This window comes from Corapipo altera, unplaced genomic scaffold, assembly GCF_003945725.1.
Source record: "Corapipo altera isolate COAL_440 unplaced genomic scaffold, ASM394572v1 69, whole genome shotgun sequence".
NCBI lineage: Eukaryota > Metazoa > Chordata > Aves > Passeriformes > Pipridae > Corapipo > Corapipo altera.
Window position 1 is genome coordinate 808,662 of NW_020884908.1, and position 238,809 is coordinate 1,047,470.

Consider the following 238,809-nt stretch of genomic DNA (forward strand, 5'->3'; position numbering starts at 1 on the left):
CAGCTTTCAAGTGTAAGCCACAGTACTGTGCTTTCCTTTTGCAGTACTTGTATGCAATTATTGAGAATATTTAACACATTTTACCTGTACTGCAGGTTGAATTTACATCAAAGGTACTTTTATTTCCCCACCATAATTCTTTTTTCAGTTTGACTGTCTGTTTCTCCAATGTTAGTTAGCCTCAATGCTGGTAAGAAAAAGTGAGATGAGGACAGTCATGGATAAAATATGAAATAAATATTAATTGTGGGATTCTTTATCTAAAAATTAATTTAAAGTACAATGACAAATATATTCTATAGCTAGAAAAATTGCATGTTGTAATATATCCATTAAATTAATATATTGGGTTTCTTCCTTTTGCAGTATCTGTCCTGCAAGCTTTTAGTATTTCAATAAATCGTAGCTGCTTGTGAGAGTAGCTGGTCACTGGTGCTAATTGAATGCTTCTGGATTGTTAGCTTTGATCTGTGATGAGGTTTCCATGGTGATATCAGCAGATAATACTATGGCCACTACAACTATTTCTTTGTGCTGATGTGATTCTGAACTGCCCACCTCACTAAGGATGAAATCCCAGCTCTGCTGAAAATCACTGGGAGTGTGCTGTTGATTTCAGTGAATTTGATGTTGTCTCTGTCATGACTAGGTTTGGAAATGTGCTCTGGAGTCATATAGGTCCCAAGTGAAGGCAGTCTGGAGTCAGAACAATATTTCTGGTTTAAATTTTTCCCTGTGTTGCTTGAAACTAGATGGAATTTGCTGGCATTCAAACCCACTTCCAGACTGCTCATGTCTCCACATTAAATAAGTTATGTGAGCCATTTCCCTCATAACTTAAACCCTCAGTCTGGGCTTATTTGATTTCATTCCACAGAAGCCCTTAGAATGGAGTGGGACAATATGGCAGAAGGGATCATAAAAGTACAGAGGAAAGTTCCCCTTCAGAGAGCTTGCAGTTGGATACAGATGAGCTTCTGAGAAAGCCTGGGAAAGAAGGAGGTTTAGGAAAGTTGGCAGCGATCAGCTCAAACCAGTTGCTACTTGGCTACACTGATTTGGATATTTTGTCATTTGAATAATTGACACTGGTTTTAAGGAAGCTTTTGAAGGAAGACAAAGTGATTTGCTCTTCTGCATGAAGCAGGTGGAAGAAAGCATGGCATGGGCAGAGGGTGGCAAGGTGGGAGAGGATGCAGCAGTGGCAAACTGAGGGATTGTGATGTCCCTAAAAGGGGCGAGTTGGTAGCAAAAATTGAGCATGACCAGGAAGGAAGAGCTAGTGAAAGGATATAAAGGAAGGGAGGAAAAGGGCCAAGATAAGATGGTGATCTTATTTTAGAAATTTTCTATATTGGCCTAAATATGGTAGGATTGCATTTGCCAGGACAAGACAGAAGGAAGCTCCTGTAACTACATGAGATGGGTGAATTTCTTGTTAGGACATAAGATGGGTTCCTAGATAAGACTTTTTACATACAAGTGTCGTTAAGAAAGTCTGTAATTTTCAAGAGATTATGTGACAAGAAATAGCAAGCTTTAGAAGTAATCAGGGTAAGAGAATCTCTGAAGGTCTCCAAGTAAGAAATAGTTTTCAAACTTTTCTACCTCCTTATGCTAGTGAGACAGTCTTGGGTCAGATAACAGCAGAAAAGAAGCATTTCTGTAATACTTCAACTGTTTTTTAAAGTTGAGAATGGGACAAGGGACAGGATTGGTTGTAGACCATCAAAAGACCTCTTAAGGAAGGATGTGAGCTGTGATTTTTACCATATATTCTTTTGGACTGATAAGTAGCTGTTTCTCCTAGAAGGAAAAATATCCTAAACAATATCTCCTTCCTTAATCCTTGTGTTAAAGTTGAAGTATGAGCATGTGGAAAGGTTCAAGAAAGAAATTTAAGGAAAGTGAAAAAAAATGTATTAAAGGTACATATTTTAAGAAATCGCTTTGAATTTTTTGCTGAAGCTTTTTTATTTAATGACGAAAGCAAAACAATCTCAGTTGTGTCAGTTTTATGTTTAGTTCTACAACTTCTCTATTGTGTAAATCCAACTCTCTTGTGAAGACAAGTGGTTTTCCTCCTAGACTGCAGAGAATCGGTTCTCATAGAGCAAGGGTGACCTCTTGTGGTCCTCTGGTAGAGCTTCAGGTTTGCCTCGTGTATAAAGGAGTTCGGATTTTTATTAAATTAGGGAGAACCACAACATACATTAACTATTCCTACAGCAATACTTTATTTAAGTGGGGAGTACAAGCATACTCACAGAGAGTGTGGTTTTTCCTCTTTGCTGGAATTTCCCTCATGTTAATGTTCTAAGCTGAAATGGATTTTTTTTTAATAATCTACAAAAGTGAAACAAACAAAAAAAAAGCAAATAAGATTTGTGCAATTAAATCCTTCTAGGTAAATTTTCCTATCAGTCTAAATGTGTGCAACATAAAAGTTGTAGCACTGTGCTACTATACAGGAAAATACTACATTTTCACTGTTTACGCTGACTGAAACAGAGACTAAATATTCTGCATCAGCTGGAGAAAAATGTATTTCTAAAAATACTCTCTTATAAATAACCTAACTTACTCTCACATTGGCTAGTGTTTGTAATGATACTTCACGCTGACACCGTTCTCCTAAAGTTACCATTACCTTTAATCATGCAAAAGCTTATATTATTTAAACATACATTGTTTGTGTTTAACCATGGTCTGAAAGTTCAAAATCTTTGGACTGATCTGAAATGAAGTTCAAACTTCTGGTGGGTTTGAGGAAGGAAACTATCTGTCTTTTCTACAGCATCAAAATCCTTGCTAGGCTTCCTTTCTGCCTCTGCTAGGTAGTGCAGTGTGCTCTGAAATGTGATGTGCAAGTAGCCCTCAAAGGCTGTGTACAGATCTAAGTTCTGTCATTCTCCTTGGGTAAGTGTTGCCAAAGTTATCATAAAATCTGTAGCTTGAAGATTGGGAATTCAATATTAAAAAAAAAAATCTAATCTCAATATATCAGTCAAGGAGCACATCTAAACTTCTCAATAACTTTGGGAAGAAAGGCTTGATTAGAAACAGACACTTCATTACTGTGAGATGTCATTGTAACTGAGAGTATTGGAAAACTCAGACTGTGAGGAATTTCAGGCTGCATTTTTCTGATGGTTGATGCTAGCACAAAGCAAAGGTCTTGTGCTTCAAGATCTAAGACAGTCATCTCTGGAAGGCAGTATAGTATGAGCCGGAGGCAATGATGAGAGGACAAATCAGCCCACATCAGCTTATCATGGGTCTTTTTGTACCTTCCAATGTGTTTCCTTGTTTTGTCCATTAAGTGGTGATTCACACAGATTGTATGTCTGCTAAAATACATCCATTTCCAAGGTCCTATGAATAAATCACTAGGCTGACTATCAGAAAAAATAGACTACCAGAAGAAAGCAGGTTTTTCTCTGCACAAATCATTCTGATATGCATGAAGGCAACATAAATATTTCCTAAAGAGTGTGGAAACATTGCCACTACTAGCACACCAAGCACGTGATATGTTTATTTTCCACTACCCTGGTTGCTGTATCTCCAGGGTTAATGGAGATTAATATTAATATTCTAGTGGTGTTACCTGGCCAGTTGTCCAGAACTAATCAGTGTTGATGGGACATCAGAAGGCCCACAAGAAAACCAAATTTAGAAGGCACCACGTGCACATTAGTATATTGTCAGGCAGGCATGAAGCAGTGCCTGCACACAAGAATTGTCATAGTCTGCTCCTACCACACATCAGTGACAGCTGCTCATTGTCCCCATTCTCAGGTAACCAACAGGCATGGGACACAAATGATGGGTTTTCTTCTTTTTGTTTGGTTTCTGGTTTTCTAGGATTCTGTAGCCCTCCAGTTCTGAAAGGCAGAGAAATGCTGCACTGTAGCTAGTGCTTGTAGGTTCTCATCTTGATTTAAAATACTGTGAGGGAACTTTGATCAAATCTCTGGGGTAAGCACTGAAAACAAAAAAGCAGCCTGAAGTTACTTATTTGAGCAGTTAGTTCCTCAGGGGGTTGACCCACAGCCACAGATTAACTCTGAGTGTCTATGGAGTGCTTACTTGTCCTGAGGGGTTGGCTAGTTACTGGGTACCACAGAATGTCCTAAAAGTTTTGAATATGTTTACAGAGGAAGTGGAGCATTTTCATTTTAGTGTGCTTTCCCTTCCACTTTAAAACAGAAAAGGAAGATACAGGTGATTCCTGCTCCAAGAGAGGCCACTTATCCAGAAGACCTTTCAGCCACATGAAAGGTGCCAAATGAATCCCTGTTCCTCAAAGGTGATGATGACAACGATAATAATAGCAATTAATATTATTGAAAACAGAACATTGGCAGAAAAACACAAGTATAGCTATCCCTGTAAAAATTGCACACACACACACACACACACACACACACATGTATTTCCAATCACAAGATTTTCCACCACCCTTAGCAGTGTAGAATAATATTTCTCAGCCACAGCCTTCCTTCCCTTCTGTAGTGCAGAGCCCCACATGGTGAGTAGAGGAGGCTGGAAGCTTCTCTTGCCTCAAGGTGGAGAGAAAGTCTCTGTCTGCTTTCTCTGACTTCTCTGGGTGTCCTAACAGACTAAAGGGGTGAGGGTTTCCTGAAAAATAATTTCAGCCTTTTTTATTTCAAAAACTTGCCTAAAGGCTGATTTTCTAAAAGCTGGACAATGGAAAGCTCAATATTTGATAAATATGGTAAAATATTTTTCTAGACCTCTCTGGGCTATTTGGAATCAAGCAGGCATTTGGGTAGGAAACTTCTTGTTAGCTTACGTGTGTCAGAACAGGTAGTTGCATTCAATTACTAAACCAAGCACTCTGTTCAAAACCAAAGTGTTCAAGGTAAAGAAACCAGAGCAACGCTACGCTGTGCCTAGAGAAAATAACCTTATTTTTTTACTAAATGCATGTTTTACATGTACATATACATTTGCCATCTACAATACAGGCAGAGCAGCCTTGCCACCTACTTAAATATTTTGCTGGGTTTTATTTATGGTTTGGATAATAGGAGCAAAGTGATTTATAGTGGAAGTAACTTTTGCCTGTGTTCATGGGTAGCTTAGGAGTCAACTAATGAATTTCTACAAACTTACTTTGAAGATCAAAAAATACTTTGTAAAGTTTGAGAAGTATAGTGGATTATAAAACCCTATATACATTCTTGAAATGCTAACAAGTTGAAAATTTACCTTTTCTTTCTAATGTCTCATAAAATATGGACCTAGGAACAATATCTGATATTAAAAACCATATTAACAATTTAAATGTTAATAACATCATTAACATTGTAGGAAATCAGCATAGTTGATCATAATGGACTCTCTTACAGGAATCCTAATTAGTCTTTGCTATCTGTGGCAAAAACAAACAAACCCGTAGTGACTCTAGAAAAGTCTTTTCTTCTCCCAGGATGATGCTAAAATGAACAATTACATTGACTTGCATGACAACAAAACTTTTAGCCTCTTCACAAAAAGAAGCTTTTAGACAAGATATTGACTAAGGCATATGCCAAACAAAGGTGTAATGTAATAAAGGGATCTGAGCAATTTAACTCTGTCAGATAAACAGCAGTGTTATTGCACACTGCTGCACTCAATTCTTTATTAAAAAAAAGGCCCAGATCAGAGATTAGAACGAGAACTTGATGAGCAAACTTCCTTGAATGACTTTTTTGCTAAAAGTGTACTTATGAATCATTCATCAGTTCTTCCTCTGCATGGACCATTTCTCTGTCGCTGCAGTTGTAGTGGTAAACAGTTTATAAATGTATGAGATAAGAGGACACAATACAAAGGATAGGGCTATTATCTAAACTCTAAATGCAATGTCTGAAATATATGAGTGGTGAGTTGAGAACATTTACTTCTGAAGACTAGCCTTACAGGAGGACAGAGATCTAAAGCACAAAGAGGATGAGAAGTAGTAATAGCTCAAAATTAATAAAACCCATCTGAGCTCTATCAATTTTTTAAGTAAACACTTTGCGTACTTTTTCCTTTAACTCTGAGTACAAAGTCTTCATAAGCTATAGTCTGAGTCACAGCCCAGGTAACTCATAGCCTTGCATCTAATTTAAAGAAAGATCCAATGAAGGAAATAAAAAAATGAGACAGCAAAATCCTGGGTTCTCATCTTTTTTTCGTGTACTTGGCATCCCTAGGATTCTGTGCAATTTTCATTCAAACTAGCGGTAAAAATACCATTTGAAGAGGAATTTTAATATCTATATGAAAGTGCTTCCCTTGAGCAGTAGCACTGCTTCTAAGAACCTGTTCAGTCACAGATTTGAGCAGCAAACAAACTTTAGTAGCATATGCAGGAACATCATTAAATATGCTTAATGTGCCACAGCTACACAGCATTTTGTCCATAACCTGCAGAAATGGAAGTCTGGATGTACTGAGCTTGTAAAACTCTTTGTGACAGCACCGTCTGGTGTCTTCCAATAATGCTATTTATGCTATTTTTAGGGAAAGGAAAGAAATATCCTGACAACTTTAAAAGCTAAATTTGGATGTAAACAAAGGAGATTTCCTGGATCATCTAGTCCAAATCTTGCTCTTGCTTGCAATCATTTAATAACTCCTTCACATCAGTTTATCACGTCTTCCTTAATTCCATCTAGGTTGTAAGAAAATTTAACAGTTCTGTTAATTAAAAGCTTTCCTCCATTTTTTTTCCTCTGTATTCATTTATATATGATCAACCTGCCGTCTTTTTCTTAGGTGCCAAATCCTAAATTGCTATTTTCCTTCCACTGCATTTAGCCCTTTTTATATACCAACAGAGGGCAATTAGATCCCCTTGTTGCAAAGCTTTTCACTTTTTCATGAATAAATCTTTACTTCCTCAGTCTTCTAACTGCCCCTTTCTGCATCTTCTACCAGGGCAGTTCCTCATATGCACAGCTCCAGGTGGGTTTCCTTGAGACCTTGTGCGAAAAGATTTGTATGCCCCCCACTGCTGCTGATCCTGCCTGCTAATGCATTTTAAGGCCACATTTGAAGGAGGAAAGAGTGTTAATGGGATCTTTGTGACATTATCATCTTCATGAACGAGTATCCCAAAAAATAAGCTTCCAGTTAAGATCAGAAGTATGTATTTTCAGTCTGTAAATTCATGACCTGTCATTATGCGTTATTGAATTTCATCACATCTCTCTCAGTTGGATCAATAAGGTTCTCCCGTGTTCCTTTCTCTCTGTTGCCAGTGGCACCTTATTTTATGTCATCAATGAATTCCCCATTTTGTTTGTATGCACTATGGTCATTAATGATCACGTTAAATATGATCAGTCCCAGGAATCTCTCTTGGGAAACCTCTGTAGGTAACCTCACCCATCTGTTTTCAGGAGAACATATTACTGTCTTCTATTTGGCCGAGTGTCTGTGTTTGCTGCCTGTGTGACGCTGTTTAAATCCTCTATTCAAGATCACCAGCAAGGTGTATTAGTAGAGGAAAACATCCAATTAATTCAGGTACGTGCTTCCTGTCTCTCAAAAAAGATCAGGAATCTCTGCATATGGATGAATTGCCCCATATAAACATTCCCACCATTATCCAGCGTACATCTATTTTTCATTACTGCATTCAGAGGATTGTTGGTGGTTGCTCAAGGAACAAGATGCAGGATGTCTGGCGAGCAAGTAACCTTGTCTGTGTGACTACTACCTCTTCTGCAGCATATTCACTGATATGTTTCAACCAAAATAGTGTGAAGCAGGATTCTGCCACTAATTTGAAAAGTGCAGTAGTATTTAATATATGTCGTCCACAACAGTGTGTTCTTCCACATTGAGACTCAATTCTGTATTTCTTTTAGGCAAAGAATGGCAACCTCTACTTCCAAGATTTATCATTCTACCACAGAAGTTATGGGCCACCTGACTAGCACTTAGCATGACTCTCTTCATTCAAGATCATATGAACATCCAGAATAAGGCACAGATCATCTCTAATCACGGATTTCTCTGCAGCATCTGCAGCATATTCCATTCATTAAACAATCTTGGCTAATACATTTCCAGTTTGTCTGGGGTTTTTTTTTGAAAGAATCTCTTTTATAGGTTACAGCTTGTTTTAGGTTCTTCACAGTATTTCCCCTGGAAGATGATTAAAACACTAGAGACCGACACCATTTTGGAGCTGGAATTCTTGTGTGTTAAGACATTCTGGCTCAGCAGGACTGCACTTCACTCTGTGTGTGTCTCTCATCACCAGAGCAGCCAGCACAGATGAAGAAATACAGATCTGAGCATTATTCCACACTTAAGCTAAATGCTGTCTCCAGTTGGTCAGGCTGACTGTTCAAGGAAGATGCCCATCACAGTAGTTCCCTCATTTCCCCCCCACGCTGTAGACTGTGGAAGATGTTAAGCTTAATAGCTGCAGCTTAACATTAACAAAGGTTGGCCCTGGTCAACCTTTGATATTTTTGGTTACATATGCTCTGCCTTAAAAGGTGGCAAGTAGGCAAGGAGCAATAAGTAAGGTGAACACTTGTAATCGAGTTATTGGTGTCCTGCAGGAGAAACCTGGCTGGGATGGCAGGAAGAGCTGGCCTGATGCTGACACCTTGGCTACCCTGCAGAGCTGGGGTTGGGTTTTGTCTGTTCACTTTTTCTCTGAGACATTCAAATATCTCCCTTTATTGAATAGCAAGGAAAATAACCTATTAACAGGAGAAAACTTTTGATATTTTTACATTGCAAAGGAAAAGCCAATATTTTGACTAGGGGCTGAATAAGCTTCTATGTGAGATTAATGAGAAATGTGGAAAATGCAGAAAGTTTAAGGGAACTGAGTGAGCAATTGAAAGAAGAGAGAAGAGAAAGCAATTGCAGAAAGATGACATGTTTCTTTCAAATGCTGTATATTTTTAGGAAGCTATAATAGAATAAGGAATGGGTAGAAGGGGGTTCATCATCATCAATCTCCTGGGTTCTTGTACTTTACCAAAAAATTTCTAATGAAAGTAGGCACTATGATCAGGCATGTCAGTTTTTGCCTCTGGGACACAGGGAGCACCATCTCACTATGAAGACTTAATAGAGATCAAAGAAGGTAAAGTTTCTTTGAACTCTTCTCATAATTTTAAAATGGAAATATCACTTTCCCTATAAATTATATTGAACTTTTCCTATAGCTCCATGAGGAGTTTATTTTGGCTCCAACACAGGGTTTTTTTCTGGAACTTTACTCTGAAGCTTTCTTTAGAGTATCAAAGCATTATCAAGAATATTTCAGATTGACCTAAGCAAATGAAACCAGAACTGCAGTGGCAACTGTAGTAGTTCAAACAATGTTACAGAAGAATGAAGCAGTATCGAAAACTAAGGCACGAGGGAATAAAGTGACAGGTAATTTAGCTATTAGCATATGAATAGGAAGATGGATGGAGTATTAACAATGTCAGTTCGGACAAGAAAAGAGTAATGCTCAATTAACTCTCTAAATGAACAAACACAATGTGTTTTTTTAACTCAAACCACAGTTTTGGCAGCAAATGGGTGAGGGCATGGTGTTGCTTTATCCTTTGTGTGGTCTCCCAGAGTTAACATCTGTTCTTCTCCAGCTGTAAAAAAGAATAAATTTCATTCTCATGGCTGGGGAAGGCAAAAGAGCTCCTTGTCCTGAGCACCTGCAGAGAGATCATATCTCTGTCAACTTTCCTGCTGTCCATCAGCCTCAAGAAACCTTCAAGCTGCACTGAAGTTGACACTAACCCCAAGTCTCTCCTAGCCAGCAACTGCTAGGACCCTACCCCTATGGGGACTTGTCACACTCAGAGCAGAGGGAACTGACCAAAACCTCCCGAAGCAGACAAAAAGGTGGGATTTCTCACCTACCCTGTGGTGGATATTTTCCATAGGTTTGCTCTGGCTTATGCCCAGTTCAACGCAGAATCACTGACCCTTGGGAATACCTAGGTCCTATATAGAATAAGGTATCACCTTTGCATACTCCAAATTGCTTGCTGGAGGATCTTTCCATTAGTGATAAAGGAAGCCAATGCATCTACTTTGGGCTTTTTCAATATCCTGCAATGCCATCTTCTGTATTCTTCTGTATTAAGATTCCTAATTTCCAGGTAAATCCCTATTTCATCAGAATTTAGGTAACCTGGTCTTTTAAAGCCTTGCTTTTAAACCTTCTGCCATTTTACCTCTCGGACTGTCCCAAGATGCTGAGATAGAGGTTCAAAACCACCACGGGATTCCATAAAAGAGGGGTTTGATAATCTGGCAGAGATTCCTCACCTTTAACTGAAGCAATTTCTAGCCATTTCCTTTGAGATTGTTAGGAATTTTGGGTACAGCCACACAATCCAGCACAATCTAAGCATAACAAGTTACCTTTTAAACCTGAAAGAGTATAAACTAATGAACTTTACCTTTTGAAAGGGCAATCTAACACAGTATTGCAGCACATAGTGGAGGTAGTTATACAGTGAATTTCAACATTGCTCATTATCAGCTGTTGCCTAAATCCAGCTTCTGAATTTTTATATATCAAATCCGAAGCTGGAGTTCCCCACACGCCACTTCTCTTCTACTTACTGATCCTATTTCATATACTCAAGTTTGAATTTGATGGCCTTGTAGTTTTCTGAAATGTATGGTTCAGTTGGAATTATTGTCACTTCAGAAACACAGAAAACAGGGAGAAGAATTTGTAATATGTTATTAAAGTAATATATAACATTAAAAATTCAGAGACACACCCCTCACTCTGATGCTACAGACACTTTAAAATTATTTTCAGTAGCATATAAAAGTAGAGATTGTGCTTTTCACTGTAATTCTGGCAAGGAGATTTGTGATCATGCTGGGTGAGTGCCTTGTATGCTTCTGTGGGCTTGGGTTTTTTGAAGGAGAGAACATAGTGTAGAGTAAGGTGGTGGCAAATGTCTTGCTGGCCTGAGGAGAAACTTATTTACAGCCATATAGATGTTCATTGAAAGCATGGTTTGTTTGTGCCAAGATCAGAACAGAGCTCTGGGGGATCTCAGATATTCCTGTGAACAGAAATAAATAACATGGAAAGGGAACCTCAGATATTCCTGTGAACAGAAACAAATAACATGGGAAGAACCACCATCAACAATTGCATCACACTGGGTGATTTTAAGTCAAAGCATTTACCTAGCTAACTGTAGTTCAGCTTTCAGCGACAGAAGTGCTCAAGTATTCTGTTTGTTTCATTCAGGAATACTTTCAAGTTGAGAAGTGACCCCTGGATTATAAATTAATTGTGAAGAATTTCACATCTTGCACTTAAAGCATGCTTTTCAGTGGTGTTTGTTTGTTTAATTTGAATATAAGAGCAGATTGTCTTTCACTTCCCAGGACAGTCACCCTTCTGAATTTTCTCCGGTGGACAAGCATTGTTTAATCAGCTACTTTTGCTCTGAGTTGCGTTGTCTAGTTTAATCTTTGATTCCTGTTATGCTTTTATCCACTAGCTTAAAGAGCCTATTAATACCTGTTGTTATATCCCTGTGATAGTACTCACACAATGCAATCATATCACCTCTCTTCTTGAGAAGCTGAATAGATTGGGCACCTGAAATCTCTCCCTGGAGAGGAATTACCTCAAATTATTTTTAGGGTTCTTTTCTTAACCTTCTCAAGCATTTCAATATCTTTTTTTTTAAATGTACATCCCAAAACTGGACAGCTTCCAATATTTATCTCACTGGTGTTTCACGCAGAGAGAAAATTGCTTCCCTATTCCTACTTGATACTCCTCTGAAACATCCGAGGCTAGCTGCATCCTCATTAGGCCCCTTTTCCCTAGGAGTATAGCAAAATTCCTTCCTCCTCTGACCCCAAACCCTTCCCTGTGTGTACTGCTGGCAGCTTCAGTCACCTAGAGCCATGTTTTTGCATCAAGCTCTATTAAAGGACATTCTGTTTCAACCAAGCTCATCTTATCTGGTCCGTAATAGGTTATACATGTAATGAAAATGTCATGTATCATTTTCAAAAACCTGCTACAGACATGGTTGTGTAACTTTACTAACCACACTGATAATTTCCTCACAAAAACATGAATCATGTTTGCTTGGCAGGTCACTTCCCATAAAACCAGACTTTATCCCCATATATTGGATTTTTTTCTCTCTTGTTTTTCTCAGGTTTGGTTAATGTTAGGCTAATCAGCCTGTAACAACCTGGTCACCATAATTAGTTTTCCTGGATCTTATCAGGAAACTGACCACTAAATTTTTCCAGATATTCCTATTATGCCAAGATTTCCTTGAAGCAGTGCCAGAGAGCTGGCACTCTTGCCCTTTCTTTTGGGATTCATGTGTCATTTTTCTGGGTGTGTTGGTTTTTTATATGTTCTTAGGAAATGTTTCTTAATATCTCTTTTATGAGTCAATAATCTGGCAAACACATTTTTCTTTCCAAATACAATCTTGAAATATTTATTAATAATTTATACCTTTTTTAATCCTCCTCTTCTAATAATACTCCTTATGATTCCAAATACACAAATGCTTTATTGCCCATAGCCCTGACATGGGATTGGATTTTCAAAGGGCATGGATTTTCCCCTTACAGCTTTTGCTTCCATGATGAAATCTCAACACTTTCTAATTAATGTTGATTGCCATCTACTTTCGTCTTTCAATGTTAGTTCTACATGGTAATTTTTTCTTCTCAGTTGCTGATTTTGCTTTTCCAAGAATGGGCTTTCAAGTAAAATTTTCCTGTTGCTTGATAGTAAAATTTTTGGTAAACCACCATATTTCCCTGTAAACATCTCTATTTTATTTCCCCTACTCACGTGAACATTTTTCTCCCAAATGCACTTTTTTCAGCTTTGGGGAAATACCTTTTTCAAAGCAGCATGACTGTGTGTAAAATATAGTTAAGGTCGCCTCCTGTTTGCTTGAATCAATGACAGCTATGAATATAAACCAGACACAGGAGAATATTGACACAAGCAAGGACTCATCTGAATGAAAGTGAATGGTATTTCTAGCAGTGGATTTTAATGACAAGGGGCCTAAAATAGGTACCACCTAATTAATCTTGGGAGATATCCTTCTGTTACTGAATACGGTGATGGAAAAGTGGAATTCTTGCCAGTCATTTGCGATAGTACAGACAGGCATAGAGTCAGTTGTGTTTCGATTCTTTTGAGAGGCGTCAGGGTCGTGGCAAAAATTCTTTCGGGGTGTTTCACACTCTAAAAATCCCCAGATCCGGGCTTTCTCCTAGCCAAAATGAAACATATTGTTTAACCATCGGTGCCCGCGGAGTTAGGGTATTTCCAGAGAGCGGCTTCGAGGCTTTGCCTTCGAGGTTCTCTGTGTTCCTGCCAGTTACACCTGAGTTTGGTAAACTCGCCTGTCAGGAAAAAGAGGGGAAAACACCAAAATCCACGTTGAAGCCGGGGCTCGGACCGCCCGCTCCCAGGCTCCCGGCGCTCCCACGCGGCGCTCGGACCGGCCCTGCCGCCCCACCGCCGGAAGGTGGAGCCCCCGCGCCGCTCCCGCCGCCGGCGCTGCCCCCGCCCGCCCCGGGGAGCGCAGCCCCTGAGATAGAGCGCGGAGAGAGCAGCCCCTTCTCCGGGCAGCCCCTCCGACAGACCGGGGAGAGAGCAGCCCCTGCGCCGGGACAACCCCTCCGAGGGACCGGGGAGCGCAGCCCTTCCGCCGGGCAGCCCCTCGGATAGACCGGGTCTCGCAGCCCCTTCTCCGGGCAGCCCCTCCGCCGCGCAGCCCCATCGGCGGGGCCGGGGCGGGCACCGCGCCGCGCTCCCTGCGTGCGGAACTCTCCCCCCGCCGCCGCCGCCGCCGCCGCGCCGCCTCCTCTGCGCCTTCCCCCGGCCGCGCTGCCAGCAGCGGGGGAGGCAGCTGTGCGGGCAGGGCGAGGGGAAGGGGGGAGGAAGGGGCAGGAGGGGAGGAGAAGGGAGGGAGAGGTGGAGGGCGGGGACGGGGCCAGCCCGAGGAAATCAAACGGCCCCGACATGAATTAGGCAGCGGCCGCAGAGGGGAGGGCCCCCTCCCCCTCCGTCGGTCCCCGCACGGCGCCCGGCGGCGGCAGCGCCGCCCCGCTCGGAGCGGCGGCTCGGGGCGCGCACGCACACACGGACCGGCGGCGGCCGGGCGGGGGGGGCCGGCAGATGAAGATGGCAATGTCTGTGATACAAGCGTGCCGCAGCCTGGCGCTCTCAACATGGCTGCTGTCCTTTTGTTTCGTGCATCTGCTGTGCCTGGACTTCACCGTGGCCGAGAAGGAGGAGTGGTACACGGCCTTCGTCAACATCACCTACGCCGACCCGGCGGGCGGCGGCGCCGAGCTCCGCAGCGAGAAGAGCGAGTGCGGGCGGTACGGCGAGCAGTCGCCCAAGCAGGACGCCCGCGGGCAGGTGGCCGTCTCCGCCTCGCCCGCCGACCGCTTCGCCTGCGACCCCGGCACCCGCTTCAACGCCCCGGCACCGGGCAAGAGCTGGGTGGCCCTGATCCCGCGGGGAAACTGCACCTACAAGGACAAGATCCGCCACGCCGCCGCCCAGAACGCCTCCGCCGTCGTCATCTACAACATGGGCTCCAGCAACGCCAACGAGACCATCACCATGCCCCACGCAGGTGAGCCCCGTCGCCCCCAGGTCTGTGCGGAGTGGGCGGATGGACGGGCGCAGTTTTCCAGCCCGCTCCGATGTCCCGCATCCTCGGGGTGGGAGCTGCTCTGGGGGAAGGTGTCCTCGCACCTCCTGACGGGGAGCAGGGTGGGCTGTGGGCCTCGCCGGGTGGTGGGTGCCCATCGTGGGGGGGGGGGAGCACGGAGCACCTCTCCATGCTGCCGTGGCAAAGGATGGACGTGCTGCTAGCACATCCATAGCAATGCACGCCGGTGCTCCAGGGGTAAAAAGTTTGGAACGTGTAAAGTTTGGGTCTAGTCGGAGGAATGGTTGGGACGCTGAGCCCACTGCGGGGCACCCGTGTTTTGTTGTGTCCCCAGGGTCCTCTGGCAGGTGCTGTGTGGGATCGGGTGTGATCGAGACCTTCAGAAGAGAAGCGTAGTGGTGTGGTGCAGGCTTATCAGGAGGTGCAGTAAAGTAGGGAACACGGTGTCCACTGTCTTGGCTGCGATAGCGTAAAAGCTGTGAGATCGAGTAGGAATGTCGAGTATCTGATTTGGTGAGAACATGAGATATTTTGTCCGGGACTGGGATGGGGGAGAGTGTTTCACACTCCCAGGTGAACGATCAGATGGAGTTAGTGCTTGCAGTGTCAGCACATGGGTGCTTGGCTCCCAACATGTGCTCGTCAGCTGGAACCAAGGCAAAATCCACTCATAGGAAACAACCTAAACCTTGTCTTATGCCCACGAAAAAAACCCCCACCGGTTTTGTAACAGTGTTTGATCTGAAATAATGTTGTTTTAAAAACAGTTCACCAGATTTATATTTAGGGGTGGTGTTTTCTGCCAGGGGTCACTGGTCTGTTATACCAGCTGCCTATGCGTGGAGACAAAATGCCACCTATTGTGAAATCTCAGTTTGGTTTCCATCCAGTAACTAATCATGCCCAGCTGTTTCATGCCAGCAGAATCTCAGCAGAGTTAGGGGTAGATTGAAACACAGAAATGCTGCAAAACAGGATGTTATTCTAATGACATTTTAAATTTCCACAGTAAACTAGCTAGCATGGATGTGCTGAGAAGCAATTTGTTGCCTAACTATAGTGCTATAATACTGCTGATGGAAAAGTAGTGCTTTTGGAACCTCTTGTGTGCAGCCTCTTTTGGAGATTAACAATTTATATTGGGCAGATTCATGTTTCTTTGGTAGGATTGGTGAAGGTGGGGGTTTTTTAGTGCTTTCCTTTGGGTTTGTGAGACAAGCAACTCATAACCTCTTGAGCTGCTTAAAACTGCGCTTTATAACCTGCACATGGTTTGCTAGCCGTTCAGATTATACTTCTTGCTACTTAAAGTATCTCAGATTATATACTAAGCAGTATAAAGTAGTAGGAGCTTGGCATACTTACGCACCCTCAAAGTAAAGCCCAGGCTGTTCTAAAATTTAAGATGCAGCATCGCTTGTTCTTCTGTAGCGGGTTTCTCTAAAACTGCCAACATGTTGGATCAATTAATGGCTTGCCTGTTTTTGAAGTATGCACTAAGCTGTTTTCCCACACAAATGGTGTTTTATTAAGAAACAGTGGGAGTAAAAAATGTGTCTAACCTTTTAAAATGTTAGAGCTTTGGTTTGTTTTAAAGTTCTAAGATGAAGTAAGCAGGGAAACTTTCTTACTGAAAATGGCCTCAGATTTAAAATTGTATCTATTATCGTGGGGAATCTTCTTTATGTCATATGACTCTGGAGGGTTCCTTCCGAGAATCCTTTCTGAGTACTGAATTGATACCCAGCAGCAGGATTGTACAGTACCAGAGGCTGAAATGAAAGGAAACTTGCAGAAAATAATCTGAACTTGTGGAACATGATCACTGAGACTGGAGGGCTTTGCCGATTGATTGGACGAGGTTGTCTTCATTTTAAGGATTTTTGTTCAGCAAAGTTAAATAATGATTACCTTAGAGAAAACCTGCCTTCTGCACACAGTCTAAACTGAGAGGAGTTTTAGACCCTCAGTCTGCTAGAACTGGAGGAAAAACAATTATTCTTAAATATTTGGCAAACTAGCAAGGATTCAGAACTGGATTTATCTTTACTCTCCCTCTGGTACCACTGCTACACTGGGACAGAGTGAACATACAAGCTGTGTAAAATTATGGCTGCAAGTTTCTGACTTGCAGCCTTTGACGTCTGCTTGTTCCCAGTCTAAACGATAGCACAAGATTCAAGGGAAGAATGAATCAGGTTCTTGCTTTCTGAGTTCAGCAGCATCTGCAGTGCTCTGCCCACGCCAAATCCTGGAGTGGGAAGAAGAAAATTCCATCCTGGAAAATACTTGGAGAGTGAGAGGGGAGGGTGAAATATGACCTAAAAAGCAATTTAAAAGTCAAAAGAAATATGCTGTTACTCCCTTTTTTTTTTTCCCTCTCACAGATTTTTTTTTTTTTTGAGGTTTCATAGAAGTTTAAACAAACTCTTTCTATACAGAAAAGTATATCCTGTTGCATAACTATGTGGATCCTGCCCTTACTATGGAACTGTTACTTCTAAGAGGTGTTTTATATACATTCTTCTCTTCTGTATGCTTTGCCTTCTTTGTCTTAACTGTCATTTTATCTCTTTTTGCTGCTTTTTCTGCTCCTCTCACCCTCAGCCTTGCTTCTTCATCTCTGCCCCTGTACTTCCTTGCTCCTCTTGACCATGTTGTGCCACTTCACAGTACTTTGCTCTTGCCACTTTCTTCCCAAAGCTCTCTTTCTCCTGACAAAGATATTACCTCACGGCTCTATGTTTAATTATATTTCCTGTTCTCTGCTACAGTGCATGCCGATGACCCTTAGCTCGTGTGGTGCCTCCTGATTTTAAAATCTGTAGGCAGCTGTAGCAAGACTCTGTGCTTCAAGTTGAAGGAGGTTCATAGACCTCCTTCCCACCACCCCCAAAACAAAACCAGGGTAGTGTTATATTGAAGCTTGTTATGGAAATCTTAAAATCTGGGTTTTATTTATAGTGCACCAGACAGAGCAGACAAAGTGTGCGATTTGAACCAGTTCAGTCACTGCATGGAAACCCTTTGCTTTCGGGGAGCTGGCACTGAGGTCACTGCTTGCACATCCAGAAGGATGAGGTGGAGTTGTGACACCTGCATTCACAAGGAATGCGGAGCCCTGGGCTTCTCCTGATGGGATGCACTCAGTTTGTACATCACCTGCTGCAGCCTTTGCAAACTGGCATCTCTATGTTTATTGGCTTGAAGTATGGCATAGGAGCTGTGAGTATGACTTTGTTTGCTTTTTGAGTAAGTAGGTTTTAACTAGAGAAGCAACAAAAGCTTCTAGAATTTCTATTTCGGATGCTTTGCATTTCTCCAAATGATCTTTCCTGGTAGAAAAGTAATAATATAGAGGATGTTCTTTTTTCTCCAGAAGAATAATCCATGGTGTTGGCTAGGGTTTCTCATTGGAATTAGCTGTCATCTAGGTTTGAAAAGGCTCTACCCATTGTATCTAATTTAATAACTTAGTATTAATTTGAAGTAGTCTTACTACCTGTTGTAGCACATGTCCTAACATTTCCTCTGAGCTCTGATTAGATACATTAGGAGAGCCTTCCAGAAGGTGATGCAAGGTGAGAATTTCATTCTTTTCAGCTCTTTTTTGAGGGAACCTGGGTTGACCACTTCTAACTTAGGTACCTGTCGGGTGCTTGGAGCTAGAGAGAAATGTTAACTGTGACTGTACATGATTCATATGTGGGTAAAAATCAAATCTGTAGTGTTCTCTACAGTTTGTAACATTCAGTTTGAATTCTGAGGTGCATCAGATTATCTCACAGAATGGATATGCTTGTTCTGTGAAGCAAATTTCATCCTAAGTATTTTGCACCAGAAGCATATGTGAGTCAGGCAGTTTTACATTCTCCATATTCCACTGCTTTTCCAATTCATGCCATCACAAATTTTAAGTCATGTGCTGCACATATGACAACCCTTTTGCAATGAAGGGCAGATGCCTCATTTTTTGTAATTGTTTGTGCATTCTGGCAGCAACTAGCAGCTCTGTCTTGGAGACATGAACCTCATCTGTGGTCTAAGAGGACTCTGACTTCTTCCCTCCCTCCCTGGCCCTCGAGTGCAGCATGTGTGCACCAAATTGTATGAGGAGGGCATGGCCATCCCACTGTAAAATCAGATGTGTCCCTCTGCACGTACTGTGAATGTGGCCAGCCTTAATCTGAGTGCATTCAGTTCAATAGCAGTTTGTTCTCTTGTACTCAGATTTTTGTTCCATGATCAATGACCAGTGTGCCTTTTAGTAGTTTAAGATGTGTTGGTAGTAATTTGGGCTCCCCTGTAGATTTCTACTGATATGCAAATTAAACTTTTGAAGTTGAAGATTTCTCTCTTTACAGACTTAATTCAGCACTGTAGCTACATTTGTTTCTTTACTAAAACAATTGTTTCCCTAAACTTTTGTTGAATTCTAATGAGGAAAATGTGCTGACAGCATTCACACTGAATTTACATATGGGTAAGCGTGAATTAATTGAGGGCTGGCGATTTCAGGCTTCTGGGGCCTGCCATAATTATTTTCTATTCCAGGCACCCAAGATTAATTCCTAACAGAAACTAACTCAGTGCTGGAGGGAGATAGAGATTAGTACATCTCTGAGGTTTATCCATTGAGGCATGACTGGTGTGTGCTGCCATCCTTAGGAGCTCCTTGATCCATCATGGAGGCCTGGCTGTCAGCAGTTTTTTAAGATCTGGTTCTCTATGTTTATCAAAATCCAGGATTCATAGCACTGGCTAGAGCCAGCAGTAGTGCCAGCAAGCTGTCCCACTCCATTGGCTGGTGAGCCACACTTCTGCCTCCTAGCTCTGCTGTGGTGCAGTGCTAAGACTGCTCTACTGCCCATGCAGCTGTGCCAAGTGGAGGGGGCACTTTGTGGTGTTAAGTAACACACTTAACTGAATTAAAAGGAATGAATTTGACCTACAAGGACTAGAGAAATAATATTAGTCTCTGATAGTACCTGGGACAGCCACTTCAGTGCTGGGGCACTGAGTTTTGTCAGTAGATGAGAGGCTTTTTGCCTCATTGAGTCGCGTTTTCTTTCAGCCTCACAACTGGTTTGTGTGTCTCCCTCAGAGCCCCTGCAGACAGTGGAAAGAGAGTGAGTCCACTGAGCCTTGGATCAAGCTGTAAGGTACAGCTTTTCCTGCAAAGTCATGAAGTATTGATTCATTGGAGATGTCATTGATCCTCCACGCTTACTGATTGCAAAAGCAGTTAGATTTCTGCACATCCTTTGGTTACCTGCAACGTTTGTATACAGTGATATTCATACAAGTGCTCTCTTCAGATCTCTGCAGTAGGAAGTGACACAGCAAGAAGACAATCTTCCTCGGGAACAAAGCTGTATCGGCATGGATGCTGACTGCTGCCTGTTAATCTGGAGCACCTCGTTGGTTTACAGTCTTTAGGAGAATGGCTTGCTTTTCATAAAGCAATGGTTTGTTCTAGTCCCGTTGGTGTTTTGCCTTTAAAATGGTAAATGTTAGCTTGGGTTATTAGAATATTGGGGCAGTGTGTGGCTAGTGTGGTAACAGTTGTAGCTCACTAATTGATGCAGATGTATTTTTGTGGTGCCCCCCTTCCTGGTCCATCACAGACCTCAGGAACATTTTCAGCAAAAAGGAAGAGAAAGTTAGTTCAGTGTTGGCACTCTTTAGAGTTTCTTTTCCCAGTAAGAGAACAGGACACTTTTGACTTTTCTCATGTAAGCAAAGGCCTAAAAGAACCCATTATTTTGCTGCACTTGTTTGATAGACCTCATAGTGCATTGCCATGTGAGATGACTGAGTTTCAAGTGACGTCTGCTGAGACCACAGGCCAGGCTGATGAAGAGTTAGATCTTTATGAAGGGATAGCCCAGTGACTTCTCCACTTCCCAATAATTTCTGCATAGCTAACCTGCACAGAAACAGCATTCATTTCAAGACAAGCCCCACTTCTGCCCTTTCAGCTGCATTTGAGCACTAGTCACTTGATGACTCCTTTGGTACAGAAGGGGGTGAACAATACAATCATTGACTCATAGAAATCAGATATGGGAAAAATTGAGTAGTCCATGTAATCTGTCACTTTAGGAATGCAGGACTGCTTCCTACCATCCCCTACCATCACAGTGTTTTTTGCTTAGGAAGAAATTTTGGGGTGCTTAGAACCAAATGCAATCTGTATAAGGAGAATGATGCTGAGGCAACAGATATAATATGTGGGAGGATGTTAATTAGTAATACTATATCTTGCAGTAGTATTTAATTCTCATAACTTCCACAAAGGCATAGCTGCTAAAGGTTTAAAACCCGACTGTATCCATTGTATCACACAGTTTATGGGAGTTACATGGCAACTGTAAGAAAAAGCAAGTGGCAAAATATTTTGTAACTGTTTGTGTCCAAACAGGCTTTACTGTACTGCGTCTTGATTCCACAGTGGAATGTGACCCAGGACTTCATTTGTGACGAGCTCTCTCTCCTCATTTCACTCCACAGTGTTTTGGTTTCTCTGCAAAAGAAATCAAAAAGGTTAGGCCACAGGTCAGGTACTGCACAGTTTTACCAGGTCCTGAATGTGGATGAGCAGGGGTCAAGGACCCCTCAGGGTATCTTACTTGTTCGTGAGTTCATCATGCATTTAGATGTAGTATCTCAGAACATAATTTTATTAAGAACTAAAATTTCTCTTATCTGGAGGAGAAAAGCCAAACCACTTAGGTGAAATTTCAACTTTTAAAATTTACACTTTTAATAAGTGTACCAGCTTTATATTTACTGTCTGATGCACTGGCCACGTTAGTGTAATTAGAAGTAATTCTTCAGCCAAGATAGGTTGAAAATTACTGATTTAGGTGCTTACCACCCTGCTGGAAACAATATTTTTTGGTTAAAAAACAGATGGATGGAAACACCTCTTCTTTCACCAGTTCTAGCAGATGGAGAAAGTTTGTGAATATTGGTTTGCTTATGAAACAACAATACTATGTAGCTGTGTTTTACAAGAGAGGCGTAACAGGGGCATTCTTTATTTTCTGGCTCCTCTTCAATAAATAATTTGAAATAAACCATAGAAAACTGAACTGAGGAGAAACGGAGACAATGAAAAGATTAAACTGTTTTATTAGTATTCTACATTGAAATATGAAAAGCTAGCATATTTGTTTCTTTGCTACTTAAAAATATAATAGTTTTTTCAAATAATTGTTCATTTCTTTTCCCTCTCAAGAGTGACTTATAAATAACGTTAATAAAATGAAGTACCTGTTCATTTGCTTCTGACAGTATAATCATGGTGATATTCAATTATACTACTATACCTAAAGGTCTGTCAAGAGTTTCAGTCTCAAATTTGATGTATTTAACTGTGTTTATATATGTAATAGAGCCTTCTGTAGATTGGAAAGGTAGCCCATTTATTTTCAGTTTGAGACAAAATTAGAGGAAAAAAAAATGTTTATCTTTTTAGTTCCCAAATCACAGAAATGCAAATTACAGCCATGTAACTCTATAGAGTCCTGACTCGAGTATACCTTGTATACTCCTTAAACATAGATAGAAGCATTACATCTGCATGGGAATGTACTTCCTCCAGGGATACACGGAGCAGGGTGGGTTGGTAAGTGCTCCCTTGTGCTACACACTTAATGAAACATAGCGTTTTAAAATTAATTTATATTCCATAGTGTCTTGAGCCTTTATCATGAGAGAGGACCCCAGCACTGGGATGTTCCATAACAAAGCAGTTCTTTTTGTATGGTTTTCTACAAAGATACACCCCTACTATCGACATATTTTTCTATGAACCATCATCATTTGACACTGAACATTGGCTTAATTATATAGGATTTTATTCTTCCTCATAATTTGTTCCATACCTTGTGCTTCCTCCCTTTTTATATGCTCTTAGGTTTGCCTCTTGCTGTTCAAGCCTCTCCTTACAAGACGTTTTTTTTTGCAAGTCATTGTAAGGATCTCTCACCAGATAATATATGTATTTTTAAAGGAATTATACATCACATTAATCTCTGGCTTCCAGCTTCATAAATCACAGACACTAAAATGTACTCTTCTGTTTGTTGCTTGATCTTGCAGTCCTTGTCAAAAAAACCCATTTCTAATGTGGTCGCTGTTACATTGCATTGAACGTGCCTGGCATTACACAGCACCATTAAGAACGAACTCAAGATCCTAGAAAGTAGTTTCATCTTTAGTTATGGATGTCTAATGTTAAGATTGCTGTAAACTGTGTCAGCACTAGTTGAATATGTGTTGGGTTGCCTAGGTTCAGACTCAGTACAAGAAGCTGTATGGTTCTGTTGTTTCGGTTAAATTGATTTGTGGAGAACTTGAGAAACTTTTGCACCTAATTGTTACTGTCATACTAACAGAGCATTTCCAGTTCCTCAGGATCAAAGCTCCGAGTGTCTAACAAGTTTCACAATAAAAGGTTTCTTGGGTTTTCCAATTATGCAGCAGTTCTCTATCAGTATCTGATAAAGATCTCTATGGTTTTACATCCCGTGATGCTTTTCCATTTCAGTGTTTTCTGTTAAAAGACAGAAATATATTTCTGCTTTTCCTTTGTGTTAGAAAATCTTAAACCTTTGCCCATATTTCTAGGACATGTTTGTGTTTGTACTCGTAAATAAATAAATCTTTGAAACAGAACAGTCTGATGCTGCAATCACATTCATGATTGCTTCTTATACTTACACAGAATCTGCTTTCCCCTCTTGTGCCTTTTTAAGCTTTTATTACATGGTCACTGTCTCCTAGTTTTACCTGCCAGTATCATGTTCCTTGACAGAGGCAACTTTCCCAAGATTGTGTAATCTCTGTGCCTGGTCTCTTATTGCTCTTTATGCGTCCATGTCTTTGAAGTACCATCTGCTTGTCTATCAAATTCATACCTTTACTAAATACTCTTTCAAGACTTCTCATGCTGGAAAATGAGGAGCAATATGATTAAAATACATTAGGTCTTGTTATAATGCTGCCTTTGATGTGTTTGTCTTGCCTTATTTTTCCTTCCATCCTGTATCCTCTTTATTTTCTTTTTAGTTTTTTCTCTCTCTTTTTTTTTTCTCCTTTACTATCCATGCTTCCAATAAATCTTTCCCTTGGTCTTCTCACCTTTTTTTCTTGCCATCTTCACTTCTCCCTTTATGTGCTCTGCATCTGTTTTTCATCTCTTCCATTTTAATTTTTTTATTTTTCCTTTCTGCCCACTCCTTGCCAGGTTGACAAAAGTATTACCTTTGTATACAAAGTTGACTGTAAGGGGAAGCAGAGCAGGATTATTGCCTTTTGGTTGCTTTTGCTTTGCAGCTGATTCTGGGTTTAAAGAGCATCTGCTGTCTGCTGCTCAGGGTGGGCTTGGTGGAGTGGGACACCAGCAGTTGGGCATAGCACATTTGCTATGCATAGAAGGGGGTTTGTGCTGAACACTCCTAAGTCTTTTTCATGAATTCTTAAAAGACTAAATGATGATCTCCTCTGTGAGAAGGGGCAGATTCTTCTCTTACATGCCTTTATGGAAGAAGATTAAGTTTCCCCTCAGTGGGTGCTAGAAAAACTGATGGGAAATTTTTCCAAAAGTGTTTTACTTAGGTGGTGAAATGGATTTTCAACAAAAAACTGTTTTGGAAAGCTTTTGTTCTCCAGAAGAGATGTCTTTCAAGTCTGAGTTTTAATAAAGATTTTATTTTAGTAAATATTTAATGTCTCAGAATTTCAGGTTCAGGAACAGTTTGGTTCCTCTTTCTCTTTTTTGATGATATATTACATTTTAATCAGCTTCCACCAGCTTTAGACACTAGTTCCCTTCCAGAGCACAGACCTGACTTTTTCCCAACTCACATGTTACACTTCTCCAGGAATCCATGCATGCATTTGATCACAAGTATTATTTAAAGAAGTTGACTTCAACTTTGCAATGCTGAATTTCTTTTCCCTGTGATGGTGTGACAACAGCTTTCTGTCTTCCCACAGTGCAGTCCCTAAGCTATAAGTTTTTTGGCCCTTGTTGTGTGTCCTTACAGGCAGGCTTGGGTTGACTTCAGCACTGTGTCTGGAGACACACGGGAATGATATGAGATAAAAATGACCCTCACAGACAAAGGCATAACAAGGATCAGTAGTTGTCAATGGAAGTGAGACAAATTCAGGCTTGTAGTAAGATCCAATTTCCTAAATGGTTGTCCATACCTTAATGCTATTTGAATGGGATTGGACAGCTCTCTAAATGTCAAATGCTGGAAAAAATTGCCCCATTCTCTGGGAAAATTATGGCAGGATGTGTACAAGGAAGGTTAGAGAAGGTGATCGTGTAGTTCTTCGTGGTTTTAGGGTACCTCTGGAATTACCACTCAGCTCTTTTCCACACCTGGAGACTCAAAACAGCTGAGGCAGAAGCTCTGCACCATGGGTGAGGGTAAACCCTGTGGCCTGAAGCATCAGCTTTTCAAGACAGGATCTCTGTAGAGACCTGAGCTGGGTAACAGTGATGATGAACCAATGTCAGCTCGATATTTCTTTGTGACAGTTGCTCATAGGAGAGGAAACTACAAAAAAAGGCACTTGCAAGAAAAACATAGTCTGAGCCACTTCTATTTTTTATGTCTGAAGGTGGCTAAGAAATGCAGAGGGCTGCCTGTAAGCCTCCACAAAACAAGCATTTGCTGGAGCATGTGTCTTGCATCATGAGAGAAGTTGAAAGCCTTTCTCTTCTGAAACTTTTATTTAAATGTTGAATGCCAGCAGAAGGGAATGCCATGATTGAATACAGCCTAGTGCAACAAAGCTATCACAGGTGAGGATGAAATAGTTCAAAAGGCAGTAGGACTGTCATTCACTTCACCAGAGAAACAGCTAAAATAGCCATTAGATGAAAGTTATGTGAATGAACCTGAATCCTGGAGAGGTGAATTCATGTTGGTGAAAAAATAATATCCATCAAAGTAGCTTGTGACCCCTGTGGCATCATCAGTGGGAAGACATTCTTCCTCTCAGAGACCCTGAAACTTGAATAATCCTCATTTCAGTTCTGCATTGACTCTAATTTCTCACTGGTGCTTACTGTCATGATCTTTGACATTTTCTTGTTTGCTGCCTCACTGCTGTTTGTCCCAGTCCCTCCTTGGAGCCTTTACAGGTGGTGGGAATGTTCCCTGAGGTGATGAGGTTCTTGGTCAGCTTATGCTCCAGTTTGAGCATGAATGTTTTCTAGTTGCCTTTAGCAGTTTTGCACGTTGGTTGATGTTTGAGAAAGGAGCATTGTATTGCTCAGAGTGCTGCCAAACTGGATCCACAGGTGAATTAGATAGAGAAAGCTACCAAACAGCTTAACTGTATGTGAAAGTGTTGAGTTATGTCTAAGCCAGTCAGGATACTCTAGTGCTTATTGATTCTTCAGGGAACTCCTCTGTCATTTCACTCCCCTGACCTACTAATCCCTGTTTAAGAAACTACACAGGAAAATTTCTTTTTTCCATATTTTGGCTTGTGCAGTTTTTTTGTGGTTTGTTGTTTTTTTTTTTCTCTCCATCCAGAGACATTATCTTTTCTTTATCAAAGACCCAGACAGCCTTTTTTCCTCACTTTTTTTTCTATCCTACTCTACTAACCAGAACTTACTGAGATGCAAGTTCTGAGTCTCCATAGCCAATTTTAAGAGAAAATTATGACTGTTTAAATATTTGTTTCTGAAGTTTCTAATGGTTGTTAGTTCAAGGAAATTTTTGGTCGTAGAGAATTGATATCATCTGGTTTCTAAATACGGATGGCATTACTTCTTTTTGTGATAATTAAGGGCTTCATTCCTATTAACTAGTTTATGTAACCATCTTTCTACTATTACACTTATGAAAAATAACAAAGCAAGCACTGAATTTTTATCTTCTACTGAGTACCTTGTACATCTGTAGTGTAGAGTCTGTTCTTAGTTCTCAACCGTTGCTATGCTGAGTCAGCACAATGATTGCTGTTGATCTTATTGTGTCCACAGACCAGGAATATTTTTTGCCAATGCAAAGATAACTCTGCAGATTTTATCACAAAGCTGTTGTCTTTGGCTCTGACTAGAGCCAAATCTGTTGTGGATTATCCTGCAAAACAGGAGCTACTGTGTATATGTAAAACAATAGACTGCTTGGTAGTAATGGTAGCAGGGAGGCAATTCTAACTGTGTCTCACCTGGACTAATATAGAAACTCTTAGAATCTCTTACTTGCAAATGAGACCAATACTTAAAAAACACTTCTCACTTTACTAAGGCCATGATTTTGCTGCCATAAAACTCACCATGAAGTAGGTATTTTAAAATTTAGGTTGGATGTTATTTCTAATGTCTACATTACATTAAATTAATTTGGAGAATGCTTCATGTCCCAGTTCAGGACAGTGTTTGCACAAATGGTTATAGTTAAGCTCACGATTCATTTTTGCTGAGAATGGGCCAGAAGTTGAGCTCCTTGACTAAAAGTCACTGAAAGTGGTTTTATGAGAAAATGTCATCTATGAAAGATGCAGAAGTGTCTGATGCAGCCCAGAGGCTTATTACTAAGAATGTTACTGTGGTCACCTTGGGTGAATAGTCAAGGTACTTACAATAAGGCACTTCTATTTATAATTGTAAAGATAAGATCCGTATACTTTGTATATTTCATAAAACTGGTACTTTATAAATACTTATTAAAAAGAGATGCTTTAATTATATTTCATTTTCCCACATAGCTTGGCTTTCTGTGTTATTGTGCATTGCCTGCATCACAGTAAGAAGCAAAGGTGCCTCTCTCAACTTTCAGTGAGCACTGTGCCACTTCCATCTGTGGAAGAGTTGACCACCCAAACCCTATAAAATCCAGGTGCTGTCTGTTCTTCACTGTGTTTTATTTGATGTCTGTTACCAGTGCATGCAGAGGAACAATAAGAGCTGTGAGAAGCGTCGATAGCTGGTTTGTTATTTGCAGGTGGCTTAGAGATATACATCAACCAGTCATTTGTACTTGCTAGGTGAGCTAGAGGAGTTCATGTAATTTAGAATAGACACACAGCATTTCTTGCTAATCAGGGAGTTGCCTAATTGGGAAATACATAATACATACTCTGAGGCCAATCTGATACACAGCAGCTCCAAAATTTACACCCATTCCAGTTTGGGAGTAATTATTGTAATGTTTTGCAGATTTGGTTCCAGTAGATAAAATTTTGCATCCTCCCTTGTGGCCTTATCAGTCTGTCAGCTTCATTTTGCTTTGAGAAATTCAGGAGAGGTTTCCTTGATGTCCCCAGTGTTACACAGGACATAACTTTCAGCCACAGTTGCTTGGGTTATGTTGAGAGGATGGGAAACTGTAGCCAAGGAGGGGGGAAGTGTAAAATGAACAGACATTCCTCCTTTAGACATTCCTAACAAGCTAACTGCCATATTTAGTTAAAGTGATCTGCCTGGAATCAATGCAATACTTACTTTTAATAACCTTTAAGTATGTATAGGTGCCCCATGACAACTGTTGTAACACACAGCAGGACTTGCTGGGCAAATATTAATGTAGGATATGCAAGAATTGATAAGTACTTGAGGTGACTCAGTAGTGTCTTGAGTGCTCTGCAAATCTGTATTTATCACCACAAGCCTCAAAGATGTTCCATAATCTCAATGTGAATAGCCTGCAGTGGGGTGGAGGTGATTAGTATTTGTGAGTGCTTTGCTTTTCACAGGCCTGGGCCTTGGTTTTTGCCTTCTACTGTGTCTCCTTGTTTAATAAAACAGAATTGGAATCCGTCCATCAGCGAATTGCTGCAGGTTTGATTAATTTGTAAATAAACCTGATATTCATGCTGTTATCCAACAGTTGTCTCCGCTTGTTGGCAAGAGTTTCAGTCTTTATTAAAGTACTCCGCATTAAGTCAACTTCAAAAAGAAAAAAAACAAAAACAATTTCATTTTGATTTCCATCTTTAATAATGGCAAAGTCCCTATCACTGAAATGGATAATATTGACAGCAAGTAAGCACCCCCAGGCTATAACAGTGAAGAGGTTGTACTTTTTTCTTGTGAAAGGATGCTGGACTGCACAGACTTGGTGTCATGAAAACTGAAAGAATAGATGAAGTTTTAAATAGGCAGATGAATTCTAGGTCCACTTCTCTAGCTACTTAGAAGAAGCACACAAAGGACTTGGTTGGAAAAGTCACAAGAAGTTCACAGGAAAAAACCCTCCAGCACCAGTAAAATGATCTCAGTAGTTATTACATGGAGTATTGGGATTATACTAGGCTTTAAGCTGACTTTTCCCAAGCCATACTTTCCTCATAGAGACTGCTTTCAGACCAGCTCAGGTCTTGATTTCTGAACTTTCAAGTTAGTCACCATTTAGGAGTTTCCAAAGTTCCTGTTTCATTTATTTATATTTTTTAATGTTACAAAGAGAAAACCAGTAACTGTCCTGTAAATTCCACCTTTCCTTTAGAAAAAAAATCTTTCCTTTAGAAAAAGCATTATAAGTGTGCTGATGGCCAGCAATGCACTTACCTATGCCATTAATTTGTAACCTCTGCTTCTGAAATCCTAACCATGCTGAAGTCAATGCCAAACCTTCCTACGGATTTCATTGCCAGGTAGTTAAACCAAGAAAATAAATACCTGAGCTCATTGTATCTTCTGCTGCCCTCATAGTATTTAACACATTTTCCAGTACAGAAGAGCCCCATTCATCTCAACTCAAAAGATATAACACCAGTCTTTCACCAGCAGTCAAAGTGAAGTATTAATAGTCAGCACTTCATATTAATTGTTTACATCTATTGGATTCAAGTAACACAGCAGACAACACCAGGGCTTCATTAAGATCATTTTGTAATTGAGTAAAATGACAGGCCAGCCTGTGAGTGCCTTGAACCTATAAGTATTAACTGGCATGATTTCTCCAGGTCCACCTGGCCTCAAGTGATTGTATAAATTATGTAGTCGTTGTTACATTTATGATACAGGTAGAAGTTAATTTTCTTACCTTTTGAAGTACTTGAGAACAGTAGGTCATGTCTTACATGTATTTCTGGGCTTCAGTGGGCTTCAAAACATGTTTTTTCTGAATTCTACTGACAGCTAAAATTTAGTTCTTCTTGCAGAGCTTACAGCTTTTGTTTGAAATGAAGGGAATCTGGTGGTGTGGTGTTGTTTAGAGCTGTGCTGCAGGAGGAGGCTGAGAAGCTGGGTGTGCAGAATGCACATCCCTGCTAGCTCATCTCCAAGAGCAGCAAGAGAGGTTGCTGCCTGACAAAAATCAGAGTTGAGATGAAACCTTCTGAATCTCAAGCAGGTACTGGCTGGATGTGCTGCAAATGTACCTGTTCTAAATTTGGAGAGTGAGAGCAGTATGATTTTCACACCTTTCTTCACTAACTGGTATACTAAGAAAGAATGGCAATGATGACAGCCTTATCATGAGGGCAATGCTTTCATGCTGGTTTTTTAGGAGAATGCTCAAAAATTAACATTTGCAGTCTCCAGTGGAATCTGTGTTTTATACCATCCATCTATATACTGAATAAATGTGGACAGTTGTCACAAGAAAGATACTGAGTCTACCTGCATTAACCCTAGCAGAGGTCACTCCTAGGTGGTTTACTGTCTGATCAAGTTAAGATGGCATTTAATGTGGGCTGAATTTGTTTGAGACAGAGGATTAGGTATTAGATTTTGAAATATGTGGTTGGTTGGTGATTTTTTTATTATTCTTTTTTTTCTGGAAATACCATTCAGCTGAAGAGACCACAATGCAGGCAGTACCACATGATGATTTCAGTGCATTTGTCCTAGCTTGCATATTGTGTTTTGAGTGATACTGATCTGTTTTGAGAGCTTGTGGGGTTTTCAAAACCACTGCTATGTTAATCTCCTTTACGTTCTGTGACATGCTTCAGATCATTCTCTTTTTCAGAGTCTGGTTACAAGATATTGAATGAGGTTTTGTTCTGCAAATGGGTTATTTTCGGTTTTCACTACACCTTCATTTTGGAAATCTGTGACTATTTAACCTCTTTGTAAGTCTTGAGCATGCCTGTTATGATGAATTTCTTTGCTGATTGAGATGGTTGCTAATGAGAGAATCTCTGTCTCTCACTCAGTATAGGCACTGCTGTGTCCTTAAAGACATCTTGCCTTTTGATCTCTTTGATCCAAATTGATTGTTGGAGGCCAAATGCAGACAGAAATATCAAATGCACAGCAATGCTTAACAGAAGCGTTACAATTACATAAAAGTATCAGAAATCAAAGGGGTTATCCAGGTAGGTGATTCAGCATAGAAATAACAGGGTATCTGAAGTTCATGATTTTATTTCTATCTGCTTGTACTGAGGCACTGAGTCATCCAAGGCAGAAAAACTAAATGAGGTGAGAGAACAAAAGTTGTCATACAAGAACCAAGGTAAATAGAATTACCCTCCTTTCATGTCCTCTCACGTATGGGCCGAATTTGTCCCCAGAAATGTATAAGCAGCAGTAATATTACCAGGAGAGAATAATTATCAGTAGTTATGACTAGTATTCCTCCCTGGGAGGCACTATATGTTTTGTTTGTTGTTGGATTTTGTTGGGTTTTTTGTTTGTTTGGGTTTTGTTTTGTTTTCATTTGTTTGTTTGTTTGTTTTTAAGGGAGGGGAAACAGGCATGTAAAACAGCATGTAAATATCTGGAACAGCATGATAACATCTTCTGAGTTGCATATTCGGGGAATAACTAAAGTTACCATTAAACTGAAGGTTAGCTTAAAACAAACCTTGGTTTGGAATCAAGCATATAACTTAAGTACATCCCCTTCACATCTTCAGCTGTGTCTTGTGTCCTAAAATTTGCTAAATTTGGTGCAAGATTTAGTTTCTGAACATCTTAGATGTGGAATGTTTCATATAAAATGTTGTTTCAAGCAATTTAAAGAGTTATATAATTCACATTCGAACTCTGAAATTTCTGGCTCAGGTACATGTTCAGATAATCAAATTTCAGTAAGGAAATATGGCACTTACCTGATCTGTTTCAGATAGATCCAGTGTGGAAAACTCTTAAAGGTACTGTACTGTAAAGAGATCTGCATGGCTATGCATTTGAGCATTAAAAAGAAAGAATCTAATTAGCAATGTACTGTGATATCAGCATTATGTTAAGTGCTTTTGTTTTCATCATCCTCAAAGCATGCTTAAATCTCACAGAGAAATGATGGAAACCATATAATGAACCGTATAAAATCGGTCACAGCTGTACAAAATGTAGTGTGGGCAGAAATGTACTTTTCAGTGAAGCCTGAAAATACTGACAGGTAACTCTGACAAATGCTTTGTTGTAGAAATATGAGCACGTGCAACACACACTGAAGAGATTGTTTCAGTAGAGTATCATGAATTTGCCTGAGAGGAATTTATTTCTAACTGAATAGTCAGAAGAAGAGTCTGTATTGCCACATTCCTGTAAAAAAAAAAAAGAAAAAAAGTAGAGCTTTTAAAAATTGCTAGACTGTTTTAAAGAAGCCCCATTTCTGTGCCCTTTTCTGATTTAGAGGGGACTCAGGAGAGAGGGAGGAATAAAATTATGTCTCAACCAACTCTAGTCCTTAACCTTTCAGGTCTTAGAATGTAAATAAAATGTGTTGTCTTGGAATGTAAATACAATGTGTTATACAGTCAACTCATAATCTTGCAACTTGTATATGCACAGGTGTAGCAGAGTGGGGACAAGAATTTGTCTGCTATTCATTAGCATTTCAGAATACTAGAAGCAAGAGATTCCATCTGGAGAAGAGTTTCTAAGCTGCTGAGTACAAAAATGAAATAAATGTTGTTCCCATATTGTTCCAACTGCTTGATTAGAAATGAGTCAGAGAGTGGTCTCTGTTCCTCTCCATCTGGACGTGTGTACTCCATGATAAGCTCAGATATGAAATTTAAAAAATCTGTTATAAGTGTTTAGTTCCTTAGCTAAAAAGACAAGGTTCTTTGTAGGCAAACCATAGAGATTAGTTTTACTGGTTTAGGCCCTCATGCTGAAAATACTCATGCGGGCAAGTACCATGCATTGCTTGATCTATTTATAGCTTTACTCAGTGTATGTTTTTACCCAGATGGGGCTCCTTAAATATCACTGGGCTGTGTGTATGAGCAGCAGTTCACACTACAGTGCAGGACAAGAACCCAGGTAGCAAATAAACATACTTAAGTAAGTGTTCACAATTGGTTAATACACCTTTTCACTGGTGTCTCTCTGCAAGAAGGATCTGTAACTGACAGAACTTTCAAAGTAGCTTTTAATTTCTGTTTTGTTATTATTTTGGATAATTTTCTTTACAAGGATAGATAAATAACATTCAATTTTAAACAATGGAGAAATAAGCAGAAAGGGTAGTACTCCAAATCTGGAGTAGCCAGATCTTATGGTGTACCAGGAATGGGTTCCAGTCTTCCCAGGTCCTCTTTTCTCAGTGCTAATAGATCATTTCCATCCCCACAGCACCTTGCTTCTCCAAGATTGCTTTATGCTAGTTTTGGTTCTGTAGGTTTACTCTTTCCATATGCTTGAACTCCCACCAAGATTGGTTTGCATTTCTTTTAATATAAGACTCTGAAATCTTCCTCTGTGCTCAACTGAAATTAATTTTTATTTGCTTTTTCCATTAGCTGTTCTTGTAATTCCATTTAAAAATATTATAATTTTAATACATATTCTGAAATTCTACTTTAATCTACCAGTTGATAGTTTTGTAAATCTCAAAAAAAGAAAACGTAGCTGTGAACATAATCCAGACAATTACATTAAACATGCTTACATTAAACTATAGTTGGACTGAATGCCTTTCCCAATGCCCCTGCCCTCCTATGGGAATAATAGATTTCATGTTAAATACAAAATTTGAATAATACACTTTTTTTTGAACATCCCCAGCCACTGAATGGTGTTTCAACTGCTGATATCCTGATACTTGTATGAGCTATCTGGTGTACATGAACTCACCTAGAATAGCTAATTTTAACCCTTGCAGTGACAGAGACCGTGATTGTGTGTAAGGATGCCTGCAGCTCCCTTTGGGAGGGTTACAAATGAAAGCTCACTATGCGTCCAAGCTAAAAGTATGGGGTTTTTTTGGTTTGGTTTGATTTTCCTGTGCAGCATCAGGTAGCTGGCTTCCCTTTTACAGTTTGTAACTTCAAAAGCACTGGAAAATACTAATGTACTGATTTAAGTGGGCTTAATGATTGCAAAGTATTTTCTATGACTTTTAACAGGTTAAATTACTAGATTGGGATCACATCAAAGGAACTGTAGGATTATTAGCATTACAAATCTGCATCCTGATCAGAACTACTCATCACATTGAGTTCATGGTGATGAGATTAATATATTTCTGTAAAATGAATGAAACCATCTCAGGTTCTAATACAGGCTCTTGTGCACTACATATAACTTCCCTCTGTAAGCAGCCAGGTACCATGAGGTGCTGATTGCCAGTTTTAAGCTAATGGTAACTTACTGGTTCTAACTTAGGAGACTACAAATTACAGAGAAGCAGTGAAGATGGGATAGAGCCTCTTCAGTCATAGCACTCACAGCAGAGGCACTGTCTTTACTGTAACTTATATACATTTGACATAAACCCTTTATTTTTTAGAAAACAATTTTTGCCACTGTTCTGAGAGGACAGAGTTAAGTAGAAAACATTCTTTGGGGAAAAAAAGGCTCCAAGATAATTTTAATGAGTTTTTAGATTTTTTTTTCGAGACATTCATATATATATATGGGTTTTAACACTATTGGAAGTTTTGTATTAGTCTACTCTTTCTTCCTTGTCCTTCTGTCCATGGCACAGTCTCTGCTTCCTTGTGTTCATGAAGACCCCAGGTAGGAAACATTCTGCAGAAAGCCTGAGAAAACAGAAAACTTAATGACCCCAGTGTATTTTCTTCAAAATACATAGACATCTTAGCAGTCTCTTCCCATTCTTCCATGCTTCCTTCCCTCCTCGTTTCTCAAGCTTACTCGTTTCCCACTCCTATATTGTAGTTTTCTTCCCTTATAGCTCTTCCAAAATGAGTTGGGCTTTAAAAAGATTTTTAAAAATTAAAAAAGAAAATAGCTTTGTTTGTTTTCTAGATCCTGTCATACCTGATTCACCCTGCAGTCCCTTAGTTCCACGATGGCCCAGCTGAAGTCTAGGTGAGTGGCAGTACTGCAGAAGGAACAGGCAGCTGTTGGTGAGGAGGGCCAGTAAAATTTGTAAAATGACTCTGTTCCCAAAAAAAGCACAGGGTGGAACTGCATATGGATTAAGTCTTATGTTGAGCATCAAGTGCAGCTGTGTTTATTACACTATCTGCAAAACAGAGCAAGTAGTGTGCAGGCAAAGCTCAAAAGCCCCTTAGCAGCTTCCTAATCTGAGGTCAGTTGAGAAGGGATTCCCATTCCTGGATTCAACTTTCAGTATAGAGGAAAGCCCTGTACCTAAATCTGCTATGTACTCCAATGTTGTTTGAAGTGGTTTGGTCTGCAGAAAACCATCTGATAGCTTTGCTTGAGGCTCAGGGGACTGGAATTAGTGTAAATAACTTGTATGTGGGCGTGGGACTGTCAGTGTAATGTATGTGTCCCAACTTTCCAACCTCAGACTGCTGACATAGTCGTTTCCTGCTATACATCCTTAGGCTGTTCATGTTGTTTTCTGACACTTCTATCACACCAGCTGCAGCTTCCCACTCCCCAGGTCTTGGCATGCCCTGTGGGTTGGCTGGCTTGATGATATTCTGTGTTCCAGCAGAGCCATCTCTTCCTGTAGAACAGCTATCATATCCTTGATGACCTCCTGTCCTGTTAGCAGTTCATCTTCACTTTGTCTCTTTCCTCTCCCTTCTGACTGATTTCTAGTCATGCCACACTTTGCTCTTTCTTGGCCGTGTGCTTGCCTGATCATGTTTAAACAGTGCTTTTCCTAAGGAGTGCACTCTAGTCTTCTTACACAGTTTCAGGGACTGTATCTTATCAAAACAGCTGTAATATTCTGACATGTGGTGGAACTAAATGCAGAATGTCTGGTTTTCTATCCAAAATGTTTTAAGGGGCAGGGGAAGATTCTCAAAGAAAGGCAGCTGTGGTCAGGGAAGAGCAGTTACTTACGCCAGAAAATCTGTTAATGCATCTTGGGTAAATCTGTCTGTGGCTTCTTGGTGGTGATGAGGATGTTATAATTCCCAGTAGCACGTACAACACAGTATTCATGCTCATTCTTCACATGATAGCTGCATGGCTGTTCATCTCCTGTCCATACCTGTCAGATGTGAAGGAGCTAGAAGTGCAACTTATCTCAAATAAGGCTAAAAGCTGCATCTTTCTCTCTGTGCATCTTCCTTCTGTCCTTTATGACTTCAATGAAAAATCAGGAAAAGGTTTCTTCAGCATTTCTTTTGTATACATAACAACATAACTTCTTGTTGTAGCTTCAAGGAACCATTATCCTTTTCTGCTCTACCCTTCTGTAGTCACAAGTCTTTCAGGTCGTCAGTTGTGCTTCATACCTAATAGCAGAATCTAAACATTGCAAATCATGTCAAGGTTATGAAAAGCCTAAAACTCAAAGTCCAAGCTAGTCCTGACCTGAAGTTGTTGGCTTTCTTTTCTGCATAGCCCCGAACAGGTATAGTTCAGTATTTAAAATCAAGGTAGAGCTTATTTTATGAAGGTGTATCTCATCAGTCTTGTACATGAGTGCCTGACTGCACATCTCTCTAATGACAATGAATTATCTGATTAAGTTTCTATCTGTGTCACACTGTCTAGACAGTGGACAGCATCTTCTTCTTATCGTTTTTCATGTCTCTGTGAGTTTTCTTGTAAGTTAACAGAACTGATGTTCAGTCATTGCAAACAAACAGAAACTATTCTCAAGCCGTTATCCAACTTTGAATATGACTTACTTTGAATAAGACTTGGTGAATAAACGTATCTTTGGTTAAGATTCTGGACATTTTTAAATGCATTTTAAATTACTACAAGCCTTTAATCCTGTGCTGCCTCCCTGCATAGATGTACTATTAATTCATTACTATGATTTTTTCTGTTGTTTTGTAGAAGACTTGGTGAAGGTGAAAATTGTAGCAGTTGAAAAGGGGAGATAAAATGCGAAGGTAATGGAAAACCATTTTCGTCAGCAAATGAAAAGGTTTTCATTCTATTTTGCAGATGGGAGATGTAATATGCTAAAAATGGAACTGAATATGCTTCCACATCTCATTTGAATAGTAATCAAGCAAAGCAGAAGATCTATACAGGATTAGAGTACTTGGTCTCAGTATTGCATAAACATGGCTATGGGGTTTTTTTGGCTGTTTTGGTCTCACACAGAGTCCAATATATACTTTACATTTAAAATATGTGCTCACATTGCATTTGAGACGGGGTCTTTTTGTATTAGAAAAATTTACCAAAAGTAATGTAATGTACAACAGGGAATAGCAGCTACCTTCATTAAGTATTGCTTTTATTACATCAAATGTTACAGTGGGATCAGATTAGAAGAGGAATATTTTGCCTCTTAGATCAGTGAAGATGGATGAGGAGTTAAAAAGCTGGTGCTGGAGTCTAGGATCAGTATAGGCTTATTGTCAGGCTCTTCACCACCAGCTAGAAAGCAGTGTTAGTAAAAAAAAATTATTAACACAAAATCTTGTTAGGAAGTGGATACTTAGGCTGCAGTTATTTTGTCTTAATGTAAGAAGAATGCATTCTTTGTTTTTGTCTCTAGAAGAAAAGAATTACCATATTAAGATACAAGAGGAGAACATAATTCAATTGCATTTTGTGATCTTATTCTGCTTCTGCTTTCAGTATTAATTTTCTAGCTGCCATATCTACCAAAGGTATCATGTACAGTGGTAGCAGCCCTGGTAGCTACTTGTCAGAGAACGGTGTATGGCTCAAGGCAGTTGTTTATTTTGTTTGTTTAAACTTAATCAGGAGTACAGTTGACTGTCCAATACACATATCTTGGCTTGGGAAGGCTCCCTCCCTGTGCACAGCCTGGAAATGGTCCCGCCTGAAGTCAAAGACAACTTGTTTCTGAGGTTGAGCACAAGCCAAGTCTAGCTGGTCACTGGTCAAGTACTCTGCTGTATGAGGGCCTATGACAGAAGCCTTCTGAAGGAGGTTAATAACAAGTTTCCAGGTTTCCTTATTGTGTAGCACATTGTCTCAGAATTACATGTGCTGTGCCATCGTTTCACACAGTTTCATTGACTCATCGGAGGCTCGTTGCCAACATTGTGCTTCATCTGTTAGTGCCAGGAGAACAATCTCGTGGAAAGGCAGGCGTGCATGTTCTGGAGCTATTCAGAGCTCCAAACAGGATGAGTGCTGAGAAAGAGGAAATAGAAATAGGAATGACAAAAAGCTACAGATGTTTGGAGAGCCAGAAGACTAATCCAGGAGCTGCCAAAGAAGGAACAGATAACAGGAAAAATAAGTGGATGAGAAATACAGGAGTGTGAGTTGTGATAGAAAACCTTATGAAGGAAAAAAGTTTTAAATGTTTGTCAGGATAGGAATAGTCACCAGACCATGACTGGATTATGGCATTTCCTGAGGTCTTTTCTGTTTCAAAATGGTTTGGTGATTTGATTGTATTTGATAGGGCGATTTTTATTTCTGTGTATTCTCATTTTCCCAGCCAAATGCTTGTAAGCTAGCAAAACTGTCATAGGTTTATGACCTCTTATAGGATTATCTTGTTGTAATGTTTGATAAGATTCAGTAGAAAAAGAAAGCTGATGGTCTAGAGTAGTTGGAATGTGATTTGCTACAAGTATTTTAAGCGGGGTTTTTATCACTATTCTAAAAAGTGGAATTAAGTCCTGCTCTCTTTGTGCAGGTGTAACACTAATATAAGCAATACATAATGACATATCAAGGCCAATCTTCGTCCCACAAGCCAGCTTAAGGTATGTTCCCCTAGAAAGCAGAGGTGTGTTTATAAACCCCTGAGGCCAAGCAGTGTTACCCTGGACTGATGGCAACAGCAGTGAGTGCTCAACAGCATCAGTAGTGCCTGCATCAGCAGCAAGCCTGTGTGCTCCCGGCCTCTCCTACTCTGTTTACTAGTGTACACACTAAATCCCACTCCCTGGATCTTCAGTGTCACTGTTATTTGTGCTAGCTGGAGTAAAGTGTGACAAGTAGGCAGCGTAACATTGCTATATTCACATATTTCTAGGCTAACTTTTTGTGGCTTGCCCAACTCTGGAAGGTGGCAAGAGGAGGCCAATGCATCATCCACGGGTTGCCAGGGAGCACAGGTGTCCATTAGCCATACTGCTCTTTTCCTGCATTTTCACACTGTTGCTTCATGCCATGAAAAGGTCTCTCAGATCATGAACAAGGCAAGACACAAGTAATGCAACTATCTGCGTCATCAATCCTGTCTATAGTGTCTTTCCTTCTGCCCTGTCAGTTCTTCCCATGGCAGGTAGAGAACCCTGTCTAGCTTACACTGAAATCTTCACTGAGGGCTGTGGTGCAGACAGGTCCTCCAACACAGAAACCTTTGGAAGGCGTGTGTTGCCCTAAGTGAGGAAGAAAATGCTGCAAGTTGCATTTCCATAAAGCTAAAGCAGAATCCTAAATAGCAGCCTCTTCAGGTTGTTTCCTGTCTCCTCCATGCAAAATAGCAGTGTAGGCCAACCACAAACTCCTCTTCTTCTGCGGTGCTTGTAAATATGACATCGAACACTTGTTGGTGAGAGGGAAATGAGATTGAATTTCCTTGTGAAATATGGAAAGAAGGTAATCACACAATACTTCAGGGTTTGAGGGCTCCGAGATGCATTCTAACACTACAGCTGTCGGCCTCTCTGTACAGGCAAATGTCATACCGTCAGAATTTAATAGGGTGAAATAGGTTTTCATTTTAGATGAACAAGAACTCCAATTATAACCTCTTACAATTCCAGTTACTGTACTCTGGATGAATGTGTTTAACATCAATTCAGTACATGACACAAAAGTCCTTTGCGTGTTGGCTGAAATTACAGTGCTAGTTACAACACTGTGCTGTCAGTATAGTAGGGTGGACAAGGCAGTTCCATTAATCCCCCTGTATTTGGTTTTTGCAACATTTTTTAATATGTCTTTTAAGCTTCAATTTGTCACTCTTACTCCTAGTCCAGAACTCAATTTCTCATGATAACTGGTGAAAGTCTCACCTGATGAATTTAGAGCTCCTGTGGTTGTTTAGAAATGGAGGTTTGTGATTAGCTAAAGAAAAACAGTCTTGTTCCGTGTTTTAACATTTGTGAAATACATAAGATCAGAGTACACGTGAAATAATTGTGGTAGCTCTAATTGTAGGAGTAAAATTTCATTTGGCATTTTTCTTGTATTTCTGAAGGCAATTACATTGCTGAAAAAATTACTTAATTGGTGGCAAAGTCAGTAAACTTTTCTATATTGTATATGTGACCCTGAAAAAAATCTGTTTTGTAAATAGGTCCCCACAGGAGAATGTTCATGCACTGAAGTTAAAAAAGTTGCTGCCAGATCTTATGTATCCATTGTAGTATTGAGATAAAAAAAATCACAGTTCAAATATTTTAAAGAATCCAGTTTCTACAAAGAAAGTGTTTTCATTTGTAATAGTTTGGAATCACAATCAAATTCCATTATCAATTTATATTTACAACCACATGCAATTTCCTGTACTACTTGTGAAAAACAGCACTGCTTTTTAGCAAGATGGGCTAATTTGTTACATTCAAATCTACGCAATTTAAAGATATAAAGTTCATATCTTGAGATCTATACTTTTTAGTATACTAAGTTTCTATCTTCATTTAGTCATAGTCCTGAGTTTTACAAACTGTGGCTCAGTCCTGGAAATGCTCAGATGCCTGGAGTGCAGGGTGTGCTGTCGGAGATAGGCAGAGGAAGTATATTCCATTTTGCTGTTCAGAGGGAACCCCTATTGTGTAAAGTGGCTTTGCTGCGGTGTCTTCTACTAAACACATCTTCCCTGCATCCAGTCAAATTAATTCCTGGTTATTGTGTTTTTGTGTAAGGATCAGAAAAGCTGCCAGAGCAGATATTGGTTGTCTGTCAGCATAAGTTCACTTGTGGCTGCCTGTGTGCTTAAGCCTGTGTCTATTATTGTGGTAGCCAACAGTTGTGCTTTGAAGCCCCCCGTGAAGAGGAGAGAGTGCTAAAGGGTGTACCAAGACTTAACAGCTAAAACAAAGCCTGACTCATTCTTTTGCTTACTTACTAAATGTGAGATCACAGAACTTTACTTCAGATGAAGAACATTTGATATGCAAGTTATTGAAAAGAGTTAGTTAAAGATTCATGTGTCTCTCTTCTGAAGTTGCTTGCAGAGTGGAGTTTGTCTGTAAAAAAAAAAAAAGGTGTATTACTGCAGGTGGAAATGTTAGTATTAGTATTACTGTTAGGATATATTTTTGATGTAATAGCAAAAGAAAGCAATTTGTTTTGAAAACTAATGTACCTACTATGGCATATACATTTATATAGCCTACCAGCCTTGTTGTGTTTGTGCAGCTGAATGGTTTGCAAAGCATTTTCTATTTTAAAAAAAATAAAGCTATAATATCAACACAGTTTATTACATATATTTCTATCTTTTGATTTACTATCTTTTTGAAAAATACACGAGATGTAATGCCTACAAAATAATATACATAGCTCTAATAGATTAAAGTATGTAAGAGTATTATTTATCAGACATTTCGTCAAATCCAGACTTGAAAAAATAATCCATATCTGGGCTCTGTGATAAAAATAACAGTGGGATATATTTTGATCAGGAACTAAAATGAAATTCAGCTGTCTGTCAGCACTGTTGATCTTTTCCTGTATGCCATTTAATCTGGTAATGAAAGACGCAGTATCTCCCTCCCCATATGTTTAACTGGAACAATTTTTTCAGGTGCTGAGCACCTGTGGCTGCAAATCAAACTGAGTGTGTTGTCTAGTATAAATTGAGAATTCTGCTTCCATCTGAAATGCTCTTCAACAAGTCCTTTTTATTGCAGAGATGACCGTCTGCCCTTGTAAGCTCTTGACAGTGCTATTTTAGGATGGTTTCACTAGTTAGCTCTGGAATGATCGGAACACATCTTAACAGCAGCAAAAAAAAAACTGATCCAAAACAAGTACACTTAACTCCAGCTCTGACATGCTGGTAGATGATTCAAAATCGTATTATATTTGCTTCAGAGGAAAAACCTTTAGAGAAAATAATGTGAATGAGCAGTGGAAGTGGCATTTAAGGCATGCTCGCAGACTTTAATTCCAGATTAAGCTTTGCTGTCTGAATGCCAGTGCTCTCACTTCCTTGCCATAAAAAGATCCTGTCTATCTCCTCACTTTAGTTGATTGCTAGAATGTAGAGAAAATGCTCACTGATGGAGTGAGATACAAAATGAAGTGCTTCAGATTAGTGCAGTCGGAATTTGGAATGCATGTTGACTTCTGTCTCTGAGAAATTGTCCTTTCAGGCTTTTAAAATGGGGCTTGGGGCAGAGAAACAGCTTTTTGGTTTTGTTTGTTTACTAAGTGACAAATAATATTTTATTGATAGAGAAATATGTTTGAGAGCAGGATATGTTTTTCACAAACTGAGTGTTTAACTTGTCCCACAGTAATCAGTGCCTGGCTTGCCTGTGCTGTCTCACTGGCATCCAGTCTAAAATTACTGAGAAAACTGCAAGTGGAGTTGAGGGCAGAAACTGCTGCAGATTTACCAGGCTGCAGATTTAACTTGAGGCTCTCAAGTTAAGAAATCAATACACTTCGAGAATTTGAACAATGAATAATAAAATAAGAGCCAGTCAAATGCAGAATGTGTCACAGAAAGTAACCGATGATGTCTTTTAGGAACAGCTAAAATACAGTGAGTTATGTCAGCACAGACAGCTTCAGGAGGTAAAAGAACCCTTCCAAAACCTGTATCCTATACTTAATGACATAAATGTGTGTTTTTTGCTTACACAGTAGGTTTTTGTACATGCTGTTCCTCACCAACTCCCGTGGAAGCAGGAGCTTGAATCTCTAGGAGAGAGTGGGATGGGGATATTTGAACAGGGCGTGCTGTTCCCAATTGATGCTGCAGTGCTCTTCAGTGATCCCTCAGAAGGGAGCATCCAGTAAGATGCGTGCAGCACATACTGTCACCACAGGTGTCAAAATGGCACATTTTGGGGGCTGAACCTGTTTATGCTAATAATAAATGTTATTTTTGTTCAGCGCTGAACTGAATCATCAAGAACACTTTCTTTTGCTGAGCTTTAGCTCTGTCCTATGTAACAGGAATCCAGTAATGAGGTATTTGAATTAGTTTGGTTTTGCCATGGCCAAGCTCAGGTTAAAAGCTCGGTAGTTTTCTCAATGTGGTTTTTGTTCAATGCTGGCTGAAAAGAAAAAAATAAATGCAACAAACTTTACATTTTAAGCACACATCTTTTTGCGTAGGTGTGAATCTTCATTTGCTTGCTTTAATGACATTGTAAGTTTGTTCTTTTACGTATCACTGTTTCAGATTGTGTCAGTTTTAGTGTGAAGATTTACATTATTAGGCAAGCTCTTAATTTGATATGAAAAGTTGTGAATAGGTAATGGCTATGACCTTCAGGGATTTAACTTTGGTCTTTTTTGAGGGATGCTAAGCACTTGCAACTCTTCCATTAGCAGAAACAGTAGCTACTCAGGACCTTGAAATGCACATCACAAATCTATCTACTAGAAAATAGCCATGATTCTCAGAAGTCCATTTCTTGGCATATTTCAGAACTATTAACAAAGTAAAGGTGATTATCTGTGGGCAAATGCTTCACTGTATATTTAAGGGCGTAGTTTTGAGTGTTTCAACAATCAGAATAATTTTGACCCTGAAATACGCTATAGCACATCTCCAGGCTGCCTTCTCACAGAAGGCATCATCTGAAGTTTATTAATATCAAACCTTGAGCAGCAAATTTAAGCTTGAAGTTTTTCTACCAGGCCCTTTGGCTCCATTTAGATTGAATGGTTCCTTTTCCCCATCCCTGAACATATTTTCCTTAGCACTCTTACCTGTAGTGATGTACCCAGTGATTCAGACCTATTCACCAGGCTATTACAGCAGTGGAATAATTTTCATTTGAACCTGCTCAGAGGTGAATACAAAGGCCTGTAAATAAGCAAAATGGACTTTCTTCTCTGTCATTGGAGAGGCGTCATAAAAAAACAAAAATGCAAATGAGACTGGATGACAGCAGACAGAAGATGTTTTGTTTTACTCTAAAAAAAATAAGTGCAATTAACAGCAGACCAGAATGGAAAGCTGGGAAATTAACTTGAGCAGGTGCACGTCATTGTTAGAAAAGTTTCTGTAAGTCATCAAGTTATGCATTCTTTGTGTCCTTGGATTGTCACTTTTCTGTAATATTGACCAAATAGCCTTTAGCAGGTCCATGGAATGTGCAGTGCTTATTCTTTCTGTGAGGGCTGTTAAGATGCAGCAAGGTTTGCTTATATGGAGGTTCTAGGTACCAAGAACACTTGTAAGATCGTGGCAATCCTAAAGAATTGACCTGCATTCCCTTCCCGGTGGAGCAAATACCAAGAGCTTCCCAGTACTTACTGGTCTGGTTTTGGAGAGTTTCCAGTGGAATAACTTTGTCCCATTTTCAGAGTACTTTCTGTTACATACTGATGATTGCAAGCCCCCAGAGGGATAAAATTAGGAGTGAGCTTCCGTGTGAGATATCCCATAATTTGTAATGTTAAGGATGACTCTGGAAAAGATTATCAATAGAACAGGACACAGATGAGATGAGAACTTGGATGAGAGATGTAAATATGTTGATGGTCAGGAGTAAATGTGTTCAGTGTATTAAGAATATGTTTTTATAACACTCTTTGAACAGGATTAAAGTGGTATAGGTATAGAAATAGGTATAGAAGTAAAGGATCTAGCCAGCTCCTCTGAAAACACGGAAGATATTCTCTCAGGTTTTTACTGGTGGGTAATTTGTCTGATGATAGTGATGGACCTCAATATGCTCAGTGGATTAATGTTGCACTTTGATAATTTCTCTGAAAAGGTTAGGCAGTACAGCAGCAACCTCTGATCAGAAACTCACAGAGCAGCAAAAATAGCTGATAATTCCCCATTTGGAGTTGTACTCCACAAACTCCCCAGTTGCCAGCAGTGAGTGTACAGTTGCCAGTGGTGATGACTGGGTGGAAAATCAGAGATATACTTTTATTTATAACATTCAAGTAAAAAAAAAAAAAAGTCACATTTTTAACCAAGTCTGGCTTTTAAATTCTGATGAATTTGGTCAAAAAAGATGTTGTATTTCCCTCGGAAAGGCATTTGCGTTGGGCGAGGGTTTAATCTGAGTGGATGGAATTAAACAGAGATTATTTAGTACTGTTTAACGAGCAAAGATTGATTAGTCAGGTGTAGAGGCACAGTATTCTTCCTTTCTGTGAAAGCTTATTTCAGGTCAAATTCCTAATTCAGTGTCAAAGATAACTTGATCAACTTGTAACGAGCTGGAGCTGAATTGTACATTAGACAGAGAGTTGTGTGATGGAAGCATCTGTGTGTGTATGAGTGAGAGGGAAAGGAGGGAGGGATTTTAGCTTGTTTAGAAAATAAAATGCATCATTAATCTAAATATGACAGTAGCATAAGCTGTGAAAACTGTCTTCCAAACAGCATGCCATGAGCCTGCTTTGTTTGCTGCTCTCTGCCAGCTGCAATCACGTTTTTGCCTAACTGCTGGTTCGTTTTCCTGGCGCTTGGATGAACCGATTGCTGCCTCTGCCAGAAAAAAGCATTGCGGGGAAAGACTGCCTGAAAAAACATGCACTGAAAGAATGATCTGCTCAGATGCAGTGTAGTGGGAATGAAGGGGCAGAGAAGAGAGATGCCAGTTCGTCACCATTCCCAGCTAAATCTGAGCATCAGGGAGAGATATCGTGTCCCCTGCCTGGAGTCTTAGAAAGAGATGTGCGTGTTCGGTAGCGATGTGTCAAAGCTAGTGGGAGAAAAGGATTTGATAAGAAAAATCTGGCTGCAAAAGCTGGGTTTGTCTCATTATTATTCCTGTTGAGAGTGATCTTTAGAATGATCACCTTTCTATGTTGCTGCCCTTCTTCAAAAGCAAGATACAAATGGAGTTAGAGGACAGAATATGAATACCTAATAATTTCATGTGCTTGTCACCACCCTGTTTTGCATGCATCACGGTAGTTTTCTCCCTTCTTTGAATAGATGTTTCTGCTTTAAACACTCTGCAAGTGGTTTTTTGTGGGGTTTGTTGTTGGTTGTTTTTTAAATAACAGAAAGGTCATGGGCAAATGAGTTCAAAAGCTAACAAACATAAAGCAAACAGCAATTATGCGTAAGAAATGCATGGAGAAATATGCATATGCGTACAGGAAGTTTTTAAATAAACTGAATATAAATACTGTGGAAGCAGAAGTGCTGCCAGCAGGGTAATTATATAATTGATGTGCTTGTCTGTGAAACCACTATTTCTGGGGTTTGATATATAGCTCCACTAATGAGGTGGGTCTCAGTCCCAGAATTTGGTCTCCTGTTCCATATGAAATATTCTTCACACAGACAGCTCTATGGAGCCTTTTGGAAATGAAACACAACTCTTCTAGGTAATGCTCATTGTGTCTTGCTGTTTTCTGGACCATACTATTTGCCACTTCCCATTTAGGGGAAGATGGTAGTGGGAGTTGGTACAAACGGAAAATTAGAGTCATGTTGTGCATACAGCAACTGGGCTCTCCTTTCCCACAGCAGTCATGTTTACTTAGATGTATTTCCCTGATTGCTTTTGTAACTGAGCTCTCATTGAGCCTCCTTTGCTAATTAATCATACTCTTCATCTCGTGCTTAAGCAGAAACTGGGCAGATTGATGTGCTGATGAAGTCCAGAAGGTCAGGAAAAATGATGGGGTTAATAGGTGTGTGACTGGAAGAATCAGTTAGTCTGCTGTTGTTTTACACCAAAGTACTGATGTTTTGAAAAATAACTGAGTCTAAGCTGAATATTGCATTATCTGGAACCAGCGAGATGACTCTGGGTTAAAATTGATTTTACTGTTTTGTTTCATTTGAAGATTATCAGATTTTTTTTTTCTTGTTCTCTTTTAGTTTTCTGCTATCTGAATTCTCTTCATGTCTTTGATCTTTCTTTGTAACTTTGTGTCCTCCTCATGTGGGCACAGGCTCCAGAGCTCCATTGTTTTCTTTCAGAAGGACAGGAAGATGAGAGATCCTCAGGATTTCTCTTTCCTCCTTTGTCTTGTTTCCATCTTTCCATTTCTTGTCCCCTGACAAAAATCCCACAAAGCAGTATTTCTTTGCCAAAGACATTGCTGTTGCAGCAGCCTCCTGATGAGGGACTGTCAAACCCCCATTCTGTGAGGAGTGTGTCTCCACCGTGTGCCAGGGCTTAACGCCGACAGGCACGTTTCGATGAGTATTTTTTTCTGTAGTCCTTAAGAGAATAGTAATTAGTAACTAATAGCAAGACTCCAACCTACTCCTGTTTCCTAACATTCTGTCTCTTCAATCCCCATATATTTGTGTGCTAATTTATGTTCTCGAGTGAAAAGGAGGAGGCTTCAAATCTGGAAGTGCTGCATTTTAATAGGTAGGTTTAAAATAATTAGAAGTGGTTTCCTGTTAGTATGCTTTAGACCAAAGCATAAAGGAGACTAAAGATACAGACCAGAAGTTTCAGGTGTATATCCCAGAGTCACACATGATTGTGCAATCTGTACTTGGAAAAGAGATGCCAATGAGATGGGACAGCATCTGTCCACTGAACCAAAAGGACCTGCTTTTCTGCTCTACCTGGCTTGGCTTTGCTATTTACACATCAGAGCTGGCATTTAAACCTTTATGGAGGCATGGTTCCTTAGTTTTGAAAAGGCACAGGTCTTGAAATAACAGGTGACAAACCATTTAAAGGACGTTATATTGCCAGAAACACGGGGTTTATGCACACAGCCTCAGATGGGAAACATGCCACCAGGGTCACTTACGTGTTTGCTCTTGAGAGCAAAAAAACCCTGGTTTTGGGAGCAGGATCCAGTCACTTAAACAGAGATTTGTAGTACCCTTGTAGGCATTGTAGCATACGCTGCTGCCCACTGGGCTCCCAGAGGTCCTGTGTCATACCTGCCAGCCCTGTGCAGGTTCCTCACATACCCTAAGGAGCATAAAGCAGCACAGGGCACCTCTCTTCAGGCCATTGAATTTGGTGGCAGGAGGAAATGTCTGGAGAGGGTACTGGAAAAAAATGCCAGAAACAGCCAGGGCAGCAGAGGAAGAACTGCCAGAGCACATGATAAGGGGGATGTGAGTGAGGCAAATAAGGAGTGTAGGTGCTGGGGAGCAGGCAGATAATTAAAGAAACTTAAAATATAGGAGCTTGGTTTTTATGCATTGACATGTGCTTCTTGACAGAAAATCACATTAGCGACTTCCTCCTGCTGTAACAGAAAAGTAGTTCAGGCTGGATTTGTCTTTCCGTAGATCTTTTGATTTATATAATATGTTGCTGTTCTGTGGGTTAGATTTGTTGTCAGAATTCCTCTCCAAAGGGTTTGCAGTCTGCAAACTCGCTTATTTGTCAGTACTGTATGTAACTAATATGAACCAAATCGATGGTTCAGAATTGTTTTGAAGTAGATTGATCTTGGCATGAGGAGATATTTTCAAGGAAGTATAAAACCAAAAAATAGGGGTAAAGAGAATATATGCAGCAAAGCCGTGACTGCAGAGTCATTAGCAATGATACCACTCACTAGGCCAAACTTAAAATTCAAATGTGAAGAAATGTAGCATATGTATGCTGCAGCGGGAAGCAGTATCTGGATAAGCCGCTGAGAAGTCAGAGCCAGTTTTATGAATTTAAACAAAAAGTTCATGCATTTAAAAGTCTGGCTGTAGACAGAGTAACTTGGGAGTGAGTCAGCCTGGTGGCCAGGAGCTGGCTGCGAGCTCAGCTCAGGATGGAGCCGAGCCAAGTCAGCACTGCTGGGCAAACCTGCGCCCCGTGGCAGCCCAGCCTGGGCACAGGATCCCCCCAGAGGAAGAGCTGAGGAGAGAGCAGGGGAAAACCAAGAGGCAGGGACCTCGGAGAGAATGGTTTGCAGGACTGTGCTTGTGCAGTGCCTGGCTGCACCTCTACAGAGGCTGCAGAGCCACGTGCTCCGAGCCCTGCCGCGGCACCGGCAGCTGGCCGGGCTCTGTCCTTCCCTGACCTAATGCCATCTTGGGCATCTGCTTGATCTGTCTAAGCCTAGAGCTGGCTCCAGGTTACCCAGTGAATTACTGTCCCGAGACAATTTCTCAGTATTATTCTTACTGAGTTGTCAAGAGCTAAGTTAGCTCAGATCTTAACCAGCAACGTGTGGTCAGTACATTTGAATTATTGTTTTTAACTTTGTGAAGAAAGAGAGCAGCTGAATATATCATGTAAGTTGTGTTTCTTCTAGTGGTAAAAAGGAATTTCCTTTTCAGCGCTGCTGCATCCCTCTGCATCCTCCTTTCTCTCTTTCATAGTCTTTAGTTACGCCATCGACTACAAAATAACATCTTAAACTTTTGCAGCTTTTTACACAATGATAAGGTGGTGATTTCTTTCACCAGAAGAGGCTGTTGCGCTGGGAACTGGCAATTCCTACTCCAGCATCTCGAAATGAAAAAGAAAACAGGCTCATTTTGGTTTGGGAGTGGCTTCAGGTGTTTGGGCACTGTGGGAGATGTTCAGGAGCCAGTGTCTCAGTGCCTGGAGAAGTGTCAAACGGGGAGTGGGAGTACTCAGAGTGGCCAATTCTGCATTTAGGTCCAACTCTTTGCAACCAGTGTCTTTGGTAACTCTTACCAAAATATCAGTCATTTTGGCTGGAGACAGTGCAACATATGCTTGTTACAGGGCCTCAGGGTCATCATCTTTGTTTTCCTAGCTCTAAATGGCAAAGTATATGGCACAAAATTATATATTTGAAACAGGTGTAACAAAGGCTGCTTTAGCAAGGTACCATGGCTGAAGGATAATTAAGACTTTGCCATGAGGAAGAAAGGTGGATTCAAACTTTTGCAATTAATCAAGTTGATTTCTTAACACATAAATCTGCATCCAATCATGATCCATAAATAAGTATAGCACAAAAGTTATTGTGATCTCAGGAAAATAAAAATAGTGTTGGGAATACTGCCTGGGAATATAAAGGCACTACAATGAGTTTTAAATCTTCTTTACAAGGATAGTTTTGATATTGTTGAGTGCTATTATTTCTTGACAGAAAGGTGTATTAGATGGTGTCTAATTTTCATGTGTCAGTGGCATATGTGATATAAAAATTAGATTTGCTTAATGTAACAGCTTTTTAAAAACAAAACTATTTCTTTAAATTTGTTATTATGTTATTCTTTTGTTTATCAATATGAACTATATACCATATACCCTTTTTCTTAAGTTTGCAGAGGACTGGTATGAAGCTGACCATGTTTTATCCTTTCTAAATGATCATTTAAATTTGTTACCTTTGTTAATTTTGATACTTATGCCTTTACTGCACCGTTTATTACCCTCTTTGCCTGGTACTTGAGCATTTGGTTTGTTCAAAGTATACACTGAGAGAAAGCTTTAATATCTTTAGATGGCCATGGATGCTTGACTGATTTGATTTCCTTCTCTTGTCCAATGTTCTCTTTTTTTCCCATTGAAGACAAGTACTATGTTCATGCATATTCTTTCTGGTGATTACCCTCAATTCCCTGCTTTGAGAAGCTCTTACAGAAGAGCTCATTGCTGCAGCCGCTGCCTCTGACGTGTTGTTTGTGAAGTTCAGGTTCTTTCCTCCTGATATTACAGTCATGGATAAATCTCACTTACAAATTTTGCTGCTGTCCTTGACAAGGTGAAGTTGTTAACACTCGTTTACAGCCCGTGAGAGGAGATGTCTGGAGATGAAGTCCCACGCTACTAAAACATTAGTGTATCTGTCTGCTTGTTACTGATCGTTGCTGTCAGGTGAGGAGACCTGTGATACGTCTTCCTAACTCATCATCTGAGAGTTTTTTTCACTTGAATCTTTACCAGCATTATTCTGAGCAGGAAGGAGGAGGAAGAGATAGACCTGCCAGAATAAAGACGTACCTGGTTCATGTTGTAATTAAACATAGGAAACAAAAAAAAAAACCAAAGCAAGGTATGAAGGTGGGTTAACTAAACATTGAGTTCTCCAGTTTCCACTGGCAGAAACATTAATATTTGCGCAGAGGATCTTCTAGGTTTGTTTTTTTCTTTTTTTTTTAGTTAATATGTTGATTTTTTTTTTAATAAACTACTTTCTTATTGTTTTGAACTTTCTATTTCAGTGCTTTACAGAAGCCTTTTTTCACCCTCAGCACTGCTAAGGGAAGCTGCTGTAATGGGACTTTTGAGAAACTGGAATCAGTGTTGCAGAGGGCAAGACTGTTGCAGTTGTCCTCTGAGTGTTGAATAATCTCCCAAAATGGAAGTAGTAGTGATGCTAATTAATCCTTCTTATAATATGTTAAGAGCTCTGATTCCTGCATACTTAAATTTCATTAAATAAAGGAAAAATATAAGAGATGCAATTTTAATTAAATATGAGTAAGATTCTTATTCTTAATTAATCTGTTTATATACCATTACTTATACATGGAGAATGACTGCATGTATGTCAGAAAGTAAAAGGAGAAAAGTTGAAAACCCTATTCTTGATCTTTCTCTCCCTTTCTTACCCATCATGAGTATTTCAGTCTCCTGCTATGAATTTTATTGTATTTCAAAGTACTCTTTCTACCTGCTCTGATATAGTCCAGCCTCACATATTTCATTTCAGGCCTCCAACCCTCAGCATTCAAATTTCCATCAGTTAAATTCCCCTTTCCATCCTGTTTTCCCAACCTGTCAGTTTTTCAGAAAGTGCTGTAGGTTTTTTCTTTGTCACTTTCCCCTGTGAAACTTGAAAGCATAGTCATTTTAAGCTTCCACTTTTTTTACTAAGGTGTTGGGTTTTTTTATTTTTATTCCCAGAAAAAGCTCTGAGGTCCAGAAACAGTTTGTAAGGAAAGCTGAGGTTCATGCAGAATAAGAATTTTTTTCCTTCCTCCACGGTGTGCTCTCATCCCTTTGGCTGCTTGACATTCAGATCATCTTTTATCTGAGGACTTCTTTCCACAATGAAGATGAATTACTTCCCCTCAGCCTTGTCACTATTTTTGAATGAGCCCAACACCCTCACTGTTTTAAGAGGCTTCTGGATCATCCCACACTGGGAATATCCCACAGTTGTTGAGTGCTTTGTCGCTATCCAGAGCTTTAACAAGGTGTGGGGATGTACAACTTCTGAGGCAGGATACTAAACAGGTGAGGTTTTATTTTAGGAAAGACTTGTAGAGCCATGTTTTTTCCAGTCTGCTTTGTAGTGACATTTGCAGGTGGGAGGGACAGGCATATATCAAAGTCAAGAGGGAGAAAGCAAAAACACCAGCTTTCAAAGTGCTTCCATGAGTTTTCCAGCCCCAATCAGGCCTTACATCACAGTCAACTTTTCCAGTTGTATTTATTAGTAGCTAATCAAGCCAAATACATGGAATTTCTGGGTACATTCAAGATTTTCATTATGTTTCCCCCGTATCATTCCAGGTTTTAAGATTAACTGTACTTGTTACAGAGTCCCCACAGAAATGCAAGACAACTATTGTACTGTTCCTTGTCTTTTCCCTCTGTACTGTGTTATGGATATGCAGGTACCTTGAAAGATGAGCTGGTTTTGCTCTGAAAACTCACTCTTTTACACTTTGTACACGATAGCAGAAAGCTCCTGTACCTCTTCCCTTTTTTATTTTTCTCTCCCAGTGAACTACTAATGAATTATTCATCCAAAAGCCTCAGAAGGCAAAGTATAAAAAGGAAGAGTACCTGAATTCCCTGGGATTTTTATTTTGTGCTGCTTTTCTCTAAAAAAAATCCTGAAATTGTACCTACATCCAGGTCTGTGAAAACACAATGTGGGATATATGATATGTGATCCTGGGAAGATCTGGGTGTGTTTAGGTGCGGAAGCCACTGACTTCAAAAACACAGCTACTGGTAATAAGCTTTCTGGCTGAAGCCTCATATGTTGAAGATAAACAAGCCAGTTCTGGCTTTTCACCTTTTCCATCTTATAGTTTTTCTTTTCTCTTGATTTATTCCCTTATTTGTCTTCATTTTTTTTCATCATTCCTTGCTTTATGTAGAAACCTGCGAGAGTTAATGATGTAATGGATAGATAGTAGTAGAGGGAAAGCCAATAACTATGCATGCTTAAAATCTCTGTGGTTCTGCTGGGCCCAACATTTTTAATACAGCATTAATTTCAAAGGAGCTTACTTGATGATGGAGAAGATTTTTACAGTACTGACTTTGATACTTCCTGCTTGGTTATGTCACAGATGATACTAATGATTTTAAGACCTTGTTAAAACAGGGAAATTAGGAAATCTGGAGAAAAAAAATTAATTTAAAGGAATTTACAGATTAGAATGATAATTGGTATATTTAATGTGGTTCATAATATGTGTCTGTTGTGAGTAGTGATCTTTGAAATTAGAATTATATTACTGTTAATAATGGTTTTCTTTGGATCCGCTCCTTGTTTTTCTGTCCTCCACTCTGAAAAGCTTGATCTAAGCTGGTATTAAAAGACCAAGTTCTGCTTCATCTTTTTATTGAAGGCTGAATGATTTAGCAAAGGTGGAGTAGTGTTACTTTCATCTAGAATATGGAAAACATTTTGTTTCAGATTTTTTTTAAGTAAAAAAGCAGTACATGTCACATGGGGATTGATTTGGGTAGGAAGATGTGTGGAAATGGCAGAACATTTAATAAAAACTGTTGCAGAAATTTTAATTTTACATTCTTCCAATATTTTATTAATATTTTATTAGAAATTATTTTTTTTCAATCTATATTGACACGGATGACACATTCTACAGGGAATAATTTTTTAGTTGTTTGATCTGTCATCAGATCCATGAATCCTCATACCAGTTGTTTCTGCTTGTATATTTTAGCTACTTTTTAGTTAGAAAGATGAATACTGTTCTGAGCAAAACCACTAAAATGATGATGATGACACAAGTTCTAACCAATTTTATGAGATAAGCTGTAACAAAGTTACATCTTAATACAGTACAAGAATAGACATCAAAAAGAAGAAGTAAATATATTAATACTTGATATCTGCTTAGGAGAAAAAAATGTTGGTTTTACTAAAATATACCTGTATTTTCCATTACTTCAGAATGTGATTCTAAAACAGTGTAAGCTAATGTGAGGTAATTTCCTACATGTGTACCAGTAGCTGGATTAGAGGTTGCTTTTTGTCATTTTGTTGCTGTAATAATGCCTGCAAAATGATGCTTTTCTTTCTCCCATACTCTTTATGGATGCAATAAGCTGTAACCCTGCAAAGCAGACTTACTTTATAAAGGACTACAGCAAAAAGGCCTGGATGGTGGAGAAATGTTTGCTTTGTGCTTTGTCCCAACAGAGAACACTGGCCTTTTAAGTCCATCTTACTAATAATAGGTTGGTGGGACAAAAGTAAGGCAGAGAAATGAGAAATATACATGTTTTCTTTGTTCATTGCTTCCTGGACATTGGAAAGCTGATTTCTGTTGTTTAGCAAATCTAGGAAAATAAATGTGTAGAGAACTATCTTTTGTTAATCAATAATAGAATTGCAGAGAAACACAAAGGTAGGATAAATTCAATCGTATTTTACTGCCTTATGCTCGGTAGTTATTCATTCAGTCAGGTTCCTCCCAGAGCACAGAAGAGGGGGAAGGATTAGGCACAAAATTGGAATGACAACCTTATACTTTCTTTAGCTGCAATGTTATGGTTTAAATGGAAGATGATCCATTTGGTATTTTCATCCTGCATCAAAAGCTCCTTCTCAAAAACTGTTTGTTACGAGAAGGAATAACTAGACTAGTCTAGTTTAAGACCGGGTATTCAAGTTGAAAACTGCACCAAATACTTATGCAGATATGGAAAACAGGTCTGCTGGCAGTAGCCAAAGTAACATGACATCAAGGTCTTCTATCAAATGCAGCGTAGCAGAGGTTGGGAAAGTCTTTGCTGTGCATAGTGCCTTGAGGTTTTGCCATCTAGGGAATGCTGCACTTACTAAACACCAGATTCCTAAACAGCACTGTAAGAAACTTCAAAAAATAAAACAGTGAGAACATATAATATTTCGTAGTGAACGGTTTTAGAGGGTGTAGTGTAACGGAATGGAGTACAGTGAGATGAGAGATTACATTGAATATATCTTTTGTAAGTATTTCATAAAATATACCCTTTCTATCTCAGAACTTCTGTCAGCCTTCCATTTCCTGACTTTAACAAAACTTCATTTATTGACATCAAACTTCCGTGTGGCAGTACTGAGCACAGAAGCAACAACCTCTGGGGAGTTTTTGTCCTGCTTCATGCATTTACTTACTTGAAATGCATTGTGAAGGGGATCCACAAAAGATGAAAACATAAGGCATTTTATACAAAATGTGGTCCAAATCCTTTGTCAGTCCAGTTGCCTTCAGTCTAATTACTTCCTTTGTCCTACTAGAGTGTTAGACAAGAGAAGCAAACTCAAGATTTAGGTTGAGAAGCTGAGTAGGTTGTCTCCAGTTTTCTGTTCTGTTGAACCAGTGCCCTGAGAGTGAGGAACTTACACACTTTCCACGAGAACTCATTAATTGGGACAGGCTTCTTTGGTGTTAGATTTTGAGCCTCAGCACTGAAAAGATTTAGGAAAGGTAACTTTTATGTAGAATCACAGACTGATAGAATGTCTTGGATTGGAAGGGACCTTAAAGATCATCTCATTCCGGTCCCCCTGCCATGGGCAGGGACACCTTTCACTGGACCAAGTTGCTCAGAGCCCCTTCCAACCAGGTCTTGAATACTTCCAGGGACGGGGCATCCACAACTTCTCTGGGCAACCTGTGCCAATGCCTCACCACTCTCATAAATCTCTTTAGCTTAGAAGAGAGAAGGATGGCAAGTTTTCTACCTGTGGTGGTCCTGATTTCAGTGTGAGTGTTGTGGCTGGTTAACCACTTTATAAAAAGAAGAAAAAGGCAATAGCTTGACTGGATTTGAGGTATCTGAGGTGCATGCTAGTATTTTGAAGAGAAACTACTCTAGAAAACTGTGAAGGCCACACACATACACAGAAGGGGTGCTATATGGGGGTCATATAGCAACTTGTGCTTTTTGGCAGTGGTGACTTACACATGGATCCTCAAATGAAAAATGTCTGAACCCTCATGCCTGAGACATGGTAAGTGACATGGCAGATGTGTAGCAGGAGTTCATCCAGGATTTCTCCTAGCTTAGACTGAAATTATAATAAAAATCTTTCTTGGCTGAAAAGAGGTTGGACTACAACCCAGCTAAAGTTTTGGAGGACCACAGATCTGTCTAAAATGATGTAAGAACATCTTGACTACAAGAGGCATTTGATCATATGAATGACTGTTTTGGACTAGCTTTTAGAATCAGTTGGGGGGATAGAAATTTGTCCCTGTAGGTGGTATCTTTCCTTTCTGCTTAGATAAAGACTTAATCCTCAGAGGCTGATTATGTTCAGGCCAGGGATTTGGCTCAGAACCCATTTTGGTGCAAAAGCGCAGGAACTTCTTAGGTTCTTTGCAGCCAGGAACAACTGAACTATAATCTTATGAAGAGCTCAGCCAAGCTCCCATTAGTGAAACAGCAGTGGAAGAAAAATTTGTACGTGAAACTTGACTTCGTTTCCATTGAAGTCAAGGCATTTTCATTCCAAGAAGAATAGGATCTGGTTTGTTTTTCTTTCAGTATTGGAAATGAGTGTCTCACAGATTTTTGAAGCATTGTTAGAGGTTTTTTTCCATTTAGTATCATCTCTGCTTCCACTTTCTGAATCCTTTTGTTTGGTAAAAATTATTATTGATATAGTTATAAAAATATATATATGGTACACTGAGAGGAGGGGTGGTTAATTTTTGAAGATCTATTTGGTAGCCTGACATACTTGCCAGAGCACATTTCTATATCACTAAAGGCATCAGACAGAAAATTATATACACAACTTTAGCTAGAAATCAGGAGAATGTTTGTGATTTCAGAGTTGGTTTTATGACAGTATAAATTTCATGGCTCCCCTATAAAAAAAAAATCTAAAACTGTATTGTTTCATTACTGTATTGTTTCATTGTATGTTGCCTGTAATTTTTGTGTGGCAAAGAACCAAAACATCCAGAGGAAGCTGTATGTTTGTTTGCCTTTTTATTAACAAGCTGTTGACTAAATAAATTTCCATTGTTGAATGACTAAGACAGTCAAATATTTATGATACAGACATAGGGCAGGCTGTGTAGGAAACACCTGGCCAAATGACTGAATCCTAGAAATTTCTGGGAATAATCATCAAGGATTCTGACTAATTGCAGGCACTAATGCCTAATGAGTGTCAAATGTGCACCTGTTTGCCCCTCTCCATAAATATGTTGCATGGACAATGTTCTCATAGGTGGTTATTCGTACTGTAACTTGAGGATCACTTTTCCTGCAGTTCCATTTTATTTCACACATCTGGGCATGTCATTCACTCAGCGGGATGTCAGTGCTGATATTCAGCTGTAATCAGTGGTCCTACATGTGTACTAAATCAGGTCCTTAGGCTGCCCTTGAAAATTCTTCTTATTGCTCTGTTTTAGACAACATAGTCAACTGTTTTGTAGGTATTTGTCAGTTCTTCAGAATTCCAGTGATTCTGAGATGCCTCCCATGCCCTCTAGCACATAACATTACATCCTAAACAAAGGCAGAGGATTTTGCACTGGCAATTTAGTGTCTGAATTATTACTTTTTTAGCTTTTAGTGGATTTGATACCGCTGCAGGGAAGTGACCTTGAGGGAGAGGTGCTCTACAAATCACAGTCCATGTCTGGCAAAGAAATTTGCAGAATATAGGCCTCAAATACCCCTTCCCAGCCCAGTCATCATCGTACATTTTGCTCTTCTGATCTCCTGTGACGCAGTGATTGCTGGAGTACCTGTGCCAAGCCGTGCCTTTGCCCTCGAGGTACTAAACAGGCTTAGAGAGTGAAAATCCCTTGTCTGCACAGGCCCTATGGACAAGGCTAGTCCAAGGCTTTCTTAGGTGTTTGGGAAACTTCCAACAAGCATTCAGATTTGTTGTGGGGAGAATATGCATATATTCAGTGAGTGTCACTGTACAGAGGGAGCTGAGTGTCACCCTGTCTCTGCACAGCCATAGCTCACCTGGCTCTAGGGATCTTCAGGGATGGAGGAACAGAATACAGGGTTGTGAGACTCCAGGGTTGTGTTGACTCATCACTGCTTCAGTCCTCAAGACAGAGATGGAGTAGGGCAGGACCTCTTACTGACACCTTTCTTAGGTGCAAAGTAGCAACAAGGCAGTACTGTGATGTTTGGCTTTAATATTATAATGCAGATATGCCACAGAGATAAAAGTGAAACAAAAAATCTAGAAAGGACAGCCTATGGGCTTACCGGTAAGGAAACTGAGAAATGGGACATTTAGTGAGCTAAAAGTAGTGGCCCTAATCCTCAGTTTAGGATTACAATAAATGAGTGGTTGAACTAAAAATCAATAAGGTGAAACTTTCACTTAGATAATTTCTGTAGTGACTACTTAAATCCATAGAAATTTCATCTGTTGTGAGATGTGATATGGAATAGCCTGGGGGTGTGACTTTCAGAACTGTAGTGGTACCTTTGTCCACATCTCCTTCCCTCATTGCACTGAGGAATGTACTTCACTTAGCTTACTGTACCTTATAAAACTTGCAAAATACTTTGTCACACAGAATAATGGTTTGTTCTTAAAGCCCAGGTAAAACATATCACAGTTCTTAGAACCAGTGTAAACATGATAAAAAGCATACACAGGTCCTGATTTTGAAAAACCAAGCATTGCTGTGATGTCATCAGCTTGTTGCTGTCCAGCTGCTCCAGAAAAACAGCAGCTGCTGTGCCTCACTGCCTACTTCTTTCCTGGTAGGTGATTTATGATTTAAATCACTTCTTTGGGTAGAGAGAAGCAGATCTCTCTAATTCAGCAACAGCCATTTGCATTGACTTGACACCAAGAAATAAAACCAACTGAAAAAGGTCTCTGCAAGGATAGAGAAGAATAGACTTAACTAATAAAAAGCTGCTGAAAGCAAAATAAAAGAAAAAGAAGACGTAGTACTGGGGTTTAACTCTCTACTTAGGAACATAAAAAACGTACATGCGGTTTATTCATTTACCAGTAAAGAAAAAAGCTAGAAGGTGAGGTTTGTTTGTCTTTTTAAAGGCAGGTTTTTATAATATGCATTGCTTATAGATCTAGAATAATCTCTTAAATCAGAGAGCAGCATCCATGTGCTGTGTGGGCATTTTAGGCAAAGAGTTGACTGTCATCACATGAAATCCTTTTGCCTTTTTTGGCCGGAGAAGAAATGCTTCCAAACTCTGTGCAAAGGCAAGAGGAGGACCAGGCTGTGCTGCTTAATATTTGTGACTCGTTATGCTGTGTGCTTTTAGCAGTGAGGCACAGCTAGTGGGTAGCTTCCCCCCACCCCCAAATCAGATTATCTAACAGTTAATCTGTTTTGTTGATGTGCTGAGCAACAGCAGCTCATTCAGGACTCCAGGCTGGAGGGGGGAGCTCTTCTGAGAGCAGGCTGTTTCAACCAAACATTTTCCTTTTAGTGATCCGTAGGATTAAATTTCAGGCTATTGCCTATGGAACTTGGCATTAACAGCCAATGCATTCATCACATTAGCTTTTCTCCTCAACTTCCCTTATGGAAAAAAATAGAGCTGTAGTTTCACCATCAGTCTCCCTTGAGCAGCTTCTGTGATTACCCTTTTTCATCACTTTTTAATACTGACCAAAGCCTGGGTGGTTAAATTCACAGTCCCATCGCCTTTTTTTTTTTTTCTCAGCACATACAGAATAGTCCTGAAATGAGCAGGAATTGATCTGTGGTACTGTTAAGCTCCTCCCTTTACAGACAGATTATTATTATTTCTCAGCATATGTGTGAGAACCATCCATATGTAGCAAGCCTATTTCCTTCTCACCTAGAGGAAAGATGGAAATAGCGTGTTGTTTTGTAAACATTTATTGCACTGTCTTTTTCCTGTTTTGATTAAGTCTATTAGTCTGTAGATCTTGCTGTGGCTCCCGAGTTCCATTTTATACAGTGCTCGGTAGTTTGTGTGTCTGAATGGTGAAGCCTCCTGCATTCATATTTCTCACTTTTCTTGACAGAAAGTGGGGCAGGGAAGACATAAGTCTAATTAGAGTGAGTGAATCTGTGCCTTGTGCGTGCTGCTCAGAGGCTTTGCTGTCTCTTATCCATATTACTGTGGCAGCCAAAGAGCGCATCACAAGGGCACCCTGGTGTGGACCCCGAGTGCTTTATCTGTATAGATTACTGCAGTGTGTTCGTGCAGGGTGGATCCAGACTCTGCAGCTCCAGCTTTCACAAAGCCTCCTCACAAGGGGAAAACAAATTATGTTAGCTAACTGGCAGCAATTGCTAGGAGGTGAAAGCCTAATGAAATCAAGGAAACCTACAGTTCTCACAGGTTGCAGCAAGTGCTGTGGGAAAGGTGAGAGATAATCAAAGCCTGGTAATAGGTACTGAAGCTACAGATAACCTTGCCTTTTCCAGGACTGTGCTCCGCTTCTCTGTTAAAACAGTGTAAGAACACATTTTGATATCACAGAGATGAGATTTCAAGCAGTACAGACAGGGCTGAGCTAATAACAGCATAGGGGACAAGCCAAGAACTAGACAACCCTGTGCCTTCAGCTCAAGGCTATCCTCCTCCTCCACAGCTTGCTTCCAAACAGATTGGATGATGTAGGGCAACTCACTTTTCAATTCTGTGTCTTAAAGCAATATGTGGGTTTAACCTGTTTCTGTAAACTCGGATGTGAGGATCTCTGGTGTGTGTCTGGCTGGCCAGAAGGGCAGGAGTAAGAGATTTAAAGAGTCTGTGTATTCTCCCTGGAGGTATTTAAAAGATGTGTAGATGTGGCACTTATGGCCACTTGTTTAGAGTTGGACTTGGCAGTGCTGGGTTAATGGTTGGACTCAATGAATGATATTAAAGGTCTTTTCCAACCTAAACTATTCTGTGATTCTGTGATAACAGGAAACCTCAGTGTGAAGTCACAGGGTCATACTTCATGTGTTTTGTTTGGGAGTGTTGTGTTTGCTTAAGTTGGACCTGCTAAACTTGTCCCAGCCACTGTAGGGAAGCATCCTGTCTCATTATATACCCATGTTATTGCTACCTGGATATTTCTGTCCATGGAGAGTGTATAAATTGCATGGCAGGGCTGTGTGTAACCTAGGAGCTGCCACAGTCAGAAAAGAGCCCCTTGAGCTACTGGCTCAATACAGGTGGATTTTAGCTTCTAGACAAATAGCTTAAAGGGTCAGGAGTAAACCTTCTCTGTCTGTCATCATAGGTGTTGGTCTGCCATGTCCTCTCCATCCCATTTCCAAAGGATGGCAAACAGCAGTGTCTGGACCAGCCCAGGTTCTTGAATTATCTGTTTGTCTGTCCTCTCTGAGTTTGCTCTTTTCCCATGTTATTTTTTGGATCTGCTCTGTATATGACTCTAGACTACTGCCCCAACCCTTAGTCCTGTCATAAATGTAACCTTTTTACTCTTCTTCTATTATCATAGTCCATCAGTCTGTTTCTAAGTCAGCATCCCATTCTGGAGGGTTTGACACCTTGTACAGTGCCACATGACACTCAGTCCCAGCCCTCTGATTCAGCAAGGAGCTCTGAAACAGCACCAAAATAAAGTACCTGTTTGGCCCTGTGTAGTTCAGGTGCTAATTCTGTTTAATTTTCTAGTCTCTGGTCAGTCTGCCTTAGCCCAAGACACAGGATGCAAAAGTCATCTTTCTTTGCAGTTCTAGATTTCTGTCTCTTTTGGGTCAGTTTCTCCAGTTTCTTCTATTAGGCTTGTGTAACTCCAATAAAACCAGTAAGGTTTTGCCACCAGAGCATTTGGCTAATATTGTATGCCAAACAAAGACATTTTGAAGATTAACTATCTGCCTGTCATGAATGTGTAAACACTTACTATTTGCCTATGTAACAAGTTCTTTTAAGTGGCGACTTTTGACAGCTGCAGTTCAGTTTTACCAACTGTTTCTTTCTAAAATCAAAGAAACAGTTGGACTTGATGATCTTGAAGGTTTTTTCCAACCTTAGTAGCTCTATGATTCTATGACAATACAGGAGCACAAATGGATTCTATGAAAATATAGGACAGCAAGAGCAGAAATTATACTTTTTAATGTAAACAACTTGCTTGTAGAGAATTAATGAATGAAGCAACTATTAAAAAACATAGAAAGCATTGTGCTATTGACTAGAAATGTGAGACATCATACATAATTCAAAACCAAATCCCCCAGGAAGAGTTCACATAATGTATATGAACCGTTGAGCGGTTTAATAAACAAGGAAACAAAAAGGGCAGCATTTGCTGTAATCCAGACATCTTGTTAATGCATACAGGTATTTGCAGCCAAGGGAAAAACATGGCATTTAACACTGAAGTGTTTCTGAGTGAGAAACAAGATAGGGAGTTGATAATACCATCATGATTAAGCACATTAAAGCAATACAGCTGTCTTTTATTCCTAAAACGCAAGAAAATTTTATCAAACCTCTGAAACCTTTAGAGATTCACTTTCTCAGTCAGAGGCAGTGATACAGGAATTTCTAAACTGAATATCTGCGCTTGCTGCACTCCAGCAGTATTATGTGTTAGTGACTACAGAACCCATTACCGATATACAGCCTGGCCTGATTTTCAACTAGTGTTATAAATACTTTGTAACAGCGATAACAGGAGTTCCGGTTCCTTCTGTAGTAACTTCTTCGCGGGATCTTGACGCTATGGAGAGCTCTAAAACCTTGATGATGTTGTAATCAAAGCTTGGGTGAACCAAACCTTGCTCAAAGTTAAGGTGTGTTGCCATTGATCCACGGCAGTCACTTTGCATCATTTGGCTCAGATGCTACTTTTTTCTCCACAGCTAAATTTGAAATGGGAATTTCCATCCCAGCAAAAGCCACTGATGTAGATCTTCAATGGAATAGCTGAACTACTCCCTTTTCTTGAGAGGTCCTTACCGCCCTTTAGCATTTTGGATAGCACCCTTGGTCAAACTCTCACCAGCTTGCATAGGCTGCAGCTTTCAGTCAGCAGCAGGACTCCCTGCCTTGGAATGACTGCAGTTTCTCTGAGGCTAGATGGAAGTCAGCTTTTGTTTGTTTTTGTGTGCTCTGTTTTGTGCTGTCTAATCTGCCTGACATGGGAGAACTGATTTGAAAGCTGCCCGCGGTACTTCCTACTGAAATGAAGTCTGAAGAAAGGGGTTTTGTGTGTTCTGGTGGCTGTGTACCTCCTGATGGTATTGATGGTACCTCCACATATGGGGAATGAGAAAATAATGGAGTGATATAGATTTCAGACCTCTAGGTCTGTGTGGCTCACTGTGCTAATTGCCTGGTGACCTCCCTTTTGAATCCTTGGCAAAGCCTGTCTTTCTACCAACATGTGGTTCTGCTGTAACCTCTGATTATGGATATAAACCAAAAAGTATTCCATTCTTGACCTTTCTTTCACTTCTTGTAAACGGATAGGTGTTGACTAGCGTGGTCATTATTTCCTGTGGGCTTTCTGTAACCACTTTTCAAATAAGTCTAAACTGAGATGAACAGCTTGCGGTTTGGGACAGCCCCACAGATTTTGCCTGATGACAGCGAGTGGATTGCTTTGGAGGGCATTCATCCTTTTTTTTTTTTTTTTTTAACCAAGGTTATCTGAAAGTGAGGCCACTAATCTGAATGAGTCAGGTGAGCTCCACTGATTGATGTGAAGTGCAAGGCATCTGCAGAGGGTGAATATCTCATCCTTTTTGACTGTAGGAAGAACCTCAAGGTAGCTAACTGGTTGAGTAGAGGTGACATTAATTCCATGTTATGATTTTAAATCAGTCCAGTCATTAATTTGGATGGGAGCACACCTGAGCACCTTTTTACTTCCTTTTCTGGGCACTGACTCATCCAACCTGAGGCATTCTGTGTTTACTGTGTTACGCTTAACTTTTCTGTGTCTTTTCTTACCTTTCCTCTAACATTTAGATTACCATATTCAAGTTTTGAGATGAAACTCACAAACAACTGATCCACAGCAGTGTCTCAAGCAGAATGCATTGTTTCTGTGGGGTTTTTCTTACCCCTATTTTTTTCTTTTTTTTTTTTTTTGCGAGTACACTTCCACTAAATATTTTTAGGAACCCCCATGATGTAGCATGTAAGTGCTACGAACTACTAACTGAGAGAATCATGTAAAAATAGCATTGGAAGGGGCCTCAAAAAGTCATTTAGGTCATCACTCTCTTCTTCAAGGTAGGAGCAACTGTTGTTATGGGGCACAGAGGTTTAGTTTACATCTTTATTAACCTGAGTGCTCTTACTCACTGTGACCTTTCTGTACCGAAACTTAAAAAATTTAAATGTTTTTCACAATGCTCCAGGCCCATCTTTTATTAAGCTTGATGAACTTACTGCATTTTGATTGTAGATGGGATGAATTCTGCCTGAAATGGCTGTGCCATATGCATGAGACTTGGTCTTACATTGTTAGTAATCTGATAGTGCTTTGTAGAGTGAAGTAGTAGTCTGTCTGCAGGGAGAAAAGAAGGTCTAAATGAATTCACTTACAAACCTGAAATCTTTGTTTATATCCTTTGTTTGCATCTCAGTGCTGTGTAGAAAGAACATTGAAAAATCACCACCAGAAGAATTTCATCAGAAGAATCACCACCAGAAGAAGAATTTCATTCAATTTTCTGTCTTTTTTATTCTTTCTCATTTGCCTTCTGGAAGTGGCTGTTCAGGATTAAATGTCTGGAAGTATATTTTTGGCATAGAAGACCTCTATGTGTTGACTTTCAATGTACAAATCTTTGAGACTGCCAGGCTTGCCTTCTGGGGAAATGTTACATAATTGAAGTGTCACATAAAGTGTGTTGCTTTTTAACTGAATCCCTTTAATGTCTTTGGTATTTCCCTCTTTTATTTCTGAAGTTCCTTCATTTCATGTCATAAATAACACTGACCTTGCTGAATCCCTGCCCATGGATCGCTTGGAGACTGGGTGAGCAGGGAAAAAAAAGAGAAGTGAGAGATTTATTCAAACTTGACATTAACGGGAGCAAGTGGCATTTAGAGGCATTGCCCTTAGTACTAGGAACCCCAAAACATTTATGAGAATCACGAAACTGACATTCCACTTCAAAACCAGAATCAGAAAAGCAGAATCAGGAAAATTAGCAGGCAAGACCGAGGGTTAACCGTGCTGCTGTCTCATGACACAGAGATTTAAACACCCGAGCACACAGACAGCAGCACTGTCACTGTTAAATGTGTGTATAATACAGTAACTTTGCATTTTAAAAAAAAAAAAAAAATCCATATCCTTGTATTCCCTGAATTGTCATCCTTCAGGAATGTGGCTCTCAGGAAATCCGTGAACACCTCAGGTAGGCACAGCTTTGATGGAAAGTGACCCCAGGCTCCTTGACTGCTGCTGCCCTTGCCTTGTATTGCTGCCTGCACTGGTGGTACCTGATCAGCCGTGCCTCCCACAACTTTGGGGGGTGCAGAATGATGCCATAAAAGCCACAGAACTGTGTTTTTGAGCCTTTTACATTAACTGTCGGAATAACATTGGGGGTTTTTTTGCAGCACATTATTGTGAACTTTGTTTTACATTTCCAAATGAAGTATGGACAGAATATCTATATTCTTCAAGTACTACATGGGGACTAGGTGTTTCCTCTGTGTGGTGATGACTCTTCTCATGAAACCAGACTAATCCCTGGGTAGCAGATAAGAGTGATGCAGTAATTTCTCATTAAAGCAGAGTACCTCCCCATGGGGCAGGTAATACCATCTTATTTCTTTATTTTGTTTCCAGCCTTTGCTTAATAAATGTCTTGAGAGCCTCTGAGTAAAGATAATTCCAGGAGAAATGCACTAGAAGTGTTTACAAAGAAAAATACCTGAAATAAAAATGTTGGCTGATACTTTCACTGAAGGAGGTTACTCTTAGCTGCCCGGGTGGTCCAAATAGAGGTTTTAAGAAACACAATATTTTCTTTGCCCAATGTAGCATATACCAACCAAAATACAGTGGTGTTTATACCCTGCATATCCTAGTGTGGTCAGAGATATCTCAACTTAATTTGAGTTGTGTGTTTTCTTAAGTGTGCATTTCCAGTGCAAATACTTGAAAGGCTAAGAAGCATTAAATGCAAGAATAAAGATTTATTTCCTCATATCATTCAATTATGAAGCACCCAGCTCTATAGAATTTGATAATAGGGACATAAAAATAATGGCATCTTTAAAGAACTATAGAGACCTTACATCTGAAAGGCACATCAGAGCTATAACCATTTTTTCTCATCATGCCCACATGCTTTTGACAGTGGGAAAAGGATGTGCTGAGCAGATGAAGAGGGATTTCTTGGTCTGCAGGGGGAACGTTCTTCAATAATTATAACTTGTTTTAAGTAATTATTTGAAAATAGCGTCTCTGAGATGAAACTGTGGAATTATTTTAGCCAGAGCATGTATGTGGCATTGATTCATTCAGATGCTGTTTAAAGTGGCGTTTCATGAAGCCTGCAGTTCTACTGTGCTGAAAATGACAACCTGTAAAATGCTGGGATGTACTGTGGGATTTGAAGAAAACATTTTACCCTTACACCTACCAGGATATTTGGGGCCCTGTTCCCTTTCTCCAGGATGTCTGTAACTTCCATACATAATCAATAGGAATTGCTCATATCCTGTGCTGGGAAAATAAGGCCTGTGACCCAGTCTATTAAAACATGTTGTCTAAAGAGTGGTGTATAAATAAAAATAGCCAGCTTTTTCAGTGGTGGTAGATATTTTTCTTTCTCTTCAGTAGGCTTTCCATAGCTGACTTTACAAACAAAATGTCCAGTTCTGCATAGTTTTTAGGCAGTGGAGGATTTAACTTTCATTTCATTGTGGGGAGAACTGGCTTTAAGGAGAAAAGGTGTGTGACTTCTGAATGGAAGCACAGACCTTTCCTCCATGATTGTAAGGTGGGAAAATAAGGTTTATAAGGCATTTGCTTTTTATATAATGTAAATGCACTTCTGAGGTGTTTATATTACTGTTTTAGCAAGGTGTGCATTAAAAGGATTTTTAAGAGAAGCTGCATATCCAAGTTCCACATACATTTTATAACTGTAAGGTCCTGGAGAATAATTGTTTCTCTGTATTGCATTAAAAAGCATTCCAGTGACTTTCTTCTTGTGAAATCAGGAAAGATAAACACTGTGACTCTATAGAAGTATAAATATTTTTCTCCAAGGCATTTAGACTTTCACATGCTGTTGAGGATTGTTTTTCTTTTTTCTTTTTTTTTTTTTTCAGCTGTGAGAAGGCCTGCATATTCAAAACATTTTCAGGCTTGATGTGTAGTCTTAGCTAAGGGTGGGTGTATCTTGCAGAGCTTGAGGTTTGGTGAGCAGTGCCAGCTACTTCTGGGTTCACACAGTTCAGTCGTCTGGTTGAAACCTGAAGAAACACTTCTGTGTTTCATTTGTGGAGTTTTTCTTTTTTTTTCCCAGCATGTTTTTGTTTCTTCTGTTTCTTGTTTTGAATTAGGCTTTCTGGGCTGAGCTCAAGTTGGAACATCACCTTATGAAAGATCATGTGTGTTTTGTAGTGTGCAGCTCATGGTGCCTCTCCCTCCCGGAGCCAAAGGTGACCAGCTTGATAATAAATGTTAAGGAATTCATTAGTGAGACTGTCGTGTGTGAACAGCAGCATCTGGTGATCTTGAACTTCCCATCAAATAATCTCATTTCTTCGCTCAGGTTACTTTAAGCCCAAATGCAAATGGGAGTTGCAGTTGCCAAGGCCGGTATTGGTGACTGCGCTAAATAAACACCCGCACTAAAAATCCTTGTGAACCCTTGTTTGGACGTCTGCCCATGTGGAAAGAAATCCAAGAAAGTTCATATTTTGTAAAATTTTGTTCTCATAACAGCAAAATGTGCTTGAAATTAGACCAGGTAAGTTTACCATCACTGTTTCACAGAGAGCTTCAGAGAAGGTGGGGTGCCCTTGTGAGAAATCACAGAGTGATTTTTTGCAGTTTTCTGTTTGCTAAAGGATAATTCAAATTTCAGTCAGCATGCTCCTCCCAAAAAATAATTTTTCCCTGTCTAATCACCCTCACAATTTAAAAATCTGTGATTTATTTGTGATTTATTTCTGCTTTGAAAAGACTACCTTAAGACTCCGGCTGTTGATTCTAGCTATGCCTTTTCCCACGTAGACAAAGGCCCTCTTATTCAGAGCATGTGTACATAGGTATATGTAGATGTAGATATATGTGTGTATACATATAATAAGTCACCTCCTGCTTCTGTTTTCAGTAAAGCTCCTGAAATGCTTCAGGCCTCCCCAAAATGCTTTCTCCATAGCCACAAGCATTTGTGTTATTCTACTGTTCCTCTCAGTCACTCTTTGCTTCTGCTCATTGTTTCCTGTTTATAAATCCCAGGATTGTACTTTTCTTTGCCACAAGGTTACCCTTGAACTCTACCCTCCTATGGCACTTTTTGTTTTGGTTGGCTATTCCGTCAGACTTTCCAGTTTTCAGTCTCTTTTTTTTTCCTTTTTTTTTTTTTTTTAATCTTTTCTTTTTGCCATGCTTACTTGTTTGCCTAGTTTGGCTTCCTTGTTCCTAGAAACACCACCTTGCTTGTAGGAGTGGGTTAGGAAATGTGTATTACCGCAGGTGATCCCTGGCAATCCTCCCCTGCCATTCACTCGGCTTTGTTACGCTATTTCTTGTAGGAAGCAGCCTCTGTTGTGGTAAATGATTGGGCTGGATTTTCCACAGGAACATTACTAGGTAGGTGTTGGGAGTTACACAAAGCAAATGTAAGAACAAATGTATCAGAAAATATTCCTTATTCTGTGTTGAGTGGAGCCAGCAAGTGGAACGTGTAGACTAGAGCGTGGGTGAGTTGGGGAAACCAGAGCCACATTCCCAGCTCTGCTCTTGCTTTTTCTTTGTGACTTGGACACCCTGCCCCACTCTCAGCTGGTAATATTTACCACCATTACAGCCACTGGAGAGAGAAGATAATGATGTTACAGCTGCACAAAATAATATCCAGTCTTTCAGTGGGATCAGAAACAATTGTTTCTAGAAAGGGTAAAATCCAAAAAGATCATAGAATCACAGAATGGGTTGGAAAGAGCCTTAAGGATCAGGATCATCTAGTTACAACCCTCCTGCCATAGGCAAGGACACTTTATACTAGAACAGGTTGCTCAGAGCCCCATCCAACCTGGCCTTGAGCACTTCCAGGAATGGGGCATACACAACTTCTCTGGGCAACCTGTGCCAGTGCCTCACCACAGTCCATGGTGCCAGCCAGGTTAGGTCAGCTTGCTGGTGCTGCTAAAGACTGGATAAGAGAGGGAGCTCAGTGGCTGTGATGGTAAAGAGAGAATTTTAGCTGCTTCCACACATTCTTTTGCTATATGAGGCAGGACTCAGGTTGGTTATTTACTTAGACTGAACAGCAGCAGACAAGGTTAAATCATCCTTACACTAGACTACGGAGCTGACAGTCAAATCAATCATTCAGGGGAATATTACCTAACACCAAGACAGCTCACTTGGGCAAAAGAAACCCCAAACAAACCAAAAATCTAGCTAAGCAAACCCCTCGCCACCCCAAAACAGCATTTTTAAGTGGCTTGTTCTCAATTTTGTCTCAATTGTTCTTAATTCTGTCTTTGTTCCTGTTATACTGTCTTGTTTTTATCATATATACCTGCCTGTTGCTAAATTTTGTGTGTAGCTGACCCTGACACCATAGTTAAAAAGGAGTTTATTGCTTCCCAGACCTTTTCCATGATGTGAAGAGAGGCCCTGGTAGTTATATTTTACTCTAAAAGCTCTCACTTTCTCTGAAGTTGATATGCTCAAAAATTATTTTGACCTGTCTGCATTCATGGAGGTAATTTAGCTATGTCAGTGTGCTCATCATGTAGGAAAGACCTAACATCTATCTTTTGCCTGATTCTTTTTTTTTTTTTTAATTAGACATTTTAAGTGTTGTTTACCCGAAGGGATTGTAGGGACAGCTGGAGAATTGCAAAGCTGACAGTGTTACAGACTAATAAAAAAAAACTTGATTTCTTGAGAAAGGAGATAAACTTTATTACCCAAATAATATATTTTTGCCCTGATTTTTGTCTGATTTATGCTGATATTGCCTTTTTTTCTTTCAGTGTATAGAACAGGACCCCAGTTTTTAGCAGCCTATGACCACAATGTGCAAAAATGAAGGCCAAAGATTGAACAGCTCTGTCCCATCCTTAGGATGGGAGGTTTTCCTGACAAGGCTCTTGAGCAAACAAGATTTCTCCAACAAAAACAGGAGAGACTTTATTATTCCTTTTTATGTCTGAGGTAAAATGAACTAGGACAGGCCCCCCCCTATTTTGAGGTATTTGCTTGATTTTTGTTTCCTTGTTTAATTCAGGGAGTCACTGGCATTTGGGGGTTAAATAGCTCATAAACAGAGGCTACAAACATGCCCCCCTAGTTGGAGTATGGCCTTGACCAGGCTGGGAGCAGTGAAAAAACCTTTTGTGACTGAGTTGGGTGACATCTGGGGGGAAACAGCTGACGGTGAGCTGCATGATTCCCTTGCTTTCCTTCCTCTACTTCTCTTGCCTCAGCATGCAGAGGGTGACTTCTTTCTCATCCCCTCTCTGACCAGGGAGGCATGTGGTGCTGGTTGCCTGCTTTGCAGGGAAGATGTGGGGCTGTTGCTGGAGTGTGTGTTTTTCCAAGAGCTGGGAAGGCATAAAGAAAAGGGTTACTTGAACTAGTTCCAATATTCCTTTGTAGTTTTCTGAATAATTTTGTTATCACTGATTAAAGACAAATCAGGGCTAATGCCACATGAAAACTCGACTGCTGCTTTTGCAGTAGGTACAAAGCCTCAGTCATCCCTGTGAGAATAACAGGAGGTGACAAATAAGATGTTTCAGGCTTGTGACCACAACTTACAGTGAGCACGAATGACTGAAGCCTTTTTTCTTCCTGGAAAAGTCTTTAAGATGGCAACAACTAGAAAAAATGTTTGTAAACATGCTACTAATAATCGAATCAAACCCTTAATAATGAAACCTATCCAACCTCTCTACGGAAAAGTATGTTCAAAGATATGGAATGGCTTCCATATGAGGAACGGCTGAGTAAGGCAGGGGTCACTCAACTTGGAAAAGAGATGACTAACAGCACATATTTTAGAGGTCTAGAAAGCTCTCATAAAAATGTAATGGCACTGAGGGATGCTCAGTGTTGGAGGGTTTGGAAGTGTGTCATTGATACTCTGCCTCAGATTTGGCTTATTTCATTATGCTGATGTGTTCCTTGCCTACTGCCTGCAATTCAGCTTATTTGTCCTTTTGTTTTGTTTTTTTTTTTACCCTTTTTCCCCTCTTTTCTTCCTTTTACTCCATTTTAATTCATTGTTCTTATCAGTGAGTTTTAATCCCATCCCCCTGCACAGAGTGATAAAAGCAGTTAGTGTTTTTGCATCTCTGGCAAAGTTTTACCTGAGTAAGGAAGGAGGAAATTCCCTGAAGTAATTTTACGAAGTTTCCAGATTGCTGCTCTGAACCTGTTTCTTGCTCAGCTAGTTCAGGGTCACTTGAACTGGAACATGCCCAGCAATGTGGCTTAAAATCACACCAGATATGCTGTGCTGTTTTCTAGCTCTTTTACTCTTTCAGTCGTCTGTGCTTTTTGAACCACAAACCACTCCAGCCCACGTAGAGCCGCTAGAGTTGTGTGTGGCTTCAGCCAGAGTTGTCTTAATCTCCTGGTTTGGGGATTTTCATTCATCTGCTTTGGAGAAAAGCAGATGTCCTGTAAGGCTTCTCTGACTGCCAGGTTTGATGGTGCAGGAGGAGGATGTGCCCAGTGCTGCCTCTCCAAGCAGCAGACAGCATCACCACGTCCCATTTTCTCCAGTCTGCAGCCCGTGGTATCCCATCCTCGGGTCAGTGTGGAAGCTGCAGTGCCTTTGAAACTGGTTGGACTTGCTCTGGGAACTGACTGATGTAGTTCCAGTGTTAGGGACCGGTGATGAGAACAGTGATTAAGAAACCCCCATCTGGTCCCTGTCCATTTCCTTTAGTGAAGAGTTTTCAACCAGAGTTGTAGATTAAGCCTCATGGGCTTAAAAGGATGCTTAAAAGCTGTGTTAAAAGTGTTTGAAACATCATTTTGGAACTTGGGCATTTCAGTAGAAATTCTGTTTCTGCATGCATGTCCTTCTCTCCCTCTCTTTTTTTCCTGTTTTAATAGCTTGGAAAGTTCCTAATGATTCTTTACTCTTCAGGGTCAAATGTCGTTTATTTTGTATATGGCACTAATATTTTTTAACACTTTTCTTTCATATTATGAGTAAATGTGCAGGATTTGTCAGTACATGAAAAAAAATCACTGATTCTTTCTCTGAGTTTAGATTAAAAACTGCATAATAATGCATTTAATATTAATGATTAATCTGCATCATAATTGCAGCATTTTTTCTGTGTGTAGTCTCATGCTTACTTCCTAATTTTCTGTGTGTTTCCAATATCCTTTGTCTGTGAAGTTTGCTAAACACAAACAGCACATAACTCTATTAGCAGGTCATCATTCCATGTATGTTATTTAATTGTGCAAACAACAGCTTCAGTTACCTACAGTGTCGTTTAATTGTTTCCCCTCCTTTTATCTTTGAGGATTCCATGCATCTTTGCACACTTGTAGGTTGCACTTCAAATGAACATGTTTGTGTTTTGTCAAGGTGTGGGATTAAAGTTTCGAAGGAGGAATTTCAGGTCCCTGAAACTGTACATATTCATTCCCATTCTAAGAGCACCAGGCACAGTCACTGGTTAATGTTTGCATTGTACTCTCTCCTGACTACAGAAGATACTATTTAAGACATATTTTCTTTTGGCACAATTCCACTGAAGATAGCAAAGCAGCTTCTGCTTTAGGCAGTGGGTGTGTTTTGCCACAACTCTGAAAAGGTTGTATTTTTACTAATAAATTATCCCCGTAGCATATTTTGCTCTGAGTTGGAGCACATCTGAGCTGTAAGACCTGCATGAAGGAGTCTGGGTGGCCACCTTCTGCACGAAAAAAATCATGAAGTATCCCAGTGCAAAGTCCAGAACAGAGAACAAGTGGCAGAAGCTACCAGCAGTATATATATGGTTTAGAGATAGAGGGAAATTTCTAGAGCAGTATTCAGTATAAAGGATTAGCAGTTATAATGAAGTACTATCCTGGTTAAGCTAACAGAGTCTTGACAATTTATGCCTTGGTTTGGGTTGGGTTGGGATCTGAGAAAACCTGTTATGGAACCACCTGTTATCTGTAATTCAGTGTGAATAAGTATCATCGTGTTGCTTCATTACATTGGTTAGTTCAGCAGACTGATGAGCTGACACTGTGGGAAAGAAGCCCAGCAAAGATGCAACTATCATGCTGAATTTGATTTTCTGAGCTTTGTAGCTGTTTACTTCTTTTTCCTTTGCTGCAGTTGCTGCGTAAAATTTAGAGAAAGTCAATATGTTCTGAGCTCTTCCAGCCTTTGCGAGATCAGCATTGATTACAAAAACATGAACAGAAATTTCTTTGTCCCTAAGCAGTAATAAACAGTGGCTGAAGCTGCTTTTCACAGAAAAGATCACAGTCAGACGCATCTTGCCTCTCCTGGTTTTAGCATCAAAAGAAATGAACCAAGAACAGCTCTGCTGGAGATTGTTGTTGTCCATTTCAGGATAGAATAGCAATATGTTGTATCCCTTACTTAAATATTGTAGTCAGTCGTTCACATGAGTACATCTTTTTTCTCTACATGTCACTTAATTATCCCAGTAGGTATTTGTACTTCTGCAGTGAAATGCATTTCATGACAATAACGTTGTCTAAAAAAAAAAAAAAACATAGTTTGCATAAAATAATTTCCTTCTTTTGCAAGTGGGAAAAGCGCTGTAGGGAAAAGGTGTCGCTCCTCTCTCCACAGCTCATTTGCCTTTTAAAGGAAAACTGATTTATAGTTAAATGTTTTGGAAGATGGGCAGAGGACCAAGGCGAGTGCTAATGGTGCCAAGGAGAAGCGGGAAATGAGGGAGAGGGTGAGTTGAAGGAAGTATCTCTCTGCTTTATAACAGAGAAAGAAAACAATTTGGAAAGTGTGGGTGGGAGGAGATGAAAGCACCTACGTCATTGCCAAGCAAGGGCTCTAGAGTTAAAAAAAAAAAAAAAAAAGAGTATATGGTGAAATCTTGTGTTCTGATAGCTTTAGTATCTTGATATCTACAAACGCAGGGCTATGTGCTGCTATGCTGTCTTTGCTTCTGGCCTTCCCCTGCGGTTTTTTTTCCGCTTGGGCTGGACACCCTGGAAGGGGATTAGCTCTGTATGCCTGGTGTGTCTCAATTTTAGCAGTGGGAACAGAGAACGGTCGCATTCCTGCTTTCCTTTTTTTCTGGCAGCTCTCCTCCTTCACCTCACAGGGTGCAAGGGCAGAGGGGCTGGCAGTGTCTGTGGGCCCCAGAACTGGGTGGGCAAAGATTTCTGCATCCTGCTCTGCAGCCTTTCCACACTGTAGGGTAAAATCCTGCCCACAACCTCACCAGCCCCTCACCCTTGGTGACAGTAATACCTTTCTGGAACGGGCACTGAGAGAAGAGGTTAATGGGCCCATCTGCAGAACCCGGGTGTGATGTTCAGCACAGGGGGTGATGGATGATGCAGTCTGTCTCTCCAGGTCAGCAGGAACACATCACATCTTGCTTTCCTCTGCTTTACACTGTGTTCACGCCCCTGTGGTGGAACCCGAACGCTTGATGCTCACAAATATGGTACAGAGCTCTGAGCCACCAACCCACCCTCCTGCCTCCACACTGGAGATGCAATGACCCTTCTGCCTTGGGTCAAACCCTCACTGGGGCTTTCAGAAGCAAGACGCACTGATTGTCTCAGCCGCAGTCCTTTCTTGTTCATCACCGGTCACAGAAACAGGTATGATTTCCCCACTCTGGCTCGTAGAGGGACTTTTTGGCATAATCAGACCTGTTGTTTTGGTGTCATGACTTCACTTAACCCTTGTTCTCTCCACAGGAATTGAAACTTTCAGTTTCCAGTTAGTGTCAAAACAAGCCTATGCTTGGAGACCAGAAGTCCATCTGTCCCAGTTGGACTTTTCTCATAATGGCAAACAGCAGTTGCTTGGAAAAGAGAATAAGCACAGGGTGAACATTTAATCCTGCCTCCCTAGAATGGCTATCCCAGCCTCTAGCAGTGTGTGGTCCCTGGGTGTTTTTTGTCCTTATTGCTCTCTGATGTTTTGAACACCTAGATCCTGTGTTTTAACTACTTGTTTTCTCATGTAACGCCCTTCCTATTTTATTCAGAGCTGACTTTTTGGCTTAAGAGTCTTAATTTAGGAACCTCACTGAAAAACTTTGGAAAACCTGATCTGTAGCTGCCAATATCTGTTATGAAACCTCATTAGCAATTGGGGTCCTTTCTAGCCCTCTGGCACTGAGATAGTTTGTGCAAAAGATGATAGATGACAGTCTGTAGTCACTTCACCTATGATACATGATGTGTTGACTATGTATTACTGTCACTTACTGTGTATTGCTCTTTCCTTGCCAATTTTTTTTCAGTAGTATCATTTATTGACACTTCAATTTGAGACCAATGCTGCAAATGCCCATTAGAGAAGAGGGAACACTCCTTTTACCCAGTTTGATTTCTTACTGTAATGCTTCCCAGTTTGCCTACGTAAGTGTCTAAGATGTTGTTTAAACACTGTTAGGCTCCTTCTTCCCTGAAATGGATGAAGCTCAGAAATCAGGTTTTCTAAAATATTGCTTTGATTTTCAACTGTAATTTTTGAGTTCATAAAAATGTAATCCAGGCCTATGTTGTTTGGTTGGTTTTTTAAGGAGAAAAATGGGTATCAGCTGATATTCTGATCAATTTATAATTGCACCATATAGAATAGAACTGAGATTGAATTCTCAGTGGATAGTCTTAAAGTCTTAAAGACTTGGAACCCTTGTTGCAACTATGAAGATAGTAGTTCAAAGCCAGGTTGGATGGGGCCCTGAGGAACCCGACTTAGTGAATGGCAAGCCTGGGAGTTGGAACTATGTGATCTTAACCCAAACCACTCTACGATTCTATGATTCAATGATAGTAGAACAATTGATACAGTGTTAAAATTCAGTTGAAATGCCATCTGATTAACCTATATACCATTTCCCATGTAACTTCGTTGTAAAGAAATCAATCATAAAGCAATACTGTTTTCAAAGACAACAAGATCTGTAGGAAAAGGGAGTATCTTCTAACAACCAAACAGACCATTCTTAGCTATAGCTTAGACAGTCACAACTATGGCACTGTCACCATGGATTCCTTTTCATTCTCTTCAGTAATGATTTTTCAACTGAGCTGCTGTTCTGGAGGGGGGGAGTATTCTCTAAAAAATATCTGTACTCTGCTCCGAATTAGCTTTGAAATGTTACCCATCATCCAGATCATAGCATAAAATCCATTCACAGGGATGCAGGAAGCAACAGGAGCTACAGCAGGAGAGCACTGGCGTGGTTGGCAGCACAGTGAGTCCTTGTGCAGAGCAAGTGCTGCTGAGCTCACAGGAAGCACCACCACCGCTGCTGGCAGCACCCACGGACCACAGGCTGAGCCTGGAGTTGAGGATCCGGAGCTGGGCATGGGTGGGATGTCAAATCATTCAGACTTGTGCTTGTTTTGCTTTCTTATAGTAGCTGCTGGTTACTGAAGTAGATTCTTAAAAATGAAATTGTTTCTTCAAGAAGTAAAAGAAGACTTGCTTAGGTTCTTGAACCTTCCTGTAAGGTTTCTGCTCCTGGGCTCTGAGCAGGACTGAACACTCTCAGGGTAATTTCTGAACTCTAAAATACTGTTTGAATTTTCACTTACAAAATCTGGAAAAGGGAGTACTTTAGTGCTTGATTTTGATCTACAACATAAGAGAAATCTTCATTTATATCTTGATGTGATATCTTAGAGAAGACTCTATATGCCTCTCAAATTGGAATTCTATTCAAATAATTCAATGAATTTCTCTGACTGAGTTCTGGCTGTTGCCAAGCGTGAGGAATTAAACTGTCTATTCTAAGATGTGTCAGAAACATCACTTTTTAGAGCCTCCATCAAAAACTGACAAAAGATTAAAGCAGCAGCCCACTGCTGCTGGGCCTGACTGCTAATGAGGAGAGGACTGTATTCAGTGTCATCCTTGAAACTCTCAGAACAGAATCAAGAAATATCACAAGTTTGTAAGCACAGCCTGCAGCCAAGGTGTGTAGAATTTATGTACATCCTCTGGATGCAAAATCTGCTCATTTCTTGTAAAAAAAGCCACTGTTACTGAACTAAAGTATTTTCCTCTGTCACCAGGGAATAGATTGTTACCCTTGAAGTTTGCAAATTTTGCATAAAAGTAATACCAGCTGACACATATTTCCTTAGCCAAGTACTGTGTGGAGAGGGAAGATTTGGAGAGGGTCTTCCAGGTCTTTTTCCAAAGTGCACATCTATAGCTGTTGAAAGCCCTCTGATTTCATTGCTGTGTCGGAGGGTGGCTGACACCTGCTGTAGTCTTGCTCTCCATCTCCCCTATTAATTCCAGAGCCACTCTTTGTAAGTGAACAAAGTAGCCACAGCTTGGTGCAGCTCTTGTGCCACCGGTGGATGAGCCACAGAGCCACATGTTTGGCCCAGTGACTGGGAAACAAGCCAAGCCTGGACACAGCTCTCCAGCCTGGCTCCTCTGGAGCCAGCAACAGCAGGACCTGTCCTGCACCCACTGATGGATGTACCAATGGCCCTGGATGCAGAACCCAGAAGTGGAATAGCTGCCTGAAGACTGGCAGCACATTTTCTCCACCCAGAAATATTTGATTAGGCAAATACACTTCAGCAAGCTAAAGTGACTTAAATCATCCCAAATGCCTGTAAGTTCTACCTTACTTGTTTGGTTATTGGCTCATAAGGAGGGAACACTGATATGTTACATGTTTCTTAAGCCAAAAGAAGAAGAAAAGAAAAAAAATCCATTCACTGCAGCCTGAATACCTTTGATTTGTGAATCTCTGATTCATCTTGACAGCTACTTAAAAATTCATGTCAAATTCTGCATTAATCTTGGCCAGAAAAAGAAAAGAAATGTGTTAGGGAACCAGAGGGCCACAAAATGCAGTTTCCACTGTGGGTGTGTTTAATGAAAGGCATCAGTAGCATTTACCTTGCCAGAGAATCATCAGTAAATGTTACCAGATACTTTCTCTTTTTGGACTCTGTTGAGCAAATGTGTACTTGGGCATAAAAATGAATCTTTAACACTGATGTCTCATGGCATTATTTCCCTTCTTTAATTTGCATGCTTTTAATGTATGTTAGAGCTTCTCGTATGAAACTGAGATAATACAAACATTTTGTTATATAAGGTAGAAAAGAGAAATCTATTACTTTTTTTAAATTTCTTTTCATCCCAATATTGAGCATAGATGAGATTAAAAACATAGCTTAATGATATGATTGATAAATAGCATTCTCTATAATGCCTTGGAAAAATGATCATAAACTTAGTAAAATGCCTGAAATTGATACACTCCAATAAATAAAAGCAGCTGCTTTCCTCTTGCAATGACTGTGTCTTCTGCTTTGCATTTTGAAATGCAGTTTTATTTAGTATATATCCATGGCAATTTACTTAGTGTCCTCTGTGTTTTAAAGGATCTTAAAAGGCCCTAAGCTCAAGGTGGCAGAGGCTGGGAGGCCCACTCCCTGTCAGAGGTAAGGAGGACAGAGCAGAGAAGGGAGGCGTGTGGCTGCACTCCTGTTCAGAGCCAGTTATGTTTCCACCATGAACTAAAGCCAGAAAGCTGCACTGTTGCTTAATCAGAAAGGGCAGGTGATGAAAAACAGGAATGAGGTTAAATCTGTGCAGGAGATCACAGAGTTTTTTCTCCCTCTTTTTAATTACTTTGCTCTTAAACAAAGATAGGACATTACTGTGGGGTGCTTGTTTTAGTATTACAAAAATACCAATTTCAGAATTGAGCAAATGAGTATGATTATTTACTTGCAGCATCTCATATCTCCAGAAATATATTAAAGCTATATTAACCATAATTAAACACAATTAAACATGTTGTTAAAGTTTTTCAAGAAATGCAGATTCGAGATAATTAAACAATTAAGATAGTACCTATATTTTCTACTGAAAAAGGGTTTTTCTGTGTCTCCATTTTTAAAGGCTATCAGGTAATATTCATACAGTGTCCCAAATTGTATTGAAGATGATGTTAAAGGTCTGTACTGGACAAGTCAGTGGGTCTGAATGGTGGGTTTTGAGAACAGTTGAATAAATTCATTTCAGTATTTTTGGCTGCAGAATTTTTCACTGTGGTTTCTTTTTGGCTATGTGTGAGGTTGTTGCTTTTATATTCCTGTAGAGTAAACTTACAATTTTTATTTCCTTTGAAGAAGGGAAAAGAACAAAGGAACCCATGTGGACAGCTAAGCACTGCTCCAGACAATTTGTCTTATTGACTGCAGGAAAATTACTGGCGTGGCACCAGTGCCCTTCTCAGCCACTTTGAGACTTGGCAAATTCTCCCTGGGCTGTTAGGGTAATGTTTGCATTAGCCTTTTGTAATAAACAGGGATCAAAAGAGTTGCAAACTACTGTAAAGGTGGACTCTTGCTAGAAAAAAAATAAAGCTGAAAATTATTAATGCTTTATGCAAAATTATCAGCAGAAAGGTAAAGTTTCTGACCGTGGATATCTAAAACTGTTGACTTGGCCAGACTATTGATTTCCCCCTATTCATTGACAGATCTGTTCATAATCAGGAAAGTGCTACGGTGGAAAGTCTCACAAGAGGAAGAGTGGTGGTGTTTGCACTTCTGCTGTAAGACTTGAGAGAGGAGGGTTCAGTTCCCAGCTTTGCAGCAGGTTTTGTGTGTGAGTAGCAGCAGTCTGTCACAGCTATTTCAGTGCCTCCAGGCACCCAGCAGAATTTTATAGTTTCCACCAGAATTAGTGTTTTCTACTGAACACCACCCCTGTCTGCTTTTGTATATCCTAAGTCCTGCTAAGCACCTCCTGATCTATAGCATCCAAATACATTTGAAAATCTGGTTTCTACCTTGCAGGGGTTTTAGTGAAGAAATGTCTGAGCTGGACCATGAAGACTAGAACACAGTGCTGCCCTGGTGAAGCTTATGTTGGATACCAGCTTGGAGGGAGGGGGATGCTGCTGGAAATGAAGATCTTCCTCTCACAACCTCTATTTGTGGCTGAGTGATCCCTTCCCACCTCCACAAATGTCCTGACACAGGCAGAGCTTTCTCCTCCTGCCACAGTCAAAATACAGATAGCCATGGGATTAACAACATGCTGGCTGATTTCCTGGAATTTCAGCTGAAATTCTGAAATCCCCCCCCAGCATTACTCTCTGGCTTCAGCAACCCCTGTTTGTAGCTTTCTAAGTGCCAGTTTGTGATCAGTTATTATGCTGTTGTTTCTAGTATGTTTCTACATTACAATACATCCTGTTTGTCCTTAGCTGCTTTGTGCAATTCAGGATTTGACTATTGCAAAACATGATTTAGGTGTAAAAATAGTCTACATGCTTGTTTCATGAAGTAAAAGAACAGAATATCCCTAATATTAAACCATAAACTAGAGATAGTTTATTTGTAAGGCCAGAAAAAGCATTTAACGACCTGCTAAATCCCAAATCATTTCATACCATATATTTCATGGACACAGGGGACATAAAATTATGAAAAGAAAACTGTTTCAGCAGTGTGTGACGCAAGTAAAGTCAAACAGCACTGTATGGAAAGGAAAACTGGTGCAGAGTCGAGGATAGATTGGTGGAGGGCCCTGTTCACAGGGTCATGGCTTCAGAAGGCTTGGCAAGACTGTAGGAAGTCCTTGCTTCATCCCATTAGTGGGATTTTGCTGCCTCAGCTGCACTGACTTGCATCCGTGTTGGGGCCATGCTGCAAACTGTGTCAGAGGCTTATCTGTGCTGCAATAGCATTTTTTTTGTGGAATTAAACAGTGCTCTCAACTTTAAACCTGTATCAGTTGGAGAGTCCAGCTCCCAGCAAGGGCTCCCAAATGTCTGTGTGGGCTCAGGCTGTGGGGAGCTGCTTGGGACACACCGAGCTTCTTTTGCCCCTGCAGCTTTCTCCTGTTGCCAGCCTGGGGTGAGGGCAGTGATGCTTTGGTGTGCTCAGGTTGTGACACCGTGTGGGAATCTGTGATTGAAAGTATTTCTGATCTGAATGCAGAGTTTGGAGGGGCTTCTCTGACAGACTCATGACCCTGCAAAGTGGCCCATGATAAATGTGTATGGAATGTTGGATGCAGCACAGCTCCCTTTCTGCAGTGTTTACAGCAATATCATCTTGATAAGCCTCAGTAGTGCTAGAAATCTGTGTTTATGTCAACCCATAAAATACATTTTAGGTATCTCACCAAGACTAGTGTATAGAAGCACACTGTGTAATGGTTTAGGTTGAAACCTTCACTAGATCCATCTTCTGACTTCCTTCTTGGTAAGCACGAGGGGAGAGCAGAAGAAAGCACAGCTTTCTTGTTACTGTTTTGACAAATTTAGACAAGTTAGGGGGCCAGGCAATCACCAACTGTATGAAGTTTAACAAGAGCAGGTGGCAGACTCTGCACCTGGGATCAGGCAACCCTGACTGTGTATAGACTGGGGAACGAGAGGCTGGAAAGCAGTGCCACAGCAAGACACCTGAGGGTCCTGATTGATGGCAAGTTGAATATGAGTCAGCAGTGCCCTGGCAGCCAGGAGGGCTGTCCTGGGGAACATCAGGCAAAGCATCACCAGCCAGTCGAAGGACAGGATTGTCCTGCTCTGCTCTGTGCTGGGTTGGCCTCACCTTGGATGTTGTGGCAGTTTTGGGCACCACAATATAAGAAAGATATTAAGCTATTAGAGAGTGTTCAAAGGAGAGAAACAAGGATGGTGAAGGGCCTTGAGGAGAAGCCATGTGAGGAGCAGCTGAGGGCACTTGGTCTGTTCAGCTGGAGAAGAGAAAACTGAAGGGAAACTTCACTGCAGTTACAACTTCCTCACAAGGCAAAACAGAGGGACAGGCGCTGATCTCTTTTCTCTGGTGACTGATGATAGGATCTGAGGGAACAGCATGAAGTTGTGTCAGGGGTGATTTAGGTTAGATATTAGAAAAAGGTTCTTCACCTAGAGGGTGATTGGGCACTGGAACAGGCTTCCCAGGGAAGTGGTTACAGCACCAAGCCCAACAGAGTTCAAGAAGTGTTGGGGCAACACTCTCACGTGCCTGGTGGAATTCTTGGGTTGGTCCTGTGCAGGGCCAAGAGTTGGACTTAAGTGATCCTTGTGGGTCCCTTCCAACTCAAGGATATTCTGTGACTCTATGACTGCCTTTTGGTGATCCCTTGTTTTACTTAAAGGTTCCTTTTCTCTCTCCGTCTGATAGGTTTAGAAGATGTTGTAGCAATAATGATTCCTGAACCCAAAGGAAAAGAGATAGTGAGCCTCCTGGAGAGGAACATTACTGTGATGATGTACATAACCATCGGGACACGCAACCTGCAGAAGTACGTCAGCCGGACCTCTGTGGTGTTCGTCTCCATCTCTTTCATTGTGCTGATGATCATCTCGCTGGCGTGGCTGGTCTTCTATTACATCCAGAGATTCCGCTACGCAAATGCCAGAGACCGAAATCAGGTGAGCAGGGCTGGAGTCACTGATTTGTGTTTCCAAAAGATCCCCGTGGGGTTCAGCTTAGAAGTAAAAGTTGAGGAAGTTATGAACGTGTGGAAAAACAGACAAAGCAAAACAAAAAATACCATGAAAGTGAAAAGAATAGAGATATAAAAACTTCTGCATCTGGGAAAAGCCAAGACTTATGTCCATATGGGTGGGATTCAGGAAAAAAATTAATAATGTATATGTATTATGAGGGGTTTTCCCATGCAAAACACACAAGAAATAGAAAGAAAGTTGATGATGTTTATTCATGAAAAGCTTGGTTTGGTGCATATAGCCAAGTGACATAGCAATGTATATAACCAACAACCCTTGAGATTACAATGGTGATTAAAGTATGTCTGTGAATGAATAGGTATGTGAATGTCTGTGTCTGAAAGAATGGTTCACGATAAATGAAGAAAGAACAGAATGTGTTTTCATTTTCATACTTCTTTAGAAGGGTCTTGGGCTTGAAAGGCAAATGTGTCTCTCTTCATTTGACAATGATCACTGAACACACTGTAGTGATAGCTACCAATGTTATTAAATGTTATTATTGCTATTGGTTTTGGCATCTTGTCCAAACTCCTTGAAAGAGATACAAAGCCTATAGGACTGGAGAGAAGTCAGCAGTGGGAATGAGCCCTGAATCCTGAGCCCTTAATTTATAGAGCACTGTCCATCTTTATGGTAGTTCAGCAGAGAATAATAATAGCAATGATAATAATAAATTTAATCTGTTCTTGTCTCTCAGCATCAGCAGAACTGGAAAGCCAAGGCTTCTACATTTCATTCTAATGGTACACTAGAAAATGTTATCAGTGTATGAAATCTGAGGAGATAACCATTTTAATGCAGGGAAAAAATGCACTATAATTCAGAGAGGTTTCTGAACCCTCAATAAATTACTTTCAGGGCCAGGAGGGTTACCTTGCTTATTCTGCAGAAAAGGTAAGGCTGAGAGTGTTAATAATCATCTTGTAGAGAAAAGTACAGCCACACACTTTGTAACATATACTTGATTATAGGAATCCCTTGCCCTCCCCCATTGAAATTCAGACATCCTCTGAGATAGAGTGCAGCTGCTCTGTATTTACAGACAGAAAGAATATATTTTCCTTTTAAATATACGGTCTGAAATTTTGTATAGCAAGAATGAGACTATCCCAGCTGGATTTTGAACATCATTGGCAGCAGATTCGCTGTGACTGTAATGGCTGTTGTAATTTTTAGATGCTTTGTCTGCAAAAGCACATGGCTGCCTAATTTGTGTGTGTAAGCGTGCTTTCAATCAAGTAATTATACAGGCAGATTAGCAATCTAAATAGAGATACATAAACATAAAACTCAGCAAAATAAGAAGCTCAGTCAGGTAATGTGAGGTTTGGAACTGATAGGTTTATATGTTCAAGCAAATTTTCTTTTCGGTGTTTTCTTTCCAAGGTTTGAGTGAGACTAACATGTGCACAAGCAGTTGTCCTGTGGAGAGGTTTTAATAACTTTTATATTTTACTAGTTTTGTTCTTCAGAAGAATAAAAAAAGCATGCCTCCTAAGAATTTATTTTTTTTTGGCCACTTCGGCACAATAATATGAGACAAACTAGAATGTCTTCATGCCCTTTCATCATACAGTTTTGTCTGACGTCTCTTCTAATCTTTCTGTTAACTCTTTTCATATGAAAAATGGCAGCAATATACAAAGCTCAATGATTTGTGTTAATGCATTGCTGTGGCTTGTTTGTTTTGTTTCTTTTAGTCCTGGCTATGGAATATAATGATGTAGGTGGTTCAGAAGAGCTCATCTTGCTCTTGGCCTTTCCATGAGGGTTCCACACTGTTCCCTGTAAAGTTCTGGGTTTTTTTTTCTTTAACACATTTTCTTCTAACACAAAGATGGGATCACAGATTTCTACATTAATACCTTGGATATTCAGATATACAGAAAGAAAAGCTGTTTGTGTGGCTTTGCTGGAGCAAGGTTGTTTGGTCATTGCACTCAAAAGCTTTTAGCATTATAACTTGCACACGTCTGTTGGTGTGAAGGTGTTGTGCTTACTTGTTGGAGAGCCTAGCGTGGGTTGGAAGCACCTTCATTGCCGACTAACTTTAGAAGAGATACTTTCTTTCTATTTGTATTTGATGTGTTCAGGCTAAGGTGTATCCACGGGCTGAAATGTTTGGATAAACAGAGGTGAAGGGGGAGCTAGCTGGTCTGTTGAGAGAAAGTTATGCTGTCAGTTCCTACCCCACAGTGCGATGTATTTTAACTATGCACACTGAGTGCCCTGTTCTCAAAAACCTGTGACCAATTTATTAGACTTCAGTTAAAATAATTTAAAAATAAGTGTTTAAATTAGTTTTGTCATCTGAATTATTTGAAGCCACACAGTTTTTAAAACAAGGGCTTGTGAGGCCCTATGTTTTCTATGTCAAATAAGAACCTATGCCTATCTCTTTGCTAACCTGTGCCAGGCGTGGGATTTGGAGGTTTGGCTGATACTGAATTTGCTACCAGGGGCGTTTCAGCCTCCTGTGGCTTGGTAGTCTGGGTACTGTGCTGAGAGAATGGGACAACCTGTCTGCAAACTATGACTGGCAGAAAAAGCTGTTCTCTCCAAGCAGGAGAAGTGTTGCACTGTTACATGAAAGCAAGATATCAGAACATCTTTCCTTGGTCACTGTAAGTCTCTCTAAATCATCTTCCATTTTGCCTCTTCCAAGCTGACTCATTGCAACTATATCTTCCTTTCATGAAAAATATCATGTGTCCTTTTGTTGAGCCTCATTACTACCTTTGTCTAGTCCTATTATATATGGGGACCCTCCTTTCCAGGTCCACTTCCATTCTTGCACACAGCATAAGTTTCTGAGCAAGCAATAAATCCAAAAGGAACTGATTTAGTTGTCCATCAAGAAAGCAATGAGTGCAGCTAGCAGAGCCAGCTACAAAATGGTTAGATATCAATTTTTATTTTAATATATTTAATATTTAAGAGTACCTCTAGCACAGACAACTGTACAGTACATATGGAAGTAGAAGATAGATAGTAATATTCATATGGAGGAACATTTTTTCTTCTGACATAACAAGATGTCCAGGAAGTAGGTGATTGCCCTGATAATAATCCTTTTGATATGAAGAGGATAGATTTGTGTAAGAAATGCATAGGCAATCTGTTTCTTCAACAGCTTGTTTGAGAGAGTTTGTAAAAAACTGTGAGAATTGTTTGCATCATGAAACATCACGTTGCAGAGCTAATTAGAAGTAGTTTGGAATTATATGACAATTACAGAGTCAAAATCACAAAATATTCAAGTGCCAGAGATAATTCAGCAGAATGTGACTTGCTGTCACAGCCCTGTAGCAGCCAGGACACAGACTTAACAACAACCAAAAAAAGAAAAAATCAACCCTGTCGGTGTGTCAGATTTCATATTTCACCAGTAATAGTAAAGTTCTCTTGCTGTTGTTTGTGAGATGGGAAGATGACGAGGAGTGTTCCAGTGCCAGACTTCTTTATCATATTTCTTCCATGTCATTTCTTTCCATTGGCTTCTTTTTAAGAGGAAGTTTTCTGCAAAGTCATTTTGAAGCTGAGTGGGCTTCATTAGTTTGACAGGACAGTGGAAGCCAAGTCAGGTAGCGATTGCACTGGGGTTTGGGAGGATTCCATGCATCCTGCGTTAATCTTTAGTATGTGGCTGTCAGCATTTGGAGCAGTTATCTGACAAGGAAGATTGCTGGCTATGGCTTTGAGAGTTTTGGACCACTGAATAGAAACATCAGTCTTTGAAGCAGTTTTGGGAAGATGCTTCCCACAATGGAGTCTGCAAATTTTAAATGTGGACAGGAGATGTGTCTGAGACCTTGTCCCAGTGATGCGCTTCGTTTTGCACAAGGCACAGGGGGATCTCCTCCTTGCAAAGGTGATAGTTTACTAAGGACATTAAGAGAGAAGAAGTTACTGTTATTCTTTTTCTCTAGCATGTACGGTCATTTACTTTCTCAGGAGCACATAAGTGATGCTTTCCATGCTACTGTCCTTTCTTTTTAACTAGGATCCCCATTTCAATAAAACCACTGCATCTCATATGCTTGACTCCTTCCAGTCCAGTACTGAATGTTGCAGCCATGCTAATGAGATTATGAGATTTATGATTGTAAATCTCTAAGCCTCACTTTAAACCCTTAGACTATTGTAATACCTCTTAAGTTTTAGGAGATATCATTGGTTATTGATAGCATGCCTTGCATTCAAATGGGAGAATCCTTTGAAAGTATGCCTTTACTCCAAGATGTTCCTGTTCTTTGAAAAACTAAATTACTCTCATTTGCGTATAAGTCATGAACTTTTCTATTTATGATAGATAAGAGAAAGCAAACATGAAAACAAGCAGATCAAAGATGTACATGAGTTTTTAATCTTGTCCTTTCCCCTTCAAGTACGTGCAAAAAAGAACTGAGACATTTCATTAGTTTAAGTAATAATAGTGATAAAAAGGAATCACAAGCAATTTCTGAAACAGGACATAATGGCTCTTGTCTTGCTGTATATTATCAGTCTGTCTTTGATTTACATTAAAGAACCAAATAGCTGGCAAGAAATGTTTCCAACTCTCATCTGATCCCTTTATTTAAGGGACACTGTGAGAAAAATGGACCACAGAAAGAGATGTTGTATAACTGCAGGATACTCCCTCACATGCAATAATTAGTTATTGTGGAAATAATATATAAATCTCATATGATAGCCAAGATTGTTTTCACCTCTTTAGCCAGATCCAAAATTGCTCTCTGCTTTCAGTATTGCATGCGTTTTGTCAGCTTCCATGTCTTTCCAATCCAATAAGCTTACTCTCTAAATTTAATTCAGTGATTTTAATTGAATCTGAAGAACAAAGTGGTAATTTATTAGTCATATCTGTATGGTGATTAGGCCTGAACTTACAAACTACCTCCAGCTTCCGTCCAGTTTTGGCTTCATGCTCTCACCCCCTCCAACTGGAAACCCTTCCTGCTGGCCAGTCCCTCTGAACTCCAGCACAGGCAGTGTTCCCAGCCAGGAAAGTTGAATGTCTTCTGAGTCACCAAAGGCCCTAAGTCTCTCTCCTATCTAACAACACATGGCTGGAAACATGGATAGGGAGAGGAGGTGAATGGAAGAGTTCAAGTGGTGGTGAATTGGGATGAGCTGTATTATGAACTGTTACAAAGCTGACAAGAAGACATCGGAGTAGGTGTTGCTGCCTGGAACTGTATGACAGAGGCATGAAAAAAGTGAGAAGTGACCAGGAGGAGGGTCACCACTACGATCTAGGAACAGGAGCACATGGCATCTGAGGAGAGGTGAAGGGAGCTTGGCTTGCTAAGCTGAGAGAGGAGCAGAGGAGGAGGAGAGAGTCTGCTCCCAGCCTTCAGCTGCATAACGGGTGGGCGGAGAGGAGTCAGAATCAACCTCATCTTGGAGGTGCACATTGATGGTCACAAATTACAGCGAGGGAAATTCCATTAATATGTTTAGAAAAGAAAAAAGACAGAGATTGGTTAAGCGCTGGAACAAATTATGCACAGAGGTTGTGAAATCTCCCTTCCTGGAGATATTCAAAACTTGACTGAACACAGCTCTGGCTTTGAAGTTGACCCAGCCTTGAGCAGGGGGCGGTTGGGAGTACATGACCTCTCAAAGACTTTTCCAGTCTGTGAGTCTGTCTCCAGATGGCCTTGTTGATGGGTTAGCACAAGTGAACAGCCAAGTCCTTGGAGCACTGATACAGCACAAGCTCCATAGCACAGGACCCCTGAGCAGTGGTTGTATGGACTGCCCTGCAATGGTCACAGCGTCTTGCAAGGGGCAGACACGTCCATCTTCAGCATCTGAGAACAGGGTGTTTTGCATCAGGCTGTTATTACATACTTTAATCCTGAGTGGCTGTGACCCTGTTATCTCAGTAATGGTGTTTTGGAAATATGGGAGAACAGTCAAAAATGTCACATGGTAACCAATTTATGGTCCACTGGAGGGAAAGATAGAAAGGAGAAGAATGAGCAAATGGTTATATATGGATAGGATGTTACTGCAGGACTATATAGTGCTTTACCTGCAAGTCAACTGCACATGCTTTATCCTTATTCTTATACTTTGCATTGCTTTTATAAAGTAGGCAACTCTGTATTGCAGGGAAAAAAGAACAGGAGAGACTTTTCACAGTTTTTGTGGTTAACAAATTAGCAGCTCACTTTCAGGTCTTACATCTTGCTGAAGATCATGAACTAGTAATGAAACAATGTACAAATAAAGTTCAGTGTTCACTTTGCTTACTGCCTAGTATTTTTTGGTTTAAATTGTCACTAAAAAAAGGGAGGGAAGAAGTAGGATACCCAAATAGTGGACTTGTTACGTCTGTTGCTACTCACTGCTGTAGTTTAGTGCCAGGAGGGGCTCACATGCAGTCTCCACTGGAACTCTATCAGAGTAGTTTGGCCTCATCTGCTCTGGGTTACCAGCAAGCCTAGAACACCTACTGTGGCTTTATTATGAATTATTATGTTTATATTTATACACTCTCCTGTTCCATGTACAGTCATTTGCAATTATTAAGAAGGGCAGGGAGAAAAAGTAATGGTTTCTGCATGAAGAGTTGCTCTTTTCATAAGATCAAATTTTGTATTACAGCGCCGGCTTGGAGATGCTGCAAAGAAAGCAATCAGCAAGCTGCAAGTCAGAACGATCAGGAAAGGAGACAAGGTAATTTTTCAAAATGCTTGTTACTAAATGAAATTCAGTGCTGAGGATTCTTTCAGACCTCTGGGACAATGAGGCAGAACAGAAATGGCAATTGCTTATTTAGCTACTGTGTCCTTCAGGTGGAGGAGGAACGTTGATAAGCAAGTTATGTGGGGAACAGAGTAGAGAGGGTGATTCAATAAAGATGCAGCAAATCCTTGAAGTTAAAACATGCTAACTAAATCTACATGCTTCCCAGTGCAAGTTTCTAGCTGGAAACATATTGGAAAATATGAATTACTGGTCTTGAAATGCAGTTACTGGATTTGCAATCTACTTCAGTGGCTGTTTTACTTTGTCACATAGGCTTTTGTATGGAGAGATGAGCTAACAAAAATAAAAAAAAAATGAAAATTATGAATGTTCTCTTTCCTGTAGGAAACTGAGCCAGATTTTGATAACTGTGCTGTTTGTATTGAAGGCTACAAGCCCAATGATGTTGTCAGGATATTGCCTTGCAGGTAAGTTGAAGTTGCTTTAGCTCTAATAATCTCTCTACTGCAAGACAGTCTCTGTTCTCACAGTTTCACACTGATGAGATTACCTGAGAGCTGGGGGAGGAAAGGGGAGGGTGAATTTATTATTTGGATCTATTCAAAATCTGTTGTTAAAGATATCTGAAATACCTCTTTATTCAGCATGAAGTGAAACAGGTATTAATGGTGGTGAGACCTTGAGGGTTTAGTATGACAGTGAGAAATTTTGTCTGATCTGGACCTATTACAAAGGTCTTTGGTAGGATTTTTACGCTAAAGGTTTTGATTCCTCTGTTTTCCTCGCTTTTTTTTCTTAATCAGTCCAGAATAAATGCCTTAGGAGAATTTACTTCTGACTTCAAGGTGAGGCCTGGCCACAGCAGACAGGGATAGAGCAGGCTCCTGCTCCCCATGGAGCTACTTCTTTTGCTGTCCTAGGCCATGTTCAGGCACTAAGAAAGGGCTGACTTTTGTCAAAAAAATCCCCAGTCATAAAAAGAGATACGCTGAGTAGAAACAGTAAAGCAAGGTGAGAAGAAGAGCTTTTCAGTTTATTCTTTCTCCTTTTTTCCCCCTCGTGTGAGCGTGCCCTGTGCAGAACTTACACTTGCAGTGATGTGAAACAGGAGCAGAGCCTCTTGCTGCCCCTAACAGCCGTATTCATCTTTGTGCTGTTGTATTGTCATCTGTGAAGTGACATGAAGGATTTCTCTAAGGAAATCAATTTCTTAGGAAATTTCCTAGGAACACTGGTTCCTCCAGGAGAACAACAGCAAGTGTTTGATTTCCCTAGATATAAGAATCTTAAGTGCTCTACATGCAGAGCAGAGGTTTTTATTTTTTTAATAGAGCTTCTTCCTTCTCATGCATCATATTCACTGGCTTGAGAAACCAAAATACTTGTTTATTTTCCTGCTATGTTGTTCCCTAGTAGATATTTGAATGTTACAAGCTGTCCATTTCTGTTAGTTCATGCAACTCATTAAATCTGTTTACTGTCATCTCCAAGTGGCAAACAAAAAGCAACAGATTAATCATAAATTTGACCTACTGTAAATCCCCCACAATGACAAGTCACATGTAAACTCTTTTTTTGTTTTACAAACAGACACAAACACATCATCCAGTGAAGCAGAAATACAGGACAGTGAGAAATTACCAGAAAATATGGACCTTGGTTTGACATCAAGCGTGTTTGCATAGAAGCAGAATAAAGCTTGGAAATTTTGCATGTTAGAGACAGGCAGTGTTTGGAGGTAGTTATACAACATCTTAAAATATGTCTAAGCTTTAGCTTTCACTTGTGTGTCACCTCATAATTCAATAAGACTTTGTCATGCACAGCGTTGAGTCAAGCAGAGTGGATAGGAAACACATAGTTAACAGGTGGTGTTCAATTCTTGGCTGACTTAAAAGGTCGCCTAGAAAGTGACTCACGCTGAAAGGGTAGAAGCCGCAGAACTGTCTTGTAAAATACTCACAGTTTGAGCCTCAGCAGTCTGGAATTATAAAAACTCATCTTTCTCAATCAGCTACTTCACAAACCCTGACTTTCCGGCTACACAAGTTGTGAGGGCAGTGTTTTGTGTGTTCTCATGTGTTTGAACTTCTGAAACATGAAATGGTAGTCATGACTCTTTCTGCTGTTGACAGTCTTGTCTCCTCATTTAAAAAAAAGAAAAAAAGATTGATTTCTGTGTCTGTGAAGTGAGTAGGAGTGTGTTATATCTTGATAAAGACCTACAGACTCTGTAGTTTTTTTCCTCCGGCATCCTCAGTTAAACCGTGTGCAGTTTCTTAATGTGGGAACATCATTAGACTGCTGTTTAATAAGAGGCTGGCATGTCACCAAGCTTACAGAAGCCAGCACCATATGACACCAGTGCTGGCTAACCTTGGTGTTTCTATCGGAGATGTGGAAGGTTTTATGTGCAAAGCAAAATATGCCCCAGGAGTTGCACATGAAAGGTGCTGCCCTGTACTGCAGGTAGTACTGGGAAAGCCACTGCCGGCAGGCACACTCTGTATGAAGCCCTATGTGCCTTGAGATTTCTCTTTAAGACTCTCTAAGACTTTTTAAGAATCTCCTAAGAAATTGGTACCAAAAGTCCACCTGCTGGTATTGCAGTGGGTGAGCTCTGAAATCAAATAACTACATGTTTACTAGGACTTAGGCTGTTTCTCCAAACAGTCCTCTTTTCTGCTGGCACTGGGATAGCCTGTTGTTATGTACCCCACTCTGAAAAGCTCAGAGGAGAATTCCAGTGAACTCGTGCTTCTTCCTCTCTGTCCTCTTCAGGCAGCTCCCACAACTGACTGTATTAATAAACTTCACTCTGCAGAGTCTATTAAATAGATAAGGAGTGACACTTGGTAAAAAAAAAGAAAAAAGTGTTGACTTGCAGCTGGTTTTATGTTTAATGGTAGCAAACATCACTGAAGTTGTCTTTGAGGGCACTGACACACGATCAAATGTAACCGAGTTCGTTGTTCCCAGAGTGACATCCTTGTCACAGCCCTGGTTCGTTCTACTTGTCCTCCATCTCCAGCTTCAAAATGCTGTTGCCTTTTCTGCTCTAGCTTTGGAGAAGTTACTGGTGCTGCTTCCCCCAGCATATGCCTTTTACTGAACTTCTACTAACTACTGAACTTCTACAGAGAGGCAAGGCATTTCTTTCAACATTATCTCTGCTGAGTTCCTCATAAGCTTTTTTTTTGGTTGTTTCATTTCTCTCACTAATAAACACACTCTCTGACCCCATTCCAGCTCATTCTCTTCCCCTGAACCTTCACTCTGTGAACAACTGTGATTTCAGTCTGCTTCACTCCTGCTTTCTCTTTTTATTAGCTTCCTTTGAAAATTATTTCCTAGCACACATTCTTTCCTTTGATTCCTTCCTCTCACCCTCATCATCATCTTCTTTTATCCTTCCTTTTACCTCAAAAATAAACAAATAATACCCTAGATGCACCCCTAAAAGTTCAAACCATCTTGTTGGATACTACAGTGCTGCTCAGTCTCTCATCAAAACCCTTCTCAATCCCCTGCTTTAGCCCTATGTCTAATCCAGGCAACTGATGCTCTTACTCAGGGTCCCTAGGGATGTACCTCTCTCTGCATACATGAAACTAGGAGTAGAAGGCAGGAGGAGAACAGTTTCCCCTAACCTGGAAAAAAAGTTTCTCAAAATTGTTGGCAAGCTGAAAGCTTTACAATAGTTTTACTACAGTCATCATTATAATTTAGGGCTGAACTCAACATGACTTTTTCTTTTTTCTTGGGTGATTAAAATTGCAGCTTGAAAGAAAGTGTAAATACATTTCAAACAAAAGTAATCACCAGTTTAAAAAACATGAAGTGCTATTTAGATAATAGTAAATGGAGTGCTCTGGGATTTTGAGGTTCTTTTTCTTTGTGCTCTGTGAGCCGTGTGCAGTCACAGAAGAGTGCAGGAGGGATCCCAGGAGGCTGCCACCTCTGGAACAGCACAGGGACTCTGGCACGCACGTGTCATTCTTGGGAGCTTTTTCCAACACACTCTGCAGTCTCCCGGGATGAAGACTCTGCAAATTCCCCTGATAATTTGTTGCAGTGCTTTGTTACCCTGACTGTGATGAAGCCTTTCTTATTGTGTAGCCTGGATCTCACTTGCTGCAGTTTAAACTCGTCATTGTGCCTCTTATCCCTAGGAGAGGGAAGAGCAGTTGTTTCCTTTCCCCTCATGAAAGCCTTTTTGTATGATGTTGTTGCAACATCTCCTCGCCTTCCTCTCTGTCAACTAATCAATTACAGTCCTTTTGAGAAACTTTTCAACCCATCCCAATCAACACAGTTTTGCAATACATGTGGTTGCACACAATAGGGAAAAAACCCCAGAGTTTCTTTTCCAAGTTTGACTTTGATTGTCAAAGCCATATCCCAAGCCTGTGCCTGGAACATCTCTCTCTTAGTGTCTCCTTGTATGGGTCATGACTTCTGAACTCATCCGTGATGCCTCTGTCTTCTCCTTCCATTTAAAACTTGCATCAGCCAGAACTGCAAAGGGAGAAGGATTTTTGTTGCAGTTGGTCTTTTTAGGTCTTTATCTTACCATGTGATGGTGAAATACTGCAGTTGCTCTCTCATCTTACCTTGTGCTCCTTGAATTTGGGTATTGGACTGATCAGGACATCAAGCAATTGACAATTTGTTAAAAGCCATAAGCATGTACATAGTGCTATAGCTAATAACAAAGAAAATAAAGTTTCAAGTCCAAATCTGCAAAGCCTGCCCCCGTGCTTCTCTTCACAAATGTTTACATGTTCAAAATAGATATTATGAAAGCTCTAATTGTATAATGCAGTACAAAAATTTTAAAAGGCAAATCTTTATCTGATTTTCAATAACATTCCATTTTTCTATAGATTTCTGTCAAATCAAGTTCCTTCTGTTGTGCATACTAAATCTGAAATTAGTAGATTCATAATAGACTGTGGTACATTAGTATTGAGAATTGCAAAGTGACACAATCTGTCATGTATTTAAATTGCTTGGCATTGTTAGGACTTATTTTAGAATATTGTTTTTGAAGCCAACTTCAGGAGCACTGAACTGCAGCTTTTGAAGTCTTTAAGTCACGAAAGTTCCAAGCTTTTGGTGATGAACAAACATCACAAAATTCTGCAAAATGAACCCCAGTTTGACTGAGGCTTTCAAAGCTGGAACTTGAAAACAAAAAGGGATTTTCTAGTCTATGGTAAAATGTCTTAATAGAAATTATGTTTTTTTTAATCCAAAACAGATTTTAGAAATCTGGAGTTTTTTTCTGAGAGAATAATTATCTCAGATTTTGTAAATTCGTGGATTATTTTGGCACAGACATGCTTCAGATGTTTGCCAATAAACGTGTTTGTTTATTAATTTGATTATATAGTTAAAGAAAACCAATCACTATCAAGAATTTCGTAATTATTTCAAATAGCTGAAAGGCAAGACATTGACTCTCAGTACCCTCCATGAATTAACACACCCAAGAAATTCTGTTGGTCAGGCTTTTTTAAATGTAAAATTACACATGCCTGAGAACTGTATGCTTTCCCCTATGCAAATTGCTTATCTGATGATGTGCTGAATATGTCCCTCCTAAGATAAAAGGAAGGAATTCTTAAGCAGGACAGAGACCAAAATCTGGTACACTGTGTTGTTATCCATTAAGTCAGGTCTTGTTTGGAAGGACAGCTCTGATCTTTAGTAGCCTTAGTAAAGAAGTGGTTTAAACTTCAAGTTTAAACTTCACGATGCCTCATTTGCATTAAATCGTGTTGACAAACAGGGTCAGACGAGGTTTGACCAAGTTCAGTATTGCAGCCAACTCATATAATTAGACTGGATCAAACTCCCAAGAACAGATTTGCCCTTTCCCATGGTTGTGTGAAGTGATATCCAAGCACAGGAATGTGATAATGTGCAATGTAGCTCTGATTCACAAAGGATCCTTCTTTTTCCTAGAAGTAGTGAGAAAAAACACTGAAGTGAAAAGAAAAAGATTATGAGATTTCACACAGTTTTGACTTTAAATTTCTAGTATTACTTAGGACTGCAGTCCTCTCAGAAGCCAAACAGCTGCTCTGTTGGCCAATAGCATGTTAGTAAGAGCTGGGGTTACAAACCAGTATTGGTGAAAGTGCACTTCAGTATCTTCCATCAAGCTGGAAGTGCATCCTGTTGCGTGAGAGAAGCTGCACCATAATACGTCTGCTGACCCCTTCAGCTGAATAAGTAGCACTTAAATATTTAACATTATTTTGGTACATTAAGTGATTCTGGCTTTCTCAGAGATGGCATTTCCTTGTAGAGGCTAGTATGTACCACAGTCCAGGCAGAGCCTTAGAATCAGAATTGTTTAGGTTGCGAAAGACCTGTAAGGTATCAAGTCCAAACATAAGCCAGCACTGCAAACTCCACCACTCAACGATGTTCCCAAGTGCCACATCCACAACTCTTTTAAATACCTCCGGGATGGTGATTCTACCACTTCCCTAGGCAACCTGTTCCCATGTCTGACCACCCTTTTGGTGAAGAAATGTTTCCTAGTATTCCTAGTAACAGAATGTGTTCACAAGAAAGAATACAATCTGTCAGTCAGGTACAAGCACTGAATATATCTATATTTAATATAATCCATATTTAATGATATCAGTATTGATATTTAATAATATCAATATCAGTTTGTGTCAGGCAACGCTAGAGAAGAAACTTTCAGCTCCTCCACCTGAATAGTGTCTAAGAAAAGGGGTGCACAGCAGCTACAAGGCTCAGGTAAGCTGCTTGGCAGTCACTTCAGACCTAGAACAGTATTAGCAACAACTCCTTCAGGGCTGGCATTGTGTCGGAGCTCTCTCTGATGAGCAGGAAAGTCAGGGAGAATGTGTTAAAAAGCTTCATGCTGGCTTTTCTATTTAAATGAAAAGTATCTTTTTTTTAATTCAGTTTATTTGCCTGTGCCTCTATCCTGAAAAATACTGTGCTCAATGGCTTCACATTTAAGTTATCAGGTGTAACCAGGTTTGTCTGTAGAAACATCAAGAAATACTAACGTGATTTTTAGCTTTACCAGCAAGCAGCTTTTGTTTACTGACAGCCTTTAATGTTTAAAGAATATGGGCTTTGCTGATGCATTTTGTGTATTTTCCCTATTTCTCTAATTATGCATGTCTTCTATTCCAAACACATTTAAATGTGCACTTGTGCTTGAGATTCTGAAGGAACAATCTTAGTCTTGTGTGCATAGGATCTAGTTTTGCAGTCTTTAGAGAGGTCACAAACTGCAAATTCTATACTGAATTCAGAATCATCTGGTACTAGGTGGTAAATTCTGCTGTGGTGCATTTGAATTAAGATATCCTGGTTTTCCTTGCAGGCATCTTTTCCACAAGTCCTGTGTGGATCCCTGGCTGCTAGACCATCGTACCTGCCCGATGTGTAAAATGAATATTCTAAAAGCTCTAGGGATTCCGGTAAGCACATCACAGAGCAGCTGGTTGGGGCAGGAGGGAAACACCAGCTACTTGGATATATCCTTAGCCCTTCACCTGTCTGTTCCCATCCTACTGTTTTTTGCCAGATTTATTAACTGATTTATTAAGGGATGTACAAGGCAAAATGTCTGACTCTGCCTCTCTCCTGCTCCCCACTTCTATTAGCAAGGAAGAGTGTGTGTTTGGGGGTTGGTTGGGTGTTGGGATTTGTGTGTCTGTGGTTGCCTGCTTCGTGGAGCAGAAGATTGTTTACTGGTGTTTTAGTGGATTTATAGGTTCTTTCACATAGCTTTCTCTTGTGTTTTAAATCAGGACTGGATTTGGTTTTTTAATCATGCTCTCAGTTCCAATCTCAAAGAAGAAGTCTGCAAATAAAATTTTCTCTGCTATACTGGTCAAGGACAACTAATTGCTCATTCTGGGAAACCAAATCTTCTTTCTGTCAGATTTCTCTTAAAGTCTATCTGGAGCAAGATCTGTACTCCTAATTCCAATTAAGAGGCATTTCTCCCATGGTGGGCCACAAGACATACAAGAAATTGTTAAGCCCTTTGTTATTTGAAATATTCAACTGTGGTTAGAAGCTGCCAAAGCAATGGATCTTTTCAAGTTGCACGTTTGCATTCACATAGTGCATGTGCTGTTTGCCATACAGTTCCCCAGCTGGAAATATCATAGAGCTCAGGGGCTTCTCTAGGAAGGATTGAGTCACTCTCTCCCCCCGTGCAAGGCTTGCCACGTGACACTGAAGTTCAATGCTGTAACACCACCAGTCGATGAATTAACAGGTGCTGTAAATACCCTCCCAAGTTAGAGATGGTGACGTGCCAGTTCCCATATGAAAGAGCTATATAAAGTAAAACAGCTCACGTGAACCTCCTGGGGGAGCTGATCCAGCCATTTCCCCGGAGTTCATTTTCATGGAGACTAGGAAGCAGATTGCTGCAGAAGAGGGTCCACAGCAAGCGATGAAATGTGTTTTTGCTGAAGTGGGCAGATATGTTAATCAACCTAATACAATCCAAAATAAAAAGATGCAATGGGAAAAATGAAGTAGAGCATTGTAGTTGGGGTAACGTCATTACAGCTTGGCTACTTTTTCTGCTAAACCTATATATTGTCTTTAGAATATTGAAAGATGATACAACTGTTCAATCACTATTTGAGATGAAAGGCCAGAATGAAGGCTAGCTCAGCTATTTAGCATCTCTGCACCTAGGCTTAAATACTGAATTTTTTCCCAAGGTTCCATGTCTCAGTTCACAGGCCTGCCAGTGAGCAGTTATCCAGGATTCTGACAGCTCCTCTCCATACCCAGTGTACTGTTCCATGGCCTCCACACCATTTCTGCACTCACACCAATCCATTCACATTTTTGCCCAAGCACTTCATTAAGGTGCTCTTTATCAGGTTTCATAATCAGGGGATATAAGGCTAATCAGACCACCGGTTTTTGGAGGCCTGCAGTGAGATGTTAAGAGGCTTCCAGAAAGTTTAGTGCTGTGAGAATTTACATCCAGAATATGGGTCTCACTGGCTTCACTGACAGCTGCTGAAGGCTAAGCATGTCCACAGGCTGTCTGAGAGTGGGCACAGCAAGGGGAAGTGAAAACATGCCCAGAGGCCATCTGTAGAGGTTTTGTTTTACATGACTGGCCTTTACTATATAGGAACAACTCTGTAGTGGCAGGTATAGAACCTAATTGCCAGGAATAATTAAAGTGCCATTCAGTTTCCTTAGCCATCATTTCTTTTCTCACAGCTCCCTGTTCTCTCTGTACCACAAAGCAGAAAGGAGATCCATTCTGCATCCATCACTGAGAGCTTTCTGCATGGAGTTTCTGTGGAAATAATTGTACTGGGCGTGTAATTAAAGACACTGCTTTAACATACTTGAACAACTAGTTCAAATTAAGTTTTCCAAATCAACCTTAGTGTTGGTCTGTCTTAATACTAAAAATAAAACACTTGTATGTTGATGTTTCTCTAGCAAAGTTTGTTTGGGGGATTTTATTGTATGAAGTTCTGTAAAAATTTCCTTAGGTTGTTCTAAGACAACAAACTGAAAAACAGCCCCCTACATCTTTTGGAGGAAGCATACTGGCTCCCACCTGCATGGATCATCAGATAGATTCATGAAGCGAACATAAGAGAGCCTTACCTCTCGAGGTGACTTTCAGTAGGAGCTGTTGTCCATGGGAACTTGGAGCAGATGGTAGCCTTTGTGTCAGGTGTCCTCTGAGTGACAGCAAAGGAAGTGGAAGTCTGAGAGCATCTGGTAGCCTGAGGGTTAAAAAATCCTATACTGCTATCAGTTGCTCCTCTTCTTCTCTTTTCTCTACCTTCTCTTCCTGAAATACACCTCAACTCCTGCTTCTCCCTCTCCTGCTTCTCCTCTGCATAACCACTCCTTCCCAACCTCTGTCCTGAGCTCCTGCCCTGCTGTCACTGCTCCTGCTCACTTGCAGGACCTGTTCTCCACCTGCACAGAAGTTGTGTTCTCACCCTTCTTGCTGCCCAGCACCATGTGAGGGCAGCCCAGGGTGGACATCAGTCCTGAGGGCTTGCAGGCACTGGGCAAAGCCCACTTCTCTTTGGTGAGTGTAGTTGTAGGTGTTGGTACTGGATAAGCCACCAGTCTCTATCAGCACACGTGAGCTGATGTGTTTAGAGGCTCATTGCTTAGCCAGATGTCTGTAGGCTACTGTGGGAAGAGATGTTCCTTCAAAGCACCTGTAAAGCTCTAAGGCTTCTCAGTGAGAAGTGGCAAACATTTCCACAGAGTGGATAAAGAAAAATGTCTCTCCCTAACCACATTCTTGAGTCTTGCTGAGCCATCTCAGGTGAAATTTCCACTCACAGAAAAGCAGCGTTAGGCATGCACCAGTCTCTGATGGGAGACTTGAGTGCAAATTTGTCCAAGTCCTTTTCCATGCTTTTACAATGGGAGGAATAAGGAAATCTTATCACAGGCAGGGCTATGGTGTTTTTTTCCTGCCAGCAGCATGTTTGTCCTATGGTTGTTATTAAGGACCTGGCATGTGTGGCTGTGGATATATTGTGCTTCATTTCACAGAAAGACTTGGGATTTTCCAGGAAGGGATTGGTTAAAATCCAAATACCTAAATGTTTCAATTCAGTTCGCATCTGAACTCTCCATTTACTTTGTAACAGAGACTTCAAATATTATCTGCCCTAAACCCAGATTCCCCAGGCAACTGTGAGACACCGAAATGTCTGCACTCCTTTTCACGGTAGCTGAGCACCCAAACACCTTCACTTTTCTCTGTGGCACTCTGCACCTCTGGAGGATTATTAACTATCTATCAGCAAATGGTTGACCTTACCTTTTCCACTCCCTCTTTGCTGGTGAATCCAGCTCAGACTATACTTCTTACAGCTGTAATATTTGAAATGGATTATCAGTTAAAGTGTCTTTCACTTTAAATAGCACTACATTGCTATTGGGATGATCATATCACATAAAATAGTTTCCCCCTGCTTCTCCCTCTTTTCTGCAAATATCTGCTGGATATGCAGTCAGATGCATTTTTGGCAGCAGATTGTGTGACTTGAAGCTATTCACTAAGAGCCTTAGCCAAGCCCTCAGAAGTCAATATAAAACCTTCCCTTGACTTTAGTAGAATTGTGCTCTCAAAGCACTTACATGCAAGGAATGAGTGAAACCAATATAATTAAACTTAGCAGATGTATCTGGGTCACTCTGGCAGCAAAAGCTGTAATGGGGGGGGGGGGGGGGGGGGGGGGGGGGTGCGGGGGGTGGGGGGGGGGGGGGGGGGGGGCAGGGCATGTTTCGATCAGTATTTCATATCATTAGTTTTATAGCATGCTGCTTACTTTCGGGCATTTTTTCCAACTAAAATGATTCAGGAGTAAAGGGATTAATTATATCAAGCAATACTATTTTTACATCTTTAGTGTTTGATTTGGCTTTCAGTTATAATCCCCACTTTTTAAAGATTTAAAAATTTCTGATAAAACCCCGTTGTAGGAATAACTGGCATCAGAGCAAAGGACAAACAACTGATCCCCTGGAAGAAATTGAAATACTTTTTTGTGTAATAGAAAAGAAAAACAGGCTTTTTTTTTTTTAAGGTACACCGCCACCAAAGGCAAATTTAAGTTAAAAATGAAATTCCTAAAACATTTTTTCATAATAGCTAAGAGTGCTACATCTAAGGGATAATTTTGAATCCCTGTCCTGCATATAAGTGACTGGTATTTCATTTTAAAAAGTACAGGTTCAGTGAGTTTCATTAAAACCTGGTATAGCTGAATGTACCTTTATTCCAGTTCTGAGGAGTTCTTGCTGATTGTGGATTAGACTGGACCCAGGCAACAACAATTCTAATTTTTGTACCAAACTTCAGTTTGTGGCTATAAGATTGTTTAAATTGCCTACCTTTTTCATTAGGAACATTTGTGAAAAAGTACTTATGAGGCGGCAACCATTAGACAGGGAATGTATGTGAAAAAGAGAAAACATGCGAATTTCCTCCTTCTGGAAAAACATGTAAGCATATGGTAACCTTCTGTGCCTGAATTCGAAGGGATTTCTCTTGTGCCTAAAGTTAAACCTCTCTTTAAACCTTTGCTGTATCATATTTTGCTTAGTTTCTTGGTGCCTGCTACGGGAAATAGGCAGGTAGTGAGATTTTCCAAAGTGCCTTAGCATGTGAGAACTAAGCATCAAAAAAATCCAATCCACTGAAGAGAGTACATATCCTGTGATGTTAGCCATCTGGAAGCTGGATTTCCAGTCTAGCAGCTTAAGCCCTGTCTCTGCTTAGTGCTGAGCAGAGGGAAAGCAGAGGGGGCAATTCATACCCAGGGGTATGGGATGAATCCCACAGCAATATTGTCTCAAACCACTGAAGTTAGAGGAAACCTAAGTGACTGATCCAGATTAGCTGGCTGATTCCTGAAGAATAAAGATAAATGAGAACAACTTAATTTTACATTTCCTAACTAAACCAAGTGTCTGTGTATTGCAGCTCAGTCTTGCTATGTCCCTCTGTCGTAGGTCTTGCTAAATCACATAGCAAGAAAGACTAGAAATCGAATAATACTCTTCAAATTCCCATAACTGCTTGTCTGTTTCTTTTCTTATAATTTTATTTTATAGGAAATACAGTATTATCAAGGGAAATGATTTTTTGATGTTTAGAAACTTGTCTTACAAACAGCTTTAGCTTTTATTTTTGCAGCCCACACATAGATGCACCCACAGGCCAGCTCCCTTGGATTCTTATTCTGGGAAGCTCTGATATTGGCTCTATAAAATGTATATTTCGGGAAAAGATAATCATTCCCCTTCCTGCTGTCTGTTTACATTTGTGATCTGACTCAGCAATCTGCTTATGTTGAGCAGATCGTATCAATAAATGAGTTACGCTTTTCCAAACCCTTCAAAAAGTATAAGTAATAATGTTTAGCAATTGTAGGTGACACAGTTTAATAATATTTCGGTGGCATACTTTGGGTCTCTCTTCCAACAGATTGTTTTAAGTACATGAAAACAGACAAACTCTGTGTGTTTATTCATTTTATGTTGCCATTTCAGTACTGAAATAAAGTGAAAGCTCAAAATAAATGAGAACAAGTAAATTCAATCTTTTGAGTGAATTTTTTTTTTTTTTTTTTCCCTTCCATTAGCCAAATGCAGATTGCATGGATGATATACCACCAGACTTGGAAGCATCCATAGGAGGACCACCAACCAACCAGATAACAGGAGCCAGTGACATAACAGTGAACGAGAGCTCTGTAGCCCTGGATCCCCCAACACGGACTGTGGGAGTACTACAAGTCATCCAAGACGTAGACTCCTTTCCCCAGGCTGGGGAGGCCAACTTCACAACAAGCAGTAAGTTCCAATTTCTGGCAGAATTTGCACTGAAATAAATGTTTAGAAACCCCAATAACAAACTGATCTCTTGAGGGCATTTCACTGGAGCAATGGCCGTACTTTTAGCCCAGCGGGGAATCTACAGGGTAAGTAAATTTAAATATCTTGTGTTCTTCTCTACTGAATTGATGGTCAGAGTTCCTGTACTTGAAAACCAGAGCACAGTGAGATAACACTGCCAATTTGTACAAAAGAAAAAAAGGGGAGAATTTTGTATGCTTTCAGTGTGTTTAGTTTTCACTTGTGTAAAGGGGCACCATTTGAACGGGTAATTCTCAAAATGTCTTTGTGTCTCTCTGTTCCTAAAAATTATGTTCTCTCTTGAAAATCTACTTCTGACAGTTTAAAAGGAATGTTGTCAGCTGTTTCAAGTGAGGATTGTACTAGTCTTAAAATTCTCATTTTTAGGTAAAATAGCAGATCAGTAGAAAATACTTATCTGTTTGATACCAGTTGATGTATTGACAAGAGTAGTATCATCAGATATGCTTGAAGGAAGGTAGAAGAATGTAACAAAGTATAGGTTTGCGTATGGAGTTAGTGTAGGTTCTGGAAAAAATGATACATTTTTCAACCATTTCTACATACTGCTATGGGCCTGGGCATGAAAAAGAAGACAAGTAGTAATATGATGTGTAAAAGGTAGGAGACAGATGACAGAACTAAGATGAAATGATTTTACATTAGTCTCCTTACTCTGTGGAAGGACTTGATAATCACATTTTCCCTGATATTGCAGCCAGCGTCATGGCAGTGAAAATAACTTGTGGAAATGCTGGACTCGTGATCTTAGACACAGGTGACCCAGAAGTAGATTTTTAAATTTGGTTTTGTGGATTAGGTTCTGGTTTTCTTTAAAGGTTTGGCCCTTTTATGGTCTAAGTACTGAATTCAGCAAGGGGTGAGCAGCAAGGTTAATAAGCCCAGCCATCTTCCATGGCCAGCCTGTCAGCTCGTGGCATTCAGCTTTCTCAAGTATCCTTGGGTGCTGGCAAGAGCTGTTCCAAAAAAAGATATTCCTTCCAGTGATTGTTTTTTTAAATGCATTTGAAGCTGTTTTAAACAATGAAGGAAAGATGGTACCACAATGTAATAAAGACTGTGCTAGACACTGTTTTCAGCTGTGCCCTCTTAGCTCTCCTGAAGCAAGTAGCTTCTCTCACAAATAATGATCCTTGCCCCACTGTTCTTTACAAGGTCTGCTGTTAAGGTTGGGAAGGAGGGCCGTGATATGCCCTTTACACACACAGCTGCATGACAGATGCTGGGAAAAGCCAGCAGCCTGGTCCAAAGCCCAGCACAATGGGCAGTCCATGCTTTTCATCCCACGATCTTGTCAGACTGAGAAGCAGCTCTGCTGGTTTCTCACCATGAGTAACAATGGTATTGAGGCTGCCAAGGAGCACCAGAGCTCAGTAACTCTCCAGACACTCTTTTCCCTCCAGGTTTGTTTCCAGAGTCTGCAGAAGGAACAAAGACATTTTTAATTCGCTTTCCAAGTTGCCAGCTAAGTTAGATAACTGGGTGAAAAACTTGCTCTGAGCCAGCAGAGTACTGCAGGGCCTGCAGAGATGCTTTATTTTGCCTTGTTGCTCCAGTTTTCCCTCTTACCCTACATTTTCCCCCTTACCTTTAATAACATCAGGCAATAGACCCTAAGACTGGACAGTCCTGAGGGCTGACAGTGGAGCCCATGGACAAGGAAGTCACACCAAGGCCAGTGGTCTGTCCTGGCACACAGGCAGCAAACCATGAATCACCTGAAGAGACTGGCCATGTCTGGAGAAGGACTGTGAAAAGAGTTTTTCCCTGGTTATTTTCCCCGAGAGAGAGCAGGAGAAGAGGACTTGAGTTCTGTAAATGTTGTGAACCTCATGCCATCACAGGGGTGGCTGGGGACCCACTGCTAAAAGCAGGCCTTTCCAGTTGTTTTGTGAGGAAAGAAGAGTCCTGAGGAAAACTCAAAGCACCTTGGGACTTCCCAAACCCAGATGTGTGCCTGTCTATGCTGTAGTTGCCACACAGTCACTCAGGGAACTTTGATTTGATGCTTGGTTAGCTCTTGTCACTCACTCATCGTTGATATCTAGACATGAATCTTCATCTGGATTTCTCATCTCAGAGGGGAATACAATACTTGAATATTCAGCAGTGGTAAATGTGCAACTTAACCTGCTGTCACCACCACATCCAAAGTGGTGTGTTTTGTAGTAGTTCCCAGAAGCAGCCATTTGACCCCTTTTTGCAGCAGAGCTGCAACAAAGAAGAGGTCTTTGGTTAGGAGTTAGGGGCTGAGTTCCAGCAGTGATGGAAATTTGTCTCTCCGGTCAGCTTATGTGAATTTGGGGCGTTCAGGCACTCTGAAAGGTAGAATTTGGCATCTTGGGCAGCCTGAACTCTTAAGCCAGTGAAAGGGACCTTATATATAGTTGTGGTATGAACCCAAATGGTAACTAAATCAGAGGGCAGATGTAGGCTAAATAACTGGGTCATAGCTGTCATAATAGATGGGACTTCATAGGCACTGTGTCTGTTTATTGTATTCAGGCATTGTATTTCTCATTTCCAGAATCCTCAGTTACACAACTGCAGCGCTTGCTGAGCGTGCCCTTTCTGTGAACTAGGCTGCCTGGGAATTTGTAAGCGATGACGCTGGTTGCTCCTAGGAATCTTTGCTGAAGTTGCTAGGTTCTGGCCTCTTTATATAGCATTAGTGATGGAGCCTACTCTGAGGCTGAATCTGCACTGGAAGGTTTTCTTCCTTTTGTTATTGAACCTGTGCAGACTCCAAGGCTCCAGTGTGGTCTTGACATGGCATCCTGCACCCGGCACCACAAGTCCTTTCATCCTTCCTTATTCTTCACAAAGTCCAGGAGTTGCCTTCTTCCTTCCACCCACTTCTGCAATATTTTTCACTTAATTGTTGCATTCTTTTTGTCTGTTGATTAATCGTTCTGGTATTGTTGTCTTGGTTTGGGTTTAATTTCCCTTTCTGTGTTTCCAGTGATTATTCAGAGCCAGAAGAGCTCCCACAGTGTGTGTCTGGAGGGAGGATCTTTCCAGAATACTGTTCACTTTGGGTAAAATTCCATCTCCATGGTGGCAAAGCTCCTACCTACTTCAGTGGGGCAAGATTTTAATTTCTGGAGCTCAGCCAGTGCTTTTGTTCTTTCTTCTGTGTGTATGCTCGGCACATGTTTCCTTTTCTCTCCCTCCCTTTTGCTCCCTATGCTCCTGAATAGGTAATGTCTTCCCTAAGACCCTGGGAGATGTACTGTATTATGAGCATCTGGATGGGACTTCATTTGGGGGTCAGTCCCTAGAGTTCCTTGCTGAACTAAGCATCTCCTGTTTAGTAGCACTGAGGACTTGAAAATGGACCAGCAGTTTCTCCCAGCTGCCTTCTACCAAGTCTTCATCAAGTCCCTTGGGCATATCAACAGCCCAAAGTCTGTTTGGTATTTAATCTTACTGATTGTTTGCTCTCCGTGGTGGGATTTTCTGTAGGATCCTGGGATAGCATCCTGCAATAAATTTCTGTAATCAACTGTTGAAAATGTATTGATGGACAAAGTGAAAAACTGGAGTTGGGGAAAAAAAAAAAGGAAAGCAGGAGGTTGAAAAAATTCCGTGAAATACCTAAGAGTTCATCTCAGCTGAGTTTACTGCTTTGACCCTATAACTTTTCAGCTCTCCAAAGGGTATGAAAGAAAATAACCTAAGGATCTTTTTCTACAATAGTGCATCATAGCAATCTCTGTTCCTAGTTTTTCATACTGAGTTATGCAAAATGCTAACATCTTTGGAAATTTCAATGCAGGTGGAATTTCCTGCTCTACAGATGATGTGGGTGGGAGCTGGACTTGGCTAAGATCTGAACTTGAAGAAGTTCTGAGCTAGCTTTGGAGGGTGGATTTGGGATTTGAGGAGGACATTGCAATATTCTTTGAGTCAGGCTCAGCTGGGATTGAATGATATGGTTAAAAAAGGTAGTTTTCTGGGAAAGTAGCATCTAGATATTCTAAAGGTTGTGTGGTGACCCTTGCAGGTGAAAAGTAGTTAATTTTTTTCATCTTTATATAGGTTATTTATCTCCCTCAAGCATTTGCTAATTTCTGCAGAAAGTAATGTGCACTGCCCGAGTCTTTGCCCTCTCTTCATAAATACTTCTAGTTTTTCAGTTTAGACAAGCTTTTATATTCTGTTCGGTGGGATGTCTCATCCTACTGCATAAGGCCTCAGAAATCCCACTAGCACAATCTCTGTATTGGAGGAAGATCCATAAATAATTTTACTGCAAACATGAACGGGACTTTTAGTACAGAACACCACAAGCTCTCCCCCGAGGTGTCATATCACCTGCAAAGTCAACAGAGCTTAGTGGACTGTATGGCAAGTGTGGGCAGTCTAGAGAATACCAGCAGTTCCTTTTCTGCCTCTCATTTTGTTCTTTCCATAAAACCCTGCCAACGTACAGCTCATCGTGACTGTTAGGACCCTTTCAAATCTCTTTGATAGCTCTTCATTAAATCTATTAATATAACTTTTGAAGTAATTATTTTGATCTGTGTATGTCTAAAATGTCTTTTTGAAGAATAATCAGCCTTTGGAAGTGGATGAAAGTGCATGATAAGGATCTGATCCACTGTTGTCTTGTAACCACTTGACTGTTCCTCCTTGCTATTAATAGTGGGTTTCTTGGGCGGAATGTAAAGGGGGAGGAAAAGGTGGAAAAACTCCCTAGACAGTAGTTAATGCAGAAAGTTACTAACACTTGCATTAGCAAGTTCTTACACTGTCCCAGAGGGAGAACACTGATGGGACCTAGTTAAAGACTGAGCAGATTGGGTCCCATTTGCCTGGCATGTGACAGAACTCCTGGTGGCTCTATTAAAAGCTTGTGAGGATCTTGCACTAAACTGTTGTCATGGGCTGAAACTGCCAGTGAGCCGAGCTTCTAGATTTGTTTTGAGACTAAGATTGGTGCCAACATAGCATTGGTGGTTTGAAAGAGTCACCAAGTGAAACATAACTGGCACTAAAAATGTACTTTGGATTATTACATACACCTACAAGACTCCTGCCAGACTCTGAATGGACAGTGAAGCTTTCCTGTTATAAAACTGCTCCTCCTTTCCATATGTTAAGATGTGAAATACAGAAAGTGCTTCTGTACAGCGAATTGCAAAAGGGGATGTACAAAATGCTGTGAAACAAGGAGCAAATTTAAATTTGTTTTGTTTGTTTTCTGTTTCACATCTCTTGTATATATTGACAGAGCAGGGATTAAACCATTAGTTCAACAGCTGTGATATGGCACATGCAGCAGACTGGCCTAACCTAGGGTGCCAAAAATGCTGCAGATCTCAAGAAACTTGCTTAATAATTGAGTCTAGGAAGAGATTTAAAAGAAAGTGTTCATCTTCAGTAGTGGAAGCTCCATTTGTAAGTCTGTCTCTATATCTAAATTCGTCCCTAGCTTGCCACTCTCTGTCCCAGATTACAAGTTCCTGCCTCCATATTGCTTTTGAGTTGTGCAGCTACCTTGGGAGCCCAATCCAGAAGCCAACCAATTTCTTCCTGGTGGGTTTTTTTTAGTTTGTATCAGTTCCCTGATCCAGAAGTTGTTGTACCAGTACAACAGGAGGAAAGAAATGTTGAGCACAAGAGAAGAGAGGACTGGGACCAGTGATAAGATAGCTTGTGTCTTTTTTTATATTTCACTGTCTTAAGTAGACAGTTGGATAAAACATTGAACAAGAAAGCTTTTAAAGCAAAATAGACAATGTAGAGTAAAATACAAATCTGAACTGCAGAGAGACCAGATGATAATAGTAGCTGATCTCTTTGATTTATGCTTGACGAGGAAAGCCTTGCCTTGCAAGAGATATTTAGTATCTTGCATACAATTGGCTTAATTATTTAGGACTGATTCTCACATATCTTGATGTATGTGCAGTTTCTGTTCTCATCAGTTTTTACACAAAAGCCTCCACTGAATTCACCAGGAAGTGCTGTTTAAAATACAATGTGCCACTGTGATTCTTAATCTTTTCATTACCAATTCAGGGACAAAACCAAATGGGAGACACAAGGGCCCAGCTTGGATCAGCACCTGAAAATAAGAATTATGAAGTAAGACAGAACAATGGTTCTGTAGCCAGGCAGGCAGAGGAAAGGGAGGATTCCAGAGTTAGTGCTGCTCGTTGCTGCCAGTATTTCAGACAGATAGGCAAGGCAAAAGTGATGCTCACCTGTACTGCACAGAGCCCAGAGACCTCTACCAGGGTCAGGCTCAGCTGAACCAGTCAGTACATACAGAGGTGGACTTTCAAAAACCTCACAGGTAAGAGCAGATTACAGCAAGCAAACAGATCTCATAAATTCAGTGGGAAAAGACAGGCAGTGAAAAGGCAGCTGTGCCTGTGGGTGAATAAAAACAGGAGGTTGAAGTACAGGAGGTACTCAGAAAGTAATGTCATTTCCTCAGCAGTCACTCCTGATTCTGCTTGCATGGGTTATTGCTCTGAGTGCCTTGCTTCATGATGGAGCTTTCATTTAGTGCTCTGCAGTGTTGTGAACCACTTTGAAGGTAACTCAAATCAAAGAAGTCAGGCAAGAGCTCTGCTGATACAATGTTTCCAGTCATTGGTATGTAATGTTTTTCTCCTTATTCATCTAGGCTTTGAGCCTGTGAACGTGCAAGAGGATCATCTGCACAAGGGAGCTGTCTGGCTTCTCCCAAGCATTTAAAGGGTCACATGCATACTTACACCTGTACGTGTTGTGTTGTAACCAGCAGTTCTGACTTCTCAAAAAGCACAGAAGAGTTGCATTTAGAAGAGTTTAAGTGAAAGGGGGAGAGGGAGGGGAATGGTTTCTCCAGATTCCTGTAGGGGCAACAGCTCAAGCTTTCACATATGGTCTCTAATACTCTACGATTTCAGCTTCAAAAAAATAAGTGGTATTTGCTCATAAGACATTAGGCAAGTCCTGCTCTTTCTTTCATTACTTACCTCCAACTCCTGCAGAAATTAGGGCACTTCAGGGATCCTTTAGGGTTGCCACAGTAACCAGGTCACTTCACCTAGAAGTGAGAGTTCTCAATCTTTAGTAACTGGACTTCTTGTTGATCTGGATGTGGGCAATTTTAAGTGAAGATAGGGCCTGAAACTGTTGAAACTGGTAGGCCAGATGGAGAAAGTGGCTTCTGAGTGTTTATAGGAAACATGAATGATCAGAAAAGAAGTAGGTAACAGGTCAAGCCCAATATCTGAGAGGAAATATCCAACTACTGGCATGAGTGTTAGAGGATTTTCTCCTGCCTCAGAGCCAGGAGAGGTGCGTAAGCCCTCACATTTAGAGATGCTGAAAATAGGACCCATGTGGATATATTCTTGCCCAGCTAGATGCCATCTTTGCCACTCCAGTGACAAGGCTGATATACTGAGAAATATACTCAGGCTGTACTCAGCACAGTGCACAGTAGCATCAGAGTTGCATTAATGAATATCCACCAAAATTAGCCTTATATCGTGACTATCTTTTTCAAGGGCCAATACATGTGACTGTTCTTTTCATTGTAACTCATGTTAACATGTCTGAGCCACTCAGAGAGTAGGCAAGAACATATGCAGTAGAACATATGCAATAATTAAACCATATAATAATACACACAATGTCCAAAACAACTTAGGTGGACATCTCTGTGAATTCCTGCTGTACTTGCCACTCTCTGGGTCCTATAAGACAATGAAAAAACATACTCCTACAGGAAAAGTGTATAGAAAATGTGTAGAACAAAGAATGAATATGGAAAGCACTTAAGTGAAATAGCTTTATTAAACTGTAGCATCTCAAGGAGGGGGGAAGGGGATCACACAAAGGAGGTTTAAAGTCTGCCAGTTCCTTACACAGGTAATTAAATAACGCAGTGTTTTCAGCTGCCAGCGTTTCTTTGGGAGGCAGCCACCCAATGTGGTGTGTCACGTATGCATGACAAACCTGACTTCAGATTTTTGCCCCCATGTGCACGGGATATTGAATTCAACTGAGGTGTTGCTAAACTTTATTGCTTCCCTGTAGTTGCCTTTTGGAAAGGTATTGGCACCAGCAAATTGTCTTTCTGCGTATGAATAGCTGTCAGTCTGCAAGACCAAAATAGTCTCACTGAAGGAAATTTTAGAAAAATGACCCTCTGCTAACCTGCTCTGGGAGATGTAATGTGCTCCCAGCTGTGGAGTAACCTGCAGCCTAAAAGTACACTTCAAAGGAAGCAGTTTTGAGGAAAAGCTGTGATGGAAAGGTTATGTTTTTAGTTTTCACCCTCAAAAGGGCCTTGTTAAACTACTCTAATGGCTGCATATTCCACAGGGCAGAAACAATTACATGTGCTTGCAGTAATTAATTCCTTCTGCCTTGCATTTTTTTTAATTAATCCTTCAGTTTTTGCTTGATTTTGACCGAAAGATGCAAGTCCCCTTCCCTTGTTAAAACTGAAAATTTACTATGAATTTATATTCAGCTTCTAAAAGCCCTCTTTCCAGACTAGATATATAATACAACAATTTAATCTTTTTTGTTTTCTAAAAGCTCATGAGGTCTGTCTATTGTTCTGAAACTTCCTGGGAGCCTTCTGGAAACTACTACTTCTCAATTAGAGGAATTAAAAGTGAAGAACTTGAATAAAAAAAGAAAAGGCAAAAGGGGTTAAAACCAAAATTAATGTTACAGAGTTTTGACTCTAACTTTACGGTAGTGTTCCCAAGGAAAATCATAATGAACAGTGCAAAGGCATTTATGTTTTCAAAGTCACATGGTTCATTTCCAGGTTTTCACAGAGCTTTTGTTACTTTTATTTTTCCAGGTATGTTGGTACACAGGGTAATAACTCTTTCTTCTGCCTCTCCAAAGAGTGTGAATGCTTAGAAATCAAAAGAAAGTGGAACAGGAGTATGTGTTAACTAAAAAGATTGAAACAGAGACAGAATGCTTTAATGCGGAGAAACAGTGTTTTAAAATTATTCTCTTCCAATTTGTTTCACTTTGTAGAATGTTAGGGAGGTCGTGATGGTAGTGGTGGTGGCCAAGTGACCTAATGAACATATTTTCTAGTAGAATTCCAGAGGCAGTTTGTTGAAACTAAAGTTGACCTTTCCCATCCACTGCTTTGAGAAGAAACTCTGAAAATGGATGTCTTGGCTTTGGCCTTTCTCATGTTCTCATGAGCATTTCATCAAGAGTCCCTGATAAAAGCTGTGGCTTGGAGGGGTTTTTCTGATGCCAGAAGTTGTTCAGTTGAAACTAGATTGTGACTGGAGGCTTATTTGAAAGGAAATGCTAAATGACCCTAGATTTGTATAGCCTAAAACCAGTCCCTATTGATGTCCCTACTGGATTTCCTACCGGCCTGACCCAGGCCTCCAAGGGCAGTTGGCCAGTGAGAAGTTATCCTGAGATGCCCTTTTGGCAGCTTTAGTGGCCTTTAGGTGAGATTGAGTTCCCTCTTCAGCGTTAGCTTTGCTGCTTATCATCCTGGCTGCCCCTCTCTGGGTTTTGTCACATCTGGAATTTTGCAAGCCAGTAAATGGAGCTCACTTTTTTGTGATGTTACTTGTGTGAACCACAAGCAAGGAAGCAAAAGGAGGTAGGTAAATGAGGAGGGAGCATGCTTGCACTCTTTAAGCTGGAGAAACAAAACTGTTGGTTTCAGATCTCAGGTCAAGAAAAACTGTGCTACACTGTTTTTCATAAGGGCTCATTTTGAACTCATTTTTAACTCAATGAGAAAGGGAGACAGGCAGGAAGGAGACACAGGATCAGAAGGAGACTCACATTAAATTGATTTGAGCTCTTTAAATCAAAATTGTCAATTTAGTTTCAGTTGTTGTAAAGGCTGATTTTTGTTTTCTTCTTACATTTTTATACGTGTCTTTTCCAACAAGACTTGAATGTAGGTGGCCTGACCTGGCACATCAAAGATTTATTTTTTAGTGGGGAAAAAAAAAAAAGTTGAGCTATTCCAAGATTGTCAAAGAAATGTTTCAATTAAAAGGAGATTGGCATCAAGTAATTTAAAATTTCTTAAATGAACAAAAGAGATAAACAGTTGACCTCTTCCTTTATGAATGCTTTTCTTGATTGTTTTTCTGTGCTCATGTATTCTCTGTATACACAGACAAGCTTGTTAGAATTTTATCTGGTGCATTAGCCCTGCTACAAGACACAAGTAACATTTTGGACAATTCTGCTCCAAACAAGCAGTGGTTCTGTATACCTCCTAGTCATATGCTAATCATCATTTCATGTGCTAGTGATGAGTTTTAAATGTGCTCATTTTTCTTTCCTGTAGAATGCTTTTGGTCAGATCAGAAATATTGCTAAATCCTTTAAGCAAACTGTGGAAGCATCCTCAAGGAGATGCAAAGGACATTGAACCATTTTACTTTTCCAAAAAGAAAAGGTTTTGATACAGTCACTGAGTTTGGGGTTTTTTTATTTCCAAACTGATGAAAAACATTTATACATAGACCAACTAAATCAGGGGTTTAAGTTTTCAGGAAGTCCTGGTAGAGATGTTCCTGCTGGAAACTGTGGGCTGCTTCTGCCTGCACAGATCAACTTTACTTTTCCTGCTAGTACTCAGTCACAGTTATATGAGATTTATAGATCCTACCAGCACTGACAGTGTCATCTCCTACCTACCAATCCAAGAATGTCAGCAGCAGTCAGTCATTTGCACCCTCTACAAAATGCTGACCCACAGCATACAGCTGCCCAGTGGCACACAAGGACCTTCCTGGTACACAGATCATCCAGATAGTGAGAAGTTCTCATTTTAGGAAATCTTAAGTACAAAAGTTCACATTTTGCTGTTGGGGGCTGTGGTCAGGTTTGCTTCTAAATCAAACAACTGGCCACAAGTGTAGGTAGAGAACTGATAGTGAAACGTTTGAGTAGGCTGTGGGGAATATCAGAGCTGGAATAAAGCTGTTCAAAAGCTGCATAATTACACTGGAATATGAAATGTGTTTCAAGGCTTTACAGGCTTGTGAGGTTTAAGAGAAAGGAGCATTAGCAGCTGAACTCATCTGTCATCATAGGATGTAAAAAAAAAAAAAAAGAAATCTCTGTGGGTTGGTGTTGCATGAAGGGTTCTTTTGAAAAGCAGGTATTACAGCTTTAACTGCCACCCATCTGTGGTTCTGCACTGGCAGAGAGACGAACTAAGTAGCTGGGGAGCTTGTGCAGTGAATGATACTAATTGCTAGCAAATCTGAAAGGAATTATATCATGCAGCCACTACAATGGTGGAGAATAGACTCAACTACCCAGGACATCCCTTCCAGTGCAAGTCTCCTACAGCTTCCCCTTTAAATACAGAGCAATAGTCCATGTGTTAAAGATACTTTTCCACTGGAGCTATTTTGAACTGTGGTTTCTGCACTGCCTGCTCTTTTTCTTGCTATTGTTTTGAAACAACATCGTCACTTAGACTCCAGAGAAGATGGAAAATCAGAGAATAGTGAAGTATTCCAGGTTTTTTCAGTATTTTAAAGGAGGCATTTTTGTTAGCTCCAGAAGTTGGTAATAACTTATCTTGAGTGTTTGTCAGTGTTCAGTGAAGATCAAGACTGTCCTTTCTCTGTGTGTGTATGAGGGAGGATCAGACAAAAGTACCCACCAAGAGTGTATCTGAACACAGGGCACTAGAAATTAAGTGTACACTGTTTTCAAATAGGATTAAAACTTCCTCCTGTAAGGATTCTGTAAAACTGGATGTTAAAGAAAGCTTTCCTTGCAGAATTTTTAATTTAGGGGCTTCAAAAGAGGAAGTGCATGGATACTCTAAGATGCCATAGAAAGGAGATTCAGATTAGTAGAACAGTTATTTTGAAATTATCTAGAATTTATTTTAAAAAACTACTTCAATTCTAATGAAATTAAGAGATGACACTTCAGTCTGTCATGTTATTTTGCTTCATTGATAATGGACATCTAAATGGCAGAAATTGTTTCTTCTGTATGGAAAACTGGACATTCTTATTTCATTGATCATTCTATTAGTTCTTAAATGGGTTTTGTAGACATAAAAAATGCCTTGCTAACCAACTGAACTGTCCCCTCTGTATTTAGAAAAATGCCTTTTTACCTATGTGCCCAACTTGGAAGAGAAGAAATAGTATAGCTGTAGGGTATGGCTGTAGTGATCTGGTCAGGTTCTTACTTTGTTTCAATATGTGCATCAGACTTATCTGCAGAATATTGTACTGTTGCTGATGCCACACCTTCAAGAATCACTACATCTATAACTTGATGGAGTTTGTGAGACTGAAAAGCATGTGCTTTGCTTTTAAACTGGAGTTTTTTAGAGAGACACTGAGGCTCTGTGATTCTGGGGGTTTTTTTCTGTTGTTACAAGAGCTTTTTCTAGAGCTGAGTTGCACTTAACTCAGTCTTTATCTGTTGAGCTGCAGTAGGTAGATAAGCCATATCCTATAACAAAAAATATAGTTAAGCTATCCAATTCAAATCAGGTTAGATAGTCCTGTAAAGTTCAAGAATATATTTTCTCCGAGTCGTTGTGCTGTTCATGTCCAGTATTCTCTGGTTTTTGCACTTGTGAGAACTGATCTTTAGCCTAAGCAGTGTACTTTGGTCAAATGTCTCCCAGTTTTTTGGGGACATGTACCTGACAGTCCTGTGAGCATGTGACAGGAGATTAGAAGTGGTCACATCCTGCAAGTCCACATGTGGGAGCTGGTGGAGGGAACACTGATTTCACAGTGACGTGTCAGAGGGTAAAAAAAAAAAAAAAGGTAAGACATACAATGTTATGGTCTCTGCACGTGTTTGTTGTTGTGCAGCCCTTAGGTAGCATGCGGGCTGATGAAGAGTGGAGGGATGGATGACCTCGGAATGCTATCCCAATCTGCCCTGACTTGTCAGGCACAGTGGTCCCACAGCTGTGTCCTGCCTCAGGCACTGGAGCAGTTGCTGCAACAGTCGAGCCCGTTCTCAAGCATGTTGTTTCCTTGTACTGAACGAAAAGAAAGACTCTTTTGCCCTGAAAGTAAAAGTTACTCTGTTAAAAGTTGTATTTTGCTAGTGACAGCAGTAAAACTGACTTATCCGATACGCAGGTTCCTCCAACAACCACTGTGGGATTTTTCTCTTTTGGCTCCATTACTGTGGGCATTTTTTTCATGTCTAATGAGAAGACATCCTGGGCGAAATTTTTATCATGGACATTTCTAATGGTATTCAATTTCAGCCAAGGATCACTGTCCCCAACATGCATGGTGAGGAAGAAGATCCTAACAACGACACATCCTAATGACTTGCCCCTTTATCCTGGAAGTGCTCTGGAGATCTCAGGTGGAGACCAGTGTTAGCAACATTGGAAAGGAAGGCAAAACCATGTGTGAGAGAGAGGGAGAGAAGATACACACACACTTCATTCAAGTAATTCCAGCACTGTTGAGCTTTTCAGCCACCTCCTTGTGCATTTTCTCATTAAATCCTCCAATATATGCGAGGTGTTTCTGTGACATCTTTGCTCAAAGATATTTGTTGTAACTACTCTTGAGAGTTCAGGATATGATTCCTCATTACTGTGCTTTGCTAGTGACCTGGGATTTTTGAGACCTTATGCAATTAAAGGTATTTAAAGAGACAGATTTGAAAATCATGCACATGCTGCCATGACAAACTCAGGTAGACTAACATGAGCTTTTCCAACCCTCTCATTTAAAAATTAATAGGAGTTGTCTTTGAAGCAAGCTGTTGTTTTCTGTTACAGCTGTGTGCATACTTGCAATTGAGGAAGCAGTTCATAGTGATTAGGCAGAAAATGTTTCTGATTGTCACTCAGAATTAATTGCCCCCATGCGGATTTTCACTGGTTAGTAACCACCTTGTACATGGAATAGGAGTAGGAGTATCACTCCTACTTCCTAAAGTAGGAGTGAGAAGTTTCTAACATCCCTGAAGAAAAGCTGCAGGTCCACTTCCATGTCCTAGTCTCATTCTGTGCCTTTGGTAGGTTGCTTTTCCAAGCACCAGTCGCCCCTTCTTGCATTTCTCTGAGTGCCAAAGGCAGCATTCCCATTTCACAGGAGGACCAATTCCTGGTTAGCTTTGCAGGATCCAGCTGTGCTGAAGATGTTAAAGAAGGATCACAGGGATGGGTTACCATTTTCCCCCAGGCCATGCTGTGTGCCAGCAGACCCTGCTGACCTTTGGCCACCACTGAGCAGGTGCTCTGGGGAACACTCCTGGGTTGCTGCAGCGGGAAGGAAGGTGCCTCTTGGATGAGCATCCCTTTCCTTGTTCCTCCCAGCTGGGAGCAGGTGGGGTCAGCATGGACCTGCAGTCTTGAGGAGGAGCAATCTGAGATGGCTTTATGCAGCTGCTTCTGCCGTGAAGTCCACCAAGGAGAGGTCCCAGCTCTGCAGCATGACCAGAGAAAAAGGTTTTGGAAACTAATACCTTACACTGAGTCTTCTGGTTTAATATTGCTTGGGGGTATTGTGATACCTCTCCAGCATGACTACTCTGAGGGATTTGTGTGGTGTTGGCCAGTTCATCTCTAAATCACCCCATCAAAGGATGTTTCTTCCTGATGTTTTTTAGGAACAGGACAAGAGCTGAAATTTCTCTTACCATTACACTCTTGTTCATTCAATCCATTATGTGTCTCAGTCAGGCTGTAATTTCCTTCTTCCAGGCTTGCAGGAAGAATGGGCTGCCCAGAGAGGTGGTGGATTCACCATCCCTGGAGATTTTTAAATGCAGATTGGACGTGGCACTGAGTGCCATGATCTAGTAAATGGACTGGATTTGGACCAAGGGTTGGACTCGATGATCTCGGAGGTCTTTTCCAACCCAATCGATTCTATGATTCTATGAAGCAGAGTTTTTGAAATATAAATAAGAAAGTTCAGTCACAATAGCAGTCACCAGAATAGCCCATGGAAACTGAGATGCACAGGATTAAATTGCGTGATTATACCTCTTGGATGTAAAAGTCTCTTTATCATGACAGACTGCCAATAGGCCATAGTGTATAACACATGCTGGTACATACAGCATTTAGCTCTGCTTTTGTCACACACCTGCTGTCCCTTCAGAGTTTTAAATGGCTGGCAGCTTGGCTGAAGCCGTTTGCTCACTGCTCAAGGGGTGTTTGTGTCTCCACATGTCTCACCTTGGCTACTGGGATAATCTTTGCAGTATCCCTGACACACCATTAACATGACAAAGCATGATTATTTTTTGTAACTTTATCGCTTAATGCTTGTTGTTTTGCAGTAACACCAGGGAACCTTGGTCATTTAGCAGCTGCTAAGAAAACCAAGTGAAAAAAGCAATCCCTGTGCCACACCTGAAGTTTTAGATGTATAACATCATGGTTACTGTGGGGACAGCTTGCAGGTGTTGAATGCAAGAGGAGGTACCTTCCCTTCTTTCCTCTTTTTGTTTCCTTTCTTCCTGAAGTTGGCTTGCCTTGTGACTGAGCTGTGCCTAGCAAAAAATGATTCCAAGGGAGCAAGGGAGTTCGCAGGCTTTTTTTTTTTGTTTTAATCAACTCCCTGGCCAATCAAAGGGCTAGCAGAGCTGACTCAGGATCAGTGGCAGGAGGGTGAGCTGGGGAAGGGGAGTTGGACTTCCACTACTTGGCTCTGTTGTGCTACTGGTCCATGGAACTATGCTTCAGCTAGGTCAGAAACCAGGTCTGCATACAGAGAATTTAAATGGAAGAATAATAGAAATGAATAACACCTGCACATGAAGTGTTTGTAGCAGTGCTTGGGACTGCACAATCATCATGCTATTAGTTCAGTCTGGGCCTAGGAGACTTTTTTACAAGTGAATTTGGTGAAGAGTTGAATTAGACTTTTTGTTTAACATGAAATGGAAGACTTAACATTTCTTAGGGTCCTTAGAGTGGTATAGGAAATGGTATGATCTTACTAAAAACAGCCAAATTCTTTCAGATTTAAAGATCTTTGGCCATTTAACATATTCCTAAGGGTAGCTAAGGTACTTGAGTATCAAAACTGTCATGTAGTTACAGCCCTGTTCTTCAGTATTTTTTAATCTTTTCGCTTTTTATGGGAGATGTCATTTTCTGATTTTCAATCAAATACGTAAATAATTTTGCATGTTCTAAATAATAATAATTTCTAGCAGTCTGTACATTGAACGAAATACATTCACATTTATTTCCAAAGCTTTCTGTGGAATCAGGAAAACATGCTGCCCTGACCAGACGTGCATGTGGTGCAGTTTTTTGGACACTGAGGATGGCCAGTGGTGGATGGTAAAGGACAGTCTGCAGCAGCATTCCACTGTCCCTTTCTCTTTCCAGACAGTGGGAAAGCTTGGAGAGAGAAAGGAAAAGCAGCTTGGCAAAGGTTTAAGAGTCTGGAAGCCCTGTTTTGAAGGATATATAAAACAAAAAAGAAACCCTCTACTTTTGCAGCCGGTTGGGTCTAAGTGCTTCCATGCAATAACATCTGGCATGTGTTCTTCCGTTTTTGCTCAGCTTTCTCCAAATGTGCTTGTTATGTGCTCCCTGTGTAATATATCATATGTCCTTATTTGGACAGATTTTTTTTTTCCTCTTTCTTTTGGAGAAAGCATTTGGGTGCTGGTACTTTCTATGCCTGTTTATGAAAATGAGTTTATTGGTGTTGCCAGAACACAGAATGTCTTCTCAGGTAACTGGTGTTAAAGTTTATTGCTTAAGTACATGTTCCAAATTTAGGCTTTAGAAAACAAGTTGTATTACTAATCAATAACTTCTCCATTTTGGTGCTTGACTTGAGATACAAGGGTGTGATTTCCAGAAGTGAGTACTTAGAACTGTAGCTGAAGTTCAAAGATATCCTTGGGACATACAATGCCCACGTTAATGCTGTAACTGAAAACTCAGGTTTACAGTGTCTTAACTGGGCAACCCGAATCAGTGAATGTCTTGGGAAGAGTTGTGGCTCTCCCATCTCAGTAGCTCCTGTCTAGAATAATAATGATGATGAGGATGATGATGATGATGATGATGTTAGCCCTTCATACTGCAGGGTGTTTGAAGACAAGGAACTATGTCTTAGGCTGTTTTCTGCTAAGGGATGCTGTAGGTTCTCCCAAACCATATATCCTAGAGAAAGATGAAGGGAGGAAAGTTTATTGCCTCTTTACTCAGTAACAAGAGAAAAGAGCAAGTTTGCTTTGGGGGAGTCTCTCTAGTGTTTTATGTCATATCCAGGCCCATCTATCACATCTCGCAACCACTTAGGGATTTGGTGCAGGTAAACACATTTTTGAAGTGTCATCTTGAATTAATCTTACCCAGTTGTGGCATGTGGTTCTTCCCTTTGTGCTGATGTTTGGGTATTCTTTGCACTGTGTTTCAGACGTCATCTGCTTTACCCCCTGCAAGAAGCCTTTTTGCCATTAGTACATTCACAGAGCTCTGGCTTGTTATTTATGGAAAAGACTGTAACCTTTTCTTCCAAAAGCAGTTACCATGTTCAAGTACTTTTTTCCCCTTGCTGCTCCGATAAATCTCCCTCTGATGCTAGGGAACAGCAATAAAGTGTTTCCCCGGTATTTTGTTCTCAATTGTAGCCAGCCAAACTTCTTCATCTGTTTTATTAGCATCTGTACAAAAGGACTGCATTAGTAACAGGGGTTTTTATAACCCTTTCTCCTCAAGCATATTTCCTCTGCTTCTTTTGCATTAGAGATTTTATAGGCATTTTTTTCCATGTATTTTATTTTATGTTTTGTTAGTGCAGTTATGGCCCATTCTGAAGTGTTACAAGTCTCAAGATGATATGGAAGGAATTTGAGATATACTTATAAAATGAACCAATGAGAAGTATGGGATGATTAATTTGAGAGTAATTTTAAGAATCAGTACTGTTTTTAAAAGAGAGGGTCTTGGTGATAAAATAAATTTAATTGGTACTGTTGTGGAAGGAGTTGCTATTTGAAGTACTAACTTCATAAGATCATGCTCTTTCTTCCTCTTAGACTATAAGCAGCAAAGTGATGCTGTGGCAAGGCTGCAGTAGGAGGGAACAGTAAACTCTGTAATGGTAAAGTACATTCTTGGGTAGACAAAGAAAAATAAAGGAATCTAGATATGTATCTCTCCCTCTCATAAATCAAATGTGATGAATTGTGTTCTGGTTGTTCTGATATTGGAAACAAAATCAGAATAGCACTGCTTGCACTGGCAGTTCACTGCAGCTTCAAGCTGAGCAGAAAGTGTTTTGATAAAGGGCCTTTAATGACTTTGGATATATTTTCTATCAGGTCGTTGAAGCTCTAGAAGATGGGTCACATTTCTGGTTTCTTCTGAAGCAAAATCCTTCTAGACACATCTGAATGTTTTTTTAGCAGAAATGAGCCCCAGACTGGGTTCATGCTAACACAGGCATTTTAGATATTTGTCTAGATCTGAGAGCATAACTGTCACCAGGGATTTGATGTTTTGGTTTAATTCTATCTCCAGAAACTGAAGAGTTCTGAAATAAGGTATATTTCACAGTAGTGAGTGTGTGAAATGAGCACTGAAATCAAGTCCAAGTTTTGTTGTATATTTATTGTCAAAACAAGGTTTTAGACAGAGTCCCACTTTTCTGCTAGTTAATGATGAAATAACAACAGATAAATTTTGCACAGTATTTCATTATATGAAAAAAATCAATAGTTAGTCATTTCACCTCTAAGCTGGGCATCTACATCTACCATCAAGAAGAGAAGACCCGAGCAAAGCAGGACCTGTTTCTTATGCTAAATGTTCAACTTTTCAGCTACACAAATAGGTCATACCTCAGTCAGCAGCACGGTAGCAGCTTTTTCTTACCCCCTGATTCCTGTCACTGTCATAAGATTAAGAAAACCTTGAGCAACTGCACTGCTCTGTGCAAAGTTCAGTTGCGTGCGGAGCAGGACTGAGGATGCTGGATTAGTTCATGGAGGGCTGATAACAAATGAGGCAAGGGAGACTGACTCCAAGCTGAATAGGTTATTGCTGTGACCCGTGTCTTTAATCCACAAGAATAGGACTTTGCTGGCTTTAGTTACACTTTCAGTAGATGAATTACACACTTGGTGGCAGTTCTCATCTTCTTATGCCGGAATGGGTGTAATAGCAAAGGTCCAGAGAAGGAAAAAACTGCCATCTTAGACAATCCTTATATATCTTCAATGCTGTGAAGCTTTTTTTGTGTAATTACAGAATCACAGAATCAACTAGGTTAGAAAATATCTTAACTGGTGCCCATGCCTGTATGCTTACTTTTACATGGCAGAAGAATGTTTTTTCACTCACTGTTGAGTGCTTAGTTCCCTCACAAGCCTCTTGCAAACAGTATCAAATTCTTAGAAACCCATAGTCTGACCTCTTTCTTTTGGAATATTTATTAGTGTACGACGGCTACAGAGTTACTCCAAGAGTTGGGAGTAGCAGCAGCAGTAAATAACTATTACTAGTGTGCAGTCTTACTGTGTTTAAAGCACCAGAGTAACTAGCTGTTGTCATCCTTGTTTGATTGAAATAATAATATTCAAATGTAAACATCACTTGATGAACTTTTCCAGAAGTAAGGGCTGTACTGCTGTTATGTAGGGAAGTTCCAAATCCGTGGTGATATTCTGCCTGCACTAACATAATTAAATTTAAAGTAATATTGGCTAAAGAAGGGATTTGGTTTATTTCATCTCTCAAACAAATGTGTGTCAGGAAATATAAGTGAGTGGAAAAAGTCTGTCTGGACAGGCAGCATGCTGTGGTGTATTGCATTTCACTGACATGGGAGGAATGTGGCAGTGAAGTCTATAGTTCCCTGCTGTAGGCAGCAGCACTCAGGCTGAAAAGCAGCTTGGGATGTGCCTTTTGCTTCATTAAGCAAAAGGCTTTATGCCTGTGGCCTGAAGTGCTGTAAAACATGAGGGAAGTATGTATTATAGTGTGTGTTGTTAGACAGGATTGCCAATCTCAAGTATCTAAAATCAGAATTCAGATATTCCAACATAAAATCAGTCTAGAAATTAGAGATTTGTTTCCTTTTTGCTTCTTAAGCTTCATTTATTTTTAAGTGGAAGCTGAGATCTTCACTGAAAGTTGAGATCTTCACCTGACTTCAGGTCTTTAAGAAAAACAGCAGATTAGAAAAAACTTGCAAAAAGGTCATAAAATTAGTTAACAGCAAGTCAGGCATCTTCTGGAGAAGCCATATGATTGTATAAGCTTTGTCATTGTAAATAGGAATCTAAAAACCAGAGGTGCAAAATGCAGGCTAAGCTCCTGGCACTTGCAGTATAGTTGAGGTTTGCTTACCTTTAACAAATAACAGTAACTCTGCTGGCTCACATTATTGAGAAGCCAGCCAAAAAAAAATAACAAAAAAACAAACCAGCAGAGTCTAGCAAGCCTGTGTTGTGTGGGGGAGCCACGGTGAGGCAGTTTGCAGACCTTGCAGTTCCCTACAGCTGATCTGTGTCTGCTGGTAACTTCTGCAGCCTCCCAGAGTTTCATCCTGTGAATGTTGGGGTCAATCAGTAGTAGGACTCCTGTTTACAGGAGCCAGCAGGTGATGCTGAGGGATGCATTCATTTCCTTGTGTTGTCTACATCTTCCAAAGAAATGTCAGTGAGGATGCCTTCCCTGAAATGGAAGTTGTAAGCATAGGGATGTCCGGGTTGTTCTCCCCACTCTGCTGAGGTGGCCAACTGTAGCTTTAGGGTTTTGAACCACTGCACTGTTAGCAAGCACGGAAGGTGGAGTGTTCCTGTTTCTAGGCTCTTTCACAGTGCTGGAAAAGCAATGCCAGAGCGTAGGCATGGGCATTTTTAGGATCTTTATTCATTGTTCCTGCTGACCTGCACTACAGTTGAAAAGAAGACAAACTACAAAGCCCACACTTTGCAAAGACTAAGACCCAAGAATTTGAATAATTGTATAGGATTTTTAATGTAAAACTAAAGTTTGCTGATTTGGAAAGGGGGTGCTCCTGTACCCCAATCTGACATTTGCAAATCTGCTTTTGTTCTATGTTAGTGTCTTGGACTCAGTTGAGATCTTTTTCAGCTACGCAACCCTGGAGGAAACAACAATTCTTGAAATAACATTTCAGCACCATAAACACTTCTCATTTGACATTTTGACATTTGGTGTTGGCAGCTCCGCCTGCCTCTTGAGTGTGCATCTGGCTGTCACCATTCAGCCAGGCTTTTTTTCCTGCCCAGCCAGTTCAGATGGAAATCACTTTGGCTCTCAAGAGTGCTCTGAGTGGCTGTTTAACATGGCTAAGCCTCAGGAACTCTGTCCTGCAAATATAAACTTGCTCTTAGATCAACATTTAAAGCATAATTTTCATTGTTTTTAAAAATGCTATTAGTTATAGAGGAATGATAAATAATCCAGTGGTCTGGAACCACGTTATTCTGGCTCAGGAGGCCATTACCACTACACATGATGCTGTAGGTGTTGAAGGTGTATGAGATGCACTGTTGTACTCTAGGATCTAGCAGTTCACCTAAAGGTTCAATGCAATTGAGCCCAGTGAAGTCTGCAGGATGTATCATTCAGTGGAAACATAGTCAGAAGGCAGTAGAAATGTTTACTACTGTCATATTGAAAGGCGAAAAAAGATACAGATGTAAAGATGTTGTATGCATTAATTATTTAACCTGCAATCAAGAAAGTATAAAAATAATCCAGGGTGAAAGCTGGGAAGAATTGTAAAGGGAAGCACTGGTTCTTTCAGTTTGAATAATGCAGACCCCATTCAAGCTTTCTCTGCAGAACATGATGTCTAATACCAGCACAACTAAACACATGTGGGGGTTTTTTTCTCTGAAACAGATTTACAAATCATGCAGCTCTTGTGCTCACCTAGCTTCAAGTGAATAAACTGTGAGGAGGTATTATTACTAGCTCACTGTAATGTTTTTTACCTATTCATTCTTAGATATTCAACTTTCAGACTTTTTAGTATCAATCAGGCTCTGCTTCTATTGTCTGAAAAATAAAATATGTAAAGGAAAAACCGCACCAGATTTAAATACATTATATTGTTACAGTATAAATACCATAACTGTAATTAAACCACTTGAAAATAGGAACCATCAACTTTTTCTCTCAGGGATTCAGCCACCTATGGGGATTTTGAGCCTTTGAAAATCTCCCTAGAGTTCCAGTGTGCTTTGCTTCTACTGATCGTTCTTGAAAGAAAATTAGTTTTTAGTCCTTTAGAATCTGTTGGCTTTATCTGCTACTAAATATATACATAATAAGTGCTGTGGGATCAAAACAAAAGCAAGTTGCTCTTCCTACACTTGTAATTTTGATGGGATTTGCAGTTTGACAGAAGTCAATAATATGACTCTGTGTGTTTGGGATCATGGTGTATTAAGGGACATCCCTTTGGCCTGGTTCAAGAACCTGCAAGGTATCTTCAAATCAGAGGAAAGAGTGAATATGAAAGAGACTGGAAAAGGATGAGAGGGCACTTGAGAAGGCAGGTAGCCTGGTTCAAAGTCCTGAGGCAGAACTAATGATGCCTATGTTGCTCCTTCCAGCTGTTAGCCTAGTACCTGGTTAAAATTGTCTGCTAACAGAGCTTCTGTCACCTGATGAGGGTTTAGGCAGATTTTTTTCCTGATAGGAACATTTTTCTGATGACTAACTTGCTCCACCAGGTGCCTGTGACTTTGTCTTTAACTTTCTGCCTTTGTGGAGAGAGAAGATGATGTCAAGTTGAAGAAGTGAAAGCGAATGGGGAGGGAAATGCTCAGGTGATGGGAGGAAGGTCATGAAAGACCTGGACAGAAAGCCCTGGGAGGATTAAGAGGAGACGAAAGTGTTACCCATACAAGCTCCTTGTCATCATATTTCTCACTATGATGGCTTGAACTTTGTGGTATTTTTGGAATGTTTAGACAGATATCGAATAAGAGCAAAGTTTCAACTCTAAGCACAACCTTTGTGGGGGGGAAACTTCGGGGTTCCACCTGCAGAACTAAAGATTTGTGATACATTAACAGAAAGACATGACATTTTCCTGTCTTTTCTACCCTCACAGATGAACAGGAGCCAGCAGTCAGCAGTGATTCAGATATTTCATTGATTATGGCAATGGAGGTTGGACTGTCCGATGTGGAGCTTTCCACTGATCAAGACTGCGAAGAGGTGAAATCTTGAAAAACAAACAGAAATCCAACACCAAACTACAGGGGAGGGTCACAGGGAGGGACCGAGTCAGCTTTCTAGGATTTGGACCAGTCATGCACATGCCTCCAGAGCACTGTCACTCCTGCACACTCCATTCTAGATGGTCACGAAAAGCAATAGCAACAGTTGTGTCTGCCTGGATGCGGTTTCATCATCTACATACCCTCGTTTGGTTCACACGGGAGATGAACGCTTCCAGTTTACCCACGTGCTTGAGAGCAGTCATGGAACTCTTCAGTGGCTCGTAAATACGCAACTGAAATGACAGCTTGAGTGTTTTCTACACTTGTTCAATTGAGGTTTTGTTGGGTTTTTTTTAAAAGACATATGTTTTGTTTGTTCGTTTGTTTGTTTATAGTTTGTTATGGATGGGCACTCTGTTCATGTTGACTGACCCCAGCTTTTTCAAGAGTTCAATCCAGAAATCTGAATTCCCATTTGCAGGTCACTTCATAATCTGACCAGGATTTATCATTGCCTTGTTGTTTCTGCGTGAAGTACGCATGGCTTCAGAAGGATGGTGCAGCTGCACCCTGCATTAATGTGAAGCCTGCTTTTGTGAACTGGAAGGCTTGGAAATTGTGTGTTCTGAAGGTCTTTGTTTGTAAGAGAGCTCTGAATTAACAGAGATTGCTGAGATTTGGGTTAAAACTGCATTGTGTTGTCTTTTACATAGAGCTCTGTTCTAGAGAAGTATCGTACAGCTTAAAGGAGAGAAAGAAAAGCTCAAAGCGTCAATCCGTCCGTGTAGTCCTGTGCTATATTTTATGCTATTAGCAGCTGTCAGTACATTAGTGGCCTTCCTTCAAGTCAATTCAGTAGCTGGAAAAAAAAGATCTGGTCTAACATCATGTCTTTTCTTAGTTTTACAGACCAAAGTCAAATCACTGAGCTAAAGGAGGGTCTGAGGGGTTTCCAGAGGCTGCTCGTTAACAGCTCTGCATTACGCGGGTGACAATATTCTTACAAAGGGTCTGCTGTCAGTGTCAGAAACTGCTAATGAAGCAAGAGGCAGCTGGCTGAAATGTTTAACTCCTGATTTGTTTTGGGTCTTTTTCCTCAGTGCATTTCACTTCTTACGTTTTGACAGCAGGTTTTGTCTGCATGTTATCCAGCACAGGAGTTCAGGTGGTTTGTTGCCCTCCAGAGTCAACACTGTTGGAAGCATATTGGAGTACTTGCAATTTCTATATAGGTATATATACCAAAATATTCTGGGAAGGGATTTTGGGGAGGGAATTTGAAAATAAAAAGAACTAACATAAGTCAAAACACCTAAATAATAACGACCTGACATAATCATTTAGTTCATCCTGAGCTCTTCTTTCCATGTGAAAGCTTATTGTTATTTGTTCAGTGCATGATTTGGTTTTTCAGTCGAAATACTCAACTGTGGAGAAGCATTTTTGGCTTACTGTTACACAAGAGTACATGGTTTCTGCTGAGAGTCAAATGATTTGAATCACATTACTGCCTCCTGAGTAAGTCCACAAAATCAACAATTCATCTTACATCGAAATTCCATGGAGGTCAAACATTTTGACTTGATGGTGTCATGGCAGCATCTCAAAATGCAACTCTTGGGACTCTTGCTGCATTTAATCTCCTTGTGGATTTACTTGTTAGATGGGGAAACCAACTTCCAGCAAAAATTTGTGTTTGTCAGATCTTATTCAGGAACAAATGTGTTTAGAACTATCCCTAAAATTTTGGCTGACTTGCTTCTTTAGTACAGGAAGAAGGAAAAATTATTCTCCATCCTTTTTGGTCCATTTAGAACTCAGTTCATTTTATAGCTTAATTTTATAGCTTAATTACTGCCGGGTAATCTTGAGGCAAAGGCTTAAACTGAAATAGGGCAGGTTTAGAGTAGCTATTAGGAATAAATTATTACTGTGAGGGTGGTGAGGCACTGGAACAGATTGCTGAGAGAAGCTGTGGATGCCCCATGCTTGGAAGTGTGCAAGGCCAGATTGAATGGAGCTTTGAGCAACCTGGTCTGGCAGGGGAGTTGGAACAAGATGATCTTTAAAGTCCCTTCCAACCCAAACTATTCTGTGATTCTATGAAAAAGATCCAGACATGTGCTGTTACATCTTTAGAAGCCATGTGAATGAAAATCTCAGTTGAAGACATACAGGCAGCTGGAAATATTCTTGGTTAAAAAAGAAAGTTAGAGATCATTCCAGAAGGTGCAGCTAGGTCAGTCTTGACAATATTTGTGGTTGTGTAATCTTATTTTCTTTATTCTTTAATGTCTTTTCTATTCCTTGCTTCGGTGGAAAAGACCTGACGCATCAATGCTGGTATTGACCCCTACACAAGAGAGTTTGCACAAGGTACTGCATCAGCTCCGCTTAAGGCTCTGGAAATAATGCTGAAATGGGATTTGAGTGGTGCTTACACCAAATACTGACACAGGAATGAAATTCATCTCAAATGACTACAGGGGAAGGAGTGAAGCTGCTTATACACAGTCAGGGCTCCCTATAGAAAGTACAAGCACTGGTACAGTTTCTTCTTCAGCACTGGAGCCTGGGTGCTACATGTCACAGGAACATCACGAACACGATGTCCGAGTTGTCAGTAGTCCTTTCACATACACCCACTGTAGCTCAGCACACAGACTAAAAGCTCCTGGCCAAACTGTTTGGGTTTCACAGGAGCTGTTGCAAAGTCTTTGTTTTTAAATCTTAAACTGAGTTAAATTAATCTCAATGGATAGATTGACCAATTAGCTGTTGCCATAGCGGAGCCACCCACAGCACAGCAGAGGAAAAAGAGGTCTGTGGTGAAACTCCAGCTGAGGTGAAACTCCAGCTGATAGCAAGCTGGGTCCTTTGTGCAGCAAAATCATAAAAGGGAGCTGTGCTCAAAGAGGCATCACAGAGATGGTAACTGAGACCCTGCCCATATTTCTGGGAGTTAATAAAGGATTTTCTAGAGGGTTCACGCTGTGCATGCTCTTCTCCTAAGTATCCCATAGTGGATCTGGTCTCTCAGCATCCACGGGTGGCCACTGGCAGAGGCAGGGTGTCAGGCTGGGTGAGATCTTTTGACATATTGCCATATACTGTGGTCTTTCAGAAGAAACATCCCAACAAATCTGGGTCAGGAGTCTTTCTGCTTTTGTTTTCCAAGTTCTGCCTGCAGTTTCGCTCAGGGAAGATGTCTTTCTGTCCCTGTCCTCAAGTGTTCTGCAGCTCTGAGCACTGTTGAGTGATAATGAGTGCAAAGCCAGGTTACACATCACTGAAGCCTGAACTTAGGAAAGCACTTAAGTAAATGTTCTATTCCGTCCTTCTATAAAAAAGCACTTACAACTAATTTTGGACTTGTACCAAAATCACATTATTTTCAGCAGGTCTTCTATGGCATAATTAAGCCCCTGTGTCAAGTGGAAACATTCTTCTAAAGCAGGACCTGGTTGACAATATTCTTTGTACCTATAAACTGTGAACTGCCTTGGGAATTCGAGGTGCTTTATAAATATTAAGACCTCCCCTGACGTATGTTAGTAACATGTTTGAAGGCCTTAATTCTGCATATCTGCATGCCCATGCACATTTTTGCTTACATGAGTGTCTCCACTGAGATCCCTCACAGGGTAAAATTAAACCTCCAGATTTGCAGCTTTGGACATGGTTAGTCCCATCCTGAGCATTGTGTGAGTCCTCGATGCTGTTGCCTGCTAAGCTTGGGCTTTAAATACATGGGATTCGGATGCCTGGGACACGGCGCTGGCTGGTCAGAAGGGAAAGCAGCCTTTAGCAGGCAGCCAGGAAAAAACAAAATCCTCTGGTGCCCTCTGACAAAATAAGTGCTCACAGATATAATTCTGCAGGGCTGGCGCCATGACTGGGCGGGGGGGGGACCTCCTGCACAGGGCCAGTGGGCAGGGGACTGTGTGACTCTCAGGGAAAGGCACTCTTGTCATTAAGCTGATCCTGTGTCTCTCCCAGCAATTCCTGTCCTGTCATCTGAGGCTCTTTTCTCTTCTTTTCCATGAGCGAGTGGTGGGTGGGAGAAGACTTTGCCTTGATGAGGCTCATTCATCATCCCTCGGGCTGGGTCGCAGGATGAAACTTGGTCAGATAGAGACGGGCTTAAAGTATCCTTGGATTTTCTTGGGTTGCACTAAGCTGCCTTCCCAAAGGTCTGTTCAATAGGTAGGATGCATAAAAAGTTATATGGGCAGAATTTTGCACTCACAAACGACCTAATGTGTGCATGCAGATGTGCAAAGCACCGGGGTCTACATCCCCTCCCCACAGCAGTTGTGGTGGGGATATAGATCTGGCACTTGCTGAGAGTTTGGGGTTGTTTTATTTTCTGACTGCTTTAGAGCCTCAAAATCAGGATCACAACAATCACAGGACTGCAGTTCATTCTTTAAGCACTCCATAGAATAAATTGCCATGTATGCATATAAAAGTGCATTGATATGGGTATGGAAACTGTAGTGTAGTGAAAACAGAAGCAGCTGTCATTTTTAGACCTTTTATTTGAGGGAGATTGTGGCACTAAAGAAAAAGGGTCTATAAAGGCAATTTTGAAAAATAAATTATTGAAATCACATGTGGTAAGTGGTCCCTTGGATCTCACTAATGACCTCTGGATCAAATCTCGAGGAAGTCAATGCAAGAAGGGCACTGCTGTTGGGGTGCATCCATTTTGCCGGACTAAAATGGCAGAGAAATCCAGCCAGTTCCTTCCCAGCCCCTCTCACAAGTGTTTGCCCCAGCATGAGCCTGTGTTGCGGGGGAAGGAGAACGTGGGATCAAACTGGCACGGTGCTGCTTCCTCTCTTTGTGTTTTGTGCTGCCGGAATCTCTTGCAGCAGATCAGAGGAGGGAAAGGAGCCGGCCCAAGTTCAGCTCCAGGGCTTAAAAAAGGCAGGCCACGGGCTTTCAGCACATTCAGGGCAGCCAAGCTTCTTCATGGCCAGCGCTGACTGGGAGCATGGCTTTGTTGAGGAGTCCCATATGGACTCCTCTGTTTTATAGATGCAAAATGTGAGAGTGTGTGTGTGTGACAGCAGTGACTCAGCTTGGTTAGCGCAAGCAGCAAAACACATTGTCACGAAATATCTTAGGGGTGAGGGAAAATGAGGTTGGAGGTGTTGTTTTCACAGACTTTTTAAATAGGGACAATTGATCCAAAACAAGCACTTCTTTTAATTTCCCAAGCTGTTACCTGAACTAATTGATAGTTTTCGCAGAAAGAGGAATGCCAGATGGACTTTTTAGTTGGGATTTGTTTGCAGAGCAGATGGCAGCTGCAGGCTGGGGCAGTGAGGGAGGGCGAGGGCAAAGGCTGCCCCTCTGCCGTGCCGCTCCCCCCGCTGGGCTGGACACCCGCTTGGTCCCTTTATCTTTCCATTTCTTTTTCAAGGAAAAAAAACCTTCTGAGCAGGAGCTGTATTTCAAAGGGAGAAATAGAGAAGAAAGATGAATGAAATATGTTGCGGATTTTGAATGAAAAGCCGACGGATTAATTTTCCATCTGAAATTAATCTTGTCTCTCTCAAGTATTTTAATTGTGAATTGGTGGGAGTTATTTCTTTCTGTGGGGAATGGAAAAGAAGTAAGGACAGGGGAAAAAAAAGGAAAAACAGCATTTTCAGCATTTTCCCTTTCTTGTTGATTTCCTGATTCTTCGGTTCTGTGTAGCATTAAAAACAATAGCCAGATCAAGATGCTTGTTTGCTCTGAATGTATACAGTTATTTCAGATGTCAACTATCTAAATGTTTTTTATGTGTACGTAATGCCATCCTCACTTCTTGTTTCATGTTATGAACCTGAAATGACTGTACCATTTTATAATTAGAAATGTAAAGAGGGGATAGTGGGTGGGAGGGTCTGTTATTTTTATACCAAGATGTTCCTTGTATTTAGTGAACATTTAAAACGGTTTTGTACTTGTCAAAATATACATTCCATCCATTTCCAGAAGAGGATTATTTCTATTTAGAGTAGTTTATAAGCAAACCAAAAAAATGTGGCATCCCACTTGTATGCAGTTAAGAACAGAGCAGCAGTATCCTGGTTTTCAGTGATGGCTACAAAGCTTTTTCCAGCCATGTCTCTTCTCACACGCAGCAGAGCTGTACCAGCAAATGCCAATGTTATAAAGGGAAGAAAAATCCCAAATGAAATAAACACCATATGGATCAGTGCACAGCTTACTGAAATAATTTCCAGTTCGGAGACAATGGTCCGTCCCAGTGAAATTCTCTAAAGTAATCAGTCCTGCTCTGGGCAGCAGGAGCGGATTTACTGGGAGGCTTCATCCCCCTTTCTCTGCCTAGCAGGGCCACCAGCCCCAGCAAGCCAGGGGGACACAGGGTTGTCACGATACAGGGTTGTCACGATACAATGTTGTCACACTCCGCTGCGGCTCCCTCAGGATGGGAGCTGGTGTTTGACTGAGGTTGTGCTGGTGAGGCAGTCGCTTTCTGCAGGCTGATCACACCGGGTTTCTTTGGACTGTGGAAATGACCCTTCATCTCCACATTAAAGAAAAAAAAAAAAAACAAAACACCTCCTTTGTCCGGACAGCTGCACTTTGGTTTGGGAAACACCAACCAAAAGGCCACAGCAAAGTCACACAGTGGCATTTGCATGGGCCATTCTTTTTCTTGTAGTTGGCTTTTTTTTTTCCACCCTTCTCCCTCTGCTACCTGTGACTTGCTGCCAAAACTGTGCAGTAGCAGTTTGTGAAGCATTTTTTTGCCTTTTTTCCCCTAGCGTTACTTTCTGTACAGTCTTGCAGATATACTTGCAACTCTTCGCTGATATTTTATAATGTGTACATCTTCCTCTCCAATGCACTTTATCTCTCTTGAAAAATGTGGGAGTCAGAGAACTACCATCTTAAAGGGATTTGCCTGAAATCATAAGACACACACTTTATTTTTTTGTTTCCTTCTTGCTTTGTTAGATACTGTAAATGCTAAAGAGCATGGACAGTGACTCAGCTGGGGGAAGTACCGAAATGTTGAGGCTAATACTTGGAAGCATTATTCAGTAGTACAACATGGCTATTTTTGTTATATAGAGGATTATAAGGTAAATATGTGAGACTGTGTTATTATGTACTAGTAAACTATTGCAACTCTCAAAGTTAAGATGGTGAATTCCAAGGAATTTTATTGCAAGTTTTTTAATAAAATGATTCTGATTACTGTGTCGTAAGTATTTTCTAACAGACTGTGTAAGACTGGAATTTCTCAATGTGTGAAACTTGTGGATTGCTTCTTCTTGAATTCCCCTGCTGCAGACTTTGGCATCCACAGGAGGCAGAAGGTAGAGTGGGAAGGGACCTGAGTGACAGCCTGGCCTTGGTGCCACCAGCTCTGGTCCCCTCTGTCCTTCAGCTGCTTCTGATCAGAAAGCAGCGGCTGTGCGAGAGGTAAATGCCTCTGCTACCCCAAGGGAGAGCTGCAGCCTTAGTCCAGACACTGGGCGTGATGTGTTAAAACAGCTTTAAAAGATGAGTGCTCAGTGGGAATTGCACCGTTGTGAGGCGTTATCCAGCTACTTTTCCCTTGCTTAATCAGCTATCACTACACATCCCGAGGGAGAGAGCCTCGGGGGTCGTTGTGTCATCCAGCATAGATATGCTGCTTGCATGAGGTTTGAGGCACAGTAAAAATCCTGCCTAAAAGTAATTGAAGAGACTTACAGAAAAGTTTTCCAGTAGATGCAAAAGAAGGCAGACAAATCTCTGAAGGAGCCAAATCCTGGCTCAGTCTACAGCCTGGCTACAGGTCCCAGCCTGCCCCCATCCTGGCCCACATTTTGTGCTTTCTGGCTGGTGCCACCAGCACGGATACCTCTCTTTTCCAGCCACAGTGGTGCTGGAAAACAAGCATGTCAAGGTGACAACATGCCAAATCGGCTGGGCCCCCAAGTTGGATTTCAGCCAGGCAGCAGCCGTGGGCCAGTTCACACCCAGCTCCCCAGCCCCTGCTGCCTCCTTGCCCCTATGCAGCCCCCCCGCCCCCTGCCCCAACAGAGGGGCGGCAGCTGGCTCAGAGCAAGGAAAACCGCGTGCGATTTAACGTGGCTTCATCAGCAGCGCTCGGAATTATTCTTCTCCTCCCAACTCATGTCAGCCAGTCAGCAGCACAGCCTGGAGCTCACATTCCACCAGCCCTGCCCCGACGGCAGAAGCCCTCCGCACCAAAACAAACCCTGGGCCGCCTTTGGAAGGAGGTTTTACGTACTGCTAGCCAAGGAATCCGGTCTCGCTCTTCCCCACGCATCTCCCTCCCTGCCAGCTGCTTTGTTCCCTGCCTTCATGTAATAAAGTGGCGAGGGGAGGGAGCGGGGCCGGTTTTTCCTTGGCAGGCAGCTGTGCGCAGTTGCTATGTGATCTGCACACACAACACAGCTGCCGCCGCTGCCACGGGGCTGGCAGGAGGCGAAGGCAGCGCGCTCGGGTAGCGCCGCAGAAGCAGCGCCGTGCGGAGCTGCCGGGAACGCCACCGGGGCTATAAATAACGAGGGGCGTAAGGCAATTAATGCCAGGATGCGAGCACGTACTTGGGGCTTGTGCTACATCACTCCCTGCTCTATACGGAATTAATTTCTGGTCAAAATATCGAAATAAAGCTGTGCTGCTCTGTGTCCTGCTGTGGGTTTGGTTTTTATTCTTCAGAAAGAATAAGGCAAATTTTACTCTCTGCTATTATTCAAGGGGGTGACACTCAGACCTAACATAGTCGATGGAGAGGACTTGGGATTCAAAGTGAATTTATGCAGGTTTGCACTGCACAGCAATATGTTCAACACAGGGTCCCTGCTGTCCCATGATACCCAAACCACGCTAAGAATGAACGTGCACCCTGAGGGTGCCAGAAGGGGAGATGCAGTCACTTGTGCTGGACCTGGGGAAGCCACTCTGGAAAAAAAACTCTGAGAAGCCAGTTTTCTGCACAGGGAGATCAGATTTGGGGGCATCCCTGAAGGAATAAAAGGACTTAATGGCCCAAAAGAAATATAATGGGTTGGTGATTTGTCAGAAATCAGCAGCAAGAAATCAGTGCTCAATAGGTGAGAGTGTAATTTTGCAAAACACTCATTCCTCATCTTTGATCCCCATGCAAAGAAGCTGCTGGCAAGTCCTGGCAGCAGTGGAAATGGGCAAAGTGTCACCACCCTCACGTGCCTGGGCCACTCTCTGCTGTAGGCTGCCACATTACCCCTCTGGACACAGAATCACAGAATCCTAGAATAAACCAGGTTGGAAAAGACCTCCGAGATCATTAAGTCCAACCCTTAATCCAACACTGCCGTGGTTACTAGACCATGGCACTAAGTACCACATCCAGTCTCATCTTAAAAACCTCCAGGGATGGTGAATCCACCAGTTCCCTGGGCAGCCCATTCCAATGTCTGATTATCCTCTCTGTAAAAAATTTCTTCCTAATATCCAACCTAAACCTCCCTTGGCACAGCTTAAGACCATGCCCTCTTGTCTCACTGAGAGCTGCCTGGGAGAAGAGACCAACCCCCACCTGGCTACAGCCTCCTTTCAGGGAGTTGTAGAGAGTGATGAGGTCTCCCCTGAGCCTCCTCTTCTCCAGGCTGAACAACCCCAGCTCCCTCAGCCTCTCCTCACAGGACTTGTATTCAAGTCCCTTCACCAGCCTTGTTGCTCTTCTCTGGACCTGCTCCTGCTCCTTCATGAACTGAGGGGCCCAGAGCTGGACACAGTACTCAAGGTCTCAGCAGCTTTGCTTTACAGTGCATGCTCTCACCTGAAAGCAAACACAGGCTTGCACAGGGAGGCTGATAGCAACTCTAGTGACTGAAACCCAGGCAGATGTCCCTCCTTCTCCTGCTCCAGCTAGGAAGCACGTCCCTCCTGGCAGAGGGACAGAGCAGCCATCTGGGAGCAGTAACGCCTTAGATGTGTTGGCAGAGCCCCAGAGCTTGTCTGTCAGAGCCCATAGCTCAGATGAAGTTGTCCCTCTGTCCCTGCTGCTCCAACCAGCATCCCACTTAGTCTGCATCTTACTCAACCAGGACAGGGAGCAAACACCTACAAAGAAGTTGCACCAGGGGAGTCACCTCCCTCCACGCCAGAGAAAGGCAATGAAGCTGATGAAAGGTCTGGAGCACAAGTCAGATAAGGAGTAGCTGAGGGAGCTGAGATTGTTTACTCTGGAGAAGGGGAAGCTCAGGGGAACCTGATCACTCTCTACAACTCCCTGAAAGGAGGTTGTAGTCAGGGAGGGTTGCCTTTCCCCCCCAGGCAACAAGTGATAGGACAAGAGGAAATGGCCTCAAGTTCCGACAGGGGGCGTTTAGATTGGATATTAGGAGAAATTTCTTCGCTGGAAGGGTGGTCAGGCACTGGAATAGGCTGCCCAGGGATGTGGTGTATTTATCACCCCTGGAAGTGCTTAAAAAAAACATGTAGATGTGGCACTAGTGGATATGGTTTAGTGGTGGACTTGGCAGTGCTGTGTTAATGGTTGGACTCGATGATCTTAGAGGTCTTTTCCAACCTCAACAATTCTATAATTCTATGATTCTATGTGCTCTCTGCCTTTCTCCAGATCCCACTGCCCTTTCCTTAACTGCGTGGCAGGGGGGCCCCAGACAGAGCACAACATCAGGAAGAGAGAATGTAAACATTCCCGGTGGCAGTAACATCACCAAGCACCATGATGGGAAACACTGCCCACTCCCACCGGTTTTGGATGTTACCTGCATGCCCCGCCCCGCTCCCAGCTGGGCATCCTGGGGCTCCCCCAGAGGAGCCCGGAGGTGCCAGCCCACCTGTTCGCTGTTACGATGCGTGATGTTTGGTGTTTTCTGCCAAGCTTGAAGGCAAAGGAACGACGGCTGGAGGACATGGCGGGGAGGCAGGGGCGCACGGTTGAGGAGAAAGTGGCTCCAAAAATGAACGGTGAAGGGTGTTTACTGCTCCAAGAGGACGGCGGGCAGAGGCAGCGACCCTCATCCCGCATCCCGCTCCGTGTCTCTCCAGCAGGAGGCTCCCCCGCCTCGCGAATGCATCGCCAGCCTCAGGGCGGGCACCCGTGGGCGTGCGGCTGCCTCTCTCGCACCCCGGCGCCTCTGGCACCCACCCGGGACTGGCTTTATTTATTGAGTCAAATTAGTGAATATTTACTCTGTTAAACAAGTGAAAGGCCCCACTGGTGAGTTTTTATCTCCTCTCCACCCTGCGCACAGCACGGAGTGCCTCCTCCGTGTCCATCGTATCCGTGGGTAAAAGCCCCCTCTGACCGTCTCAGCAGAGGTGAGGAAGCACAGGGGGTGTCCCCAAACCAGCCCCTCCAGGCCCGGAGCAGCACAGCACCCTGCGGGATCGGGACCGAGGGTTGCCGATCACTAAAATAAAAAGGCTGCAATTATCCCTTGTCAGCCCCTTAGAAAAACCCCTCCCGGTCACCTAGGATATTTTAGTGGAAAATCTGTAGGTAGCACTGGGGTTGTGCCTGCTGGCGTGTGTGTCTTGCCCAGTAGCCAGCAGATTTTGTGGAGAGGAGCAGGACTGCTACCCCGGGTCATAGCCAGGGAAAACGAAGGAAAACCCAGCCAGGACACCTGGTGGCAGTGGCTTTAGCAGCAGGTGAGCAACAGGACAGGGACAAGAACAGGGCTGGCGACCAGCACTGCACCCCAATCACAGCCCGACCCCCTAGGTGAAGGAAATAGCACGTTTTAGCTACACTACCTGAAAGAATGTTTTTAAAGCAAATTGGTTGTTCTGTTTGTGCATACATAAACCTTTTAAAAGCAGGGGGGTTTGGCATGGTTTTGGCTACGGATCAGTCTGTGCAGAAACAGATACTGCTCAGAGAATTGTATTCAAATGGAAGTGGAATTTTGAGGTGGGTAAAATCCCAAATTAGAGCCTGATGGCCATTGTAGGGTGCTGGGTTTCACGTCCTATTCAAGCCTAAACATGAGAATCCTCCATCTGTACATAGACACCTTTAACTGGACACAGTTAACTAGATCTGCTTCGGTACCATTCATCAGCTCAGCCAGCATCCTCACCTCTCCAGGCTGTTTCATGCCCTCAAGGTACAACACAGGGTGGCGGTACAGCTTCAGGGTGTGAATTATTTCATCATCCCCCCCCAGCCCTGGTGTGCATTCATTCACCTGCAGAGAGGTGCTTGGCACCGGCTCCCTGCTCCCAGCAGCACTCCCTGGGAGCAGGGGAGGTTGTTCATACCCAGGCAGCTCCGGAGGATCCCTGGGGAGGCAGGAGATGAGTTTTGCTTTCAGCCTGGCTTGGGTGTGAGAGTCAGAGCAATAACCTGAGAAAGGAGAGTCTCTTGCTTGTTTACCCTTTGCTTGCTGTGCCTGGGAGCTTTGTTTGCCTTCTCTTTTGTGGAGCAAAAGGCCTCAGAACAACACTTGGGTGCTGTTCTTTGGGGTGTTAAGGACTTACCTGTGCTTTGACTGGTAGGGAAATGTACTTTTTCCCTGAAGATGGTTGTCCCTTGCTGGAGTGATCTACCCAGCTGTCCTAGTTTCAGCTGGGACAGAGTCAATTTTCTTCTTAGTAGCTGGTACAGTGCTGTGTTTTGGGTCTAGTATGAGAATAATGTTGATAACACATCAACATGTGTTGGCTGTTGCTTACCCTAAGTTAAGGACTTTTCTGTGTCCCATGCTCTGCCAGTGAGGAAGTACACAAAAAGCTTGGAGGGACAATGGCCAGGACAGCTGGCCCAAACTGGTCAAAGGGATATTCTATACCATAAAATATTGTGCACAGTATATAAACTGGGGGGATTTACCCAGAAAGAGACCAATCACTGTTTGGGGATGGGCTGGGTATTGGTCACTGGGTGGTGAGCAATTTTATCATACATCACTCGTTTTTCTTGATTTTTTTTTAATATTGTCATTATTGTTTTAATTTGTTTCAGTTCTTATCTCAATCCACAAGGGGTTATTTTACTTTTTTTTTTTCTCTTGATTCTCCTCCCCTCCCACTGGGGGTGGGGGCAGCAAGAGAGCAGCTGTGTGGTACTTAGTTGTCAGCTGGGTCAAACCATTTCACCAGCTCATGGTCTAAAATGGTCCCCGAGTGCACTTGTTGCATTGATACCTGGGGATCCTTCACTTTCCTTGGGTTTGCCTTGCATTTCGTGTTATTTAATAAAATGCCAATTTTTTTTACCCAGAATAAGTAGGGGTGGGGGGCTCCCTGGTGACTGACTCCTTGTCAGGGTGAGGAAGGAGCGTTACTTGAGCTGGGGTACTGCTTAACAGAGGCTTAGTTTGGGCAAATTCCTAACAGAGTGTTGAGTGAACCAACCAAGTGCATCCTCTGATAAAGGGCACAGAAACAACAATGGGTAGGGAGGACGGTGTTATTTACTGCCTGAATTCCACACATATGTTTTGCTGGCTGCCAGATTCCATCAATGGTGAAGCAGCTTCACTCTGACCACAAGAGTTTCTCTCTCCTTTGTTGAAAATGATAACCATGTGCAGTGGTGCGATTGTGTCCCTTGGGATGAAACCTGGCCAGCAAAGGAGTAAGGCAAATCCATGGTGCTGAGTCTTGCCCCCCAGGCATCAGATAAAATAAACAGAGCAATTCAGAAATGCATTTGACCATCTTGGGGATATGAAGTCTTGACTCCACACAAGTGACACATTAAATACAAACTGCATGTGGAGCATGAATATGATTTTGACTTTCTAGCAGAAGAATGTCAGCTTGTTTTGGTTTGCCCTTGGTTGTAATGCCAGAAACCTTCCTAAATACTGCTGTTCTCGCTGGTTTTAGAAAACATCATCTGTCTTGTTCATTCTTTAATTTGGATGGACATAGAGGTTGCTCCTGCCTTTTGGTTTGTAATGCTTGCTGATAGCCAGGGGGTCAAAAGTTTTTCCTATTTTTTTGGTTTTGGTTTTACTTCAAATACTTTACTGTAAATGTAGGCACCCTTGTTGCTCCTTTCTCACTACCCTTGTTACCCCCTTTCAAATGACCATGTCCTCAGACACTGAACAGGAACTGCAGGAACTGCAGCTGTTCCAAAGACCTGATTGAGAGCTTGAATTAGTGTTTAAAGCTCAAACAGAATCCATGTTTCCATTTTTACTGTTCAGAAGGAGGTGACACTGCTGACCTCTTTAAAACAATAAAAAGAAAGAAAGGGCAAAAAAATCTTTTGAAAGCAACAGGTTGAAATACTTCCTTTTTTTAAATAAAGATTTCAGTGGGTCAACTGTCTGGAGGAAGGATTAAGTGTTGTGCATGGTGGGTAAGTGTGTTAAGGAAGAGGTGTTTGAGGGGTTTATTTTATGAAAACCATTGGAACTGGGAATCAATTGTCTTGGACCATGGGTGTGAGGTGCAAGAGCACAAGCTGAGGCAGGGCTGTGTGGGAGGTGCTTTTGGGGACTTTCTTTCTGGAGGGATGCTGGTGGCCAAAGGAGAAGACCAGTAGCTCAGGCCAGGGCAGCATCTCAACATGAGAGACCCACAGGACATTTCAAGTTTGATGGAGGATGAGGAGCAGGCAGCAGGAGCCAGAGTGCTTGAAGTCTTGCTGGGTGCTTCTGTTTCCCACAGATGTAAGACATGACAATCAACAGATGGAGTCCCTTAAATTTCCAATCCTCTGTATAATTTTTCAGCCTCCAGACTCTTGGTCAGATCCAGTTTGCTGTTACAACCCCACAGGCATTATTCCTGACTCCCATTCAGTAAGGTTGCAATCAGGTGTCCTGTTCTCTGGATTATGCTTGTATTTCCTTTATTGCTCACTTCTGCAGAAGTCTTGATGCTCAAAAGCATTTCCCCCCCTTCCCTGCCTTTTCTCCGTTATTGTTGTAATTCTTTGTGTTTACTTGACTTTAGTTTTTCACATGGCAGCAAATGGAAACATGGAAACAGCTGCAAACAAGATATGCCTTGAAGAAATGCCCCTTAAAAATAGCTACAATGGAGCCAGATATTTGAAAAATACCTGATATATGTATGATGTAGTTCAGCTTGCGAAGCAGAGCGGTGAGGAGGAAAGAAAAGGATAGGAATGCACATGGCAGAGAAGTGATGATGTTGCATGTGAACTGACTGGGAAGGGGGAAGAGGCTGCTGAGTTGTGTGTCAGGAACAGTGTCTTGGATAAGGGGCAGATGCAGGAAGCCCAGGCAATGGTGGGTCAGCTTGCAGTAGTAGCAGAGAAGTGTGCTCTTCTCAACAAGCCTTCACCTTCATGTATGTGAGGGACTCCAGGGTGATCCTGAGTGCATGTGCTCATGGGCAGTTATGAAACAAGAATTAGGAAAGCAGCTTAGAAAATGTACCTGAATGGCTTAGAAAATGTACCTGAATGGCTGTAGCTCTATGGTGCCCGTGCTAGCAAGGGATGCATCCAAGGAAGCTGCCCAGCTTCTTCCTTGTGCTGCAGAGGAATGACACCTCTGGGCCCAGAGCAGGTGATGCTGATGCACCCGGTGAAACTGGAAGGGAAGTGTCAAGTCCTCCACGCAGGTTCCTGAGGCTGCCATGTGGAACGGTTCATCTTCCTCTCCATGTCCCAGCACACGAGAAAATGCCCCCCACTGCTCAGTACTCCTGCTGCTGATGAACACATCTGGGAAACCAGATAAATATCCAAACCAATCCAACAGGCAGTGTCAGGAACTTCCCAGTGCCTTTTCCAGTCCCTTTTCCTTTTTCAGGGAGCAATCCCTTGAAAATATTTCAGGCAGTCCACGAAGGATAAGGGCAGGAGTCCTCCCTGCAGTGTCCCTCTGAGGCACCCTGGCTGTGAGCTGGCAGCCCGTTGCTGCTCAAAGGCAGCCTGGCTGCTTTTCTGTATTTTGTAGTGCATTTTTCTTCTCTCCTTTTAGTGTAAGTTCTCAGCTGTTCATATTCTGATCACACAGGAGGAGCTATTTTCTGCAGCAACACCTTTCTCTGCTGGCTGTGCTTAGGCAACTCTGGTCTGGTTTTTGTTCATCAAAAAAAGGGCGGAGAAAAAGGTGGTTCTCTGTTTGGGGTGTATATGAATGAATTTGAAGTATGGTGGGTTTTTTTGGTTTGGGATTTTTTTTTTCCACAGAAAAGCTTTATTCTTTAGCTGTGGAGGATCTATAATCTCTCTATAGCTTGTACATACAGAAATTCGGGTCCAGTAGCCACCTGCCTCTCATGGTGATGGTTATCATTCACCGTCATTTATTACCTGCCTGTCTGCATGTTCAGAGTATCCACAAATCCAGGTTCCTGGGAAACATGATGGTGGTGAAGTTTGCCACACAGGGATGCAACACAAACCCACATTAGTGTTGGATGTTAGCAGGGGAAATAATTCACTGTGTATCAAGGGCTGTGCCTCTTGCAGCCCATCCTGGGGAGCTGAGGTGGGCAGAGGAGCCATGGCTGCCTTCAGAGCTGGCTTCTGGGGTGGGGCTGGAAATCACACCAGGGCTTGTGCTAGCTGGTGTTCTGTGTCTGCAGTACTTTGGGCACTTCTACTCAGTTCTCAGAAAACTGATATCTACCATAAGAAGTACCCAGAGAGTCATAAATATTGTAGGATACAAAGCACTTTCTAACCCCATTAAAGATGGATATCAAAATGTGTGTTACTTTGTTTGTAGAGGAAGCTTAAGGGATGTGTAAAATACCATTGCAGAAAACAATCACGTAGTTATTTACTTCTGCCTGAGATAAAGGCATGGAACATGTGAAACCTAAAAGCAATGAAAGGAAACAACATAATGCAGTATCCTATTGATCTGTGGGATTTGCCGCTGCTTAAGATGATGGCGCCACAAGTAATATTTGTAGTTGTACTAACTAGAATTAAAATAATTATAGGATGGAAACAAACCAGAGTGTGAACTCCTTAGGCTTAAACTTTCTGCTGCTCACTTGTTGGGTGGTGAGGCCCAGGGGGTTCTGCTATCCCTGCGTATTACTGCAGTGCCCAGTTACACATGATATGAATGTTTTGTGTCTTGCTGTGGAGTCACTGGTAACATCTCCCCAGGAAGGCTGAGTGCCAGGCCCTCGGCTGATAGAAATCGATGTGGTGGTGCTGAGTTCGCAGACAGCCTGTCCCTACCATGGGCTGAGCCAGCTCCCTCACAACCCAGTGACTTTAGGAAGATCACACATGAGATAAAATCAGAATATGTCCAAGTAACAGGGTAAGAAATAAAGGAAAACCCTCCTTCTGCTAGAGGAACAAATAGCCTGGCATCCCAAAGCAAGCAAAGGAGCAAGGCACTGAGACCTGCGTAGCACAAGGTAGCAGGGAAGGTGTGATGCAGTTGTAGGTAATTAGTAGCACCATGGCAATAAGTAAACCATTAGTTTTAATTATGTTGTGTCACAGAGCTGTAGTTGAAAGCTGAGCAAGGGACAGGTGATAGTAAGGATGAGACACTGATCTTTCCCTGAGCACTATTCCTGTGTTCACTGTAACAGCTTAGTGTGGGTGGATGTCAGTACAATAGCTTTTATTCATTTAATCCTTTTTCAGAGTAAACAGAGGGTCAGGTCCTTCAGAAGCTGGGGGGGGGGGAGGGGGTGGTGGTGGGCTCCTGCCCTCACCACCCCTGCAGAGCTTCCAAGGTACCACATCCAAGCTGGGTGCAGAGATGCCTCGCTGCCTACTTGTGTTCGAGTCAGATCTGTACTTGAAGGCATTCATGCTAGGCAGTAACTAACTGCTTAGATGATTTCTTTCCAGTATGTAGCAGAGTTTCCATTACACTTCAAGCCAAATATACTTTCTGCTATTAGAAAGAAAAAAAAAATTAAAAATAAAATGCAGTGACTGCAGGAACCAGGGGATTTTTTCATGATTTTTTTCCAGATTTGACTGCTTTTGACTTGCATTAAAGCTGATCGATGGGGGCTCAGGTTGCATCATCCTTCACAAGAGAAAACCAGCTCACAGGAATAGGTTCTTCCCCAGTGATGTGCTGTTTCAACAGGCAGGTCTTGGAGACCACACAGGGACTTAAACACCTGCAAAAACCAGCCTCCAAGGTTACCCTTGTCAGCCCTCTGTGAAATGATGCATAGCTTTTATTCATGAGAACATGGCAGTCCAAAAAAGACTGATGCCTTTCCTCCTGTCTTCCCACCTACCCCCAACCCCAATATCCTCCTGTATCCTTGGACCCTACCAAATAGCCACTAATCAGGTCTGTAGGTCTTCTCTTCACAGTAACAACTCTTAGGGAGACCAGATGGGAGCTGAGACTTGTGGCACGGACTTTCATACAGGCAGGGAAACAGGGGCTTCAGTTAATTACCCATAGACCTGGCTATAGAAAAAAAAAAAACACTCAAAATTTGTCTTCTGGGTTTTCAGCTACATATCTAGTAGCAGGCAATCCCAAGGCTCTGAGATTTTTTCCACCAGCCCAATAATGATGGAAATGTTCCTGTGAGAGCCGGGTAAGACTGTTTCCCTTGCAATTCCTAATATCCCACTGCATTGCCGTAACACCTCGTTTTCCATGCTGACTTGCTTTTCTAAAGAGACCCTCAAAGGCAGGTGAACAAAATCCTTTGCCTGCTTTGACTCCCTTTCCCTCTCGTGTGATGCTTCAGCACAGCTTTGAATGAGGCTTTGGTATCATCCCACAGGGATTTTGCAGGCTCTGTTAGCGCAGTGTCTGAGTCATACTCTAAAAATAGCCAGGAAAATGTCAGCCCAGCCAAAGTCATTGGCTGATTAACAATGAAGTTTCATGATTCCAGCTACCTCTAGATACATTCCTCATCTTAACTATGTATCTAAAAATAAAATAAATAAATATATAATAAATTATGAGTAGGGAGTTTAAAGAAAAAAAAAACAAACACCAAAACATGTTAGAGGTAGTGCAGAAACAGCTTTCCTTATCCTCCCCAGGAAGGTGTGTGACCAGTAAAGGGCTAGAGGGACTGTCTGGCTGGAAATGCAGCATGTCCCTTCTAGCAAGAAGAATGAGAAAGAAATTAAAACCTGGACAGGAATGAAGAAGAAGCAAATCTTTGGTCCTTGAGGGTAATGTGGTACTGTGACTGCAGTCTCTGTGGAAGTAGGAGATGGTCTGAGGATAACCAGAAGCCAGGCTCTGGGACAAGGTGGAGGATCAGCCACAATGCCTGGCCCATCTGTGGGAGCTTGCCAGGCAGAGGTGGGTTGAAAGCCTCTTGCTAGAAGGAGTTTGCTTGGCCAAGGGGGCAGGTCTGTTTTACCAGGACTGATGCAGCTAAATGTCCCTCCAGCACCTGTGTGCAGTGTCATCCAGTGTCTGTGGATGAGCTGCCGGTCTCTGGGCTGTGGTTGGGAAAGGGAGCTTGGCCAGAGGTACAAGAGACCCCAGTTCCAGAAACATCTGTCTGCTGCAAGGGTTGAGGGTGTGCCTGAAAGACTACCTGGAAACAGTCCCATTAAGAGCCTCATGAAATAAATGAGCCTCGTGAAATAAATAAGATTAAACTAGTTCTCTCAAAGCTGATATGATGCCAAGTGCAGCAGCACTTTGTCATGGCCACATGTCCCTTGGGCCAGACACACCAAATGGCTTGTAGTGTGGTACTGACAGGCTCTGGGAAAAGGAGTTGAAACACCTCATCTGGTGAAACAACAAATTGACAGTGGTCAATTTGACAACTGCTGCCAGATACTGAATGCTCTACTGGGCTGAGTTACCTGTGCCTGTTAATCAATTCTGGAAAAGTGTTTGCTCCTGGTTGCTGATTTCTTACATGGGACTCAGCCAATGGCTGCTGCCCACATGGGCAAGGGGAGAAAGAAGGGATGCTCAGACATGACCAAGCTGTTGGAAATGGCAAGGACAAGGGTGGTGATTCCAGCACCGTCTCCAGTATCCGGTCTGCTTTGTGTGCCAGGGAGGGAGTGTTGTTTTGCTGCAGCTTTGGCAGTCCCTTCACATCCCCTTGTGAGCTCATCACCAGTACAGTGCCCAGGATAGTTATAGTGGGAGTCAGGACCAAAACAACATAAGTATGAATGAGCACACTGCCCCTGCATATGGTCCTTAAGTCATCCATTCGAGTAAATGAGCTTTTCTATGAGTTTTTTCTGGCAGGGAGTATGTTAAGTGAAGTGAAAAGATGTCTTGCTAGGGTGAGTAGCTAAACAAAATTGCCACTAATGGCAAAGAAGGGAGAGGAAAAGCTTTTAACCTGATATTTCTGAGGTGCTTTCCTTCAAAAGAGGAAGGAAATGTGATTCCCTGCCAGACCTCATCGTGCTTGATACAGCACAGTGGGATGCTCTCTGCAGGTACATGCTGCAAATAGCCCTTCCACTCTGGAAGTCATCACCTTCTCCCTGCACATCACAGCTCTGGTGGGCCCATGAGGGTGAAATCCCATAAAAGAAATAGTGCTGGAGTGGGGTCACCTTGTGAGAGGTCCTGCTGCCCCCACGGCATGGATATGCCTCTGCATCCAGCCAAACAGGTGCTGGTGAGGGAACTGCTGACACCCCTGGCACCACTCTCTGTGCTCACCCTTTCAAGACTGACCCATGGCATTGCCTGTCTGAGTCAGTGGGTGGGAGAGTTGGGGTGCACCCATTGAGGAGGGGTCACATTTGACACCCTACAGTGCTGCAGCAGTGTCTCAACTGATAGCTGATGTCTCTGCAGGAACATCCTCTGCCCCCACCAGGGGACCTTCTTGTTCTTCCTGAGCTTGCTGCCTCACTCCTGGGAAATTTAAGGTCACTGACCCATGGAGGAGCTACCTTCTTGTCAGCTTGCTGAGCTCATGGATGAGTAAGCACTGCCTCCAAGGCTGATACTCAGCTGCTGGGCATGTGAAACAGTCAGGATGTGCAATGTGCTCTCCTGGATCCCTCCTTTGCCAGGTAAAGTTTTCCATTTTTTGCAGAGGAAGATTAATTCCTCTCCAAAAGGAACCTCCACATGGTGCAATGCAAAAAGCTTTATGTGCCTCAGTGAGGGAAGCAAGCAGAGCTTGATTGACTCTGTTTTGGGATTTTAAATCTGTATCCTTTGTTCACAGTCCATAGAAAACTATATTTTCGTAAGTAGAGTGGCCCCTCTTTTCCAGCTCCTACTCTGGTGTAGCTGCTCTTGGTGATTCAAGAGAGGTGGGAGAGCAGCTATGGGCTTCACAGAGGATGCAGGGGTGGATGTGGGTAGATTGCTTGGTGCTCTCTAAAATCCAGATCCACCGGAGGAAGGGCAAGGCTGTGGATATGGATTGAGCAGCACAGGAAAGACCATGGAAGTGACTTAGCTGTTGTTTGAACTAATGTAATTATTAAAAAGGGGTTTAAACATTCAAAGGGATGCTGCTTAACACTGAAATGTGTGCTATGAAAAAGAAAATATTTCTACCAAGTGATTTGTAAATAAGTATTCTTTCACAACCTCTGAGCTTTAGTAGATGCATTTTTATAAGCTGAACAAATGCAAATTAGCAATAATATTTCCCTGATTTGGCAGTCCTTCCTCTTCCACTGAGGACAACAGAGATGCAGCAGATAATGGGATATTGTTTATCTGTGCTAGGAGAGGCCTCTTCCTTCTCAATAATCTAAGAATAATTTTTCATGCCATCCTGGTGTCATTATATGCTCTCACCATCCATTAACGTACCCTGCACTGTAACTCGATCTGTCATCCCTCATAAATAAGTTTGAAAGAAGCAATTGGCTAAGCAGGCAGTGCAGCTTTATTGAATAAATATTTTGTGCCCACAAATAGTAAAGCAGAGTGAGGCATGAATTAAAAACTCATCCATGATATGCTTTGCTGTTCTGGCTGTTACCAGACCACCTTCCATCTGGACACAGGGGTGAACATCTGGAAACAAACATGTGGGCACCACTGGCCACCAAGGCCATCAGCAGAAAGGGAGACAGACCATGTTAGCATGTGTGGACACAAAATACAAAGCTAAATATAGGCCATGATAGTCCAGAGACACATCTGAAATGCATCAGCATAAAGCTGTTGACGTGTGGATTTGCACCAGGTGGAAGCCATCCTTATCTTCCCAGTGGTGTCACTACAGTTTCACCCTGGTCTGGGTCTACTTATCTAAGTGATGATTGGTAATCAATGGAAAATCCCCAAACCTCCAAATTATCCCTGCTCCCATAGTCATGAACTAAGATGCAGGTGCTAAACTATAATTTGAAAATACTTACAATAGCAATAATTTTTAATTTTGTCCTTCTTCAAAGCGCAGGTCTACACATGAAAATTAAAGCACGTTATGGGAGGGGTGGATTTATACTGGGAATATTTATATCTGAAAGATTCCTTGGAGCATAATCTTATCCTGGGAAGAAAAAAAGTAGTTGCTTAATCCAGATCAATACAACTCACTCTCAAACTTAAGCTTGGTGAAAGCAAATTTGTTCTTAAATGTGTCTGAGGAGTTATTTTGGAATGATTACACATGTTATTCATTACACTGGAGTTTTGTTCCTTGAACAGATTACCCAGATTCCACTGATTTATTTTTCCTCCCTACCTTTTTTCTTCTCTTCCTTCTCCAATTACTTTGATACTCAGCTACTAAAGAGCACACAGGAAATACTGGGAGACTGACCTACAGCTGGCAGGCAGCCCATGAAAACTTCACCAGGTCAGAACATTGTTTCTTTAGCACCGTTTTTTCAGCACTGTTTTTTCCTGCTTTCTGAAACTAGTACTGGCACTTTATTATCAAGAATATCTGAGGGTAAATGCCTCTCTATAAATCAGCTGGGTTTGGTTTCTTTTATTTGGTTGGTTGTTTGGTTGTGTTTTTTAACAGGAAATGTGGTGAAAGCAGGTGTGTAACTCTTGCACATTATCCAGCTGTGACTGTACCTCCTGTTTCTTGTATATGTTAAATGTCATGGACTGACTATATTACCTTTTCAATATTTTGATAACAGTCTGCACAAAAGTGCTGTTTTGAGGTCCTTCTGCATTAGGAAGGCACATTTTTGCATCTTTTGACCAAAGTGAGAGACAACTCTAAATTTAAAGATAATTTACCTTGTTGATGGTTATTTATTACAGAAATCTACCAGCAAGGGTGGCTCTGATTCATGGATCCTTTCAGTGGTTTTCTTACCCCAGGCTGTGTTAGATGTCTGAAGGTGTCGGAGGTTTCATTTACATTTTGGGATACACTGAAGACTCTCACAGATTTGAACCAAGGGTGTTAGACACTTTTGCAGCCACAATCAGAGAGTTGGGGTTTAAAGCAAGTGGTAAAATCATTTTCAACAGATTAGTGTTCCAGCTAACTGTTGAAACTTGTGGGGTTGGCTCCAAAAGGGATTTTTGACTACATGATCAGTTTTTACAAAAACAGTCACAGAATTACAGAATTGTTACGGCTGGAAGGGACCTCTGGAGATCGTCCAGTCCAATCCTCCTGCCAAGGCAGGGTCACCTGGAGCAGGTTACACAGGAACATGTCCAGGTGGGTTTGAAATATCCCCAGAGTGGGAAACTCCATGACCTCCCTGGGCAGCTGTTTCAGTGCTCTGCCACTCTCAGTGTAAAGAAGTTCTTCCTCATGTTGAGGTGCAACTTCTTGTGTTTTTGTTTATGGCCTTTGCTCCTCATCCGGTCATTGGGTACCACTGAAAAGAGTCTGGCACCACCCTCTTGGCACCCACCTGTGTGATATTTATATGCATCAGAGATCAATCAGAATGAGAAGAAAACACTGTAAAAATGTAGATGGGCATGAAGGCCTGTGGTTTGCTGAAACATGCATGAAACAGCAGGGCCTTCTGATAGCCAAAATTCATAGAATTATAAAATATTTTGTGTTGGAAGGGACCTTAAAAGTCATCTAGTTCTAATATCTGTCTATGTATTTGTATGAGCCTGTCTTCCTCTCTATAGCAATTTCCTTCTGTAACAAGAGCTTGCTTCCTTCCCCCCACTTGTTTTTTTTTAAGAAAGTAAAACAAAATCAGTCTGATCCAGACACACATGACTTTCCAGTCTCTGAAAAGCTCTGTGTCTGTTCTTGCCTTGAGAGCAGAACACTTCATCTTTTCAGAGCAAACCACAAACAAAATAAGTCAGGAAGCTGTGCAGAGAATGAAAAGTATTCCTGGCTGCTTCTCTCTGATATGAACAAATTGATTTCTGAGTTTTTTCCATTCTATATATATGTGTGTGTACATGCATTTTGTAATATGTTAGGACTGTAACTGCTTTAATGATTATTTTATGTAAAATTGAATCAATATTTTCTGTAGTTGTTGTAGCAGATTACCTTCAATATTTTCAATCTTGTCAGATTAACTTCCTTGAATTTCCACAACTCACTTTCATGACTACAGAAATATCACTTCTCTGCATAGATAAGCCTACAGAAAAAACTGAGTTCTGAGGTATAAAACAGTTATTTCTCCTAAATTACTTATTGTAAAATATTAGAGATTGAATGCTCGAGCCTCCATCCTACACCACAAAACTGATATATGCAATGACACAGACTTTGGTCTTTATGCAAAAGCCATCCATGCTTCTATAAAAGGGAAAAAAAAGGATCACTATTTTATTGTCATTATTTTCAACCCTAATTTTCTTTTGTCTGCTATTTCTGATTTGTAAGGAGCTATCAGCTGTGGACTTTTGAGGTAGTTGCTGTGCAAAAATGCTTCTGAGTATTTACTTCAGGTATTTCTTTGGCATTTGACAGCTCCTGGAAGAGGACAAACCAAAGTCATTAGCACGGGTTTACAAAGCTATTAATAATGCATATGCATATAATATACATAATAATATATAATAAATTAATTCTACAGAGAAGCTAATGAGGTTTATCAGCAGGGGACTTCCAAATGGTATAGGCAGTCAGTTCAGAGCTTCCAACTGGTAAAAATGTTCACTTGTTGAAAGGCTGTGGGGTGTTGTTAATAAAAAAGTTTAATGCTTTGTATCTAAATTTGTTTCAACATTGGAATCAGTTTAAGATAGAGTATGAGTTACTTAGAAGGAGTTTTTTTCTTTTTATATGTTGTAATGTTTATGGACTGCTCTATATAATCCAGAGCTGATAATTTATGGCATAGTGTTATATTTTCAAAATACACTTAACAAGTAGTTTAGCACATCTGAAGACTAAGTAATGCCTCTGGTGCCCTACCTGTTGTGAAACAATTTCATACTTAGTCATACCTAGAAAAATTAATGAAAGTGCTGAAAGTGGTTTCCTGTTTTGGTTATGTGCTACAACCAACTTTGCTTCTGGATGCTGCATGGAAAAAACCCCCACAGAAGCAGCTTTTTTGTGTTTTAATGGAGCATATAATACTGTTTGAAATGTGTCTTTCTTGAAAAATTATTTTGAAAGATTCATTTAATGCATCCTACTTTTTGTCTTTATAGGACAAGATAGAGATTTCAAGAATAATTAATTTCAGTAAGACAGCCATGGTGCGCACATTGATATACTTTCTAGCTGTGAGATAATGACTTTTCTCCATGAGTCTATTAAGTAAATTCTTCCACCATCAATCTTAGGTACTGGCATATTTTATTCCCTTTTTTTTTATCACTGCTGTCATCTTTCATTTATTCTGTCATCTTTGGTTTGTTAACTGTTTTCCTCTTTTTTTTTCCAACAATGTTTTTTGACCCTTCTAATATGCAACCCTTTCTGAAACGGTCTCATCACCACATTTGGTCATACTTAAACCCTTACCCAATCTGTTTTCCTTTCCCACTAGAATCAAATGATGACTCCTTCAACTTCTAAATTATTTAAGTTCTCCAGGTCACATTGGTTTTGCTGCTCTTGGTGGGTTGGTTTGTTTTTCCCTCAGCCAGTAGCATGTTTCTTACCTTTTTCTCTGCAATGGGCAGATGATTATGCCACTTAAATTGGGCTGATGCTAAGCAGCAGGATTAATGGGGATAAGGCTTTCTTTGTATCAAGTGATCTCTCTTGAGCTGTTTGTGGGTTTTTGGTGGTTTGTAATTTGGAGGTTTTTTACCTTGCAATTGTGCAGTGAAAGTAGACAATTTCATTCTGCTGTGGTGAAGCAAGCCTGATGGAAAGCATCATGATGGAAAGAAGGAAAATAATGCATTGCCAGAGATGACAGAAGCACTCTTATGATGCTGTGGGCCCATGCAATCACAAGCCAAAGCACTGACACTTGCCTTCAACTGAGGTGGAAAGTGACAGCCAGAAAGAAACTGCTCCCGACAAAAAGGAGCTGCCCTGAGGAGCTGAAAAAGGAGATGAGCAGAAAGCAAGGCTCTAGCACAGGGCACAAAGCTCCAGTAGCACTTGCCAGGACCTGGCAGCTTTGGCTTTGCACATGCCTTGGCATGAATTGCCAGGATGTTTGTGTTGACTGAGTTCTCCTGTGATCCAAGAAAGCAGGTAGCAAGACACTGAAGCAATCTGCCAATGATAAAACACTGTGATAACTTGATGTTCTGCTTCAGTCCTTTAATTTCTTCCTTTTTGTCCTTCAGTTCTCCATCCCTTCTTCCATACATGCCTATTAATTGCTTTTTCTCTGCCTCTATTTTTATATTTACTTATCCTTTTCTCTTTCCTTCAGTTTTAAACCATTTCCTTCTGCATTCTCCTTCTTCCATTACTCTCAACCCTTTCTTTCACTTTTGTTTTACAGTAGCCAAGAATGGGTCGAAGAATGATGTACTTTCCTCTCTTAGCCCTGGCATGGATTACCAGAATGGCTCCAAGGCACAGTTTTGCCCTGAGCTCTGATGTTAACAACCAAGGACTTATCACCAGTAACAGCAAATATTTTGCATATTTGCATCTAGACAGGGTATGAGCCTCCATCAAGCACATTTTTGTTGGATTTAACAGTGCTTTTGCTGTTTCTGCATATGTGTATGTGAGTAGGTACCCTGGAGCTTTATACTAATATGTTTTGGTCCAGTGCCAGAAATCAGGCTGTCTTTGCCTCAGAGGGGAGCTGTGGGAAGACATTAGGGCCTTTTTGCATGCCTGGAAAGCAGGCAACTACTGAGCTGAATTAACCTGGAGCCTGTGCAGTTTACAGCCATTTAGGCTGGGTTAGCTCTACCTCCAGCTCAAGCCCCAAACACTCCTTGTACCAGAGGTTGGCTGTGTGGGGTGAGGACACTGGTGGAGAAGCTGGCTGAGCTCTCAGGACAACACTGCTGCCAGTAAAAGTAGGCATTTTGTGTGGAGGCAGAAACCCTGATCCCAGATTCTCAGCAGCTGCTTGGTGGGCAGCCAGGAGGAGTGGGATGGAGGGAGAGCAGCAGCCCAGAGCTGCTTTTATCTGCCCTGTTAAAATGACTTATTTAACAAGGAAGCTCAAATGAAGACAAGTTCCCTGCAGCTGTGGCTGTGCAGCCACTGGGCTGCATCAGCAGGACTCCTCCATCATCACAAACAGCAGCGGGATCCGGTTTTTCCTGGGGTGGCAGGGCAAGGTAGCAATGGCTAAAGCTGTTATAAGCAGAAAAAAATGACAGATATCAACCTTTTCATTGGATATTACCTTAAAATAAGAGCTTTAATTTCGCCTTGGATGTACCTCATTACATCAGTAGCATACATGGCTCGGAAATCTCCCAATTCTTTCTTTCTTACATCTGAAATTTGACCTTCCTGTTTGTCTCAGTTTTCAGAGACCTCTAAAACTTCAGGTTTCTCCAAAGTGCTGCAATTCAGGACTGTTGAAAATTTTGTCATGGCAATGTGACCACAGTATGTACACTGATGAATTTGTTTGAAAATAAAACTGGTAAATGATTCACTGGATACTGTCATCCTTTATTACTGGCCAATGCATCTAAAACGTTGTCTATAAATACATGCATACAGATAACGTATATCTGTATATTTACAAAAGTTCACATTATTTCAGTGGTTTTTTTTCATTTGCAGAAGTCACTAAAAATCCTTACCACCACAAAGGTTGTTTGTGGGTGTCCACACACACCACCACTCCTGTGTCCCCCCACCTCCACCCTCCAACAAAGCATAATGTGTAAAATTATAGTTAAAATCAATATGTAAGATTCTACAGATACAGATTAATGTGCAGTGACAAGCAGGATGGGAGTTCAGCTGGGAATATATCTATCATGTATACTACATTTTTGGAAGGTTTAGGAACAGATTTGGGCATGTGTGGTGTGAAGCACTGGCATGATCCTCTCTGCTACAGCAGATTTAATTTCTGTCATGTTTTAAAGGTTTTCTCTAACACTAATTTTCACCCCAAAACCTAGAAATAAAGCTCTTCATCCAGATATATTTCTTCCTGTCTATTGATTTTTAACATATATAGTATGTTTAACAGAAGTTTCATATCTGATACAAATCAACTTTTACATATCGTTTCTTCTACATCAAGGTAAGTGAGCAGAGAAGAGTAAAAAGATGCCAGGACTACTATAGGACATTTAACAAAATAACACAGATCCCTAGCAATTCTGTTATAAGGACTGTCTTGAATGTAACAGTCCATGTGAATTGCAAATCAAATGAACTGCAAAATAAAATATTAATTGTATTGGAAGCATAGCCCAGGTTGTAATCCTATTGCCATTAGCTCTGCATGTTTATGACTTGTTGGTCATGTGACTTTCACAACAGGTTTCTTTTGGAGCTGATATTTTCCATGACTGCTCTCAGTGGCTGTTTTCAAGTAAAGAGGAAAATCTGATGAAATTCTACTTCTTGGTTTCTGTGCTCTGCACAACCGAGAATATCCACCTGAAAATGATCCAAAATATAATTTTCTATAGAAAGCTACTGCCTATACATGTGGTCAGCTGCAACATTTGATTTATTGTAGATAAATTTGCCTAGGCAGTGGAATGGAAGGTAAATTGTTATAAATGACTAATGAATCATTTTTAAGTATTCCTGAGGGGCAGCTTGTTCTTACCAACACCTTCTGGTCCCTTATTCCCTCACTCCAAATTCTTCCCATACAGCTCCCTCGGGACAGGGAGTACAGAGCAGCTTCTTCCATAGGAGCCACAAGCACAAGACAACACGAAGTCATTGCCCAGCCCACAGCAACCATTTCTTCTGAGGGGAGGGGGCTGTGAGTTGTTGCATTCTGCAATTTACCACTAATTTTGGTTTTTTATGTTCAAACAGTCAACTTCTGTATTTTTCCAGAAGTTGCACAGTGGTATGTGCATGCTGGTAATGTGTTCCTCATTGGGGAGCTGTGCAGTAATTGCATCCACCATGATGGTTTCTACATTCATTTGGGTAGACACACTTATTTGAACTGTTCACTATGCATGTGTTGCAACACCAAAATAAACTGCCACTCTCTTCTGCCTACAGTGAGAAGAGGGGGCTGGAAGAAAGTGAAGAGGATCCTAATGAAGAAATACTAAATTTTACAAGCTGGGACTAGAGAGGTGAGAATGACCAGACTTAACAAAAAGGCTGAGGGGTGAGTTAAGACTAGATCTCCTCCCTAACATCCACCAGATCATGGCAATGGTCCCCTGTAGTGACCTCTGCAATTTCAGATAGCTCAGGAGCCACAACCAGTGCTCACTTGATGAAGCAACATGCCTGTGACCAGGCATTTTTTGACTCATCTTCCCTCAGCTCCCTCCTGGGAGGGAAGTAGATTAATTCTAGACACTGAATGGAGATGGAGTAGGTCTGAACTACAAGCAAGTGAAAGGGGGCAGTTGAGGTTTTTTGTTTTTCTTTTGTTTTGAGAGGAATCAGAGTAGGCCTTCCACACTGCTTCACAAAATTGTTTCATACCTTTTTCCTTCGTGCGGTAATCAAATTTTTTATCTCTCTCCATCTAAATATTCTCTTGCAAATTTCCTAAGAATTGTAGATTTACTAAGAGTCCACGTGACATCACACTGGGTACCACCTTATCTCACAATTACGGGCATTTCAAAGCCTCCTTTGTCCACAGCTGTTTGGTGAATGCTGAAATATAGGGGGCTTTTTTTGATCTACAAAGCCAGTAATAAGAATAACAATAAAAACTTGCATTCTTTCTTCTTTTAGGTTTCAGAGAGCTAATGCATTGGGTTTGTGTAGCAGGGTAGCTTCTGTGAGAAGTTGCCAGAAGCTTCCCTTGTGTCTGATGGAGCCAATGCCAGCCAGCTCCAAGAATGGATCTGCTGCTCACCAAAGTAAAGCCCATCAGCAACAATGGCAGCCCCTCTGGGATTACAGGTTTAAAACAGAGGGGGAAAAAACCCAAAAGCAACTGAACAATTGCAACTAGAGAGATGAGTGAGAATATGTGAGCGAAACAAGTCAGTGGGCACCAAGGGGGAAGAGCAGAGTGCCAGGTCAGTGTTTCTTTACATGATTCATTCAGAAGATTATCAGGAAATCAATTCATGTATTTGGGTTTTGGGAGGCTATGTGAATCTACTGCGATGGCAAATCTGTCCTACTGGGTTGCACCAAGTACAATGCCATTATTTATAGGAGATTTTAATGTATTCAACTGCAAATCGTGATGCTTTCAAGGGAAGTCAGCTCTTCAAATTTCAGTATCTTAACTAATCTTGGTGCTGTCTATGTTATTTTCAATAAATAGGCAAGTAAGTGGTAAACAGTTTATTACCCATCATTTAGATGTCAAATCAAGCATATTTTATCAGCATTTCAGGAGCCATCTAGTTCCTTTAAGAACATATAACAGAAATTTCAAGTATCAATTCAGATGCCAGCTGACACATCATAATTTTTTAAGCATTTAGTCACACAAAGCAAGATTCCTTGCTGACGTATCTTCACTGATTGTACTGAGTTGTATTAGGAGCTTCTTGGGTGTGTGCCACATACTCTTATGTTTTGTAAGCAAGTAGAGAACATCTCAGAGACATTTAAAAAGAAAGATAAAATAAAATAGGTAAAATGAGAGAAAAATACACAGCACAATAATTTGTGAAATAAGGTAATGATTCTTCAACTAAACTCTATTTTTCCCAATTGTTTGGGTTTTTTTAAAGGGCCTTAGTAAGATCAGTGAGGAGTTTAACCCAAAATGATGCCCCCAGTTTAATCCAAGTTCAAAGTGTCAGAAATAAGTATCAAAGATAATTGGTTCTCTGAAGAGCCTGTTCAACAGAAGAGACATAAGTAGAACCTAGAACACAAATCTATATTGACTACTACTTTATTTAATAAAATCCAGACAAACAAACTAGAAATAAACCAACCCCCCACCCGCATTTACAGACTCTCTCTGAACAGACACATCCACACCCACAAATTATGTCACCATCTCTATGCCAGCACTTGCTAAATCAACTTCTTTGTTGACTCCCTCCATAATCACATTGCATTATTGGGTAAGAGGTACACAATTAAACAGAAAAATCACAGCTATTATAACACATTACTATGACTTTTATTTATTAATTGAGTTTGTATGCCAAACCAGAGGGGAAATTTTGTATTCTGCTTCATGAAGTCTTCCTGCCCATTTATGCTTTGAAGATCCCTGAGACAGTTTTCAAGTTTCTGATTTCAGCAACCAGAAACATTCCTGGAGACCCCAGGCTACAGTTAGAAAAGCATTAGAGTAAACTAACTGCAAATTAACCCTGTAAATCATTCAAAACACAAATGAGTAAATGAACAGACCAGAACCCTGGCTTCTAATCGTTTCCATAAGTCTAATGTAGGTTTGTTCCTCATTTTTGATGGAATGTTGCTTCCCTAAATAATTTCACATCAGATGTGCACTCTTATTTTAGGGTAACACAGATAACAAAACCCAGCATATAGAAAAGCAAGGAACATCATAATCAAAATTTATTCTGAATTTAAGGATAAACAAACCTGACCAGTTTAGAAATGGGCTAAGCTAATTAAGTCTTATGACACATACAAAAGTATTTAAATTTAGGTACTTAGCATAAGTAATTAATGAAGAGATTCTGGGGTAAGTAATTACTGACTACTAACACTCTTAAAGACAAATTAAGTTCAGCATTTCTCTGTTGTCCAACAAAACTTATGTTGTTTCTCAAGAAATCTGTCATCTCCAACTTGTTCAAATTATTATTTACATTATTTACCATCAAAATCTTTAAAACAAACCTCATTCCTTGCCAGTATTTTCCTTCAAACTTTTTCACTCCTGTCATGCTGAAGAGGTAGTGCCAATGAAGCTGCTTGCTGAACTGGTTCGGTGACTTCTCATCTGCCTCTCTGCTGGTGGCTCCGGAAGGTGCTGACAGCAATGTGCAAGATGGAGTTGAATTGCCGAATCTGAGAGAAAGGGGCCAATTCTGCTGTTACCAAGATATACACCTCCCTTTTTTCTTAGCATCTCTCTGAAACATCATAACTGTGCCTTTCTCAGAGCGCTGATGCATTAAAATATCATCTGCAATCAAATGTTTCTTGGCTTTCCACTTCTGTTAGTAACATTGGCTCAGCGTATTCTCCTAAGGCATATCCAAAGAGCTGCTTTTCTTCTCAGCTTTATCGTTATGTCAGCTTTGTTGTCACAGGAAATCTTAATAACTTCTTTGGAGTTTTCATACTTAAGCTTTTTCTATTTTCACTCCACTGGAAGATAGCAGATGTTGAAATTCTTATACATTCATTTTATACTGATGTACTTCCCACATTTTAAAACAAGCAGCTCTGTTAATTAGTTAGACTGAACAAACTATGGATCAGATAGTCTATCATTGAACTTTATTACAATAGCAGAGTAACCAATCTGCCACAATGTTAATAAATAGTTCCAGGATAAGAATGCAATTGTATTTTTTCTTGACCAGTCTTACAGAAGTAGGTCCTGTCAAACAAAGCTTGTTTGTTTTTTGGCAGAGTGAAGGCTTTGGGCAACAGAAATAGTAGAGTTGGTATCATATGTCTGGGTTTTGCTGAAAGAGTTTTAATTGTGAAGATGGATCGTATATGAAATTAACTTGGTCGTAAGATCTGTGTGTGAAACAAACCCACAGAGATATTTAAGACAAAGGGATAGTAGTGATTGGGAAACTTGTAGCAGTCCATATATACCTCATGATCAATACTCAGCTCAAGAATCTTTATGACACTGTTTCTGAATGACATAGGGGTTGACAAGATAATAAATAGTGATGTAAGGCCACTGCTGTATCAGGACTCGGATCACTCTACTACAGCCCAGTGCTTATATCCATAAACCAGACATAAGGCAAAGGGTACTATTTATAGCCAAAATATGGATCCCTTCTTTGGAAAGCTTTCGCTGCATGAAGATTTTGGATAAAGTGCTCATTGTTTTCCCAGTGCCATGCTGTGTCAAAAAGAAAAAAAAAGGATTATTCAGACAGAATGTGTCCATATTAGCAAAGAGATCACAGAATTAGAGATCACAGAATATTCTGAGTTGGAAGGGACCTACAAGAATCGAGTCCAGCTCTTAAGTGAACGGCCTGTAGAGGGATCAAACCCACAACCCACAACTTTGGCATTATTAGCACCATCTCTAACCAACTGAGCCTGTTTCTGTTGCAACAAAACAAAAATTGGCAAAGCTCTGTTAACATACAGAGTCCAGTTCTGACACCTACGCTTCAGAAATTACCAGAGTTCAAAGGCTCTTATAGACATGGCAGGAGAGCTGGAAACTTTGAGCCTTATCCAACACACCTCATGAAACAAGGTAGTCCACAAACAGATGCGTGGACTTTGGACAGGCACCTGCCTTACCCATGGAGAGCCTGGTACACCAACAGGGTAAAGTAGTTGATATGACACCTAAGGGTAGCTAAATATAATATGTTGCTGGAAAGTAGGGAACCATTCTTTACCAACCTGCAACAAGTTGTCTCTCTCAACTGCAGAATCTCACAAAAAAAAGTAAAAAAAAAAAAAGAAAAAAAAAGCCTAAAAAAGCTTTTATTCACAGTGAGAGTAAAAGTAGTAAGTGGTACATTGAAGAAGAGCTGTCATAATTATAGGGAATTGCAAAAAATGCATCACAGAATATGAAACTGTTTTATTTAACTTTCCACATGAGGTAGGTTCCTCATCCAGACTGAAAGCTTGCAGTCAGTTTGTTTCTCCTGAACATATATGCCTGTTGTTCCAACCTGAGTAATGTGTGCATTTCTCCAAGATTATTTTTCAACATTTGGATATTTAATCTTTGCTTCTAGTCAACTGAATGGCTGTCCTGCATCACTAGCAAATGCTACTTGGCTGCATCTGAAGAACAGGTCCATTATAAGAAGGACTTCTGGGGAATAAATGGTAAAATGTCTGCTTTATTTAGTCTTTCTCCTGCTTGAGTAGTGTTAATATGCATTAGTCTATGATATTACACAGAATGGTTGTCCTTCTACAATCATGTTTATTTTCTTCCCTGAGAGGCTTATACATCACTATATGAAAATAACTCCTTAGTTTGTATTGATATCTGCACCTGATTTCTTTAATTGGTTTTTCAAAATTGAATTATATATGTTGAAGTTTTAAATCTCATGACATAGAGAACTTTAAACAACCCCATTCAGTGTTAATACCACAATGAGGTTTCAACCTGACACAATTTTTTTAAAAAAATACTACAAAACATGCAGAGGCAATTATTCTTTTATTTCCATTTCACACTTTTTTTAAAAAATTCCTATCATAATTCACAGAACTAGCAAGAAGTTTTTAATTTTGTTCCTAAACTACATGATGAAAAAGAAACTTTTGAAACTTCATCATGGAGCATTAAGACTCCAGAAGCTCTCCCCAAACACATAGACAAGCAGTTTGCATGAGGGATAAAAAAAAGTGATGAGCATGCAGGAAAAAAAATATTTACGTTTGCTTCAACAAACAGGTCAGCCATGATAGCACAACACTGTATTTTACATTACAGTGAAAGCAGATCAGGTTTCCATTTAAAAATGCTTTGATACTATCTACAACACAGCAGCAAAAAGACACAGTACAATCTCATTTTAAATGCCATTTACTTGAGTGATGATATTTCATTTCTTTCCAGTTTTATTCAAATGCTCTGTAACGCTTAATGGAAAATAAGTAGGAAATATATTAGAAATTCTGCTTTTCTTTATGCCAGTAACATATGTCACCCTACTCAGATGTAAAGCTGACTAATTGGCAATAATAGGGTGTTTTTGGTGCTCACGGTTTTCCATTCATAACTGTCTGTGCCCACTGCTGAAAAGTAGGTGAGGAGTGGGAAGCAGGAGGAGTGTCCAGCTTCTAATAATGCTTTTTTTCCTTCTTGAGGGCAAGTGGACTGTTCACAGAGAAAATTAACTTCATCACTGCCTTCAACTACAGCAGAGCATCATGTGCTTATTCTTTCCTAAAATGTTGGTGTGGCTTTAGTAGTTCTGCTGGAGATTGTTGGCAGTGGTGACATCACTGGTAAAGCCATAAGTACTCCTGTGAGAACACGGGAGCATTGATAAGCCTTGTGTGTGTGACATCCTGTCTTTACTAAAGGAAGTTACTTGGAATTTTTGCCACTAATTTTAGCCAGGATAGAATTTAACTATAATCAAGCTACTTGGCACATAGTTTTTAACTAGACCTGGTTTAAAACAAACAAACAAACAAACAAACCAAGAACAAAAATATCACCACCACCACCACCAAAACCCACAAAAACAAAAGCAAAAAATCAAACCCCCAAAACCTGAAATTTTTCCTCAAAGCTATAAGAAACTCGCTTGTTCAAAATTTTTCTTTAAAAATACTAGCCCTAAAAAGCCCTTTAAGAGCAAGATCATTTCAGCAATACTAAATTTCAAAATAACCTCATTCTGTGATAAATTCAGAAAGGGTAAAGAAGCTCTTCTGCATTACCATTCAAAGTGCAACTGCCCTTCAGCAATGATGATGAATATTCCTCATGGTGCAGTGGAACTGAGAGCAGTACTGGGAATTTTTAAGTGTCCATCAGAGATGGTCACTTCCTGCTCCTGAACCTTTTACCTACACAGTAACAGCCTCATGACTGCTACCTCAGATGAAGAATCATTTCTCCCATGACCATGTATCCATCTCCACATGATGAGCACTGGGCACCAGCTCTATGCCAGCACCACCTGATGAAAGGCTGAACTCTATCGTAAAGCTACAGCCTGCATATGAGTAGTTTGTGCTTGGAATACGGTTTTAATGTTTTCTTTGGGGCTTAATTTATTCTTCTCCAAGCCTTTAATAAATCAAATATAAGTATCTGACTGGACAGTAACAGTTTTCAGAGTAAAGGGAGGCCAGCAAGTCCAGCCCTTTCCTGACAACTTAGAAAGCAAACAGTGTTCAGAGCTGCAAGGGTAGAAAATGTGTTACTTATGGATACTACTGTTCCCTTTGAGTGTGCTTGGCAGACTTGCCAAGTATATTGGTTTATTTTAGGGCTTTTCAGGCCCTCAAAAATTCCCCCCATCTTAAGCAATAGGCATGATGTGGTCTTCAGCAGCAGAGGTGAATTTCAAATGCTATGTGGGGCATAGCAGAGAAGGGATACTTAAAAAAGGGACTGTGGAAAGAGGATTGTCTCACCACCTCTGGTGGATGGCTTCCTTCAAAGCTGAGGTCAGATCTCTCTCTTAACACCCAATCTTACAAACTTCTCTGAGCCACAGGATGAGAAGGCCAAATCTTTCAAGGCAGGCAGTTAAAAGAGGGAATCATAGAATGGTTTGGGTTGGAAGTGACTTTAAAGATCATCCAGTTCCAACCCCCTGCCATGGGCAGGAACACCTTCCACTAGATCAGCACTGTCCAACCTGGCCTTGGACACTTTCAGGGATGGGGCATCCACAACTTCACTGGGCAACCTGTTCCAGTGCCTCACTACCCTCCTACCGAAGAATTTCTTCCTGGTATCTAATCTACAACTGCCCTCTGTCAGTTTGAAGCCACCACTCCTATCATATCCTATCACCACATGCTCTTGCAAAACGTCCCTCTCCAGCTCTGTTGTAGCCCCTTCAGGTACTGGAAGTTGCTCGAAGGTCTCTCAGAGCCTTCTGTTTTGCGGGCTCAGCAACCACAGCTCTCTCAGCCTGTCTTCACAGAAGGCTGGACGCAGCACTCCAGGTAGGGTCTCACCAGAGCAGAGGGGCAGAATGCCCTCCGTCGCCTTGCTGGCCGCGCTGATTGTGATGCAGCCCAGGACAAAATCGGCTTCCTGGGCTGCGAGCGCGCCTTGCCGGCTCACGAGCAGCTTTTCCTCCAGCGGAACCCGCGGGTCCTTCTCGGCGGGGCCGCTCTCGCCCCGCACCTCCCTCCCCGCGGTGTCCCCGCGGCTCCACGCCGGGGAGCGGGCAGGACCAGGACCAGGACCGTGCCCGTGCCCGGTGCGCGCAGGTGCCGGGAGCGCGGTGCGCGCTGCCCGCCCGGCGGGCGGAGCGAGTGGGGGCGCGCACGGCGCGGGAGCGCGGCGGTTCCCGCGGGCTTTGTGCGGGAGAGGAGCGCGGAGCGGCGGCGGGGCCGGCGCTGATGTCACCGCTGCGGCGGGAGCTGCCGCCGCCCCGGGCCGCTGCAGCCGCCCCTCCGCGCCCGGCGGAGCGCGGGTAGGCGGCGGGGGCCCAGCGAGGGGCTATGCGGCTGCTGCTGCTGCTGCTGCTGCTGCTTCCACCGCCGCCCCTCCGCCCGGTGCCCGCCGGTGCCCGCGGGGCTGCGCCGTCGGCCGCGGCGGCCGGGCATGGTGGCGCCTGATGCGGGCGGTGCGAGCGTGAGCCGCCCCCGCAGCCCGCCGGGCCCGCCTTTGTCCGCGCCGGGAGCATGTGGGTGAACCCCGAGGAGGTGCTGCTGGCGAACGCGCTGTGGGTGACGGAGCGGGCCAACCCCTACTTCATCCTGCAGAGGAGGAAGGGGCACGGCGGCGATGGCGGCGGCGGGGGACTGGCGGGTAAGGGCGGCGGCGGCGGCGGGCCGGGGTCCGGGCGGGGCGGTGCCCGCGGTGCGGGGGGGGGGGGTCCCCAGGGGATGCGGAGGCGCTCCCCGATCCTGCCGCCCTCCCGGTGCCCGGGCTGGGGGCGCCCCGTCGATGCTCAGGTGCGTGGAATACGCACCTGAGATTCCCGTGAGGATTTACGCACTGGAGCTTTGTGGGGTGACCCCCCCGCGGTGTCCAGTGGCTCCGTACATCGGGCTGTGACTTGCCCAGATTCCGGGAGCGTTTTGTTGTTGAGCCTCTAACACGCCTTCTTTAAAAGGTTTTAAAGACCTCGTTGTAATTCATGAATTAGAAGAGATTTGCTTCGGCTTCTCCGTATTCTCCACGATGTCCTTGTGAAGTATGTTCCCTGAATGCTTTTGTTTCCGGCTGCTGGCAAGTGGAGACGCTTTTGTAGATGTTTGGGTCATAAGCATCTAAGCCTCGATAGTACTGTGCATATCCATTTGTCAAGACCTTACACCCTTCTTTAGGCAATGTATGTACATATCTGCATATTGGGGATACAGAACCCAATGGTACTTCCATTGGTACATTTTTGTATATTGGAGATACAGAACCCAGTGGTGTTTCCACTGGTACTTCTTGAATTGGTACAGAACAGTCAAACTCATTCTCTGAAAACCTGTGCTTTCTTCTTTACCCACTTCCATGACAACTAGTACTTCAGGCTAAGCAAAGTAAGCATATGGACTACATCTGTATTTGGTGCAAGGTCCTGTACATATTTACCAGGAGATTAAGTGTTTCTTCGGTCTTTGAATGCTCTATGGACTTGTAAACAATTTATAATCAGAACTAAAGCATTGCTGTGAAGTGTGTTTTCGTGGAGACTGCCAAGGTCTTCAGTCTATTTCAGTGTTGTGTGTTGATAAACCACCTCATTTTTGTGTGGGAAGTGACCAGCAGCTACTCCAGATTGGCTGTAGATTTTTAATTATTTTTTAAATCTTTTGAATTATGGACAGGGTTGTCAAATCAATAAAAAGACATGTGCCTTAAAAGTTCACCCTTGCTCTATTTACTGAGAAATTCTTCTCAGGCTCCCCTTTCATGGATTGCCCCCCGGCCTTTTGAGATCTGACAAGGCATACTTCTACCTTTCTGACTTTGTTATCTTTGAATTAGAGATAATTTGAGATACCCATCTATTTTCCAGTCATTCCTCAGTTATTGGGGCAACATGTTGAGAATTTAAGAGTTTTCTCCTTAACCTGTTTGCACAGTGCATATATACCTGAGTCTTCTTGTAGTTGTTTGCTTGGTGATACCACTGTACAGATGGAGAGATCACTTTTGAAGATTTTGTCCTTGAGTGGGAGTAGGATTCATAAATGTGCAGTTTTTTTTGTAAAAGCCAGATAAGCCAGCAGCATTTGGTAGAAGTTCAGAATACAGAAATAGTTCTTTGTTTCTGCATTTCCCCCCTGCCCCTTGGAATGTAAATATTTGTTCACTGTATCCATTATTTTAGTTTGTGAATGAAGTCTGTATAGTGGATATTGTTTAGGAGGCAAAATTTCTACATGTATTTTGAAAACTGCTTTCCATGTAGCTTTTATTAGTTCCTGTGCTTTGCCTGGAATTGCAGCAGCGGTTGCACTGAGGTAGTAGCAATAAGGCAACTTCCAGGGGGTTTGTTTGTTTGCACAGAGAAGAGCCAGAAAAATATTGTACTTTTTCCAGTATGCTGCCAAACCCATAACTAATCAATCCCCCATTATTAAGTTATTGGTGCTGTCAGTATTTAAAGGGCTATACGGGAACTTGTTAGACCACGTGCTAAAATGACAAGAATTTTTGACACAGTGGTCAATAGAAGGTGGAAGAGGAAGGAAGGAAGAATAAAAGAAGGAAAGAAAGATGGGGATGTAGAGTGTGCAGGCCAATCACAGATCGGCAGGCACAGTAATAAGTGGAACTTATGATTATTTGTTTTTTCATGGAAATACTGGAATTTTACACTGGTTGTTCTAACAGCTGTGGTCTGCCCATTGAGGGCCAAGGCAGGTAGAGAAAGCCAATGGGTTGTTGCCAGTAGGGAAGACTGGTAAAAGCAAGGTATTGAGGGACCTAGCTGATCCTGAGGGTTCAGAATAAAAAAATCTGCTGAAAAGGTAAACAGGATACATAATTTGCAGCAATGATAGCATTTAGGATGACCCTGTGGAAGTTCTGTAGATGATATGATACTGTTCTTGTGACAGAGCTGGAGGTTATCTGATCAAAAGTAAGGAAACAGGAATAAAAAAGAACCTTTTATGAATGGTGGGTTAGGGTTTTTTTCTCCGTAATTGTCCTTTCTGTAGTGACATAATGCTGAATTTTGCTCAGATATAATCTAAAAAGTTATCCATCCATGAATGTGGTATAAAATTTGGCCTGGTTGCTCTGTGGGAAACTGGCTTATGTGTCCTTGAAACTGTCTAGAAATACTGTATGCAGGATTTTACACTGTGGTGGGGATGGCCTGAATGCATATTTGCAAGAGAGGATGTAAATACAGCTGTCCTTTATTTTTTATTTTTTGATCTAACATTTTCTGACTTGTACTCCTTCATTATTGACTCTTGAAGTCATTTGTCTTGAATTGTCGAATGACAATTGACTTTCAAATTGATGAGACTATGGGGTTGATGACATTACCTGGCTTCACTGTGTAACTTAAGCAGTGGGTAGACAATGAGAAGCATTGATTTTCTGGCAGAGCCCTCAAATCTAGATTTGCTGTGAAACTACCCCATCAGCAAACTGATCAGGGTTAAGTGTGATGCCCTTCTCTTCATCCGTGATCATGTCAGGTTTAAAAGAACTTTAGCTGGGGCTGCTCTGTAATGCAGCTGAAGGAAGAGGCAGAGTGCTTTCATGTGGGTGAGTGAGAATGAGGGGGGAAGACTGGGGACAGACCTCTTTGGAGGTGGATGGAATGCTGTGACTCTGAAAATGAGTCTGAAAGGCATGAAATATCTGCCACGGTCTCTGTGTTACCCGTCTTCCATCACTTAACTACCATCCTATGGACAAAGGTTGCCGTCATCAGAGCAAAGTCTGGAAGGCCTCATCTTTCAGGTCTTTTGACACATCTCAGTTTAAAAACAAGCATTTTATATAGCCTTGGGGGTGGTGAAAGTAATTCCTGTTGGCTTTGTGTTGGAACTGAAGAACAGTACTGGTGTTATCTGTTCTCCTGGATCCACTCTGAGTGCTGCAACCCTTTGCAGAAGGAGTATCAGTTGCCTTGGGGGAAGGGGTGAAAAATCAGCCCTTTTACACTGGTTCTCTCCTCTTGACCTTCGTTTGTGTAACTGTTGAACAGAGAAACACTGTTTAAATGCTTATTTGGACATTGGAGACACTTTTCCCACTTATTTTAATATTGTATTGTAACAAGTTAGAAGAATTAGGATGATCTTGTTAGGTGTTAAGGGAGTGATGATTAGTGAGTCCATAGAAGTCATCTCTCCTAACAAAATGTATTTGATCAATAATTTTTTCAGAGACACGGCTTTTCTGCTAAAAGTCTTACTGAAGTAAGGTCTGTACTCATTTAAATTTTTGTGTCTATGTCGGCACCGGTCACATCGGGGCAACTTTTCTTTGTAAGCATGGCTTAACTGAAGGGTTGCTTGGGTTTTATTTTCCTTTTAACAAAAGGAAAATAGGAAGGACTTGTGAATTGGATTTTAAATTGGATTTTCATAGCTATTCTGCAAACTCACATTATCTTGCATCATTGCATTAATCTTCCAGGACAAGAACCAAAAAAAAGTGTATTTTGCTACTTTAAAAGTACTTAATGATTGATGAACTTTCTCCTAAATTAAATTGTTTCATGCATTGCACATAATGCCATGCCCATGTATTGCTTCTCTGTGACCTTTGCTCAGGAGTTTCGTCTTCCCTTTTTTCACCAACAGGGGAAAAAAGTATTTTCTTTCCTGTTATTAGTTTTCTCAAAGGTGTTGGATGTTTTTAACCTTTTCTCCTTCATACATATTCTACTTACTTCCCTGGGCAGCCTGGTAGTTTGGCCTACATGAAATAATTCCTTCTCCAGAAGAATCTGGTGTATTTTTTTTGCACAGCAGCCTGCATGTGCTGAAGCAGAGGTGTTTGGAGAGAAGGTGAACCCAAATCCCTACCATCATTTGGGCACTGTGCCCTGTATGATAGTATTACTTTCATGGATGTAAGGATCTTGAACATACCATAAAGTTTATAAACACTAAAAGGCTCATGTTTTTAAGTGTATCTTGCATTCAGATGCGACAAATAGGTTTAAAAATGTCTCTAACTGCTTTCTGCTATACTGGGATAATGTTTCCCAAACTCTTCTACTTGGAAACATTATTAAAAGGAATTAGTGAGAGTAACAGTGGATGGCAGAGCAATGTATTCACTTGGAGCTTACAGGAAGAGAGACTGAGGGTGTGGTACAATTAACTTGTGGCTACTGTACTCCTTTTGCGTGTGTACATTTGTGGGTGAAGCAGAGATGAATTCTAAGTCATTTTGTTTAAAGTGTTATTGTAAGATCTCTTTGAATCCCAAGGCAAATAAATTGTTCTTAGCTTGAAAGAACTGTTTTTGGGAGTGAATTATTTTGCAGACAGGGTATATTTATACTTACAGCTGGGACAGTGCATGCGTGAGGGATGCAGTAGGAGTTTATAAGTTTATGAGGTGTTGCCAAAGATGATTCAAATGTTTAAGCAGAAGAGAGCAGATGGAAATTTACTGACTTCTGGTGATAAAAGAATCTGATGAAGTACTATCTTTCTCCCCAGATATTTTTGCAAAAGGAGTTATTGTTTAATTTCCACATTGGAAGAGCAGAAAGGAGGGGTTCTGAGGTTGGCTGGCTGATGTGAGCTTTCAGTGTCAGATCTAATACAATTTTTAATACTGTGACAGTGTTCCAGCTTGAAAGACTTTTCTGCGGCCTTGCTGGACAACACAATTAGTAGATCAAGTTTGGAGATAAGATTCTGTCTTGCTCTCAACCTGTCAATTCAGAGGATTGAGGAAGAGGTTGCTTGAAAACCTGTTTTTATACTTAAGGTTTAGAAAGTCTTTTGGCCAGCGTATCATCTGCCTGAACAAAGGATGGTACATGCCTTAACAAACTTGGCACTCTCTGCCCTTGTTAACTCAAGCAGTTAAGATTTTGCATGTCAAACTTGGTACACTTGAGTAGAAGGCATGTGCTTTTTCTGATACTTGAAATGTAGTTATTTATCAAAATGGATGCAATTAGCATAACCAATAGGGGTGGCCAGCCTATCTATCAGCTTTTCATGTTCATGTCAACTCATGGAGTGGAAACCAGTCTCTTTTGCTCCACTCTGTCATTTGGCAGTACCCCAAATCTGCTCTGATGCTTCTGAGCTTTTCCTTAGGATCTGCTGTGGGTGTGTTCTGCTTTTTCACAGTAGTGGATTTCCATTTCAAGAGAACATGCAGATGTCTGGGGTTGAACTGCTGTTTGATTCACCAGTCTTTCTGTTGAATTCCCAGACGATTTCCCAGTTCCTCAGTTGGAAGGTGTCTCACTTCCTACTTAAAGGTTCTCTTGATCTCCAATTCTTGCAGCAAGGCGCTGTTTGCACAGGCACAGGGCCTGAGATGTTGCTTGGTGTAGCTTTGCTTTCCCTACTGTAATGCTTCTTGGTCAAAGACTTTCCTTGAATGATACTTCACCTTTTACCCTGTGAGTAGTGTGACCCATCAAGGCCTCTGAGCTGAGCTGCCCTTTGCCATTTTTGCCTTCTGAAATAACATTACTGCTTGACACGTGGAATTCCAGGATGGCCTGGTGTTTCTCCTGTTTATAGGAAACCCTGTTGGAAATGTCACGCAGGATCACAGAATAGTAAGCAATAAATGTCTAGGCCTCTTAGTAAATTTCTGCATTATGCCATAGTTTGTGTTGCTTACAGGATTTTTGTTATTGCTCTTTAGTCCCACACTGAAAGGTGTAGAAGAAGTAGCACTTCTTCACATCAGTTTCCATATTTCCATCCCTCCACTATCCACTTATGAATCCTTGTAAGAATATATCTTATTTCACAGGGGTTCGGGCCCTCTATAGGGGGAGTTCTGTGGAATTAAAAATGGTTCCACAGGGTATGCCAATATATACTCAAATGTTTTTGGAACTTAATAAAAACTCATATATTGTAATTCAAAATTTCTTCTTGTAAATATTTGGCATAGGCAGAATCCACTCAGTTTTCTCTGTTCTTCCCTAGGATTTGTGACTTCCACTTGTTTTTAATCCATCATAATATCACACTATATATGGCTTTTCCTGTAATAGACAGGAGTTGTCCCTGCTACCGATGCTATTGAAGTATGATGATACAAAATGTATAAAGAGCTGTAAGCATTTGGCTGAAATCTTGCTTTTCTTTCCCTCTTTGATCACTAATCATCCTCCTGTTGTCTGATCAGTGTTGATATTCAGAAATTTCATACGCATTTTTGCCTTTAAATCTGGTACTTAGGTAGGCTTAGGTTCTGGAGGACTTCTTGATAACCTTTCCATTTGTTTTCTTTTCAAAAGAATGATTGTAAGTATTTTCTAGGCCTGATTTCTGATTATTTTTTTCTAAAGTTTCCAAGTAGGGATGTATAAATTTGTTCTACAGCAGTAGTTTTAGTGTCACTTAGTAATTTTTAAATTTTTGTTGTTGTTGTTCTTTCCTCACGGTCCTGTCTTATGTTTTCCCTCTGCCTTTTCCAGTATTTTGTTAGCCAAAGTTACTGAGATTTTTTTGTTCAGCATCATTCATTTCCCTGGTAAAGTGCCTCCTCTGATAGCTTATTGAAATCTCACCTATCAGCAGGTATTCAGTCAGAACAGTTAGAATTTAAAATTATCTTTTTCTGAAACTATTACTTTTCTTCAGGTTTAGCTTGTATTTGACCATACTGTGCTTCAGAACTGTTCTTTCTTAGTTAAACCTGAGTTTACTGTACACACTTCGCAATTTATACCAGTGATTTCATTGACTAGATTCAGTTTACAGTAATTTTTCTTGGGTTAGCAGTGGTGATGTTTGTTTGGGCCTTTTTCTGTTTTGTTGTGGTTTTTTTGTTTGGTGGTTCTTCTTGGGAGTTTTTATGTTTGGGGTTTTTTTTGTTTTGTTTTTATTTGGTGGTGTTTTGTTTTTGTTTCCTTTTCCTTAAATGGCTCCTCCTTACTTGATATGTTCCTTACTCTTACATAGTTTCTCTGAATGGTATATTGGTGCAGATGTACTTGATTTAAATTTTGCTCTTGGATGAAATCTGTTTAATTTGCTTATGCTACTCTGAGAGAATGGGATACTTAAAATAAGTAGTTTTGAGTGAAATTCAGTGACTTCACTGCTGCTTTGGTCAGTGATACTTGACATTGCTTTTCCTGAATGTTTTGGGGTTTTTTTTACATATTTATGAATAATTGTTTATATTAAACCAAAAGTAGTATAAAATTCATTTTCTTCAGGACTGGGAGATTATTTATTTGAGGTTTTGTCCAAATATCAGTTTTACTCTGTGTTGTAAGCTTTCACATACCTGTAACTGTCCAGCATAGCTTGTCAGTGCTCATCTCTCTGTGTTTTCCTACTTCTGCTGGGTTTTGTTTCAGTTAAATTCTGGTGGGTTTGTTTCTGGGAATTTATTATTTGGATGTGTTCTTTTGGGAGTTCTTCGCCTGGACTTTTCATCATCTGCAAAACTGAGCCTCAGTGGAAATTTATTTTGGTTTTTTTTTAAATTCTTTTGCTTTGTGTGTATTTATCTGTGTGTAATGATAGATACAGAATGTAATGCACATTCTGGTTTCTTCTCTGTTGCAGAGAAAGCCAGTAAAGGTTTATAAGCCTGAAATTCTTTAAGTATTGTTTAGTATATAAAGGTAACCACTGACAAATGTGGTTACCCTTACACTGCTTAGGGCCCTTCACCTTACAGAAGAAGTTACAAAAAATTCTAAAAGCTGGAAGTCTAAGCCCAGTCAGATTTAGGTTTGAGTTAAGATACAGATTTTTTACAGGGATGGTCACAAGTCGTTAGGACACCTTGACAAGTATTGTGGTTGTAGTTCAATTGCTGATCACTTTAACATATTTGGAAGATAATCTAATTCAATTACAATTGTTAAACTTGTAGGTTGGATGAAAGCTTTAATGTTTGTTACTGCTTTATCCCTCAGTAGTCAAGCCAGATCATCACATTGGCCCTTCCTGAGCTTTTTTTTTTTTTTTTTTTAAAGATTAGTGGTTAGATTTTCCATCTTCCCTCATTTGTGTCCATCAGTCTGAAAACAGAAAAAGCAAGTACTGTCTGCTGCTTTTCTGGCTAAATGTCAGTAGAGGGACAGTTCATCCCCAAAGTCCATTGCACTGAACAGGTTCGAAAAATTGTGTAAAGGAAATGGTGGCTGGACAAATCAATGCTCTATAGAACTGCATTAGTAGAAAGAGAGAGCAACAAAGGCTGACGCTGGAGAATACTTAACAAATCTTAGTTTCAACACCTTATGTTGAGAGGAAAAATTTCTTTTTCTTGATTCCACATTAGATGCCCATGTAAGCAAATGCTATATAACCCACATGGAAAGACAGCTATGAAATAAGTCTTTAGAGTTTATTTTACCTTTGTTTATGTGAATGAACACCTGTAAAAAAACCCTAACCCTTCATAAAGTTTCAAGGGCAGTGTTCACAATGAAGAGGTTATATTCCTACTTTTGTGGGTATCATTACTAGTATTGAAAGTTTAACACTGTAATTATTTTTGAGTGGTGTATAATATTTACTATTCATATAGGCTTCCCCATGAAATTAAATCAAACAGAACTGACCCTCCCTGTTAAAAGGATTTGTCCATGGTATTATCCATGGAGTTCAGATGGTTGCTCTAGGTTGAGTTTTGACAGACAAGTAATTGGATGATCTCATCCTGTAATAACAAATGAGGGCTAATCACATGAGCTGCCTTGAGAAAGAATGGAAGAGTAATGATTCATTATAGTTACTAGGAAAAACAATAGCTTATACTATGTATTCTTATGAGTTATTGTTTTTATAGTCCAGGAAGTAATACTTAAACTTTAGGAAGAGTTTATTCATTGTCCATGAAATCAATATAAAACTGAATGCTCATGGTGCAAATATGACTTAAATCAACCCTATTGATTGAGGCTTTCTTGGAAATCAGCTGACATCTACAGTCTAAATAGGTCCCTTGGGTGTTCCAGGTTTATGACCAGAGCTCCTTCAGTGGAAGGAGAAGGAGTCATCATCAGCATGCTTTAAATACTGAGAACCTTTTAAGCAGTGTGTTTCTGATTCAGTGTTGGAATGTCACGATGCCTGTTTTGAAAAGTTCTTACAACTGGCACATGTGACATTGCAAGTTTTCCTAGTTGCGGTGTTGAGCTCCTACACAAATAGGCTGCTGGCATCCATGGGACTATTTGATGATAGCTCATGAGCGTGGCTCCAAGAGTCAGTCTGACCTAGCAGAACGTGTTGTGAGAGACTGTCAGGCTGTAGATTGTATTCATGTAGATCTGGGAGAAGGATACAGCAGGGCAGGGCTCTGCTGCTGGGAGTCAGGTGAATAACACATTTGTAATCTGGCAAACTGGGGGAAGGGAGGGTGTCTCTGCATGGCAACATTGCACAAAAACAGTGATACCAACTGCAGAGTGACCTCCTTCCAGCTCTGGGCAAGGTGTGATACAAGGTGGCACCATGTCACTGAGAAGTGGATGTATCACAGGTCACTGGAGTGTGCTGAAGCACCTCTGCTCTGAAGTTAAAGCTGAATCGGAAGCATCGCTGTCTGATACCATCCCAAGCTTTTTCATGGTGTTTGCTGTGCAACAAAGCTGCTGGTAACTCTTAAGCTTTGAAGTGTCATTATTTATTACAATTCATTGGCTTCAGTGTTTTAATAAGGTGTGCTAGAGGTAATACATAACCCAGATCCTCACTATTGGTTGGATATGTAATCCAATTTAGTCTGAGAGGCCAGTGTATTTTAGCAGGAAAAACGCCAAAGGCTCACAGATAGAATTGTAACATTGCTGTTAGGGGGAATGTGGAAAGGTGATAAAGACGCTTTAGTCTTTGTCTGTGTTTTATTTAAATTAAAGTGTGACTTTCCGTGAAAGAGGGTTACTGTTATAAGAAAATCCTTTGGTACTAAAAAAGATTGTTCATGTGTACAGTGCATAAACTCCCTTTTCCTTTAAAAACACCAGCAATCAATGCTTTATAAAGCAACTTTTTTGTGAAAGATAGAAGAATTATCACTAGTTATACTTTAAAAGAAAGAAAATAAAGAGGGAGAAGTATTCCTGCAGCAAAGATCTGTGACGTGGATATCCAAACAGTCACAGATATTGTGACTTACTACAGGTATTTTTTGTCCACATACTCTGAAGTATGTGTGCTTTCAGTGGTAACTTGCAATGTACCAGGTTGATTCTACAGCAGATCATCCCTTGATTTCATTACTGTTGGTGGGCAGTTTGTAATCAGTCTGGACTGTAAGTCATGTGGAATGCTGGTCTCCCAAGAGCAGGGCAGTGCAGTGGTGCTTGGAAAAATCTGAACTGGCTGAAGCAATTGGCTTAGTTTTCAAATCAAAATGACCTACCTTTCTGGAAAATATTCTTTGGTGAGATAGAAATAATTTGACTTAAAAGGAGTCTGTGTTATGCAGGAGGTCAGGCTTCATGTGATCGTAATCCCTTCTAGCAAAAAAACAGGTTGAAAGTCGGTTGCTAGTGTAAGGATACAAGTAGAGTACATCATAATTTAATGTGTGAATACAGACTACTAGTCTGTACACTTTCTGCAGTGGTTACAGGCTCCCCCTCCAGTTTATGACTAAATGTGAGCCACCACTGAATGTGGTCAGATAAGTAAAATGTAGTGTGATATCTTCCTTCAGCACAAATTGCATCAGGTAACTGAACCCCTTTCCAGTAATTCCCTCTAGTGCACTGGTTGTCCTTCCAGTAACATGATGCAAGAGCAATTTCCCAGGCCCCCAGCAAGTTGTGGCTTTGTATTCCCTGGTTCCAAGTATTACATATCACTGTTTTTCCTCTGCTAATGTCTATGTTTTACAGAAAAGAAAGAGAATGTTAAGACATTTTCGGGACCTTTGCTTTAGAATTCAAGTTTGCAAAAGAGGAACCAGACTATATAAAATGAAGGCTTTATCCCTTCCTTTTCCCTGTATTGGTATGGTTGCTCTAGAAATTTGGCAAGTGTGTCTCATGGGACTGTTCCTCGATATATGGTCGCTTGTGCTTTAGTGCCCTCAGGATCGGGGCTGCTGTAAGTTAGACAAATGTTAATCTTACAAATTATACCATGTGCTTTATTTAACCTTTGCTCATGAAAACATCACGCTTCAACAAGGGCTTGCAGATCTAGTATTCTTACATTGAGAATTTCTTCCCTTATTTCAGTATCTAGTCAGAAACCTGATGAAATAATGGGAAAAAACTTGCAATCAGTATAGTCATGTGATTTGATGCCTGGGTAATTTACTGGCTCTTGCCCAAAGGCCTGTCTAATCTAAGGAATATGATTCCTTGTTTCTGTTCTGTTTCTATAGAAACTTTTAGTTACTTAATCACATCTGAAAAGGTACTTGCTCTATGAAGAATTAATGAACACTATTAAAATGCTGTTAATAGTTTTGTGTTTTTTAATTTTCATTTCTTCTTCATGTAGAAATTCCCCAAAGAGATCATCAGCATGAAATGCTGTGACTTCATTCTGGTTGCATCACGTCTGCATTGCAAAAGAACCCCAACCAAAAAATGAATACCCAAACCTAAAAAGCCAGTGCTGACCTAACAATGCAAAACAGAACAGTTCCTGAAGGAGGGCAGACAGGTGTAGCTGCATGACTGCACAAGGAAATATTAACTGGTTTTAATGTTATAAAACCACATAATTTATTTTTTTAAAATATCACATGTATCATGTATCAAAATAGCTATGTGATGATAGAAGTAAGATTTTCCGGATAAACTGTCTGTTGTAATTATCTTGGTAATCTAGACTTTGAATTTCCATGAGATCTTCTGGAGCTCTGTGAATTTTCTTCCTTTAACCTCACTACACAGTTATTTCCTTGTCCTGTTTCCACTGCTGAAAAGCCCCAGGGCAACACCTACTTACTGCACCACTGGAAAGTATTATTTGTTTTCTTTTCCTTTCCTACCTCCCATCTGTTGTTTCAGTGCTGGCTTGTCTCTTTTGTTGGTGGTTTGTTTTTTTTTTTTATAGTGATTTCCATGTTTCTTGAATACATGCTTTATCTTACAATGTTTGGTGGCACAGGGGGCTGTTCCTCTCCTGTCTCCCATATCCAGGGGAGATGAAGGTAGGATGGGAAACTCTTCTGAACTTGATGCTGCTGCACCAAGTCAGTAGGTTTGTTCTGACTCCATGACCTTACCTGCATATCCCATTTTTCACAGCTGCAGTGCCCTCCTAGAACTAGGGGCAGAATTTGTTGGCAGGACCACCCACACGCCAACAAATTTGGAAATACAGCAGGAGGAGAGAAACAAGCACATTTTTAAAGAATGCAGAGAATTAACAGTGTTTCTGTAGCTCAGAGAAGATTGCATTTGGCCAGCATACAACTTTATTTAGATATTACATCATGCCTAGTGCATATTTAGTACTGTCAGTAGTCATGTGAAGCTGAAAAGCATAAAGAATCTTTGCTTAATTCTGCTGTGTTTGCAGCAAACCCGGATGATGAAGGCAGTGTAGTGTCTGGCTTGGTCTGAACTCCAGCTGAGCTCACTGGCAGCTTTAAGTGTCTGAGGATCTTTGCACTTGGTTGAAGTAGTCATGTGCTTTCTGGACCAGGACCATACTTGGTTTGTGAGAGTATATTTAACAGAAAAAACAATTAATTGAAGTAGCATTAACATTATAACCTACTTAATTCTCCTGAGTTTGGAGGGAGTCAGGGTGTATCTAGCAGGGCTGGGAGAGGAGATTGTTCAGAGGCAGCTTCTCAGTATACACCAGTAATCAAAATGTGTGAGAGATGAGGGTTTAAGATGGCAAGAGGAGCAACTAAAGCTAGTTAGACTAATGAACATTGGGATGTTTTACATTAACATTTTTGTTCGTATCCTATAATCGGCAGATAGCTTTGTAACACACCTTACTAATGACCTCATGTTGTGTCCAGGCTTGTTTCTCATGTACTTTAGAATTCTTGTATTAAAAAGTGGTGGATATTAAGGCATTAGGCAGAAAGAGTTACAATTGATCTGGCCTGTGAAGATCTGTATAAAACGAAATACAAATAGAAAACATAAAATGGGGAAATAGAAATACCCTGCTTATCAGTGATTTTGTAAGTATCAGTTTCAGTTCAGATTTAAGGGATCTACTGAGATGGAAAATGGGTAGTGCTTTTTTATCTTTGTGATATATAATGCAAATCTGAAAGAAGAACAGCGTGGGAAACAGTCTTCTGTACCAGTTGTGACAGAGGAGAATGAGGAACTAATAAAACTGACAGTAAAAGATGAAAACAGCCACTTGAAAAGAGAAGAAAACTTCACCAGGAGTGTTTTAAAACATTCATTTCAGCTGTTTACAAAAAAAACCCCTAATAAGTATCTGCAGAAAAAAAATCACCAGAACTTCATCCATTTTTTTTTCAATGTGTTTGAAATTTTTTCCAAACAATTGAAACAATTTGCTGGGAACTTCAACATGAAAATTTAAATCTGACATCTCTGCAGGGGAGATGAAAAATTTTTTTGGAGGTGAAAAGGGGAAAAACTTTTTATTTCTTTTAAAAATAAATTGGTCTTTCTTGTGGAAGAGAGTTTTGGGGTGTTAGAGTTTTGTTTTGTGTGTAGTTTATTATAAAAATAGGATCAAGAATTTGTGGAAATATAGTTAGGAATTATTGGTAGCTTTTGGTATGCAACTGTTGATGGCCCCCTCAGTAGCAAAGAATTCTCAAAGCTACTTCTGGAAAACAGTATGGCTTTGTCTTTCCCTAGTATCCTTTCATCTGGAAAACAGCTTGACTCTAAGGCATTTTGATCCTTTCTACCCTAAAGAATCAAACCATTAAGTAGCAAAATTATTTTTGCTGGAAGTCTTAGTTTTTCCTAGCCAACATTCCAGTTTTGAATGCTTTTAGGGTGTATTGTCTGGGGGTTTTTTGTTGGTGTTGGAGGGAGGGGGTAGTAGTTGGTGGGGTTTTTTTCCCCGGGGCTCCAGCAGTATATGAAACACAGGAAAGAACTAAATAACTTTTGAACATGATTTGATAACACAACTACCTTCTGCTTTGCTTCAATTTGTTTGTCTTTATGTTAGAATTGAGGTACATTTAAGAGCCAAAGTCCTGTTGAAATGGAAGATTTTTCCCTGCTGGGTCACTTTTCCTCTTTACAACATAAGACAACAAGCATTTTACCATGGAGGGTGAAATGGAATGGGGAGGGGCTGCAGAGGCCCCTTCTGAGGGGATCTTGAATGGTCTATCACTGTTTTCATCATAATTTCCTGTTCCATAGGTCTCCTTGTGGGTACTCTTGATGTCGTGTTGGACTCCAGTGCCAGAGTGGCACCATATCGAATCCTCTACCAAGCTCCAGACTCCCTGGTCTATTGGACTATTGCCTGTGGTAAGGACAAATACACTGACATGGATTTTTATTCTTCCTGGATACTGTGTCACATACTTTAGAGAGCATCCTTCCTGCTGAGCACAGTCGTTTCAGGACAAATAAATGGGTCAGGACGAAAACCTGCTCTAGTGGTAAAACTGAGAAGCTCACGAGCTTCTAATAGACTTGAATGCCAGAGTGTGTGTGTGTTATGCACAGTGACCGAGTAAAACTAGGAATGGCCTTGCAGTAGGGACAGAAGCCTCTGTTATTTCCCACTCTTCATCTCCCAAAGGTGTTCCCAGGCAAGTAGTATAGTATCCATTCCTCCTTCTTGCATGCTCTTTTCCATGCCCATGGCTCACTCCTGCAGCACTTCTAAAGTGCAGCATTCCTGGGTGATGGGGTATCTCTAGAGAGGATGGTCAGAGGAATACGTGGGTTATAGGCCTCAAATTACCCAGACAGGGCACCTGGCTTCCCTTGCAGTGGTAACCAGGAAAAATATGCAGCCCCAGCACTCACATGAATATATACAAGCTGATAGCGTTTCCTGGATAGTGAACTCAGTCTCCTCCAGGATAAATACCATCTAGATCCCAGGGATGCCTACCTCTTAGGTGTTTATTTCAGCCAGTGTGTGGTCCTTCTAAATATGATGTACTTGAAAATTCAGCAAGATGGTAGCTAGGTTAAATACAGAAGTGTGTGTTTTGGTCATTAATGCTCCAGCTTGGTCAGATCTAACAGTAAGACTGCTCCTTCTGTCTTTATGGTAGTTAGTGAAAACAACTGCGTTTTGAAAAACAGTTGAATCATGAAAACAATTTTCATACATTAAATAGGACTTTTGATTGCATCAGATCCTGTACTAAATCCTTGTTTCTGTGGTCAGGTACTGATTGCAAGTAGCATCAAAGAAAATGTAGTTGGTCTTACATTTTGTTCGCTGGTTTTGTGTCCGGAGTTGAATGCAGGAGATCAAGGTCTCTTGGCTTTGATTTGCCAAGCCTGTAAGGTCAGATCCTCCGTTTGGTAGTGTTGCTTTTCAGTCTTAGCAAATGGAAACTTTTCCATGCAACACCTCTAGCTCAATAGTTTCAGCAGCTGTTTTAGGCAACATCTAAAACTCTGTTCATTTGAAAAGAAAATTGAGAAAAGAGGGAGATGAGAAGTGCACACGTGTCTGTCATCTCTTTAATGGCCTCGTAACCCCCAGCACCCACACTGCTGCCTGACTTTCAGAAACACTAGTTAATGAAGCTCTAGGACTCTTCTGGCCTAACAGTGCTGTCTCACCAGTGCACATTCTCTCAACAAAAATTTTGCCGTTTAGATAATTTGGATGACTTTTCCTCCGGAAAAATCCCCTCTTGGGAAGGGAAGAGGAAGAGGAATGAGTGAAGGTTTCCTACGGATGTAACAATGTTAGCAGTTCAGAGCAGGCTCTGTTCTTAGGAGCATATGATTTGTGTGTCTGACAAAGGTGATATCAAACCTGTGTCACATTCTGAATCCAACAGAAAATTTTTTAATAGCTTGTATTAGCACAAGTGTTTCTTACTATTTTTGATAGTATCAGACCTAAAAGAAGGCATACATTTAAAGAGCCTTTTCCCCCCTCTAGATCTATTAGTACCAACTCCCTGAGGATTTTAAAATTCAAATAACATAATTTATCTTTTGTGACATGTAATAGTAAAACCAGATATTAATGAAATTGTCAATATTATGAAGGTTTTTTCCAAATCTTCATTTAACTTCTTCCTTTGTACTGTCATCTTCTCTGCTGTGACCATAAAAAATGCATGTCAGCTTTCCATGGTTCTCAGTCATGAGAAAGAAGTTTAAAAGTACTTGCCCATGTGTTTATTTATGCTATTGGTGCACAAGTAGAGGTAGTTGCACATAAAATCCCTTTTTCCTTTCATCCAGATATCAGTGTGCAGCAATTAGTAACCACCTCTATCCCATGAACTTGAAAGGGGGCAACTGAGGACACAAGTTTTTTTGCTGTTTGCAGACTCCCTTCCAAAGAAAACAAGTTTGGAAACGGGCCATATGACTTTACTTTAAGTGTATTTGCAGGTTGTTTTGCTTGGTGCCTATAGACAATGACTACAATTTTATACCTACAATGTGTGTCCTCAGATAACCAGGGGCATAAAATGGAGGGCAGATGAGTTATGGCCCCAGAATAAAAGAATGCACCATTCATGTAGAAATTTATGGTGTTGATGAACTGTGAGAGTTTTTTTTCTCTTCTGTGACCGATATTGTGGATTTTATGTAAAAATATGGTACTGTGTTTACATTTAAGCTAGTATTAATAAACATGCTCTTCAATTATGAATCTTAGCCCTAATTGAAATTTGTAATGTAGTTAATGTATATATCCATGATTTCGTTTTGTGGAGTGTTTCTTGAATTTTTAGTCTCGTAATATCTGGTTGATGGCTTAGTTATTTTTGTTAAATTATAAGACTGCACTAGCTTAGTCTTGTCACCTGAGGGGAATAGCGTGGGTTTAACAGGGAGGTGAAATTTTACAGAAAGCAAATAATTTATCTACATAACCTTGAAGCTGAGCAGCCCAGGGTTCCCTAAGGCTCTGCACTGTGGTTATTTTATGAATTTGCAACTAAAGCAGTTCCGTCTGAACTGATCGAGGGTTGTTAAAATTATATGGGTTACTAAGGAGTTTAGCTGCATTTAGCTATGCAACTCGGATTTGTCCTGCATTGTCCTTCCCTGTTCCCTAAGGGTAGTGCTGGTTATTTAGTACTTGTAATCTCTTACAGAAATTTGTCATATTCTTCATCGCCAGCCAGTCAGGGAGGGGATTGTCCTGCTCTGCTCTGCACTGGGGTGGCCTCACCTTGAATAATGTGGCAGTTTTGGGCACTGCAATATAAGAAAGATATTAAGCTCATAGAGAGTCCAAAGGAGGGCAGTGAAGATGGTGAAGGGCCTTGAGGGGAAGCCATATGAGGAGCAGCTGAGGGCACTTGGTCTGTTCAGCTGGAGAAGAGGAGACTGAGGGGAGACCTCACTGCAGTTAAAACTTCTTGGGAGGGGGAGAGGAGGGGTAGGCACTGATCTCTGCTCTGTGGTGACCAGGGACAGGACCTGAGGGAATGGGCTGAAGTTGTGTCAGGGAAGGTTTAGGCTGGATATTAGAAAAAGTTCTTCACCCAGAGGGTGGCTGGGAATTGGAACAAGCTACCCAGGGCAGAGCTCACAGCACCAAGGCTGAGAGAGTTCAAGAAGCATGTGGACGATGCTCTCAGGCACATGGTGTGAATCTTGGGGATGGTGCTGTGCAGGGCCAGAGATTGGACTCAATGAAACTTGTGGGTCCCTTCCAGCTCAACATATTCTGTGATTCTATCTTCAGTAAAGAAATAATCTCCATCTCCAGTAAGTAGATGTACAGACTGACTCAAAGAAATGTGTTCAGGTTGACTAACAAGCATCTCAAGTAAGTATATCTGCTTGGAAGACAAATCTGGACATGACAGCCTCATCAGCAGTCTCAAGTTAAGCCATTCCTATTTCTTAGTCACCAGCTGAAACAAAACTGAGATCATACTTCTGAGTGTGTTTGAAAGCATGTTTGTATGACTTTTAAGTTTTCTTCTCAGGACTTAACTTGATCACTTTTCCTCTGTGCCTTCACCTCCTACCTTAGACAAACAAGCCTAGATGTTAGAAACCTAACCCTGACCCTGAGAGATGCTCCCATGTTGCTCATGCTGTTACTGCACCCCACCTGCTAGGCCACTGCCCCTTCTCATCCTCTCTCCAACTGGGGATATTAATAAAGTTTATTACTAACAAAATCAGAGCAGGATAATGAGAAGTAAAACAAATCTTAAAACCACTTTACCTCCACCCCTCCCTCCTTCCCAACTCTACCTCCTACCCCTCAGCGGTGCAGGGAGACAGGAGCAGGTGGGTTACGGTCGGGTCATCACAAGTTGCTTCGACCACTGCTCAGGGAGAGGAGTCCTTCCCCTGCTCTGGTGTGGGGTCCTTCCCACGGGAGAGAGTGCTCCATGGACTTCTCCAGCGTGAGCCTGTCCCACAGACAACAGTTCTTCACAAACTGCTGCAACATGGGTCACTCTTCTATGGGATGCAGTCCCTCAAGAACAGCCTGCTCCAGCATGGGTCCCCCACAGGGCCACAAGTCCCACTAGGAAACCTACTCCAGTGTGGGCTCCTCTGTCCGTGGGTCAGCAGGTCCCTGCCAGCAGCCTGCTCCATCATGAACCTCCCATGGGATCACAGCCCTGACATCCATCTGTTCCAGCGTGGGCTCCTCCCTGGGCTGCAGGTGGATCTCTGCATCCCAGTGGTCTTCTGTGGGCTCCAGGGGTACAGCTGCCTCACCATGGGCTGCACCACGGGCTGCTGGGGAACCTCAGCTCCAGCACCTGGAGCACCTCCTCCCCTTCCTTCTCCACTGACCTTGTTGTATGAGGAGTTTAATACACTAAGATAGGCAAAAACTTGCCAGTAGCAGAGAGAAAATAACCTATGGTTTAAGACATTGCAGCAAAAGTATTTTTTAATCCTGAGTGAACAAAGCAAAGAGAAAGATCTAGCTTGTGATGATGAATTGATAACTGGGGTGTAGGTTTTGGGTTGATTTCATGATCTGCTGAGACTTGGGAGAGTAAATAGTAATGTAGTGGAGTGGTGGTGAAAATGAGGTGGATTGTCGCAAGTTGAGAATAGTCAACCAAAGCAGGTCCATAAGAAGTGATGAAAAATAATTGATGAACCACAAACCAGAAATAGACAGCCTTAATAAATAGTTCATCATGATAGTGTGTCTGCACTGCTTGTCACTGCTCTTCAAGAGATAAGCAATTTTTCTGATGACAGTCTGGTTTTATATACATAGCTCATGCATTTTATCATTGATTTTTACAGCAGTTTAAAAGCCAAGAAGAAATAAAATAGTCTTCAGACCACCTCCTGAGCTCCAGAATAGTCTGGTTGCATCCAGTAGTTTTAAGAGGAAGCACCAGTGGTTCTGAAATATTGATTACATATACAGGCTATTCTGCAACATCATTTATGTATCCATACTACAACTAGAATTGTGAAATTCCCCTGGAAGTTGCACAGAATGTTGCATTCTGTTGCATTCTGTTGCCTTCTTGGAGTCGTGTTAAAGCTCTGATTGTATACTGTACAAAGAATATTGTTCCCCATCATTTGCTATTGAAGTAAGCTGAAGAAGTTATTAGCAGCAGCTTGTTGCAATTTAACCTCTTTCCAGTGGTTGTTTCACATGAGCCCTTATTTTGTTGAGTTCTGTAGGCATTATTTAGCTGGTAGGTCCTCTGTGAATATGTAATGTTTGTTTTCTGAAACTACTTAAATTTTGACAGAATTCTCTCAACATACTTTTTTGGGGGAAAAATTTTTTTTGATCACTTGAGTTTATTCTTCCTCCTGGGGAGGGGGGTAAAGGGAGATCCTGAAGAGCACCAAGGACTTTATTCTGCGAGATACTGAGAATGGGATCAAAATAGAAGTTATAATTATTACAATCCATCTAAAGTAAAATAGAAACAAAACTTTGTGTTTATAAACCCTAGTTCATACATGAAGCTTTTTCATCCCTTTCTATAAGACTTTACAGGCTACATGTATGCTGATTCCTCAGTATCCGTTATCTCACCTGACCCCTTTTGATCTCCTAAGGAAACAAGGGTCATCAAAGTTTAGTTTATTATTTCATCACTAAAAATAAACCACCTCTGACAACCATCTTCCCCTAAAAGGTACAACTTTCTTATAGGTCTTTCAACACTTCTTTTGAGGAAGGGACGTTGTAGTAGAATTGTCTGGAAAATGATCCCTTTTAGCTATTATTCTTGACATTTTGTCATTGTTTCATAATTTGGAGATGCATCTAATGGTGGATATTTTATGAACCAATGGTTGAATATACAACTGTAGGGGTTGTATTGTCAGTTCCTAAAAGATGCAGGTAATACCTTTCTAACTCTTTAATGTCACATTAGGCTTCTGAGTGTCGTCGTAGTTAGAATTCTACATGTAGGGGGCTTTTGCTTATGACACTGACATAAATAGCTTGTGCTTCTCACAGAATAGTCTTGAATGTTGCTGCCTATTTATTATGAAATTAAATACAATGGGAGAAAATTTTGGAATTTCCAGACATCTAGTGAAATCCTGCCTCTCCAGTTGCTGACAAATTTTCTTAGAGTCTTCTGTTTATGATTAAGAGGCCATTGATGCCGGTGAAAACCTTCTTTTGTGACTTTTGGTTGGGTTTTTTTTTACATACAGGTTGCTCAAGGAAGGAAATCACTGAACACTGGGAATGGCTCGAACAGCATTTGTTGCAAACTCTTTCAATCTTCGAAAATGAGAACGACATAAACACATTTGTCAGAGGAAAAATACAGGTAGTGTATATGCTACTATAAATGTTGTTAGTGATAAATGTGACTGTGGAAGGAAAACTGATGTGAATTCTAAACAAATTTGACATGGTAGTCCCTAGACTGCTCTGCATTTTTGAAGGAAAACCAGATGCTAAGTAGCAACATGTGTGTAAGAATCAGGGAAACTGGGATTAGTGCACGTACCTATAGCACTGTGATCTAAAAAAATCCCCATGTAAATATGTAGGCAGGGCTTCAGACATTATAAGTTCGAAAATTAATTGTGCTGTTGCCTGTCTTAAACTTTGACAGTTTTCTACATGACTGTTTTTCCAGTGCAAAGCTTTATTTTTTTTTTTTCATATGCTCATAATGTCTCCTTCCCTTCTTCTGTGTAGTTAAATCCTGTAGTTCTGACATTTACATTTCATGTATTAGGGGTTGCTGGTTCATTGATTTGTTTGGTTGGTTGTGGGGGGTATGGAGGTGTTGGTTTTCTCAGAATTTCTTTTTCTCTTTATAGGAGAGAGAGTAGCTATACTGGTAAAAAGTACTTTACTGCACTAAGAATTATCTAAAATAAATACTTGGTAAAAGATTGATTATAAGCAACATAAGTATGTTTACAGGGTATGTGTTCTAAGCATATGCTTTGCTTCATTCCTTTTTTAACATTTCATGTAATAAGTCAACTGTCTTAAGAATCCCCTAGTTGCTTGTGTTTTACTAGTGACTCAGATTTGAGGGGTACAGATGGTCATGGAAACATATGAGAAGACCTCTGTCTTGTGAAATATAATCCTTTAAGAAAATAGTTACTTCTTAGAATTGGACAAATGCTAAATGTGAATTTAGTCTTATACTACTAAATATTACTTATAAGTAGTATTGTACTTCTTCTATTACTAAATATGAATTCTCTATCTTATACTGTACATTGCATGTAAATACAGAGCGAGTTGAAGGCAAAAAGTCAGTTTCCATTTTACAACTTTAATATTAAAGGCAATAGAGATTATTATAAAAGAAATGGGGAAAATAAGTGAATAGACCAGAGCTTCAGCATAAAACAGAAGGAGCTGTAGTCTTCAAGATATGAAGAGCAGCTTTTCACCAGACAGTTGCCGCTTGAAATTTCATGAAGGTCATCAGCACCTGAAAGTGGGAATAATATTTTCCATTGTGACAGTTAATCTAATAGAAGACTTTTTTTTTCTTTTGTTTGAGGTCCAGTGAAAGGGGTCATAGAAGTCATTTTATATTTTCCCTGATGAATAACAGATCCTTTTTTTCCTTTTATTTTTCCTTCCCTTTTGAAAAAAATTTTTCGGGTGAAATCCTATCCCAGGGAGCATATTTACGCCTAGGAGGAAAATGTTACAAATCCCAATGGTAATTAGGATACCTGATGCCCTGTGGCAACTAACATGATGTGTACTTCTTTCACTCCCTGCTCTAGGGCATCATCGCTGAGTACAACAAAATCAATGGCATCAAAGAGGATGATGATACAGAAAAATTCAAGGAAGCCATAGTGAAATTTCACAAGCTTTTTGGGATGCCAGAAGAAGAGAAATTGGTGAACTACTACTCCTGCAGTTACTGGAAGGGGAAGGTGCCCCGTCAGGGCTGGGTGTATCTCAGCATTAATCACCTTTGCTTTTACTCTTTCCTTATGGGCAGGGAAGGTATGTTTTTGGTGGAATGGTATTCTGTGCATCTAAGAATTGTTAGGAAATCTTCTGTAGTTTATTACTGTTCACCTGCTGAACGCTAGGGGTAAAAAGACAGTGCTGAGGAAAAGAGGAGTAGGGAGCAATTCCATGATTGTCACCCTGCTTCACTGCACGCTTTTGTTCCCTTGTTTGTTTTGTATTTCTCAAAGTAGTTCTCTCTAAAACAATACCTGTGCATTGTTTAGAGACATGGTTCACCTCAGGAACTGTGCCCAAAAGGGAATAGGGACGAGATCACACCAGTTTTGACTCCTTCTGCTCTTATACAATCCTGCAGTACTTCTCTGGCAGACTTTGCAACCTCAAATGCCACATGAACTCTTGTACGACTCCAGAACATAAAGGTCTCAGAGGAGACCCAGAATGAGCTACACAGTGTGGATGCAACCAGTCTGCTCTAGGGGGAGTTAATTAAAACAGTGTGGAGGTGAATGAATCTGCAGTACTTGGTTATGGGCAATGGATCAATCCCCAGTCATGAATGGCAGGATTTTCTGTTTTTTCCTTGGTTGTTTTGTTTGATTGTTTATTTGGTTTGGTTTGTTTGTCTTTTTTTTTGGTTTTTTTTAAGAAATGTAGATTTAGCCTCTCTTTTGAGGACACCACCTGTACTGGTGTTTGGAAAAAAGCAAAGGATCTATCATTACTGTAATATTTGAAACTTTTAATTGTATAAAAATAACACAAGCCTGCCTGATGTGTTTAGACTGTTTCTTTGGTTCCACAGGAAAAGAGGATGTCAGTCTGAGCAAGTACTGTGGCAATGATAAGTTGTGTTAGGCTACCCAGCATTGTAATGCTTGTGTGGTGTTCTGTAAACAAAGTAAATGATATTTAAACTCTTTTATCTGCTACTCGTCAGGTGATAGTAGTTTGTTTGTACAAGCTGGGTCTATTTGTGCTGAGCTCCCAACGTTTCAAGAAGCAGTGAAAATTCATCTGAATGCATTTTATAGGAAGAGGAACATAAATGCTCTTGAATATGCTCATTTTGGTACTGAACCTTTTTTCTTTGTTTGCTCCTTTTCAGCAAAACTAGTTATCCGCTGGGTTGATATCACTCAACTTGAAAAGAATGCTACACTGCTCTTCCCTGATATGATCAAAGTGAGCACAAGGTCAAGTGAACATTTCTTCTCAGTATTCCTTAATATCAGTGAGACATTTAAACTAATGGAACAGCTTGCCAATATAGCGATGCGACAGCTTCTGGACAATGAAGGGTTTGAACAAGACAGGTCATTACCCAAACTGAAAAAGAAATCCCCCAAAAAAGTATCTGCACTAAAACGGTAGGTATAGCACTGTCTCTTAGTCATTTGTTCCTCCTCAACCCTTTTACTTCCCAGGATTTTGTCCAAAAGTTTTCTAATGTTGCTGCCATTTACTGTTAGTCCAAAAGGAATGATTGATTCCAGCAGTGGCAAAATGTGAGTAATTACTTGAATATAATTACTTGGTGTCCTGTAGAAATAGGAAAGGGACAACATTTGAATATGAACATATTGTAAAAAATAAAAGAAACTTGAGACAAGTTCTAGTTTGTTCAGAAGCTCTTTAGAGTATCTCTCAACACTGGCTGCATTAGTTATCTGTTGTAAGGCCATTTGATGCACTAGGAGAAGGTAATAAAGTGATTTAAATGTTATTAAGAAATGTACCTAACATTCTTATTTGGTCCTAAAACTGGGATTGAAAAATGACTCTAGCTAATGAATTCTATATAAAATTTACTTTAGGTAACAGGGATACAAAAATTGGCATAAAATTATACGGGATGAAGAACTATCGGAAAATATTTCTGCTTCTTTGGTATCACGCTGCAGTTAATTATTTCTTTAAATTTTTGTCGTTATATGTTGGTAATTTTAGTGAACCATACAGAATTGTAATCAGTGCTTGTTTATATTTCTCATTATTTAGTGACATCTAGCATGCAATATATCACTTGGGTTTGTCTTTCTTAATAGTAAGTGTTTTGCACTGAATATGTTATCAAGATTAAGTCTTGAAATTGTTAACAGGCTCTAACCCTAAGGATTCAATCGTGTTAATAAATAAACCTCAAAGAAGCATTTTTTTAATTGCTATATAATAAAAAATGGATTCACTGTATATATTCTCAGAAAGCAGGGATGAATATGGAAAGCTCATCTGGTCCTTCCCCTCTGAGAAGGCAGGATAAATGTTTAAATCACTCATGGCAGATTTTTTTTTCATGTAGTTTTAGAGCCTTCCAACAGTGAAGACTATACATCTCCTACATGCAAACTATTTCCACTGTTTTGCTGTTCACTCCATGCTTAGCTGAGTTGTATGTTGGCCATGATTTGCATAAAATGGATCTTAAAATGTATTATGTATTTCTTAAAACAAGAAAATCTCTCTGTGGGTTTTTCAGGGATCTTGATGCCAGAGCAAAGAGTGAGAGATACCGTGCATTGTTCCGGCTTCCCAAGGATGAGAAATTAGATGGGCACACAGACTGTACTCTTTGGACTCCATTCAACAAAATGCATATTTTGGGTCAGATGTTTGTTTCTACAAACTACATTTGCTTTACTAGTAAAGAAGAAAACTTGTGCAGCCTTATTATCCCTCTTCGAGAGGTAAATATTTGTATTTGTAAATTTATAGGGCGAATAATAAAGCAATGTCCTCTTGGATATTGCATCCTAGCTTTGATTTTTTTTTTTTTTGAGGAAAACCTCTTTTGACCTTTTAATCTCTTGTGAACATACTATTCTGATGTGTTCTAAGTAATATTTAATGACTGCATATCTTAGTTTGTGATTCCTACTACTAAAATTCACAGGCAATTCTTTCAGTTTTCACAACCCTTGTGAGTCCTTCCTGTCCCATAATTTGTATTCAGATTTACAGCCTCATTGTCCTTTTTTTGTGCCTCATAGGGAGGGATGGACTGTGAAATTTCCTAGATCAATAAGTTAAAATTCTGTTAAAAAATCTGTCAGACATGATTTGCTTTTGTCAGATGTAAAAAGATTAAAAAGATCCTAAAGTTTTGAATTGTCTCTTCGTGCAGATTTGCAACTGTTTATTCCTGTATATGGGAAATATTTGTCAGCATTTTTCAAATTGGTGTGTTTATCTTTTTGAAGCTGGTCACTTAAAGAAGGCGTTCAGCAAAAAGCTTGTTTGATGCAATAAAAAAATAATTGTGTTGGGGAGGTTTTTTATGGTTGAGTTGATTTGTGGGTTGATAGAAAATTGTGTAGAGTTTTGGAAGTAGTAGCAAGGCTGATGTAACCAAGGACAGTTTGGCTTAACTGAAGAACCATGGAATATTTCAAGGCACTGTTTCCCCCCACAAATCATAGAATCATAGAATCATAGAATAGATTGGGTTGGAAAAGACCTCCAAGATCATCAAGTCCAACCTCTGATCCAACTCCAGTTACTGTATCATGGCACTAAGGGCCACGTCCAATCTCTTTTTAAAAACCTCCAGGGATGGTGAATCCACCACCTCTCTGGGTAGGCTGTTCCAATGCCTGATAACCCTCTCTGTAAAGAATTTCTTCCTAACATCTAACCTAAACCTCCCCTGGCAGAGCTTGAGCCCATGTCCCCTTGTCCTGTTGTTGGTTGCCTGAATCACTAAGAGTAAAGCAGTATTTGTTAGGAAATGTTGAAGTACAGCTTCTTGACAGCATGTCGCAATGGCTTTGGTTATTTGAGATGAGACATTCAATTATGGTTGCACTGTTTGTCTGGGAATCAATGGGAACAATGGTCCTCCAGGTAAAGCAGTGGATGAGGAGAGCAAAGTCTTCATTTAGCAGGGCCCCTTTTCCTGCATGCAGGTTCAGCAACTGCTTTTGATAACCACAGCCACAGCAGCACAGGATTCAAAGCAGCTCTAAAGCTTTAAGAAATAGATGAAGGAATAAGTGCTTTTGTGTGAACAGGTTTAAGTCTCAGCACCAGCAAGGAGAACAGTAACCCACGGGGTAATGTCATTCCTCAGAACAACTGATCAGTACCCTTAATAATTAAGGGAAAGCTTTCTATTTAACTAAAGCTTTGGGTTAGACCTTAGCCTAATTCCTGTATTCTGTGGTATCCTGGGGGTGTTTTGACAGTTGAGACAATAAGCATTGATTCACGAATTATGGTCAAAAAAGATGATTTTTGGTGGCTGACTACACTGCTCACTGCACCTACAATCGGTGCACTCTCCAAGATCAGCACTTCAGATGTGTGTGTGTCTCTGTTGAATAGGAGATAAGTGGAGCAGGGCATGCTTGCTGTAATGTCTGCCCTGTGCCTTTAGAACTTGTCTGTCTTTGTGCTGATTGCACTCAAACAGTTTTTAAGAGGAACAGAAAAATAACATAGGAACACTTTTTAGCTAATTTCAATATGCTGTTAGTGAAGGTCCTATAAGATAACAAATAACTAATATGTTTGTAGTTAACAGAAAAATAAAAGGAAGTGGGAAGAACATAGAAGTCATTTAGCACCTGGAGCTGTGCACTGCAGTCTTGAAATACATCTTCAAAGAAAATGTGGGAAAAATGATTATCCATTTAGCTAAAGAGATATTAATATTATTGCACTATTGTCTTACCATTGATTTCCGTTTTAAAAAGGGTTTAACAAAGGAGCAAAAGTAAAGGTCCTAGCAAACTGAAATATGCCCCTTTCTATTCTGAAGGCAGTCAGTTTTCATTACCTAAAAAATCATTTAAAGTTCTAAAAACAATATTTACCATTGTGATTTGCGTTTTGTTCAATGTGTGAACTGCACAAACTTGATTGATTGATTTATTTTTAAGGCTAATAATTGGTAATGTTTAGAACACACAGCTGTTATATAATTCATCAGCGGTGTGTGACTTTTCCCTGAGATTTCTTTGTGTTAACATGATTTACTGAAAGCTTAGGAAACCAGTTCCTTGTACTCAATAGATTGTTGTATGAGTACTGTTTACAGGTTGGATGGAGTTCAGTTAGATTAGTGACCGCTCCACTAACAATTGAAGGCCAAACAGAAGCCTGCACCTCACAGAGTTAGATGTTTTCCTTTGTAAGAGAAGACATGCTAGGTTAGTTTCCCTTTGTTCTGAGTTTCTGTGTGCTGTGAATATACAGTTAAAATAACAGTTGTTATCACAGTATACAACTAGGATATAATAGTACACGAGTGTTGTCTCAAAAATGGCTTATTCCCATGTATTGGCAATAAAAGGTAAGCAAAAGTCTTCATTGATTCAGCCTGTAGTGGTGCTGAGAAGCAGGAGAGGGATTTGGAAGTCCTACAAAAAGGCCCATAGATCTGCCTCCCACAGACAGAATTTTGTTTTACTGATTCTTTTAAAATAAAGCCTGAAGAAAATAAGTTATGCAGAGGAGTTCTGCTGGAGAATGTACTGAAGCCAGTTGTTCGAGGGATGACAGCTTTCACCTTTCAGACTTGTATGCAAATCATGTTTTCCATGCACAGGGATGTCCATAGTGACTTGATACAAGGGCAAAAGGAGTGTGGGTTTATTGTATTAAGATGGCTTCTTAGACCAAGCAACTTGATTAATTAAAGATCTTAAGCTGTAGCTCCTGTTTCTCCCTAGGTGACAATAGTGGAAAAGGCAGACAGTTCCAGTGTGCTGCCCAGCCCGCTGTCAATCAGCACAAAAAACAGAATGACGTTCCTCTTTGCCAACTTGAAAGACAGAGACTTTCTTGTACAGAGGATCTCGGACTTTCTGCAACAAACCACTTCAAAAATATACTTGGAAAAAAATATTTCTGGAAGCTATATCAGCTCAGATGATGAGGTATGTGGAGGAACGTGAATGATTTACTAGAGGGGGATTTTAACTGGTGTGGGAAGAGGGGAGCCAGGAAAAAAGCTAAACCTTTGTACACAGAAATGTTACCTCTTTTGTGTTAGTGCATTTTAATTTCCTTAAACTGAAGTGTTAAAATTTTACAATGAAGATATCTATTTTTTTGTGTTAGACCTAAGAGAAATCGTAATTGCTGAGGAAAAGCTACTCTAACTCCTGCTACCACATTCTGAAATTACAGTATATCTTCCTGGAAAGTGTCATAGCTAATTAACTGGTTCATTGAATGATACTTTTAATATCTATTAACTTGTTCAAGTCAAATGTAATCATGGAATTTTAATAATTTGAAGAAGTTATCATTGGATATGAAACTCCTTTTATTCAAGACTTCAGCTGCTAAATCCCATCCTTTGATTCTTCTGCAAACAACATTTGAGCTGAGCGAGTTTGCATGTGTACGGCTAGTGAACTTTGGAACATTTGAACTAACAAAAAACTCCTGCCCTGTCCTGGATATGAAATGCCCCTATTCTCGAACCCCCTCCTTATTTGTGTGTGCAAAGTAAATGGTTCTTAAAAGATATGATAAGGTACACTTTTCTTAGCGCTTTGAATGTCAAGCCTTCTGCTGAATTCCAGATTTTATGTATGAAATTCAGGTGCTTCATACAATGACCTCATCAGATCCGTTAAACTTAGAAAAGTTTACTAGTTCAGATCTCAAAGCAGAAAAGGCTGATGTGGGTGTATCATTTTGGTTTTATGTGGGTAGATCTCACATTCCAAGTCTGTACTAAGCCATACCTTAGTATTGCACTGAATAGCCCTACCCTGTTTGCTATGTATATCTTAATAGAATTTTTTTTTTATTTGCTTTGTTGATGGTGAGGTATAATTACTCTGTTGTTATAGTTGTATGCCAGAGCACGTAGGCATGTGTAGTGCTGAAACTTTGTCTTGCCTTTTGCCCTGAATGGATCTAAGTATTCTACCTACTGAATTATAAACACAAATTAGTAATTGCTGGCATTATTACTACATTTAGTAATATGACTACATATGTAGACATACATGACTACTATTTGCAATTTCAGGCATTTGCTATGAACTTCTCTATGAGATTTTACTGTGATACAATTTCAAAAATGTTCGAGAAGTCAGAAAATCGTTTTTCTTTAAAATATTTTTCTTCCACATCACAATATGACAGTGTTGAATTTTCTGTAGAACATATTTTTAATCAAGGGGAAAAATAATTTATTTTGTATATGTCTGTATAAACATATATACAGATATAAGTATGTGGGTTTATATGTGTACACACACATACAAAAATACATGTTATATATAGATTTTACATTCTGGACAGTCATGGAGCCACCCATGGAGTTAACAGTCCTACAATGCTGACAGCAGACCAAGGGAGCTGATTCAGTTGCCCAGGGCTACTTAAAGTTAACATGACCTTAGTAATTCTCATTATAGAATTTTATAGTGTTCCAGGGGAGCTATTTAGGAACTGGTTTAATTTCTGCTGTGTCATATGGTCAGCCTGTACATGGGTGAGCGTTTGTTAGCTGTTAGCATGTATGACTTTTTAGAGTAAAATGAAGTAAAAAGTCTGGACTCTGGGTCATCCCCATGTCCGTATTGCTTGTGACTGCTTTCTACAGGTGTTCACAAGATCCAGTAGTTCAGTTTCTGCCAGCCCTCACAAAAGCCTGAGCTCTGAGTCGGAGGGAGAGCGACAGTTCAACCTCAATGACAACGGCATTCCAACAGCAACTCAAGCTTTAATGACCATGTATCGGCGGAGGTCACCTGAGGAGTTCAACCCTAAGCTGGTAAAATGCACCCCTGAGTGCTGTACCTGACTGAAAAAGCTGTTAAAGCATGTTTTCTTTAAAACCCATGTTTCTGACCCAGAAGAGTCTCACCCAGAGCTAATAGGCAGTACTTTTCACAGAAATAAAGCGTTGAGCATGACATTGTTTTACCAACAGAAATAACTTCACTGCAGGAAAAAAAAGCAAAGGAGAGGTTGTATTCCTGTTCTTTAGTACAGCCGTGTAGCGGGTTGACAGTGGCTGGATGCCAGCTACCCACTAAAGCCACTCTCTCACTCTCCCCTCTGCAATTGGACAGAGGAGAGAAAAAAAAACCAGTTAAGGATACATGAGTTGAGATAACAGCTGGGAGAGGTCAGTTACTGATTACCTGCATGGGCAAAACAGACTCAAAGGGAGGATAGTACTTAAATTTATTACGAACAGGATAAGAGCCAAAGAGTGAGAAATAAAACAGTCTTAAAAAACACCTTCCCCCCACCTCTTGTTCCATATTCTCTCTCCTCCCATCCAGTGGTGCAGGGGGACGGGGAATGGGGGTTTCAGTCAGTTGTTTCTGCTGCTGCTCAGAGAGAGGAGTCCTTCCCCTGCTCCCATGAGGTCCCTCCCATGGGAGACAGTCCTTGACGGACCTCTCCAGCATGAGTCCATCCCTTGGGCAGCAGTTCTTCCCAAACTGCTGTCTCGTGGGTCACTCCTCCATGGAGTGCAGTCCTTCACGAATGAGCTGTACCAGTGTGGGTCCCCCACAGGGGCCACAAGTCCTACCTGCAAAAAACCTGCTCCAGCATGGGCTTCCCTCTCCACAGGCTGCAGGTCTCTGGCAGGGCCCTTCTCCATCCTGGGCCTCCCACGGGGTCACAGCCTCCTTCATGCATCCACCTGCTCCAGCCTGGGCTCCTCCATGGGCTGCAGGTGGGTCTCTGCACCCCGATGGTCCAGCATGGGCTGCAGGGGCACAGCTGCTCCCCCATGGTCTGCACCACGGGCTGCAGGACCTCAGCTCCAGCACCTTGAGCACCTCCTGCCCCTCCTTCTGCACTGACCTTGGTGTCCACGTTGTTGTTCCCATGTTCTCACTCCACTCTTCCCTGGCTGGAATTCTTTCTGAGCAACAACCTTCTTTTCTTAAATATGTTATTACAGAGACATTACTGTCACTCCTAATTGGCTCAGCCTTGGCCAGCAGCAGGAAGTCCATCCTGGAACTGGCTGGCATTGGCTCCACGGGACAGGGGAAGCTTCTAGCAGCTTCTAGCAGAAGCCATCCCTGTAGCCTGCCCCCCCTGCTACCAAAACCCAGCCACAGAAACCCACTACAAACTGCTTCAATAATATTCTCTTAACAGCAAGGTCTACTGGGATAGAAACTAGGAAGCCCACTAAGAAGAAAATTGGACTGCAGCCAAGTTACTTCTTACTCACTTGGAAAGTTAGGGCATTGTAGGCTTTTTAGCACTTAAGATTTCAGTGGGGCAGAGTGTTGGAAAGAGAAGCTGCATCTTTATGCCTGCTTTCCTTTGCTTTTAGGCTAAAGAGTTCCTGAAGGAACAGGCCTGGAAGATTCACTTTGCTGAATATGGCCAAGGAGTCTGTATGTATCGTACAGAGAAAACCAGAGACCTTGTGCTGAAGGGCATTCCAGAAAGCATGAGAGGGGAACTTTGGCTACTCTTTTCAGGTAGGTATTCATTTGAATGTGACTGTGGGGTATAAGCAGAAGCATGAAGGGGAGAAAAAAAATTTTTCAAAGATGATTAAAGGTGCAGATAATAAGTGTCTGAAAATATACAGAGTAAGTAAGGTTTTGATTGTTAGCAGGCACCAGACAGGTTTAGACAAGAGTTCTGTTTAGACTAGTAAGTACCCTTTCTTCAAACAGGCTCACAAATTTAGGGAAGAGTATAAAAAAGCAGAATGCACATTCTGTTACCAGCAGCCAGCAGTCTAAGGGCCTCCTGGATGTTCATCATCTACCAGCAAGCCTCATTCCTATTTACTTAGTAATTTCTGAATCCAATTAAGCTTTTGGCCTTCACAGCGAGTTGTTGCAAGGAATTCCGAAGTTCATGCATGTTGCATGGAACCACTATCTTTTTTTGTTAATAATACAAAAAAAGTTACTTTATCATTTTATTAGGTGTTCCCATTATGTGAAAAATGGTAAGAAAATACTTCTGTCTATCTTCTGTACCATGAAGGATTCTCTAGATCTGTATCCCCTTAGGCCTTTTTTTCAAAGTTGAAGAATTTTATTAATTTTTTTTATTTTATTAATTAGTTATGTGGAAATCAATCCAACCTCAGGCTTTCTTCATAACCCTTCACTTACTGTATACCTTCTCTAGCTCTAGCCCACCCCAAAATAGTTACCACAGCTACCCACATCATTTAGGATATGAGCTCACCAGAGACTTTATATGATGCTTTCTGGTTTGTTTTCTGTTTCTTCCCTAATAATGCTTAATCATGTACATCTCTGTGCTGCTGGGCATTAAACAAATGATTTCGGAAAATATACACAGGCATGTACAGCTCCATTTTGTGTCTGATTAGCAGCTAGTGTGGACCAATTTTCATGGTGTATGTATAACTAATATTTTCCGTTTGTGCTACTGATGCTTGATTTTCATTTCCAGAGAAGTTTCAAAGTCAGTAATGAAATCTCATAGCAACTCTGTGAGCCTGTGGTAGTATCCCTAAGACAGGCTGTGTCCTACCCAAGATGACAGAGTCATTTTCAGAAGCAGGAATAGAGCTCACGAGTTCCTGTCTCTTGCTTTTGGCTGATGTATCATACTTTCTGCAAGCAAACATTAATTTACTTGCCCTCCTCAGGGCAAATAACTTACTCAGAGAGGCATGTTTTGGGTTATTTAGGATAGCCAAACCCGCAGCCATCTGCAGAGGGAGCTCATGATACCATGTGACTGCATAGATGGTTTATTCTTCATGCCTCATTTTTTGTTCTGGCTGAGAGACAGGCTTTATCTTCTTCTTTTTTTTTAAACCTCATTATAGAAGTGCCACTAGAGGAGAAGACAAGATGGGCTGATAAGCACATCCTTTTTATTTTTTTTAATCACCTTTACCAAAATAACATTTCATATTTGCTTTTGAGATGCTTGGTGATATTCAAGATGAGAGGAAAGGGCAACAGATCATCATGTTGGAATGCTGTACCTACCAACTCTTCCTTTTTTCTTCTGGTTTTAATACTGTTCTCCCACTCTCAGGAGCCATTAATGAAATGGCCACTCATCCAGGCTATTATGAGGACCTAGTGGAGAAATCGATGGGAAAATATAACCTTGCTACAGAAGAGATAGAGAGGGATCTGCACCGCTCCCTCCCGGAACACCCTGCATTCCAGAACGAGATGGGTATTGCTGCTCTAAGGAGAGTCCTGACAGCTTATGCTTTTAGAAACCCAAACATAGGATATTGTCAGGTAATTGAAACACCCTGCACTCCTTCAGTTTCTGGAATTCCACTTCTACCCTTATACTCCTGTTCCTTCAGCTGTGCACATGGGTGTTCAGCTGTGTGAAGTGAAGTGCACTGGCACGTGGATAATGCTTGTGAGCTGACACCTCAGCACTGCAGAATGGCAGCAATGCTGAACTCAGAGGGATTTGACACAGGGAGCTACTCTGACAGCAGTATTAGAAGCACATGTTGAGAGATGTGAAGTTTTCTGTGTGTTCTGCCCATAAATCTAGAAACTTGTCAGAGCCATCCTGAAGTGCATCTACAGAAAATGACAAATGGACTATGAAGAAAGATTCTTTTTAACAAAAAAAAACAACCCTCAAGCCTTAAATATTTATCTAATTATTCAATGTATTAGTTGTAGTAACTCTCCACTTGTCAAAAAATAAAGCACCCTAGAAGACATCTCATCACTGTGAGCCACAATGATGTATCCATAGAGTTAATGCTGGTTAATGCTGGTTTTGGTGTTCTTATGCCTGTGATTCAGGTCACATTAGCTTCTGGTCCTAAATCATTCTTTCTTGCTACATAAATCTGGCGTATCACCTGGGCCTTTTTTTTTTTCCTTCCTACATATTTTTGCAAAAAGGAAACTTAAATTCATGAGTATTAAGAAGCCTAATTAATGTTTGACTGTTAAGACTCCTAGATATGAGTAAGTGCAAGCAGTTCTATCAGATACCATCATAAATTATTTAATAAAAAATATAATACTAAGTAATAGCTACAACAACATTTGCAAAGGTTGTTTAACAGGGGAACAGTAGAAAGACACTTCAACTCTGGTTCCTAAAGCTGTCACAGTAATTAATAGCCTTGAGATTTGGTCCATGGCATTCATAACGTTACAGTGAGAATTCAGGCACTGAAGTATTTCATACATGGTAGACAAGATAAAAGGAATAACACAGACTTTGACAGAGCTGTAACATAGTTTGGAGCTTCAGCTGAGACCTTAGTTGTGGTTTCAGACAGGTAATGATCAAGCTGGAGTCTTATGAAATGATTAGCTAATTCCTTAGGAGACAAACTGAGAAGAAAATAGTACCGAAATACTTCGTTTCTTCAGACTAACAGCAGTCTAGTCAAAGGCTGTAAGCAAACAATTCGAGGTCATTGTACAGTGCTGTGGTATTTGAAATATAGTCAAACAGGCCATAGAAAATTGTCATGTCCACAGTCAAATGTGGAGAGTGAGCAACAGCAAGGCACTTGTGTTTCCCTGTGCTCTGGTTGTTTGTGAATGACACCCTTACAGGCATTTGTCTGAGCTCACAGGTGCTCTGTCTTGACCTTTCCATGGGAGCAGAAAGCATGGGCAGTGCAGGCAGCCTCTGCAAGGAGTGCTGGAGCAGTGGCCATCATTAGTGCTGTAAGAGGTATTTTGGCTGCACCAGGCTCAGATTCCACGAGAGCACCTATGGGAGAGTATCAGTATCAGTGTAATGGGATGTTTGCAGATCTGAGTTGGCCCTTGATTAGGAAAAGAAATCTTGATTTATTCTTTTTCTAAAGGAGAAAAATAAAGAAAAGAAAACAACTAACAATTTTTTGTGATTTTTTTTTTTGAGGCTTTCTTAAGTCTTCCTTTGAGCACTGGGAAAACACTGTCTTGCTGTTTTTACAGGGAAATCCTTTAACAGTCTGGGGTCTGCAGGGGGAGATGTAGCTTATTTCCTAACCACTTACCTTCCCAGGTACCGTGCTAGGTATTGAATAATTACATTTGTCTTTCTTTTAGGCTATGAATATTGTCACTTCAGTGCTCCTCCTTTATGCAAAAGAGGAGGAAGCTTTCTGGCTGCTGGTGGCTCTGTGTGAACGGATGCTACCTGACTACTACAACACAAGGGTTGTTGGTATGTCATGGGGATGTTTTCTAAAAAGACAGTACAAAAAATAACCAAAATAATTGGTGGTATTTGTACTGAAACAAATATATGTGTAGATGTATGTGTGGGATAGATACAACTGTGAATGCCAGTGACAAGCCAGCTTGCTCAGGAGCATAGAAGCAATTCTGTAAACACATACTGTGGTAGTTAATAGTTTTTTCACTTAGGATTGGACAGCATTCTGAAGTGGGCTTAAACAAAGTAAATTGAAAAGAGATGGGAGGCTAAAATTTGAATTTTAGATGATCCAGTTATCTGATTAAGGTAAGGTAGAAACAGGAGCTTTAACAGTTTGCAGTAGAAGTCTTTGTGCCTGTTTACCTCCTGTTGTCAGATGAGTTTCCTTGTGTATGTGGAAGTGGCTCTTCAATTTATCATGGAAACTCTTTTTACTGTAGCTCACATGAGATACTCATTCAGCCCTAGAAATGATTTTTCCTGGTCTGCATAAGACACTGATGTTATGGCATAAAAATGTATAACATGAGGTTCTCTTGAAATAATTCCAAACTTTCCCAGTCACCCTGGCCTCGTTCAACAGGTGATGCTGAGGCCTTATGCCAATTAATAATGGTAAATATAAAGCCACCATTTAAATGCTGTAGGTGCTAGACCAAATTGACCCTTTGTTAGCTATTGTGAAGTATGTAATTAAAGCAGAATAAACCATATTACAGTTCAATTTGTCTGTACAGCTCAGTAGTGTAATGGAATCTGTTATTTATCTGAAATTGAGAAAATGTGTGTAAGCATCGTGTAGAATATTTTTAGGCTTTGTACTTATACATATATATATGCAGAACATATGTATATATTTTTTCTCCCCTAAATGGCAATGTGTCAGTTGCTCCCAAATTAATGGATGTTCAACTTTATTTATTTTCTACAGGAGCATTGGTGGATCAGGGTGTCTTTGAAGAGTTGGCTCGTGACTACATTCCACAGCTTTATGACTGCATGCAGGACCTGGGTGTAATCTCCACCATTTCCCTGTCCTGGTTCCTCACTCTTTTCCTCAGTGTAATGCCATTTGAAAGTGCAGTGGTGGTTGTGGATTGTTTCTTCTGTGAAGGAATAAAGGTGATATTTCAATTAGCACTCGCTGTCCTCGAAGCTAATGTAGACAAGCTGCTTAACTGTAAAGATGATGGAGAAGCCATGACAGTCTTGGGAAGGTATTTATTACAGAAAATAAAGTGTCTTAATTTTGTTTTTCTTTTTGCTTACTTTTCTGATTTGTCTTCTATGTTGAAATACTGAATTTAAACCAGTACGATATATGTAAACCTTTTACGTTCTCTCACCCCTGTAAGGTAGTATTTATGTTATCTTAGAATAATGTTAAGTGACCAACAAGATATAAATTCTTCAAGACAATCAAATAAACTTCCCAAACCTGGTTATAGAAACCTAATTTGTTTTGTTACTTCATCTTTTGCCTGCTGCCTTTTAAATGTTACTAAGATAAAGCCTCAATGTCAAGGGAAATTGTTTTGGGAATGGACTAAATACATCTCAGAAGAATTAAGTAGGATCTTGAATCAATAGAATTCAGTGAAACAGGAGGCTGGTAAATAGAGGGGCTTGAGTCATTTAATATAAACTAATATCACTGAGTGCAACCTCGATTTCCTCATGTTTGTTAGTGGTGCTTAGTTTTCAAGGTGCTGCTGAAACTTTGGAATTTTTATTCATGATAAGTTTCATTAGCCTTACTCTTATTAGAGACCAGCTTGGTAATTTTTACATTTAATAATCTATATGTAACCCTTTTTCTGTTAACCCTCAGAAAGGAAGATAAAAATGTATCTTGGGCTTCTCATTTCTTTTTTTTCTTTCCTACCAGATACTTGGACAGTGTAACTAATAAGGACAGCACTCTTCCACCCATTCCTCATCTTCACTCGCTGCTCAGTGATGATGTAGAACCTTATCCTGAGGTGGATATCTTCAGACTGATCAGGTCTTCCTATGAGGTAGGATAAGATTCCTTAACAGGAACTTGCCAACACACACAACTTCTGCTTCACAGAGGAATTTGTTACTCTGTAGTTTGGCTTTGCTGGAAACTGAAAAAAAAAATAAAAGAAATACAGACTCATCTCAGAAGGCTGAATTGGGCCAAGGAAGAGGGGTTAGACTTTCTTTTAACCAAAACTTTTAATTGGAGACGTTTTATATAGAAGCCTGAGGACTCGAAGGAGAACATCCCACAAGCAAAAAGGGATTTACAAACTAAACGCTGAACTTGTAATTTGAAAAAGGGTAATTCTCATCTCAGTTTTTTCGTGCTTTTCCAAACTGAAATATTAGAAATATTAGTGAAATCTGTATGATTTCAGAGGATCTTTCTATTACCAGTGGAGTTTTGTTTCTTTTACCTTTTTTGTTTGTGTTTCCCCTCAGCAAGTGCTGATTATGACCATGTGCCACTATATTTTCTACTATCACCAAAGCTAAAAAAGTATCCAATGAAAGGATTTGGTAATAACTAATATCTATAAAGCATAGGACAAAACCTGCAAAAACAATTATAATCTGAAAACTGGTTTTATTGTCCTTAAATTTTGAAAATAAGCCATCAGTTAAAAGCCTCTCATGTCCACTGACATAGCCATTTTTTATAAAAATTAAGGAGCAACTTTAAAGATTTATTCTCCTTAATTTCCTTTTTTCTTTCCATTGACATGCAGCATAAACAAGCATTTGAACAAGCATTCAAGAAGTCGGTTCATACTTAGAAATAGGACAACCTTTTCAAAGGCACTTCCTATGTTCCTAAAACCCCCTTGCTTGATAGCTGTTTAGTAAGGAAGTAGGTGGTCCTTAGAGTATTCTGTTCTGGAGGGCAAAACGTATCACCCAAAGTTGTTCACCCAATGTTAGAATGGGGAGAAGGGCATTTATGTGAAATTCTGTTTCCTCTGTATTTTTCTGTTTTCCTTGCCATGAAGACTGCTTGCATTGGCTTAACTGCTTTTAGATTAATAACCTGACTCTGTGCAGAGCCAGTCTGTCTTTTAGGGGCTTCTACAGCACAGAATCTTGTAGCTCCTTCCAGATAACCCTCTGTGCTCCAGTATAATTAGGCAAAACAAGTAGCATGGGGAGTGAAGAACTGTGAGGAAAGCAGGAGTTGGTTGCAAAGAGGGAATTAGTTTCAGGAGAGTCACTGTTGTTAGTTGATTTGATTATTAAAAAGACCCCAACAATTCATTAGTATATTATTAAGATAAAAAAACTTGAAGGCATCTGTTACATCTGTAATGTTTCTCCATTAGTTACGTGCAGTCAGGGCTGGGAATTCACTGTTAGCTTTCTTACAGCCACAAAAAGGGAAATACCAAGTAAGTGAGCATATTTTGGTTATTTTTTAGAATTTAAACTGTTAAAGGTGCTTACTGGGTAACCATCATAATCCATCTTCATCTTCTAGACATTTATTGTTTACAAAAAGTAGGAAGACCTACAGCTGAAGAAAATGTTTTTTCTTGGAGACATTTGCCCTCCCTCAAACACACACCCCCCCACCCCCAAGGAAAGGGGAAAACCTTGCAGACTGTCCTATGATATATGTCATGGGAACCTGATGAGCCTGACAATTTGATAGCACTGGCAAAAGCACAATGTCTGGGTTGTTTTATGATGAGCTGCTTTCCGTCGTGCTCTGACCCTGTCCAGCTCTTAGGTAATCGTGTCAGATACACATATTAGAAGTCTCCAGTGAAAGCTAAAGTGGTCTAGATGAATTCTTTGATAATTAACCAATGGTTGCGGAGACTTTCTACTTTCAAAGGAAAAACATTCTTGAAATAAGAGAATATACATAACAAGTGCATTTTACACTGCCAGTACTTTTTTTTATATTTACTGAGAATACATTTTACTAAGAAATCTCTTTATCTTTTCATTCAATATTGCATTTAATTCAGAAGCCATAGACCCTGGTGTCATAATGTTCATAATGTTCATAATAGAATTGACTGAAATAAGGTATAATCACTGCAGTTTTAAAAGCCTGTGCACAGTTCACTAGCTGCCAATGGAGCATAGACTCCTATTCAGAGCTGTGACGTGCTTAACTCATTTGATTGTGTGTTAGTTTGGAAAAAAAAATAGCCTTAAACACTTAAGCTATGTCTATAGTAGTCTTTGGATCTTGGCCATTTTAACCAAACAGCTGACACTCAAAGGTCTGTGCTGTTGAAAGGTTTGATACAGTTTTGACTTAAAACAGGTGACACACTTCCAACAATTCCTTATACAATTCGAAAGTTAAAATGGGCCAGGCACCATTCCCAGAAGGTAATTGCATGCGACCTTCCTTTTCTGTAGGCTACATGAGTCTTAATTTCATGGATGCAGACAGACCTTCTTATTTGGCATACAGAACAGAGAATAAACTTTGATTGCTGGAATAGATCTGGTCTCAGAGCCAAAATACCTGTCTTTTCAAGGTTTTGTGACGTCTGTGATGCTTGATATTCATAAATGTTTATCTAGATTCCATTTTTGTCAAAATACTCAAGGTAAATTAAGCATCTTTTTATTCCCAAGGTACATGATAAAGATTAACATCTTTATAGATAAATGCAGCTTTGGCATTAATTTGTTCATACAGAAAGGTGACAGCAAATTATGACCTGCTTGTGTAGATGCACTTGCACTGGAAATATAAATCCATCTTGTTTAAAAGTTTCTTGCCACCTCTTTATAGTTTTACATGTGGTGTACTTGATGTCTGGCATTATTGTTCCTGCTGATCATCTGTGCCTTTCTAAGTATGTTACAAGTGGTTTTTGAGTGGCAAGAAACTTCTGCTTATAATACTTCTACAAAAATGAATCTTAGGGATTCTCTGCTTATGAAAAAATGGAATATTATTCCTAATAGGTTTTCCCCTAGGATGCTTCTGTACTGTGTTCAGGAACTCCCTGACACTGTTATGTGCATTGTAAAAGAAACTTCTGAAAATAAGACTTGGGTACTTAAAAGAATCTTTTCCTGATGGAAGTTGCATTCTTGATACTTCGTTTCAGATCCTGAGAATGTATATACTCATATATACATTCTATACTGTCTCAGCCAGTAGAGATCAAGTTAGTTGAAGTATCCTCTCTTCTGTCATGATTATGAGACATTCCAGGACATGCTGAAATAAAACCCTGCAGGTGGAGTAATGAAACAATCTATTCATAGAGTTTTACCAGGCAACAAGTTTCTAACTACTGAGATTACAGTTTGAAATGTGAGAATTTGAAATTTAATAAAGGCCTTTTCAAATGAAAATCAGTTATTGGAAAAAATAAAATCTTCATAAAGTCTTCATAAATTTGTAATGTGTTAAAAAAATGCCTTGACAGCAATTCCATTTGTGGTATATCACATAATTGAATTAATTTCTGAAATACATTAAAGGCAGGCTAAATATTCTGAATATTAATACACAGACTATCCTGTACTACTTTTTCTCTTTTAAGAAATTTGGAAGTATCCGAGCGGATTTAATTGAACAGATGAGATTCAAACAAAGACTAAAAGTCATCCAAACCCTTGAAGATACTACAAAGCGCAACGTGGTGAGTACTGAAATAATCTTCTTTGCAAATATTAAGGCCAGTCAGTTTGTGAAATTCAAATTAGTTTTTCAATGAAACATGGATTTCAAGTCCATAACTGTTAATGTTATGTTTCAAAAGGTACGAACTATTGTGACAGAGACTTCTTTTACTATCGATGAACTGGAGGAACTATATGCTCTTTTCAAGGTAAAGCTAAGTGAAGATAAGATCATATACCTTCAGGAAATGTGAACATTTATTTTTGTTGTGGGACAGTGTCTTTTCTAAAGACCAGGTCGAGTCTGTGAGTTACTATTGGGGTATCTTGATACAAACAGGAATTAACTGCTTTATTATTGATTTTAAAAAACCAACCAAGCAAAAACATGCAACAAAAAACCAACAACAACAACAACAAGCTGTTTTTAAAACATCAGGAGTTTAATAATTCACTATGGAAAAGTAATATGAATGAATAATTTGTCCATGGAAAAAAATGCGTGTACTGATAAAAACAAAAAGTGAATAGATAGAGGCTTTTGATCAGTCTTTAGAAACCTGACATATGTCTCTCTCTATCTGACCTAAGTTTTGGAATTTAGCAGAGAAATACCTTTGTTCTATTGTCTCAGACAGCTAATACTTTCGTAGTCACAATAGCTGATTTTTGCCATTGTTAATGCTTTAATATGTTACGTGGGAATTTAGTGTTACAAAGTGATGTGTCCTTGTAAGTTGATTGAACAGCAGTGCTGTCAGATCCAAACATTTAAAGGTGAGAAGTTAAATGCTTTAACTTCACCTTCATGCACAATGTCTTAAGATGCTTTCTTCCTCTGTTTTGTTATAACAGAGATTTTTTATATACATATACCATGAAGAATTTATTTCCTTTTACTTTCCCGTCTGTAAATGACAAGTCTTGTAGTTGTCCAAATCTTTCAGTACCTTCTTTCAATCTTCCATGGAATCAGTGAGACCAAGTCAGACAGCCTTGGTTGATCACTGAACAGTGCTTGGATCTTTTTCTCTAAGCTTCTGAATTGTTTTTAAATAGGTGCTGCCAAAATGAGAACCTTCAATGAGTTCAGTAGAATAGTACATTATTCAGTATTTTTGAGAATCAACAGTTCAACAAAAAATATTTCAAATAAACAGCTATTTTCATATGATTAGAGATTAAATAAAGATTTCATAGGACTCCCCTTTCTGACTTGACTGTGTAATGAGAGCGAACAGGGTGACTAAGCACAACAAACCTGTGTATATATGGAAGTCGCAGCTGCTTACTGCTCTGCTCAAAATGAGAATTTCATGTTTCACCTGCTTAGGAGGCAGAATAAGTTTTGATTTACCTTCTTTTTTCTTTTTTTTTTTTTTAGAGGGATGTCTTTTTATTCTGGTTGGAGGAGAAACCTCTTCCAGAAGTGAAAGGGCTAGGAAAATTGAAATACATCTGTTCTCTTGCACTGTTTTAAGAATGTGTGTGTACAAGTTTGGGATGGTTTTTTATCACTGATAATGGTGAATTGTTCACAGAGGTGCTGACAATCTCATGGTATTTTCCCTGCTTTTCAGGCTGAACATCTGACCAGCTGCTACTGGGGAGGAAACAGCAACGCCACTGACCGGCATGATCCCAGCCTGCCTTACCTGGAGCAGTACCGCATTGACTTCGAGCAGTTCAAGGGCATGTTCGCCCTCCTCTTTCCCTGGGCATGTGGAACTCACTCGGATATCCTGGCTGCCCGCTTGTTCAGGCTGCTTGATGAAAATGGAGACTTGCTCATCAACTTCCGGGAATTCGTCTCTGGGCTAAGTAAGGAGGGTTCACGGCACCTCCAAAATAGTGTGACCAAAATGGTTTGTTCTGAAGGGGATCCCGTCCTTCAGAAACACAGATCTTATATTAGCTATCAGATAATGAGTTTAACATATGCTAATTTGCATAAGTTACTTTTCTGTTGAGTTCGTGTTATCATGCCTGTGACGGTGGTTCCCACTGGGGTTTAGGCTGGTCTCAGTAGCTGCATCTGCATTAGCCAGTGGTGTATCACACTGGGAGAAGGACGACACCTGAACTGCACATCCATTAGGATCTGAAGATTTCCCTGACTACTAACTCTCAGTGCAAAAATGGACCACAATTTGTGTGCTTAGTGGTGTTATTACTCCTAGTGAGAGTATTTCCTTTGGAAAAGCCTTTTGTATGTTCTTGTGTAGTGTTCCTTTCTCAGTGACACTGCATTTCATTGTATGTTCCTTAAGCTTTCCCTGAAAGACAGGAATTTTTACCATTTGTTAGTGCTTCTGGAAAGAGGAGAGAGGCAGCATTTGTTCGTGGAGAAGATTCTTGAGAAATTTGTGTGAATATGTAAGGGGCAGGGAAAGGATAGAGTGAGGATGCTGGTTTTGCCCCTGAATAAAAGTCCTTCTCTTTAGAAATCTGCTGATGTGGCACGTAGGCGTGTTCCTGCGTGAGGGGAAGATAACACACCCCACGGTATTTGCAGTGGGAGGTACTACCTGTATTCCTTCTGAAATCAGCAAGCAAGGCTGCAGACTGAGAGCGGGATGGAAGTCACCTGAAAAGGAGAAAGTGGAGGTGCGGGTCAGAGAAGGAGGCTGAGTGTTGGTAGTGAAGGTTATAGCCCATGCAAGTCTTGAAGAAGCCAGATTTCAGGACATGAAAGTCAGTATCACCACACAGGGAATGTGCAAGCCCTAGGAATAACATGAGGAAGCAAAGATGAGGCAGGAGCTGGCCACTCCTATATTTTTAAATATAGCAGGAATTGTTTCCTGTAAGTGATCAACATCTCACCATCTATCATGTATTTCATGGCATCCTGACATTTCCTTCAGCTTTACATTTTGATCCTTTTTGAGAGAGAAAAGGTTTCCCAATCTGGCTTTTAGCAACTCTTTGTAAGACTATGCTTAAATGTTAGGGCTCCAAATACAGCCTTGCATTAAAACCTCTGTACAGTGATGGTAACACCTGCTCTCTTGCAGGTACAAAATAGCTATGTGACAGTAAAGCTGGTTGCACACCTCCCCTTCACACCACCCAAAAACCCCAGTGATGCAGCAATTTGTATTTGAGGGACTGTCTGCCAGGTAACACTCAACGGCCTTTTGATGACCCATGAATTAACTATTCCTGCTGTTAACAGAGTGCTGTTAATATCAATAAACCAGTTTTTGACTGAGACAGCATTTTTTGGAACCAATAATGAGTAATAAGAACAGCGGCCAATGTTGACCACTGTGAACAGAAATTAATATAAAGTGGACAAATGTGGCTATAAACCAACATGACTGAATTAAAATCTTGAATGAGTGAAATAATCAAAACTGCTAGTTCTGCAAACCCACATTTTTTCAGAAACTAAGCCCAGTGTGGTGTAGCTTGAAAACTTTTTTTTCTAAAAAAAGTCAACCCTGCTGACCCCTTTTGTTTAAGAAGCACATGAATGGTAGAAAGGGCAACACAGTCAACAGAAACAACACTGGATCTCTTTGAGCATATTTCACCATGCCCTGGGACTTTTAATAATTCCACAAACATCAGCTGCTTCAGTCTGCCTCACCAGCCCAATATGCTTTGGCTAGGAAAGTATCTTATATGACAAGTATGTTTTGTTGGAGCAAGATGCATCTGCTCAGCAGATGCCTGTGTCACCTTTTCCTTGTGGCTGTCCTGGCAAGCATGGGCAGAGGATGGGCATTCTGGAGGTGATCTGTGGGCACTGCCCTCTTGCTTCTTACTGAGTCCAAACAGCAGAATTGAACTCTGGCCCTGATTACTCAAGTCTGTCTTTCCTAAAGGAAGTGTCCTTATCCAAGTACTTTCTAGGTATGGCCCATTTTGGAGGCTGCTTGTTGTCATCTGAAGCAGCCATGGCACCAGAAGCATTTCTGTTTCACACCTCTCTCTTTCAGTAGTGGTATTCCATGTAACCATAAGGATTTGTTCCCTCAAAACCTCTCATTGGTGCCACTGACTTCTTCTAGGAGCTCCATGAAGAGGAGATATCAAAGGGTGGTGCTGTGATCTCATGGCCCTTTCTTCTGTGTCAGCCTGAAATCCTTGGGATATGAGAGTGCTGTAACTGCAACTGGAAATCTCTATTTCCTTTTCACTGTCCCTGCAGCAAATAGCTCAAAAACTTCCTACTTCAGGTGCCTCTAAGGCCTCAGCTGAGGAAAGATGGAACAACCTGGCATATTCTTCTGTACATTTACTCTGTGTTGTGTTACTGCAAGTTCAGCTAAAGGAGTGATCTTGATTAGTTTGCCTAAGGAGTTGTGCTGCTCAAAAGGGTTTTTCAGCCTTGGTTATGAGCTGTTATTCACCTGCACCCCTGTACCACACTGAATTAGAGCATGACAGTTGTTGACTCTGCTTCCTAGTAAGCTGGAGAGATTTCTACACGGACTCAAAGTGGTCTCCTGCCTCCCATCATGTTTTTGCAATACTCCCTTTTCAGAACGTGCAGCTCTCCCACTTCTTCAGTGGCTGCTGCTGACTGCAGCACTCATCACAGCCTCCTGCAAAAGTCAGCACCATGAAAACCGTGTCTTGCAAGGAGTACCTGAGTGTATTTTTCTTTTTGAAAACACTTTTTCTTCAACCACAGATTGTGGAAGCACGTTCAGAAAGCAGAGTGTTAACCTCACCACTTCTCCAATGCTTTCAGGGAGCTGAATGCTGTACAAACACTGCACCCCTCTACCTGTGGTCAAGAGAGGGGCAACTGCAGCCACCACTTTTGTGTTGCTGTGTTGTCCTCTGCTGGACCTGCTCCAGGAGCTCCATGTCTCTCGTGTACGGAGGAGCCCACAACTGGACACAGCTCTCCAGGTGTGGCCTCAGTAGGACTGAGTGGAGGGGCAGGATCACTTCCCTTGACCTGCTGGCAATGCTCTCCGTAATTTTGAGAGGGAAAGAAAGGGCCTGACATTAGGAAGCACGCACAGATTTGTCTCAGGTGAAAAGCAGTAGCAACTGAGCTTTTTCAGTTCTCATCTGGGGACAGAGAGAGGAGCAAGCAGCCTACATGTGTCACCCTGTGCCCCGGTGACTGCTTCCCTTGCTGTTGCTGGAGGATGCAGAACTGCAGGCAATTCCATGCTTTGGTTATTTCAGGTTGCCTTTAGCAGTGGGGCACTCACGTGGTACCTGGAGCCATAAGCTAAGGCATGGTTTCGATACAAGGGAAAGCATTATCTGCATGGCGTGGTGCACCAGAGAGGAACATAACAAGGTTTTGTGCTTAAAACACCAAGCTGAAAGCAAAATGGCTCATGTAGATGTGCCCAATCCTTTGGCCTAATATCAGTATTTATTGTAGCATTCAGCTTTACAAGAGACTGTGATTGCTTGGATTTGCCAAACCACACATTGTAGTTTGCACATAGCAGAGGCAAGTTGACACAGTCATCTATAAAGCAAAATAAATCCCTGCATAACCTAATTATTGAAGGTTAATTCATTTGTTTATGAATAACGTGTCACAACAAGTGAGATTTAATAAGAAGTCTGATTATCAGTTATTTCATTACTTTAAAATTAACTACTATCCATTTAATTAATTGGAAGGAGGGGCTACAATAGGCAGCTTGGATTTCATACAGCTAATTATAGTGTAAGCCAGAAAGGAATAGGGATAAGTCACTAGAAAGTGTTGCCTGAACATCAGTTTAGCCCATGGCTAAGCTGTGATAGATGCTGTTTACTTGAATTTCTCTCTTTTTTCAGTAAATATCTTATTGCTCTGAGTCTTGTGATGTTTTTATTCGATCCTCAGATTAGAAAGTTTGAAGTCCACACAAAAAGGTCTTTTTAACTTTCAGCTGGAGGCCTTTCTGGGGTGATATTGCCATGACCATAGCTTATTTTTGAGCACTATAAAATAGGCATTCAATGAAGGACCCATGGTTGAAATACAGAATTCAGGGTAAATTGGTCTGCGTTCTCTTGCTATTTCTACTGCAGACTGTATAATCTTACATATCAAGTGACTGCCTTATGATTTTGGTCTGTGAAGGGACTGCAGTGCTTACCAGAGTAAATGTAGCGGCTTCTAAACCAAAATATTGCAGCAATAGTAAATAAAATGGCATTGAATGCTGAGTATTAATGTACTGTATGTAATGCTGTTTAGGTGCAGCATGCCATGGAGATCTTACAGAGAAGCTGAAGCTACTGTATAAAATGCATGTTTTGCCTGGTAAGTAAATGATGTTAAAATAGCTGTTGTCTTGTTGAGAACAGGAATTTGGAGCAGAGTTGTTTATGACTAGTTTTCCCAATTAAAAATTAATTTGTTGGAACTATTGTAGCTGTTTATGCAGCAGTAAAATAAAGAGCTTTTACCATAACCAGACAGAGATTTGAAAAGTCTGAAAGCACCCGCACAGCCCTCTATTGCTCCAACCACACACAGGCCATTTATATGTGTCTTCTGCCTGTTGATCTGGGGCTGGTGATATCCCCCATGCATAAATACAGTGTTCTTCAACCTTTGTTACCATAATAATGCACTTTATTTAATATCAAAGCTAGCTTGAAATGTTCCTGCATGCCCTGGTTCCTCGTTTCTGTCCCCAGGCTTTGTTCTTGGTTTCCCCTCTGGGCTGACACAACTATTTGCAGAGGGAAGCTCCAGATGGTTTCATAGATGTGTTTTCCAGGGAGCTGTACAAACTTGGACTCAGCTAAGTGAGAGAGGCAGATTAGGGTGGAGAGGGGACGAAAACATCTCAAAACAATTTTGCCTCTGAAGAAAATGATATCCTGGAACCGTATCCTCTCTGTCTTGTCACGAAAGTGCCGTAAAGAACCTATTGCTGTCCTCACTGAACCTGCAATTTTAAGTATGTTGCAACTGCTTGGGTGGTTTAAGTCTTGTGTCCATTTACATGCTCTGGTAAAGATGTCTAAAGGCTTTAGGAGAACATTCCCCTTCATGTGCTTTGAGCATGAGTCCCTGATTGCTCCCAGCTGGCTTTGCTTGGAGGTAGGCTTGAGTAATTCATTAATTAAACAGGGAAAAAAAAGCTTTAAATACTTTAAAAAAATATTGAACTATAGCAGATCTCTTTTTAAAAATGCAGTTTCTGGTATTTGGGGACTGGTAAGCTCATAACAAATCATGACAGACTGTTTCCAGCTGGAAAGGAGTTGATACCCTGCTTAGGACACGCTGAGCTACACAGAAGAAAGTAATGGAAGTAGACATGGGAAGATGGGTAAGCCAACCTCTGAGGGTAGGCAGCTCCTTTTTAGACAGTATTGGATACTGGGGAGAAGACAGTTCAGGTCCAGCTGTTCATTTCCTGCGAGCTGAAAAGAGATGATTCCTGGTCCATCACATCCTCACACTTTTACTTCTAGAAACATCAATGGAAATATCTTTTTGTTTTTAATTAAAGGGCGGAATTGTTAATGAAATATATTTACTATATTCCTTAGATCCATCCCCTGAGCAAGAAGAGCCAGACTCTGCTTTTGAAGCCACTCAGTACTTTTTTGAAGACATCACACCAGAGTGTACGCACGGTAGGCATCTTTTGTCTCGGACATGAAAAGGTGAGGTAATGCATTTCAAACAACATATGCTACTTTTTAATTGGGTTAAACTTTGCAAGTGAAGTGTTCCCTGTAAAAGGAAGTATGAAGTATTTGTATATATTTTATATCCTTAGAGGTGCAGGCATGTTTACACCACAAGCCACCCTGGATTGTGCATTGCAGAAGTACTTGCAGAATAATGTCATCAAGTGTGTTGTAATAGATGTAGTTTTGTGATAAGTCCAGCATATATGTGTTGATGGAGAATAAGAATAGATATATTGGCTTTCACGATATGTTTGGATCAGAACTTAAAATATTCTATGAAACTGAGACCAAAAGATACATCAAAATGTAGTTCAGCAGTTTGAAATCTTTTCGTGCCCTGATGAGAGGCAGTGTCTCGTTACTGCTGCCTTAAATGGCATTATCTGTCTTGAGATATGAGTTTCTCTCTGATTCAAGGAAAATATTCTTCAGGTTACAAGGGGGAGGAAGGTTGTTTGAAAATATAGGTAGGAGTTTAATAGACTGGAAATGGCAATTTTAAGTCCTGAGAGAAAAGAGAAGGTGCATTAATATAATCACCAAACATACATCATGCTAGAATTTGTCTGTGTTGTGGTAACACAGGCTAATCATTGTACTACACAAACAAAATTTAAGATGGTTCAAGGCTTATTAGTGATATTATAAATTAAATATGTCAGCAGGTTTAAGAATAAGCAAAAATCATCATTTGTTCCTATCATTTTTACTCTGCATTTTCTGCAGTGTAAACATTTTCTTATTTTGCACTGTACACATGAAAACTATGTATGTATCTAAAACCACGCTGATCTCTCTCTCCCCCTGCCCCTCCACTTCCTAGTTGTTGGCCTAGACAGCAGGAACAAACAAGGAGTAGATGATGGGTTTGTTACAGTGAGTCTGAAAACAGACAAAGGTATGCATGGTGTCTCCGTGTGAGTTACATCTTTCATTTCTTGCAAAGATGCTCCTTTTGAACATGGAAAAAAAGTATTAATTTAAGGTTTCTTCATGGACTTTTTCCTGCATATATGGGTAATTTGTTGCCAATAGGCAAGAAGAGCTCACAAGAGAATCGAAATTACCTGAGAATGTGGAGCCAAGAGAATAAATCCAAAGCCAAAAACGCAAAGGATTTACCCAAGCTGAATCAGGTACTTCTGTTGACAGTTACTTATTTTTCATTAGCGTTAAACTTTCTTCACATATGTATAAATATTCAGTTAACACTGAACAAAGGTTTTATTTTGAGGCAGATACTTTTTTACCACAGAACAGCAGTCAGCTGATTACAGAAGTTAGTTATTTTCAAAATATTGTAACTGGAATTCAGCTCCCAAAACATCCCAAAAATGAGACACGCACATATAGGAATGATAACATTAATTTGATCTCTAGACAAAGGGTGATGTGACATTGAATATCGCCAGCTAGCTAATAATGTCTGATACGCATAAACTGAAAGAAGCATTTTATGTTTTGTGATTTATACTGCCAGTTTCATTCCCCTCAGATCCACAGCTGCTAAGGAGTAGGAGACCCATTGGGATAGCTGTTCCCTCCAGAGCATGTAGGGAAGGTTTATTCTCTGTAGAACAATGATTCTTACTTAAGGTAGCCCTGAGCAAATCTCCTTCCTGTTTAATTCATGAGTTTTGAATTTCTAGTCTTGCATCCAACTAAGTTACCCCTGTCAGTTAAAGAGTGCTGCAGGTCTTGTTTAATTTTTCATTACTTCTCATTAGTTTTAGCAGACCCCTAGTTATACTTAGCATGATTCCTACAAGAAAATCCACCAAAATGAATGCTAAGTGTCTCACTGCTCACCCTCTGTTGCCCCCCTGTGGCTGCAGAGAATTATATTTGTCATATGATGGATGAAACATCCAGTGGTTTATTCTAAATAGCTTTGAGACAGGCAACACATCTGACTGCCCAGTCACAGAAAATGCTTTCTAGACTTCACCCAGGTTATTCCCAATTTTAGTTTAATCACACAAACTGTTGTCATGCCTCAATTCCAGACTTTTAAAACTGATTTAGTAGACGTCAGCCTGATTTGTTTCCTGCTGTCATTAGTGTTTCCTCCCTCCGTGTTCAGGGGCAGTTCATTGAGCTGTGCAAGACGATGTACAACATGTTCAGTGAGGACCCCAACGAGCAGGACCTGTACCACGCCACCGCTGCTGTGACCAGCTTGCTTTTGGAGATCGGTGAAGTGGGCAAGCTCTTCAGCGTGCAGCCCGCCAGCGAGGCAGACAGCAGCAGCAACAGCTGCAGCAAAGCTCTGCAGAGCGAGCTGTTTCAGAAGAAAGAGCATCAGCAGTACCCCCTGGAGCAGCACAAGCCGCTCCAAAGCAGCGAGGAGGAGGCCGTTTGCCCCGACAGCGCCCTGGGCATGCAGATGGAAGACATTAAGCTGGACGACTCCTCTCCCAGGGACAACGGGGCCTGTTCCTCCATGCTCATTTCCGACGATGACACGAAAGACGACAGTTCCATGTCCTCCTACTCGGTGCTGAGCGCGGGCTCGCACGAGGAGGAGAAGCTGCACTGCGAGGACATCGGTGAGGACACCGTTCTGGTGCGGAGCAACCACAGCGCCGCTCTCCACAGGAGCACGAGCATCGACAGGGACTGGGCCATCACCTTTGAGCAATTTTTAGCCTCCCTTTTGACTGAGCCAGCGCTGGTGAGGTACTTTGACAAGCCTGTGTCCATGATGGCTAGGATTACCAATGCTAAAAACGTAAGGATGAGGGGTAGACCCGTAACCTCGGCCAGTGACTATGAAATCTCTACTATGTCGGGATAAAAGGCAGTCGGGGTTTTTATTTTCTTTTTTTTTTTCTTACTCTGTATTTATTAGTACCTGGCACAGGCCCTGGTATTTTCAGAACATGATTGTTTTCACTAATGTGAAAATGTTGGGGTGCAGACTTAACTATCTTGAAGTATAATCACTCTTTCTGTGGGAAATGTTACACAAATGCAAATTTTATTCAAAATACAGAAAAAAAAATAACGGTTGTCAGTGAAGTGTGTGTATTATTAATCTTGCTGTCAATATATAATGGTAAAGATAAGTTCTGAATTTCTAAATGTAACCTTAATGCCAATATTTATGTGCATTTTTAAAATAGACATATATAGAGATCTGGTTCTTGGGGAAAAAAAATCAACCTAAAATTTAAAGGGATGCTGTCAACCTGAAAAGGACCTCAGGTGAAATTAAGTTCCAGGCAACATTCCTGAAGGATAATTTTATTTCCTATAATTTTTTTCAAAGAGGTTTCTAATGTATGCTTCAATTTTATTTTTTTGAATATATGAAAGACCACTTCAGTGACACCTGCCTGGCTCCTAACTTCCTCTGCCTGAGACTGGTATGCTCAAGTAAAAGTAGAAGTCCATCCCAAACCTAGCTGGCACATCAGGCAAATGTGGATAAATGTGATGGTTTCTGCTCTGATGGAAGGCAGAGCCCTTTTGCCTTTCCCTGGGTTCAGCTTGGTAGAGAGAGCCCTTTCCCAGCTGCAGCCACCAAAGAAAGATTTCCAGCATGACCCTACCCAGAGCTGTGTTCCTAACTGGTGGATTTGGAAGCTTTGCTGATGTGCTCCAAAGACAGTATATGCAGGTCCCAGAACAGATTGGTAGTCTCTTTTTAAAATTTGAAATCTGTTTTTAAAAGTTTAAAAAAAATATATATATATATCTACTTCTAAGGCTGATCTACAGCAAATATAGCTTAGCTCTTAAAACTAACCATTACCACCAACCTATTATATCCTTGTTAGATTAAGAAAATGAAAGCCTGTATTGCATAAGTCTTTATTTACTACAGTGTAAAGTAGCAGTAATGAAAAAAAATCTGCAAGATAATGTAACTGAATGTTTAAGTCTTACTGAGAACACTGTCACTTTATATAAAATGAATAGTATCCTGTACTGACTTACTGAATAATATGTTCAAATGAAAACTGGAGCACCTGCACTTTGAATCCTTGCTTTTTTTATACAGAAATTCAGGATTTTTTTTAAATTTTGTTAGCTGTTTTTTAATTGATATTTGTTCCGTTCAGGATCATGCCTACATGCCTAATCTTTATTTGCTGTTTTGAGAATATTTTCTGTAGAATACTGTTGATTTTTTTATACTCCTGTATAATATTGCATCCATGTAACTTGCAGGTTTTTTTAGCACAAGCTATGTTTAATTCCTTTGTTTTAAAAGACTGCTTTTAAACTGTCGGATGAAGTGGTTTTTAACCACAAATAGGTAATGTGAACAAATAAAGTACACTCTGCACATATTTGATTTTTAACTATTAAAAGTCATGCTAGAGAGAAAAGCAGGTGGTTGTGGTTTATTACACAGACAAATTCAAGTATGTATACATGTAACAGTATGAAAAAGCACTATGGTCTGTGTACCAGACTATGTGGATTAGTTTACATGTGAATAATGATATTCATTCAAATAATGACATTAATTTGAAGCCATAATTACCATTTTGAAGACTATGGCTTTGTTTTAACTTAAGATGCTGAGGCCAGAGTGGGGTGCTTTATTGTAATGCCTGGCAGCTGAATAAGCTATAATGGAAGTCTTCAGCACTAAGAGTTAACGTTCTTAAGTGGACTACTGACCTTTTGAGGTTTGCAGATCCCCTAAGTATTTCTCTTTTAGGTGTCTGTGATGGTAAAGCAAATTTAAGCCTACCAGCAAACTTCCACACACCCCTAGAGACACACAGACTACAGCTCAAAGACCTTTCTTTATCTCAGAAGGCCTTGTCAGCTTTGTTCCACACCCCACCCGCAGGGCAGGGGATGCAACGTACCATGAGAATTATTTTGCTGTTACGACTCCTGTTAACAAGAAGAGGCATCCACAAGTGGATGCCTGGTGTAACAAGAGCCATTTTACAAGGCAACTTCTTTCTGTTTTGCTCTAGTAGCCTTCCTTACCTTCATGATCATGTCAGCAAAGCTGCTGAGTGTGAGCCAGGTCTTCTTTAAGACTGGCTTTGCTGTAGGTAGCAGCCAGGTGAGCTGATTTTCTCCAGGTTTTTTTGGATGAGGATTCTCACCTGATCAGAACCACAGCAAACAGCCACCTGGCAGATGCCTACTTGATGACATCATCTGCTGTGACCTGTTCTTTAGTAGCTGCCTGGGAGCTGGTGAATGGAAAGCTGCAGAAGAGTTCAACTGACCTGTGAGAAAATGTGAGTATTTTGAAAGTCTAGTCTGTATGTGCAGGTACCCTACACAGAAAGTGAGTATGGTTTTTTACAAGTTCCTATGCCTTGTGCTTTCTGTGCTTGGAGATACAGTCTCTTTAACCTGTGAACTGTAGAGTTCAGTTGGGGCTGCTATTTTATAGAGCTTTCTGTATTAAAAAAAAAACCAAAACCAAATGAAACCAGCCAGTCAAACAAACAAAACCATAAGGAGATATTCTTGAATTTTCTTCCAGTCTGTCTTTCAGCTTAGGCAGATGCTGATAACACATGGAAGTTCTGTGGCACTTATTTCCTTCATTGTAACGTCTTACAGCTCTTGAATTCTAGGTATTAGAGCTGAGGGTTGTATTTGAGACTTGTAAAGGTTTGTTTTTACACAGGTTGTGTTACGCAGACAGGAAGCTCGTTATGTGATGTATTAAACTTAGCGAAAAATTAACATCAAATCTGTTGTAAAGAGTAAAACACTTTATGAGTTTTTATACAGTGATGCTGGAGCTTCTTTTATAATAGATATCGAGTGTTGTGTCATAAATTTAGATGGCAGAGGCTGGTGTGGTATATATATGGTATGACGTGTAAGGAACTGTGGCAGAGAAGGGAATAGCCTTAAAGCAGTTGGACAAGCAAAGAGGCAGTGCTTTTGCGTGGAAGGTTTTGCAGCCACGTCTGGTTCTTCTGCTGGGTGCTCTGCAAACCTCTGGATGCCTTCTGTCAGAGGGCCTTTGCTACTACTCTGTAATCTTGTAGCATGATATTGAAACTGTGGTAATTTGGTGTCAACAGTAGGTGCAATACAGTAACCAACAAGAAACTGTTGGGAAGAGTTTCAATTCCATCAGAATGCACAAAGCAACAAAATGAAGCTGGTGGATAAGCACTGTAAATCTACAACCTGCCCAAATGGGAGAGCAGCAGGTTAGAGAGGAGGCACCTGTGGCTGTCCCAATGTATTACAGGTAGGGAGCACAGCTCACCAAGTCCCTGCCTGTTTGGGTTGTACGTGCCTTGGTGAGTTCCAGTGCTGTTACTCTGCAAACTTGTGGCATCCCTGTGAGTGAGAACCATGATGCCTAGTCTGTTCCAGTTACTGGTAATTCAGTAATAGCAAGGTATGCTGGTAGAAGATGCCTTTTGTCAGAAATTAACAGTAAAAGCTGTTTGATGCTGTTATATCCACTTTTGTAAGAAACATGGACTAGTTGGGCTTAGAGTAAAACATCTGGAAAAAATGAGAAAATACTGAGGAACTGTGTATGAGTTGGTGGGTTAGCTCAGCCTATGGCAGAGCATGCTGTAGTATCCTGGCCTTTTGCTTAGCTAGAGTATGAGGTTCCAGTGTCTGGGGCCTTCCTTTGAATCCTGATGTCAACACCTGGTGCTGTGGGAGAAGTCTGGTCTGTGACTAGAGCTCACCAGTTTAGGTACATGCAGACATATTATAAGTGAGAATGAAAGTGAAGCAGTTGTGTCTATTACTGAGCCTTATCCTCTGCTTGGAATAAAACTTTCCTTCTATTCTGCTATTTCTGTTTATTTGCACTAGAAAATAGTCTTAAGTGTTACTTAGTTGAAGTGGCAATTGAGACTTCTAATATTGTGGTTTAACCACAGCCACCAAGCCCCACGCAGACACTTGCTCAGTCCCCCACCAGTGGGATGGAGGAGAAAATCAGAAGGGTAAAAGCCAGAAAGCTCATAGGTGGAGATAAAGACAGTTTAATAGGGAAAGCAAAAGCCCTACACACAAGCAAAGCAAAACAAGGAGTTAATTCACTGCTTCCCATGGGCAAGCAGGTGTTCAGCCATCTCCAGGAGAGCAGGACCCCATCAACCATAGTGGTTACTTGGAAAGATAAACACCTTAGCTCCAAAGGTCCCTCCCTTCCTTCTTCTTCCCTCTATTTTATATACTGAGCATGATGCCATATGATCTGGAATATCCTTTTGGTCAGTTGGGGTCACCTGTCCCAGCTGTGTCTCCTCCCAACCATCCCTGCACCCCCAACTTCCTCACCAGTGTGTCAGTGTGAGAAGCAGAAAAGGCCTTGGCTCTGTGTGAGCCCTACTCAGCAACAACAAAAACATCTCTGTATTATCAACCCTGTGCTCAGCACAAATCCAAAACACTGCCTCGTACCAGCCACTGTGAAGAAAATTAACTCTACCTCAGAAGCAGAAAAAAAGGCTGCCTGAGAGATACAAATGAACTGAAAAAAATCCAAGAAAATTATTTAACTTAGCTTGTATGGGGATGAAGGCGTGCCAGCACACACAGAGGTTTAAAAAAAAAAAAAAAAGAATATCAACCTATGAGGGTTTTGAGGGTTTCTCTTTCTTTCTCCAAAAACGTTCTCTAGAGTTGTTCTCCAGCTTGCAAATTTTGTTCTTGGAGTTTTGCTCCCCTGAACATTTCGAGTTGCCTCTGAGAGTTAACTTTCAGGTCCTTCAAACAAAATTGCTCTTGTGAGGTTTTTTGGGGTTTTGTGTGTGTGTTTGGTTTTCAGTTTTCTTTTAAAGCCTAAAACAGAACTTTTCAAGTAAGGATTTAAAAGGGAACTGAAAAAAAAGCAGTAATAAACCTCTACCACTTGCAGCAGCCCATCTGTAATTTTCTCTTACATGCAAAAATCAAAACTCTGCTCCATCCCTGGAGAGTAATGTGGCACTCCAGCTCAAGAAACTCAGCAAAGCCCCTCTCTGTCTCCTTCCACCTCACTATGCCATTTGTATGTGCTGTTTGTCAAGGAAGTGAGGTCTGTTTTCTGTAGCCTGGACCAAAAGAATGTGACAAAAGGGATGCTGCCACCTTTCTACTGGGGTGTAGAACAAAGTGAGCTGAGGGCTGGGAAGCCCCTCTGCTCAGCCAAGCAGGAAGCATCTCCTCTGGCCTCCCAGGAATGCTGTTGGTCTGTGCAGCAATGCACTGTGGCTGAGACTTCATTCAGGGTAACAGGGAGTGAGGGAGTGTTGCAGGCTGTAGTACTCCCAAATCTGTAAGATGTGTCAAACTCAGACTTTCCCACTGCAGGATTTCCTGTTAGATGTAAGATACCAAGTGGACTTGGGTGTAAGTGCGTTTGTCTGTGGTATCAGACTCACCTTGAGAGGTAAAAACACTTTCTGTGTGAATCTCACAGTCAGATTTAAATCTTACTCCTTTCTTCTTGTGTTTGATTTAAGGTACGTATCTTGGATGCTGATCTAAAAACTAGGAGGTGTGTGTGAGCCAGCTGGCCTTTGTTCCAGCTGTTGTTGTGTTTTCCAGGTCAGCTTCCATGCACACAGATGTTCTGCTGCCCGCCATTTCAACAGTTGGTGCTGTAGTATTATTTCCTAACAATGCCTACTTTCCTAGGCACAAATGCAAGCCCGGTATAAGAACCAGAGACCTCTGAACAAGTTCTTGGAGCTGGAGGGGAGTGGAGAGGGGAGGGAAAGAAAAAAAAAAAGCTAGGAAAAAGCCTTCTCTCACATCCCAGTGCAGGTGCATGAACAGAGAGCACAGCTAAGTGAAAGCTCTTATATTTTCTAGCAGGCCAAACACACTAATGCTGACAATATTTTGGAATAACCCGTTCTTTATTTGCTACCATTGTAAACATCTCTATTACACAGACATCACAGTTTACATTATTGCTTTTATATCATGGTAAACAGGGATTCCTATTAGTATGCAGCTATCTAAGCACAGTGTGATAAGAAGAAACTGCCCACAAGCTGTCTTGGGCTGGGTTGTTTTTAATTCCCTAGAGAAAGAAAGACAGTATCTAGACTGGCACAAGAAACATCAGTCCAAAAATTAGTCAACATTGTACTACAGCAACACAAACAAGTATGACAGAAAGAAATCACAGGTTACATCTTTCACCACGCATTCACTAGCAGTATTTTCAAGAATACTGACTGCCCACCTAACTCAATACAAACTTTTTCATTATGATAATTCCTAAAACAAAGCTAAGTAATTTTTTCATAAAGTTTTATTTTAAACTGGGATGGAAGGTCTGGAAAACCACTGCTTGGGGCTTTGTGCGTGTCTAATTGCTTGTTTGCATGGTTTTGGTTTTGTTTTTCAAAGAGTGAAAATCCAAAACTGTTTATCTGAGGTGTTTAAATTGGCCCCTTTTCCAGTTGTCCTTTAGGACAAAACACCCTATCCTTTACATGGCTGTATCAGATGACAGAAGCACAACCAGTTTAAAAACATTCTCATTTTCTTTCCTCCTAAGTAGCACTGTCTTCAGATCACTTTCCAGTCAAGTTGGTTACTTATGAAGCAAAGGGTTTACTTAGTGAAAGACTAGATTTTACTTTTGCTTGTGGTAAACTACTTATCTTCAGATTATTTTGTTCGTAGAGTGGTACCACGTTTCAAGCATACATTAAACAACAAAAGTGGAGGTAGTTTGTTAAACAGTTGCTACAGGAACGACAAAAAATTTAGAGAACCACCTTGTCTTAAGTTTTAGAATTTTTTTCTTAAATGACTGTTGCATACAAGCTTTCACAGAGTGAATGCTTTAAAGAGGCAGCAAGTTAGAAAACTAACAGCACTTACAAATTCTGAAAAGGCAGTATGTACTTAGAAGCGTGACGGTTAATAAATAAGAGAATTTAGCAAGTTTTTAAGACTCTCAGAATAACCTGTGAGCAACAAATTCTGATGCTGAACAAATTGATTATATAAACCTTGCAGAAAGGTGGCCTACCTCTGTTTCCAATCTTCCATAACCTCAGGATTGTCACTCTACTACAGAGTTGGCATAAATTGGCGCTGACTAGTAAAGCATCGTTCTTCCCTTCCCTAAACACAATTTTACCTTTTTCCATATGTCTTCTACCTACCACCATAATACAATTAGCCTACCACTGGTGCAAACAGGGACACCCAGTACTAGTCTACATATAGTGAGTGACTCCTAGACAGAATTACTGGGCATGCAAATTCTAAGTCTTTAGTGGGAAGGTGTGCTGGAGCCTAACATAAACATTCACCTTAATTACAACATGCAAACTAATGTATTCCCACATGTCTCACTCACTGATGATGGCTGGGTTTACTTTTTCCCCTTGTATACTGCCACAGTTTAGTCCCAGGTCACTCATTGATTTAAAAAGAAAAAAAACTAAACAGAGATGCATCTCACACTAAACTCTATCTACATCCTACACTAAAACACCTCTGCTGTGTGATAGGAAATCTGAAACTCCGTGGTTGGGCTTTAGAAGCCCCAGCAATAGTCAAATGTCAGTCTCCCAGTGAACAAGTTAAAGTTTCAGTGCTGGAAAGACAAGGGTGTAGATTATTTTTGCAACTGTTGCCAAATAAAATAGAGCTTGCAAACCTAGCTCGGGTAGTGTTTAGAGAGGTGTCTCAAGCAGCTTTGTTGCTAGCTAGAAAGCAGTAGATGAAAATAAAAGAATAGGATCTCCTTTCCTGCTGCTGCTAAACATACTGGGGTCACCTCTGAAATTCAGTCACTCGTGTTGCTTGCAAAGGAGATCTACAAGCAGTAGCAAAAGTTATTAATGGAGATAAACTCAACAGAAGCTGAGGCTAGAAAGCATACTTGGAATGAGTCTACTTTCCACTTCCTTCCTCAGATTTTAGGCATGTCCAATGTCTGCAAGGGCCAGAGAAACAGAGCTTCACTGCAGGACCTGAATCGCAGAATGCTCTCCACAGGATCTCAGCTTTTCAGGGGTGAGAACTGCAGGATCCAAGTACCTGGAAGTAGCAAAAGAACTGGGCTTCCCATGGTCAGTTTGTATCTAATGTGGTCAGTTTAACTGTTTGGTTTACAAGCCAGGGCATAACCGTAAATACTCTCCCTCTGAGCATCTTCACAGTGCTTTTCCTTTTTTTTTTTTTTTTTATCAAGTGGAACAGCATCCAACCCAACCCAGGTGAGATGAGCCCTTCTCTGCCCTGCACACATTAAACTTGTTACACTCTCATCTACACCTAAAGTACCATAAAAAGAAAACAGAACTGTGTTACCTCCTCCTACACATGTACTGTCTACCCTGATCCAGGAGCTTTCCCACAAGCAAGAGATGACCAACATTTAAGGGATCAAGAGCATGTGGGTGGATGCAGTGCAACAAGTCACTAGTTACACAATACAGACTCACAGAACTGCTGAGGTGGGAAGGCACCTCTGAAGATCACAAAGTCCAATCTCCAGCCCAAAGCAGGGTCCCTCAGAACAGGCTGCTTAAGGCCAAGTCTAATTGGGTTTTGATGATCTCTAAGAGACACAGTACCACATATTATAATATATTTCATACTTATGTAGTGTAACAATACTCATTAGAAAAAGGGATTTGTCTCTTTTTTTTTTTTCCTTCTCATGTTCAATGCTTGTATTCTTCAGGAATCTCTTCATGACTAGTCACTGACTACAACTAGTTTACCTGAGATGATTTAAAAAAAAAAATAAAGTCATGAAAGCTTGTATTAGCATACAAATTTTGTGCCACTGTGAGCTATTTAGGTACCTTGTGAAAGAATTTTTCTCAAATAAATCAAGTTTCTAAGGCTGTGATCTCGTTACAGAATCAAAATAAAAGACATTGAAAAAAGCAGAAGGCACTTATTTAATAGTAGTTCTTAGAAAATGAAATGATGGTCATGCCAAATCCATTTAAAGTTGCTCTAAGCAATAATTAGTCACAATATAGACAAGAAGTCCTATTGACTAGATTGTCTGAGGATGGTAAGGTTAAGGAACACATCAAAGTTGCACCCTTCCATGGAAAACACATCTCTGTTAGAGGCTAGTACTCAGATGTGAATTTAATTTCACAAAATAAGGACTGCAGCTGCAGTAAAAGTTTTTCTTTAAAATTTATAAAAGGGCTAAACTAGATCTCTTGTACTTCCCACTAAGAATACCCCATTACCTGCTAGAAGAAAGGGCTGACAACAGATACAAAGTCAATCATCCTGAGCATCTGAAGTCAGATTATAAAGAATCAAAAATTTTTACAGTAGGAATACTTTTAGAAAGAGTAGCTTTAGCCTGAGAATCTTATCCTCATGCTGATGACTTGTGGTTCCTTTTGTTTGTTTTGCAAACTAAATTTCTTCCAAGCATAGGAAGTGGCTGGTACAAATCCACAGATAAAAAACTTCCTTAGCCAGAAGTAACTTCTAGTAAGTACATCAGTATGGTGATGGATTAAGCCTCTTCTCCAAAATTATAAATGACTAATATGTCCCCTCCATGCACCTCTTAATTACAGAAAAATTTATCATTGATTAGTGAATGATAATGACATGTAATGGAACAAGAACACAAGAAGTCTAAAACCAGGGGAATTTTATCTACAACTCAAACTTAACTTGAACTATTAGATTAAAAAGTTGGAATTTAAGTTCAAAGTTGAAAAGTTGAATTTAAACTGTCTTTTAAAAGATAATTAACTGTGAAACCTATTCATAGAAAACATGATGCAGCATAAATACCTGCTTCATGTTCCTGCATCAAGAAATAAAAAAGTGAAAGCAAGTGATCCAGAGGCTTTTGAGATTTATGGGTTGGTTTTTGTGTTGGTTGGTTGGCTGGTTTTTGTTTAACTTCCTTCTTAAAAAGCTGCCCTTTGGAGAATAGCATATAAATACCTGTAAACAGAGGTTGATTGTACAAGCTTTCTTAACTGAATTTTGCTAATTTTTTTTTTTAATGTAAAAAAAGGTTCTATTGTTAAACAGTTTTTGGTGAAACACACAAGACTTCAATCCAAATGCATCATTCAATTTTTGATGCAGAACCTCAAATTCTGCAGAGGAGTTATGGTTTCTTTGTATTTTGTAAGGTGAGTATCACGTTGCAATCCAGTAGAAGTCCCTTAACTTTTTCATGGAATTTCTCTCTGTACTGGTTGAAGTGCATAATGCTTTCTGGTTCTTCTTCAAACCAGAACTTGTCAAACTCATAAACTAGATAACCTGTGAAGAAAATAAAATACAGATCTGCAAAAATTACCTCCAAAGTTTCCTGCCTTGATCTAGCTAGTCCTAGAATGATCCCTTAGACATCCCTTAAAACAAGGACTGTCCTATCCTGTGCTACAGCAAGCTTTTGGATACTGTAATAATTAATAAAAATAATTAAATTTGCAAATATTGAGTTTTCTAACAGCAGTCTCTAATATACAGAAAGCCACACAAATTATCCCTTAAATGTACATTTCTCTAGTCCAATGTTTAAGCATCAGGTGCATTTCCAACACCAATCCAAGAAGAAAAAGACACACAGCTCGCTCTGGCTAATGAGAGAAGAGTGGAAGTGCACTCCAAAACCTAAACTCCATGTTGTAAGCCTCCCCTTGGTAGTCTGTACTAAAGGAGCTGAGAATACTTACAGTAAAACTGATGGAAGTGCTCCATCTGGGGCAATCCAGCCACCATGTTGTACAGATGAGACTTTAAAGCACCATTCTTGAGCAAGCTGTATGCCATTTCTGTCAGATTGATCCCAACTATTGCATAGGAATATCTGCAACACAAATCATGGGGCTCGTTTTACCTTATGGACTGGAAGTCTTAAAAGCTCCCCTGAAACAGTTTGCTTTAGGATACCTGTAAGAGTCAATTTTTGGGCAGTATTGAGATGGAAAGGCCATCAACATTGACCTCAACTTGCTCATTTGAAATCCTTAGATCTGCTGGAATATTAAAAATTGCATGTCCAAAATGTAGTTACAGTATAAATGGAATGGCTGTTGCAACCTGCTCTTCAAGCTGAAAAAAATCTGGTTTTTTGTTGCATGGTAGAGAAAGCATAACAGAGATTCTTAAAGAACAGTTAAAGTGGTTTTGAAAGAAGGAAAAATAAAAATTAGTTCATTTGTGTAAATTGTATGGTGATTTAATTGAGCAAAAAGTCTCAGATATCCTATTCAGGACCTAGTTACACAGGGTAATATTATTTAGAATCAAAGTCATGAAGGTCTCCTGCTCTTGGTAGGTCACTGAGTTAACAGGGGACTAGATAGATCAGATTATTTTATCTAACTGGTCTTAGAGTATATTTTCCCTGTAAAATGTTTAAATATGCAAAGCTTTCAAAAACTAAGTTAAATTTGAACAAAACATCTGTTTGAATATACTTATTACAGTACAGAAACCTAGCAAAAAAGAGGACCTTAAGAGAGAATCTCTACCATCCCAACACATGATCAGTAAAAGGCAAAAAATAAGTATTAATTTCTAAATCTAATCTAAGCCTATTAGAAATAAAGCTAACTATGATGTTAAATGCATTCACTGTGTTAACCAAAGACAGTATTTTGCAACATTTTTGTCCCAGCAAATCCGTTTAAAATAAAAAAAAAGCTGCACATAGTTCCCCGCCCCAAAATTGATTTCAGTGTTCGGTTTCTCACACCTTTCTATTTTGGTCCTTTTTTTTTATTCTTTAATGGAAAAAACCCAAAAATATTATCTTCTTAATTTTCTGGACACATACTTGGCATGCATCACATGAGCTCTTACACAGAACAAGCCAGAAAAAAATCATACAGTGACTTACCCCAACTTTGGGTGATTTGAACGAGAAAGGATCTGCCGAGCTTCGTTGGTGTAATGCTTACTGAAATACCTGGCAGTGTGAAACAGGATCTTTCATTGGTTTAAGTTCATATAATTGTGTTCAACATTAAAATATGTAGCTCTAAACTAAAGCTGAATACTACTCCCTAATGAAAAGTGGCACATAATGAAAGCCAAGGAAAAGGTAGCAAATTAAGTTATACTCAGCATGAACTAATACTGTAAAAAAAAAACCCAAAAACCATTGTGATCTGAACATCAAATATGAAGTTCACCCCAGTCCACAGATTAGCTTAGCAAAGATATGTAAACTTATCTGGTTTTCTTTGCAATAATTAATTTGTGAATTTTTAAAGCTTTTGACAAGTTAGTTACAACCTACCAAATCTATCAGATGACAACAAAAGATAAGGTGTCTTGGGCAAATTTCTGCCCCTTCCCTCTCTTGTTGACTTTACCCAGCCACATGTTTACAGATGTGCAGTTGCTAGAAATGTTGGCTTATTTAGAACGTAATGGTTTCTATTTGCTTCTATTCCGTTTTTATTAGAGATGGCAGTAACTAGAGAAAATACACAGATATTGAAAACTAGTTACAAAAGAAATTAAATACTTCTTTTCACTTACACCAGATTCACTAAGCCCAGCAGACCCATTCCTCTGAAGTCTGTTTTGGGATCATCGCCTTGGAAGCCGATGTCACACCACTGCTTGCTGATTCGGGCCTTCAGATTCTCGTGAGGCATCAGCAAATTCCAGAGCTGCACAAATATGCTTCCATGTTACACACAGCTGCTACAGCATTCAAAGCCACATAATTCAGAACACTTGCTGCTGCATGTTAGAAACCCCTCCCCAGGGACCAGGACGCAATCTGCACGCTGTTCTTTTCTGTTAGTGGCAATCTGGAGTCGTGCCACAATGGCTTACTTCAGAAATGACAAAAATTACTGCATTTAACATTAAATCTGATACTTTCCCTTCACAGACAAAGAGACTGTAACAACACTAAAGAAACAAATACTTGTTTCACCTTAGAAATTATGTATCATTTTGTGATAGGACAGCTATAAACTGAAATACAAATTCTCAGTGAATACATAACATGCCAATGTTATGCATAGCATAACATAATGTTATTGCATAGCAAGTTGAGATAATTAAGAAGTGCTAAGAAAACAACACACTAATATATTTGCACAGTAGAAGCTATTTTAAAAAGCCTCAAGCTTTTTAAAATAACCAATATGTTATTTGGTTGCTATTATTTATAGTTGCCTAAAATACATTACTGATAATCTTTATCTTCCAGCATTAAACCATTGTCTTTGACATTGACAGGGATGCAGTAATAAGAAAATACTTTTTTTTAATTCAGTAATGACTGGTTTACAAAGTTACACACATGCATAAGGCTGAATATCTTTTTCGTAGCATTCAGTGACCCATTAGAAACCTATTTTGCTACTTACCTGTTGCTGTTGTTGTCTGATTTCACATAAAATAATTCCAGTGCAAGTAACTCTAGTTTACTAATCTGTTTTGCTTTGAAGTTGTATTTTAATGTGTCACTCCTATAATGGCTTAGCAGTTTATAAGTAGAAAAGAGCTTTAAATAGGCCAGCTGCTAAGAATACTACCAACAAGTTCATTCAAGGTGTTCTACCTGGAGGGGAAAAAAACCCAAACAAACAGCTTTTGTATTTAAAAAATTATTTCACCTCAATTAACTGTTCCTCGTGTTCTTCATTTTCCGAATCATATGGGACCTTCCTTAGGTTTTCCACATTCAAATACAGTTTTTTATAACCTGATATCTGCAGTAAGGATATATGCAGATTTGCCTTAAACCTGAAATAATAACAAAACACCACAGAGAAGCTATTAAACAGGCCTAATTAGCCATAAATTCCAGCTTGAACTACCAGAGAAGACCTTTCTTATGTTAATGCAATGTAAATACTAAAATTAGGAAGTGCTTTATGTTTATCTTTCAAACTATAGCATATTCATTAAGTACACTGCCATGGATCTCACATACTTTAAAAATCCCTAGCCCATTCCAGTGCTGCAGTCAGGCTCTCTTAGAAGAAAAATAAATCAAAATTAGCTAAAATCTGCTATGACACAAGAAAACCCCATATATCATCCTGACCCCTGTACCTTCACCTACCCCTAAATTTTTTGTGAGTCTTAAAGTCAAACTTTCAAAGAAGCACTTCATTAAACTCTAAAATTTTGACTGTTCACAATATTCCCCTCTTATTTGCTAATTACTTATGCAAATAAATGCAAACATTCATCAGGCATCACTGTGCTCTCTCAAATGTATCCAAGCAATTACACAGCTCTTGTAATCAATCTATGCAATAATCATATTAGTTACAAATATGGAGTAACAGAAGGGGCTTGCAAAATAGAGATGCAGTAATCCCAAATCCATGTCAATTAAAACTTTGCAATTTATTTTTTAGAACTGATGAGGACACAACCACACCTTATTTTCTAATTTCATTCTAAATACTTGTGTTGAATGGCTTAAATATTGCATAAGATTAAGCAACTGCAAGAACATGCTTAAGAAGTGAGAGTTATCAGCCATGAAGAACTTATGTCCAGTTTCCAGACATACTCTGTATCCCTCTGTTCGATTCTCTTTTCTTTCATTACATCTCTGACACACTTCTCCACTTCAGCTTCTTCAACATGTACAGCATTTCTTAAAACCTAGGAATTAAACACAGCAAATGACTTCAAAAGAAATGCAGAAATCATCGAACTCATTATTATTTCTCAGCTTCTGTATATCTGCCATGTATATATTATTCACTATAAAAGGACAAGAGTCAATTCACTGCAATTGTTTACAATAAATTGGCTCAAATTGCATATAAAAGATCTGCAATAATTACATAAAAGCATAATTTGTAAATTTTTCAGACTGTAGACAACAGTGTTTATCCAGGAGTTCCATAAAGAATAAATGAAAAGCTGGAGAGTTGCTTAGTCTAGGTTCTTGTTTGCTTTCAACTGCTGAACTGAAACATGTTCTTCCTAATGCAATTGAAACAAATGCAGCCAAGGAAGTAATGCTTCAGAATTAGGAGACACAGAGCTAACCAAGCTGAGGTTTCAATGGAAATAAACATTTGAAGGCATATGGGGTTATTTTGGAGAAACCTTAACTAACCCAAGCATAGAACTCAAAATGCTGTTCTCTCCTCTTTGCCTTTTATTCCTCTACAGTGCTCCACTCTCAAAAAGTAAATGCACATGTTCTTTTCCAGAGATCTCTCTCTGAAACAAGGTTTTATTAAGGTTTCATCCCTGGAATCTCTTACCTTATTCTTTGATGATTCCAGTGAATGTTCTACAATACAAAAAAAAGAAGACGTCACAGTTAAATTGAAGTATTTTAAATAATTGACAATAGGTGTTCTTCCAGCATATAAGTGTTATAAGATTTTGCATCCCTTTAACACATATAATAAAAAATTACTCAATCTTAAAATGAAGAGCTATCAGGTAACTGAAGGTCTTAATTTACATAGGTTTTTGTTTTTATAACCCTCGAGTACAATGCTGAAAATAGACTCGCATTTTTTTAAAACATCAATTAAGTGTACAAAACAAAGACAAATTTGAAAAGGTGTCAAAACAAAAATATGTCTCAACGTGTTTCTATTTTCAGAAATTGTTTTCTGTTTATTACTGAATAATAAGGAAGTGTAAAGGTCACTTCTTCAAGCTATTGTGAAACCACAAAAACGTTACGTAGTTTCTTAACTTGCCATTGCTATTTCAGATCAAAATTCTGCATTAGCAGAATTCTACGTTAAATCACTCTTCCTCCCTCACTCCCAAAAAAATGCATTTACATACATCTGTCTGAGTTTTTTAGTGGGTAAAAACATATACAAAGCGATGGGAAGACTGGGGGAAAAGATACGATTTTTGATTCATTTTTTTGCAAGACACTGGAATTACCTTAGCGAGCGTGCAAGGAAACTAGCTCTGGCATTCTGATTTAAAATTCTCATTTAAAATGAAGGGAGGAGTGAACACACAACGCAGGGGATGCACAGAGCACTCGGGACAGGCACTGGTTCCCAGCTATTGGAGACCAGAGGGCTGGGAGGGGACAATTCCCTGGAAGGAGGTTGTGGCCAGGTGAGGAGTCGGTCTCTCCTCCCAGGGAACAAGAGACAGGAGGAAACGGCCTCAGGTCGTTATATCCAACCCTAGAGGAGGCTTCGGTTGGAAATAAGGAAAAACGCCTTCACTGAAAGGGTTGTCAGGCACCGGGACAGGCTGCCCGGGCAAGTGGCTGAGTCGCCATCCCGGGAGGTATTTGAAAGACGTGTAGATGTGGCGCTTGGGGACACGGCTCAGTGGCGGGGTTTAGTGGTTCAGTGGTGGGGTTCAGTGGTTGCGCTCGGAGGTCTCTTCCAGCCTAAACGACTCCGCGGTTCCGCTGCTGTTCGCGGCGCTCCCGCAGCTCCGGCCCGGCCCCGGCCCCGGCCCCTCCATTACCTACGCTCAGCGTCCGCCGCGCCCCCGCCGCGGCGCCGCCCAGGACGCGCTGCAGCTCGCACTTCCCGGTCAGCAGCCGCAGGACCCACTTCAGCCAGAACCGAAAGTATTTGTCGTACAGGAACCCCCAGAGGCGCCCCCACATCTTGCGCGGGCGGCAGCCCCGCGCCTGGCGGGGGCCGAGCGCGCCGTGCCCGGGGGAGCCGCTGCCCGGGGCCCCTCAGCCCGCCCGGCGCCCCCTCGCGGCCGGGGCGCTGCGGGCCCCTCACGGCGCGGCGGGGACCCGGCGGCGCCCGGCCGGTCCCCGCATTCCCCGCCGGAACCCGCCCTCCCGACCTGGAAGTGATCGCGGGGCGGAAGTGCCGGTTGGGAAGATGGTTCCCTTTCGGCCCCGCGGGGCTGCCTCTCCTTCTCCCTTGCCCGGCGCCCGCCCGCCTCCTGCCCCGCCGGGCGGGGAGCGCTGCCCCTCCCGGGGCTGCCACTGTTGTCGGCAAAGGTCGGGTTCCTCACCCGGTGTCCGACAAGCCAGTAGTTACACACTCCAGAGAGACATTGATTACTTCGTTCAACCCTGCGCGCCCCCGGTGGAATTCCACAAATCGAGCGCCCCAACTATCAGAGCTGTTTATACTTTTAGCAAACAAAGGAATTAGTGTTCGTTGGCTACAAGTTGCATAGCAGTTCGTTTATTAATTAGTATTCTATCTCCTATTGGTTAATGATTGCCCCTCTTCTCATACTAATTAGTCCCCATGCTCAGTCTTTCTCTTCTCTTGGGTGGGTGGGTTTCTTCGGTCGCGGGTCCCTGAGTCGCTGGTTCCCATCTCCCCCTGAGGGAATTACCTTTTACCCACTCGGAGCTGATTCCAGCACAGTTGCTGACTTGGGTTTATTAGTTTCTTCGTTATCTCAGGAGTTCTGCCGAATGTCCTCGTGGCCGTAAATCCTGCATTCTTTGTGTCCACTGTCAGTGATACATCCTTCCCGAGTTCTGTTAACCTCCCCCTGGGTCTGAGACTACTGAAGCATGTCCAGTCCTAAACCTTAACAAGGCAATTCTACCAACAAATAATTTGGTTTTTTCTAGCGCATGGATATCACCTAGAGCTTGCTTGTTAGCTGCTCTCGGTTTCACAGACTAAATCTTCCTTCTTGTTGATGAGTCTTGAAACTATACAAAAATCAAACATCAAAGAACATCCTTTCTTAAGAAAATTTTTACATATTAAACATTTTGCAACATTTGGGCTAGATGACTTTAAGGAGAGGTGCGTTGCCAAGGGCCCTCCCTGCCTTGCCTTTGCTGAATGGAGGTTCAGCCTAAGCGTTCCATTTAGTTCCGGTCACTACTTCCATTGTATTAATTATTATTTCAGTAAACATGGGTTGAACACAGCAGAATTGTATGCAAAATTTGGCGTGTTGAAAGTGAGCTGACAGACTTGCTTGACCACATTCTGATATATTTTTGATGTGTGGAAATTTTACACAAAATCAAAAGCCACAGAGCAGGTCTAGTGGCCTGTGTCCCACAGAGGATTTCAGAGGGTGGCCCATCCTCTCTTTGGATTTTTCCACTCATAGAGGTGCAGAGTTTCATGTGGGGAAATCATTGCTGTGCGAACTTCAATTGTTTACAGATCTTATTCTTAAAAACTGTGAGGAGAGGTGGTGCATGTTGCACATTAAGAGGCAGTGTAACTTCTTATATGAACAATATGACTTTCAAAGTGTTGGAGCACTGGATGAAAATAAGCTTAAAAGTATTTATCTCCATTGAAAAGTATTCTTACTTTTGGTGACAGGATGACGTGGTTCTATCACATTACCCGCATATAAGTTGGTCCAAGATAGCCAAAAACCAGTAAAATATCTTTAAAAAAATCTCAAAGATCTGGTGCCTAAGAGCTGATAAAAGAAACTGGAAAAAAGAAATTTATCTGTGTTGCAGGACCTGGGCAAGCTACAGCTCCCACCTACCTTGTATGTGAAACAACTCTAAGCAAACAATCCTGGAAAAAAAGATTGTGCTATACCTCCTATCTGATAATTTGGCAGAGCACTGCTGCTGCGGTATTTAAACATGAAAGTTTGTTGTCAGGGGAATCCTGGCTTCAGCAGCAGCGAGGTGTTACAGCTTGATGTTGGGAAGGCAGAAGAATTGTAACAACGTGAAGAAATGCTAGGGGTGGTCAGGTCTTTCCCGTCAGTCCTTACACCCACGCATGGATTGCAAGGAGATAGTTCACTAGAAGCATGAGCTACTGGAATTTTAGGAAGTCCAGCAGGTGCATCCTTAAAAGCGTGGGTCTGCACAAACAACACAGGGAAATTTCTAGTTTGATGAGATTTTTGCTGATGTGTACCAAACTAAAACCTTTCTGGTGCTTCAAGGGTTTCACTTTCCAGCACATCTTTTAATGGATTAAATAGATTCATATAAATATGAATATTTTTTCATTATATTTATACTTAAATAGAAATTCCTTTTTTGTGTGGATTGTTAAGAACCAAATTAACTTCTGTTACAGGTTTTGGAATTTGTTCCACTTCTTATTTTTATTTACTGTAACAATACATACACACACTACAGGATTATTGTTTTCTCAGTCAGTTTTCTTTGCTTCCAGTCTCCAGGATTGATGTGTAGAGTACCTGGTATTGACAATACATTGCACCACATTTCTGTGTGATATAATTAGATTTGTTGAGCTAAGCTTGACAATTTTTAAGGTCTTGCTTTAAATTAGGCACTTCTGAAATGTGAGAGTTTAGAAGATGCAAGTTTTTTAGTCTAGCTTATACTGGTTTTTTTGCTCATATGATACTTTCTTCACTTTAAATCTGTATTTTAAAGTAATATCTGTAATCACCTGAATTAATTTATTTTAAAATATTAAAGCATGCTTTTTTGACAGTTTTTTTCACAGCTTTTTATAACGTTCAAAACATCAAGCATGTTTGATTTTACACAAATGTTAGTACTTGAATCATGCAAGATGCTCCTGTACCATCACGTTCAGTCAATTCATAGATTATATTAAGACAGTCGATATAATTTAAATGTAATATAATGCAGTAGCTTAAAAAAATAAATTCTAGCTTCCTTTTTTTATGTTCAGTGGTTGCCTTCCAGTATTACCTTCACAGAGTCTTTGGCTGAAGTAAAGATCATGACCTACTATTTACCTTTTAAAACCACATTTCTTACATGACAGCAGGGCAAATAAAAAGAGACTTAAACCAGCACTATCAGTTGGATCTCCGTGCAGTTAGAAAACTTTCCATGGCAGCAACTATTACGTATTGTTACTGGTAGTTATTCTTTGTTCATGTACCCTTGCAGATGAAGGACAGCTGCAACCCACATTCAAAATAACCCATTGCTTGGTGGTCAAATATTGATTTTAATGTTTCATATCTCTACTCTTGCTTACATACAGATTTGTGAGAACAGTATCAAAAACGTGAAACAATCATCTGAGCAAGAAAAGACATTCAGTTACTAAGCACAAGGACAAGCCTAGAAACCCTCTCTTGCAGGTAAAGCACCTCGATGGAACTAGTCTACTGAATCACTTGCTTAGTGTTAAGTATTAGAGGTCACTCAGCAATGTGTTCTTCTAAAGAGTATTTTTGAAGATGATCAGTCTGCCAAAAATATACAAAGTCTGCTGATGGGAGCTAAAACTGCACTGAATCATTTAACACTCTCCCAATACCCCAACAGATCTTATTCCAAATGTACACAGTTCTTGAGCATGTGAAATAACATACGAAGAGAGCACCGGGAGAGAGATATTAGGAAAGCATGAAGCAAATAAGGGAGCCTGTTTGCAAGTAGGTCCCAATGCAGTGGAAGCTCATGACACTCAGTCATTAGGTTTTTGGATTTTTTTTTTTTTTGAGGAACACTTAATGCACTACCTCATTGTAAGTTAATGAGCTAGTCTATGAAGTCAGCATTAAATAAATGATCACCACAACTCAGCAGGGCTGATTAACTGTGTCTGCTCTGGAGTCAGCCTTAATAAATCACCTCTAATGCAGTCAGTGACAGTCTCCACAGACATTCCCTGTACAGTGTGTATGTTTATTAGTTTCTAGAAGTATAGTTTTTGTTTTGTTTTTTTTTTTTCTTGCTGGCTCTGAAAATAAGCTAAAGTTAAGTGTGGTTTAGATTTCTGTTATTCTTATCTTCAGCAGCGCTCCTGCTTCACTACATCCTTTACATATTCCCTTTGGCTTTGTAACAGAACACCAACCAGTCAATTAAGAGGCATTTTATTCATTACTTGTGACATATTTAATATTCATTTGTTCCTCTTAGTTCTAAATCTCTATTCTACTGCAAATGTCTCAAAATCTACCTTGATCCTCCATCAAAATTAGTGCCTTGAGCATTTAGTTTTTTATCTGGGAGAGGGAAATGATGATGAAAATGAAATGGGAGAAGAGGTTTGAGTCATGATTGCATTGGTTAATATGAATAATTATAAATGCCTATTCAAAGTGTAGCTGAAAGAAGATTCCTCAGTAAAAGTTTAAAAGATACAGCCAGAAACAGAATGTAGAGAGAAGCTTAGAACAAATGAGTACAGGTCAGGAATAGTGAGGTCTAAACTTGAGACTTCATGGTGATTTATGGAGCAATACTCAGATTTTTAGTTCATCATTTGTATACTGATGCAGGCTACTAGCACTCTCCTGCATTTTTAATGAATAATAACACTTATAAGTCAAAGTAATTAGTAAACAGAGGAGTAAACCCATCCATGTCATAATTCAAACACAGGAAGGTCACACTAACCTGGCCAGAGAAGCAATATACAGTTTTGGGGGTCTAAAATTAAGTTTCCAAAAAAGACATAGTTATTACTGTTGGTGGTATAAAGAGTGGCACATAAAGGCAGCATTGACATTAGGACTCCAGCCCGTCTGTCAGGACACCAGTGTTGTAGGGTTTGGGATTTCTTTACACATCACTATGATTTTGGGGTGTGGTATAAAATGAGATGAAGTTGTTAAGTAAGCAACTAGAGAAAATGAGGGAAGAGATACTGTATTAATATTACAAGCATATTTTTCAGAAACAAATTATATAAAATACTATATCCTTTGGGTAAATAAGGTAATGAATTATATATGTTAATAATACATTGAGGAAGTAAGTAGCAGATTAGATAGCAAACAGCTTCCTGCTTTTGTCAGATAGCCAAGTCCAGCCTGATTTCTGAAGTTGTCCTTTAGGTGTTTGCATCAGAGAACAAGAAATCGTATTTTCTTCATCCCGGGTGGGTAGATTTTGTCAATGGAGGGTAGATTTGCGAGCAGGGAGAGAACATGTCAAAGCAAGAGCCACCAAAATACCTGCTAATCAGGTATAAGAAGGAGGAGCACTTTTTCTTATAAAACATACGTGGTTCTACTAGAACTGTGTTTCCTGTAAGAGGTTCCAGGAATCTTGGTAAATAAGCTATCCCTTCTCTTCATGAACTATATTATAGAGGGTGTATTATAAACAGTGACTAATTTTTTTCTTTGCTTATGGATTGCTGAAGGCCTAAAAAGGAAAAGAGGTGTGCCTGCCATAACAGAAAGGCACAACATGTGGGAAGCAAGGTACGACGGCTGAAGTAAAATATCCTTACCAGCATAGATTAGACTACCATCAGGTTACATTTTGCAGCTGCTTGCCCCGCTTTTTCTTTAAAGGTGAACTGAAAAGCTTTGGTTGTTTACCTGATTCTGAGACTGTGCTAAGTGCATGTATTAACTCTACACTAGGGCTCGGCTCCCTGATACGATCTTATAAGCAACATGCAAGCAAACGGCCCATTGGCTTTAAATGAGCAAAATACTGATAACCACGACGGTGTTGCGACTTGGGTTAAACAGCACCTGCCGAAGTGCTGGTCCGAGGCGTTTCTGCGGTGGAAATGCAGGCGCAGTCAAGGGGTTTTCCAGTGTGGGTCCGAGCAGCGGGAGGGCTGATGTCAGCGGAGGGTCCTGCAGCGGGAATTGGCGTTCACGAGGCCGGCGTCTCCAGCGGGAAAGCCCGGCGGCGGGAGGAGCGGGCATCCCCGCTGCACCTCGCGTCCCTCCCGAC

The 238,809-nt window shown here is 40.7% G+C and overlaps 3 protein-coding genes across 3 annotated transcripts; 2 read left to right on the forward strand and 1 right to left on the reverse strand.

Annotated features, from left to right (window-relative positions):
• The first annotated feature begins 13,946 nt into the window (after nucleotides 1–13,946).
• Nucleotides 13,947–133,584, forward strand: RNF150 (ring finger protein 150). Its single transcript, XM_027652680.1, has 7 exons — nucleotides 13,947–14,657; nucleotides 82,645–82,895; nucleotides 89,595–89,666; nucleotides 90,084–90,166; nucleotides 97,081–97,177; nucleotides 102,875–103,085; nucleotides 126,227–133,584. The coding sequence occupies exons 1-7, from the start codon at nucleotides 14,192–14,194 to the stop codon at nucleotides 126,343–126,345; spliced, it is 1,299 nt and encodes a 432-aa protein (XP_027508481.1). The 5' UTR covers nucleotides 13,947–14,191; the 3' UTR covers nucleotides 126,346–133,584.
• Nucleotides 133,585–164,108: 30,524 nt separating this feature from the next.
• TBC1D9 (TBC1 domain family member 9) lies at nucleotides 164,109–217,702 on the forward strand. Its single transcript, XM_027652665.1, has 21 exons — nucleotides 164,109–164,235; nucleotides 178,871–178,981; nucleotides 185,297–185,415; nucleotides 186,854–187,082; nucleotides 188,161–188,422; nucleotides 189,532–189,739; nucleotides 192,725–192,931; nucleotides 194,620–194,790; nucleotides 196,324–196,474; nucleotides 198,030–198,244; nucleotides 200,030–200,147; nucleotides 201,073–201,358; nucleotides 202,030–202,159; nucleotides 205,664–205,762; nucleotides 205,883–205,951; nucleotides 207,323–207,563; nucleotides 211,915–211,980; nucleotides 213,225–213,311; nucleotides 214,195–214,269; nucleotides 214,407–214,507; nucleotides 215,455–217,702. The coding sequence occupies exons 1-21, from the start codon at nucleotides 164,109–164,111 to the stop codon at nucleotides 216,166–216,168; spliced, it is 3,786 nt and encodes a 1,261-aa protein (XP_027508466.1). The 3' UTR covers nucleotides 216,169–217,702.
• A 4,466-nt stretch (nucleotides 217,703–222,168) lies between these two features.
• Nucleotides 222,169–232,903, reverse strand: ELMOD2 (ELMO domain containing 2). The gene is made up of 8 exons (XM_027652683.1): nucleotides 232,701–232,903; nucleotides 231,509–231,537; nucleotides 230,800–230,894; nucleotides 229,889–230,018; nucleotides 228,795–228,928; nucleotides 228,148–228,216; nucleotides 226,979–227,112; nucleotides 222,169–226,562 (listed from the first exon to the last, which is right to left on the reverse strand). Exons 1-8 carry the CDS (start codon nucleotides 232,843–232,845, stop codon nucleotides 226,405–226,407), a joined length of 894 nt encoding a protein of 297 aa, XP_027508484.1. The 5' UTR covers nucleotides 232,846–232,903; the 3' UTR covers nucleotides 222,169–226,404.
• Nucleotides 232,904–238,809: the final 5,906 nt, after the last annotated feature.

What these genes read in the sequence shown, in the direction of transcription:
- RNF150 (XM_027652680.1), top strand. Translation starts at nt 14,192, where the DNA reads ATGAAGATGGCAATGTCTGTGATACAAGCGTGCCGCAGCCTGGCGCTC. An exon ending in ATGCCAGAGACCGAAATCAG is followed by an intron (nt 82,896 to 89,594) that starts GTGAGCAGGGCT and finishes TTTGTATTACAG; the next exon opens with CGCCGGCTTGGAGATGCTGC. An exon ending in TAAAAGCTCTAGGGATTCCG is followed by an intron (nt 97,178 to 102,874) that starts GTAAGCACATCA and finishes CCCTTCCATTAG; the next exon opens with CCAAATGCAGATTGCATGGA.
- TBC1D9 (XM_027652665.1), top strand. Translation starts at nt 164,109, where the DNA reads ATGTGGGTGAACCCCGAGGAGGTGCTGCTGGCGAACGCGCTGTGGGTG. An exon ending in GGAATTCGTCTCTGGGCTAA is followed by an intron (nt 207,564 to 211,914) that starts GTAAGGAGGGTT and finishes AATGCTGTTTAG; the next exon opens with GTGCAGCATGCCATGGAGAT. An exon ending in GAGTCTGAAAACAGACAAAG is followed by an intron (nt 214,270 to 214,406) that starts GTATGCATGGTG and finishes TGTTGCCAATAG; the next exon opens with GCAAGAAGAGCTCACAAGAG.
- ELMOD2 (XM_027652683.1), bottom strand. Translation starts at nt 232,845, where the DNA reads ATGTGGGGGCGCCTCTGGGGGTTCCTGTACGACAAATACTTTCGGTTC. An exon ending in ACGAGGAACAGTTAATTGAG is followed by an intron (nt 228,929 to 229,888) that starts GTGAAATAATTT and finishes ATATTTGTGCAG; the next exon opens with CTCTGGAATTTGCTGATGCC. An exon ending in TCAAATCACCCAAAGTTGGG is followed by an intron (nt 227,113 to 228,147) that starts GTAAGTCACTGT and finishes TTTGTGTTGCAG; the next exon opens with ATATTCCTATGCAATAGTTG.